General features: G+C 39.3%; 1 protein-coding gene across 1 annotated transcript; it reads left to right on the top strand.

Annotated features, from left to right (window-relative positions):
* The first annotated feature begins 13,075 nt into the window (after positions 1-13,075).
* On the top strand, positions 13,076-184,541 carry LOC126236746 (nucleolar pre-ribosomal-associated protein 1). The gene is made up of 20 exons (XM_049946281.1): positions 13,076-13,445; positions 33,944-34,124; positions 37,601-37,746; positions 65,135-65,335; positions 66,109-66,329; positions 68,965-69,120; positions 84,650-84,811; positions 91,885-92,169; positions 93,579-93,890; positions 97,169-97,499; positions 104,104-105,285; positions 112,555-112,887; positions 133,035-133,541; positions 133,622-133,749; positions 151,630-151,839; positions 153,156-153,382; positions 159,278-159,556; positions 162,822-162,960; positions 164,808-165,062; positions 182,588-184,541. The coding sequence occupies exons 1-20, from the start codon at positions 13,313-13,315 to the stop codon at positions 182,807-182,809; spliced, it is 5,610 nt and encodes a 1,869-aa protein (XP_049802238.1). The 5' UTR covers positions 13,076-13,312; the 3' UTR covers positions 182,810-184,541.
* Positions 184,542-211,058: the final 26,517 nt, after the last annotated feature.

The following is a 211,058-nucleotide window of genomic DNA, read 5'->3' as shown; positions in this document are numbered from 1 at the left end:
ATCTGTATTATGGTGACATGATAAATCCGCAGCGTAGTCAAGGTTACATATTAGAGCCGTACGTGATTGATTGAAACCAACTCATTACAAATTATTGGTCGAAAGGCAGAGTGATTTATAGCATAACACATATTACGCATTGCGGACAATGTGTCTAAATGTTTTTAACGCATTAACTGCTGCTTACTAATGTAGGCTAACTACCACTGAGACGTTTGCAGCACGAATTTGTCTTTGAACACATACCACCAGTAGCAAATGCGGAAAAACGAATCAAATATGGTAAAGGATGCGTAGTGGAACGCCCATTGCATTTTTCCAGTTTGTGTACGATATCTGTACGTAATATGCATCAAAACACGTCGGATGCTTGTTCATTTTCTAATATATGTTTTTTGGGGATGACCTAGTAGTTTTATTTTTTTTATTATGAGAAATGCGTTAAATGTGGGAAAGTGCATTTAAATATGCCACAAACAATAATAATAATAATAATAATAATAATAATAGCTTTATTCAACATCGAATGGTACACTGCACATGTACAAAGAAACAGTAATGATTAAAGTTATTTGTACAATACACAAGACACATTCTTCTGAATACGTCATTAATTTACAACAAAATTACAATAAGGTGTTTACTTATTTCTTTTCGCATAATTTCACAAAGCATTTGTTGTTCTTCATATAAGTATGGTACTCTTCTAATGTGTAGAAAGGGTGTTTTACTAAAAATTTCTTAAGCTGATGTTTCAGTTTAATTGTAGGAAGAGCCATGACTGCTCTAGGCAGTGCATTAGCTAATTTTATACCTGCATACTGAGGCCCCTTTTCGTAAAGTGCTGTTCTGTGGCTGCCAATGTAAAATCTTTCTTTATTTCTAGTATTGTACTGGTGGAAATCTGAATAAGTGTTTGGGTGCAGTCTTTTCACAAGCAATATGGCTTTTAGAATGTATGTGTTTATAACAGTTAACACCTCTGTTTTTGGAAACAAGTTGCGACAAGATTCCCTATATTTTGCTCCACAGATTATTCTCACACCCCTTTTTTGAAGAATGAGTAGCTTATCTAGATTAGCTTTGGTTGTTGCCCCCCAAATTTCAATACCATAGTTCAAGTGAGAGGAGAAAAGAGCATGGTATGCAGTCTTTAGGACTACGGTGTCTCTACAGAACTTGCTAATAGTACTGATTGCAAATATATTTTTTGACAGCTTAGTTGCTAGAGAGTCAATATGTGTGTCCCATTTCAGGTTGCTTTGGATTGTTATGCCAAGGAATTTTACACTAGACTCTTTCTTTACCAATTCGTTGCCCATGTATAATTTTATTTCATTATTCAAACTACTTTTGTTAAACTCCATCAAACATGTTTTACTGGTGCTTACATTTAAGTGGCTTTCATTAAAAACTGAACAATTTCTTGTGTCACATTATTACACTCGGCCTCTAGTTCATTACATGATTCCTTTTTACATACAATGGACGTGTCATCGGCATACAGAACAATTTTGGAATTTATAGTACAGTATTTAATATCATTTACATAGATCAAGAACAGAAGGGGGCCGAATACCGAGCCCTGGGGCACCCCATATTTTATGCAAGAGATCTCTGATTTGTAGACACCACTTTCCGTTTTAAGTAGAACAAACTGCTTTCTATTGCTCATATAACATTTTATTAGATCATAAGCAGCACCTCTAATGCCCATGTTCCATAGCTTGTCTAATAGGATGTCAACGTTCACACAATCAAAGGCTTTTTCCAGGTCTAGGTATACACCTGCCACATGTTCCTTGCTTTCGATACCCCGTAACACCTCTTCAATTAGTTGAGCAGCTGCAGTGCTAGTTGATTTACCTTTTACGAATCCATTTTGATTTTCGAACATCAGGTTGTGTTTGTTAAGAAATTTTATAATCCTCTTGTATATAACTTTCTCAACTATTTTGGAAAAGGCAGGAAGGATTGAGACTGGTCTGTAGTTTTCTATTTTGTTGTTGTCACCTTTCTTAAAAATGGGTGTTACCTGTGCTATTTTGAGTCTGTCCGGAAAGGTGCCTGATTCTATTATATTGTTGACTGCTGCAGACAGAGGTACAGATACATTTTGGCTACAGGCTTTTAAAACATTAGTATTTAGGCCATCATTCCCAGCTGAATTAGAGGGTTTTAGAGAGCTAATGATGCCCATTATTTCTGCACAGTTTGTGGGGGCTAGATATATACTATGGTCACATGTATTACCTTTAAAACTGTAGTGCATGTTTTTATGTTAGTCATTTATGGCTTCCCCTACGGAAGAAAAATATTCATTAAAAATATTTGCAATTTCCAGTTGGTCTTTTATGAGCATGCCATTGTGGTTAATAGTAAAGTCCATACAGGATTTGTCATTGCCAGTTCTAAAACTGTTTATGACTGCCCAGATGCCAGTAGTTATGTTGTGTGAGTTTTGAAGCTTATTTGCAACATAGTTGCTCCTGGTCTGTGTAAGTAAGTCCTTATAGTGTGCTTGATATATTTTGAAGGCTTCCTTTAGCTCAGGAATCTCTCTATTATTCAGCATTGCACTGTGGAGTAGTTTTAATTTTTCCCTCGCTTCAGTGACATTACTATTTACCCAAATATTTTTGTTTATATTTTTTGTTTGTTTCATTTTTGTGATTACAACTGGGCATGTGGTATCAAAGCAGTAATAGAAGTCAGCAGCAAAGCTATCATATGAAAAGCTATTATTTTCAAACCATTTTATTTGTGCTAGCATCCAGTTTAGTCTATTTATGTTGTCATTATACATTATTCTTTTAGTTACAAACTGTTGCTTTGTGGTGACAGTGGGGGCCTCATGGCGTTCCAATTTAAGCTGTACTGCATGGTGATCTGAGATGGCTAGTTTTAAAACTGATGCACTGTGGGATAGATGGGTCATGTTTGTTATTATGTTGTCAAGACATGTTTTACTATTGCCAATTTCTCTAGTGGGTTCCCGAATGAGTGGGGTCAGGTTAAATTCATCACACAGACGATGTAACTTTTTGGTGCTGACATCATTTGTTAATAAATCTATATTTATATCCCCTGTAACTATAATATTTACATGACCATTTGGCCCAGAAAATGTTGTGTCTATATATACAAGCAAGTCAGAAAGATTTACAAAAAAGATATCTGTATTTGCTGCAGGTGGCCTGTAAACACCGATAACTGTTATGTTATCTCTACCCCATTTCAGGTTTATTGCAGCAAATTCTGAGACTCCTTCCAAGCAGAAGGAACTCACATCAATAACATTAAAATTACTTTCATTTACAGTGAAAATTGCTACACCTCCCCCAGTCTTGTCTTTTCTACTGAAGGCTGTGCAGAATTTCATACACAGTGGTTGACTAATGCTAATCAGAGCTTCATTGTACCAATGTTCAGTTACAACTAATATATCGGGTTTGTCAATCCGTGAAATTACATCTAGATCATTATGCTTATTTCTAAGACTACCAAGATTCTGGTGTATGATTTTAAGGCTGAGTTTTACCTGCTGGACCTTAGAGGATAATTTTGGACTAGCAATGAGGCCAGCAGGCTTCACAAGTTTCCCTGGCTTACCAGCGGTGGCTGGTGTTGTGGCAGATTTTGTTGAGATGGGTTGTACCACCCCATGGCAATGGACTTCTTTTCATCACTTTGTGAACAATGTCGCCTCACTTCCTCAATAATTTTGCTACTAATGATCTTTTTGCCTCTTTTGTTCATGTGCAGACCATGAGATGTGTGCAGCTCCCTTTCTAGATAGGTGACATCTACTAGAGACACATTCTGAAATTTACTACATACATCTTTAATCCTGTCATTTGTTTTATGAACTTCCCGGTTCACAATAGACTGTTTCATAAGATCATACCTCTGTGGAATGTTGACAACAACTGTTTTAGTGTGATTTAACTTACCCAGTACCATTTTCATATGTCTAATTGCATCATTTGCTTGATTTCTTGCTACATCAAATGAACCTCCCATAATAACAAATATTAGGCAAAGACACACGTCTGTCTGTTACCACAACCTTTATTTCTCATTCGCTGTGTTCCACAACTGTCAACGAAATTATCGCTTTTCAACCTAATGTAGACCTCAGACTATGCTACAAATAAAGTTATTACTCCAGTCAAGGTTTCTAGGGAAAAGGGGGCGAAATCCAGTGTAGTGCTCTTGCCCAGATATGTGCTCTTGCCCTGTGTGCGTTACCGATATGCTTAAATTTTGATCGTTGTTTTTCTGTAAACAAACAGCTATATGCCAATCACATCTTCCTGTATGTAGTTTCTCAAAAATCCAGTTTATGTGATCTTAAAATAAAAAGAGCTCAATGAGGGAATATTAATAGATCGAAGCAATACTGACATCTCCAAATTGTAAGACTGCTATAGATGGAAGTCACTGATTGTCCGAGTGTGTCAGTGGGACAAAACATTTGAAGTAAATCACGAAGCTTTAGGTTAGTTCAACTATTACTTCTTAATGTAGTGGGCAGTCACAATTTTCTTCCGTATTTTTATGTATATACATACTACACAAGCAACCAAATGGTACCGTTCCACTCGCAAATAGAGAGAGGGAAGAAAGGCTGTCTATCATCCGAGCCCTGATTTCTCATGCCTTCTAAATTTTCTCAATAGTGTTATACAAAATAATACTCGCACATAGTTTGAAACTACTGGTAACCTATCTAGCATCCAGCCTCTGAGTTGCTTCAATGTGTTGCTTAAATCTGACCTGGATCTCAAACTTGGGAGCAGTACTCATGAATGTGTCACATAAGTGTTCGATACAGGTGGTCTAAGTGATCTTCCCCTCATTTCCAGTCACAAAACATATTCATCTTCCCAGAGGAAGGCAGTAATGACCCTGAAAGCTAGAAATGGTTTTTTTTATTCAAGTGCTGTTTCTCTCATACTTTGTACAAAGCATTTCAGAATTTTACAATGAGTATTGGCAGCCCTACATATAATGGTAACATTAAAACCCTGTTAATTTGAATCTTAGTGTTAACTATCATATGCATCCTTGAGTAAGAACATTATGTTTAATTATAATTATAGAAGGAGAGGCTAATAAAATAATTGTTTTTTACTTTGTATTTTATTAATATCTTAAGATTTTCAGTTTGCTGCCTGATGTCTTGCAGCAACCTCTTAAAGACTTTCAATCAGAATGTGAAATTCCATTTCCTTCCAGTATTTTGCAAGTTCATTTCACTGAACAGAGTAAAATTACCCCTATTATGGACAAGAAATACTATTAGGGAGTAAATATGTTGACATGTAAGTGAAAGACTGCGAAGGCCCTGAAGAGACTTCTGTAAGAAGCTGCACTATCGATTTTACACAATAATTTTACTCACATGGATCAAAAGTTCTGTTAACTTGCCATATCAGATTTTAATAACACTGCAAGCTTTTCATAACAGCCTCCATCACCATCACCAGTAATGGTACTGGTATGTAATGGTATGGTGTACTGTAGCAGCACATTAAAAGTGTTTCAATTGAATTGATTCTGCATTATCTCTCTTCCCCATGTCCTTGACATTAATGCTACCAAGTTATGTTCTTGTACGGTAATTAGTTTCCATGTTATTTTATTTATTTATCGTGTCAGAAGCAGACTAAAAAAAAATCAATATTAGATACATTACTACATACATTATGGTTTATAAATTAAACTAGTCAAGAATGAAATAAATGATTAGACACAGATTGTGTTGTCAAACATAAGGTAATTTTAATCTATACAGTGGATGCCCAAAAATTTGAAACGTCCAGTGCACTTTGTGTAGCGTTTACGAGGTCCTCCATGGTGCACACAGTTGGAGGTAATGTGCATTGTAGTAGATGTGTTGATGTCTGCACGGCAGCTCCGCAGTCACGCTGGAGAGAGTCCACCTGGAAGCCCCACCCCTCCAGATTACTCTTGGATCTTGTGACAGAAGAACGCAGGCGGTTGAGTGATTTCCAAGTGGACCATTTCTCTGTGTGGCCTGGGGGAACTACTTCTTGCCATCTCTTCTCCCGGTGCTGATGTGGAGTGTCAGCGAGTGGTTCTGTACTGTGAAGGAAGCTCTTTCTAGACACAAGTCTTTGCTGTGCCAGTTGGTGGCCATGTAGTGGGTGGGCTTCGGATGTTAATACCTTCTTCATTTCACTCCGTGCTGCTGTATCTCTTCGGATGTCCGGGGGGGGCTATGCCGGATAAGCAGTACAGTTTTTCCACAGGTCTGGCTCTTAGACAACCCGTAGTGATACGACATGTCTCATTCAGAGCAACATCAACTTTCTTTGTATGTGTAGATCTGCACCATACTGGGCAAGCGTACTCGGCTGCAGAGTAGCAGAGGGCTAATGCGGATGTGCGCACTGTGTCTGGCTGTGCTCCCTATGTTGTTCCAGTCAGCTTCCTAACCACATTGTTCCTGGCAGCCACTTTTTGCTTTGTTTTTAAGCAGTGTTCCTTATATGTAAGAGCATGGTCCAGAGTGACTCCGAGGTATTTTGGAGTCTTGAAGTGTTCTAAAGAGGTTCCTTCCCAATCTATCTGCAAGGTTCTACTAGCCTGTCTGTTTCGGAGGTGGAAAGCACAGGTCTGGGTCTTAGAAGGATTTGGTTTCAATTGATTGTCCCTGTAATAGGCAGTTAATTCTTTCAGAGCATCAGTTAGCTTCCGCTCCACCCTCTCAAAGCTGTGGTCTTGTGCTGTGATTGCTCGGTCATCTGCATATATGAAGCTTTGTGTTCCTTCTGGTAACGGCTGGTCATTAGTGTATATATTGAAGAGGGTGGGTGCCAGTACACTGCCCTGTGGCAACCCATTTTTCTGCTGCCTCCATCTGCTTCTTTGTCCTTGATATTCCACAAAATATCTTCGGTTCTGCAGAAGATTTCTAATTAGACAGGTTAGTTTATAGTCCTTGGTGAGGTTGTATAGCTTCAACAACAAGAGTCTGTGGTTGACAGTGTTGTAGGCGGCTGAAAGATCTATAAACACCGCTCCTGTTATCTGCCACCTTTGGAAGCCGTCCTCTATATGCTGTGTCAAATTCAACACCTGTGCTGTACAGCTCTTCCCTTGTCTGAATCCTGCCTGTTGAGGGATCAGTAATGGTTCTATCATATCTGTAATTGTTTGGAGGATCAACCTTTCCAATACCTTATACAGGTGGCATAGGAGGGAGATTGGCCTATAGCTTTGGGGTCATCCCGGTCTTTCCCTGGTTTATGTATAGCTATAATTTTTGCTTTCTGCCAAGATTTTGGTATCTTGCCGCTCTTGATACAATTATTCATTAGCTCGAGTAGCCAGCACTTTGCGCCTGGACCAAAGTTCTTGATCTGTTCACTTCTTATGTCATCTACCCCTGCTGCTTTTCCGACTTTGCACTTATTTAGAGCTGAGTCGAGCTCATTCAAACTGAATGGTCGAGACAGAGTGTTTCCCTCTTGTTCGGGCTCCCTTTCCAGGGTTCGTCTCCTGATTTTACTGGTATGATCAGGTTTACCATTTTTCAAAAGCTAGTATGCGTTCTGGTCTGCCTTCACATTTGTATGCGTATTGGGTTGGGAGGGATCATTGTTAAGGTGTCGTAACAATCTCCAGGCCTTTTGACTACTTCTACTCATCTCACATTCTGTCATCAGTTTAATCCACTGTTCTCTCTTCGCCTCAGAGATTGAGGAGGGAGTATTTTGCGCAGCCAGATAAGTCTCCTCGCTATAAGGGTTTTCTTCATATAGTCGATAGTATCCGTACAGCAGAGCAGCTGTTTCAGGTGTCACACCCTGCAGATACATTGTCCTACACCCTCTTGGAATTGATGCCCGGGAGCAATGTTTGACAGTTTGAACAAAGCTGTCATACTCTTCAGGAATAGGTCGCACAGACTTAATCTCCTTGTCCAGCATCTTAGCAAGTTTTTTCCAATCAGCTTTCTTGAAATTGTATCTCCGTTTGAAATTCACCTCCTGTGGCCTTATTGCTGGAAGAACTTGACACAGTAGTGACCTGTGTTGCGTCTTTGGTATGGGCGAGCACACTGATTTGGAGCAAAGCTGTGTGATGTCTTCACTCACAAAGAGGAGGTCAGGGTTAAATCCACGTTGCCACCTGCCACTGTTGAAGGAAGGGGGGTAGCTTGCTGTCATGTATAAGAGACAACTGGCAGGATTCAGCCCAGGAGAGGACTGCCTCCCCATCTTCAGAGTATCCCCACAAATGACTATGGCTGTTAAAGTCACCGATTACTACAGACGTCTTGCTGTTATGGAAGTTCCTGGGTGGTGTGAAGGAAAATGCAGCCGAAGGGGGCTTATACACAGAGGTAGCCACGCAGTTACTCAGCTCCACTGAAATGACTTCGATGTTATTTTCTACGGTGCAGTGAGCACTGATTATCTGAAGCCCTGGTCTTACAAATATAGCACTTCCATACTGAGAGTGCGGTGTTTCTGCAGCTAGTTTCATGCCCAGTATTTTTGGTCGTCTCTGTTGCTCATCTCTATGCATCTCTTGTATACACAGGACGTTGCATTTTTTGTCACGGCATAGGTTGGATAACAGATGTTCTTTGGCTGATGATATGCCTTCAATATTTATAAATATGATAGTTAAAGTTGGCTCTGATAAGGACTATTTATTTCCATGTTATAACATGTTAAATATAGAAAGTTTAACTGTAACCAAGCAGTAGTTTTCTTTGGTGACAATATCAGTTCCAGTGCACAACTGAATTTTAAAATCTGTCTTGTGGGGTGAAAATCCGTTACTGCTGCTATCTTGTGCTGACAATGAGATGACTTTCATAGAAATACTGAGTTATTTCATTTGTAATACAGTTTCATAGTTTTTGTAGTTGCTCACGATCTTTACACTTGCATGCAATGGGTGTAGCATCAGCATACAGAACTATCCTTGAATTTGAGGAGCAGTATTTTGTCATTTATACAAATCAACAAAAGAAAGTATCCCAGTACAAAGTCCTGGGTACCCTGTATTACCTATCAGTAATGTTAGATCTGTGTGTGCCACTCGCCATCCTTATGAGTGAAAACTGATTTGTGTTAGATAAGGTTTTATTAAACTGTGAACAATTATCAGCATAATTACCAGCCATTTTCCCTTAGTATTTACTATCTCTCTCTACAAGCAACCGATAGAGATTAGCTAAAACAAATCTGTAATTTCAGATGGAGGTCTGTCTATATCTAAAATTATGTTTCTTTTCCCATCTACAGCTTATCGCAGAAAGTTGAGTAACACCTTCAACACGTAGGAATTACATCTTTGACCACCAATTATTGCCACTTTTTGCAACATTACCATAAGGTTTGATATCCCTACTGAAAGACGAGCAGAAATTCTTTGTTAATGGGTGCATAATAAGATTCTTTTTTGGTATACCAATGCTCAGTAATAACTGAAACATCTGGTTTATTAAAACATGCTACTATGTCCAAATCATTGTGCTTATTTCCTAGGCTCATAAAGTTTTGGAGGATGATCTTGGTTTGCAGGTTGCATTGTATCCACATATTTATTTATTTATTTTTTGTAACCATAAATATCCCCATTAAGCAAATCAGATATGCTTGTCAAACTGGGAAGAGGAAACAAAAAGACCATACATGTACAAAATAATAATAAAAGGAAAGATTCCAAAAGAGTTCTGACAGCAAAATGTAAAACTTAATTGTTTTTGGATATATTACTTCTTATATCCTTCATTCAAAAACTTAAGAAGGCTGTTAGTTTAGTGTCTTCAAGGCATAATGCTGTTTCATTGAGCATCGCAACAATCAAGTCTGAGATAGTAGTGTACTATGATACTACCTATGAAGAAATTGATGCACTGGATGTGAAGTGCACAGTTTAGTCTACCCAGCAGAAGATGGCCCTGCACTGTTCTATACCATCATGAATATACCTATACATTAGCGATATATTCATCACTGACAGAAAATTGAATAATCACATTTTTGCTTCAAGTTTCTGAAATGGCAGTTGATGAGATCATATCTGAAGAGACAGCTATCAACCCACACTTTCAGCATGAGGTAGGACTAGCAATTACCAGAATTCTGAAATGTGGATCTTGTAAACCTAAGAGTTGCTCTAGGAAAAGAAGTAAGATGTGACACGTGTTCCAGATCAAAGATGAGAAAATAAAAGGTTGCTGTATTAGTTAGAGCACACAAATATGCAGTGAATAAGAAGTGTGAAATGACTGTGTTCGCCAGCCGCGGTGGCCGAGTGGTTCTAGACGCTACAGTCTGGAACCGCGCGACCACTACGGTCGCGGGTTCGAATCCTGCCTTGGGCATGGATGTGTGTGATGTCCTTAGCTTAGTTAGGTTTACGTAGTTCTAAGTTCTAGGGGACTGATGACCTCAGAAGTTAAATCCCATAGTGCTCAAAGCCATTTGAACCAACAATTTTTTGGCTGTGTTCAGAGCTATGTAGACTTGTTTAATTCCTGGTTTAAGTAATTCACATTATTTCATTGCTGTTTCCTGCTGTCATCCATTAATATCTCAATGTCAACAACTACTTTGTCACTTTAAAACCTTCAACATGTTCACTGTGGCTGACACAAAGGTCAATAAGAGCTACTAACACCATGCTTTTAAGTGTCATCCACAGTGAATGTGCAAAACAAGAACATTTTTGCAATTTAATTGAAAGTCCTAATTCAGCTTCCTTTTTCAGGCATGTTTATTTTTAAATATTAAAACTGATGAGAGTTTCATTACTAGACCACAAATTTTGAAATCTGGATGACATCATCCCAGCACGGTAACAAAATGTGCACCATACACAACAGGTTAAATGCAATCTCTCCTCTCCACAAATTTGCACCTCAGATGTGTTGTATGTCATATAATACTACAGTTAATTTTCCATATATCTGAGCAAAACCAGTTCTTGCGTGTCCAAGTTTATCTCATCTAGGCATTGCACCTTTCCCTTAACTTTAGTGTGCTTTACAATAAAATTTGTATGAAAAGTTATCTGTGTAAATTACCTATTCTACACCTACAGCTAATGCTTGTATAACCCAGTGTGCCATTCAGGTGGTTTACTTGTGTGTCAATATAATTGTCAGGTTTGGTATGAAAGGGTTTCTTCAAATATATTCCCACATAAATTTTTTAGTATCTATTCTCAGTTGCAAAATATATTACGCACTGTCAGTGCCATTTCAATGCAAAAATTTTAAATCACGCTGGGGAATATACCAATAAAACAGTTCCAGCACATCTCAGAAATTTGATTTTAGTTGATTCAACCAATTTGAATTACGGACCAAGTCTTGCACTACCCTGTTTTGTGTATTAACCCGTTGGCTGGCATGAATGTGCCGGTGGTCACAGCAGACTGCTCTGCTGGGGCCAGCAGTGATATGGTAACAACCAGGTATCAGCAATTTTACACTTTTATCTTACTGAGGAAAAATATTTACTTATATTTGATATTCTTTGCCATTTCCAGACTATTTTTGGGTGTGCAGTATTTTTATTTAAATGTCTTACAAAACCAAACGATTAAATGACTACAAAGTTATTCATGAATTCATTTTTAGATACATATTTAACTGTGTAAAGGATAATTCCTGAAAAAGTAAGTAGCATTCTAGCTGTTCTTTTAGCCACAACTGTACAGATGCATATACGTCACATTCAAAGTTCCTAAATGTCTGCTTAACACATTGACTACCATGCTGCTCACAGCAGAGCAGGACACTTAATGCTGTATGCCTAACCTGGTGGTGAAACATTCATTACTAGTCATGTCAGGGTCAAGAAATGCAGAAGATAATCTCTCAGGGAGTACTATAACCTAAAAACGTAAAATTATAACTAATAAGGTCATTTCCAATTAGGTCTACCAAGCAAATTATGCTTTCAGTCAGTGATTTCTTTTGCCATAAATGACTAGTGAACGCACATGCCAGAGGATGGTAAATATTCATACTTTGCCTCTGACAAGCAGCAAAGCCATTAGAAACAGCTATGCACATAGTCCCATTTATGTTGAAATTATCACCTGGGTATTTTAATTAAATTTGGTCTACTATAAGCAACATGATAAAGGAATCAAAAGAAACACACACACACTGAATTAATTTCTTTATTAACAATGCTCGGATTTCCACATCACCATAGAGGTACCAAGCTTGATGCGTTACTCTTTTTTTTACATGGCGAGTTTCCCCAGTAGGCCTATAAACCATGAAACAGACAAAAAGCTACTTCTCGCTGTCTTCTCTTCTTTGGATTTTCACTTCAGAAACTGAAACACCCATTACAAAAACAGATTACATCACTCACAAATCTGGATTCAGTCATTGCAATTCATACCTATTTTACTGTAAAAAAATACTGACTATGATGAATGATGTAATTTTGAACATTCAAAAGTTTTCAAATGTGCAGGTTACTGACGCTAGAATACAGTTACTACACACTTTTTGATCAGGAAAAAGTTACGATGATTGCAACTTAAATACCGAAGCCATTTGTTATGAGAATACGCCATTACCACAAATAATCCACATAGATGCATTGAAAGAAACTTTACTGGGTAACATAATGCATCAGAATACTATAGGCACAAAGAATGAAATTTCTGTAGATTTACCATACACTTTACTTTTCTTGAGCATTATAAGATTACTAACGGAAGTTACTTACCGTCCATTATCTGGAATATAAACTATCCTTTCTCCTCTGCAAACATCTGCTTTTGCAGCAAGTATTATCAATTTTTTTCCGTGATTGAAAAGCTTTAACGCACCCAAATCACAAAACCCGCCATTATACACACACACCCACAATGCATTAGCATGTCATGTTCAAAGAATATCCGCGTTTCGAAAACTACCAGCGATATTTGGCTAGCGTGAGAGACGACGTCATGTCATGATGTGACGTCATGATTCCTCGGGGCCCGCGAGACGCTTCTTGCACAGTGTCTTCTGCTAACACATAATCTTTGACTATGTAGCCACAAAGTAATGCACGTGTGTTTGTTTACATGTTTTGCATGCGGGAGTATATGAATTTTGTTGTGACTTTGACAGAAATCACAGAGCTACCTGAAGTTAGATGAAATATGACATTCCTCTGCAGGCTTCACCAGCTATCCTTTCCTAACATCTGGAAACAAGTGTTGCATGATGTGAGAAATGATTATATTTTGGGAGTAGTGTTACATTTATAAAGGAGGGAATCTTCAGATTGAAGTGTTACACACAGTTATGAGAAAAATGGCTCTGAAAGGACTTAAACGGCGTGCATCCATTGCCGAGAGTGTTCATCCAGAAAAGAAGAGTAAAGGATTTTCAGTTAACTCATTTCTAAATAGCTTGCAGCAGCCCGAATGCCTCACATGTGAGTTGGAGTTTCTGTGCATGCCAAACGTTTCTTCCTTCACGTGCTTTCATATCTTGTTGTTTGGTTCACATTCATCAAATACCGTGGACCATAATTGTACACTCTCGCCACGATGTAAATGAGACAGTTTTACAGAACACTTTATCCGTGAAAAATATAGTCTCTCTCTCTCTGGGATGTGTTACTTCACCACAACCAAGATTTCGTGGTGTGTGTTTGTGGGAAGGAGAGGGATCCAATACCACTCTTAAACCCTGCAGACGTGACAAAATACAGACTTATCACATTGTTACTGGATTATCTGAACCAGATTGTCTGGAGGCGTTGATACTGCTTTGCCAGCTCTCTGGCGAACTATCAACTGAATGTACCAATACCATATGTACTGATGATGTGGCATCATACATATATAAACAGAAGATAATGGAACACAGTGTTTTTTGGCATCTGTGTTACTTTTTGGAATATAGGTTGTGATGGCAAATTGATCTCATGTATCATAAGATGTATGTTAGAGGTCTATCTATTAACAGTACTGAAAAGTGCTCAGCAGTAAATTAGGACATACTATTTCTGCAATCTAATATATTCACTTGTATTGTAGAAACTCTACTCTATAAGCCATTATGTTCTCCAATCTCTTTATGTATGTGGGCTGTGCATTATAAAGAATGGCACCTTAATGGGTCACATGTTTTTGAGGATGAGTGGTTTTTGCTCCCTCTACATGGAGGGGCCCACAGTTGTGTTGTAACTTGGCAGTTGCAGTGAGCCCTTACACATCTGTGTCACATGATTAGAGTAGCCATTTTTTTAATGAAAAAATTTCTTTTAATCGACTAATGATTTCACTCCAAAAAACTGTTCCGTAAGCCATAAGGAACTAGAAGTAGTCAAAGTAAGTCATTCTATTACCTTCTGAGGAGCATACTTTTGAACTTTTGAAATGTTTCTCTGATCAGAACATGCCAAATTGAGTCTGTGGATAAGTTTTTTTTTTCATAGTCACTCCAGTTTAAATCTTGATGACCATACATTGCTAAAGTAGTGTAGGCCTACTCTTTTTGACTCATAATAAGTTTATAGGATGTATCAGTCTTAAATTCTCTTGAATGAAATGATACTTATTTTTGAAAATTGGAATAAACAATTCAGACAATGTAAGTTAAATGAAGAATACTGTGAAATGAAATAAACATGCAAGCATAGTGCAACTGAAAGTGAGGGACTGTAGACTAAAACAGTGGTAATGGAAATGTAGATTATGATGAACATTCTGTGGAAATACGGAAGCGTCCGATCCCGCCCGTCTGCTTTGACCCATGACGTCACAAATATGGCGGAAACAAAAACAAACACACACACACTTTCCACAAGAAGCCTAATGACTCTAACGGGACAACCGCGGGAAATGGGGTGTTTTGGGTGGGGGGCAAACTAAATATAAACAAATTTAGATGCCTTGCGTAGCTACAACGTGTAAGTGAAGACAGCCATGCATGAATACCCACCCACCTCCCCGGGGTCGTAACCCCTGCAACCCATAGAAGATAAAGATGCTTCAGTAGCTGATTAGTGTTTCTTGTCTTTAAAAAAAAAAAAAATATCTCACGAGATAGAACGAACAGATCAGAAAGATAAATATAATAAACTAAAACAGAAATTGGAGGAAACAGATAATTAAAATAAGTAATAAGTGTTTTTAAATTAAAAAAAAAAATCTCACGAGATAGAACGAACAGATCAGAAAAGTAAATAAAATAAGATAAAACAGAACTGGAGACAGCCACACTCAAACCAAACTCCGCGCCGTCATGACGTCACAGACGACAACACCCTTACGTCACGGGTCAAAGCCAACGCGTGGGATCGTACGCTTCTGTCGACCCCATTCTGTTGAAAGTTGCCAGTGTCAAGGAGACTAGTTGAAATAAAATTTTAGAGGAAATGAAGTTGATAAATAGTAGAAATAACTAGTGTAGAATTCTGAATAAGATCATCTCACTTGGGTCAATCCGCACCAAGTGGTCCAGCACTGGTTGCTTGACCATCTCAGAAAAATATTATATTTGATGGGTGAATTGCCCAATGTTTAGTAGTCACAAAAATATTTTTTAAAAACATTTATTGTTTATTATTTTGAAATGGCGGCCATATTTGTTCCAGGCCGCATGTGTTTTTTTGTATTTGCAAGCATCAACATTTTTTACAATTATTCAGTAGTGGATTGTCCTAAGCCTTTCAGATAAAATGCATTTACTTCCACACACTCTGGGTTACAAATTAACATCATTATCACTTAGCTGAATGTATTCTTTAATATATTTGTAATAGTTCAAAGTTATCAGCCACAAATTAAAAGAACTCAATTTTTGAACAGTAGTTTTGTGAATAAAGATCAATTTCTCAGCTTTAATATTTTTTTCTGCTATTGCACTGTATAGCATAGTTACTTTTTATAGAGTATTAACGGTGAGGCGGCTTACACTTAATAAATACACTATTTAATTTTTTTTAATTTTTCCATATTGTGGCCTGCAGTATCTTTGTTTGGGGACCAAATAAAAATCTGAACATTTCACGGTTAATAGACCTTTATGATATCAAACTACTGTATAAATTTCAACTGTGAGATTCAGTTGGAAGTTATGGAAAAAAAATTACAAACACAAGTCAAAAATATGTTGTTTAACACCTGTGATATCTGGTAGCCTAATCAAATAAAGTATACCAGTTACATAATGTATTACACCACATAACACTAGCTATTGATTATTTGTTGAAACAATGCTGTGGTAATTGTTTCACCGGGCTAACAATTGCATCTGCAAGCCTATGCAAGTCTGATTGTTGTCTTCCCCATTACACCAACAGTTGTCTACTCACACTTATTTAGCTAGAAGTTCTTGAAGTGTGCAGTTGAAAAACGGAGTCTTGGTGTTCTGTTGGTGTTATTATTAATTAAGCATCTCATAAAAGTGTGTATGGAGTGTATCCTAAAGAAATTACTTTAATCGAATATTACAGTGAAGAAGAAACTATATTGTTTTACTTATGAGTTGTCCTAGAGGTCAAATCAACATGCATGTATAATGAAATAAAATACTTAAAAAAAATTCATCACCTTTTTTGTCAGTCTTGCATGGACCCTTTTGAGAAACGTAAGAAACCTGTAACAAAAGGTCTGCGAGAAATAACATTTGATCATTATTCTAAAAATAAAAGCCCTTTTGACAGTCTCATACCAAGAAAATCATGTGTCCAACAGGTTATTCTAAAATATTTGTAATTCACAAGAGAAATGATAGCGAAACCTTAGATACAGAATTTTGTGACTTATCAGGGATCGACAGAAGCATCTGATCCCATGCGTCGGCTTTGACCCATGACGTAAGGGTGTTGTCGTGTGTGACATCATGACGGCGCGGAGTTTGGTTTGTGAGTGTGGCATGTATGTAGATGTCATTGTGTTGTGGTTTGTTGTGCTCTCTGGTGGTATGTTCAGGGTTTTCGTTTGTGTGGTGTAATGGGCGGAATTTGCTTTTGCTCATTATCCAGAATTGTTGGAGTGTCGGCTGTGTTTGTAGTGGAATTCATTTCAGTGAGTTAACGATTTTGTGTGAAGGTTAATTTAGTGTTGTTCCCTGTACATCGTGTGGTGATTTTATTAAAATTAATCGGTTGTTGTTTTTGTTCAGGAATGGATATGACGGATAAAATTAACAGTGCGCAGGTCAAGGGAAGTGTTTGATCCCAATGTGTGGCTGTGTATGTTGATATTGGTATCGGGAGATGTTTTTGAGCTGTATAGGCCAAGGGAATTGTTTGATCCTAATTTATGGGATCAGGAGCTGCTGTTGAGCTATATAGTTCAAGTGAAGTGTCCGATTCCAGATGATATTATGTTTAGTGGTATTTGGGGAGTTTTGTGATGTCGTTTTTTTTCGTCGTTTTGTGTGGTTTTGTATGGCGGTGGGTGTCTAAATTTGTTTATATTTAGTTTGCCCCCACCCAAAAACACCCCATTTCCCGCACATGTCCCGTTAGTGTAATTAGGGTTTTTGTGGAAAGTGTGTTTGCTTTTAGATGTATTTTCGTCCTCATAATGTGTATGTACTGACTTTATATGCGCCATATTGGAATCGTGGTTTATGGTCGTTTCCGCCATATTTGTGACGTCATGGGTCAAAGCAGACGGGCGGGATCGGACGCTTCCGTATTTCCCCTATCAGCAACCATTAAAAAAGTGGATAAAGCTTGTGAAACCGTGGGTTTATCGCCTCCTAGTAAAGTTAGAAAACTAAATCAAGATAAAATACCAAGTGCCTTGAATTCAAAAATTGAGAAAGTGGCAGCTACAGTCAAAAAGAATTTGGAAGTTTCATTTCAAAATACAATTTGTACTAAAACAGATGGAAGATCTAAAACTTCCCCAACTGAATATGATGATTTGATAGAAAAACTAAAAACTAAATGCAGTACTTCAAACAAAGAGGATGAAATTAAGATTATCAGTTTACTGCCGAATTCTTGGAATCGAGCAAAAGTTATTGATGAATTTAATGTGTCAGAACATCTTGTTAAGTTAACAAGGCAATTAATAAAATAACAGGGAATTTCATCAGCTTTACAAAAGAAAAGTGCATCCAATTTGGTAGATGAAAACACAATCAATAAAGTTATAAAGTATTATGACGATGACAATAACTGCCATTTGATGCCTGGCAAAAAAGACTGTGTTTCTGTGAAAGGAAATGATCTAAGATTCAAAGACAAAAAAGGTTAATATTGTGTAATTTAAATGAACTATTCACTGAATTTAAAAAAGAAAATCCTGACATTAAAATTGGAAAATCAAAGTTTTGCAATTTGAGACCAAGTTGGTGTATTGTTGCAGGGGCATCTGGCACCCATAATGTTTGTGTTTGTTTGTATCATCAGAATGTAAAGTTGATGATAGATGGGGCCAATCGTAGAGTTGACTATAAAGACCTTTTGGAAGTTGTGGTATGCAATATTGACAGTTACAATTGTATTATGAAGAAGGGAAAATGTGAAGATTTTCCAGGCAAACAAGCCTTACTTGACATGGTTGAAGAATCCGAAGAAGACGATTTGATGCCTGACAATATAAAATACAAACAATGGGTGACACAAGACAGAACTGAAATGGTGACAGTCATAAAATCACGAGAAGAGTTTTTTGACGTGTTGGTGGCTAACCTTGAAAATCTGAAAATGCATCATTTGATTGCAAAAGCTCAAAGTAAATTTTTGAAAGACAAAAAGCAAACCTTGGCAGCTCGTGAATGCTTAGTTCTTGCTGACTTTTTGAAAAATTATTCCTTTGTTTTTAGATATGAAGTAAGAGGGCACCACTGGGTAAATGAACAGGCCACAGTTCATCCATTTGTATTCTGTTATAAAGATGAAGATAAATTAATGAGCCACAGCTTTTGTATCATAAGTGACTACCTTGAACACAATACTACAGCAGTGCACATTTTTCAACTAAAATTAACAAACTACATTAAGCAGCACCACCCTTCCACAAAAAACTGATTTACTTTTCGGATGGGGCAGCAAGTCAATATTTAAAAAAAAAAAAAAGAAAAAAAAAAAAGAAAAAAAAACATCTCCTTTCATAAAGAAGATTTTGGGTTTGATGTAGAATGGCACTTTCTCGCTTCATGCCATGGGAAGAATGCTTGTGATGGTGTCGGGGGTACAACACAGCTAGCTGTCACAAAAGCAAGTCTGCAGCGAACCAATGACAGTCATGTCATAACACCTCAAGAAATGTTTGAATTCTGTAAAAAACATATCAAAGGACTTACCTATGTCTTTGTACAATGTGAGGAAATACAAGAAGTCTATGACAATGTCTTGAAGGAAAGTTACAGCACTTGTCAGAAGATTAAAGGTACTCGATCTTTTCATTGTATTGTACCCCATTCACACAACTTACTGAAGTGTAAGCCACATCAACTTTGCCTGGTTGTGAACTTCATCAATGTGGAAAACTTGTACAACTGGTTCTTCAAAATAAAGACATAGAGGCTTGTGTTTACAATGAACAGTGGTGGATTGGCCGAAGTTGATAATATTGACTGTCAAAGCCAAGATGTACATGTTGTATTTTTCACCCTCCATGACCAAGGACATCTTTTTTAAAAAATGAGAAGGATCAAGTTTGGATAAAAATGTACTAAGGAAGCTGTTTCCCATGGAATTTACAACTGTGACTGCACGAACTTATAATCTAACACCCAAACTGAGTGAACAAATTTCTCAAACGTTCAATGAGCGATGTACTAAAAGCAAACAACAAGAGAACAATATAATGTAATTAGTAGGCTTATTTTCAATAAAAAAGTAAGTAATCATAGATATGATTAAATTATATACTGTAACTGATATATTTTATTCCATAAGCCTAGATATCGCAGATGTTAAAAAACATATTTTTGTCTCGTGTTTGTAATTTTTTTTCCATAACTTCCAATTTAATTTCAAAGTTGAAATTTATACTGAAGTTTGATATCATAAAGGTCTATTAACTGTGAAATTTTCATGTTTTTGTTTGGTCCCCCAACAAAATGGAAAAATTAAAAAAATCCATAGTGTATTTTTTTAAGTGTAAGCTGCCCACCATTGATACTCTGTAAAAAGTAACTATACTATACAGTGTAATAGCAGAAAAAATACTAAAGCTGAGAAACTAATCTTTTTTTGGAAAACCACTGTTCAAAAATTGAGTTTTTTTTAATTTGTGGATGATAACTTTGAACTATTACAAATATATTAAAGAATACATTTAGCTAAGTGATAATGATGTTAATTTGTAGCCCAGAGTGTGTTGAACTAAATGCATTTTACCTGTAAGGCTTAGGACAATCCACTACTGAATAATTGTAAAAAATGTAGATGCTTGCAAGTACGAAAAAACGCATGCGGCCTGGAACAAACATAGCCGCTATTTCAAAATAATAAACAATAAATTTTTTAAAAAATATTTTTGTGACTACTAAACATTGGGGAATTCACCCAGCAAACATAAAATTTTTCTGAGGTGGTCAAGCAACCAATTATTTGTTTCTTGGACCACTTGGTATGGATTGACCCACATGCTCATGTAGCTGTGTGCATTAAATCTTCCACTTCTGTTCTGGGGAGATGTTCTGGCCCCACTTTGAATGTGCCCTATGAATTAATGAGTAAAGCCGGTGTGCTGGCTAGCATGGATGTGGTTTTTAGGTGGTTTCCTACATCATACTAGATGAATACCTGGTTGGTACCCCAATCCCGCTTCTGATACATGCTAAGCAGACATTTAGAAAACTTTGTCACATTTGCATATGGAATTTTATCTACACACACATAGGGATAAGAGTGCACTGATCCCACTATGAGAGGTGTAGTAACTGATGACCTAGATTTTTAGTCCCTGTAAACCCATAATCAGCAGCAGTGTAAAGCCTTCATCAAAACTTTTCGAATACATTTGTTAATATGTATCAGAAAGTAGAGCGAGAGAGTCATGAGAGACACTTGAGAAGAATAAAAATAAATACAGCAAAAGATTCTGATCTATTAGGCAACTTTGGATCATATTCCTGCATGAACTACTTTATTTTGCTTATGTAATTCCTAAATCATCAACACTATGGTAGGTTTTGTGGAACAGTGTTACTGATATTCTTCCTCACTATTGTGTGATCTTGGTTTATTCTCTATTTCTGATGCCATCATTCTTTGGTAAACCTCAAACTCTACTCTTCCTACCCTCCTTCAAGAACAAATTCTCCATGGAGAAATCACAACAGACATTTATGCTTTTGAAACACTGCAGCTCAAGTACACAAATAGGAAATTATGACAAACAGTGAGACTTTAGTTAAGATCTTTACATATTTCTTCAGAACTATAGAAAATGTCAAAAAAAGAGAAAAAAAGAAATCCCTGGTAGTATATTCTGAAAATGAAAACATTTCTGATGTTCTCTTCATTGCAGTAAATAAAGCTGTTTGACACATGCAGAAAGTTATAGTTGTAGCTGTAGAAAGAATAATAGACAATGACGCATCGCTTTCCATATGTACATACTGAAACTGAAATTCACACTTAGCACTTGGTAGACAGTTTATGGAACCACTTTCAGGCCATTTCTCTATTGTTCCGCTCTCAAATAATCCATGGGAGAAACAAACCCTTAAATCTTTCTGTGTGAGTTCCAGTTTCTCTTATTTTAATCTGATGATCATATTTCCTCTGTATATGGGAGTCAAAATATTTGTGGTAATACAAACTGAGCTGTCTTTCTTTGGACTTTACTGATTTCCTCTGTCAAACCTATCTGGTAAGGATGCTATTACCTGCAACATTATTACAGAAGAGGCTGAATAAGCATAATGTAGGCAGTCTCTTTAGTAGATACATTGCATCTACTAAGTGTTCTGCCCAATAAAACTGTCTTTAGTTTGTCTCCCCACAACATTTTACACATGATGGTTCCATTTTTAGTTGTTCATAATTGCAATCCCAAGGTATTTGGAACAATTGACAGTCTTTAAAGTTGTGCTGTGTACCATGTAACCAAAATTTAACCGATTCCTTTTAGTACTCATGTGGATGACTGCACACTTCTTATTGTAGAGTCAATTGCCAAGTTTGACACTATACAGATACCTTGTCTAAGTCATTTTGCAGCATATTTTGATTTTCTGGTGATTTTACTAGACAGAAAACGACAGCATCATCGGCAAACAATCTAAGAGGCTGCTCAGATTGTCCCTTGAATGATTTATATAGGTTAGGAACAGCAGAGAACCTACAACATTTCCTCAGGAAATGCCAGACATCACTTGCTTTGTACTTGATGACTTTCTGTTAGTTACCACAAATTATGACCTTTCTGACAGGAAATTATGAATCCAGTTGCACAACTGCCAACTAGCATGTATTTCGAAAACATCGATCATGTGAAACCCAACTCACACTTTTCTCACGACACATGGAAAGCTTTGGATCAGGGCAACCAAGGAGATAAGCAGTATTTCTTGATTTCCGAAAAGCATTTGACTCAGTACCGCACCTACACTTATTGTCAAAAGTACGATCGTATGGGGTATCAAGTGAAATTTGTGACTGGACTTTTTAGTAGCGAGGACACAGCATGTTATGGTGTGCACCAAGGAAGTGTGTTGGGACCCTTATTATTTGTTAGTTAGTTACATGTTCCATTGATCAATCTCACGGTAACCGTTATGATGTGGAACGTGTCAAGTGCGTAAGAAATGCACACTTGAATCAGTGTTTTAATGTTTTTAGCTTAATATTTTTATTGCCTACCCCATTCCCTTATTTATAAAACTATTATTGCTGTCTGTCAGACATTTTATTTCATCTGGTAATTTATCAAAAAGTTTTACAGCAGTGTATTTTACGCCTTTCTGTGCCAAAAGTATGTTAAGTAGAGGATAGTGTAAGTCTTTCTTTCTGTTCATGTTGTATATTAATGACCTTGCAGACAATATTAATAGCAAAATGATGCAGTTATCTATAATGAAGTACTATCTGAGAGAAGCTGCATACATATTCAGTCAGATCTTGATAAGATTTCATTGTGGTGCAGAGATTGGCAACTTGCTCTAAATGTTCAGAAATGTAAAATTGTGCACATCACAGAAGGAAAAAATCTAGTACCCCATGACTATAGTATCAGTGAGTCACTGTTGGAATAATCCAACTCATACAAATACCTATTAGGGATATGAAATGGAATGATTATGTAGGTTCAGTCATGGGTAAAGCAGGTGGTAGACTTCGGTTTACTGGGGAAGTGCAATCAGTCTACAAAAGAAATTGCTTACAAATCACTCATGTGACCCATCCTAGAATATTGCTCAAGTATGTGGGACCTGCATCAGACAGAACTAACAGGGGATACTGAACTTATACAGAGAAGGGCAGCAAAAATGGTTACTAGTTTGTTTAATCTGTGGGAGAGAGCCACAGAGATACTGAAGGAACTGAACTGGCAGCCTCATGAAGAAAGACATAAACTATTCTGAGAAAGTCTAATAACAAAGTTTCAAGAACCGGGTTTAAATGATTACTTTATGGATATACTACAAGCCTCTATGTATCACTCACATAGGGATATTGAGGATAAGATTAGAGTAATTACTGCATGCACAGAAGCATTCAAACATTCTTCCCGCACTCCATATGTGAATGGGACAGGAAGAAACCCTGATAACTGTTGCACTGGGACGTACACTCTGTCGTGCACCTCATGGTGATTTTCAGAGTATAGATTTAGAACTGTGACGTTACTCCATAGTAATGCAATTTGATAAGAAGCTGAAGTGAGGAATGGTGTCAAAAGCTTCATGGAAATTAAAAATATAGAATCAACTTGAGTGCCCCATCATTAACTTCGTGTGGATAAAGACCCTGACGTGTTTCACAAGAACGATATTTTTTGAATATATGTTAACTATATGTATAGATTGTTTTATATATGAGGTAATTCATAATGTTTAGACACAGTATATGTTTCAGAATCTGTGATTCAGTGGATTACTTCTGTTTCCTTTCTTGTTTATTGGGGTGCCCTGTGCAACTTTCCAGTCCTTACGTGTGGGTCTTTCACTCAGCTTTCCAGTTCCTTAACTTTGTTTAGAATTCAATTTTGACCCTACATTTGACACCATTTCAACAAATTCTTCATGACAATTTTTTGTGATATTAAAACAATGAGCCAAACCAAAACCATTTTGTGGACAACGCTGTAAGCAATTTATCCAGGCATATTAAATGGTGTGACACAACCTTGGTTTGGCAGTCTTTCTTTTCTATTTTCAAAATTCAACAGAAGCACTCATGCAGATATCAAAACAGTAATCACTTTTGAAACTTCACAATGTCTGTGTCAAGGCAGCCTGTGTTCTAACTCCCAGAACCTCAACATCTTTTTAACACTCTATCTTTATGCATGGATATCTGTACCCATATGGTGGACCCATAAAAATCTGTATCCATACCAGGTTCATTATACGCCAACAGTTGCTCCATTTTTGCAGCTGCCAGTTGTTCCATACTGAAAAGTCCCTGTTCTACAAGTATGGCTGCCTTGGGGCAACATCTGTCGAGGCTAGGAAGAGTGATAATTTTGTCACAGGCAGACAACAGCCTGCCCAGCTAGTACAGAAACAGATGTATACTACCTTTTCTTCCTTGTAAATGTCTGCTTGTGTCTGTGTATGTGCGGATAGATATGTGTGTGTGTGTGTGCGCGAGTGTATACCTGTCCTTTTTTCCCCCTAAGGTAAGTCTTTCCACTCCCGGGATTGGAATGACTCCTTACCCTCTTCCTTAAAACCCACATCCTTTCGTCTTTCCCTCTCCTTCCCTCTTTCCTGATGAAGCAACCGTTTGTTGCGAAAGCTTGAATTTCGTGTGTATGTTTGTGTTTGTTTGTGTGTCTATCGACCTGCCAGCACTTTCGTTCAGTAAGTCACATTATCTTTGTTTTTAGATATATTTTTATTTAGTTTCATGCAGTTTCATACATTTTTGCATGTTATTATGTATTTGTGCACATATTTACATATCTGTGCATGTTTTTGTGTATTTTTTAGGCATCTTTTCTCATATCCAGCTCCTCTAACAACCATTAACACCTATTTTGCCCATTTCCCTGTCATTCCTGTTTCTTTTACACCACTCCTGCCACAATGGACACCTGCTCCGTCCTTCTACACCAGTTCAGAAATGTATCCCTTTCCTTGACAAAAACCACTCCCACATCCTATTTCTTTAATGGTGCCTAAACCATGGAATTCTCTCAAACGGCCTAACCACACTGACCTTCACGTTTTCGAATTCCATCAGTCCCTGACCCTCACAAACACTGTACTGCAAAAACACATCCCCATGACACAAACATCTCAGAACCACGTCTGCCCCCTTTGTAAGATACTGCTACTGTGTAATCGCTGCTTCATACATCATATCTCTGGAATCAAATCCCTTGCTCTCCAGTACCTGGAGGACCATTCCAGACACCACCTCCATAAGTTATCCAACCTGCTGACCTCCTCCTGATGCCTTGGAGCACCACCATCCAAATCCTATCATACCTACAGCGTTCCTCCTCATCCACCCCTCATAGCACCTAAACCCTGCCTGACAGACCTTTCCAACTTGTCACATCCCCCTAAACTCCCTAACAATACTTCACCAAATACTGAGCCAAATCTTTCCCATAACACTGTCGTTAAGTGCTCCACCAAAACCCTCAGCACCACAGAAGTTTCTTAGCCCCACACATAAATTTAACAATGCTGGACTTGTCAAAGACCTACTCTCCTTCTCCCGATTCCTGTATTGGAAACACTTCTTTGCTGCCAGTCCCTCCAATCCAATCCAACCCAGCACAATTTCAACATTGAACTCTGCCTCTACCAGTTCATACCACCATCCAGCTGTGATCTCCCCCCTACCCACCCACCAAACCTTCCAGGAATTCATTACCTCCAACTTCACTTCACCACTGTTACCCAGTTACCTTCCTCAGAACACCAATCCTTCAGTAGGAGAAAAAAAAGCCATACACAACCTCAAAATAAATCCTGACCTAATCATCCTATGTGCAGACAAAGGTTCCACCTCTGTTGGTATGAATCACAGTGACTATGTGGCGGAAGGCCTTCGCGAATTATTTGACTCCTTCGCCTATAAACTCTGCCTGTGTGATCCCATCCCTGAAGTCCAACTCCCTGCTTAAGGCCTTAGTCTCTTCCCAGGACCTCTCCTCTGAATCCATTTCACTCCTCACCCATATGATACCCTGAACACTCACATACATGCTCCCCAAAATCCACAAACTCAAACCAAGTCAGGTGGCACAGTGGTTAGCACACTGGAATTTCATTCAGGAAGACAACAGTTCAAACCTTGTCCAGCCATCCTGATGTAGGTGATTTCCGTAAATCGCTTCAGGCATATGCTGGGATGGTTCCATTGAAAAGACACGGCCAACTTCCTTCCCCATCCTTCCCTGATCTGATGGGATCGATGACGTGCTGACCACAAATTCAACAATCATGGACGCCCCATTGTGACTGGTAATTGTGCCCCCACTGAAAGTAGTTCAGTCCTCTTTGACCAACACCACCAACCACCTGCCTGTAACCTAGCCTCCCATGTAAAAAATACCAACCACTTCCTTCACCAAATCTCAACCATCCCCACCTTGTTACCTCCTGGATACCAACTCATCACTGTTGACACCACCTACGTATACACCAACATCTTCAGGACCAAGATCTTGCCACTACTGAACACTACCTTTCCAGAGTCCTTCAGACTCCAGATTCACTACCTCATTCACTTTGATAACTTTATCCTAATCCACTACTATTTGTCCTTTGAAGGAAAGGTATGCAAACAAGTCTGCGGCTAGCCAAGGACACCCGCGTGGCACCCTCCTATGCCAATCTGTTTATGAGCCATCTAGAGATGACCATCCTTGCCACCCAAAACACCAAACTCCTAGCCTTGTTCAGGTTCACAGATGATACCTCCATAATCTGGACTCAGGGCTAAGACCATTATCTTCATTCCATCACAACCTCAACACATCCTCTTCCATCTGCTTCACCTGGTCCTCCTCAACCTTGCATGCCATCTTCCTGGACGTTGACCTCCTCCTCTCTGATGGCTCCATCTGCATCTCTGTCCACATTAAACCCACCAACCACCAACAGTACCTGCATTTCAACAGCCGTAATCCCTTTCACACCAAAAATTCCCTCCCATACAGTGTGGTCACCCGAGGATGGCGTATCTGCAGTCATAGGTATGCTGAGGGTCTCACCGAGGCCTTCATAGACAGGATTATCCACAGACCTTGTCTGCAAACAGATCTCCTGTACCATTTTCCCTCACACCTCCGAATCCTGTCACCCCCCCCCCCCCCCCCCCAAGAACCAACTACAAGGGAGTACCTCCTCTGTCACCCAGTACCACCCTGGATTGGAACAACTGAACCACATCCTTTGCCAGGGCTTTGATTACTTGTCATCATGCCCTGAAATGAGGGACATCCTATCCGAGAGCCTCGCAGCCCTCTTAAAGTGGTCTTCCATCACCTACCCAACGTCCACAGCATCCTACTCCATCCCTATGCATTCCCCATCCGAATACAAACCCCTTGCCACAAGGACGATATCCCTGTGGAAGATCCAGATGCAAGACCTGTCCAATCCACCCACCCAGCACCTGCCATTCCAGTCCTGTCACAGGTTGATCCTACCCCATCAGCTGCTGAGACACTTGCAAAAGCAACCATGTCCATGTCAGCTATGCTCTAATCATTGCACAGCATTTTAAGTTGGTATGTCTACCAACCAGCTGTCAACCATGATGAACGGTTCCTGCCAAAATGTGGCTAAGACAAAGTAGACCGCCCTGTGGTGCAACATGCACCTCAACATAACATGCTTGGTTTCAATGGCTGCTTCACTACCCAAGTCATCTGTATCCTCCCCTCCACCACCAGCATTTCTGAACTGCACAGATTGGAGTTATCCTTAAACACATTCTCCTTTTCCATAATTACTCTGTCCTCAACCTACAGTAACATATTTTACTGAAACGCTCCACCCAACAGTTTTGACCTCCTTTGTTCTATTGCCTCCTCCCCATTCTAGCCCCCTAACCTCTTTGTATGCCATCCATTACCAATACACTGACCCATCTTTCCCCACCCTTCTCTTTTTTTTGCTTTGTTTTGCTCCCCTCCCCTGTCCCACAATCTCTTGACGCCACACCTGTTGGCATTCTACTCCCTGCCCACTTTTCAGACAGCTCTCCTTGCTCCCTCCACCCATACACTTGTGTCCCTATCCATTCCCTGTTCCTCACAGATTGTTGTGCTTCCATCCTACTCGGTAGTTGCACTCTGGCCTGAGCTGCTGGAGTTGCTTGTGTGAATGGATGGTGCGTGTTTCTCTTTTTCTGATGAAGGTTGTGGCCAGAAGCTTATTTGTAAGTGTCTTCTAATTGTGCCTGTCTGTAACTTAATGTGTCGTCATTATGGAAAATAGCAATACGTCTTTTCCTACATTGTTGGTATTCCTTTCTGGAGATTCCATTGGACAAAAGGTTGTTTAACAGTATGGGGTTTTTGTCTTTTGTTAATGAAAGAGGCGCTGCATTGTTCCTGTCTGTTGCTTCCTAGCCCCATGTCGTAGCACAAATTAAGTTCGCTGTGGAACCCACATAATGGTGTAGCATGCAATTTAAATCATCATCAAGGATCAGGTGAAAAATTCGTAACCCGAGCCATGATTTAACAGAATTCTGATTACTGCCATTAGTGACCCTTATTCAATGAAGTAGGCGACTTGTAAAAGCTGTCACTCATATCCTATTTGGAGAATGAAATATGGAAATATGGTTGCCAAAACTGGACAAACAATACACAGTGAGATAGTTAAAGCTTGGTGAAGCACACTGTAGTGTCTACATGTAGCCTAAACCAGAATTACAGGAAGCCTACGAAATAAGCATCTCAAAAATTGAAAAAAAAAAAAATTCTTATCTACATGTTCAAATGTTTTGCTCTGATAGATAAGCAAAATAATCAAAATATCCACGGGTGTGCTGCCGGTCTATAGTGTCCAACGGGCACAATATTTCGGCGATCATACATGTTGCCATCATCAGGTGAACTGACGGACTGAGCTCCTGTGAACGTGCCGGCACGGAGATCCGTACGCTAAGGCTGCTCAGAGGGAACTGGGTTCGGTCGCGGCGGTGGCCGATTTAAATACCCTCCGCCCGCGGCGCGCTCCCTCCGCCGTCCGCGCCCCGCGCCACGGTCGCGTGGTGGAACAGATTGCGACGGCGTCTGAGATGACGTCGGTGTGATGGCTCTGTCCGCCGTGGTCGTCACAACTGTACGTTTGCTCGATTTACTCTTGATTAACCCAATCGCTGGTTCCCAAGCCTTGCTAAGATTATAGCCACAGTCACGGTTTATGTGTTCACGGCATCGATCCTCGACGGTACGCATCGTCTGACCAATATACAACTTGCCACATTGACACGGAATCTGGTACACACCGGCCTTCCTCAAACCGAGGTTATCTTTGGCGCTCCCCAACAGTGCACGAGTTTTATTTGGAGGACAAAACACAGTTCCGACCCGGTGTTTCTTCAGAATGCGGGCGATTTTCCCCGAGAGTGTGCCTGTGTATGGAATAAATGCAGTGCCTACCTCCTCCCTCGTGACTTCATCCATCTCAACAGGTTGTGCTGCAGTGGTTGGGCGGAGAGCACGTTGAATCTGCCACTCTGAGTACCCATTTTTTTCGAAATACAGTTCTCAGATGTTCCAATTCCTGGGGTAGACTCTCTGCGTCAGAGATAGTGCGCGCCCTATGTACTATGTACCAGAGTTTTAAGTACCCCATTCCTCTGTGAAGGGTGGTGGCAGCTGTCTGCGTGCAAATACAGATCAGTGTGCGTTGTCTTCCGATACACCCCATGACCTAGGGTACCGTCAGCCCTTCTCTTGACCAGGACGTCAAGGAAAGGTAATTTACCCTCCGTTTCAGTCTCCATAGTGAATTTGATGTTGGGGTGTATGGAGTTTAGATGTGTAAGGAAGTCAAGGAGTTTATCCATACCATGTGGCCAGATGACGAAAGTGTCGTCCACGTAACGGAAAAAGCAAGTAGGTTTCCATACGGGTGACGACAGGGCTTCCTCCTCGAAGTTCTCCATGTACAAATTCACTACCACCGGTGAGAGTGGGCTACCCATGGCGACTCCCTCCGTTTGTTCGTAGTATTCTCCGTTAAAAAGAAAATACGTGGAAGTCAAGACAATCCTAAAAAGTTCAGTGGTCTTCTCGTCAAACTTCTGACTAATCAATTCTAGTGACTCTCGCAGGGGTACCCTTGTAAACAAGGAAACGACGTCAAAACTCACCATGATATCTGACTCATCCAACCTGAAGCTATCAAGGCGTTTAACAAAATCCACGGAATTATGGATGTGATGAGGGCATTTACCCACATAAGGACTTAATATTGCCGTCAAGTATTTGGCCAACAAATATGTAGGTGCCCTGATGTTGCTGACAATGGGGCGTAATGGTACCCCCTCTTTGTGAACCTTCGGGAGTCCATATAGTCTAGGCGGTACCGGCCCTTGGGGTAACAATTTCTTAGCGTCACCCTCCGGTAAATCTGCGTCCTTGAGAAGCGCCCTCGTCTTGTTCTCCACCTTCTTTGTAGGGTCAACGCTGATCTTCCGGTAGGAATCGTCATTTAGCAGGCTCTGCATCTTATCAGTGTAGTCCTTATGGGAGACAACAACTGTAGCATTGCCTTTGTCAACCGGTAAGACAACAATTTCAGAGCGCTCCCTCAGATCACAAATGGCCGCCCTCTCTTTACTGCTGATATTTGACTTCATCGGCTTGGATTTCGTCAACGCACGACAAGTTTCACGACGTATTTCCTCGGCTGATTCTGGCGGAAGTCGAGCTGCAACCTGTTCAACAGCACTAACAATTTCTGCGACCGGAGTGAACTTGGGGGTGGGAGCGAAGTTGAGACCTTTCTGCAAAACCGAGACCGCATCATGACTCAACACCATGCCACTCAAATTGATGACAGTCTTGCACGGAACCTGCAGAGATGGTTTGTCAAGGAGACGTGAGAACTTAGCTGTTTGACGTCCCGTAGCCTTCTTATGGGCGGAATCAGCTGACACCCAGGTGACACCATCAATCCAATCCCAGGAACAAGAAGTGAACTTACTAGCCAGTTGCAAATGTAGTTTGAGTAATTCCTGTGAGATAAACTCAAGGCTCCGGCGGGCGAATTGCACTCTCTCACGTACCAATGCGAGGCTGGCTCGTTTCTTGATTCTCTTAGCTGCTGCGGAATCGATGTGATGCATAACCTTAGCAAAATTTGGAACAATATTCTCGGAACGACATCTCCTTAGAAAGGCAAGAGTACTTAGCAAACGACATCTACGGTGGCGCAACTTTTCAAATTTCTTCATGCTGCGATACATCTCCTCCCCGTAAAGGTGTATGATGTGATTCTTGAGTTTCTCCCGGCGTATTTGATAATCAAAATATCCACGGGTGTGCTGCCGGTCTGTAGTGTTCAACGGGCACAATATTTCGGCGATCATACATGTCGCCATCATCAGTTCACCTGATGATGGCGACATGTATGATCGCCGAAATATTGTGCCCGTTGGACACTATAGACCGGCAGCACACCCGTGGATATTTTGATTATCAAATACGCCGGGAGAAACTCAAGAATCACAAGCAAAATAATGTTTTACGATTTGACATTCAACGGCAGTGAAAATAATTTATTTGGAAATGTTGGAAGCCAACAAAATGCTGAAATGTTTCAGGATCTGGGGCTTTAAGAGTGCTAACATGAAGGATCATTGTAGCAGTATCATGCTCCAGAGTTTTGATCAATACCAAAACCTGGAATAATGTTAAACTGAATTTTCTGATAAATGTGTAAGGCAGTCATCAAGTGGGAGGAGGTTTGAATGTAGCAGTTCATTAGCTACATTTTTGTGACAGATGATGTGACATTGTCTCACCAAACCACTTATAGAGGACTAAAATTAGCATGAAATTTGAACCATGATGCAGTTTAGTATCTTTCCTCCTTGAAGAAGAAATGTGGAGTTGTGAGAGGTACTGGTATGCATATTGTTTTCTATTTTAAGTTATTCTGTCAGCAGTACTGGGAGTTGTGCCTCCCGTAGGTAAGTAGTGGGCCAGCAAATTTCAATATATGGTAAGCAAATGAAGTGAGTAAGTGTGGTCTTGAGTAAATACACCTGCATACACATCTACATCAACATCTACATAGGTACTCCACAAGTCATTGTATTTTGCACAGTGTAGGATACCCAAGTCATTTCTTTTCCTGTTCCACTCGCAAATAGATCAAGCGAAAAACAACTGCCTATATGCCTCTGTATGAGCCCCAATTTCTCGAATTTTACCTTCATGGTCGTTATGCATGATATATGTTGGTGGCAGTAGAATCTTTTGGCAGTCAGCTGCAAATTCTGGTTCTCTAAATTTTCTCAATAGTGTTTCTTGAAAGAAACATCACCTTCCCTCCAGGGATTTCCATTTGAGTTCCCAAAGCATCTTTGTAACACTTAGGTGTTGTTTGATAACAACAAATCTAGCAGCCTACCTCAGAATTGCTTTGATGTCTTCTTTCCGTCCGACCTCATACGGATCCCAAACACTTAAGCAGTACTCAAGAATATGTCCCACCAACGGTCTCCTTTACAGGTGAATCACTGTTTCCTAAAATTCTTCCAATGAACCGAAGTCGACAGTTCACCTTCCCTACCACAGTTCTCACATGCTTATTTCATTTCATATCACTTTGCAACTGTTACGCTCAGGTATGTAAATGACTGTGTCAAGCAGGACACTAATAATACTGTAACCGAACATTACAGGTTTGTTCTTCCTACTCATTTGCATTAACTTATATTTTTTGACATTTAGAGCTGCCATTCATCACACCAGCTAGAAATTTTGTGTAAATCATCTTGTATCTTCCTACAGTCACTCAGCTTCAACGCCTTACTGTGCCCATCCTGTCCGCCAGATCTTTATGTACATAGAAAATAATAGCAGTCCTGTCACACTTTCCTGGGGCACTCCTGGAGATACCGTTGTCTCTGTTGAACATTTCTCCATCGATGGCAACATACTGGGTTCTATTACTTAAGAAGTCTTCAAGCCACTCTCCTATCTGTGAACTTATTCCATATGCTCATACCTTCATTAACAGCCTGCAGTGGACCACCATGTCAAACACAGATTGCAGATGAAAGTGACTGGTATACTTTTCTTCAGGAAACACTTTGAATGAGTAGTAACAGATAGAGAAGTCATTCTCTAGAGAAAAAAACACAGCAAGTGCCCTTTAAAATAGATATTATCTGCCATTTGATAAAACTGATAGTGTCTATTCCCTGGAAAAGTGAAAAAGGTGCATGAAAAATCTTAGAGAGAACAAACAAGGTGTGTGGTGGTATATATCAAGAGAAACCTGAAGAATTATGCCCATGTGTCAAAATCTTAGGAACAGAAAAAGTAAAAAAAGCCTTAGGAATGTTCAGAATGTAACACAGTGATCCATAGAACATGTTACTAACTAACCAACCATTTGTTTCACAGCTCATCACAGAGAACTAGAGGGTGATTCTTAGTCCCATGAATATTCCTCTGTTGTTGCATATTAACCTTTAAGTCTTTCTTTCCTTTCATAATGCACTCCCCCATTTACTATTACCTCTACTGTATAATCTCACTCTTACTATCTTTTCTTCTTCTCCAGAATTACTTTGTACAGTTACCTGTTTAACATTGTGTTTTTTGTTTTGTAATTTCATTACAGCTTTGAAGTCATTTGTGAATTTGAGCAAATCCTTTGAAACTGTTGATGACGATGTTTTTAAGGAATACTTAGCAAGTGATGCAGGTCTTGAGGAGATTCTGAAGTGTGTGAATGTTAATGAGAAGAAGAACTTGGCCCTTGCAACAGCTGCTTTTTCTGCTGTTCGTGTCATATTAATGAGGTGAGACAGCAGTAGAAATCAAGCTGTTGTTATACTTTATGAATATAATAGAGGGAAACATTCCACGTGGGAAAAATATATCTAAAAACACAGATGATGTAACTTACCGAACGAAAGTGCTGGCAGGTCGATAGACACACAAACAAACACAAACATACACACGAAATTCAAGCTTTCGCAACAAACTGTTGCCTCATCAGGAAAGAGGGAAGGAGAGGGAAAGACGAAAGGATGTGGGTTTTAAGGGAGAGGGTAAGGAGTCATTCCAATCCCGGGAGCGGAAAGACTTACCTTAGGGGGAAAAAAGGACAGGTATACACTCGCACACACACACATATCCATCCGCACATACACAGACACAAGCAGACCAACTTGTCTTGTGTCTGTGTATGTGCGGATGGATATGTGTGTGTGTGCGAGTGTATACCTGTCCTTTTTTCCCCCTAAGGTAAGTCTTTCCGCTCCCGGGATTGGAATGACTCCTTACCCTCTCCCTTAAAACCCACATCCTTTCGTCTTTCCCTCTCCTTCCCTCTTTCCTGATGAGGCAACAGTTCGTTGCGAAAGCTTGAATTTTGTGTGTATGTTTGTGTTTGTTTGTGTGTCAATCGACCCGCCAGCACTTTCGTTCGGTAAGTCACATCATCTGTGTTTTTAGATATATGTTGTTATACTTTTATATACAAGCTGGAAAGCTGTGTTCTTCTTTTTTAAATAATGAAGTAATGTTATATGCATTATGATGACTTAATGTTCCAGTTTCTTTGAGCACTCAATGTGTGCAGTCATTGCAAAATTGTACCATTCACAAAAATACATTAGTCTTTTGCATTTATTAGTTTAATGTATAATCTATGTTGTTAGATATGATTATGAAGGTGTTCCTAGTAGATTGTTAAATCATGAACTGTCATTGTAACCAGTCAGCTAGTGCAAGCATATTTCCCTGACAAACTTTTGTATAAGGGGCAACCAATGAACACAAGGCAGATGAGAAAAAAAAGTGAATTGTTTATTATTTCAAAACTATTTCCCATAACTGTTAATGCATTGATACCACTGTGATACAAGACAGTCAATACATTTATGGATAAATGTTTGCAGTTGCCTACACAGAACCATGCCTCTACTCAAATTTGTCAATCTCTTCATTCAAAGCAAATTGATGACCACATATGTCTTTCTCCAGGACTCCAAAAATATGGAAATCGCATAATGAGAAATCTGGATTCTATGAAGGATGTGCTAGGGTTTCCCAGCGAAACTGTGCAGTGTGCTCAAAACAGTGTTGGCCGGCATGTTGCTAAGGTTGTTTAGAGTGCGCTACAGAAGTTTCACTGGGAAGCTCTTACAGTCCCATTCTATCCCAATGTGAGTTCCAAAGTTTTGTAGCCCAGTGGAAATACATTTGTAGCTGTGAATTTGCTGTGAATTAAGAAGTTGATGTCTGAGTAGTCATGGTTCCATAAGCAACTGCAAACATTTTTCCATGAAGGCATTGACCTGTCTCACAGTGGGATGAATGTATTAACAATTATGGCAATTACTTTTGAAATAATAGACAGATTACTTATTGTTTTTCATTATGGCAATTACTTTTGAAATAATAGACAGATTACTTATTGTTTTTCATGTGTCTCATTTTCATTCAACTGCCCATTATTATAATAACTGTCTTTAAAGATGATTACAAGCAAATAACATCTAGTTGGAGACCCACTTCACTCCTTCAAATCTTAAAGAAAATCAGAAAGTAGTATATATATGATCAAGATTCAGTTTTCTGAACAGAATGAGTTAATCACTTCCCAACTTGGCATTCTTGAAGAATTCTCTATTGTGTGTGACTGCACAAATTACATTCTGGTTGAGCTGTCAAAAACTATCCCATAGTATTGTTTTATATACTTGCTAAGGCATTTCATGAGATAGTGCATAAAATCATTTTTCAGGAAACTGAAATAGTACACTCCTGGAAATTGAAATAAGAACACCGTGAATTCATTGTCCCAGGAAGGGGAAACTTTATTGACACATTCCTGGGGTCAGATACATCACATGATCACACTGACAGAACCACAGGCACATAGACACAGGCAACAGAGCATGCACAATGTCGGCACTAGTACAGTGTATATCCACCTTTCGCAGCAATGCAGGCTGCTATTCTCCCATGGAGACGGTCGTAGAGATGCTGGATGTAGTCCTGTGGAACGGCTTGCCATGCCATTTCCACCTGGCGCCTCAGTTGGACCAGCGTTCGTGCTGGATGTGCAGACCGCGTGAGACGACGCTTCATCCAGTCCCAAACATGCTCAATGGGGGACAGATCCGGAGATCTTGCTGGCCAGGGTAGTTGACTTACACCTTCTAGAGCACGTTGGGTGGCACGGGATACATGCGGACGTGCATTGTCCTATTGGAACAGCAAGTTCCCTTGCCGGTCTAGGAATGGTAGAACGATGGGTTCGATGACGGTTTGGATGTACCGTGCACTATTCAGTGTCCCCTCGACAATCACCAGTGGTGTACGGCCAGTGTAGGAGATCGCTCCCCACACCATGATGCTGGGTGTTGGCCCTGTGTGCCTCGGTCGTATGCAGTCCTGATTGTGGCGCTCACCTGCACGGCGCCAAACACGCATATGACCATCATTGGCACCAAGGCAGAAGCGACTCTCATCGCTGAAGACGACACGTCTCCATTCGTCCCTCCATTCACGCCTGTCGCGACACCACTGGAGGCGGGCTGCACGATGTTGGGGTGTGAGCGGAAGACGGCCTAACGGTGTGCGGGACCATAGCCCAGCTTCATGGAGACGGTTGCGAATGGTCCTCGCCGATACCCCAGGAGCAACAGTGTCCCTAATTTGCTGGGAAGTGGCGGTGCGGTCCCCTACGGCACTGCGTAGGATCCTACGGTCTTGGCGTGCGTCGCTGCGGTCCGGTCCCAGGTCGACGGGCACGTGCACCTTCCGCCGACCACTGGCGACAACATCAATGTACTGTGGAGACCTCACGCCCCACGTGTTGAGCAATTCGGCGGTACGTCCACCCGGCCTCCCGCTTGCCCACTATACGCCCTCGCTCAAAGTCCGTCAACTGCACATACGGTTCACGTCCACGCTGTCGCGGCATGCTACCAGTGTTAAAGACTGCGATGGAGCTCCGTATGCCACGGCAAACTGGCTGACACTGACGGCGGCGGTGCACAAATGCTGCGCAACTAGCGCCATTCGACGGCCAACACCGCGGTTCCTGGTGTGTCCGCTGTGCCGTGCGTGTGATCATTGCTTGTACAGCCCTCTCGCAGTGTCCGGAGCAAGTATGGTGGGTCTGACACACCGGTGTCAATGTGTTCTTTTTTCCATTTCCAGGAGTGTATGTTGTTAATGGCATCAAAATCTTTTTTTAAACAAAGAAACTGTTAACTGTACTTTCATCCATTGTTTCTAATACTGTCTTTAATTTTCACAGGATTCTCTCTGATTTACCTCAGTTTTACATTAAGGCAGAAGTTGGATGTAGGTATCTATTGCGTGCATTCTTGCCCATAATCAACACAATGCTGTCATTGAACAGTAATGCTCATCAGAGAAAAATTGTTTTGAGGCTCTTGACAGGTAATACATTTCTCACAATAAAATTGGCAGTAATATGATTCCTGTAATAAAATAGGCACTGTCCTAACAATTGTGACTGAATTTTACATTTTTTGTAGAAAGTAGTAATGTAAGAAATTTAAATCAATGAGAGAGAATTTAGTGTAAAACAGATGTGAATTAAAGGACCACAGTGTAGGATACAAGCAGACATTGCTTACATGTTTTAAGGAACTATTCTGGAAGTACTACGCATATTTTTTTATAGTATTATAGGAGTGTGAACAACTGGGTTCCAAATATCTAGTGAGAGAGCAGCAGGCAGTTGACATGTTTTGTATTATTGTATTGAAGCAGTTGAGTCAAATCTCTACATGTATCTAACTACAGACTGCACAATGTATTCAGATGAGCAGGAGACATTATCCTACATGTTCACAAGATATTCACTACAACAGTAACAATAATTTTGTGGCAGATGATACACAGCCAAAATTACAATACAAAGAAATGAGAGACACACATAGCCTCCTGTTGTTGACTGTCTTTTGTCTTATTATGTGAATTGTTCAGTATCTTGACATCATATCCACATAAACTGTGATCAGAGTAACAAAGTAATTGACAATGATGCATAGTTGAGCATGGAAGGAACTGACATTGGAAATTCATTGATACCTTTGCCTGCAGTATGGCTATGGCAGCATGCAGACAGTATTCATTTTACAAAATGTTAATAAACTAGCCACTCTTCTACATACTTTTGCAGAGTACTACTGATTGTAATAGCTGCCACCTGAGCTTGCAGAGAAATATTAAAAGTGTGAAATGAAGAAAAGGCAGCAAGATGCACATTGTCTTATTGATCATTAATATGTTAACAGATCTGTAAATGAATAGTGCCAATCGCTTTGTTATTCATATCCAAGTATAGAACTCGGATTTGCCACAGCTCAGTCTATCAATGTTGTTTTACTTTAATTTTTAGTAGCACACAAAACAATTTTACACATGTAGAACACAGAAACACAAATCAATGACAACATTGATAATCCTGTTGGCAAAGAATACATAATCTAAAGGAGGCATAGATTCTCATCTACAATGTGCCCACTAGAATCAATGCCTGTAGAATCTTCATACAGCCAGTCAAAATTCTGTAGTCATTTGATGTCATATTCTTGATAGCAACTTCATCAACATACCAGCACTCTGCTTTACTTCAGCTGAGTCTATATCTTTCTTTAGTTAAATGATGTATTTTATCTTAAGTTTTTGGGTTGTCCATAGTAAGTCTTGTTTTGCATAAATCAATCATGCGTTTGTTATTGCAGAAAATCTGAAAGGAAACTGAGTGATTTCACTTTCTAACCTGTGCAATTTGCAGCATTGTCCCCAGAATTGATCGTAGCTCTTTGGTTCTGAGTCAAGTGGACTGAACCAGAGACTATGAAGATTCTGTGACAAGCTAGGCTATGGCTTCCTGAACTTGCACTATAGGGCTCAGAACTGTAGGGTCCCCCGCAATGGGGTAGGTGTGCACTACACACCAGAGACTGCTACTCAGGTAGCTGACTGTGTATGGGGTGCACATGAGGGTGTTTTAGATTAGGTAACTCTCCATTCAGTCCAGATAACAACAGATTTAGAAACCCAGAAGTATCCGTGTAAGATCAAAAGAAATGCGGTGCCCAGGTGAGAGTATTAAAATCCTACTGGTAAACTGCTGAAACATTCACAACAAAGTGTCAGAATTTCAAACACTCATGAAAAGCAGTGAAGTTCATGTAATACTAGGCAAAGCTGGTTGAAACCTGAAACTGGTAGCAGTGAGTTTTTTGGGAGAAATTTAAGTGTATATTGAAAGGAAAGGAAAATGGAAAATGGAGGTGGTGTATTTGTCGCAGTAGACAGGAAACTCAGATTCACTGAGATAGAAATTGAAGCTGCATGTGAGATTGTTTGGGCAAGACTCAGTATCAGGGGTGGCCATAAAATGATGATTGAATCCTTCTATTGCCCAACAGACTCATCTCCTGATGTAACCGAAAACCTCGGCCCACTTGTATGTAAGTGCGCCAGTCATATTGTAATCATTGGTGGAGACTTTAATCATCCAACAATTAATTGGAAAAATTACAGTTTTGTTAATGATGGGTGTGATAAGATATCCTGTGAAACATTACGAAATGCCTTCTCTGAAAATTACCTTGAACAGATAGTCAGGAACACCAGTCATGGTGGAAATGTATTGGAACTAATGGCAACAAATAGACCAGACCTCTTTGACAATGTCCACATTGAAACTGGTGTCAGTGACCATGATGTCGTTGTGGCAGCAATGATTACCAAAGTGCAAAGAACAGCTAAAACAAGCAGAAAGATATAAATGTTCAGTAAATTAGATTTAAAACATCAGTAGTGTTGTATCTCAATGAGGAACTTGAAACTTTCAGCAAAGGGCAGGATCACGTAGAGGAACTGTGGCTCAGGGTTAATAGAATAACTGACCCTGCACTGGATAGATATGCACCCTGTAGAACTTTTCATAATGGGAGGAAACCTCCACGGTGTACAGTCACTCTGAAGAAACTTCTAAAGAAACAGAGATTACTGCATAATAGGCATAAAACAAAGCATAGGTCTATAATAGAGAGGTGCTGAATGGAATGTGTTTAGCTGTCAAGAGGACAATGCATGAAGCCTTCAGTGACTATTGTAGCAGAATATTGTCAAGCGATCTTTCACAAAACCCAAAGAAATTCTTGTCATATATAAAGGCTGTTAGTGGCATCAATGTTAGTGTCATCAATGTTAGTGTCCAGTCCGTCGTTAACAATTCAGGAACTGAAATTGAAGATAGTAAAGCAAAAGCTGAAATGCTTAACTCCATTTTCAAATGTTCCTTTACAAAGGAAAACCCAGGAGAATTGCCCCGGTTTAATTCTCGTATCACTGAACGGATGAGCAAAATAAATTTTAGTGTCAGTGGTGTTGAGAAACAGCTGAAATCACTAAAACTGAACAAAGCTCCAGGCCCTGATAGGATCTCTGTCAGATTCATACTGGATTTGCGGCTGAGTTAGCCCCTCTTCCAACTATAATCTATCATTGATCCCTCAAACAAAAAATCATGCCCAGCTCTTTGAAAAGAGCACAGGTCACATCCCTCTACAAGAAGGGTATTAGAAGTGATCCAAAAAACTACTATCCAATATTCTTGACATAGATTTGTTGTAGAATCTTAGAACATACTCTGAGCTCAAACATAATGAGCTATCTCAAACAGAATGACTTCCTCAATGCCAACGAGTATGAATTCTGAAGACATTGATCATGTGAAACCCATCTTGTACTCTTCTCACACGACATTCTGAAAGCTTTGGTTCGAGGCAGTCAGGTAGATGCAGTATTTTTTATTTCTGAGAAGTATTTGTCTCAATACTACACCTGGGCTTATTGTCAAAAGTATGATCATATGGGGTTATCAAGTGAATTTTGTGACTGGATTGAGGACTTCTTGGTAGGGAGGATGCAGAATGTTATCTAGGATGGAGAGTCATCATCGGATACAGAAGTAATTTCGAATGTGCCCCAGGGAAATGTGCTGAGACCCTTCCTGTTCATGTTGTATATTAATGACCTTGCAGACAATATTACTAGTAAGCTGACTTTTTGCATATGATGCTGTTATCTATAATGAAGTACTACCTGAAAGAAGCAGCATAAATATTCAATCCGATCTTGATAAGATTTCAAAGTGGTACAGAGATTGGCAACTTGCTTTAAATGTTCAGAAATGTAAAATGGTGCTTTTTCACAAACCAAAAAAAAATCTAGTATCCTATGACTAAAATATCAGTGATTCACTGTTTGAATTGGTCAACTCATACAAATACCTGGGTGTAACACTTTGTAGAGATTTGAAATGGAGTGATCACATAGGATCAGTCGTAGGTAAAGCAGTTAGTAGATGTCAGTGTATTGGTAGAATACTGGGGAATTGCAATCAGTTTACAAAGGAGATTGCTTACAAGTCACTCGTGTGATCGGTTCTAGAATGTTGTTAATGTGTGTGAGACCTGTACAAAATAAGACTAAAAGGCAACATTGAATGTATACAGAGAATGGCAACTTGAATGGTCACTGGCTTGTTTGTCCCATAGGAGAGAGTCACAGAGATGCTAAAGAAGCAGAACTGATGGGATCTTGAAGACAGGCATAAACTATCCTGAGTAAGTCTGCTAACAAAGTTTCAAGAATAAGCTTTAAATGATGACTGTAGGAATGTACTACAACCCTCTATGTATCACTCACATAGGGATCGTGAGGACAAGATCAGTACACGTAAGCATGCACAGAGGCATTCAGACAATATTCTTCCTACACTCCATAAGTGAATACAATGGGAAGAAACCCTAATAACTGGTGCAATGGGACGTACCTTCTACCATTCATTTCACGGTGGTTCCAGAATATGGATGTAGATGCAGATGAAGATGTAGATTGTTGTCCAGTAATGTCAGTATTTGATTCCAGTCCTTCATGTTGTATTTTTCTAGGAATGTTTTACATAATGAGACTAATGCATCCACAATAGTCTCCTTTCGTGATCTCTTGTGATTCTGATGCCCAAGCAGTTTGACACTTCTCTTAGCTCTTTCAATTGAAATTGCTCTTTGGGTTTCTTTTTGAAAGTGTCCTTCTCTTGCAGGTTATTTAAAAAAATCAACTTGTCAGTATATAAATTGTAACAGTTAGTACATCATATCCTTTACTTCTCTTATAAAATCATGAATCTGCAACAGGCCTACATTGTCACAGGCCTACATCGTTTGACTTTGAAGTTTAAGAGTGCTTTATTTAGTTTGATATTACTGTTTCAACTACCTTGTTTTAACATACAGGCTGCCTTTTTAAAGCCTCTTGATACATTTGTCCTTAACAGTTTGAGTGACAAAATCAGTTTTTGGGATTTTAAAACAAGTCTGCTCTTTCAGATATCCTTGTAGGAATTCTGTAACATATCTAAGTTATCTGTTTTCGGATTGTATTTACTTGCTAGTCCAAACTAAAATGTTATTTCAAACTAACTTATTGAATTGTAGTAGATTGTGGGAGCATATGTTTCTTCACATTCTAAACTCAATTGTTGGGTCACTTACTTTAACTGCTAGATGTGCTGGGAACCTGGTAGTGTGCTGTTGAAGATCCTGTTCAGATTTGACACTGCACTTGATGTTTGTTAACTTTTTATCTCTGGGTAAAACAGCATTTACTCATGTCTGATTTTTCAGTACATGAGTGCAAATCTTTAATTGCCTGAAGCCATATGTGTGATTGTGCTTTACAAAGTTGCTTCTGTGATGACAGATCTGAAAACTGTGTCTATAGAGCAGGGTTTCCCAAATTGTATGTGGAACACTGGTGTTACACAGGAAGCAAAAAGTGCTGCATGAAAAACTATTAATAATATGGCATTTTCTCTGATATTTTAATGATACTAATTAAAAAAAAATGTTATGGTTTCTGTGGTATTAATTATAATTTAAAATTGGAGTAACCTCTGAATAAAACAAGTTTTCCTCATTTAAAACATACCTTCAAAATAAAAACAAGCTGTTCCATCGAAGTATCAGCACTCTCAAAGTGTCCTTTCAGAGGAAAAATTTGGGAATCCTCACTATAGAGTAATATGGCATCCAATCTTCCATTCTTGCTGATTTCAGAATTTTTTTATGGTCTTCTAAGAATTTGAGTTTGTATGAGGGAGCAGGAGTTCTATTTGCCTCAGGTGAAGTTGATTTTTCTGAACTGCTCTGCTCAGATAAAGTACCTTTTGTCACTTGTCTTATAAGTAACAGGTTCATTTCAAGTGTTTCTCAGTTATTTTGCTGAATTTCATATCTTTCTTAGCCTGTGAAAGAAATAAATAATTTGGGTAGTTTCTCAGACTTTTCAGGAACTGTTATTATATCATGACTCTTCTGAACTGTATATTCATTAAATATCAAATTTCCTCAGAGTGCTCAAAGCTCTTTTGTGAGTACGTGTTTAAGGAGCATGGTAACATGAGGCTTTGGGATATTCTTCCTCTCCTGTGCCACAATTTTACTCTGTGATTATATCTTTTCTAAGAGATTGTCTCTAGGACAAATTCCAAGCTGACAACCTAACTTGCTTTTGGACGTTGACTGTGGCTTTTCCCACTTCGCTACATTATTTTTTTGCCAGCTATTTTGTTTAACCTATGGTCAATCCCCACATCTAGATTTGACCTCCAACTTTCTTCTTCTTCTTCTCTCTCTTTCTTTTCTTTTTTTGCCAGTCCATGTGAAGGGTTGTCAGGTACCCATATGATGGTAGCCCCATTACTGCACACTGAGGGCACTATTTCCTCCAACATGCTGAAGAGCAGGTGCTTGTCCATTTAGGGAAACTGGCACTCTAGGAAATGACCACCGAATCATGTGACAATTGCTCTAGCTGAGAAGTGCCTGTGGAGAGAGCCCTCATTTGGAGTAAGAAGTATCATGGCAGATATCTGATACCGTGAAAAGATTTAAACTATCAGGTGGTAGCCACGAGGCTCCAGCAGTCTCTTCAGGCAGACCTGAGTTCTTCAGTGTGGGTTGGTATGACCCTAGGAATTTATCCTCCTTTGCCACACCATTGGAGGAAAGCAAACTTGAGCAGCTTTCAGAAACGTATTCCCCTCAATTCCTGATTTGCTTTAGGACACATGGAGGGTCCTTTCTCTCTACTAAGCTGATGTTCTCTTTTGAGAATACTGAATTTTTATTTGGGAAAAATCTCTTCCCTTGGTAAATTATTTAGTGCTTCCACCTTAATTAAAATGGGCATTACTCTCTTGTAAAAAAAAAAAAAAAGAAAAAAGAAAATTGAGGTGATGTACATGTTACCGTGACACACCATAACAGTCTGAATGTGCCCATTGACTATGTTTTCCCTTTATCCAGCACCAGACCAGGTTGGGACATTAACAGTACTTCTCCACTTTATTCTGTCTTTCCACCATTCTTCTTGTGTAACTGTTTTGTTCCAGTCCAGATTCCTTCTTCTTAAACTCATTTTGTTGAGTCAATCCACCTAACTTTAGGTCTCCCTTATGCCCTCAGACTTGGCCTCCATAATTTGTTTGGTATTCTTCCATCATCCATTCACTTTATGAATCCAAACCATTTTAACCTGTTCTTCTTAGTTCTCTCATTCAGCTTTTGTATTATTTCTTACTCTGTCTCTCCTCATTTTTCCTAACATACTTATTAGGAATTTCATTTTACTGGCTTGGATTCTGCTCTCCTCTCTTCTTGTCGTTGTCCAGGACTCTGATGCAAATGTCAGTATTAGTGTGAAGTACGTCTCGTACAGCGCTTCCTTATACTTAATTGACACCTCCCTTACACAGACAGTCCTCCCCGATAACTGGTCAGCACAGCGGTGTCTCATGCCAAGGGGCCCGGGTTCGATTCCCGGCTGGGTCGGAGCTTTTCTCCGCTCAGGGACTGGGTGTTTTATTGTCCTCATTATCGTTTGATCTTCACCAGTGGAAGGTAACGGGAAACCACCACTGGAATCACTTCCCTAGTCGCTCATGTGATGGATCTCTCTGACGAGGCTTCCCCCATGACAAGACCTGCCGTAAGGCAGAACATAAAGTTTTCCACAGACGAAGCCCCTCATGCACTAGTAAAATACATTGCTCTCTTCCCTTTTGATAATTTCTTCCTCCATTCTTGAATTTCCCCTTATCATACACTCTAGGTATTTAGTTTTCCACTCTTTCAGTATTCTGTCCTTTAACGTTAATTTGTCCCTTGCCTTTTCTGGTTACCACTGTAGTTTTGCTTTTCTCCACATTTCATTTGATTCTATATCTCTCGATATGTTTCTTTCTCTCTCTCTCTCTTTTTTTTTTTTTTTTTTTTTTAAGATATCTATTTGTTCTTGTACCTCCTTAATGTTGATTCCCCACAGCATAATATCATCAGGAAATAGCAATAACTTCATCTCTCTTCCTCCATGAGCTGCTTCTATCTATTTCACAATTTCATCCATCACTATGAAGTGTGACATGACATTTTTAGGATTGCTTACCCACTTGCTGGCTTCTGTGATGACGGAAGATGTTTATGATGTTTAGTAGAAAGTGTTGGGAGATGTTACAGTATGTGTAGATGGGAGAATGTCATGAACCCAACACTTTTACAAGGTGAGACGGCTAGTGAGCCACTCCATCTGCTGAGTGAACTAGCTTGTGTAGAGAAAACTTATTGTCTTGATTTTGTGCCTGCAACATCAGTTTAAAAAGATCTGTCAACTTGCTTTGTATTTTTTTTTTCTTTCGAATAACCCATTTGGAGGGTACGATGAATCAACTTTGGCTACTCTTCATTGTATTAGATTTCTTCAGTTTCCAAATTTCCTTCATCCTTTTAGAGTGTTGTTCCCTTTCTTCTTGAGTCCACTTTCATCTAGTTATTTTCTTTCTCTCCTGAAATTCTGCCTTTTGAACTGCCTTTCTGAAATGTGTTCTGCTTTCTATTGTGTCTATTGTAACTCCAGCATTTTCAATGTCCTTTTCAGTCTATATGAACCATGCTGGCTTGGATTTGTAGCTATTGAGTAATGTGAATATCCGCTTGGTTAGTCTGTTGTTATCCATTCTGAATATATGTCCAAAAACTGTAGTCTCCTCTTCCTCATTACATCAGTTAGTTTCTCCGTTTTCAGATATAGCTCTCTGTTTGGTCTTAACCTGTATTCAGCATTATCGTTTCTTTTAGCTCCCAGTATTTTCCTTAAAATTCTTCTTTCGACCTTCTCTAGTTTCTCAAGATCTCCATTTCTTGTTAGTTTAAGTGTTTCTGCCGCATAGAGAGCTTCAGGTCTGGCCACTGTTTGGTAGTGTCTTAATTTCGTGTTCCAGGACATGGATTTTTTATTATAAACGTTTTTGGTCATATGAAACACTCTTTCCATTTTGTACACTCTAGTTTCTATAGCTATCTTTTCTTTGGCATTGTATGTAATCCACTCTCCTAGGTATTTAAAGGAATCTGTTTTGTGTATTGTGTTGTTGTCAAATGCAATATTTTGAGGAGCATCACAGATGTTTGTCATAAACTTTGTTTTTTCATAGGATATTTGTAGTCCTACTTTGGCTGCTTGTTTTTGTAGTTCTCTTATTTTGTTCTTGGGCATTGTCTAGTGAATCTGTAATCAATGCCATGTCATCTGCGAAGGCTAAACAGTCGACAGTGATCTTGTTTGGATTTCTCCCTAGTTGAATCCCTTTAGTATTGATGGCCTTCCTCCATTCTCGAACTACCTTCTCCGAGACACAATTGAATAGCAGAGGTGACAGACCATCTCCCTGTCGAACACCTGACTTTATTTCAAACGATTTTGAGAGCTCTCCCCTAAATTTTACTTTCGATTTTGTATTTGTCAAAGTACCTTTAATTATTGCAGTTGTTTTAGCATCGAGTCCCAATTCTTTTAAGATATCAAGCAGTGTATTTCTGTCAATTGAATCATAGGCTTTTTTTAAATCCACAAAAGTAATTACATATTTTAAGTTCCTGATTTTCCTCATTTCTATTATGTTCTTTAAATTTAGTATTTGTTCTGCACATGACCTTCCCTTCCTAAATCCAGCCTGATACTCTCCTAGCTGTTTGTCAAGTATCTCTTCTGCTCTTTTTAAAAGCGCCTTAGACAAGATCTTATAGGTCACTGGTAAGAGGGAGATTTCCCTATAATTGCTAGGATCTGTTTTCTTCTCTTTTTTATTTAGTGGATGTATTAATGCAGATGTCCAGTCTGGTGGTAATCTGTGTGTTGTCCAGATTTCTTTTAGTATTTCTGATAGACACTGTATCATGTTGTCACTAGAGTACTTCCATAGTTCAGCAACTATATTATCCTCTCCAGGGGCTTTATTACTTTTAAGCTCTTTTATGATTTCTTTTTTTTTCTTCTGTGGTTGGCGGCTTGGAGTCTGGTGGTGTTGGGTTTACAATATTGAAATTAAATTTTTCTTTCGGTGGATAACAGTTATGTAGTTCTTCAAAATATTCAGCAAGTATTCTACAGTTCTCTATACTATTGTATGCAGTTTTCTGCGTTTTTGGGTCCGTGAAAAATAGACTAGGAGGAGAGTATTTCTTTAAGTTACTTTTGAAGGTTTTGTAAAAGTCCCTAGCATTGTTCTGTTTGAAGTTGGAGTCTATTGATGCTAGTTGGTCTTTTATGTATTGAACTTGGATCTTTTTAAGGCCTTTTGAAGCTTGCTTCCGGGCTTCTTTTAGGGAGTTCCTATTTTTATCATTTTTGTTGGCATTCCAAATGTTCCAAGCTCGTTGTCTTGTTAGGATTAGTTTGTCGCACTCATCATTCCACCAGGCATGTTTCCATTTTTTGGTAAGGAGAATGGTTTCTTCTGCTGTCTGTACTATATCTTTTTGAAGTTGTTCCCATGTTTTAGGTGTTTTCTTTTCCAAAAGTGTCCTGAAATTGTGTTCCTTGGTTAATTTCTGAGTGTCAAACTTTTTTAGGTTGATATTCGCTCTTTCTTTTATATATTGGTCTAATTTTGAATTTAACAACAGATAGATAGTGATCTGAATCTAAACTTGCACTCTTAGCAACTTTTACATTGTATATGAGATTGTTTTTGTAAGAGAAGGAGATTTAAAGTTTAATAATTTATGTCATACAAATAACTTGGAAGTCAAGTAACACTCTCTTTTAGCACCCATCCACACACAAACAGATAAAGTCCAGTGCAGACTGCTGCCTCACTGTTGGTGGAACTGACTAGCAGGGCCCCCACAGAAAACATCAAGAACGGTGACCGAGAGAAATTTACTAAATAATTGTATTAACATATAACATCAAAGGGTTGCAGGTTGTGCAAAGGAATCATAACAAATATACCACCAAAAAACCACCAACGTTGCATTTCAACCATTATAAATAATGATGGTGACACCACACTCTCATGCCTCACTCCTTTAACATTCCTGAATCAATTGCTTCTTCAGACTATTTCTGTGGACACTGCTGAAGCTTTTGTCATACATTGCTTGAAGGATTTCAATCATTTCTTTTCTAACTCCATTTCTTTTTAAGGTTTCCCATAACTTTCTCTGAGGACACTATAGTAAACCTTCAGTAAACAAGAAATATCACCACCAGATCTTTGACATACTCCCAATGTCTTTCCATCAACTATCTCATGCTAAAGATTGGGTCCACTGTTGATTTACCATGTCAAATGCCACACTGCTCCTCTTTCAACTGACCTTCCACTTTTTCCCTCAGTCTTGCTTCCTGTATCCTCTTCATCATTTTTGCTACTTTTGATACGAGTTGTATCCCTTCACAGTTTTCACATATTTTTCTGTCTGTTCTTGAACACTGGAATTATTATTCCCTTTCCCTATTCTTCAGGCACACATTTCTAAGTCCATATGCATCTTAGCAGTCTATATAACCATTGTAGCCCAGTAGGTGCAGACTTGTGAAGGCTACACGAACACTTGCATAATTGTGGGATCCATTTTGTATGTTATGTACATCGAGATGTATCAGACAACAAAGTTGAAACTGGCACATTCATCATTACATTTGAGAGGAATTCTCCAGAGGAGATGATAATCATGATTTACCACTGTGATGTGCAACAGGGTCATTTCCACATCAAAACATGCAATAATTCAAGGATTTGTAACCATCTATCTCAAATGTTCACAAAAATTCGCACATTTGCTTATACCTATAACAGGAACTTCTGCAAAATCTTTTTGGTCTCAGACTACAACTTTATTTTATATTGAATTTTAAATGTAGTGATATTCTGATAATTGAGCTCTGCAAGAATGTCAGTGCATAATGGTACTTATCTTCATAAATGCCCATAACTCAGGTGTTTATGAAGCTTATGTTTTGGAATTTTTTTCATAAGTTAAGCGAAGCACATACTTAACAGACATATAATTATTTAAGCAGTAAAATCATAAAGAAATTTTTTAAAGAATATTAATGTATGTCAATTTTTTATTTCAGAAAAATTGCAATGAAGTGAAAAAATGCTTATGTCACATTTCTCCAACCTGCTGGGAACCTGATTTTGGTCTCAAAAGAATCCACTAGATTGCAAGTTTTCTAATGAAATAAAAATTTGAATGGGTCTTCTGCTAATTGACACACAGTCTGAAATCAAAATACTTTTTACTGTTATGGAAAAGTCTCATTTTAAGAAGTTCATCCACTCAATGCCTCTGATGCAAGGGTATCAAATTAACATATTTAAGTATAACTCATTCTAGGCAGGCAAGTTAACTTTAAGTGTGAAAATTAACTTCCTTTCATTTGACTAATTCGAAAACAATGCAACAATTGCTGAAATTCTTAGTTGAGAATAACTGGAATGCAACAATTAGCCTATTTGGCCTCAGTTGCTCTTTGACTTTCTTTGAGACATTCCACTTGTATAAAGGATGTCTTAAGTGAATTAGTGCTCAGGCAATTGCAGTGGAAAATGTGGATTCATGCACTGTTGGAAAATTACTAAAAACACCATGTCATTCTACAACCCATACCTTAGTAAAAACTCTACAAAAAATAGAAGAGCTGACTGAAGACCAATGAGATTTGATATTGCTGCGATCCAATATAAGCTTTCCACGAGATCAAGAAAGTGCTACTATATGTGGGTGTCGCAGATACTATTACTTAAAATTTTTTGAAAGTCACCAAAGAACTTGTTGTGGTTCTTTCAAAAAACACAGACAAACAGTGAAAATAATCTTTAAGGTCAGTTTGCTTGTCATTGCCTAAAACATTAAGTGCTAAAAGAATCTGTGTAAAACCAGGCCAAAAACTGTGCACAACATTTTGTAAGATTAATGAACAGAAAACTGACATCAGTGATAGAAATGAAAGTGATGCAGATGCCCCTGAGGTGACATTTCATAAATCAATACTAAAAAGTCAAAGTATTGAGGATGCAAATAAAACTTTACATGATGTGGGGTGCTCTTCCTTAAAAATTCACTGTATTCCAATTCACAGCAAGGCTCCATGTGGCAAAAAAAAAAGGCTAGAAAAAGTGAAGCATGTTTTGGAAAGAAAAGTGTGTTAGGCGTTAGATTGCAGTATTGAAGATTATGACCATAGAGAAGAAAAATTTGACAGTGAATTTGGTAAGAAAGCCAAAGGTGTTGATGCCATGATATTGTTAATTAAAGAAAAAATGGCTAGTGTAAGAGTACCTGAAAAAATTCAAATTTTGACTATAGCTCCATCCTCTTGGTCAAAAGAAAACATAAAGTCAGAATTCAATGTTAATGAGTATGTGTGGTTTGATAAGCAAGGAAACCAAAAAGGGGGAAAGTTATTGCTGATGAAGTGGTAAACATTGCCACTGATTTCTACCAAATTGATGAATATACTCGAATGTTAGCCGGAGCAAAAGACAAAGTTAGCATTCAGAAGAATGTGTATATGCAAAAAAGACTCATCCTTCATAACTTAAGAGAACTATACTCTTGTTTTAAATGGGAGAATACAAACATTAACTTTGGTCTTTCTAAATTTTGTTCACTAAGATTGAAATGGTGTATTTTAGCTGGTGCTGCTGAGTGTCTCTCTCTCTCTCTCTCTCTCTCTCTCTCTCTCTCTCTGTGTGTGTGTGTGTGTGTGTGTGTGTGTGTGTGTGTGTGTGAGCGAGAGAGAGAGAGAGAGAGATCTACCAAAATGTAAAACTGCTTTTAGATACATAACACATTGAAGAAACATGAAAGAACTTATAACATTTCTTGTATATGACTGCATGCTTAATCACTGTGATAACTGTCCCAGTGATGACAAACTGTCACAATTATTAAGGCAGAAGTTAGCTTACAAAGATGCTGATGATGAAATTGAGTTCAGCCAATGGATAAACACAGGTCATCAGGCAGAATTGGTAAAGCAGTCTGCTGCTCTTAGTGAATACATCAGCTTGTTGGTAACAAAATTACAGGGACTTAAACAACACTCATTTATATATAAGTGTACTATCCATCCCGTGTGTGTTTATGAAGAAAGTAAATTGGTAATAGTGAGCCACTGCTTTATAAGTGATGATATGGAACATGATGTAGGATTTGTAAATGCTGTCCAGAAAGAAATGTTTAAATGGCTGGCAGAGCATTACCTGCAAGTGACGAAAGTGCATTATTTCACCGATGGATGTGCTACTCAGTATAAGAATAGAAAAAGCTTTAAAAATTTGAATGAGCATAAAAATGATTTTTCTATTGATGATGAGCATTTCGTTTTTGCTAATAGTCACAATAAATCTGTGTGTGATGGTTTGGCAGGAGGTATAAAATGTATATTGAGAAGAACTGGTCCTCAGCTAGTAGACGACGCACAAATAACAACTGCCTCTGGTGTTTACCATTTCTGCAAAGCTAATATTGACAAATGTTTTTTTTTTTTTTCACTTCTTAGAGAAATTTGCTGTAGATTTGCTATTCAAGAACATCAAGAAGAGATTTTCAACAACCCACACAATACCTGGTACCAGGAATTTTCACCATTACAAACCACTTCCTTGTGATTCTTTAGAGATTAGAAGAGTAACTTTAGGAAAGCCTTCCTTGATTTTTGCATTCAGTGAAAATGCCCCACAATGGACATGCTCTCGTCTTCAACAAAATTCTTTTGTAGCTGCTGTATATGGTGACAGGTGGTACTTTGCCTTCGTCAGAAATGTCTGTGACGAAAGAGGAGATGTTGAACTACTTTTTCTCTAACCACCTGGACCAGTAGAGTCATTCTTTTCTGAACATGTACATTTTAAATTAACGTTAGTGTGGCTAGAATAATTGTTGTTTAAAGATCCTAATTAGACACCCTAAATAAATCTAACCCGTGGAATGAAAATGTTTCCATTAAATATATAACTTTTGGCTCTGTAATTTCATCAGGCAGCCTTACAATAGGTTGTCAATTTACATAATCTGATTTGAATGATCTCAATGATGAGATGAGATTTTTTTAGTATCAGAGTTTTGATACAAACAAACCTTGTATCAGCTGTCAGAAAGTGTTTTACATATTATTTACATATTTAAAATTCATTGTTTGGACCACAATAGCTTAAGTTGATTTTCTGTGTTCCCTTAAGTCAAGAGTATTTATTAATTTTTTATTTTTTTTTTTTTTTTTGCAATAAAGATACACCCCTTCTGTGATATCTTGGGAAGTATGACTGATTTGTTGAAAATCAGATACTTTCTGTTATTATTAATTTTTGTCTGAAGTAATGCAATCCAAATGACGAACTTCAGTTGTGGCATTTATGTCTCTAAAAAATTTCCCTTTTTTCCCCCTTTTTTTACATTGACTATTGCCATGCAGAAAGTAACAAGTAGAAAAAGTTTCATGAAAATCTGAAGCAATGGGTGTCAGGTATAGATGATCTTACTTAGAATTATTATTTTTTTTCATCAGAACACAAAGTATTGTGATTTCAGATTTATTTCTGTGTCCATTCATAGAAAACACATTAATAATTTTATTTTATTACAATGTGTACCGTCTTGGGAATTATTTAAGACCAATTATAAGTTCGCACCAGATTGGAGGATTGTGATATAAGCATTTTTCAACATGTCTGTACTTTTTCCAGAAATTGGAAAGCGACAAATTTTTTTGTATTGTTCTTTGTAACTTTACTGCTTAAATATTTACATGTATGTTAAGTATGTGCTTCTCGTAACTTATGAAAAAAATTGCATATCAAAAGCTTCATAAACACCTGAGTTACGAGCATTCATGTAGGTAAGTGTCATTTTGCATTGACATTTTTGCGGAGCCTGGTTATCAGAATATCATTACATTTAAAATTTGATACAAAAAAAGTATTAGTCTGAGAGAAAAAAAGATTTTGCACAAGTTCTCATGTTATAAGTGTAAGCAAATGTGCAAAGTTTCAGGAAAATCTGAGATGATAGGTGACACGACTTCCATGATTTGACGTAGAATGATGCACACCGATGCCATGCTTTGAATGCCAACACTTTGGGCATATGGTTTGCCAATGTACATATGACCCGACCTGTGGAGTCTGTGGTTGACTGCTACGTAAGAACTCCCATGTTGCTACCAGCTGTCTGTGTTAATTGTGGAAATGACGACTTTCCAAATCCCTGAAATGTACTACCCTAATTAAAGAATGCATAATTCAGGAACCGCAAGTGTCCAATTATGTCTTGTTATTTGATGCTCACAAACAAATATGATTGTTCATGTACTGCCCAATGATATCTACTGTTGCTACTATTGTGGCCAGGGTATGCTATTTACTACTTCCACATAGACCTCTGGTAGCTGTGCATGTAAATTAGATCATGGGGGCAAGAGGCCTCCCCTCTCATGGTTCCTGAATTTTCATTTGCAGGAGCATTGACTCCCTGCACACAGCCAGAGAATCAGCATCTTCATCCAATGGCTACTGATGGCAGGGCATCCATTCAGGAATTCTCTACTTGGAATTCCACAGACAAGAACCAGATGCCAGCCAGTGCCTGAAAGAGTCACCAACTGTGTGCCCTTGGCCTGTCCACTCCCTTTTGTATCCTACACCTTGCAGCACAGATAAGCTCTCACATGATTCAGGACTGCTCCATGGGACATTTCAGTGCTGCCCATGGCACCTTTCTGGCTCCAGTCACGTGGCTTTGCTAGAATGGTCACTACATGACAATCTTCATCACATTGATCACATTCCAGTAATCCTGTCACTTCCTTGTTACTTCCCAACAGACCAGTTGCCAAGATGGTAGTTTTGAAGAGCCAACTGGCAATTGTGTGCTTCTGCTGTCATCTGCAACCCTTCTCAGTCAGATTGCATCAGTGGGTTTATGGGAGATGTTTCCAACACAATTGTCTGCACCGCTGGAATTGCTATTACCTTTTCTACTACAGGCCCCTCCACTGCCGATTGGTGCTGTGGTAGACCAACAACATTAAAACAGCAATTCATGATTCTTGGACGTTTCTTCACAAACCATGCTCATCACTTTTAAGCAGCTCTGTGCTAAGGCTCGGTAGCTAATTAAACACAAAAAGATTGAATCGTGAGAATGCTACATCTCCTTCTTGGGAACATTTGCCTCTTCATCCTGATTGTGGGAAATATTCTGTAGTCTTATGGGCCACCAAAGATCAACAGCTGTTCCAGATCTCATCCTCTGTGGTGATATTTGAACCGGTGTGTCTTTTTGAACACCTTGCGACCTACTTTGTAGTTATTTCAGCATCATTTACCTGCTATCTTTCAAAAGCATAAAAGACTTTTGGAACTCTACCTTGATAAAAAGCTAACATGACTGCCCCATAATCATCAGCTAAAGTTAGTTATTTAGTTAGATCCATGTTCCATAGACCATTTGAACAATTCTTTTATCAAAATGATGTGGAACAAGTCAGTTTACAGGATATGTACACATGTATATATATGATTGGTGTTAATATTAATGAATACATTATTTTTGTAGTCCTACACATAAAACTACCCTAATTTTTTTTCATTTACTGGCTACTAGTTACTCAAGACATTCATCAGTGAAATAGAAGAAGTAGTCAAGGAGAAATGATTTTAAATTAGATTTAAAACTTACTTCGTTACCTGTCACACTTTGTATGATATTGGGAAAATGATAAAAACTTTTTGTTGTTGCATATTGAACTCCTTTCTGAGTCACTGGCGGCTTTAACAAAAGGTACTAAATGCCATCTTTCCCTCTAGTGTTGTAGGTATGAACATCACTGTGCTTTTCAAACTGCAGTGAATATATGACTTCTGATGGCGCAGTTAAAATGCTGAATTCCTTGAAGAGGTATCAGCATGATACACTAGGGAGAATACTATACATTTTTCTTACTGCTCACTTTTGTACTATTAACACTTTTTTGTAAGTGATGAATTACCCCTGAAAATTTTTTTGTAAGACATTATTGAGTGGTAATAGCAAAATATGTCAGGACAGAAAATCTACTTACCAAGCAGCAGCAGAACACACACATATAAAAGAAGGTTGTAATTAGGCAAAGTTTTGGAGTCAGTGGCTCCTTTTTCAGGCAGAAGGGTTGAAGGGGAAGAAAGAGAGGTGAAGGAAAAGGACTGGAGAGCTCAAGGAAAAGGGGTAAATTTCAGGAAAGTCATCCAGAACTGCGGGTCAGGGAAGCCTCTCGGCGCATGATGAGAAGGAAATACTGATTGTTGGGGACTGCATTGGATGAGATTTGAAAATCTGAGAGCTTAAAGGTGGAAGACAGGGTAATGTGCAAGACAGAGATTACTGCTTAAACATCATGCACGAGTTAATAAGAGTGAAAAGCTAAGTGCAATTTACGTAATAGAGGTGGGAGTGCAGTGGTGAAAAATAGACGTGTAGGACAATGAAAGATGTAGAAAACTAAAACAGAATGAAGAAAAGAGTAGTTAATGTGAAGAAATGCTGAGATGGAAGAAATTAACATAAATTAAGGCCAGGGGGGTGGTGAGAACCAAGGACATATGATAGTGCTAGTTCCTACCTGTGGAGTTCTGAGAAACTGGTGTCTGGGGCAAAAATTTAGATGGCGCATGTGGTGAAACAAGCATCACAGTAATGATTGTCATGTTCTAGAGAATGCTCTGCAACAGGATATTGTGTATTGCCAGTATACAGCCTCTGCCTCTACCCCTTCATCGTAATTGATAATTTGGTTGTAGTCATGCAAAAGGCCGAACCGTGTTTACACAACAGCTGGTATATGATGTATCACTTCACAGGTGGCTCTCCCTTTGATAGAAAATGCTTTGCCAGTTACAGGGCTACTATAAGTGGTGGTAGGAGGGTGCATAGGGAGAGTCTTTCAGCATGGTTGGTCACAGGGTAGGAGCCATAGGGTAGGGAAATGGGTGCATAAGGAGCATAGGGTCTGACAGGAATATTGCAATGATTGGGAGGGTGACGAAACGCTATTCTAGATGTGGTGGGCAAAATTTAAGTCAGAATGGACCTCATTTGAGGGCATGATTTTAGGAAATCATATCCCTGTCAAAGTAGCAGATTAATACATTCCATACCAGCGTTATACCAAGTCACCAATGGTGTGCTCCGAAGTTATTTTTTGGAGGGTTCAGCAGTACCATGATTGAACATGATGGCCCAGGAAATCTGCTTTTGAACTGGGCTGGTGGGGTAATTATGTGCAGTGAAGGTTAGGTGAGAATTGTGGTGTATTGCTGTAAATAGTCTGCATCTGAACAAATACATTTGCCTCAAATGCCAAGATTGTACGGGAGGGAACATTTGGCATGGAGAGGATGGCAACTGTCAAAATGTAAGTACATTGTTTGTTGGTAGGTTTAATGTGGACAGAAGTTTGTAGCTGGACTTCAGTGAGGATGAGTTCAACATTAAGGAATGTGGCATGGGATTCGGAATAGGGCCATGTGAAAGTTCATCAGGAGAAGGTATGCAGAGATTCCATGAATTTAACGGGTCAGTCTCACCATGCCTCCACATGGTAAAGATATCATCAATGTATCTAAACCAAACCATGGGCTGAAGACATATGGGGTCCAGGAAAGCCCATGAAAAGGTTGACATAGGAAGGAGCCTCCTGGTTCCCATGGCTGTACCCCTGATCTGTTTGTAAGTTTGCCCCTCAAAGGTGAAGTAGGTTGTTGGTAAGCATAAAGTGGATTAAGGTGAGTAGGGAGGTTGTCATAGGTTCAGAATCAGGTGGGCGCTGACTGAGGAAATGTTCAGCAGCAGACCAACCGTGTATGTGGGGGATATTGGTATAGAGGGAGGTGGCATCAGTAGTGATAAGCAAAATGTATGGTGGGAGTGGGACTGGCACGGATTTCAGACGATCTAGGAAATGGTTGGTATCTTTGATATAGGAGGGGAGTCTTTGTACTATGGGTTACAGGTGCTGATCAACTAAGGCAGATATACATTTGGTGGGTGATTTGAAGCCAGCAACTAAAGGATGGCCAGGATGATTGGGTTTGTGGATCTTAAGAAGAAGGTAAAAGGTTGGGGTGCATGGGTTGGGTGGGTGAGAAGGTCTATGGACTGAGGTGTTAATCCTTATGAAGGGCCTGAGGAGGTTTTAAGGAGGGACTGCAGGTCAGTTTGTACCACAGGGATAGGACATTGATGGCAGACACTGAGAGCTTAAAGGTGGAAGACAGGGTAATGTGCAAGACAGAGATTACTGCTTAAACATCATGCACGAGTTAATAAGAGTGAAAAGCTAAGTGCATTTTACATAACGGAGGTGGGAGTCCGGTTGTGAAAAATAGATGTGTAGGACAATGAAAGCTGTAGAAAACTAAAACAGAGTGAAGAAAAGAGTAGTTACTGTGAAGAAATGCTGAGACGGAATGAATTAACATAAATTAAGGCCAGGGGGGTGGTGAGAACCTCGGACATATGGTAGTGCTAGACACATTCATAGGTGCTGTTGACCTGTAAAAAGTGTTCAACAATGTAAAATGGTGGAGGTGTTCAAAATTCTGAGGAAAACAGGTAAGCCATAGGGAAAGATGGATAATATACAATACATACAAGAACCAAGAGGGAACAATAAGAGTGGAAGACCAAGAATGAAGTTCTCGGATTAAAAAGGGTTTAAGACAGGGATGCAGTTTTGCACCCGTGCTGCTCAGTCGAAGAAGCAATGACTGAAATGAGAGGGAGGTTCAAGAGTGGGATTAAAATTCAAGGTGAAAGGATGTCAGTGGTAAGATTTGCCAACGACGTTAGTATCCTCAGTGGAAGTGAAGAAGAATTACAGGATGTCTTGAATGAAATGAACAGTCTAATGAGTGCAGAATATGGTTTGAAAGTAAATAGAAGAAAGACAAAAGCAATGAAGTACCAGAAATGGGAATACCGATAAACTTAACATCAGAATTGGTAATCAAAAAGTAGACGAAGTTCAGGAGATCTGCTACCCAGTCAGCAAAAATCCCATGATGGACAGAACAAGGAGGACATAAAAAGCATACTAGCATTGGCACAGAGGACATTCCTGGCCAAGACAAGTCTTCTTGTATCAGACATAGCCCTTAATTTGAGGAAGAAATTTCTGAGAATGTATATTTGGAGCGTAGCATTGTATGGTAGTGAAACATGGATGGTGGGAAAACCAGAACAGAAGAGAATCAAAGCATTTGAGATGGGGTGCTGCAGAAGAATATTGGAAATTAGGTGGACTGACAATATAAGAAATGAGAAGGTTCTCTGCAGAATCAGTGAGAAAAGGAACATATGGAGAACACCGACAAGAAGAACAGGATGACAGGACATTTGTTAAGAGAACAGGGAATAACTTCTATGTTACTAGAGGGAACTGTAGGTGGTAAAAACTGTATAGGAAGACAGAGATTGGAATACATCCAGCAAGTAATTGAGGACTTAGATTGCAAGTCTTATTAACAGATGAAAAGGTTAACACAGGAGATGAATTCATGGTGGGCTGCATGAAACTATTCAGAAGACTGATGACAAAAATAAAAGGTGTACCGGTTGTCTCAGAGAATATTTTTATGCCTCACCAGCATGGAACCTCACATGCTACTTGATAAATTTGCTGGATTTTTTGCATGACTGGTATGACATTCTCATACATAATCGAGGCATAACCTGATGATCACATTTGTATGGCCTCTTTTAATGTTAATCAGTTTTATGAAGAATACCTCTTCACAGTTATCCTTGCTTTTTGTAGCACATGAGGATGAGATTTCCATCCCAAAATCTGGGCTGCAAGTACGATTTTATCCAAATAAAGGATTTGTCAATTACAATTGGAGCAGATTTATATATAATGGAAAAAGTACATCTTGACATATGAGATGAAACTGCTGCTTCGTCCAACATCGGAACAGTTCCCTAATGATCACGCCAGTTGATGGAAATGGTGTGCATTAAGCCACAAAGTAAACTGCATGCCCTCAGAGATTTTATCCATGTTAGGTGAAGAATGTGGTCGCTAACAGAAGGGCAAATACCATTACAGTTGTGTATGTAGTATCACTAAATGAAGGGAACCAAAGTTTATTGCATTCTTTTAACTGATATCGTTTAATTGGTTTAGTTTGATATGGACCTACTGTAGCAAGAGCTTCTATAATTATTCAAGTAGTAATATATGAATGCTGTGAACATACATTGATTGCAAATAAAACTATGGAGCTATTGAGTCTATCTTAGTGTGTCAACATGTGAACGTTTAGCTTGTGGCAGGGAAAAGTACTTACACAAAATACATTAGGAGAAGAGAGATTTTTGGTTAAAAGTTCTCGATTAACTTTACACATGAGATTAGAAAACAAAGTCAAGCTTTGACATTTTAATTTATATAACAGTCATCTCACAGTCTTTTCTTCTAAATGTAGGTACTGATTCTTTTTTTAGATGTACAACATGAGACTATACCGAGCAGTAAAAGACCTTTGTCCAAGAATAGCAGATTGTGAGACTGGGTTTCTTAGGATGGCATACTTGAGAATGTCAAAATGTGTGTTAAAGATGGGATGCAACTTCACCTAATGACAAGCAAGCCAGACAGCAAAGACAATAATATGTTGCTTTCCTGGTGGAAATGTGACAGCATTACGTTCCAAACATTTGTAGGATGGCACGAAAGATTTTAGCCATTTCCTGATAATAATTTATTTTAAACAATGAATGAGAAGCTCACACAAAGTGTAAATGGTTTTGATAATGATACTATACATGTTAGTGACAAACAGTTCAGAGTAAATAGAGAGTGTCATGATAGATACAGGAATTAGTGATCCCAAGGTTGTTGTAGCGAGATTGAATACAGTAACATCTAAATCCACCAAAAGTAAACACACAATATATCTATTTAAAAAAGCAGATAAAAATGCAGTTGACATCCTCCTAAGGACACTCTCCATTCCCTCTGAACCAACTTAGTAGGCATTGACCAAATGTAACTTAAATTCAGTGAAATAGTTTTGCTGGCAATTGAGAGAGATGTAAACGCAAGAAAGATCAGGACACTATGCAATGTTACTTAAGGGATATCCTGTTGCTGAGTTGTGGCTGCTCCACCCAGCATCCCGTACGAGCAGACCCATTGCAGTATTACCTGATTTTGCTTGTACCATAGGTATTGGGCTATGCATGATGCTGTTTAAAGTGAATAGCTTGATAATCTTGTAGGGTCAAGCCACACTTCTGCTTTCACGCCCAGCAGATAACTCGCTGCATATAAAAACCTCTAGCTGTAGTCCTGCAGTCAGACACTAAGTGCATTGGCTAGAATTATGAATTAACAAAATAAACATAAATATTAAATAAAAGACAAATGAAGAGTTAATAAAAAAAGCGTTCCATTCTAATGTCAGTAATTGATGTAAGTGATACTGGGGAATTCTGTTGATTATTGTTTATTAAAGAAAATAAACTTCAGGTAAATAGAAAGCGTACCTGTGATAACCAGTTTTAACACAGACAGAAAGATATCCTTATAAAACACAGTAAAGTTGCGTTCAGAGTGTTAAGAAAATCCTAGCAGAATCCTCAATCAAAATAGTCATTCAAATCTTGCAAAAAACTAAGTGTATTTTGTGACAAGAATACACAAATTATCTGATAGCTTAAATAAGTCAAAGTATGACAGTTTACACAATAACACACAAGTGGTAATGAGTAGGAACTCATAATCTGTCTGCTCTCAAATCTGAAATGCAAGCGGAAAAGTTAAAGTTTTGCACTGGAGCATTTTCAGACCTTGCAAAAGAGTTCCTTCACAGCTAAAAGTATTGTAGTGGCCGTACACTGCCCAGAATCTGTCACCAACATGACTGAACAACACGCATTACCATAGGCAGGTCTTCCTCCTTCCAAAAATAACTTATAAGTGATGTGTATATGCAGACTGAAACAGCAAATGAAAATTTGTACCAAGCCCTTGAGTCAAACCTAGGTCTCCTGCTTAGCAGTCAGCACTGTGACTTGACGCAACTGCATGGATTACCCTAGCACGCCTTCCTCCTCAATCCAGATTCTCAATTACACCTCTGCCATGAGGTATTACCCCTAAACTTGAACGGCATTGCAGAGGATCTCAAACTACATGCCTGAAACCCAGGCATAGGTGCTTTAATCAAATGAAACCATATGGTTCCAGAGACCTTTTGAAGTCTCAAACATCTATGATCTATATAAGCGGACTGAAGTGACAAATGAAAATTTGTACCAAGGCTACGATTCGAACCCGGGTCTCCTGCTCACTAGGCAGTTCTGTTAACTGCTATGCCGTCCTGGCACAGCAGCTTTGTACAAGTGCACTGATTACCCTAGCATGCCTTCCTCCTTGTTCACACCTATGTCCAAACCTCTGGAAACACAATAGTTTCATTTAACATAAAAGTTTCCAGAATTGCTTCCTTGGGCATCCTATTCAGAATGTGTCTGTTTTCACATGATTCCAGCAGTCTTCCACCACTGTCTAACTTTTATTGGCAGAAGGGCATCTCCACCAAAAACACATCATTCTTATGTTGTACAGACATGATTTTGAGTCAACTTTACCACTACGTGCATCAAACTAGTACATTACAACAATATTTAATAAAGGAATATTATAAACATTCTATAACACTCAGACTTTTCACAATACGTATAAATAAAGGTTTGTTAAAAAAAGCTAGCATTCTTGTGGCAGTGCACTCATGTTGAAAGAAAACAAAATGTCGTTAAATATTGTTTAAACATTTATTTTATATCTCCTCAATAAAAGTGTCTTTTGGCACACTTTTCAATGGTGGTGTCAGCTAACATAAGCTGTTGACCACTTTTAAATTACAGTGGTTTTTTATATTAACTGCAGTCACATTGAAACAATGCTATTGCCAAAAATAACAATATATTACTGTGGACGATATGATATTCTGACAAACATTTCCATGATGAAAAACGTTTAAAAACATATTAAATTATGTGATTCTTCAATTTCTCCAGGCGTATTTTATGACGAAATAAATCTCGAGTGAACAGCCTGGTATGAGTGTGCATAGGAGTCATATTAAATTAATAAATAAAATTGATACATACATGTAGGTTTTAGGGACGATGTAGTGGTGCAATACATGAAATGTTTAAAATTTGTTAGGTCTAAGGTTCCTTGTAAAAATATTTCATTACTGTAAAAGATGAACTTCTGCAGTTTTTAAGTTATTGAAAATATTATTGCTTCATTGGAGGCACCTCATTTTTCTGAGATTGCAAATTACTCTAGAACTTTCCATATCTATTAAAACCTGTGGTAAAATTTGAATTTTTTTCTAAACATGAAATTTAAAATGTAACAGCTCATTCATTTCTTCATAAATTAAATAAATTCTAGAGTTTCATACACCTGTAAGTATGGTTTGTATGCTGTGTAAAATTCATCGAAGAATCTCTCTTACTTATGAAGAAAAGTGCAGCCAATAGTAAGTTTTAAAAAATGATGAAATTTCACATGTAAAAAAAATTTATTTTGGTATGTTTTTGGACTTTCACTGCTATGAGTGTAAATCCTGAATCTTTCCTGGTCATGCTGCAAAGTTTTATGAATTTATTTGTAAAAGTATAGACAGTGGAAAGTAATAAGTCCTATGGTGCCTCTCCTGCTCCCAGCCAGCCTCTTTGATGTCCTACCCCCTTTAACTCCTAAATATTGGATGTTTTCTTGGTGGTGTCCTCTGCCATTGCAGCTGAGTTGTGCTGAAAACTGATGCCAAGGCCTGAATTCATCATCCTGTATTGGTCCCCATTCTGAACATGGTGCATGTGCAGCCCATCACAGGTGTTGCCCCTAAGATTGAGCTTGTGGTGATGCCCCTAGTAGAACAACAGTGCTAACTATGTATAGTGTTCAGTGACTGTTCTCTAACACTTAGCCCAGCCTATTCTCAAACACTTGGGCTGGGTGCACCAAAAATTTTGTGTTTTAATAAGAAATGATACAGGATTCCATGTTATATTAACAGTAAAATCCTGTCTCTATTAATTGAATTGTCTACTACTCTAATTTGTAAACAATATACTACAAACTAGATTTTCTGGCAGCTATCAGGTTCTTGTTAAATATCTTATTGTATCCCTCATTTAAGCAGTATTTTGCTGCTGCCATTTTTGAGGCTGTTGTAAGCGATGTTCCACACAACTATCCTGAACTATGTGAATCGATTGGCCAATATAAGTTTTCTCTCAGTGACAAGTAAAATTTATGTGCTAGGCTTCTTAAGTCCCAAATCATCCTTCATAGAGGCAAGTAATGCCCTAATGTTGGCAGCTGGGCGAAACACATCCTTAATCTTAAATTTCATTAAAATTCTTTCATTCGTAATGGATATGCCCCCCCCCCCCCCCCCACCCCATGAGAAATAAAGGCCACAGATCTGAGCTCCTCTTCGTGCACTTCTGGGATGGTCCAGGCTCCATTGTCTGAGTAATCTGCTTCTCAAGTATACATTTTCCTTAAACACAGACACCAAGTGTGCAGGTTCCTGTGTTAGACTATCTGTGTCGGAAATAGCATATGGTTTACGTACCAGGATGCCACCATGTTGGTTCAGTGGATCACAATATTTGTATGCAGAAATCGATTGGTGTGTGTTGGTTTACAGTGAACTCTATGTCCCGTTGTACTTCCTTCGGGCCATCAACAAAAGTGTTGTCAGCATACCTCCAGAAACACATTGATGGCAAAACTGAATTCCTCACTGCCCTACCCTCGAAGTCCTCTATGCAAAATTGGCAACTGTGGGTGGTACAGGACTACCCATAACCACTCTGTCATTCTGTTCAAAAATATTGTCATTAATTGAAAAATACACGGATGTTAGTACATGGTGAAAAAAAGCTTCACCTTCTCCTCATTGAGTTTTTCACCAATCAATCCAAAGGGACCTGCGTAAATAGAGGTACCACATAAAAACTCACAAATAAATCCAAATGATTCTACCTCAGAGAATTCAGCTGTCAAACAAAATCCACCAAATTGGAAATATGATGTTCACACTTTTCAAATGTGCAAAGAATTGATGTTAAGCACATTGCCAGGTTGTAACTGTTTGCATCCAAATTATTAAAGTACACCATATGTATTTTGTAAGGATTGTTATGTTTAAATTTTATTGGTGCTTAAGGGAGAGGACACGTCACTATTTTGCTGTTCCCACCTCCCCCCTTTCCCCCTCCCCTTCCCCTTTTTTTGCTAGTGCCTCACTTTTGCTTTTTAGTTCGCTTAGAATTATTGAGTACTGATAAACATTTGAATGTATTGTTTGTTATTACAGCTGTTGTGACCGTTAGTTCTGAACTGGCACATGAGGTGGCAGTACAAATAACACTGAGCCCTCCTGTCTTGGAGCTTCTTGTAAAACATTCACAGGCATCAGAGGAGAAACACAACGTGCGAAGTTGCTTCATACATTATTTATTGTCATTCTTTGTGAGTGGATCGGATTTTACTATTCGCCTGCTTCTTGATAGAAAAGGTGAGCATAGGAAAATAAGAATTAGCTAATTTACTTGTGTGTGTGTTGGAGGGGGGGGGGGGGGGGGAAGCCATGTATGTGCTGCTCCTTGCAAGCACATATATATTATTTTGTTTTTTTGAATTGTATGAATGCATGGTGTCTGTTCTTTCAGACGTGTCCAAAAGAACATACTCCATACAGAATCTGCAGCTGTTATACATTATATGTAATTTCACATACATTGTTTTGTTTGATATGTCATATTTAATAACTTTCTTTTATAATATGGTTTCCTAATCATAAAGGTAAGTGTGTTGTCACCACCTTTTGAAACACATTTGTATGAGAATTATTTTGTTTAGAGAAAGGTGGAGAGCTCATTGTTAATCAATAATAAATTACAGTAGCACAGTATAAGACTAGGAGTATGGTATTTGCAAAAGAGATGATGGATTGTTTATTTACCACACACACAGATGTAGAAAGTTCATGATATCTGCAAAAGAAGAGTGTTAAAATAAGAATGCTTGTTATTTATACTAGTTCCAGACTCACCAATCACCTTTATCAAAATCCCCACACTAATTTCGGATCTTCTTGATTCTTGAGAAACTAAACAGAAAATCCTATGTGCTATTTATTTTTTTGTGTATTACATGCTGCATTTTTATTATTTTGGTTTCCACAATGTACCGGTATTATGTATATTTTTTGTGTAATGATTTTTCAGGAATATGAACTGTGATTTTTCTTCGTTAGTAGCATAATAAAATGTATCCTGTTTGTTGCAGGATATATAAACAGCATAATTCCTGGCCTTCTGTATGATAGTGCTGACTTGGTAGTTCTGGTATTAGCTACATTACGGTCTAAAGTGCTAGAAAACCCATCAGTCTCAAAGACCAATAAATTGCGAACATTTAGTGTTCCTATAATTCGGTCTCTTATAGGCTTGTATGAATGGAAAGGTCCTCAGAAATGGAAAGGAGATGCTGATAGTCTGATACAACAGGTATGCTGTGAGCTAGTCATAAATGTTCTATTCACACTATGAACCACTCTAATACTTATTTTATAATTCAATGAAACAGGTTGAGGTATTTTTGTTTAATCTGACAATCATTTTGTAAAAGAAAGAAGAGTGAATTTCTAACACAAGCAGTCAGTCGAAGTTTGCTGACATGCATTTTCCCTTGTAATTGAAATCATATTTATTAACTGTGTTATCCATTTAATCTGTATAGTACAAATAACTGGAAATTATGGTATTGAATGAATACCACAAAGCTTTAAGTATGACGCTCTCAGTCCTTTGTCATCACTCGAAAACTTCAAGTCTGTTAGTTCCTTGGAGACCTAAGGTGAGTCAGTTCTCAAGCTATCTGCTTGAAATAATTCTCATATAAGCCATTCATAAGAATTTGACATGAATCCCTGTCTTTGGTACCAGGTTTAACTACATAACTGTAGCATTGTTTAGCTGGCAAATTGATGGCTACCCCTCTTACAGTGGCATGTTCAGGATGGTTCAAATATTCTCAAAAGCTTTCTTGGAAGCACTGTGCCTCTACTATGACTTCTGAAACTTGGGGTATGGTCCCCTGAGGATGGATGCATATAGAATGTCAGTTAGTAAGCACCATGATTAGTTCAACTGTATTCCTTTCTACTCCATTTCTAACTAAGACTTTTGACTTTCATATCGAATTTAAAATTTCAAAGTTGTGATTCGGTTATCTTGTGAATCATGAACTTTAAACCAACTCACTACTTTCCATTGTTATTTGTCTACCATTATCACTTATCGTTTGACACCTCTCCCTACGAAGAGGAACTGAAATGTTCACATTTGACTTTCTGACTTTGTTTACTTGTTTTCTGAAAGTACTACATTTGTTAGTATTACTTTCTCTCCCCCCCCCCCCTCCCTCCTCTCTCTCTCTTCTGTCTGTGTTTGTGTGTATGGGGGGGGGGGGGGGGCACGCATGTGACCATGTGCAATCACTTAAACACTTGCATGGGGGTGCACTCTTTAATAGGTTACACTAATGCTTTGTATGCTGTTTACGTGCCAAGTGCATTATTGTTCCCCAGAATTCTCCATACAAATTCAAATCCTTCATTTGCCTTCCCTAACACAGTATTTTTCTCATCAAGCATTACACAATAATTATGCAGTGCGTCTACAGCAGTCAAAGGGTAAATCTATTTAATTTCATATGTGTAATCCTAAAATTTGTCTTTCCTGTGAGCTTGTGTTTCCTCATAAAAAAGTAACCAGTAACCTTAAAGATTATAAATAGTTAAAAATCATGATAAATTTAAACAATGGAAAATCCAGGTGGAATGATGATTGCTGCTCACCATAAGGAAGAGACGTTGAGTCGCAGACACACAGTAAAAAGACTGCCACATATGTTGAGCTTTTGGCCGAAAGGCCTTTTCCTGCAGTAGGCAACACATGCACATTCAGACAATCGCAACTTGTTGGCTAGAGACAGTGGTCGTGTTTGTGTGTGAATTGCACTTGTTTGAAAGTGCATAGTTATCTACTTCAGTAAAAGGCCTTTTGGCCAAAAGCTCAACATATATGACAGACTTTTTATTGTGTCTGTCTGCGACTCAACATTTCCTCTGTATGGCGTGTAGTAATCTTCCATTTTCATAGTAGTGTCATAAAATGATGATAAAATTTTTTAGATGGAAGACGTTGTACAAAAGGTATATGCTGAGGCAATCCATGAGCTACAATGATGTGGCCACTAATGGTTTCAACGATTTTGTGTCTGCAAAACAAAAATACTGCAATAACCACTGCCACCACCAAGCTCTTGTCATCTGCTAGCATATCCTTTTGTGCAACAGTCCAAGTCTGGCAAATTAGAAAGCCCTTTAGGGTATTTAGAGGGAAAGTCACTGCTGTTTTAGTTGCCCCCCCCCCCCCCCCACACACACACACAATTTACCGAAGGCAAATACAGAGCATAACGAGATATACATATTACCCAACATCCTTGATACAACTCGCAGAAATTGTGTTTTATAATGCAATATTATTAAAAGGATAGATTACTATTCACCATATAGCAGAGATGCTGAGTCGCAGATAGGCACAACAAAAAGACTGTCGAACAAGTAAGGTTTCGACCCAAAAGGCCTTCATCAGAATTAGATAAAACACATGTGCACTCGCGCGCGCACACACACACACTCGTGCACACACACACTCGCGCGCGCGCGCCCACACACACACACACACACACACACACACACACACACACACACACACACACACACACACAGGCCTACAGTCTCTCTGGCTGCCAAGGCCAGAGACTGTGAGCATGTCTGTGTGAGTTGTATTTGTGTGTGTGTGTGTGTGTGGTCTAATTCTGATGAAGGCCGTTTTGGCTGTAGGCTTACTTGTTTTACTGTTTTTTGTTGTGCCCATCTGCATTTCAGGATCTCCACTATATGGTGAGCCGTAATCTATCCATTTCATGATATTGCATTATTCCATCCTGGTTTTTCCATTGTTAGAAACTGTGGTATGTTTCATATACCATCCTTGTGAGTTTTTCTTAAATGCTAGTGAACGTTTTCCGTTTTTGTTGTTGTTTGTACAGTTTATCCTTTATGATTTACAGACAGACGAACAGGAAGGCAAATCTGTGGTGTGTGAATCAGTGCACGAGTTCCTGATTGTACTGTGCACTTCTCGAAAGCATGGAATTGCATTCATAGATAGAACCCTAGGTACATCCGGTAATAAACAAAATCCAGTGCTGTATGGTGTTCTACAGGTAGTGCATTTAATTTTTGTTCGTAAAGTATGTAATCTACTGTGATGTATTGTTGCTATTGAAAGACTGACTTTTAGTTTCAATATAGGTACAGAATAACCTTATTCTTTGTTTGTTTAGTTTATAAATTTGATTGTAGCTACAGTATTGTCATTTTATAACTTAAATTGTCTCCTAACATGACCAACCAAATGAAGCAGTGTTGTATTTAACAAATAAGATTCTTGTGTGGGTTGAGAAGGGTTCCAATTCCCCATCTGGTTACTTGGTATAGGTATTATACATGGCTTTCATTTTGATACATTTTGCATGTACTCCTTTTTTGATATGCCTAAATCACATAGCACTGCAATTTAAAGCTGATTGACTAGTAATATTAATAGTTAAAAGAGTGCACCATGGCGTGCGGAGTGGCCGCGCAGTTAGAGGCGCCATGTCACTGACTGCGCGGCCCCTCACTCTGGAGGTTCAAGTCCTCCCTCGGGCGTGGTTGTGTGTATTTTTTTTAGCATAGGTTAGTTTAAGTAGTGTGTAAATCTAGGGACTGATGACCTCTGCAGTTTGCCGGCCGGTGTGGCCGAGCGGTTCTAGGCGCTTCAGTCTGGAACCGAGCGACCGCTACGGTCGCAGGTTCGAATCCTGCCTCGGGCATGGATGTGTGTGATGTCCGTAGGTTAGTTAGGTTTAAGTAGTTCTAAGTCCTAGGGGACTGATGACCTCAGATGTTAAGTCCCATAGTGCTCAGAGCCATTTGAACCTCTGCAGTTTGGTCCCTTAAGAACTCACACACATTTGAACATTTGATTGCACCACATCTCTACACATGCAAAATATATCAACAGGCTATATGACCATAGATTGTTACTTGTGAAAGACATTGTAGGTGGTTTCATAACTACAGAGTACTTTTAACAAACTATCCAAGAGATATCAGTGCTGCATGTACAAAAGATGACTGGCCTGACTTGTATCGTTTTCATCATATCAGCATGAGATGAACCTCAATAGGTGCAATTTTATCTGTATGTAATTGCTAATCACTGAGTAATTTCTTTCTTACAGTCCAATGAAGGAATTAGTGTGACAGCATTAGATTTGCATATAACACACAGTGGTTGCTTGACAGATGTCGACATACAAATTAAGAGACCTGTTTCAAACATTATTTTTCTGGAAATTTGTGGCTTGATATTATCAACAGTTGGTTAATTGCGCCTATTATTTTATCAGATTGTCTTACTGGGCTTGGATGTAGCGACACCCTAAAAAGAAACCATATTGAATGAGTGCATTTGCCTAAAAGACCAGTCATATTTATATATTATGAAAAGGATAGTTGCTACTTACCATATTGTGGAGATGCTGAGTCTCAGATAGGAACAACAAAAGATTGTCAGAAAGTGAGCTTTGGCCAACAAGGCCTACGTTGGAGATAGACAACATACGCACACACACTAATGCAAATGCAACTCACACACACGATGACAGTCTCAGGCTGTTGAGGCCACACTGCAAGCAGCAGCACATGACGGGAAAAGCAAATGGATAGCAGAGATAACGAGGAGGCTGGGGTGGGGAGGGGGAGATACAGGCTGAGTATGGATGAGGAAAGGTAAAGTGCTGGTTCTGGGAGCATACAGGGACAAGGTGGAGAGAGCTAGGTGCAGTCAGGAGGTTAGACAGGGGGAGGGGGGGGGGGGGTTTGCAGGAAAGGAGAGAACTAAAGACTGAGGTTGCATTTGTGGAATGGAGGACTGTGTAGTGCTGCAATGGGAACAGGGCAGGCATTAGAAGGGTAGGGATAATAATTATCGTAGGTTGAGGCCAGAGGGGCTATGGGAACGCAGGATGTATTGCAGGGAGAGTTCCCACCTACGCAATTCAGAAAATCTGGTGTTGATGGGAAGGATCCAGATGGCACAGATGATGAAGCAGTCATTGTAATGAAGAACATCGTGTGGGAGGCCTGCTCAGCATTGGAATGGTCCTGCTGTTTTTTGACCATAGTTTGTAGGTGCTCGTTTTTGTGGACAAATGGCTTGTTGATTGTCACATCCACATAGAATACAGCTCAGTGGTTGCAGCTTAGCTTGTAGACCACATGATTGGTTTCACAGGTAGCCCTGCCTTTGATGGGATATGTGATGCTTGTGACTGGACTTGATTAGGTGGCAGTGGTGGTGGGTGGATGCATGAGACTATTACAGTGAGATGAATCCCCTGAGGCAAGGGGTTGGGAGCAGGAGTTGTGTAGGGATGGACAAGGATATTGTGCAGGTTCGTTGGGTGGTGGAATATTGCTGTAGGAGGGGTAGGAATGATAGTGAGTAGGACATTTTTCATTTTAGGGCTCCGGGGTAGGTAGTCGAAACCCTGGCAGAGAATGTGATTCAGTTGCTCCAGTCCTGGGTGGTACTATGTCTTGAGGAGAATGCTCCTCTGTGGATGGACAGTGGGACTTATGTAGGTGGTGGGTGACTGGAGGGATAAGATATAGGAGATCTGTTTGTGTACAATGTTGTGAGTGTAATTACATTGTGTGAAGGCCTCACTGAGACCCTTGGTATTTTTTGAGAGGGACTGCTCTTCACTACAGAGGCAATGGCCGCAGGTGGCTGGACCGATGACCTCAGCAGTTTTGTCCCATAAGATCTTACCAGTGCCGTGGGTGGCTAGGCTGTATAGAAGGGACTTGTATACAATGGGTGACAGCTGCTGAAGTGGACGTACTCCTGGTGGTTGGTAGGTTTGATATGGATGGAGGTACTGACGTAACCATCTTTGAGGTGGGGGTCAACATCAAGGAGGATTGCTTTTTGGGTTGAGTAAGGCCAGTTGAAGTAAATGGGGCAGAAGGTGTCCAGGTTCTAGAGAAATGTGGATAGGACACAGGCAGCCACCTGTGGCCGTCGCATCTGTAGTGATCAGTCCCTCTTGAAATGTACCAACAGTCTCAATGAAGTGTTCGCAGTCTGTAATTGCCCTCCCAACCTTATACAAAAACAAATCTTGTGTGCCTTGTATCTCCAGTCATCCACTACCTACCAAAGTCCCTCTGTCTGACCACAGAGGGAGCATTCCCCTTGTGACACAGTACTACCCAGGACTGGAGCAACTGAATCACATTCTTTGCAAAGGTTTCAACCACCTCTTGCTGTGCCCTGAAATTAGGTATATCCTACCCACTATCCTTCTCACCCACAGGCACTGTCTCCATGGGGCCTGAGGCGGCTCGAGCCTCTTCAAAAATTCATTTGGGGGTGGTGGAGCTTTATGCTCTCTAAAATTACAAAATTATGTTGGAATTTTTTATTTTTCATGTTTGACGATAGTTGCCTTTTAAATACATTAAGTAATGAGTTAAAACAAATAATTACTATGGTAGTAAGCAGGTTAACAGAAAACGAGTGGTGTGAATCATGATAGTGTTACGGTGCTGTGGGCAGACTTAGAATGTGTCCCGGTGCAGGAACCTTCGGGTAAAGTCTGGCACTGGCAGGCCAATGTTGCGGGCACGGCAACATCAAAAGGACTGGAGCAGAAGCACCTGGAACCCTCCACCTTGCGTCGCCTGACACTTCGAAACACTATGACGCCATGGCTATATAAAGCCCACCCTGCTGTCGCAGTCATTCATTGAGGATAGTTTCGTTCAGTGAATGCTGCAGACGTGTTTAGTGTTCCGACTTTAGTGTGTAGTGGTCTATTTTATAAGACTACATTTTATTCGTTTACATTAGTATATTGTGAATTAAGTTTTGCAATGGATAAATTTGTTACTGGCCGCTGTGGCCGAGCGGTTCTAGGCGCTTCAGTCCGGAATCGCGCTGCTGCTATGGTCGCAGGTTTGAATCCTGCCTCGGTCATGGATGTGTGTGATGTCCTTAGGTTATTTAGGTTTAAGTAGTTCTAAGACTAGGGGAATGATGACCTCAAATGTTAAGTCCCATAGTGCTTAGAGCCATTTGAACCATTTGATAAATTTGTTACTAAAAAGGCACGCTTGGAAGTTGATGATACTGTAAGCCAACCTCCAACAATTATTGTGTCATCAGTTACTTCATCATCATCAGGCGAGAACTGTTCACAGCCCAAACCTGGACAATATTTTCTTCAAAAAAAGATGATGCATTTACTTCTGTAGGGTTTTATAACTGGAAAAAGTCTTTGGAAAAATTCCGTCTTCATGAAAATACGTTTACGCACAAAGAAGGTGTTCTGAAACTAAATTCTATCACTAATTGAAGCGTGGCCTCCCAATTGAATGAACAGTTAGATAGTGATATGAAGAAAGGCCATTTAGCTCTTGAGAAAATTTTTACTGCTGTGCGATTTCTATGCCAACAAGCACTAGCAATTAGAGGGCACGAAGATGTAAACTCAATTTTTTTTCAATTTTTGGAACTCCAAAAGAATGACACTCCTGAGTTTAAAAATTGGTTAGAAGATTCAGAGTATAAGTGGATGTCCCACGACATTCAGAATGAGATCATTGAACCACTAGGAAAGTCTGTGTTGAGAAAGGTATTGGTTTCCATCATGAAGACTGAACATTTTTCTATTATGGTTGACGAAACAAGTGATTCTTCGATTCGCGAACAAGTGTCATTTTGTATTTGTACTGTTGATGATTCCTTAATCATAAACGAAGACTTTATTGAGACCCCCAACACTGAATCACAAACTCTGTTTAGTATTTTAAAAGACGTTTTTGCTCATCTTGATTTGTCAATGGATAACTTGAGAGGACAGTGCTATGATGGTGCCTCGAATAAGAGAGGTAAGTTCAAAGGACTATAAAAGTTAGTTTTTTTTTATGTACAACCAAAGGCACAATATGTGCACTGCACTGCTCACAGTTTAGACTTGCCACTTTTAGACAGTCTCCGCCATCTTACTTCTGTGAGGGATATTATGGCTTTACCCAAGGACTTAATAAACACCGTAAGGGAATCCAACAAAAGGATGGGACTTTTTTTAAGTGGTGCTGATCTGGAAAAGAAATATGAGGGCTTGATTTGTATATTGAATGGAAGGTGTGATAGTTTTGAACACTTTTGGGAATTTTAAAGGAAAACCTTCACAAGTTGATGATGCTTCGCTTCCTCGGAATCGAAGTATACCAAAGAAGTCTGAAAACAATGAAGCCAGCTCATCATTCACTTTCAAAACCCCAAAGGAATACTGCAAAGCTATTTACATTGAAGGTTGTGAAATGGTGCAGTCTTGCATTACTGAGTGGTTTGTTTCAACTGGACTCACACAGGTCATTGCAGCTGAACAAGAGTGCTTGTTTTTAGTAAACAGAGGTGAAACAAATTTGGAAAAATCAACTGAGTTCTTGTGAAAAGACCTAGACTTTGAGAGACTGCGCTTACACTTGAATATGTTAGCCGATATCACTAATAAAAGAAACTAGTCTTAAAAAAAACATGCGCGATGTAAGAAAGTACATTACACAAGAGCCTGCAGTTGGAGAAATGTTATGTGAAGTAGTGAAGTGCATTAAGCTTCTCCAAGTAGTTCCAATCATGGCAGCAACAGCAGAATGCTCATTTAGCACCCTTAGACGTCTGAAGTCATATCTCTGATCAATAATGGGACAGAAGCGATTGAACAACTCGTTTGTTCTTCATGCCCACTGAGATGTATTGGATGAATTGGATACCCGACCACTAAGCGACGACTTCATATTCAGTTATCCAGTCAGACAGTCGACATTTGCACCTTTCTAAAGACACTCTAGCCCTAATAATGGCATTTAGAGCAATGTTAAAAAACATTATAAAATAGAAAATTAAATACATACATAATGTTAAATTTTCAGTTTCGAAATATTAGTACTAGTTTAGTACTGTATTGGGCAACGGCCTTGCCGCAGTGGATACACGTGTTCCCGTGAGATCACCGAAGTTAAGCGCTGTCGGGCATGGTCAGCACTTGGATGGGTGACCATCCGGGAGCACTCAGCCTCGTGATGCCAATTGAGGAGCTACTCAACCGAATAGTAGTGGCTTTGGTCAAGAATACCATCTTACGACCGGGAGAGCAGTGTGCTGACCCCACGCCCCTCCTATCTGCATCCTCCACCGAGGATGACACGGCGGTCGGATGGTCCCGGTAGGCCACTTGTGGCCTGAAGACAGAGTGCTTGTTTTTAGTACTGTATTACTATATTACTATAGTACTATATTAGTTAATTTCAAATACTTAAATATTTTTAGGGTGTAAGACCCAATTAAAACCCGCTATTTACATGCTTTTTGACTGAAAATATTAGGCATACTGTACTAACTTTTTAACTGTATTAAAGCATTAACTTCGAGATACTGTTTTTATTTAATGAACCCTTAACCTTATTCAAAGTATCAGCACTTTGTATATATCAAAACATGTGGTGCATGTTAGAAATCTTCTCTGTGACAAATCTAAAGTGTTCAGTGAGAAAAAATTTATGTGTGCAATGATAAGAATGCAGTGGGAATGTATTCACATCTGTTGGACAAATGCAATGAAAACAAACACTGCATACCGACATTTCATGACAATTAATCTGTGAAAAAATGCACCACATGTTGTAATGAAAGAATGTAAAGCATCTGAAGATGAATCATAACAATCCGAAACCGGTAACAGTACCCTTTGAATAAAGGAACTGAAAATAAGTTTGTGGCTGGTTGCTGTCTCAACACCAACATTTGTCTTCAAATAACAGCCACAGTCTCCAATCACGTCATCATATGACAAAACTGCATTACTCAAAGTAAGCTTAAATTAGCTATTTCATTTATGAATCAAAGTGTGACAGCAATATTTTAAGTTTTATTCTTTTAATGATAGTTTAGAATTTATTTAAATGTAATTTCAGTCTCTTCAGAGCTATATATTCGCTGCTCTATAATATTCTATAAGCATGATTATTACTGTAAATTAAATTAGCTTTTTTACGAAAATACCGTGTGTGTGTATGTTTTTTCAAAGCCAAAAAATGTGTCAGGCTTGTTGAGTTTCCCGGAGTGTTGATTTATGGAGAGTCCAGTTTTTGGGGTTTTAATGTTGATCATATGACTCTAAAATGCTTAAAAGAACTTTAAAACTCATCTAAAATGTAGAAGATTACCCAGGGCAAGACCCCCAGTATGCCCCCCCCCCCTCCAATATTTTTTATAAGTGGTCGCCCCTGTTCTCACCTGTCCCACAGCAGTATTCCACCGCCCATTGAACCTACACAGTATCCTCTCCCATCCCTACGCAACTCCTGCTCCCAATCCCTTGCCTCATGGCTCATCTTCCTGTGATAGACTTAGATGTGAGACCTATCCCATACATCCTCCTGCCATCACCTACTCCAGTACAGTCACAAGCATCACCTATTCCATCAAAGGCAGGGCTACCTGTGAAACAAGTCATATGATCTACAAGCTAAGCTGCAACCACTGTGCTGGCCAAGAACAACGTGGACCACCTCATTGCTGCGCATGCCACCCAACATGAAGGTCTTCATTTCAGTGACTGCTTCATTGCCTGTTCCCTCTGGATCCTTCCCACCAACACCAGATTTTCTGAATTGTGCAGGTGGAAACTCTCCCTGCGGATATATCCTACATACCCATAACCCTCCTGGCCTCAACCTTCTTTAGTCATTGTCCCTACCCTTTTAACTCCTGCCCTGTTCCCATTCCAGCACTACACAGCCCTCTATTCCATCAACGCACTCACAGTCTTGTTACTTGTCTCCTTTTCTGCTAACACCCCTTCCCCCTTCCCCTGCCCACCATCTGACCTCCTGACTACACCTAGCAGTCCTACACTCTTTCCAACTCGTCCCTGTATGCTCCCACTAGCAGCACTTTACCACCCCCATTCCTACCCTGCTATCCTTGTCCCTCCCCACCCCAGCTTCCTCCTCACCCTCACCACCCTTTTGCTTCTCCCATCATGTGCTGCTGCTTGCAGTATGGCTTCAGCAGCCAAAGACTGCAGTCGTGTGTGTGTGTGTGTGTGTGTGTGTGTGTGTTTGTTGTTTATCTATGACGTAGGCTTTGTTGGGCAAAAGCTCATTTTCAGACAGTCTTTTTGTTGTGCCTATCTGAGACTCAGCATATCTGCTATATAGTGAGTTGCAGCTATCCTTTTTATAATATTGTTACATTTTGTCCTGGATTTTCCACTGTTGAATTGTGCTTCATGGTTTTTCTTCCATTCTGTAACCCAGTAATGTTATCCTTCATTACTATTTTGTAATGCATTACTATTCTGAGTATCCATTCTTCTTTCTCTTCTTTCTTGTGTTTCTCTTGTCGCCTCACAGGCTTATACTACACGCTCTATTTATGAGACACACTGTATGAACCATCTCGGCCACGCACAACAGAAGCTACAAGACCACGATGATTGTTGATGCAGCATCTTATGTCCCACATTACTCCTGCTGGTATCATTAATCCGATACCTTCAAATTGATTTCCCTTATCTACCTGTGCCACATGAACTTGTATCTCATCCTACCAACCCCTCCCCACCCCCACCCCCACTCCTTCTTTCTGTGCCAGTTAGCACATACTAACTTCACCTAATCAGGTCATACTTGCTGTCCCCCTTCTTCACACTTATCCATCCATAACCCTCATTCCACTCTTTTATTTAATTTTTCATTAATCTCATTGTGTCTTCATGCCAATTTCAGTTGGTGTTTGCCTTCACTATAGGCCTACTCCCTCATATTTCTGTTTGTTTCTCCCTACTTCATCCATTTCATCCTTTTTGTGATGTTTGCCACGTGTTTGGGTGTATTTCTGCGAATTTGATTTGGTTGTATTTCTATGTTATTGACATATTTTTATGCCTTTTTATCCTCCACTGTAGGTCCTCGCTCCTTCCATCTGCATCAATAAAGAAAAGTTTCCTTATCCCTAGCCAGAACCTAGTCCCACATACTGTTCCTGCATTGTTGCTTGGCTCATGAAATCCCCTCAAGTGGCCTTACCACCAAATTACCCATCTCCAGCTGCCACCCTTCCTTGCACAGTGATATCCATGTGTTCAGATTCTGTTAGTCCTTAACCCTCAACAACATAGTCCTGCAAAGCCATATCAGTCAGGCTCAAATCACCTTTCAGTATCTCCTCTCCATCCATAAAATTCTCCTGCTATGCAATACCAAATTCCTGGATCCCATATCACACACTGAAATCCTTGCCCTCCATGAACTAGAGCAACATGCACAACACCACCTCAAAAAACTCCTCAGCCTGTTCACTTCCTACTCCCATCTTGGACTACCACAATCCACCACCTCTGCAACAACCTCCAAACCTCCCCCACATCCCATCATGGCTTGCAAACCCTGCCTCACAGACCTTCTATATTTACTTCACCCTCAAAAACTCCCTCCCACCACCATAGAGAATCCAGAACCTAAACAGATCTGAAACACAGCCATGAACCTTTCCTCCAAAAGGCTTAGCCTTGCAGAAATATCAGCCTTTTCCAAAAACCTCATCTTTTGCACCACTCCCAAATTCAGTCATGCAGGACTTGTGAAAGACCTTCTCTCCTCCTGCCAGTCCTTAGAGTGGAAACACTTTTTTGCCACCAACCCTACCAATCAGACTTGGCCAAAGACCAATTTTGAACTCTGCCTGCCTCAGTTAACTCCTCCATCCAACCATGACCCATCCTCGCTGCCCTCAAATCACCCCTTGCTAACTTTCCAGAACTTCTTAACCTTGAACATTGCCTCGCCATCGTTCCCAAAATCCCTCAACATGCAAACTAACCTTACATCTGCAAAAAGAATTGCAATCCACTACCTAAAAACTGATCCTGACCGTATAATCATACCTACTGACAAAGGCCCCACTGCTACCATTTTGAACCGCAAGGATTACTGCCAGCTGTCAGATTCATCCACATATGAACCCTGACACAGTGACCCCATTCCAGACATCCAGCAGAATCCTCAGTCTCTTCTCAAATCCTTAGGCCCATCCCAGAACCTCTTCCCAGAGTCCATTTCTCTCCTCACCTGTACCATTCCCTGCACTCCTACCTTCTACATGCTTCTTGAAGCCCATAAAGCAAACCACCCAGGAAGCCCCATTGTGACCGGTGACTCTGCCCCAACTGAGAGAATCTCATCTCTCATAGACCAATACCTGCAGCCTATTACCTGCAATTTCCTTCCTAGTTGCCATGACCAACTATATCCTCACTTACAATTACTTCTCCTTCGAGGACATTACCTTCAAACAAATCCGGGGAATGGCTATGGACACTCACATGGCAACAACCTGTGCCAACTTGTTCATGGGCCATATAGAGGAATCCTACTTAAACATCCAGAATCCCAAACCCTTCACTTGGTTCATTATCTGCATTGAGGGTGAGGACAAGCTATCCACATTTCTCCAGAACCTCAACACCTTCTCCCCCATTCGCTTCACTTGGTCCTACTCAACCCAACAAGCTACCTTCCTCGATGTTGACCTCCACCTCAAAGGTGGCTATATCAGTACCTATCACCCATATCAAACCTACAAACCACAAGGAATTCCACACTTTGACAGCTGCCACCCATTCAATACCAATAAGTCCATTTCATACAGCCTAGTCACCCACGGCCATTGCATCTGTATTGATGAGCAGTTCCTTTCCAAAGATACCAAGGGTCTCACTGAGGGCTTCACAGCCCTTAATTATCCTCCCAACCTTGTACAAAAACAGATCTCCCATGCCGTATGTCTCCAGTCTCCCACCAACCCACCATCCGGCCAAAGTGGAGTATTTCCCTTGTGAGTCAGTAACACCCAGGACTGGAACTACTGAATCACATTCTCTGCCAGGGTTTCAACTACCTGTCGCCGTGCCTTGAAATGAGGAATGTCATGCCTACTATCCTTTCCACTCCTCCCACAGTGGTATTCCGTCACCCATCAAACCTACACAGTATCCTCGTCCACCCTACACAACTCTTGCTCCCAACCTCTTGCTGCATGACTCATATCCCTTTAATAGAACTACATCCTCCCACCACCAACTGCTCCAATCCAGTCATAAGCATCAACTATTCCATGAAAGGCAGGGCTACCTGCAAAATGAGTCATATGATATACAAGCTAAGCTGCATCCACTGTGCTGCGTTCTATGTGGGCACAGCAACCAATAAGCTGTCTTTCCACATGAATGGCCATCGACACTGTGGCCAAGAAACAGCTTGACCACCCCATTACTGGGCCCACTATCCAACATGACATTCTTCATTTCAATGACTGCTTCACAGCCTCTGCCATCTGGATCCTTCCCACTAACACCATATTTTCTTAATTGTGCAGATGGGAACTCTCCCTGCAATATATCCTATTTCCTGTAACCTCCTAGCCTCAACCTTCCTTAGTCATTGTCCCTACCCTTGTAGACCCTCCCCTGTTTCCATTCCAGCACCACACAGCCTTCTATTCCACCATCAAACCCACAGTCTTTTTACTTCCCTCTTTTTCTGCTAACCCTACCCTCCGTCCAACCTCTTGACTGCACCTAGCTGCCATAACTCTCTTCACCTCATTCCTGTATGCTCCCAGAAGCAGCACTTTACCATTCTCCACCCATACTCTGCTGTACCCGCCCCCCCCCCCCCTCCCCACGCCAGCCTCCTCCTTATCTCCGCTATCCACTTGCTTCTCCCATCATGTGTTGCTGCTTGCAGTGTGGCCTCAACAGCCTGAGACTGCCATCGTGTGTGTGAGTTGCATTTGCGTGAGTGTATGTGCATATGTTGTCTATCTCCATGTAGGCCTTGTTGGCCGAAAGCTCGCTTTCTGACAGTCTTTTTGTTGTGCCTATCTGCGACTAAGCATCTCTGCTATATGGTGAGTTGCAACTATCCTCTTCATAATATTGTTACATTTCATCCTGGATTTTCCATTGTTGAGTCATATTTTTACAGTGTATCTGTGTTTGCTACATGTCGTACAAATCTAATATTTTCTGACTTCATAGATCACCGAATTTTCTGGGTGTATGGTATGTAGATTAAAGGCAAAGTCTACAGGGAAATAGTAAACAAAAGGCACAAATTTTGTCCAACATTACAGCCAGAGGGAACCAGTTTTGTGGAAAGAACTGGAAAGTGTGTTAGTCATTGTTGGGATATTTCAAACATTAAATTAAGTTTGTAAATCATTCTTATTGTTTGCAATAAATAATTGTTTCAATAAATTACTCTCATGTTGCTGATCATTTTTATGTCAATTCTTTATGCATAACGTGCAAACCCTCTGATAATTGGTCATGTATAACCTATATGAACCGTAACTCAAAATTGTACTTACTTTGATCACCAAATATATGTTCCATTCCTCATGAAACCGTTTGTTTAAATTAACACTTCTTATCTTGACAGGAACTTGAAATGGAAAAAGCTGTAAATATGTGATGAATAAAATCTGAAAATTTCTTCATAGGAAGTTAAAGTAAATGACTTTTATGAGAGAAGAGCAATAATGATCAAGGATTATAATTAATAATGAAATAATACAATGAGTAAAAAGTATGAGTACACCCATAATGTTGATGGAAAAAACATATGTAGAACAATTACCAAACAATAAGGAAATAAAACATATAATGTGAGATTAATGGAATTCTAACAGTGGAAAATCCATGTTGGAATAATGGCAGTATTATGAAAAGGATATATTCCTACTTACCATATAGAACAGATGTTGAGTTGCAGACAGCACAACAAAAGAGTGCTATACATTTGAGCTTTTGGCCAACAGACCTTCTTCTAAAGTTGGAAACACATACAAATTTACACAAGCGCAATTCACTCATACTTGTTCACTGTCTCTGGCAGTATGGCCTCAGCAGCCATAATACAACAGTCATGTGTGTGCAAGTTGTGCTTGTGGGAATGTATGTGGGTTTTCTATTTTAGAATAAGGCCTTTTGGCCAAAAGCTCAAATGTATAGCAGTCTTTTTGTTGCACCTGTCTATAACTCAGTGTCTCCTCATTGGTGAGTAGCAATCTATCCTTTTCACAAGTTTAATTAAATCCAATAAGACAGTACCAGTCCTCATGCTTACATATGGGACTGTAAATTAAATCCTTACAAGGAACAAAGTAGTAGAAATGAGACTACATACAGTAATGAAAAACTGTATGAAGACAGACAACAGACAGGATTAAATGAAAAAATAAGAGAACTATAAACATAAAGCATTTGAAGTGGTATGAGCATACAGGGAAAAAATTAATAATGGACCATTACCCATAAAATCTGAAGAGTATAAATGTTAATGCAGAAGATAAGGGATATACCATGCACTAGATGTTTACTGTCACAAATTTTAGAGGTTAAAGTTGAAGATGAAGAAGAAAATAAAAAAAGAAGAACAAGAACAGGAAGAAGAAATTTTGTTTTACTGTGGTAATCGAAAATAGTGGGCAGAATATGACAGTTTTATGAGGACAGATCAAGAATGAGAAACAGACTTATAAAAATAGATATTGTTACTAAACTATTGAATTTATATTGTTCATCAGAATGTGTGTGCACCCCTACCCCCCTTCCCACACTCACACACACCCTCTGTACAATGGCAAGTTGTCTGTCTTCGTATCAAGTGTCACTTCATGTCATATTTGCACAAAAGTACTTCAGTAAACGTAAATATTTTTAAAAAATGAAAGGCATTTACTGCTATTCTAAAAGAAAGATATTCTTAGTAGTAGGCAGCCACATATACACTCCTGGAAATGGAAAAAAGAACACATTGACACCGGTGTGTCAGACCCACCATACTTGCTCCGGACACTGCGAGAGGGCTGTACAAGCAATGATCACACGCACGGCACAGCGGTCACACCAGGAACCGCGGTGTTGGCCGTCGAATGGCGCTAGCTGAGCAGCATTTGTGCACCGCCGCCGTCAGTGTCAGCCAGTTTGCCGTGGCATACGGAGCTCCATCGCAGTCTTTAACACTGGTAGCATGCCGCGACAGTGTGGACGTGAACCGTATGTGCAGTTGACGGACTTTGAGCGAGGGCGTATAGTGGGCATGCGGGAGGCCGGGTGGACGTACCGCCGAATTGCTCAACACGTGGGGCGTGAGGTCTCCACAGTACATCGATGTTGTCGCCAGTGGTCGGCGGAAGGTGCACGTGCCCGTCGACCTGGGACCGGACCGCAGCGACGCACGGATGCACGCCAAGACCGTAGGATCCTACGCAGTGCCGTAGGGGACCGCACCGCCACTTCCCAGCAAATTAGGGACACTGTTGCTCCTGGGGTATCGGCGAGGACCATTCGCAACCGTCTCCATGAAGCTGGGCTACGGTCCCGCACACCGTTAGGCCGTCTTCCGCTCACGCCCCAACATCGTGCAGCCCGCCTCCAGTGGTGTCGCGACAGGCGTGAATGGAGGGACGAATGGAGACGTGTCGTCTTCAGCGATGAGAGTCGCTTCTGCCTTGGTGCCAATGATGGTCGTATGCGTGTTTGGCGCCGTGCAGGTGAGCGCCACAATCAGGACTGCATACGACCGAGGCACACAGGGCCAACACCCGGCATCATGGTGTGGGGAGCGATCTCCTACACTGGCCGTACACCACTGGTGATCGTCGAGGGGACACGGAATAGTGCACGGTACATCCAAACCGTCATCAAACCCATCGTTCTACCATTCCTAGACCGGCAAGGGAACTTGCTGTTCCAACAGGACAATGCACGTCCGCATGTATCCCGTGCCACCCAACGTGCTCTAGAAGGTGTAAGTCAACTACCCTGGCCAGCAAGATCTCCGGATCTGTCCCCCATTGAGCATGTTTGGGACTGGATGAAGCGTCGTCTCACGCGGTCTGCACGTCCAGCACGAACGCTGGTCCAACTGAGGCGCCAGGTGGAAATGGCATGGCAAGCCGTTCCACAGGACTACATCCAGCATCTCTACGACCGTCTCCATGGGAGAATAGCAGCCTGCATTGCCGCGAAAGGTGGATATACACTGTACTAGTGCCGACATTGTGCATGCTCTGTTGCCTGTGTCTATGTGCCTGTGGTTCTGTCAGTGTGATCATGTGATGTATCTGACCCCAGGAATGTGTCAATAAAGTTTCCCCTTCCTGGGACAATGAATTCACGGTGTTCTTATTTCAATTTCCAGGAGTGTATGTTGTTGGAGTAACACTAGTAACTGTACAACATTCAAAACAGTGCACTGTGGGTTCTATTGTGCATCTCAGGTTTGCTGAACTGAGGGGCAACATTTCACTTCAAAGAGAAAGAGATCTCATAAAGAATAGAGCAAAAAAGATTCTTGGAATTTGAGATTGTTTCTGTTTCTGGAAGCACGAAACTGATCGTATGTGCCAGCGACATGTATGTCATTATTAAATAACTGCACTGTTTTACATTAGTTATAATCTTTCTTCTTGGTAGATTTTATTTAGAATTTGCTTAAATATAGTGAATTTATTATGAATGTGTAATTTGCTAATTTTCTCATTGTCTTCTCGTTTATTTACAGGGGTTGGATCAGCCTTGGGACAATGTTTTTACATCAGAGTTAGTTGTAAAAATATTACAATTGTGTCCAGATTTAGTCAAAAGTACACTGGCAAACACAGAATCGTTTCTTCCACCGAGGCCGTCAATAAAATGGGAGAAAACAGTTTCTTTTGTAGAAAAGGTATTTTGTGTGCAACTGAATGGAATAAGTACTCGTAGAAAATTTCTGCATATGTACTGTTCTCTCCTTTGTCCAATAGTTGATTTTGTTGTGACATTGTATTTATGGTCCACAGTCAATATTATTTCTATTTTGAAGTAATTGTGCAAATTTTTACAAATGTGCACTGGAGTAATTTGTGCTGTACCAACTACTCTTCATAACTGCATGAGTAGCACAGAAAAAAAGTCGAGAAATTATGAAATTATCATATGAATATATGTAATTCTTTACAAATGATAATGTCTATATAGTAATACGGGATGAGTCACCTAACGTTACCGCTGGATATATTTCGTAAACCACATCAAATACTGATGAACCGATTCCACAGACCGAACGTGAGGAGAGGGGCTAGTGTAATTGTTTAATACAAACCATACAAAAATGCACGGAAGTATGTTTTTTAATACAAACCTACGTTTTTTTAAATGGAACCACGTTAGTTTTGTTAGCACATCTGAACATATAAACAAATACGTAATCAGTGCCGTTTGTTGCATTGTAAAATGTTAATTACATCCGGCGATATTGTAACCTAAAGTTGGCGCTTGAAGCCTCCGACGTTCAGTTGCGTGTTGTAACAAACACGGGCCACGGTCGGCGAGCAGCATCTGCAGGGACATGTTTACGATGATGACCGTGTTTATGAGTGTGGCTGTAGTGCACTGTTGTGGTTTGGTCTAGCTGTCACAGTGTCCGCATGTAGTGCTTGCTGCTATTATTATTCTGCATTCGTCTCCGCACGCAGACCAACTGTAGTACACCTTGTTACCAGACGTCTGTGATAGTGTAGTGTTGTAGGAACTGTGACCATGGTGTATTCGAACTCTGAAAAGGCGGAGATGATACTCATCTATGGCGAGTGTCAATGAAATGCAGCTGAAGCCTGCAGGGTGTATGCAGAACGGTACCCGGACAGAGAGCATCCAACGTGCCACACATTGCAAAACATCTATCGCCAACTGTATGCAACAGGTATTGTCGTAGCATGCAAATGGGTCCGTAACAGGCCTGTCACAGGAGAAGCGGGTGCAGTTGGTGTGTTAGCTGCTGTTGCCATGAACCCACACATGAGTACACGGGACATTGCGAGAGCCGGTGGACTGAGTCAAAGTAGTGTCATGCACATACTGCATCATCACCGCTTTCACCTGTTTCATGTGTCGCTACATCAGCAATTACATGGTGATGACTTTAATCATTGAGTGCAATTCTGTCAATTGGCATTAACAGAAAATGCGTTGCAGTTCTACCTGTTTACCGATGAAGCGGGTTTCACAAACCACGGGGCAGTGAATCTACGGAACATGCATTACTGGTCCGTGGACAATCCTCACTGGCTCAGACAGGTAGAGCGACAGCGACCGTGGACTGTAAATGTATGGTGCGGAATCATTGGCGACCACCTCATTGGCCCTCACTTCATTGCAGGGGCCCAAACAGCTGCAACATACATCGCGTTTCTACAGAATGATCTGCCAACGTTGCTCGAAAATGTCCCACTGGAAACGCATCGACGTATGTGCTATCAGCATGATGGTGCACCTGCACATTCAGCAATTAACACTAGGCTGACCCTTGACAGGATGTTCGACGGGCGTTTCATAGGACGTGGAGGACGCATAAATTGGCCAGCCCGTTCTCCTGATCTTACACCTCTGGACTTCTTTCTGTGGGGTACGTTAAAGGAGAATGTGTGCCGTGATGTGCCTACAACCCCAGAGGATATGAAACAACGTATTGTGGCAGCCTGCGGCGACATTACACCAGATGTACTGTGGTGTGTATGACATTCATTACACCAGAGATTGCAATTGTGTGCAGCAAATGATGGCCATCACATTGAACATCTATTGGCCTGACATGTCGGGACACACACTATTCCACTCCGTAATTGAAAACGGAAACCACGTGTGTACACGTACCTCACCCCTCATGGTAATGTACATGTGCGTCAGTGAAAAAGACCAATAAAAAGGTGTTAGCATGTGGACGTAATGTGCTGTTCCAGTCTCTTCTGTACCTAAGATCCATCACCGTTCCCTTTTGATCCCTATGTAATTCGGTGCTCTCCCATACACACGATCGAACAGCGGAGGAGTGGTACTCAAGCGTCAACTTTAGGTTACAATATCTCCGGATGTAATTAACATTTTACAATGCAACAAACGGCACTGATTACGTATTTGTTTATATGTTCAGATGTGCTAACAAAACTAACGGGGTTACATTTAAAAAAACGTATGTTTGTGTTAAAAAACATACTTCCGTGCATTTTTTTATGGTTTGTATTTACCAATTACACTAGCCCCTCTCCTCACGTTCGGTCTGTGGAGCCGATTCATCAGTTTTTGATGTGGTTTACGAAATATATCCAGCGGTAAAGTTAGGTGACTCACCCTGTATATGACTAGACAATGAAGTTTCACAGACTTAATCTTAGTAAATTAAATCAGATCAGTATTGTTATTTTGAGTGCTACATCCTGTGCCAGTAGTTCCCTCACTGAGGGATTTACTGTCATTTGACACTATCTAAACCATTTATTTGGTTAGTTTTCATTGAATCCATCACCAAGTTTTGGATCCACAGTGAACAAGAGGTTTTCTTCTCATTCTTTCAGAACGTTGTCGTCTTTTGCTAAATTGATTGCTCTTGATAATCCTCATCATCTTAATAAGCCAGCTTTCTCCTCTTTGATCTCTGGCTGTTTAATGGCTTCAAAATAACCTCTGATTACATTAAACCAAGTTAAATAGCTGTCCCATTTTCCTTATAAAAAAGGCACCGTACTTACAAAATGGATGCCTCAGATGCGGTGACAAGAAGTCTCCACGCAGTAAGCCAAAGTTTTTGCCAAGGCCTTTATTGACAAAGAGAATCTTCCTCTGTGTGGTCCACAAACAAAATTTTCCGTGTCATATACTGCCATTCACCAGATAATTCCATGAACATGCCGTTCAGCACCCTCCTCATGACACAGTACTACCTCATACTTGTTTAGCACAACACATCTTCTCCACCATAACTTTATTTCATTGTATCTTTAAATGAGAAATGTGTTGCTTAAATTTACCTCAAATCCTTATGCTGAAAGCAGTATATAATTACACCATTTCTACCCCTTAACCCCGTGCATCCTGGGTTAGGGATGGGTCATCGAAAGATAGATATGGATATTTGATATAATTGAATACTGCCATAGTAAATATCAAGGCCATCAATTAATCAAATGAAAAATGTTGTGATATAGCAATGCCAAAAAATTAGTTTTAAAAGTCAGACTATACATTATTTTTATGTATGAATAGAGAAATTGGATAATAATAATAATAATAATACAGATTCTAAGTTTGGAGTACTGTCTTACAATATCTGCACTTCACACTTTTACTACACTATGCACTTATATGTAAAATACTTGTGTAAATCACTTTTTGAGAGGCATTTCTTCCCCCCACCCTTCTTTTGTACACAGTCCAATATCACTAATATAAACACACAACAGTCAACGAACAATGGAAATGGAAGAGGTTTCAAGAATTACATTTCAAACATTTTTCCAACCTTACATTGTATTTTTGAGTGAGATGAGGATATGAAAATGCACAATTGCCAACAGTCAAAATATCTCTAAAAAGCTAAAAGCAAAAAAACTGTAGTTACCTGTCTTGTGTTGTAAGTATTTCAATATTAAAAAGAAAGCAGAGATGAGTTTTCTCTATTATGAGTTGATAATGGTTATAATATTATCTGAGTATTGCCACAAAATATTAATGTTACTGATATATTAGCTGGACAAATATCACGTAACTGATTCCAATATATCAATATTTTGATATATTGCTGTCTGATATACCAACCCTGCCCTGAGTAATAACCCTGTGAACAATCGAAGTTTAACACCTATCCCACGTGTTCACCTACTAATTCCTACATCAGTCATGTTGCGGCCACATGATGTAGTTCATAAAGAGCGGAAGAACATGTGAGAGTAGCATTTCAACTGCAATCTCTGTGCAGCAGTATCTGTGGACATCACAACTAACCATTTGATCATGTGGATGAATATTTGCCCATATAACTATCAACAATAATGAAGTAAATCATTTAAATTACCCACCACAAACAACCATTTTATGACTTGCGTTATTTGGATTATCCCCCGCTCCCCATTTCCTCTCATTATCATCATCATTTAAGACTGATTATACCTTTCAGCGTTCAGTCTGGAGCATAGCCTCCTTATAAAATTCCTCCATGATCCCCTATTCAGTGCTAACATTGGTGCCTCTTCTGATGTTAAACCTATTACTTCAAAATCATTCTTAACCGAATCCAGGTACCTTCTCCTTGGTCTGCCCCGACTCCTCCTACCCTCTACTGCTGAACCCATGAGTCTCTCGGGCAACCTTGCTTCTCCCATGCGTGTAACATGACCCCACCATCTAAGCCTGTTCGCCCTGACTGCTACATCTATAGAGTTCATTCCCAGTTTTTCTTTGATTTCCTCATTGTGGATGCCCTCCTGCCATTGTTCCCATCTACTAGTACCTGCAATCATCCTAGCTACTTTCATATCTGTAACCTTAACCTTGTTGATAAGGTAACCTGAATCCACCCAGCTTTCGCTCACATACAACAAAGTTGGTCGAAAGATTGAACGGTGCACAGATAACTTAGTCTTGGTACTGACTTCCTTCTTGCAGAAGAGAGTAGATCGTAGCTGAGCGCTCACTGCATTACCTTTGCTACACCTCGCTTCCAGTTCTTTCACTATGTTGCCATCCTGTGAGAATATGCATCCTAAGTACTTGAAACCATCCACCTGTTCTAGCTTTGGTCCTCCTATTTGGCACTCAATCCGTTTATATCTCTTTCCCAGTGACATTACTTTCGTTTTGGAGATGCTAATCTTCATACCATAGTCCTTACATTTCTGATCTAGCTCTGAAATATTACTTTGCCAACTTTCAATCGAATCTGCCATCACAACTAAGTCATCCGTATATGCAAGACTGCTTATTTTGTGTCCACATATCTTAATCTCACCCAGCCAGTCTATTGTTTTCAACATATGATCCATAAATAATATGAACAACAGTGGAGACAGGTTGCAACCTTGTCTTACCCCTGAAACTACTCTGAACCAAGAACTCAATTTACCGTCAACTCTAACTGCTGCTTGACTATCCATGTAAAGACCTTTAATTGCTTGCAAAAGTTTGCCTCCTATTCCATAGTCTCGTAGAATAGCCAATAACTTCCTCCTAGGAACCCGGTCATATGCCTTTTCTAGATCTATAAAACATAGATACAATTCCCTGTTCCACTCATAACACTTCTCCATTATTTGCCGTAAGCTAAAGATCTGGTCCTGACAACCTCTAAGAGGCCTAAACCCACACTGATTTTCATCCAATTGGTCCTCAACTAATACTCGTACTTTCCTTTCAACAATACCTGAGAAGATTTTACCCACAACGCTGATTAAAGAGATACCTCTGTAGTTGTTACAATCTTTTCTGTTCCCATGTTTAAAGATTGGTGTGATTACTGCTTTTGTCCAGTCTGATGGAACCTGTCCCGACTCCCAGGCCATTTCAATTATCCTGTGTAGCCATTTAAGACCTGACATTCCACTGTATTTGATGAGTTCCGACTTAATTTCATCCACCCCAGCTGCTTTATTGCACTGCAATCTATTGACCATTTTCTCCACTTCCTCAAATGTGATCCTATTTCCATCATCATTCCTACCCCATTCTACCTCGAAATCTGAAACATTACTGATTGTATTTTCACCTACATTGAGCAACTCTTCAAAATATTCCCTCCATCTGCCCAAGGCATCCACAGGATTCACCAGCAGTTTTCCTGACCTGTCCAAAATACCTGTCATTTCCTTCTTACCTCCCTTTTGAAGACTGCTAATTACACTCCAGAATGGTTTTCCAGCAGCTTGACCCATAGTCTCCAACCTGTTTCCAAAGTCTTCTCAAGATTTCTTCTTGGATGCTGCAATTATCTGTTTGGCTTTGTTTGTTTCTTCAACATAACTTTCTCTGTCTACCTGAGTTCTAGTATGTAGCCATTTTTTATACGCCTTCTTTTTCCTTTTACAGGCTGCCTTGACTGTGTCATTCCACCAAGCTGTTTGCTTCATCCTACTTTTACACACTACTGTTCCAAGACATCTTTAGCCACTTCTAGTACTGTGTCCCTGTACCTTGTTCATCCCTTTTCCAATGACTGTAATTGACCTCATTCAACTAACTGGTACCTTTCTGAGATCGCTGTTATGTACTTGTGCCTGATTTCCTTATCCTGAAGTTTCTCCATTTCCACTGTTCAAGTAAAAAATATTCCTCAGTCCTTTCTGCTCTCAACTACCTCTTGTTGCTCACTGAAACAAGGAATTCACAACTAAAACTCCTACTGTTACTATCCTTGGCCCCCTAGCCCTAGCTGTGCTGCAGTTGCTATGAATTTGACAGCTACCCAGTCTCTACTCATATTAATTGTTTTTATTTCTCATCTTTTGCTGGCATCATTTTATTGAATTCCCTCTGATCCTTTCCTGCTGCCTCCTTCATGGAATTATGCCCAAGAAATGTATCCCAGCTTCCAGAAACTAGCAGATCTGACAACAATCTGTTTATCATCAAAAGGTAGGTGCAGCATAGACAAACAGTTGTGGTCTAAAATCTAGTCAGAATCATCATTCACAGAAGTAACATAAGAAGTAACCAATGTAAAAATCCTTGACTAGAGCATTGTACCTATTCAGTACAAAGCATATGCACAGTGAATAAAAGACTTTGTGTGTGTGTGTGTGCGTGTGTGTGTGTGTGTGTGTGTGTGTGCGCGCGCGCGCGCGCGCGCGCGCGCGCGCGCCTTTGTTTTTGTGACACTTTTGAGAGTTTACAGACAGCAAGGAAACACTTTTTTTAATTCATTATTTCTTAAAGTTTGTATCTCATACTTGTGCATTAAAAGAGTTTGAATCTGTTTTGTTTTATTTTAAATAGGTAGTAACATCTGTGGAGCCAGAGCATCTGAAATCATTTGCTGAATCTGCACACAAAAATGCACATGACAACCGACTGTTGAGTTTGGTGCTAACTCTTACAGTTCCTACTGTGCCACTGAGAGTTGTGGGTGAAGCTGGTGTCACTCATTCTCATTTGGCTGTCAGACATCGGACTGTATTACTGCTAGTGACCCTTCTTTTACGTCTGAGGTATTATCAGATGAAGTTACTGCATTGGGGAGTGAGTTTATCTGCAGATGCCGTGTCAGCCTACCTTATACAGGTACAGTTCTTACCTCTTACTGATAAATAACATATATCTAATTACATTAAGGCTAATATTTATTTTACTGAGTGAGGTGGCACAGTGGTTAGCACACTGGCCTTGTATTTGATAGGCTGACAGTTCAAACCCACATCCGGACCATCCAGATTTAAGCTGTCCGTGACTTCCCTAAATCGCTCCAGGAAAATACCGGGATGGTTCCTTTGAAAGGGCACTGCTGATTTCCTTTGCCATTCTTGACACAATCCATCATGTTCTCTGTCTCTAATGACCTCGATGTCAGTGGGATGTTAAACCCAATCTTCCTTCTTTCCTTCCTTTTTGCTATTATTTATTTTCAAAATGAGTTTCTCTTGACAATTTGATTCAAGTATATTTGTTTCCGTTTTCTTGTCACTTCTGCAGGTGAATGTTTTACTTATCGCCATTGCAGTATTGCTAATTATTTTATACTTCAATTTTGTCAACATAAATCTTTATTAAAAAATTCATTTTACTATAGCAGACAGTGGTAAAAGTGTTTGAAGTTGACAAGTGAATATTATACAATAGTTTTCTAAAGTTAGTAGACGTTTTACTCTCATTATGTTTATTCTTTAATCGGATTTTTGGCAGAAAGTAAAAGCCAGTTTCAGAAAGGTTATAATCTGTACAACTAAAAAACATATTTAAAAAGGAATTGCTTTGTTGCCTTAAAGCTTTGTATTGTGATGCAAGATGCCCAGGAACATAGTGCAGAAACTATGGTTCCCGAGGGAGGAGAGGGAGGGGTTGGGGAGGGGGGTGGGGCAGCTTACACCTACTAAAAATGGGATTCCAGAGTTGCAGGGTTTTCTCAGTACCATAGCAAATAATGAGCATCATAAAATGAATATGCATTCGTACTAGATTATACAGATTGTCACCAAATAATTATAGGAAAGGTGTGGGCCTAATAGTCTGTTACTCATCAGTGCCTACACTAATGGTTGATGGTGTGTAATATTAACTGATTCAGATCAGATGGATTCCTTCACAGAGAATAGTGAGTTCATAAAAAAAGCATTAACAATATAAAGGGTTAATAACATCTCACAAATTCCCAAGTAACTTAGTTAACGATATGTCTTATTCTGGATTAAATAGCTGACAGAATATGTTCTTGCGACGGGTCCAAATCATGAAGATAGTAAATCTGAGTGAGGCAAGTTGTTTAGGATTGCTGAAAGAATTGCTATTTTCTACTTTAACTGACTTAGTTGGCAGTACTAGAAATTTCAGATTGTGAGGATAAGAACTGTCCAGCCATTCTGTGTCTAATTTAAAATGGTTATTTTGATCCTTAATGAATATATGTTTCCTTCTAGTAAAATTCTTGAATTTGAGCAACAAAGAGAAATGAGTATGGGCTTCTCTTTTAATTTCAGCATCTTCCAGATGCACAATTAATTCATCAGACCTGGGGAAAACAGGATGATAGTCTTGTTGGACAAGATGATAGGAATGATGGGCTATCTTTACCAGACGCTGGTGACTATGAATGTGCTCTGCTCCAGCTGCTTCTGCTGTATCAGCAAATGTGTCCGCAGCTAATTGATATAGCTGTTATGTCACAGTGGATACGTTCATTATTGCCTAATCTGCTGGAATTAGAACCCAACAAGGATTTCCCACTTATGCTGGCAAGAGCTACATTTCTTTCACTGTCCACTGACAGCTCCATTCTAAAGCCTGATTCGGTGAGTTTTATTTGATGTTATCCACTCCTTTTTTGTTGATCAGTGGCTTAATTAAAGTGGAATTGGTAAGAATATGACAAATTGATGTTCAAAAGGTTTGCACTTGAAGACTTCTGAAATAGGTTTAGTTATTAACGCTGTACACCACTTTTTCTGCATCACTTTTTTCTGTTGCATTAGTTGCAATTCTTAATAAGTAACATACCAATTTAAAATTTAGGTATGTAAAAGCAAGACGATACACAGAATAAACAGAAGTTTTAAATTTCATTTATAGTTGATATCTTGTAATCATAAATGCAGTGTAGATACCAGTCAGAGTGTGTAAGGAAAGCACACTCCAGTGTAGGTAAGAGAAATGGATTTCTGGAAAATCTGTTATACAGATTGAAGAATATGTTGTGAAAATTGGCAATTTGTGCCAAACCAGGACTCAGGAACATATTTCATTCTTATTTCAAGCAGTTGTCTTCACCATTAGGCTATCTGATTGTGTCTCCACCCCTTGTCACTGATCTTTCAGTGCATTTAATTCATTATTGAATTAAATGCACTGAAAGATCAGTGATGAAGGGTGGAGGCATGAGTCATTATTGAAGTAAGCTCAGCAGTACGAGATCATTATTGGACTGTGTTGTCCAGTGCTGTATTCTGTATTAAGTATTTGTCGATATTGTGACAAAGTAGAGATTAGTGCATTACGAAACATAAATGCCATTAACATTAACTGCTGGATGAAGACCACCTCCAGAACTCTCCATGCATTACCGTCTTCTGCTATAGGCTTCCATGTTTTGGAATGCTGTCTTTCATTAGATCTTTGCTTAAATCTTTTCTTAACTTGGAATCCAGCAAAAAACTTTCTTGTTCCTTCTTACCATCCATTCACCTGTTCGCATGTCTTATCCACTGCCATGCCATCTTCGTTACAGTCATTATTTGGTCTATTCCACGAGATTTCTGGGTTGCAGCCAGTTGACGTTGACTTCTTGTCTCAACATTTTGGGTGCGAACCAGGCAGCTGCTAGAGTTTAAACTTACTATTGGAGAATGCTGAACCACATCACTAAGTTTATACCAAAAATTCCACACCAGTAGAAGCTATGGTAGTGTGGTGAGCAACCTTATTAATTGAAATGACAGCCTTAAATTGGACAAGGCATGGGCCCTGCCATTTCTTTAATTTCTTTACGAAGACAAAATTAAATGCATGGTTTCACATCTGGTGGCAATCTTGTGCATTTGACTATCATTTCTTAACTCTGCAGGCCTACAGTTTGATAGAGGACATGCATGCAATGACACTTACACACTTTTCCTACCACATGCTAGATACAGCACACCTTAAAACAGAGTGCTAAATTTAACAGAGGGTGGTCATGTGGTCAAGACCTATGGGCACATGCCATCACACCAAATTTCAATATAAACATAACACTTTGACTCAGGAATCTCCAGTCACAAATTTCTCCTGCCTGGTTGTCTACTGAAATGTCAAGATAAGAAGTCAATATCATTTGAGTGCAATCCTGAAATCTCGAGCAATACTATTACCCAACGAAAACTTCAAAAATCACTTAATTATGTCTTCCACTACAGTCTGTGATCTGTAAAGTATTGTTTGTTTTTCTATATCTCCTAGTAGTTCTCAGCATGCATCTTTCGATTGCTTGTGGAGAACCCACTACTTATTATTGACTTCCACCCTAAAAGTCCCCATCTCATTCCTAAAACTCAACACTGATGATACAGATCGAGTGTAAGACACATTGTAAGCTTAGTTCTGAAAACTAGTTTTTCTTTACCAGGCCATTCTCCTGGTTTTTATTTTTTATTATTTATTTATTTATATTTTGCTCCATCTAGTCATCTTTTACTGCTTTAAGTAGTAACACTGATCAAATGATTCTTTACATTAATTGTTCTTATTTTTAGTATTCTCACATTATTTTAGTTGAATCATAATTCATTCCTAGGTTACTTAAAACAGATCTGTGCAGGATCATAAGCAAGACAAGGGGGTATTCCTTTGAGAATTCCCATTTTAGAGATCTGAAAATCTCTTCTTGCATTGCTTGAAATAATTTTGTGATATGGAATCTTGAAGTGAAGTCTAATGTAAGCAATAAAAATCATTAATTAGTTATTTGCATGCTCCAGGGATCGTAATTGTGATGTCTCACTATGATGTGGAGCAAATTGGTTATTATTTGAGACACAGAACAATAAGGGCTTAAAAAATTGGTTTTTATTTGAGACACTGACACGATAAGTGCTTAAAGCATGTCGTTGTTGATTGTGAGATTGTAGCATTTATTCATGCTGCTAACGTCTGTTGACCTTATAGTGAGTTAAGTTTATCTATGTTGTTGGCCCACATTGTTATGTATGAACATTCACAAAAAGTTGTCTCACCGGTTTCTCTGATGTTCACGTAAACATGGACTCGACAAGAGTGACCTTTAGGTTATTTTTCACAGCACCTTATTTGAAATACAATTACTCACACACACCCCTATCTGTTTTATTTTATTATATAGTCAGAAATTATATTGTGGAGTAGAAGTAGTTGTCAATAAGACATGGTTGAAGTTTGTGTTATTAAGTAAATTCTAATGTCTGTCAGATTCTTCGCATAACTTGGTATGTGGTCAATGACTTTCATTTCTGAATACATCACTCCTTTTTGTGTCACATCCTGGCTGAGTGGTGGCTAGAATAACTCATTTCTCCTTCTGGTATTATATTTTTGAGTTTTATTGTTATTTTCAAATTGTGATTTATTGTTGACAATGAAATTCATAAAGGAGCAACTGTACTATTCGACTGTTGTCAGTAAAGAGCTGTGTACAAGAGGTTCTAGAGTGGATGCCTCATATTATCCTTATTACCAGCTTCTGTGTGGTGACCATTTTTTTCCTGAATGAAGAATTTCCTCAGTATATGATGCTGTCATACATCAGTAAATAAAAATAGGAAAAGTAAGTCACCTTTTTGACATTTTCAGCTCCAAAATCTAGTATTATCTGTAGTGCAAAAGCTGCAGAGCTTAGATGTTTAATAATAGCTCCAAGATGTGACTTCCAGTTAAGTTTTTATTAATGTAAACACCTGAAAATTTAAATTGTTATTTCATTTGTTGATTTTCACCCAAGTTTTTTTGCTAACAATGCGCACGTTTTGTCCACTACAGAATTATATATTTTGTGTTTTACCTACCAGTTCATTTGCAGGGGACCGGTTATTAAATTTCAAGAAAATTTAATTTATTTTTGCAGGAGATCTTCAGAAAAGTATCACTAGCTCTGTTCAGTTTAGTGGCCCAAGGCTCTAAGCCTGCTAGGCAAGCACTTTCTGCACTGTTTGAGGCATCAGGGCAACTAGAGGGTGCACAAAGAGAGTTGCCAGTTTGGCTACACAGCTACACTACAATGGTGCCTGATAGTCAGCAAGAAGTTGCTTCCTTCATTGTGAACACAATTCAGCATCTAGCACATGACTCTGCTAGTTATCTGAAAATTTTACAAAGTGCAGAAGAAGAAGCTTCTACTTTCCAGACAGATGCCTTGCATCATGTTCCTGCTAGTTCCTTGCAGGAGCTCTTGGATGGTTAGTAGTATTGAAAACTAGTATTATTATTGTTGAAACTCTGAACAAATGTCCTCTTGTGGTGTCACTAAAAATTCACAGTATTTTGACAGTGTACTTGCTCTTCATTTTCATATGGTGTTTGAAAATCTTGTGGAATTTCAGTGATGGTCCAATAAAGACCATGCAACATTTGCAGTATCGGTAAAGTCTCTGATTGCACTGCAATGTAGTTGTTAAACTAAATTATATTTTTTCAGTAACCAACCATGGTTTAGCTTGAGTTCTTGCATGAAAGTTCAGAATGTGCTAAGGCAGACATGCAGAATTTTTACTGGCAGCGAAATACTTTTATTTCCTAATCTGCTGACTGCATTTTTCCTAAATTGTCTAACTGAATCTCTTCTTCAGGATCAAGTTGTCTGTTACCTATTATTTTCCAGTTTGCTGTGTTTATTTCATATTACATTATCTTTGACTTTTTCCCTCTGCCCTGGGTTTTGGCTTTGCATTTCTTTTCCACTGTGCCCATTTTTTTCTTTTTTTCCTATTGGAGAAGGAAAATTCATATCTTATTTTGTGAGATTGATCATCTCATCAGGCCATTAAGACACTGGGTGACACACATTTAACAAAAACCATGTATCGACAAAAACATAACCATTACGAACTGCCATGTAAAGGACATTAACCTAAATCATTGGTATTTGAAGAAATACATTTCTACAATGACAACCTCACCTACATACATATCCATTCACTCTAAAGAAATGACATGGGGACAGAAGCATGTACAGGAGGTGGTTTTCGTATTTATTTACCTAATATCTTGGTACAAGTATTTGTAGTTGACATCAGTTTAATTGATTGCATGTCAGGCTTACCATATGTAAATTTTTTGTGCAGGTTACTGTGAAGAGTATGTATGAGTTGTGATGTTGTGCTGTGCTGTATTTGTGTCTTTGATCATGAAACAGAAAGAACAGAGTGAAACTTAGTGCAGGTCAGTCAATAAACGAAGCACTCACAAGCCCGAAATGTAAACTGTTGATTGAAAGAATGTGCACATATTCTGGTACAGCATCAAGACATTTTGGCATAGATAAGTAACTTCGTATAAGAGAATAGGAAACAATGTAGTTAAGTGATGGATCATAAATTAATGGTGTCCCTATGTAACAAGCCATGCAGTGGCTCCATCAAAGTTCATATGTGATGGGGCTGCTTTCACAGGCGACCCTGCCTTTAATAGAGGTGGTATATAATACTCATAAGACTGGAATAGGATACGTTGGCTTGATATGTGGCACAGGTATTGAAGTTATGTAATTTGCATAGTTTGGACTCGTGTAGTAAGTAGTTGCAAGCAGGAGTGCTGAAAGGATGGTGAATATATCATTGAATGGGCTTGAATGGGTATTTCTGGTACCTTTGGTAAATATAGTTTCTGAATGAAATTACTGTTAGCAGCACAGATGAGTGATTAAGGGGCACAGCCATCTATGACAGCGATGTCCAACCTGCAGGCTGCATGTGGCCCAAAGCTAGGATCAGTGTGCGGTCCAAGAAGTGAACATTTAGCACATGACAGGTATGAAAAAGAAAACAATGCCGGATCTTCTTCCAATGTGGCCTAGGTAAGTTAAAAGGTTAGGCACCCCAGATCTATAACATACAGGGTGTACGTAAAGTCCGGGAACCCCTTCAATTATTTATTGCACAAGAACTAAACATTGTACACATGTCATACATATTGCATTTTGAACAGAAACTTTGAAAGTTTTTTTTACAAACATTCAATATGCAAACCATGAGCGACCTGGCAGATGTCAATATGGTAATCGAATTCTTGCCATACCCGTCCCAGCATGGCATCGGTGATTGTGGCAGTTGCTTCCCTTATTCTCTTCCAGAGCTCTGCATACACCAGATCTTTAATGTGTCCCCACAGAAAAAAGTCACACGGAGTGAGATCTGGTGATCGGGGAGGCCATTTCATGAAACAGTTGTCCCCTTCTGTAGCACGGCCAATCCATCGATGCGGCAGCTCCGTGTTCAGGTACCCACAAACTTCACGATGAAAATGGGTTGGTGCCCCGTCCTGCTTAAAGATGAACAGAGTGTCCAATTGCATTTAAGGCATCAACAATGCCATCCCCATTCACATTTAGTTGTTGCAACTGTGAACAAAACTGAAAATGCTTGTCTTTATTGTCATCATTGAGCTTCTGCACTAGCTCCAATTTGAATGGTTTCATAGACAGCTTCTGTCACAGGACTTTCCACACTGTCATTGGAGCCGTTTTGAGTTCACGGGATGCATGAAACACCAATTTCTTTGGACTCCTTATGAATGTCTCTCATACGCACTCCACGTTCACTTCACTCACACTGGGATGTCCGTTTCTCTTTGCTGGGCACCAGCAACCCATTGTAATGAATTTGTTGTACCAATTGTAAATGGCCTTCCTTGTTGATGGCTTCTTACTGCACTTGGTTTTAAACATCCATTGAACAGCTGTAGCACACGTGTTTTTGTTGAACTCCAACACACAGAAAGCTTGCACTGCACCTGAACTCGCTATGTTTGCGACTAGAACTGACTGTCGGCAAATTACCAATCTATGCTGTGGCGGTATACATGAAAAAACTTTCAGGGTTTCTCTTCAAAATTACATATATATATCATATCTGTACAATGTTTGCTTCTTGTGCAATAAATAATTGAAAGTGTTCCCAGACTTTATTTACATCCTGTATTATCATTTCATTTTGTGATTAAAAAAATATTAAAGCTAGGGAACAATTTGAATTCATTTAGAAACTTCCTGTTCATCAGTCTGGACTTGCTCAACTTTTTTCCATGAGTGCTCATGACACAGACATATCACTTATGTGTAATATCAAATTTAAAAGCATCAAGGTTGTTATTTGTAAGAAATGATTTTACATTTGTTCATGGAAGCGTCTGGAAGAAATCATTTTACATTTTTCATGGAAGCATCTGGCAAAAGATCATAGTGTCCAGAGACCCAAGTAATTACTAGATTCACAGATTAAGTGAAAAAGTGAAATGTCTACTGATGGGCTGCTGTTAGATCCTTACATACTCTAGTTGCCAGCTATAATGTTACCAGCGGTCACAGTGTTGCCATATATGGGCATAAGTGTGGCCTCTGTGTTTGATGGATCTGTTTCGAAATGTCAACTGTTGCGTCCCACATGGCACTACACTTTTGTTTGTTGTCTTTATTAAGGGTGCTCTTCTGTCACAGTTGCTTTTAACAGAAAAACTATACATCGTGTGTGTGTGTGTGTGTGTGTGTGTGTGTGTGTGTGTGTGAGAACATGAGTGAGCGAGCACGTGCATGTGAATGTGAGCACGTGCGCTTGCATTCCAGTGTCTAGCTGAATGTTTATTAGAGTATCGTGCAAAAATTTAAAATAAAGTGGTCAGGAATCCTATGTCTCTCTCTCTTTCTCTCTGAGTATTGTGTAATAATTTCAGATATACAAGGAACTCATGCATTTGGACTAGGTGGGACCAGATGTAATCCAGATTGCCAAAAATCTGGAAATGTTCTACTAAATGCAAAAACTCTAATATGTGCTACAATATATTAATCTTTTGTTTTGGTGCTAATAAGAAACTTTTTTTTGCCTCTTTAATGCTATATTGTAGTCCACTCACATTTATTTACTAAAGTGGAGTGTAAGTTTCTTTTATTTCAAATTTGAGTGGTGTTTGAGAGCTTCACAATCGTTTAGATGTGTCACTAACATCAATTTGTCTGGAGTTGTATTTCTTCCACTGCTGTGTCATTTTTGTTGTCCAATTCACCATCGATATCATTCTCTGTAGTGTAACAAGCGGCCATACAGATTTTGAGATTGGTCATCACACTGTCATCACTGTCATTCTCCAACCAAGCACCTATGGCACTGTTGTCTACATCCTAACAACCAGGAATGTTTGATGACATTTCAAGGAATTCAGAAGTTTGACAACTAATCAAAAATTCAGTAATGGAACTGCAAACAGCAGGCCATATTGTTATCCGTGACTTCAGAATTGATAGCTCAGGAACTTGATCCTAAGAAGATGCAACCATAAAAATCACATCTTTGGTATTTACCAGTTTCAGTACTGGAATCAAACTTAACTTCTCCCTATTCTGCAGTTAGTTTACTCAGTATCTGTTAACTGTGTACACATTGTGCTCTCCAGTACACCTTAATCCATCAGTTGTAGAAGTGCCATTATGTTTGGAGGGAGCTGAAAGTGTGGGACCAGTGAAAAGAAAACAAAAAAATTAATCCAGTTAAACTGGGATTAAGGGGGGCTGAATCAACGTTAAACAATGTCTTATCTTTACTTACTAGATAAAATGTAATATCAAGTGCTGTACCTTCATCCTGTGTATATTTATTGCCAAAAGTGTAAAACTGCCTTCATCTTCTGTAAATTTCATTTATATTATTGCTCTACTGTGTTTCATTTCCTGTTTTGCCTCTCACACCTGATGAGATAATACCTATTTGAGAAAGTTGAGCTTTCTTGTCCGTCTCTGTTTGTGTTTGGCTGCTTGACTGTACTTGTTTGTATTCTGATAAATATACAATTATCACCTTTAGTTTGGTTAGTTTTCAGTGTCTGTCATTTAATAAATAATTTAAGAGTGAAGGAGACAAGCCACCAAATAGTGGAAGCATTGAGTGTCAGTGGGTACACAAAGAAAAAATGCAGACTTTCTAGCTTTCAGAAGAATCCTTTAATGAGTTAGAGTACACACACACACACACACACACACACACACAAAACCTGCGCAGCTACATTGCGCCACTTGAATACACCATGGCAGGACTGCAGTTTGCCGGTAGATCCGACACAGTCCCTCATCAAGACGACCTGCCGAACTGCAGTCGCGGCGTTGTGTGTTCAGCTAGCACAATGTAGTTGCATAGGTGTGTGTGTGTGTGTGTGTGTGTGTGTGTGTGTGTGTGTGTCCTCTAGCTCATTAAAGGATTGGTCTGAAAGTTAGCAAAGTTTCCAGTTTTTGTTTGCCTGTTAATGACCCAATGTTCTCTCTATTCACTGAGGCGTCTCCTTTACTCCTAAATTATTTACATTCTGCTAGAAGTTTCCTTACCGTGTTTATGCACTACTGTTTGTGAAAATTGTGATACCCAGAAAAATGGTCTGAATCACTCCAAAATTGAGGATGTATAGAACAGTGGAATCATATTAATTGACTAAGATTGCAGAGAAGGACCATACACCTAGGCCCAGTAATGCCCTCTTTTGGGAGACTCTCAGCCAGTGCAAAGCCACCAAACAAATTGCAAATGTAAAAGCAAGTGCTGATATGCCTTGTTGATTTTAAAGGATCCAATATCAGCATGAGTGAGTGAGTTTGAATGGGGAGAATGATTGGTCTACAGCAAATGGGTTTGTCATATTGTGACATTACGGCTTGTACAGGGCATGCTGCTATGATAGTGGTGTGTGTGTGTGTGTGTGTGTGTGTGTGTGTGTGTGTAAGACCCATTGGATGCAAGAGGTTTGTATACAGTGATGAGTGGGTACTGGACCACTCAATTGTATAACCACCATCTTGTTCCCATGGTCGTAACAGAAAGAACAACTCGGTCCGCAGTGTTGGGCTTGATCTTGGAGCATTGCACTTGTGCCGACATTGCGATGCCATATGTTGTGGGCTGGACTGGTGCCATACATTCCATTACGTTGGCTTCCATTGACCAGAAAGCAACATCACCTTAGACTGCAATGGGGATGTGTACCAGTGGCTTGCTGAATAGCAAAATATGGTGTTTTTTGGAAGACTCCCACTTTGACTTCGCCTACAGTGAATACCATGTATGTGTTAGAACCCACTGTGGTGAACACAATCTGGCATATTGCATTTTTGAGCGGTGTAGTGGATTAAAACCAAGTAAGGTGTTTTGGGGTGCTACTGGTTATAGTATGTGATCTTGCCTCTTATGTAACGATGTTACTTTGAGCAGCAGCAACTGCTGCATGAAGGAGGTTTTAGTGCTGGAGGCTCCTCCTCCAGGCAGCCCCACATGCTGTAATGTCTGGTCACCTGTGACAAGGAATGTGCAAGGCTTCTTTCTGTATATTCACCTGACATGTCGCCCATTGAACTTTTCTGGAATATGGTCAGTCGGCAGTTTCTTCAGTGTAGTCCTCCAGCAATCGCTCACCTGACATGTCGCCCATTGAACATTTCTGGCATATGGTCAGTCGGCAGTTTCTTCAGTGTAGTCCTCCAGCAATCGCTGTTGATGCTTTGTGGACACACCTACAAATTTTGTGGCAGTGTGTTCCCCAACAGCATATCTAGGTCATCGTTCCATGCTACAGTGTCTAGAGGCCCTGATTGCAACATATGGCAGCTTCAAACCATACTGAATTCTGAGAGTCAGAGTGTATATACAGGTTTGTAATTCAAACCATTGGTGTGTTGTCATATGCATAATCTGTGAAATAAATTTCACTGTAATCATATGTCTCCTTGGTGTTACAATTTTCACAGACATTAGTGTATAATGACTTCTTTTTTATGCAGCACTTATATATAGTTTTTTTTAATTGTTTCAGATCTAATGGAAGATCACCATACCACTACCTGCATGGCCAGAACAATGGAGAACCATGAATCTTCAAGTCTTCTGCTTGTAGCAGCATTGTTTACAGGAAAAGAAGACTCTGATGAAGATTGTGTAGGTGCTGTTCCATATTTCCTGTCACATGTTGTTGTGTGTCTATTTCACCAGCAGGCCTCTCCCTCATTGCTTTCTTCCTTGGTACATATGCCTCACTGCCGCTTGCCACCAGCAGTTGTGAGCTATATTGACAGTTGGTTCAAGTCACCAGCAGCCCACCCACTTGGAAAGCCTTTTCCACCTTCTTGTCCATTAAGAAAGCTCAGCAAAAAGCTACTGAAAACTGACACACACATTGATGAGAAGCCATTAGCTATTGTTAATTTCTTTGATTCCATGGAAGTAAATGATGATCCAGAACTGATAATGTCTTTATTTGATCAGACACTGTTTTATGCAAGTCGTCTTGCTATGCACAACGCACTTACACTTGTGGTATATGAAAAATGCAAGTACACTCTTCAGCATCTTATGGAGATAGCAAATAAACTAGAGCAACCAGAACAGTTAAGTGGCTTGTCATCCATAGATTGTGTTGTTTTTGAAACAGCCAGTGCAGCTCAAGAGTTTGTTGTTGAGAAGTGTCTGAAAGTAGCTTTGAGAAACAAGAATGTTGTTGAAATGTTTAATCCACTGTGCAATGACCAGCAGCAGTCTGATATGCTGATGACAGATTTAATATGTTTCTTAATGTCCTCTGCAAATTGTTTTGTGAGAAATAAATCTAATCTCTGCAACATTCTTGATCCACTAAAAATGAAATTTATGAGTGAGATAGTGAGGCAAACATCAAGCAAGAGAAAGCGATCCACAGAGTTTGCAAGAGATTTGTCAAACATACTAGTTTGTTTCACACTGGAACATCATGAAGTTGCTTCATTATTGGATGCAGTAGCTCTTTCACCACTCATTTGTCTCCCTCAGTGGCAGAAGTTATTGGAATACCTTCTTAAGAAAGCTGCCTATTTGAAATGTGGCCAGGTGGCAGGTTCGTCTATAGCGGCATTGGCTGAATTTTTAATGACTACATCTGATAAAGCAAATACTTTGGGAATTCAGGACAGCATCAGACTGCTTCTTTCAGAATGCCCTCATCTTATTGGATCCCTTCCACAGTGTACGTATGATCAGTTTTTAAGTTTTTGCTTCCATTTATGTTTATCGCTCGGAGACAAAGAGCACCTTTGTGTAGCATGTTTTGTGTTTTTTCATAGTAAATATGTTACTCATCAACTGCAGACATGTTAATTCATTTATGTTAGGTACTATGATACGAGTGCAATGTGTGTGAGATTAATTTATACGGAATTTTTTAAATTTTAAAATTATTTCATTTGTGTGACATGAAGATAGTAGCAGTATTTACATTAGTTTATTCCATTTCTTCTTTTTTCAGGCTCCTTTGTAACTTGATTGTGCACATTTACTTGTGATCTCTCTAGGAATCTATACCTAAGTTAAAAAGTTATATTATTCTTTTGTATTGTATTCTGATATTACTTCAGAGAAAACCAGTTTCATGGAAACTAGAACTCAGTAGCTTTAAAACTAATTCTTTTGTCTGTTTTAACAACATGAGAGAAAGTCTCCTGAATTATAGGAAAATAAAAGTCAACAACTAACTCAACATAAAAACATGCCATCACTGTTAGGAAAAATATATTTTCGGATCTCAAGCACAAGAGAAAATAGTGCAAGCACAATCCTCAGGGTGGTGCATAGCAAGAAAAACATAAACACAGTTCAGTGACGAAGTGAGTCACACGCAGAGCCAGAGCTGAATGAGAGTGAGCGATGATTAGTGCTCACCTACATAGGTGTATGTTGCAGGGGGTGCTGAATGTGCCTGCGCAGTAGTTTGCGTTACACTGTTGTTCAGCCGCCGTGTTGCCTCCTAGTAGCCTCCACCTCCTAGTGGCTGTCGACAGAGGTGTTGGCCAGTGTCCGATGCATAGATGGTAATCTGGTAATTACCATGCTTGCATAATTTGTTTGGATAGACTTCTTGAAAAGTTTGGAGGCCACTCAAATTCTTCAAGTACTTTCATCATGTAGTAACAGGTTCTGTCCAACATAGTGTGCAGAAATTTAAAAATTGCCACTGGTAAGGCATATTTGTGTGCTTACTGTTTTGTCTCTGTATGCTGGAGATGTCACCAGAGGCTATAAAAATTCAGATAGCAAGTTTCAAACTTAAATAAGCTCAGCAAGCTGAACTGCAGCGATCAGGTTTTGACATCATCAGATTGCTACCTAAGATTGTCAAGTTGCGCCGATATGCGTTACGGAGCTTACAGTGCTGTACAGTTCGGGTTGTTTGCTTTATTTAGCATTAAGACCCATGGTTTGTCTAAATTGTTTTTCTGCTTTTGATTTTCTATGGCCTCCGTACATCTTAGCATAGTAATTCTGGGATCTTGGTAAAACTGTAGTATCGAAGCACCAAATTCTGTAGTTCACTGGTCCAAGTACATTATCTACTGCTACATTTCCCAGAGACAATTGCTCCTGTGTTCCATAAGCCAGGTGTTCTTTTTGTAGTTTCTGTGCACAATTCAGAGTATGTGCAAGGGATTTTGTATACTTCTGCTTTGACAAAAGGTGGACATAGGTTCTTTCCATTGGCCAAACATTTGTGCGCCTTTTTTGTTGGTTTGAACGCTATTGATGCTGTCTCTTCACAGCATCTACTGATGCAATCTGTGACTGTTTATATGATTTAGGGGAAAACTTCCCCTTTAGTTGATTCTTTTTTACTAGATACTCCTGACCTTTTAAGAATGGTTGTTTCTTCTAAAAGTAGTTCTTAAATGTCCAAACTCTTTGTTCACATAATGTTTATTCACAGATTATTTTAGCACAGTGCACGGATATGTTGATCTCTCCTCTTTTCTGCTTGGGATGATAACTGGAATTTTTATGAAGGCATCTATCTATGTTAGTAGGCCATCTGTGGACTTTGTGCTCTAAAGTTCCATCAGGTTTTTTAATTATCTGTATGCAGTAACCATCAGGAAGATCGTGGGAGGCGCACATCGGCACGGCGCGTCACGGACGGTAGTTGCCGCAAGTAGAGTCCCGTCCACCAGAGGGCACGCCGGAAGCACTTGTTTCGTGGTTGCCATGAGCTCCGTCTGCTACTCAACCAAAACCCGCACTAAATCCTCCATGCCGTGGATAAGCTGCGAAACCGGAACAATGACGCAACACGCGAAAGAACGACCCTACTCGTCGCCAATTGTATAGTAACACGGTTCACGTTTTCCATCGCACTTCACTTAGCGTAGACCAGGAACTGTGTCCTAGGCCCCGTATGACGAGATGGCGGAGGATTGGGACGCATATGAACATCGCCTTCGGCAACATTTCCAGGCGTTTCATGTTGCTGATTCGGAGGTATGTCGTGCTCTTTTCTTGTCTTGGATATCTCCCTCGCTGTATCAAGTTTTGCGGCAGCTAGCGCCATTGCAGGAACCCTTGTCCGTGTCTTTTGACACATTGTGTTCATTGCTGTCTTCCTATTATCGCTGCCGCACGCATGTTGTGGCGGCTAGGGTCAAGTTCTATCAATGCAAGAAACAGCCCCATCAGTCTTACCGGGCGTGGGCCGCTACCCTGCACGGTCTTAGTCGCAAGTGTCGTTTTGTCACACAGCAGTTGCGAGAGTCGTATGCCCACATTATGGTGCGCGATGTCATTGTTCGTTCGGCCCCTGATAGGGAGGTCCGGCAATGGGCCCTGTAGTTAGAAGACCCTTCCCTTGAGGAAGTCCTGTCCATTGCTCAATCGTATGAAGTCTCTCACGCTGCAGGTCAACAGCTGAAAGCATGGTGCGACATCACGGCGTTCAGGGCGGCACGTCCACAGCGTCCGGGGTGGACGATGTGCGAGCGGTTCAATCCGGCCGTTACGGCCGCTCCCGCACGGCGTGTAAACAGAGTTCTGGCCGCCGGCCCCTGTTACCGTCCTGTGCGTTGTGCTGTATACATCATGATCGGTCAAAGTGCCCCCAGCATTGGGCCGTTTGTCGCAAATGTAATAAAAAAGGACACATTGCTAAAGTTTGCCGCTCAGCCTCAAAAGAATCGAAGGACGCAGGTACAGAGGACATGGACGTTGACATTCAGGAAGTTTCATCGGGCCAGGCTCCCGACGCATCAGCACACAAACTCTTTATCGAGGTGTCGGTTCGGTCGCGCCGACTACAACTGCAAGTAGATACGGGCGCGGCGTTTCTTTGTTGAATGCACAAACTTATTCCGACCTTGGGTCACCCCCATTGGCACCAGTTCACCAGCATCTACGCGGTTATGGTAAACAGTTCATTCCCCTACTGGGTCAATTCACTACCGATGTGACTTACAAATCAGTTACTCAGCCTATTACTTTTATTGTTGTCAGTGATGTGAGCTCCGCTAACCTTTTTGGCTTGGATGCCTTTCAAGCTTTCAGTTTTTCTATCGCTGACACCATACAGTTGGTCTCCGAAGACGTTCCCTATCAATCATTGGAATCTTTGATCACTGACTTTCCGGATATCTTTGAGGAGGGCCTGGGGTGTGTTTCAGACGTTGAAGCTCACTTAACGTTGAAGGTGTCGGTTCGCCCGCATTTTCTACACGCGAGGCAAATTCCCTTGGCTCTCCGTCCTCAGGTAAAAGAAGAGCTAGACCGGCTGACAGCCCTAGGGGTCGTTCTTCCCATTTCTTCTGGTGAGTGGGCTTCGCCCCTCGTTATTGTCAGGAAACCCTTGGGAAAATTACGTCTTTGTGGCGATTTCAAGGCCACCATTAATTCCCAATTGGTGGTGGACACCTATCCTTTGCCTCGTGCTGATGAATTGTTCTCCGCCGTGGCGGGAGGACAATATTTTTCAAAAATCGATCTTTCGGAGGCTTATCATCAGATGAGGACTCCAAACGGCTGGCGGTCGTGAACACCCCGTTTGGCCTTTACCAATACCAGCGGTTGGCCTTCGAAATATCCAGTGCCCCGGCGATATTCCAGCGTTATCTTGAGCACGTCACGTCGACAATCCCTCATTGTATTAATTACCTGGACGACGTAATTGTCACAGGCCGCAGCACGAAGAAACACTTGCACCATCTTCGCACCCTCTTTCTCAAATTCAGGTCAGTGGACTTGCGTTGCAACCCGCGCAAGTCAAACTTCTTCCAACCATCCATTGAGTATGTGGGCTACACCATCTCTCGGCACGGCGTCCAGTCACTAGGAAGTTTGGTCCAAGGTATCGACGACCTTCCTTGGCCCGCTTCGCTGAAGGACTTACAAGCTTTTTTAGGCAAGATTGCCTGTTACCACCGGTTCATTCCCAGGGCTTCCACCATAGCCCGCCCCTGTACTGCCTTCTGCGCAAAGGGTGTTCCTTTTGATTGGTCGCCTGCATGCGAGCGAGCGTTCACTTCTTTGAAGGGTCTCCTCACATCAGCGCCTTGTTTGGCTACTTTTCACCCCCATAAGTCGTTGGTCCTGGCTACAGATGCTTCGCAGTATGGGGTGGGGGCGGTCCTGGCCCATCGCAACGCGGATGGTTCCGAGAAACCACTGGCGTTTGCATCTAAAACTCTTAGTCCCACGCAGGCCCATTACTCCCAGGTGGAAAAAAGAGGCTTTGGCCATTGTCTACGCTGTTACCAAGTTTCACCCTTTCTTGTATGGCATGAAGTTTCAGTTAATCAATGACCATAAGCCGTTAATATCGTTATTTGGCCCCACCTCTCAGATTCCGGATAGGGCGGCCCACAGACTACAGTGCTGGGCCTTGTTCCTCTCTAAGTACCATTATGACATTCATTTTCGCCCTACCGGACAGCATGCCACATTTTCGCCCTACCGGACAGCATGCCAACGCCGACGCTCTTTCCCGTCTTCCGGTGGGCCCGGATCCTAAGTTCGATCGAGAGGAGATTATGTGTTTTCATTTGCATGTGGCGTCCCACCAAGCGGTTGATGGCTTCCCGATCACTAGTTCTAGAGTCGCCAGGGAAACGGCAGCTGACCCGGTTCTCCGGCAAGTTGTTCGCCTAATTCAGCAGGGGTGGTCATCCAGACCTCCAGGCCGGGCCTCGGACCCTCTTCGTAATTATTTTGTTCTACGAGACCACCTCTCGGTCTTGGAAGGAGTTCTCCTTCTGGCTACTGATGATACAGCTCCTCTCGTGGTTGTTCCTGCAAGTTTACGAAGGGAGGTCCTCACGTTATTACATGAGGGGCACTGGGGTGTTTCCCATACTAAAACCTTGGCTTGCAGACATGTGTACTGGCCCGGTATTGACAGAGAAATTGAGCACTTGGTGGCTACCTGTTCCCAGTGTGCGAGCCAACATGCATCTCCCAGGGCAGCGTTCTCTTCATGGCCACATCTTCACATCTATTTTGCGGGCCCGTTTCTCAATGGCTTATGGCTCATTGTCATTGAAGCTTATTCCCGATTCCCATATGTGGTTCGCTGCTCCTCAACCACTTCAGAAGTTGCAATCCAGGCACTAGCAAAAATCTTTTCTGTGGAAGGTCTGCCAGTCACCCTGGTCTCGGACAATGAACCTCAGTTTATTTCGCAGACCTTCCAGGATTTTTGTAGGCACTCCGGTATTCGGCACGTTTCCTCTCCCCCCTTTCATCCACAATCGAATGGGGAAGCTGAGCGCATGGTGTGCACATTTAAGACGCAGATGAAAAAATATGTGCACGTATTTCCTGCGGAGGGGGCATTGACATTTTTCCTGACGGCATACCGTACCACACCAATGGGAGAACGCAGCCCCGCAGAGCTCCTCCACGGGTGCCAACCTAGGACTCTGCTGCACCTCCTCCAGCCTAGTCCTCGCCAGTCTTTGCAAAATGGAGTACCTGGCTTTCCACTGGGTATGTCGGTCTGGGCACGTGGGTTTGGTCGCAATCCACGTTGGATACCGGCAGTGGTCCTGCGCCGAAATGTCCGCCAGCTCTATACCTTGCAGGCGGGGGACCAGGTGGTACATCGTCACCAAAATCAGCTACGTCCACGTTTGGGCACCCACCCTCCGACCTCTCGGGCATCGGCTTCCCCATTGCCGGCACCCGTGTTGGTTTCTCAGGGGACGTTACTGCCTCTCCCCGCTGACTCCGCCGCACTGCGATAGTTCTCAGCCTTTGCTGCCTCCAGTAGCTCCAGCACCGGCATTGCCATCGTTAGAGATGCCCCAGCGAGAGCCGGCCCCCCTCGCAGGCCCAGTTTCTCAGGAGGCTGGTTCACCTGTGGCCATCCCTTCCCATCGTCCCCGCCACTGAGTCTTGCCCCTCCCGAGGTGGACCAGGATCCGGAGTTCGACGGCTTGTCTCCCGTTCTGTCCCGGGTTCCAGTGGTGGGACGACGGGAGCCTCTTCGTGTGGGTCACTTCCAGCCGTATTCGAAGGTTCCGGCTCGAGGGTTGGCAGATCCCCTCGAGTCCAGCCTTCCAATGGACGTGGAGGTCATTGCTCCTGCCTGACGCTCCACCTTCTGATGCAGTGGATCACAGTGGCTTCACCCTCCCAAAGGAGGAGGAGTGCCATAGCCATCAGAAAGATCGCGGGAGGCGCACATCGGCACGGCGCGTCACGGACGGTAGTTGCCGCAAGTAGAGTCCCGTCCACCAGAGGGCACGCGAGAATTCAGAAACGACCTGTGCTGGTGGAACAACAACTCAGGCAGCATGGGCCGTGCCCAGTCAGTTCAGATCGGGCATGCCTAGGACACAGTTCCCGGTCTACGCTAAGTGAAGTGCGACAGAAAGTGTGAACCGTGTTACTACACTGTACAGCCAAAATAAAATTTTATCTTCAATAGTTGGAGCCTTGGCAAAAGACTTGAATCAGGTGCTCCAGTCAGAGATGATATTGGGTGCTCTTTTGGGGATGGAGAGTATTTTTTTGCAACTGGTTCTTGGAGTTGGTGGGAAGGTTAAGGGTGTGTTAACAAGGAACAGGCTTCAGATCCATCTTCAGCCTTTCTGATTCAGGTTTTACATGATCTTTTTTTAATCATTTCATGTAAATGGCTGGATAGATCCATCAACAAACTCACATTTTTCAATTTTTTTTCTATTGACATTGATAAGACGTGAAACTCTTAACCTTCTTTCTATGTTACTTTGGACTACATAAATTCCTGTTTAAATTACCATGTGTTAATAACAGAAAAAATTTTATCTGCATGAAGTTCACTGTAAAATGGTATGACTTTTTTTAGATCATTTCAATATAATTACCATACACTGTTTGGTGTTTGAAAGTAATAATATGTTAACACAAAAGATATTTTAGTTGTGCCCTTAAAAAAAACTCTTAAGTCATTTTTTTCCTGTTTACTGTTGATTGTTATTCGAAATTTATATTTCATTTACAGCATTCTTCAAATTCCTTTTGAAGCAACATTCAAAGGACTCTGCCACCATGCTCTCCGTTTTACTTCTCAGGCACAATCCAGATTTTCTGTCATCATTCAGAAGAACTGCATTGAAGAAGATGGACATTTTACAGCGTGCATCTCTTGTTTTCTCATTACTGACATGTTCCAGTCATGTCCAAAATGAAATGTCAAAAGATGATGAGTTTCTTAGAAAACTTTATGAGTTGCATGGTCCTGATATTCACAAAAGCATTAAGAAGCCAAGTAAAGCTAAGTCATGGATGCTTACTAATGTTCCAGGTGTAACATTAGTGTTGGATAAGTGTTTCGGTAAGATACTGTTTACAGTTATTTGTTTAATTTTTTGTGTAAAATGTTTCTTCTTTCTCCAAAGAGATGAAGATACATACATTACTGATTGTGTCCTGACAGAAAACTTCATTGCATACTTTTATAGTATGTATTCATTTTAATGTGTACTCATATACAACAATAAATTAAATGTGGTGAGATAGAAAAGGGACACATCAATTTGAGTAGAAAAGTTTGTGGTTTAGAACTGGAAAGGGAGGGAAGTAATGATGAGAGAGAAAGTATGTGGAATTTAAATGCAAACAAACAAGAATGAGATGAGTAAGAAGGAATTGACACTAACAAGGAGTTATCAAAAGAGAACTAAGGTTGATTGACAGTCAGGTTACAAGCTATAAATAGGCTTCAAAAGGAAAGAGAAATGTTAAAATAACTGTAAACAACAATTGGGAATAAAATTTTGAAGTGCATGAAGAAAAATTATTGCTTGTAGAGAACCGAACAAAGCTGTAAAGGAACATGTGCATTAACATGGTCCACAAAATACACATGCACAGTTCAGTAGTTATTATAACAGAAATATCTTCAGTTTCCAGTGGAGGTGTCTCATTTATGAACTTTATGGTCATGTTGTTTGTTTTTGTGGTCTTTAGTGTGAAGATTGGTTTGATGCAGCTCTCCACATTACTCTTATCCTGTGCAGGACTCTACATCTCCGAATAAGTACTGCAACTTACATCCTTCTGAATCTGCTTACTGTATTTCTCTCTTGGTCTCCTTCTATGATCTTTAAACCCCCCAAGACTCTCTGCCAATACTACATTGGTGATATGGTGATCCCTTGATGTCTCAGAATGTGTTCTGTCAACTGATCCTTCTTTTTAATCAAGTTGTGCCATAAATTTCTTGTCTCCACAATTCTTTTTAGTGCCTCCTCAATAGTTACACAATCTACTCTTCTAATCTTCAGCATTCTTCTGTAGCACCACATTTCAAAAACCCCTATTCTCTTCTTGTCTAAAATGTTTATCGTCCACATGTCACTTCCATGCATGGCTACACTCCGGACAAATACTTCAGAAATGCCTACCTAACACTCAAATCTATATTTGACGTTAACAAATCCCTCTTCTTCAGAAACACTTTTCTTGCCATAGCCATCTACATTTTGTATCCTCTCTACTTCAGTCATCATTATTTCTTTTGGCAGCACATATAACCAAATGGATGTTTTGCTTTTGTTGATGTCCATCTTATATCCTCCTTTCAAGATGCTGTCCATTCTATTCAACTGCTCTTCCAAGTCCTCTGCTGTCTCTGACAAATTACGTCAGAGGCATACTTCAAAGTTTTTATTCCTTCTCCCTGAACTTTACTCCAAATATTTCATCCGTTATAGGTTTCAGGAATTACTGCAACCAATTGCCATTTTTTTCTTCAATTTTTATTTATTCATGACCGGTTTCGAATCGCCTGGTGATTCATCATCGGATGATACAATTTAGTTTGGAGTATTGTGGGGGTCGTGCATCTGTGGCAAATACAGAGACGAAAAAGTGGAAAGAATATTATGATTGTAAGATTAATTTGATGATATTACTCTCTGTTTTCATTCTTGTGGCAAGCACTGCTCCAGAAAACATAATGTGTGCTTACCTGTATCGTTAAATATCAAGTGAAACAGGCACTTTTCCACCGATGGCGACTCCCCCACACTTTACAAAATATAAACAAACCAAAGAGTGTGGCTGTTGTATCCAAAGAGTTTTGTGGAGGCAGAGAATGTTCTTTGCTCATTTTTCATTTTGTGTGGCATTTGTAATAAAATATATATTTATTACATTACTTTCTTTATAAAAATTATTATTATGATTTTACATTGCAAAATTTCTTATGCTATTTACAAAATCTACAACAAAGTGTTTAGGACAATATTTCTGGTAGTGAAGTTATGTTTGGCATATTTCTCATTGCTCAATAAACTGGATAGTATACATATGGGGAGGGCAGGGTAGTGGGGAAAGGGGAGGGTAGGGAGGAATGGGAGGGGAGAAGGAAGAGAGAGAGAGAGGGAGGGAGGGAGGGAGGGGGTGGATGGATTGTGTGTGTGTGTGTGTGTGTGTGTGTGTAAAAAGAGGTAAAGAGGATGGTGTTTGTGAGCAAGGTGGGGAATGGGCATGGGAGTGAATGAGTACAGTATTTATTGGGTTTTCATATTTAAGGGCTCTTTAAAATTTTGGAAGAATGGGTTGTTTGCTAAATCAATTTGTTCATTTAAGATGGTGTGGGGTGTTTTATTATTATGTATGAAGATTACTAATTGTTCCAAGAGGTCCATTAATATTCCTTTGTCTACTGTGTGTAGAATGTGGAGGTTATTTAACTTTTTAAATGGAGTGCATCAGTGTTCTCTTTGTATCAGATTTCAAAATTTCTTCCTGCCTGTCGTATGTTAATAACAAAATCTATATTCAGAAAGACGGTTTAGCTGTCCTACTAGCTGACATCTATATTAATGATCTGGAAAACAAATTCTTTAAAGATAATCCAATGGAAAAACCAAAGTCATTTATTACAAATGCTATGTTGATGACACATTTACTATACAATGGAACAACAACTGTAATAGAAAACGTCAAAAACACTAAACTGCATAATATACATCCCAAAATACAGTTTACTGTTGAACACCAAACACAACAGGAAATTAATTTTCTTGGCTTAAACATAAGATGTCACAACACCAAATACAAATTGAAATTTACAGGAAACTCACCACAACAGATGTAATAAATATACATCATGCCACCCAAATCAGCATAAACTAGCATTTTTCAGACCAGCACTCAACCGTGTAAATAAAGTTCATGCTGAACCTGCTATAAAAAGCAAGAAGCTAAACATTTTAAAAACAATAGCCCACAATAATGCATATGACCCAACCACAGTTGACAAACTGGGTGCGAAAATGAAAATTAAGCATAAACCATAAACAAACCTTTCCTCAGCACCAAAAGAAACTAATAATGTCTGTATGCCTTTCCTTGGTAATGTATCATATCAACTTGCAAAACTATTTAAACCGCACAAAGTCAAAATTATTTTCCACACAAACAACAAAATACAAAACAAAATAATTCACAACATTAAAACAACCAGCCCACTATATTACAAATCAGGTATATACAAATTAACTTGTGACAGCTGTTCTTGCTACTACATAGGACAGACAGGAAGAAATTTTGAAATCCGATACAAAGAGCAAACTGATGCAGTCTGTGTAAAAAATTTAAAAAAGTTATATAAATCCACTTTTGCAGCCCATCTAGCCCAGAATAGTCATCACAGATATAAAAACCAACCTCCACATCCTACACACTGTAGACAAAAGAATATAAATGGACCTCTTGGAACAATTAGTATCTTCATACATAACAATAAAACACCCCACACCATCTTAAATGAACAAATTGATTTAGCAAACAACTCATTCTTCCAAAATTTTAAAGAGCCCTTAAATTTGAAAACCCAATAAATGCTGTACTCATTCACTCCCATACCCATTCCCCACCTTGCTCATACCACCACACCTAAACACCATCCTCTTTACCTCTTTTTACACACACACACACACACACACACACAATCCATCCCCCCCCCCCTGTCTCTCTCTCTCTCTCTCTCTCTCTCTCTCTCTCTCTCTCTCTCTCTTCCTCTTCCTTCCCCCCTCCCATCTCTCCCTACCCTCCCCCTTCCCCACTACCCTCCCCTCCCCATATGTATACTATCCAGTTTATTGAGCAATGAGAAACATGCCAAACATAACTCCACTACCAGAAATATTGTCCTAAACATTTTGTGTAGATTTTGTAAATAGCATAAGAAATTTTGCAATGTAAAATCATAATAATAATTTTTATAAAGAAAGTAATGTAATAAATATATATTTTATTACAAATGCCTCCACAAAACTCTTTGAATACAACAGCCACACTCTTTGGTTTGTTTATATTTTGTAAAGTGTGGGGGAGTCGCCATCAGTGGAAAACTGCCTGTTTCACTTGATATTTAATAATACTGGTAAGCACACATTATGTTTTCTGGAGCAGTGTCTGCCACAAGAATGAAAACAGTGAGTAATACCATCAAATTAATCTTACAGTCGTAATTTTCTTTCCACATACAGTGCTCTCTTTTCCATCTCTGTATTTGCCACAGATGCACGACCCCCACAATACTCCAAACTAAATTGTATCATCTGATGATGAACCGCCAGGCGATTTGAAACCGGTCATGAATAAATAAAAATTGAAGAAAAAACAGTGATTGGTTGCAGTAATTACTGAAACCTTTAACAAGACAATCGCAGAGTTCCAAATCCAGAATGGATAAAAGTTTTATTTCATCAGTTTCTTTTACTGCTTTCTTGGTGTATAGATTGAATGACATCAGGGTTAACTACAACTCTGTGTCACTCCCTTCCAACTGGTGCTTTCCTTTCATGCCCCTTGACTCTTATAACTGCCATCTGGTTTCTGTACAAGTTGTAAATAGCCTTTCGCTCCCTGTATTCTACCACTGCTACCTTCAGGATTTCAAAGAGAGTATTCCACTCAACGTTGTCGAGCTTTATATAAGTGTAAAAAGGCTACAAATGTAGAATTGTCTTTCGCCTATCTCGTAAGAGAAGTTGTAGATTCAGTAACACCTGAGAAGTTCCCACATTTCTCCAGAATCCAAACTGAACTTCACCAAGGTTGGCTTGTACCAGCTTTTCCATTCTTCTGTAAAGAATTCATGATAGTTTGGTGATATCCACATCTATCAGAACTTACTTTCTTTGGAATTGTCATTATTACATTCTTCTTGGCATTTGAGGGTATTTTGCCTGTCTCAAACACATTGCATCAAACCAGTCTCAGGACTGAAGACCACAACAACAACAGTCAAGTTAATCTTCCTTGTATAGACCCTCTATATACTCCTTCCACCTTTCAGCTTTCCCTTCTTTGCTTATTACTGGTTTTCCATCTGAGTTCCTGATGTTCATAAAGCTGTCTCTCTTTTTTCCTCTTTAATTTTCCTGTAGGTGATATCTATTATTTACATAGCGAAATGTGCTTCTAAATTCTTACATTTGTCCTCTAGCCATTTTTGCTTAGCCATTGTGCACTTCCTCTCATTTCATTTTTTAGATGTTTGTATTCCCTTGTGCCTGCATCATTTTCTGCAAGTTTATATTCTCTCTTTACATCAGTTAAATTCAGTATTTCTTGTAATATATAAGGATTTCCACCAGGCTTTGTCTTTTTACCTGTTTGATCCTCTGCTGCCTTACTATTTAATCTCTCAAAGCTACCCATTTATCTTCTGATGTATTCCTTTCCCCTATCATTGCCTAATGCTCCGTCTGAAAGAAATGGCCCATACACTCGATGTTGAGACATAGTACAGAAAGTGTTCAAGTTTGGGGAATCTCTTTGATATTGTACAGGTTCTTGAGGATGTTCTGACCCTTAGATATAAATATTGTGGGTATTTACCTTTCCACTTAGATGAAATGTTGCCTCATCACTGAACACCCCATGGCCAAGAGTCATCTTCCTGCTACAACATTTAACTTGCAAAGTTATAACATACCCCCCCCCCCCCCCCAATGCTTTTCCCTTCACACACATCTAGTTGTTTCGAACTGACTATACCATTGGCAGATGTTTTTGCCACATGAGAGACCACAATTAAATGAAACACACATTGAAATTACAGATTCACTCCTAGCAAACTTCTGATAACAAAATGCTTTATGTTCAGAAGTTGCCATTTCGTATATGTGGTGCTGCAAACGATAAAACAACAAAGCAGTACCTTCACATTTGCTTATCTAAAACTGTTGGAATTACTTTTCAATTGTGACCTTGAACCAACACTTTGCAGCTCTTACCGTTTATAATATTAAAATTTATAACTGGTACATTCTTTAATGGGTATCCTGTATTTCATCTCCTGAAGGAAGGTGGGCCAAAATTCCTGTCTTATAATTTCAAACAATGGAAAATCCAGGATGGAGTGTAACAATATTATGAAAAGTGTAGTTGTTACTCTCCATATAGGGGAGATGCTGAGTTGCAGATAAGCACAACAAAAAGACTGCCGCAAATAAGCTTTGGGCCAATAGGGCCTATGTCAAAAATAGACAACACGCGCGCGCGCACGCACACACACACACACACACACACACACACACACACACACACACAAAATTGTAGCCTCTGGCAGCTGTGTGGCTTCTGTAGTCGTGTGTATGTGAATTGCGTGCGTGCGTGTGTGCGTGCACGTGTGTGTGTGTGTGTGTGTGTGTGTGTGTGTGTGTGTGTGTGTGTGTGTGTCTATTTTTGACAAAGGCCTTGTTAGCTGAAAGCTTATTTTGTGGCAGTCTTTTTGTTGTGCCTATCTGCAACTCAGCATCTCCCCCATATGGTGAGTAGCAACTATCCTTTTCATAATACTGTTACACTCCATCCTGGATTTTCCATTGTCTGACTTCATGCAAGCTAATAAAAAGATTTATTGGTTTATCACTTTACAAATATACTGTCAGATAGATGGACTCATACTACACATTGCGCCACACTCTAGGATGTAATCTGTTTACAATTTCCATAGTTTCTGTTAAGAAATGGTTATTTTGCTGGTATTACAAATAGATTTGTGCTGGTATAAATATGATAATGTAAAGTAATCCTTACTAGGTGATACATCAACCTGAGAAATGAAAGAAGTAAACTCTATGTTTGGTGGTCCATAGGCACAGAAAAATGATTGAACATATAGCCAAGCTTACAGATGGTGTTGTCCCTGAGAGTTAACTTGTACAGAATACACTTGCACACCTATACAATTGAATGAGCTGCTTTGTCATTGCCAACTGCATTGTACTGGCACTGCAGCTTATATGGAAACTTCCGTATTAACCCTTCATTAAATTTCTTATTATCTTACTGATAACACTTCTTATTAGAACATAATCTGTTTTGTTTAGTTTGGTTAATCTATCAGTACATAATTGTTCTCATCAGTCATGCTCTTTCTCCCACAAGCATCCATTGTCGAACTACCGTACTTTAAAACAACCAGCACAAACAATAACTGCTATACCTACTTAGCAAGTATTATCCTCTTCTGATGATAAACTTCATATTGCCTTCTTTCTTTTGTCTTTTTACCCGCCAAATACCGGTTGTAAAGATTTTTTTCTACCACGAATATTCAAACCAGCTACCTCCAAATTGAGCACCTCCATGCAGGCATGCATCAGTGACCTCAGCTACATAAGGCAGTTAATAAAGCCCTAATTCATTTCCTCTATTTATACTCTCGTAGTAAGATTGCTTTTTAACTAAGTCTGTAATATTATATGATTTGTGAACACAGTTGTTTCTTCATTATTTAAGATATTTCATTATTCAGGAAACGTACTCAGAAAAATATATATATAATGTGACTTACCAAACGAAAGCGCTGGCACGTCGATAGACACACAAACAAACACAAACATACACACAAAATTCAAGCTTTCGCAACAAACTGTTGCCTCATCAGGAAAGAGGGAAGGAGAGGGAAAGACGAAAGGATGTGGGTTTTAAGGGAGAGGGTAAGGAGTCATTCCAATCCCGGGAGCGGAAAGACTTACCTTAGGGGGAAAAATGGACGGGTATACACTCGCGCACACACACACACATATCCATCCACACATATACAGACACAAGCAGACATATTTAAAGACAAAGAGTTTGGGCAGAGATGTCAGTCGAGGTGGAAGTGCAGAGGCAAAGATGTTGTTGAATGACAGGTGAGGTCATGAAATCCTCCCCACTCCATTCTCTTTCTGTTTTTACCAGTAGTCTCACTTTGTATTCACCTTCCCCTTTTTACCGTAATCTACTATACAATTTTATCCCGCCTATATATACTCAATAATACGTAACCCACTTCCAAACCATAACCAAAAAAATTTTATTTTCCGCTTTCAACACTACCGCTGCTATAAAATTCACCGTTTCTAGTTCAATAACAGCTGCTTTCACGTATAAAACAACCATTTCGGCTAGTTCTAATAACTTTCACTATATTTCCACTTCCGTTTTTCGCACATCACTGATCATTTTTAGCCGCTCCCCACAGGTTTTAACGTCATTATTTCTTCGTCAGACAATTTGTTAGCCCCATTTTCGTAATCTTTCACCACAACACCACTCCTTTTAATACATTTACACGTTTTTTCGAAATTTTCCCGAATTTCTCCATCCTTCAACGTGTTTTAGCGGCAACACAACCACCTAAGCTTTATGCACATCGCGGTCTACCAAACCAAGTTCACCACAGGATCAACTTAACCAACACTTTTTCGCCTTTTTCCATACCAGATCTCCAGTTGCGTTCTAGTTCACCTTCATCTCTCCCCATATATTTTTATCTTTCATTTTCATTTCAACCTCATGTTACACTTTCCACCTTCTAATACCATGTCACCCTCACAACACCCCCACAACGACCCCATTAAGTTTTATTTACATTCCCTCCGCAAACATGCCTTCACCCTAGCCAGATTACGCTCGCATATTTCATTTTCTCAGGCTTGTCTGACATTTGGCATAACCCCCAAAGGCCTCACACTTAAAGTTCCCATCTCTGGCTGCAACCCTTCTTTCCATCAGTCCCTATACCAGTTCCAAACTGAACAATCCATTGCCCTCACACACCTAATCCTTCACCTACACATCAACTCAGCCAATGAACACACCCGTCAACTCCTATCCTTAATAAAAGTCCTCAATCTTTCCTCTCCCACATCCACACCGGCTATTCAGAGCATCCTCCTACAGGCCAACCGCAAATTAGAACAGCATGCCACCCTTCACCTCAAAAAACTATCCAATCTCCTGGTTTCCCACCTCCGGAAAGGCAACTCACTCACCCTTCACAACCTTTCCAGCAAACCTCAACCTCCTCTCATTGCACACAAACCCAGTCTCTCCCATCTACTCAATCTCCCACTTCCAGCTCCACTCCCTCCAAAACCTCAAAATTCCAATCAAGACAATCTGGTACCACAACACCCTAATTCAGTAGTTAACCATTCCTCCAAACCTCTCTCCCAATCCGAAACCTCTGTCCTATCCAAAGGCCTCACCTTCAGCCCCACTCCCAGATTCAACCAAACAGCCCTGGTCAAAGATTTACTGTCCTACACTCGTACTCTCTGCTGGAAGTATCACTTTGCCACAAAGAAAAATGATCCTAATCCTACCCCTAATGATCCAACTCCCCAAGACACTATCCAAATTGAACCCTGCCTGGAACAGTTCCGTCCTCCATCACAGCGGGACCCACCTCCTCTTCCTCAAAATCACCCTCTCCAAACCTTCCAGGAATTTCTGACTTCCAGCCTTGCCTCTCAATCCCTCTTAAAAAACCTTAATCCTACTCCCAACATCACCACTGCTGAAGCCCAGGCTATCCGTGATCTGAAGGCTGACCGGTCCATCGTCATTCTTCCGGCGGACAAGGGTTCCACGACCGTGATACTTGATCATCGGGAGTATGTGGCTGAGGGACTGCGTCAGCTTTCAGACAACACCACATACAAAGTGATGTCCAGGCGGAGCTTCAAGGAATCCTCAGAACCTTAGGCCCCCTACAAAACCTTTCACCTGACTCCATCAACCTCCTGACCCCACCGACACCCCGCACCCCTACCTTCTACCTTCTTCCTAAAATTCACAAACCCAATCATCCCGGCCGCCCCATTGTAGCTGGTTACCAAGCCCCCACAGAACGTATCTCTGCCTACGTAGATCAACACCTTCAACCCATTACATGCAGTCTCCCATCCTTCATCAAAGACACCAACCACTTTCTCGAACGCCTGGAATCCTTACCCAATCCGTTACCGCCAGAAACCATCCTTGTAACCATTGATGCCACTTCCTTATACACAAATATCCTGCACGTCCATGGCCTCGCTGCGATGGAGCACTTCCTTTCACGCCGATCACCTGCCACCCTACCTAAAACCTCTTTCCTCATTACCTTAGCCGGCTTCATCCTGACCCACAACTTCTTCACTTTTGAAGACCAGACATACCAACAATTAAAGGGAACAGCCATGGGTACCAGGATGGCCCCTTCGTACGCCAACCTATTCATGGGTCGCTTAGAGGAAGCCTTCTTGGTTACCCAGGCCTGCCAACCCAAAGTTTGGTACAGATTTATTGATGACATCTTCATGATCTGGGCTCACAGTGAAGAAGAACTCCAGAATTTCCTCTCCAACCTCAACTCCTTTGGTTCCATCAGATTCACCTGGTCCTACTCCAAATCCCATGCCACTTTCCTTGATGTTGACCTCCACCTGTCCAATGGACAGCTTCACACGTCCGTCCACATCAAACCCACCAACAAGCAACAGTACCTCCATTATGACAGCTGCCACCCATTCCACATCAAACGGTCCCTTCCCTGCAGCCTAGGTCTTCGTGGCAAACGAATCTGCTCCAGTCCGGAATCCCTGAAGCATTACACCAACAACCTGACAACAGCTTTCGCATCCCGCAACTACCCTCCCGACCTGGTACAGAAGCAAATAACCAGAGCCACTTCCTCATCCTCTCAAACCCAGAACCTCCCACAGAAGAACCACAAAAGTGCCCCACTTGTGACAGTATACTTTCCGGGACTGGATCAGATTCTGAATGTGGCTCTCCAGCAGTGATACGACTTCCTCAAATCCTGCCCTGAAATGAGATCCATCCTTCATGAAATCCTCCCCACTCCACCAAGAGTGTCTTCCCGCCGTCCACCTAACCTTCGTAACCTCTTAGTTCATCCCTATGAAATCCCCAAACCACCTTCCCTACCCTCTGGCTCCTACCCTTGTAACCACCCCCGGTGTAAAACCTGTCCCTTGCACCCTCCCACCACCACTTACTCCAGTCCTGTAACCCGGAAGGTGTACACGATCAAAGGGAGAGCCACGTGTGAAAGCACCAGGCCTCAATCTCCGCTAATTTCAAGTTGCTGCCACTCATACCTCACCTGTCATTCAACATCTTTGCCTCTGCACTTCTGCCTCGACTGACATCTCTGCCCAAACTCTTTGTCTTTAAATATGTCTGCTTGTGTCTGTATATGTGTGGATGGATATGTGTGTGTGTGCAAATGTATACCTGTCCTTTTTTCCCCCTAAGGTAAGTCTTTCCGCTCCCGGGATTGGAATGACTCCTTATCCTCTCCCTTAAAACCCACATCCTTTCGTCTTTCCCTCTCCTTCCCTCTTTCCTGATGAGGCAACAGTTTGTTGCGAAAGCTTGAATTTTGTGTGTGTGTTTGTGTTTGTTTGTGTGTCTATCTACCTGCCAGCGCTTTCGTTCGGTAAGTCAGATCATCTTTGTTTTTATATATATATAACAAACAAGTGAATATATATGTAAGACCAGTCAGAGAAAGCAAAGTTACATCAGATACTCAACTTAGGTTCCTCATAAACACCATAACTGCTTTCAGTGTGGTGGCTTTAGGGGACATTGTTTTACCTTCAGCAATCTGGCACTGCTGAAGGTGACAATGCAATAGACTTTACCACATCTTACAGGTAATTTTCTTCTGTCTCGAAGACTCCTGATACAACTTTAAAACGTAACACCCATATGCATCTCCACATCTGTGAACCAATTTTCATATGGTCTTTTCTTTCTGTTCCTGTAGTTCTTAGATAAATTTATTATTTACTGTGCATCCTGTATGAACTATCCATCAGTGTCATCTGACAATAAAATAGTGTAAAAATAATGTAAACTTTGGTACATACGAGATATTGGAGTGTGATCTTAAAATTAGTCTCATCACCTTATTAATTACACATCTCAGTTTAAGAATGTGAAAAGGTTCACAGGCTTCCCTTCCAGTGAAATGCTTGCATGGTTGACATGCCTTGATTATTTAAAGGCAGTGCATTGAAAGGCATTAAATTCTGCAACTACAGGTTGTGGGGAAACAGACCCAATGCTTGATACAGGTTCACATTCAGTATTTTGAAATCCCAGGAGACAATGAGATGTACTTATAGGGTACAATTCTTTGTTATAGCTGAGACTCTAAATACCTTTAAAACCAGTCTGTACAAGTAATCAGCAGAGATTCAAGTCTATATGATACTCTTCTCTAGCTGTGGAGAAAGAGGAAATCAAGTGTTATTTTGCAGCTTGCCAGGAAAGTGGTGATACATAAGGTAGACCATGATTCTGCAAGGGATATTCTACGTGTTCTCACATGTTAAGATACGTGATCATTTATTATCAGTAGGAAGAAGAATTTGAGGGGGGAGGCTATGATCAGCAGAGCCAGTGGCCCAACCATGGTGTTGCTTCCCTCAAGGATAGATAAAGTCAAAGAAACTTTAACAAGGCTTAAAATAGGGCACTAATCGTTGATAGATGAATCATTTTTCCATCGAGAACACCACTAGTGTTCAGTATTCATCAGTTTTTACCTCTGCAGCCCAACATACACACACTGCACTGTTTTCCTTGACAATGGAATTTCAAATAGTTTGTCTTCCTCCGTTGGCTAAATGTGTCATAACAATATAGTCTTGAGTTTACAAATTAAAAAGAAAAACTCTACATACATGTGAATCACCTTCCACTTACATTAACAGTCACCTCAAAAGTGCTGTGTTTGTCTCAGATGTTTCACATTTTATACAATTTTATTGCCTCTGAAGTTAGCCAGTAGTATGCCTAAGCAATCCATCAAGCTGTCTATCAATCTCTAGCTGAAGAACAAACAGTAAAGAAGGGACTCCTTTTTTTGGGGGGGGGGGGGTTGTAGAATGTTACACTGGCTAAAATATCATACACTGTAAAGCCAAAGAAACTGGTACACCTGCCTAATAGCCACAACGATGTAGGAGATTTTATGTTTTATCAGATTCCTGATATTCACGGTACACTCGGTAAATGGTCATACGGGAAAATCCCCACTTCATTGCTACCTCAGAGATGCTGTGTCCCATCGCTCAAGCACCAACTATAACACCATGTTCAAACTCACTTAAATCATGATAACCTGCCATTGTAGCAGCAGTAACCGATCTAACAACTGCGCCAGACACTTGTTATCTTATATAGGTGTTGCCGACCGCAGTGCCATATTCTGCCTGTTTACTTATCTCAGTATTTGAATACGCATGCCTACACCAGTTTCCTTCATGCCTCAGTGGATGTGTGATCTAAAGATTCCATTCCTGTTCTCTCTTTAGGAAACTTTTCGTATTTTTGTGCCATTTTAACAATGAGAATTGTTACAATCAGGAATAACACAATAAATATATCACCGTTCTACAGTTTATTGACACAAAACGGATACAAAATAATTCTGTTACCAAGCACAAAGTTGTAGATGAACACTTTATGGAAATTATAAAAACTGATGATGGTTATACCATTGTCTGGGAAGTGCAAGTGAAATACAGAATTCCAGTGGAAATCACAACTCCATTGACATACTAAACCTCGTGAATGTTGAATTCCAAGTTTCAATATAGTATTTGGATTCTAAGTCCAGAGCACAGAGCAATCAATATCAAACAGCAGGTCCTCTGCAGCATAGCACTTCCTGGTTGTGGGGCAGAACATAGCACAATGAAACGTCAGTAGTGGTGTTAAATAAGGCTCCATAGTTAATGGAGCCAGTGGCTGGGTTCGCTGTATATTCTGGGTGGCCAGTTGCTGAGTGTTATGGGTGGCCAGTCGCTGTGGTTTGAAGCATGCATGTGCAAAGGTGGCCTGTGATGCTAGCAGTGGGCCGCGCACAGAGAAGTACTGCCAACAATGCGTCTCCGGGCCACACATAATAATATGGTGCTGCTCGTTGTGGAGATTTAATAGTGGCTGATACCACACCCCTTCCCCTAGTGTAAGCATCTGCTGCGAGTATACGCCACATCCAAAGGGTCCTCCTCTGAGTTGTCAGCATCGTTGGTGATTCAGTACACAGGAGCATATGTACAAAAACGCCCTGGCCAAGGGCGAAGGTTTTATGGTGTGGACCTCAGCAGTGGAGCAGGTGGAGCCGGAGCAGCCAAGGGCATGTCTCCATCTTCATCCAGAATTACTCGTGATTGGTGACCAGGAGACATCTCATAATCCAGGAAGGGCAGCCTGTGGGGCTGGGGTAAGCCGCTCTTGTTGTGGTTTGGTGTTGGTCAGCTGACTGTGGGCAAAAGGCATGTGTTTGCACTGGCTGGGTGGGTTGGGATAGGATGGGAACTAGAGGACTGGTAATGATGGTGTCAAGAGGGGAATGAAAAAAAAAAAATTGAAAAAAATGAAAAAAAAAAAAAAACAACTTGGGCAACTAGTCGGAGACAAAGTTGATTTGCATGTCGCAGAATCTCCCGGTCCGGAAGCTGCACCCTGAAGACCTTCCAGCTCCAGTGCTGAATGATTGTTCCCAGAATCCAGGTTGGTTATCAGCCAAATCCTTTTGCTCACACCAAGGTGCCAGGGTGAAACTTGGAAGCAGGCAGTGGTGGTGCTGGCTGTGGCGTCAGCATGAGTAGGCTGAAGAAGGTCTGGGGCTGCCGTCCATGTAGAAGTTCCACTGGACTTTTGTCTCCGATGGGTGTGGACCTGCAACTGCTAAAAAAAAAGTTAGTGAGGCATCGGTGGAGTGATTGTAGAGGTATTCTCCATCTGAATTTTGAAGGAGCGGTCCATCTTCCATTAGATTGTGGATTAAAGGGGCATTGGAATGTGGCAAATGCCATGCTGGGCACAGAAAGTATGAAACTCTTCACTACAGAATTGTGGACATTGTCAGTTATAAGCACTTCCATCAGTCCTTCAACTGCAAAAACTTTGATGGTATTGGTGGTTGATGTAGCACTGTATCGAACAGTGTACAGAAATCTGGAATAAGCATCAGCCACTATCAATAACATTGCTTTAAACACTAGTCCGGCTAAATCAATGTTTACCCTGTCCCAAGGGCAAGCACATGGTGGCCAAAAAGTAAATGAATGTTGTGGGGCTGCCTGCTGACTTTGGCATGAGGGACACATTTGGGTGAGTCATTCAATCTCCTGGTTCAAGCCTGGCCAGTACACGATCCTGTGAGTCAGGAGTTTAGTTCAGGATACCACCCCAGTGACCTTGGTGCAATAGTTGTAAGACGTGCTGACATAAAGAATAAGGAATGACCACTTGGGAGTGTCCCTCATTTGAAACGAGTAGAATTACTCTGTTGATCAACATGAACTTATGGTGGGCATTAAAGAACTGACAGAATGCCACAGAAGCCTTAGGAAGTTGTTGTTCGGGCCATCCGTGAAGTATGTGACTCCAGACCTGTTGGAGTACCTCATTGTTACTAGTTGCGTCTGTGACTGACAAGCTGGCTGTGGGAAAAGAATCTGTGGTGGCTTCTGCTTCTTCATTGATGTGAAAACACAGAATTCCCTCTTTGTTGAACCCTGGATCAGGTCCCCATGGAAGGGAGTTGGCATGTTCAGTCGTGTTGTGGATGTAAATGTCATACTGGTAGCACACCGAAAATAAAGCCCAACACTGAGGCAGTGAGCAGTCTGGTCTGGAATCTTTGCTGCTGGATTGAATAAGGAGATCAGCGGTTTGTGGTCTGTGATGAGGTGAAACTTTGTGCTAGAAACAAAAAGTGGAATTTCTTTAATGCAAAGATGATGGCCAGTGCTTCTTTTTCTATTTGGGGGGTACCTGCGTTGCATGTCGTCAATGTTTTCGATACATAGGCTACAGGGTGCTCAAAGCCATCTACCTCCCTTTGTGCTAGGACCGCTCCGACATCTGTATCAGATGCATCCTTTGCAGTAACTATCTGCTTTGTTGGACCAAAATGTGCGAGGCAAGGGGCCATCAATAACTGGGATTTTAACCTCTGGAAGGCACACTTGCAAGCTTGGTGTCCACTGGAAAGGCACACCTTTTTTGTATAACTGGGAAAAGGGGGCAGTTTCTGTTGCTGCCGTGGGTAAGAACTTTCGGTAATATGATATCTTCCCCAGAAGGGAACGAAGCTGCGTAAGTGTTGTTGGTCTGGAAAGTTTGAGTATGGCTTTGACATGTTTATTCAGTGGACAAGTGTGTGAGCTGGAAATGACGTGGCCAAGGTACTCAGTCTACTGCTGGAAAAAACAACATTGCTTTTTCTGCCTCCCTTAAGACAATGAATAAAGATTTCAAATTGTGAAGGTTTTCCTCCATGGTTCTCCCTGTTACAATGATTGCCTCTAAACATTAATGCACCCATCCACTTGGAGTACTGATTGTTCCAAAACTGTTGAAAAATGGTGGGGGTCCTTCCATTGTCAAACATTAAGCATTTCAAATGATGAAGCCCATGCAGCATGTGAAGTGTAAAACTGTTGAGATTCTGCATCAAGGTATGTATCTGTGAGGTCTATTGTATAGAAAAAGTTCCCAGCTTTTAATTTTGACAGTAATTCTTCTGGCGTAGGAATAGGACATGTCTCAGTCTCTAATTGGGCATTGACAGTTACTTTCTCCGATGGCTTTTCCACCTGACTAATGGAATAGCCCATTGACTGGAAGGAATAGGTTCTAGAACTCCAGTTGCAGTTAGACGATCCAATTCTTTGTTTACTTGGTCTCTGAGAGCTAACGAAATGGTGCGGGCTCAAAAGTACTGAGGCCGTTAATTATATTTCAGTACCAAGTGTGCCTCAAAATCGTTTGCAGTGTCGAGTACTGGGGTGAACAGGTCCTCAATCCTGGCAGAGTGTCTCTACGTCCGAGTACGGAACATCATCAGATATCAAGTTGGCAGAATTGTGTATTGAAAATCCAAATTTCTGAAAAGAGTCCAGTCCAAACAAGTTCTCAGTGGAATCACTGTTAATGACTTGGAAGGTAATGTGGTGAGAGACATTATGATATGTCGTTAGCAGTTCGACTTGACCACGTACTGGGATGATATGTTTATTGTATGCCATTAGGTGTCTCTTTGTTTCTTGAAAGGCAGGAGCTCCAAGTTTCAAGTAGATATTGTAATTCAGAATGTTTATGGCTGTGGCAGTGTCTGCTTGTAATTGAACTGGTTTCTTTACCATTTGCACTTCTACAAAAAGACTGTTGGAGGTCTCGTGATGGTCTATAGTGGCTACCAGATAAACATCCATCTGTCGGATGGGAAGTTGTCTTGCCTGACAGGACTTATGACATACAGAAGCTAAATGGCTTTTGAAAGAACAGTGTTGGCAATAGGCCCACCTGTCAGGACAGTCTTCACATCGATGTTTTTTAAAACAATCTGGACAAGACAGCAATCGTTTCGGTACCCAGGACCGGTTTGATCGGCTCGAGTGGGATAGAGGATGATGATGTTTAATATGCTGATGCTATGGCATCCCGCCTGTACGTTGCCATGTCCAAATCGCCACTAGTGTGGACATTGGCTGCTGGCGCAGATGTGTTTACATTAATGGCTGCTATGTTGATCCACGACTCTAGTTTCTTGCTTGTTGCTCAGATCACTTTGAAGCTTTGTGCTAAGTCCAAAACTGTGTCTAATGATGGGTCTTTAAGTTGAAGTGCCTCATGCTGGAAATATCTGTCAGGAGTACCCTGGATAATCATGTCCCTGATCATTTCTTCTGTGTAGGACTCCTTACTTTTAGGGGCAACAAAATGACACTTTTTGTCCTAAACGTTTTGCCATAAACCTTGCAACTCTGCAGCGTATTCCCTATGAATCTGGGTTGGCTGTTTCTTGCATTAGTAAAATGCTACCCTGAAGGAAATAACATGGGTATGCCATTGGTAATATTTAGTTAGCAACGAACGAATATTGAAAAGGTGAGCTCTGAAGGCTTAGATAAGGGGGCCAATTGGTACAGTAGCCAGTAAATCTCAGGTTTTGGTCAAGACAAAAACAAAGATTTGATGAGGCTGGCATCAGTTACTCTGAATGTGTGGAAATGCTCCAGTAATTTGTAGGCTTCCCAATCCTCTAAAGCCTCATCAAAGTAAGGAAAAGATGGCACTTGCTGAGTTGCTTGCGACTTGAGTAAGTCTTGAAGAAGTGTTTGGAGCATGTTCAACAGCAGTTTCTGGTTCTCATCCTGCTGATGAATAAATTGTGTGAGTAGAGCTTTCAAAGTAGATGGTTGTTGGCTTGTCGCCATTTTTATATAACCAGGAATAACACAATAAGTATATCACCGTTCTACAGTTTATTGACACAACACTGAAATGAAATAATTGTGTTACCAAGAACAAAGTTGCAGAGGAACACTTTATGGAAATTATATAAATTGATGATGGTTGTACCATTGTCTGGGAAGTGCAAGTGAAATGCAGAATTTCAGCAGAAATCACAAGTCTGTTGACATATTAAGCATAGTGAATGTTGATGTCCAAGTTCTAGTGTCACATTTGAATTCTAAGTCCAGAGTGGAGCCAGATCAACATTGAACAGCTGGTCCACCACAGTGTAGCTCTTCCTAGTTGTGGAGTGGAACAGCACAATGAGCACTCACTTGTAGACGTCAGTAGCGGCGTTAAATAAGGCTCCGTAGTTAATGGAGCTGGTTGCTGTATATTCTCAATGGCCAGTTGCTGAGTGTTATGGGTGGCCAATTGTCGTTGTTTGAAGCATGCACACGTGAAGGTGGCCTGCGATGCTAGCAGCAGGCCGTGCACAGAGAAGTATGCCGCTGTTCGGTGCAGAGATTTAGTAGTGCTGAATACCACAAGAATAATTCATTCTAGTGTTGAGGCATTGGGCAATAGGTAGGTACATATACAAGGTGTCGAAAGTTGTAGCTTAGCTTTTGGAAAAACCACTCTTCAGAGTAAACAAACTCTGGAGAATGTTATTGTCCAAAAGCTAAATTACATGCTCCATATCTTGTTTCTGTGCCTGTCTAGTAGTCCAACACCTCAGGTGTGAATAGTTATCTTCACTCATCTCAATTGTATGTGTGCCACCCAGGACTTTTCTGTCTCTTTCTCCTTCTTAGAATCCTTCTATCAATACCCTCCACTGTTCCTTTCTTCATTGTGTACCACCCAACATGTCTGTCCCATAACTTGCCCCCAAATCCAGCATGAACTTTCTTAACCTCCACCTGTTTCTTTCCTCCCTCTTCTCATTCCATACACTTTTCATTTTCCCATAATGTGTGCTACAGAAGATCGTTATTTCCTCCAGTCCAGAAGAGAACAATGGCTGTGCTTGTACAGGTTTGTTAGCTCTGTTGAAGAACTTTGTTCAAAATCAAACAATGGAAACTCCAGGTAGGAATATAAACAGCGTAGTGCTGCTTACCGTAAAGAAGACAAGACAACCTCCACCGCCGGCCGGAGTGGCCGAGCAGTTCTAGGCATTCCAGCCTGGTTAGTTAGGTTTAAGTAGTTCTAAGTTCTAGGGGACTGATGACCTCAGATGTTAAGTCCCATAGTGCTCAGAGCCATTTGAACCAACCTCCACCTGTTCCTTACCTCCCTCTTCCCATTCCATACACTTTTCATTTTCCCCCAGTCCAGAAGAGAACAATGGCTGTGCATGTGTAGGTTTGTTTGCTCTGTTGAAGAACTTTGTTCAAAACCAAACTATGGAAACTACGGGTAGGAATATAAACAGCATAGGAAAAGTGCTGCTTACCGTAAAGAAGACAAGACCTGTTGCAGTAAAAGACACTCACACGTAGCTTTCAGCAACAGCTTTCATTGGCAAAACACACACACACACACACACACACACACACACACACACACACACACACACACCTCAAGCACACATGATCACCGACTCCAGCATCTCGGACTGCCTGAGATACTGGATTTGGCAGTCCTGTGTGTGAGACGTGTGCTTGCTTTGTGTGTGTGTGTGTGTGTGTGTGTGTGTGTGTGTGTGTGTGCTACTGATGAAGGCTGTGGCTGAAAGCTATATGTGAGTGTCTTTTAATTGTGACTGTCTGCAACTTGATGTGTCTTTTTTATGGTTTGATTCATAACCATTTGTATTGTAGTGCATAAATATGTGATTTTAAAACTGGCATGGTTCAAACTTAGCCAAAATGTTAGTTTTATGTTTTCTCTGTTTTTCAGATCATGAAACGCATTCAAAAATCCTGCCAGCAATATCAGAAAACATAACCCAAATGACAGTTGTTGACCAATTTTATTTAAACCTTATAAAAGCTGTATTTTTTAGTGCCTGGAAAAATGAAAATAAGAATACGGAACACATACTGTCATTTGTGAAGATGCTTCTACCATTAATTGTGAGAGTTTTGGAAGAAGGCACAACATCTGCTGCAGATCTGGTCATACTACCAGAATTGATAAATAATTGTACTGACAAATTGAACTCTTTAACTGAGTTGAAAGTTTTGAAAGGGACACAATTGTGGTTCAACTTTTGTCGAGTTTGTTTGAAATTTGGGCTAAAAAATGAAAATGAATATCATTCAGTGCTACTTCCACTTCTCACCAGGTTCATCAGTGGCGTCTATGAAGAAAACAGCAATTCTGCTGAGGCAGTTACATTATTCCAAATGACTGTATCTCATTCAAGATTTCTCAGTGTTGTCCTTGGCAAAACTCAGGCAAAGGGTAAGGGCTTAGCTATCTCTAAACAACTTTTATTTTCAGCAGTTTTTCTTCTGGAATAACTTTGATTACATATTTATTAGGTAACCTTGTGAGACTGCTTTTGATGCTAGCAACAAGAGCACCATCTGTCATGCTTCCAGAACATGTACCTGTCCTTTTGGGAGCATATGGTGCAACGTTATCTAGCACAGACCAGTTGATTTTGCAGGTAATATGGAATATTCCAAACCTCAAAGTTCCTTGCATTCATATTTTGTTCTGCTCAAGATATTTATGTCTGAAGAAAATTTGTATGTGTATCAAATGAATACGCAGCCAAGAAAACTAAACTGTTGACCAGAATTAGGGGCCAATACTTAACATCAGGAGGCAAAATGTACAGTACTCCCAGCAGGCAAATACAAACAAATATAAAGGTAAAAGGAACAAATTGCTTAGCTTTTGGAAATAATAATTCCTTCATCAGGAAGAAGAAAGAAGTATGTTAGGTAAGGTAAAACAGGAAGGACATGTGACTGCCAGCCGGTGTGGTTAAGCGGTTCTAGGTGCATCAGTCTGGAACAGCGCGACCGCTATGGTCGCAGGTTCGAATCTTGCTTAGGGCATCGATGTGTGTGATGTCGTTAGGTTTACGGTAAGTAGTTCTAAGTTCTAGGGGACTGATAACCTCAGATGTTAAGTCCCATAATGCTCAGAGCCAGTTTGACATGTGACTCAGACCGAAGGATGGGAGGGACCCACCTGTGATGAGGACATGGATAGACAGGGAGTGTGAACACTTTTTCACAATACAGGTGGGTCTGAGGAGAATATGTCCTTGACTTGAAGGAAAATTCAATCTCACCTCCGTAAGAAAGAAACTATTAGTTCTGAAAACTAAGTAATGTTTTCCTTTTACTTTTGGATGTGTCTTATTGCTGAAAATACGTTGTTGTGTTGTGGTCTTCAGTCCTAACACTGGTTTGATGCAGCTCTCCATGCTACCCTATCCTGTGCAAGTTTCTTCATCTCCCAGTACCTACTGCAACCTACATCCTTCTGAATCTGCTTAGTGTATTCATCTCTTGGTCTCCCTCTACGATTTTTACCCTCCAATGCTAAATTTGTGATCCCTCGATGCCTCAGAACATGTCCTACCAACCGGTCCCGTCTTCTCGTCAAGTTGTGCCACAGACTCCTCTTCTCCCCAATTCTATTCAGTACCTCCTCATTAGTTATGTGATCTACCCATCTAATCTTCAGCATTCTTCTGTAGCACCAAATTTCGAAAGCTTCTGTTCTCTTCCTGTCCAAACTATTTATTGTCCATGTTTCACTTCCGTACGTGGCTACGCTCCACACAAATACTTTCAGAAACGACTTCCTGACACTTAAATCTATACTCGATGTTAACAAATTTCTCTTCTTCAGAAACACTTTCCTTGCCATTGCCAGTCTACATTTCATATCTTCTCTACTTCGACCGTCATCAGTTACTTTGCTCCCCAAATAGCAAAACTCCTTTACTACTTTAAGTGTCTCATTTCCAAATCTAATTCCCTCAGCATTACCCGACTTAATTCGACTACATTCCATTATCCTCGTTTTGCTTTTGTTGATGTTCATCTTATATCCTCCTTTCAAGATACTGTCCATTCCGTTCAACTGCTCTCCCAAGTCCTTTGCTGTCTCTGACAGAATTACAATGTCATCGGCGAACCTCAAAGTTTTTATTTCTTCTCCATGGATTTTAATACCTACTCCGAATTTTTCTTTTGTTTCCTTTATTGCTTGCTCAATATACAGATTGAATAACGTCGGAGATAGGCTACAACCCTGTCTCACTCCCTTCCCAACCACTGCTCCCCTTTCATGCCCCTCAACTCTTATAACTGCCATCTGGTTTCTGCACAGATTGTAAATAGCCTTTCGCTCCCTGTATTTTACCCCTGCCACTTTTAGAATTTGAAAGAGAGTATTCCAGTCAACATTGTCAAAAGCTTTCTCTAAGTCTACAAATGCTAGAAATGTAGGTTTGCCTTTCCTTAATCTTTCTTCTAAGATAAGTCGTAAGGTCAGTATTGCCCCACGTGTTCCAATATTTCTACGGAATCCAAACTGATCTTCCCTGATGTCGGCTTCTACCAGTTTTTCCATTCTTCTGTAAAGAATTTGTGTTAGGATTTTGCAGCTGTGATTTATTAAACTGATAGTTCGGTAATTTTCACATCTGTCAACACCTGCTTTCTTTGGGATTGGAACTATTATATTCTTCTTGAAGTCTGAGGGTACTTCGCCTGTCTCATACATTGTGCTCACCAGATGGTAGAGTTTTGTCAGGACTGGCTCTCCCAAGGAATGTTGTCTACTCCCGGGGCCTTGTTTCGACTCAGGTCTTTCAGTGCTCTGTCAAACTCTTCACGCAATATCGTATCTCCCATTTCATCTTCAACTACATCCTCTTCCATTTCCATAATACTGTCCTCAAGTACATCGCCCTTGTATAAACCCTCTATATACTCCTTCCACCTTTCTGCCTTCCCTTCTTTGCTTAGAACTGGGTTGCCATCTGAGCTCTTGATATTCATACAAGTGATTCTCTTTTCTCCAGAGGTCTCTTTAATTTTCCTGTAGGCAGTATCTATCTTACCCCTAGTGATATAAGCCTCCACATTCCTACATTTGTCCTCTAGCCATCCCTGCTTAGCCATTTTGCACTTCCTGTCGATCTCATTTTTGAGACGTTTGTATTCCTTTTTGCCTGCTTCATTTACTGCATTTTTATATTTTCTCCTTTCATCAATTAAATTCAATATTTCTTCTGTTACCCAAGGATTTCTACTAGCCCTCATCTTTTTACCTACTTGATCGTCTGCTGCCTTCACTACTTCATCCCTCGGAGCTACCCATTCTTCTTCTACTGTACGTCTTTCCCCCACTGCTCTCAATTGTTCCCTTATGCTCTCCCTGAAACTCTCTACAACCTCTGGTTCTTTCAGTTTATCCAGGTCCCAACTCCTTAAATTCCCACCTTTTTGCAGTTTCTTCAGTTTCAATCTGCAGTTCATAACCAATAGATTGTGGTCAGAGTCCACATCTGCCCCTGGAAATGTCGTACAATTTAAATCCTGGTTCCTAAATCTCTGTCTTACCATTATATAATCTATCTGATACCTTTTAGTATCTCCGGGATTCTTCCATGTGTACAACCTTCCTTTATGATTCTTGAACCAAGTGTTAGCTATGATTAAGTTATGCTTTGTGCAAAATTCTACCAGGCGGCTTCCTCTTTCATTCCTTAGCCCCAATCCATATTCACCTACTATGTTTCCTTCTCTCCCTTTTCCTACTGACGAATTCCAGTCACCTATGACTATTAAATTTTCACCTGCCTTCACTATCTGAATAATTTCTTTTATCTCATCATACATATCATCAATTTCTTCATCATCTGCAGAGCTAGTTGGCATACAAACTTGTACTACTGTAGTAGGCGTGGGCTTCATGTCTATCTTGGCCACAATAATGCGTTCACTATGCTGTTTGTAGTAGCTTACCCGCACGCCTATTTTTTTATTCATTATTAAACCTACTCCTGTATTACCTCTTATTTGATTTTGTAATTATAACCCTGTATTCACCTGACCGAAAGTCTTGTTCCTCCTGCCACCGAACTTCACTAATTCCCACTATATCTAATTTTAACCTATCCATTTCCCTTTTTAAATTTTCTAACCTACCTTCTCGATTAAGGGATCTGACATTCCACGCTCCGATCCATAGAACGCCAGTTTTCTTTCTCCTGATAACAACGTCCTCTTGAGTAGTCCCTGTCCAGAGATCCGAATGGGGGATTATTTTACCTCCGAAATATGTTACCCAAGAGGACGCCATCATCATTTAACCATACAGTAATGCTGCATGCCCTCCGGAAAAATTACGGCCGTAGTTTCCCCTTGCTTTCAGCCGTTCGCAGTACCAGCACAGCAAGGCCGTTTTGGTTAGTGTTACAAGGCCAGATCAGTCAGTCATCCAGACTGTTGCCCCTGCAACTACTGAAAAGGCTGCTGCCCATCTTCAGGAACCACACGTTTGTCTGGCCTCTCAACAGATACCCCTCTGTTGTGGTTGCACCTACGGTACCATCTGTATCACTGAGGCACGCAAGCCTCCCCACCAATGGCAAGGTCCATGGTTCATGGGGGTGGGGGAATACATACATATAACTAAATCCTGCAATAACATGCTGTAATCAGACATATACTCAAAAATAACCATAAATTGAACAGAAAAATTAGAGGACCTTAAGCCTGCTTTCTGTTAGTACAAAGCACCGCCAGTAGAAAGGTGCCAAGTGACACGTTGTGGTTCTCATACGATTCTACAAACCTTTAGAGTCCATTGTCAGACTTTCCTTTTTCCCTTAACACTTTAGGGTCTCTCTTCCTTTCAGCAACATAGAACATAAATTTAAAGAAATTATTGAGGAAAAAGAGAAGCAAGGTCTTTTCCTTTTTTGTCACAATGTCTGTGGCTTTCAAAACATCTAAAATAGTTCCTTTGACAGGAGAAGGAGAAAAGGCAAGTGGAAGGAAAAAAAATGTTCATATGTTAAATGGGAAAAAAAAAGCCACTCAGAATACCAAATGTACAAGTTGGAGGAAAACAATATTTTCTGTTCAGTTTTTACCGTATCACTTGTCCATGGACATTTGGTATTCTTGCCAGCTGTATTCTTCCTGTTATATTCATAATTTTGTACTCACTATCTATTTGCACATCCACAACCATTGCTTTTTCTAGCCTGTCATTCACTGATCACAAGACCCATCACACTGCTCTGCCTGGTGCCTTCTTTTTTCTCCAGTATGAAAAATGTTGTCCATAATGGGCTGAACAATTTAAATGTTTATTATTCATTGACCAATTTCAAATTTTTTTTGTTATTATGAAGCAAACTGTGAACTTAGCAAAACACAGATAGAATAAAATGTGTAACATGTATAAAAATATCAAACTGCTCTATATCGAGATAACTTGAGACAAAGCATAGTACTTACAGTCCTATAAACTCTGTCTAATGTGGTATTGTAGAGTTGTTGACTGTATTGCTAGATATCACCGTCTTTCTTGCATGATATTGTTGACGTTGACATTGTAATTCTGTCAGAGGCAGCAAAGGACTTGGAAGAGCAGTTGAACGGAATGGACAGTGTCTTGAAAGGAGGATATAAGATGAACATCAACAAAAGCAAAACGAGGATAATGGAATGTAGTCGAATTAAGTCAGGCGATGCTGAGGGAATTAGATTAGGAAGTGAGGCACTTAAAGTAGTCAAGGAGTACTGCTATTTGGGGAGCGAAATAACTGATGATGGTCAAAGGAGAGAGGATATAAAATGTAGACTGGCAATGGTAAGAGCGTTTACGAAGAAGAGAAGTTTGTTAAAATCGAGTATAGATTTAAGTGTCAGGAAGTAATTTCTGAAAGTATTTGTATGGAGTGTAGCCATGTATGGAAATGAAACTAGGATGATAAATAGTTTGAAACAAGGATGATAAATAGTTTGCACTAGAAGAGAATATAAGCTTTCGAAATGTGGCGCTACAGAAGAATGCTGAAGATTAGATGGGTAGATCACATAACTAATGAGGAGGTATTGAATAGAATCGTGGAGAAGAGGAGTTTGTGGCACAACTTGACTAGAAGAAGGGATCGGTTGGTACGACATGTTATGTGGCATCAAAGGATCATCAATTTAGTATTGGAGGGCAGCGTGGAGGGTAAAGATCGTAGAGGGAGACCAAGAGATGAATACACTAAGCAGATTCAGAAGGGTGTAAGTTGGAGTAGGTACTGGTAGATGAAGAAACTTGCACAGGATAAAGTAGCATGGAGAGCTGCATCCAAACCATGACTGAAAACCATAACAACAACATCGTTGACATGACTTGTCGCCTTCATCAACTGCTACCTGAGACTGACTGTCAGATGGGGTGTGACCATAATTAATATCCTCAGCCTTACGGCTCCATCCACAGTCAGCTCCTGGAGGCACTGCCCTCAAGTGTCCGAGCTGCTCAATGCTCTGTGCACTGTCATTCCTGTTGCCTTCCCACTCCGTCTGTTGTCCATTCCTGCTGTCTTCCCACTCCATCTGAGATTCACAGCCACAGACAGCACCTTCTAATGAACGTTCAACTGATACTCCTTCTGCGCTTCTCTCCTTGCTACCTTCCCACTCTGTCTGTAATCTGCTCCTGAAAGCACTGCCAATGAGTGTCTGTGCTATCAAACACTCCATCTGATGTCCATTCCAACTACCTTCCCACTCCGACTCTTGCGTAGCATTGATGTTTTTGTGATCTGATGTCAACATTTATTGTAGTGTCATTGGCATTGAGAAATAGCCAAAATTGCTAACATTAAACTGTTCTCCATGGCCTGATAAAATCCCTGTCAGATACTACAAACAATTTGCACCTGAGTTAATTCACATTTTAACCACTTTGTACCATAGATCATGTGAACAAAAGATCTTCCCAGTGAAGGAAGCACAGGTCACACTCATGTACAAGGAAACTTCTGTCCAGTCTCATTGATAACCATTTGTTGTAAAATCTTAGAAGATATTTTGTGTTCAAACGCAGTGAAGTATCTCAAACAGAATGGTTCTGAAAACATCAATCATTTGAAATACAGCTTGGTAAAACCCAACTCCCAATTTTCTCAGATGACATTAAGAGGTCCAGCGGGAGAAAATTATATGTCTTCTTGTCCCGTAGAACACTTTTCCACTTTATTCCTTTAAATGTAGACATATTGATGTTACTCAAGCTTACTGCAACGAGTAACCGAGGACTTTCATCCAACTGGTTTATTGTCATATTGTGAATACGTAGACCTTTCCAGCTTACAGTATTTCATATGACTGACTTTCTCTTCTATCAAAAATCCATTCTTTTTTTCTTGTATGACATTCTTAACATTTCTCCAAGGAAGGCCTCTGCTTGAAGCATTTATGGGACAATGTACTGCACTGCACCTGTGCTGACATCACAGCATCTATCAATGTGTCCGCTACACTGCACAAAGTCCAACGAATACCTCAAACAGAAATTATGAAACACAAGCAGAAATTTAATCTCCTACATGTTATGGAATAAGTAACTAATACCAGAATGAAAACTGTATTTTATTGTTACTCATATTACATCAGACTTAAATTATTAATATTTACTCATTCATATTTAGTGTTACATCAGACTTAAATTATTAATATTTACTCATTCATATTTAGTGTTGCCCCCCATGAACCATGGACCTTGCCGTTGGTGGGGAGGCTTGCGTGCCTCAGCGATACAGATGGCCGTACCGTAGGTGCAACCACAACGGAGGGGTATCTAGTGAGAGGCCAGACAAACATGTGGTTCCTGAAGAGGGGCAGCAGCCTTTTCAGTAGTTGCAGGGGCAACAGTCTGGATGATGGACTGATCTGGCCTTGTAACATTAACCAAAACGGCCTTGCTGTGCTGGTACTGCGAACGGCTGAAAGCAAGGGGAAACTACAGCCGTAATTTTTCCCGAGGAAATGCAGCTTTACTGTATGATTAAATGATGAATGCGTCCTCTTGGGTAAAATATTCCGGAGGTAAAATAGTCCCCCATTCGGATCTCCGAGTGGGGACTACTGAAGAGGACGTCGTTATCAGGAGAAAGAAAACTGGCGTTCTACGGATCGGAGCATGGAATGTCAGATCCCTTAATCGGGCAGATAGCTTAGAAAATTTAAAAAGGGAAATGGATAGGTTAAAGTTAGATATAGTGGGAATTAGTGAAGTTCGGTGGCAGGAGGAACAAGACTTTTGGTCAGGTGAATACAGGGTTATAAATACAAAATCAAATAGGGGTAATGCAGGAGTAGGTTTAATAATGAATAAAAAAATAGGAGTGCAGGTTAGCTACTACAAACAGCATAGTGAACGCATTATTGTGGCCAAGATAGACACAAAGCCCATGCCTACTACAGTAGAACAAGTTTATATGCCAACTAGCTCTGCAGATGATGAAGAAATAGATGAAATGTATGACGAGATAAAAGAAATTATTCAGGTAGTGAAGGGAGACGAAAATTTAATAGTCATGAATGACTGGAATTCGTCAGTAGGAAAAGGGAGAGAAGGAAACATAGTAGGAGAATATGGATTGGGGGGAAGAAATGAAAGAGGAAGCCGCCTTGTAGAATTTTGCACAGAGCATGACTTAATCATAGCTAACACTTGGTTCAAGAATCATAAAAGAAGGTTGTATACCTGGAAGAATCCTGGAGATACCAAAAGGTATCAGATAGATTATATAATGGTAAGACAGAGATTTAGGAACCGGGTTTTAAATTGTAAGACATTTCCAGGGGCAGATGTGGATTCTGACCACAATCTATTGGTTATGAATTGCAGATTGAAACTGAAGAAACTGCAAAAAGGTGGGAATTTAAGGAGTTGGGACCTGGATAAACTGAAAGAACCAGAGGTTGTAGAGAGTTTCAGGGAGAGCATAAGGGAACAATACAGTAGAAGAAGAATGGGTAGCTCTGAGGGATGAAGTAGTGAAGGCAGCAGACGATCAAGTAGGTAAAAAGACGAGGGCTAATAGAAATCCTTGGGTAACAGAAGAAATATTGAATTTAATTGATGAAAGGAGAAAATATAAAAATGCAGTAAATGAAACAGGCAGAAAGGAATACAAACGTTTCAAAAATGAGATCGACAGAAAGTGCAAAATGGCTAAGCAGGGATGGCTAGAGGACAAATGTAAGGATGTAGAGACTTGCCTCACTAGGGGTAAGATAGATACTGCCTACAGGAAAATTAAAGAGACCTCTGGAGAAAAGAGAATCACTTGTATGAATATCAAGAGCTGAGATGGAAACCCAGTTCTAACCAAAGAATGGAAAGCAGAAAGATGGAAGGAGTATATAGAGGGTCTATACAAGAGCGATGTACTTGAGGACAATATTATAAAAATGGAAGAGAATGCAGTTGAAGATGAAATGGGAGATACGATATTGCGTGAAGAGTTTGACAGAGCACTGAAAGACCTGAGTCGAAACAAGGCCCCGGGAGTAGACAACATTCCTTGGGAGAGCCAGTCCTGACAAAACTCTACCATCTGGTGAGCACAATGTATGAGACAGGCGAAGTACCCTCAGACTTCAAGAAGAATATAATAATTCCAATCCCAAAGAAATCAGGTGTTGACAGATGTGAAAATTACCGAACTATCAGTTTAATAAGTCACAGCTGCAAAATACTAACGCGAATTCTTTACAGACGAATGGAAAAACTGGTAGAAGCCGACATCGGGAAAGATCAGTTTAGATGCCGTAGAAATTTAGGAACACGCGAGGCAATACTGACCCTACGACTTGCCTTATAAGATTGGTTAAGTAAAAACTAACCTACGTTTATAGCATTTGTAGACTTAGAGAAATCTTTTGACAATGTTGACTGGAGTACTCTCTTTCAAATTCTGAAGGTGGTAGGGGTAAAATACAGGGAGCGAAAGGCTATTTACAATTTGTACAGAAACCAGATGGCAGTTATAAGAGTCGAGGGACATGAAAGGGAAGCAGTGGTTGGGAAAGGAGTGAGACGGGGTTGTAGCCTCTCCCCGATGTTATTCAATCTGTATATTGAGCAAGCAGTAAAGGAAGCAAAAGAAAAATTCAGAGTAAGTATTAAAATTCATGGAGAAGAAGTAAAAACTTTGAGGTTCGCCGATGACATTGTAATTCTGTCAGAGACAGCAAAGGACTTGGAAGACCAGTTGAACGGAATGGACAGTGTCTTGAGAGGAGGATATAAGATGAACATCAACAAAAGCAAAACGAGGATAATGGAATGTAGTCAAATTAAATCGGGTGATGCGGGGGGAATTAGATTAGGAAATGAGACACTTAAAGTAGTAAAGGTGTTTTGCTATTTAGGGAGTAAAATAACTGATGATGGTTGAAGTAGAGAGGATATAAAATGTAGACTGGCAATGGCAAGGAAATCGTTTCTGAAGAAGAGAAATTTGTTAACGTCGAGTATAGACTTAAGTGTCAGGAAGTCGTTTCTGAAAGTATTTGTATGGAGTGTAGCCATGTATGGAAGTGAAACATGGATGATAACTAGTTTGGACAAGAGGAGAATAGAAGCTTTCGAAATGTGGTGCTACAGAAGAACGCTGAAGATTAGATGGGTAGATCACATAACTAATGAGGAGGTGTTGAATAGGATTGGGGAGAAGAGAAGTTTGTGGCACAACTTGACTAGAAGAAGGGATAGGTTGGTAGGACATGTTTTGAGGCATCAAGGGATCACAAATGTAGCATTGGAGGGCAGCGTGGAGGGTAAAAATCGTAAAGGGAGACCAAGAGATGAATACACTAAGCAGATTCAGAAGGATGTAGGTTGCAGTAGGTACTGGGAGATGAAGAAGCTTGCACAGGATAGAGTAGCATGGAGAGCTGCATCAAACCAGTCTCAGGACTGAAGACCACAACAACAACAACATTTAGTGTTGAGAGTACAGAAATGTTAAATCAAAGAATACATTCATGGGAAATATCTTAAAGTAAAACCCTCACAGATGCTACCCCCTACAATTGAGCAAATGTAATACTATTGACTAATTAACTACATACAAAGAAATAGAGAAACTTTAATATATACAGGGCGTCTCTCCTTGGAGTCATCAGGTGCATTTTCTTGGGTGTTTCTGGCAGATATATGCAATTTAATTTTTGCAACGTGTATATAAACTCAACCCAAACAAATAGTGCTCATCATGTATATCATGTGATGTCCAGTGTCAACAGAAAGCATCAGTTTGTTTCCCATTACATACAAAATTATTTTTAAATCTGAATTTTATATGGCCATTCGATAGAGTGGACCCAGATTAGTCTAATGTAATACTGTATTCATTTTATCGATGTGATTAAACAGGAACAATAAAACAAAAAGAATAGCGAATATTTCAGTACTGGGATGACTGCCCTGTGTAGTGGTTAATAAAAAAAGAAAAAGAGAAAAAGGGAAGATAAGAAAAGAAAAGGTTGAAAATGGTGGGAATAAATGGTGAATAAAAAGGGGTTTTAAAATCATAAATGATTGTGAAAAAGGGAAAGAATGAAAAGCAAATCGGACTTCGTGTTACAGAAAAGCTATCGGACTTCGTTATTCGGAAAAGCTATTGTTGGGGTGGTCCTTGTGGCGGTTTTGAGCAAAAAAAAAAAACAATTTCCACTACAAAAATTATTGAAAAAGAACAGAGAATAACAAAATGTAACTGACAGGGGGAAATGGCGTAGCTTAGAGTTCATTCTTTACGAGGTTAACATGTCTTCTTTTGTGCGGCGTCCAGGTCTTCAAAAATCTCCTTCAATTCTGCGTGAAAAGTCTGCTCCGAAATCTTGTAATCGTCCAGGAGTCACTAATTTATACCAATTAAAATCATCTTGAATCTGTATGCAATTTAACATACTTTGCTACTTCCATCCTCCGAATTTCTTAACAACTTCCACAATATGTCTACACATTAAAATCTGATCAAGACTAGCTATTAAGTTTTTTACGTCAGCATCAGATCACATCTGCAATAAGCTTCCGCTCTCGAGGGACAATAAAGAAACGGATAGAAAAAGAAAAAAGAGTTACAATTTTAGTATTTTCTCTGCCGTCGAGCGCTCATACTGCTGCGACGGCACAATTCATTTCTGAGGGAACGACTGCAGTGCGGCGAAATTCAAAGTCCCGCTACACCTGGCCTGCACAGATTGTTACAAGCCAAGCATGCAGCACTACTGATTTGATGCAGTATTGCTGTTCATTCTTCAAGTTTTACTGTCCCTGTGAATGCACTTCAATAAAATGAATATCACCTAATTTGGAACTGCTCGTTCCGGTGGGCACATTTATTTCTGTTTTAAAAATAATTTTGTTTGTAACGGGAGACAAACCATCATTTTCTGTTGACTGTGGGTATTATGTGAAAGATGGGATGAGCACTATTTGTTTGGGCCGACTCTAGCTACACAATGCCAAAACAAAATTGCAAATATCTGTGGAAACACCAGAGAAAATGCACCTGACAGCTCTCTTAGGAGAGAGATCCTGTATGCGTATATATGATAGTGGAAAAATCCATTGTTGTCCAGGTGTTTGTTTATAGGTGTGCATCCCACGCCCGTACCAGGCAGTGTCTGGCCTTGTATTTAATGTTTATGATGTCATGTCTCCTGAACTACATGTTGTACAATGATATAATTCTGTAGAGGCGTGTGTGGATATTGTCTGCAAAATGTTTTGTAAATAGGGTTAGTAGGAACAAAGTCATAAATTTAAACATCATGCACCATGCAGCAGCTTTTCATGTTTCTCACTGTTTATGATGTCACATCTCCTGAACACGTTTTGTACATTGATATCGTGTTGTAGGTATATTTCAGCAGCATATGTCTATACTGCCTGCAAAATTTATTTTCAATAGACCTAGTAGCAAAGATGTAATTAATTTCTAGGTCATGCATGATGCAGCAGTTTTACACACATCTTACTTTTTATGATGTCGTATCTCCTGAACTACTCTGAGGTAACAAAAGTCATGGGCTACCTCCTAATATCGTGTTGAACCTCCTTCTGCTCAGTGTAGTGAAACAAATAGACGTGGCATACACTCAACAAGTTGTTGGAAGACTCCTGCAGAAAAATTGAGCCATGTTGCTACTGAAGCTGTCCATAATTGCAAAAGGTTGCCGGTGCATGATTTTGTGCACAAAATGGCTTCTTGGTTATGTCCTCTAGACATTCAATGGGATTCATGTTGGGCGATTTTTCTGGAATGTTCGTCAAACCAGTCTTGAACAGTTATGGCCTGGTGACGTGGTGCATTGCTGTTTGGAAAGATATGATGTTCATGAATGAGTGCAAATGGGTTCCAAGTACCCAATCATGTCCATTTCCAGTCAATAATCTATTCAGTTGGATCAGAGGACCCAGTCCATTCCTTGTAAACGTAACCCACATTGTTAGGGAGCCACCATGAGCTTGTACAGTGCATTGTTGTTAATTTGGCATTGTGGAGTCTGCACCACACTCAAATCGTACCATCAACTCTTACCAACTGAAATTGGGACTTATCTGATTAGGCCACAGTTTTCCTGTCAACCGATATGGTCATGAGCCCATGTTGTGTCATTAGGAAAGGTTCTCATGTCAGTCATCTGCTGCCATAGCCCATTAACGTCATTTTCACTGCATTGTCCTAATGGATATGTCCATCTTACATCTCATGTTGATTTCACCACTTTCACACAGTGTTGCTTGTCTGTAAGCACCGACAACTCTCTGCAAACGCCATTGCTCTCGGTTGTTAAGTGAAGGATGTTAGCCAATGTGATGCCTGCAGAAATAATAAATTGTAACGCCATGCCTCATTCGGTGATTTTACCGCATGAACAGTGGAAAAGAAGTAAGTTATACTCATTTTTTCTTTATTTCTGAAGGTCAACTGTCAGCAAGAAAAAATTTCGTGAAGGTTTGAAGTAATATGTAAAGTTTGTTGCAAGTCACTAAATGCTCTCATTCTCAAGTACGGGACTAGTAAAGTCTGGGAATTCATGCGTCACTTCTGTTTCACACACACGCAAGGGGTGTTCAATAAATAATGCAACTCATCTTTTCTGAAAGTAGGTCAGGACTCCCAACACACCACATTATTCCCCACCTTTTTGCTACAAAATCCTATTTTTCAACATAATCATCTTTCACCACCTTATTGAAAGGGGCTGTATGCCTGCATGGTACCACTCTACTGGTCAACGTCACATCCAGCGTCTTGCTGCATCAATAGCTTCCCCATCATCTATGTACTGCTTCCTGCAGAGTGCATCCTTTTCTGGCCAAATAGATGAAAGCCATAAGATGTGAGATCCAGGCTGTAGGGTGGATGAGGAAGAACAGTCCAGTGAAATTTTGGGAGCTCCTCTTGGTTGCACAGACTTTTGTGAAGTCTTGCATTGTCATGGAGAAGGAGAAATTTGTTTGTTTTGTGGCAATGAACATGGTTATTCGGTTTCCTGACTCTAACACAATACACTTCAGAGTTGACTGTTGTACCAGAAGGGAGGACATAAAACAGAATAACCCCTTCGGAGCCTCAGAAGACTGTCGTCGTGACATTACTGGCTGAGGGTGCGACTTTGAACTTTGTCTTCAGAGGAGTGTTGGTGTGGCACCACTCCATGGATTGCTGTTTTGTTTCTGGTTCGTGGTGGTAAACACATGTTTCATTATTTGTGACAACATTGTTACAAAATTGTTACAATCAGCCTCTTAATCTGCAAGTGTTTCCACATGAATACTCCATCATTTCTGTTTATGTCATCTGTTAGGCGGTGAGGAACCTAACGGGCACACATCTTTAAGTACCCCAACTAGTGGACGAATGTGTCAGTCAACCAACAAAGACTCCCAGTTGTGCAGTGAGGTGTTTGAGTGTGATCTATCAATCACCTTGAATGAGAATATCCACGCATTCCGACATTGCAGCAGTCACAGTTTTGTGCAGGCAGTCAGCACTCAGGAGATTGGGTAGATTAGTGCAACCTTGTTGCAATGATGACAGACATCTTGCCCAATGACTCACTTTTGTTCACAGCCAGCTCTCTGTAGACATTCTGCATGTGATCTGGCTTTCCACCAAAGGAAACTCAATAATGTGCTCTACTTGGAATACACCACCATTACAGATGCCATTTTGAAGGCTACGTATATTGCCTCCACCTATCGGAACTTGATGAAACTATAGGGGCTGAAGCAGGAGTATTCCACGATGTGACACAACAACTTCTGCATTTTGCAACCATAGTTGACCAAGAAAAAAAAGTGTTTCTTTTCTTATTGAACACCTCTTGTACGTACATACATCCATTTTTGTAATATATGGATACCACATAGCCAGAAAGGGTTCAATAAAGAATTTTGTTAATGGAATCAGTCTCGTTAATGTAATTTTTATAGACAGAAATTGTCTTTTGTAATGCACTACACATGTATGTATTCATTAATTCGGTTTCATCATTAAATTTTACAGAATACTTTTTGTTCTCCCTTGAAGTAATTGTCTTATCCATGTCATTAGTTGAATAACATATTGTGTAGAGTCACCTGGAACATGGGCATCTGAACTACACAGGTGGGAATGTCTAGTATTACCTTCACTCTAGTAATCCCCTTTGCCTAAACCTCTGTTAACCTATTCCCAATGCCTCTCTTTACCTTTCCCCTTCTCTCCTCTGTCCACATGGCTCTTTACCCACCCAGATCAAGTGCTGCTTTTTCCCACCACTCTTCCTCATCCTTTCCCATATCTCTCTCTCTCTCTCTCTCTCTCTCTCTCTCTCTCTCTCTTCCTTTCTTTCACTCTTTCCCCCTCTCCCCTCCCTTCCATCCAACTCCTTCCCCTTTTCCACACCTCTCCCTTATTCTTCCTCATCCCTGTCTTCCTCTTCTTCTCCACCTTCCCCATTTTCCCCATTTGCCTTCCTCCACTCTCCCTCCCTCCCCCCCCCCCCCCCTCTCTCTCTCTCATATGCTATTGCCTTTGAACTCCTTTCGTCTTGTTGTGCAGTCACTGAGTCATCTGGTCATCTGTCAAATGACTAGCCTTGCTCTCTTCCACTACACCCTCCTTACCTTGTACATCCTTTCTAACTTCTCCTCACCTCCATCAGCCCAGGTAGCTGCTTTCAATAATCAATAATCCATCTTCCCACTGCTGTGGGAGTGCTGATTTGTGTGTCTGTGTGGTTGTGTGTCTGTTTGTGTATGGTATTACTAGAAAAGAGCAAGAGCTCTAAAGCTAGTGTGAATACTGTTTTCATCTGTGTGCTTCAGTGCTCCACACATCAAGTCTGCTACAGCTGAGTTGTTGCCATTCACCTATTTTGCGTAAAAGTACATTTTGATTTAACCAATTGATGTGTGGATCTCTGTATCTTCAGAATTTGCCAGAAAACTGAATAGATATAGTTGAAGCATATTTTCTGATTTGAGTCAGGGTGTTACTCAACAGCTATGTTTCATTTACTTGTAAGTTTCTGATCTGGACCATACCACTCCCTGATAGAGCTCTGAAATTTGACTTCAGTTTCTTTGCTTTCAACATATACATTTCCCTTTCCTCCTCTATAAATGTGCATAGCTTGAAGGGATTATAGTTTATTCATCACTTATTCTACAATCCCTCGCTTGGGCATTTATGGTATTTACATAACAGAAAACTCTCTCTTACTCATCTTCATAATCTTTGGATTGTTGTGTTTTACCCATCCTTATCAACATTTATGTATATGTTTGTCAGATAGAATTTTGTCTCATTCTCAAGTCTGACTCCAAAATAAATGTCTCGTACGATAAAAGACTGCATGCTGAAGAAATCTTTTGGGACAGCTTGAAACTTTTGGATCAACATTTGAACACATTTAATTTTCCTGTCTGATGTCAGCTGTAGAAGAATAGAACTATAATTTTTGTCTCTGTATGTTTTCTACATGTGTTCCTTTGTTTATGCTCTGTCTTCTGATTATTAATATTCCAATCAGGATCTGTGTAGTTATTATCCTAATTATGTTCATGTTCTTTAGTGTTGTAATTTGGTGAAGCAATAAGTGTGGAAATAGGAACACTTCTTGTTCAGTAATTAAATAAATTGGTTAACTTATTGGTCTTCCAGTAAACATGTTGTCAGTTATTATTTTGTCATGTCATCTTCTAAAAGTTATTACTTTTCACCACTCCTAGTTTATGCTTTGCAACTTGTTGTCATTTTGTGTGTTAGGTGTATGGGGTGATTATACATAGTCCAGTCACATTAGTGTGGTGACCTGTCAAAAGCTTGAATAACCACCGGTTGCAGCAAGGACCTGAAGAAAGAGTGCCAAGGAGGTTCTGGAAGGTACCAATAGGGATGTAAAGCCGTGCCGACTCTAGTGCCATGGCAGCTGTGCTAGGTTTCATAGTTGAGGACCCATGGCGCAAAAAGCTCGATCAAGGTGGTTCCATTGATTCTCCATTGGGTTTTAATTGGGGGGGGGGGGGGGGGGTTGGTGGCCAGGGGAGTATGTTAAACTCATCATCATGCCAAAGAAGAACAAATTAAATATAATGTGGACATGGTCCCCAAGGATAGGTGCATATTTGTGTTGATCAATTGTGTCTTCCACAATGATGAGATCACCCAGGAAATGCCATTAAAACATTCCCCAGATTATAACCGTCCTTCCTCTGGGCTGTACTCTTCTGACAATTGTTACAGGGTGTTTGCCATCTGTCTGTTGGAGCATAAAACATGATTCACCTGAAAAGGCAACCTGCCGCCTCAACGTTGACATCCAGTTGCAGTAGTGGTGTGCAAATTCCAGCCTTCATTGCCAATGGACAGCAATCAGCATGGGTGCTCAGACTAGGCACCTACTGCAGATGCCCATATGCAGCAATGTTCACTGAGCGGTTGTTGGGGAGACACTGTTGGTAGTATCTAGGTTCCTCTGGGTGGATGTTCAGTTGCTCAACAATTGTACATCTATTTGCCCATACACATCTCTGCAGTTCATCGGTGACCTTTGGTGCACCACAGTTACCTCAGCATCAGTTTTGCATTGCACCATTTTGCCAAATACAGCATACTTCAAACATGGCAGCAAGTGAACAATTTACAAAGCTAGCTGTTTCAGAAATGTTTCCACCCTTGGCCCGAAAGCCAATGATCATACACCTTTGGACTTCAGATAAATCTCTCTGTTTTTGTGTAATGACAATGACTGCACTGTTTTCCACATCCCTTGACTTACTTTATATATCTTCCACTACTTGTGCTGCCATCTTCCATCTGTGTGTGGTTATTGCATGCTGACGTCGAACACAGGCAGTTGTCACATTAATGTGACTGGACCATGTACATTTTGCTGTATGTATAGCTGGTTTGTGGTGGTAATTTTCCTCAAGCCCATATTATGTATCAAAGTGAATATGTACTGTTGTTATATTCTGTGTGTTCATTCAGTTGTTACAGAAGTATGAATCGTCAGGTGTGACACTTGAGAGATGCCAGCCATATTTATGGGGTGAGGCAGCAGTGAATCATTATAGTGTGAGAGGCCAAGGTAGCTCATCTCTTTGGCAGCAGCCCCATGCCAATCAAGTGCTAGATATGTTGGATTCTGCTGTTCTACAGACAACAGTTTCAAGATTTCCCTGTGAGAGAGATGTACAGGTAAGATTAATACTAACAGGTGCATTTGTTCATGAAGTTAATGGTTCCTTTTTTTTTTATTTTTTAAAATTTTTTGTAGCATTGTGGCTCAAGCCATAGGAATTTAATATTAAAGATGAAATGTTTATAGTGACAGTGAACTGGAATAATTTTCAATTAAGTGTAACTTTGAGACTTTGAACCTTTGCTTTCAGTTGTTAATAATTAAACTTTAGGAATGTGCACACTGTTTGTGTAAGAATATATTATTTTTATGTTCGTTTCAGTGGTGTGGTATTTAACTTTATTTCATTGCACATTTTTGATTGCATCTTTTGTCTACAGCCTTACTCACCCATCGAATGATGATGTACAGTGTTAATACACTTGACTCATTCAGAAAGAGCAAATTTAAATCTCTGTCTAACAATTCAGGTTTAGGTTATATGTCATTTTCCATTATTACTTACATGTAATGTCAGTATGTGTCCCTAGACAAATGTAGCTAATTCCCTGTCCAATTGAAGCACTTGCTCCACCTCTAATAACCTCATTGTTGCCATGTGATTCCTGTTGCTGAAGTACTCTAAGAAGTGTAACTGGTCAGATACACTTGTATGGTTACGATATTAACTGTACTGGGGGGGGGGGGGGGGGGGGGACAATACACAAGTAAGTACCAAGCTATGCACTTAAAGGTTCACATCTTATAATCAGTTGGTTCAGCCCTTTTTCTGTCTTTTAATGTGGCTTTAATCTCTAGTACCGCAGTTCTTACTGTGTTGACAAAGCAGCTTGAACTGTGGTTTTGATTCCCAAATAATCTGAGAACCCATCTGAAACTGGCTGAAGGAGCTAATTCACCAATCTGTGGAAGGGAAAAAGTCTCTAACAGAAACAGTGCCCAATAAAGCAGTGGATGTTCAACCTGTATTTTAGCTTGATGACCATATTTTTATGAGCTATTTGCTCATGTGGGCAACATCATACCTTGTTTTCCCAGAGTTTTGCTTTTTTCCATGTACAGAAATATTGTATGTGTATTGGATTTATCAGTAACATCAAATGAGAAGGAACAGCTGTGCCAGTAGGAGGTAGCTATTGAATTATATTCTGGCACATAGTGATTGAGAGAACACATTTGTAAAGAATCAACAGTTGGAAGGAATTTGAGAAATTATTCAGATTTTTGTAATATATGTTCCTGTCAGTCAGTCAACTTTTGAAAGATGAATCACTCAACCTTTTTATTACTTCCTTGTGCCCTATCATTTTTGCTATTATTTATATATTCTTTAAATTTAATACTATAAAAGATCAATATGTTTGCTTGTCAGGTTTTAAATAATATGCATCATGACGACTCAAGTATTTATGATCCTGCATTTATCTTGCCTCTGTTGAGTAAGTTGCTGGCTCCAGAATCACCAGTAAGACCACAAAAGGTCATTCACAGTGATGCACTGGCATTAGTTCTTGCTGCTCTTGGGAGCGAATGTAACACAACTAGATCAGCAGCTTGGCATGTAATTGGACAACTCTACACACATCTTGAAGCTACCAAGTAAGTTTTAAGAAATATCGAATTTCTCTGTTACTGTCTTTATATAAATGAAACTCATTTTTCACTGTAATATTATTATTGTATGCTGAATCTTGGGGAATGTATTACAATGCCAAACTGAAAGTTGTGTTGATTAAACAGTCAGTCATATTGCACTGTATTAAAAGCAGTAAGCACTTGGTTCTTATAAAGACTATAAATCGGAAAGTTAGCATAAAGTTGATTTTCATTTTTTACCAATTTTGCAAAAGAAACATAGTATTGTGAAAGTACTATACACTGTTGATGAGAGAGACTGCTTCACAACATTGTAAAGGTGAAACACCCTTCATTTTCATCCCAAATGCTACAAATATTTATTGCACAAATTAATTTTTGGGTTTAAGGACTCAAACTCCTGTAATCCATACAATTATTATTTTATCATCTGTTGTTGTTATTGTGGTCTTCAGTCCTGAGACTGGTTTGATGCAGCTCTCCATGCTACTCTATCCTCTGCAAGCTTCTTCATCTCCCAGTACCTACTGCAACCTACATCCTTCTGAATCTGCTTGGTGTATTCAGCTCTTGGTCTCCCCCTACGATTTTTACCCTCCACGCTGCCCTCCAATACTAAATTGGTGATCCCTTGATGCCTCAGAACATGTCCTACCAACCGATCCCTTCTTCTGGTCAAGTTGTGCCACAAACTTCTCTTCTCCCCAATCCTATTCAATACTTCCTCATTAGTTATGTGATCTACCCATCTGATCTTCAGCATTCTTTTGTAGCACCACATTTCGAAAACTTCTATTCTCTTCTTGTCCAAACTATTTATCGTCCACGTTTCACTTCCATACATGGCTAAACTCCATACAAATACTTTCAGAAACGACTTCCTGACACTTAAATCTATACTTGATGTTAACAAATTTCTCTTCTTCAGAAACGCTTTCCTTGCCATTGCCAGTCTACATTTTATATCCTCTCTACTTCGACCATCATCAGTTATTTTACTCCCTAAATAGCAAAACGCCTTTACTACTTTAAGTGTCTCATTTCCTAATCTAATACCCTCAACATCACCCGACTTAATTCGACTACATTCCATTATCCTCGTTTTGTTTTTGTTGATGTTCATCTTATATCCTCCCTTCAAGACACCATCCATTCCGTTCAACTGCTCTTCCAAGTCCTTTGCTGTCTCTGACAGAATTACAATGTCATCGGCGAACCTCAATGTTTTTATTTCTTCTCCATGGATTTTAATACCTACTCCGAATTTTTCTTTTGTTTCCTTTACTGCTTGCTCAATATACAGATTGAATAACACCGGGGAGAGGCTACAACCCTGTCTCACTCCCTTCCCAACCACTGCTTCCCTTTCATGTCCCTCGACTCTTATAACTGCCATCTGGTTTCTGTACAAATTGTAAATAGCCTTTCGCTCCCTGTATTTTACCCCTGCCACCTTTAGAATTTGAAAGAGAGTATTCCAGTCAACATTGTCAAAAGCTTTCTCTAAGTCTACAAATGCTAGAAACGTAGGTTTGCCTTTCCTTAATCTTTCTTCTAAGATAAGTCGTAAGGTCAGTATTGCCTCACGTGTCCCAGTATTTCTACGGAATCCAAACTGATCTTCCCCGAGGTCGGCTTCTACTAGTTTTTCCATTCGTCTGTAAAGAATTCGTGTTAGTATTTTGCAGCTGTGGCTTATTAAACTGATTGTTCGGTAATTTTCACATCTGTCTACACCTGTTTCATCTAAGATGCAAATATTTGCACAAGTCATGTGACAGATAAAATCAGATCTCAACCACATTCATATTCAGGTTAAATCCTTCAACTTCACCCAGTAACTGACTTGACCACATTGCCTATTTGAACAAAATGCACCCACTTTCCTGTAAGTGCTTGAACAGGAAGACATCAGTTGGCACGTGGTTGAGTGTGTGAAGGTAGTATCTGCAAACGTCATTGATTACTGTGACATACAGTTGTGGTGGTACTTGTCATTAATTTCAGCCCCAGTCACAGTAACAGTTGTATTAAAGTAAGTAACTGTATCATAAGAAGAGCAGAACCATTTATTAATAAAATGATTTCAACATCAGATTGAGCTATGTGTTTTGATGGGGTGAATAACTGTTGATGAAAAATCATGGCTAGCCATCTGCCACACCACAGTTAGTTTGCGCTTGTGGAGCATTATTTATCATCATTTACTACATCTTTTCTTATGACCAGTGTACTCTTTCTTTACTGACTTTGCTAAATGATTGGGTGTCTAAATAAGATGGCATTGACATTTCATCGACTGTATTAATCTTCAGTAACAGTCAAATATGTCGTATCAAACAGCACTTGTTAATTTCTATAAAACCAACCTACACACCACATAAGCAATTGTTGTTAGTCTACTATCACTGTAATTATATATTTAGCCTGTCCATACACATTATTCAGTTCTGATCGTGATACAACACAGTTAAATTCTGTAATCTTTCCCATGCACGTATATTTGTCGTGACAGCCAACACTCAGCCCATCCTATAGCAACCAGTTGTATTACCTATTATCAGCTGTAGGATTCAACAACAGTGCCAGTTATTCTAAAATGCTTCAGTTGAATAAAAAAAATACTGAATACAACCTCAGGGTGCTTAAATTTCGTAATGCACCTTTTTTTTTAATTTATGTAAAAAATCTAAAATAAAAGTAAGACTTCTTTATGTGGGATATTTCTGCCACATGTATTGTGTTACTTCTCATTTTATGTGACCATGTACTTGCAAACAGATATCATAATATATATTTTTAGTTATATAGCCATGGATAAGCATAATCTCACATATCTGCAGGTTCTTGTCAGGAATATTTATTATTACCATCTTGAAAGTTTTGCACGTTTAACAAATATGTAAGATAACACCCTTAGAATGTTGTTTATTTTTTGTTGCTATATTGCCAGTCAGTGATATAACTTATCTTTGTGCCTGAGAGATTAGTTGACTTCAGAAATTTGTTTCATCAATATTTTGTAGTCTGTGGCATATTCAGGATTGTTATATCACTTCTCTTTTCTTTTTCCGTAATGTTTATCATATTTGAAACTTTGTCAGGAATTTCAGTTGCAGATATTTACATAATTTTGCAGTGTTAGCTCCAGTACATTATCTTGTTTTCACGTATTTTGTAACTGTGTAAAAATATTACGCCTTCTTTTTCGTGTTTTGTATGTTTCACTTAGTTGACAAAGATAACCGTGTGATAAAAATTCTGACACATTACACATCCCTAAAATGTGAAAGAACATATCAAAAGAGCCAGCTAACTTCTCTACCATGTGCCCTCATTTACAACAACTCATGTCATCAAAAACTAACATATAGAAGAAACAAAAATTTTCTGTATCTTTACATACTTCCCTCCAGATGGATTAATGTCTACACACAAATTGCAGACACTGTCAGAAATTAATATTATAGTTTACTCTCAAGGAAATATTTAAAATGGCTGATGAAAATAATGCAAAGAAAAATGTGGCATAAAAGAAAGAAGCATAGTTCCTTACACAATAACAGAAAAAAACATTGTATAACTATTTAAGTTGTTTACTTACCTGTTAGTGTGAAATAATAAAGCAACATGTACAACAAACATATTAAGAGAATATCTTACTTTTGCAATTGCTTGTGTATGATTAGTGGAAAAAAGTAACATGTGAACACATTACTTAAAGAAAAAAAGAGCGACAGACAAAGTGGACAGTTATACAAAACAATGAAAGAATTAGTTTTACATGCACAAAAAAATCATCAATTTTTGATGTTTCACACACAAGTGTTTTCTAGTGAAGTTTTGTGCAGTGACAAAAACTTGATTAATGTCTACACATAAATTGCAAACACTGTCAGAAATTAATATTATAATTTACTCTCAAATGGCATCTCATCCAATTCTGAAAATTACATCTGTGTGTATCCCAAATATGGAATTGCATTACTGCTGGATTCATTCATGTCTTTCATTGGTAGTTACTTTTGAAGAGGATGGCAAAATTATTTTTAAAAAAGTAAGAAAAACGTCTGACAATGTGTATAGTTCACTAAATCTATTAAAATAAAAGAAGAAAGAAATAAAACGTTACTGTATTCACTGTGTTACTCCTTGCATGCACTATTTCATCACTTCACCAAATACATAAATCAGTGCTAGACTGTAGAGTTTGTAAGCTGAATGAAGCATGCATTGCTCCATTGGTGTCACAGTCTGTATAATAGTATTTTGATAATGTTGGGTGTGTCAGGCTGACAATGTCTGTAATGCAGAGAGGAACTGTTTTAATGTTTCAGATGACTTTATAATACTTCCTGGAAAATCATCATTAATTAATAAATTAGCATTAGTAGCTCTCTTGCTAAATACACTATATTCTTTTAAAATGGGAAAATATGTTTTGTTATTGTTATTGTACATCTTCTCAAAAGAAGTTCATTGGTGAGAGTTTTCATGTGAAAATTGTGACACTGAGTCCTTCTTTGAACAGAAACTGTTTTTAACTCTCTCTGCAATTCTGCAGGTTTTTGGTGTAGTGTTGCTTTTATTAGCCACTTGTTTCTTCTGTAAACTCTTATCACCAGTTTTGTAAAGGCCTTGTTGCTACTGCTGTGGAGGCCAAGTTTCCACTGTTGTTAGGGTAGCAAGTTCGTGAAATGGCTTCTGGTGCAGTACACTGCTAGGGCAATTTCTCCCTGCCACTATTACACATCTGTGCCCGGGGTCAGGCAACAGGATAGGAGAACGAAGGTTCTAAAACACTCCAACAAATTAGGTAACAGTGTCACACAAATGCATTAAAAAGGCTTATTATGTTTGTGATTAGTTGAATGATTAAGTCTGCAATGCTGCATGTAATATAACACAAAAAAGGGCCCTCAATGGCTTAGTGCAAATAGTCATAGGTAAATTTCACAGTACATAGCAAATGCAATTTACAACTGTCCGTTCACTTCTAAGAGTTCACTAAATGACATTCCGTGTCTAAGTCAGCCCTGGACAATGATATATAACCAAGTAGGTGAGACCTGCTCTCCTACCTTCAGAGTAGGCTTCTGTCCGCTGTCTCCAGTCATTGGTGAATTGTACTTGGCTGCAATTGGCTGCGGCAAAGTCGATATCTTCGTCTTCAGTGCCGCCTGTGTCACTGGTGGAAGTCGCGCAAGTGGCAAGTATCTATGTCACAAGCACAGCTTTCTTCGTTGCGCCTGTGGTGCTTGTGCCCTGGCTGTATCTTGTTCAGACGACGCAGCAGTTTCATTCAACAATTTTTATGATTATTTCTTTACATTTTTTTTATGGAGGGGTCATGATCATAATTAATAGTCTATGATACTATGTCTCTTCTGTGAAAATGAGGCACAAGTTTAAAGCCAATCAAAGGAAGGTACTTATTTTAATGTAGAAATAAGGTCATAAATTAAAATGCTGGATGGAAAAGACAGTTCCTTTACATGCATTTTCTGTTTATCAGATAAGTGAACTTAAGCAAATTAATAACAGGGTTTTGTGCTAGGAACTGTTCGATCATCGCCAACTCACTAGAGAAAATGGGCTGCAACATGTGAAGATAAAGCACACACGGTTTTCAATACACAATTCCTGCAGAGCCAGCTGAAGGACATTGACCTGCTAGCATCCACAAGAAAAAAAACATAAAAATAAAAATCAATAATATGCTTTGTGTTTCGTGCCTCCTGTAGTTACGATGCTGCTTGAAAAAGCTGTTATTTTTTGTCTCCTTCTTGCATAAGAGTGTCACAATACATCAAACTCTTCAAAAATGTTCATGTCGCATAGGAGTAACTCTGCAGTATTATTTGCATCATATAATTAAATATAGTCTATTTTTTCCAGCTTTGGTAAGGAACGCCACCTATGGCTACATCTGCTGGATGTCATTCGCTGTGGTGCTGCGGATATCATGAAATATGGCAAGAACGACACTGAATTTGTCACTCCAAAACTTTCATGCATAGTGTCAACATTCCTCGCCAGGGCTTCACTATTAATTTCTCAACCACTTCATCCTTTGTATCAGCCTTTGCATAATTTCATTCTTGCCAAACCTTCGTTGTACCTGTTGAGTATCCCTGAATTCCTTCCACTTTTTCATAGTTCTGATCTTCAGCACAGGTAAGAATATTAATCTTGTTGACAGCACTATTATATTGTATTTGAAACAGAGCAGATGTGTGGAATTCAGTGATATAATTTCAACTGTTGTTAAGAAAACATTTAATTCAATAGTTGTTTGTTATAGGTTTCTATGTAGTATGCATAGTATCCTATTTATTACAGGTCACAAATACTGCATACCAAGTAGACATTACATGCAATACTGTTTGCCTTCTGTGCAGGTTATTTTATAGTTACAAATTAAAACACTGGCCACTCTTCTACGGCAACATATTGTTAAATAAATGCTATACAACAAGGTAAACTACATAACTCATTATCACTGCATAGCTAATCACAAATTGACTTTCATTCCCTTTTTTTGTCAGGTGTTTGTCTTATGTAATAAATCATACATCCTCCAATAAATGTATTTAGCAAACAATGGATTAAAAACAGAAGATAGTAAACACAATAACTGCACACACCCAGAATGGGAATAAAAGCCTTCACAAACAAGTTTTGTAACATTGAGGTCCTGAAATGGAACAAGATTCAGATAGAAAACATACAAACATAGTCATTGAAAACTTAACACACAAATGTTTCAATCCAGTTTCCAAGTATGTTTCAGTATTTTTCTACTTTTTTTCATCTACAATTTTTATTCCTGAAGCTTGAAGGACTGTGATATTACATAACAGAGCCAGTTTCTTTCGTTGCCATAGTCAATGTACTCTACAGTGTGAATTATTTTCTATTGGAACATCTCCCTTTGAACCATTCTCATATGGACAAGAGGCATTACATTTCAGCTGCAAATGTGGACTTCAATCTCTTGCATTAATAAGGCGGTCATTATGAAAATTCTTGGTGCATCTGTAATTCTTCTCTTGTCAGTCATTGCGGGTTGTGCTGCTGGTTGCTAGGACTGTTTGATGTTTCTGAGAGTGGTCAGTTTTATTTAACCATTTGTTTTTATTACAGAATTTCTTTCTTCATAAGCCAAAAATCTCTGAAGTCTCTTATTTTTACTACCTTCTTAATTTTTCTGCCGTATCAACCTCCTTTATCTTTTCTGTGGTTTTATTGTTTCTTTCAAAGCATCTGTCAATTTTGTTTTATATACCATGTTCATGTGTGTTCCACTTCCATTCTGTAGTTTTGTGTATACATATTTAATCTCTCTTTACAAATTGCAGATTCATCCCCCCCCCCCACATGATACTACATGGTAAAAAATCAAACAATGGAAAATCCAGGATGGAATGTAACAGTGTTATGAAAAGGAAAGTTGATACTCACCATTAGTGGAGACTCTGGATCGCCCATTAATGTCTTCGTCAACAACACACACACACACACACACACACACACACACACACACACACACACACACACGACTGCAGTCTCAGGCATCTGAAACAACACTGATTGAGTGTGGTTTCAGGTACCTGAGGCTGTGTGTGTGTGTGTGTGTCTACGTCTACGTCTGTTGTTCACGAAGGTTGGTGTGCCTATCTGCGACTCATCATCTCTACTAATGGTGAAAAGTGACTTTCCTTTTCATAATATTGGAACTACATGGTAGTTGTAATTAAAGTGCAGCTACTCGTGGAGGCACAGGGTAGGCTTTAATTATTGTATGTCAGTGAAACTTGGTAGATATGCTAATATGATAATGCAGAACCTGGAAACAAATTAGTTCCAGTTTTGTACATCAAGTGCAAATCTGCCACTGTACACTGTATGACGGTATCCATACAGTCATTTGACAAGCCATAACATTAGTGTACAGTGTGGCTATGTTTTATGTGAATAGCAGCAATTACAGAGCTGCATTGAGAGTGTGTCACTGACTGATAGGGCTGACGAGAGGCCCAATGTCATTAAGTGGCGTAAAGATGAGAACGAAATTTGAAAACGCAGGTGAGCTCAGTATGGCACACAGAAGAGGAACATGTCGTATCCAAGTGGAAGTTATTGACGAGGTTACTGCTGCTCTAACTGACCATGCAGCATATGCCCAGGTAGTGATAGTGCTCATGCAGTGTCACGAGAATTGTCCATTCCGTTGGCAACAGTATGGAAAGTTTTGCAGTCTATTTCACACTGGTACCCGTACAAGATCCAGATGGTGCAGAAACTTAAACTTCATGATCTGCAGCAATGTTCTGAATTTTCTCTTAGGTTTCTGGCACGCACTGAAGCTGATGACTTGTGGCTGGGCAATATTCTGTGGAGGACAAAGCACATTTTACACTACAGGGTGCAATGAATACACAGAAATGCCGAAATTGGGACACTGTTGAACCACCTGTTGTGTCTGAAGAGCCACTGCACTTGCCATTTGTGACTGTGTAGTATGGATTCACAAACACCATTACTCTCGGCCCATTTTTCTTTGAAGAGAATGTACCTAGATGGCCTGCCATGTGTACCATGGTGTCTGCACATTATCGAGACCTCCCTGTACAACATTTGATTCCTGCTTTGGAAGAGCACCACTGTATGGAAACCACCGTTTTCATGCTAGATGAGACAACACCTCGTGTTGCAGTGTACAGTGCCAGAATGTGTTAGCAGGAACACTGGAACTGCTGCGAGCAATTGTTGATCACGTTTCTTTACATATGCAACATCTCGTCATTGTCTTTGGTGCTCATATGTATAAGCAGTGGTTAATAATAAAATCAACATTATGTCTTTCTCACTTGTTTGACCTTTTCTGGCCACATACCATGCCTAATCTGTTACCTATGGAAAAATTTCTGTATGTTCTTCTTACATTCACAGAGCCAGATTTGCACATGGTGATAAAAATTTGAACTTTTTTTTTCTTTTTCAATGTAAATTGGTTGCATATTAAAGCTTTAGCATATCTACCAAGGTTTGCTGCAATATGGTAATTACAGCCTGCACTGGGCATCTGTGTCTAGCTGCACTTTAATTATAACGAATCAGTACTACAGCATGACTGTGTTCGTTTGAGATTTGTCATTTTTTCGTGATGCCTGGGGCTTTTACTCTTGTTAGTTAGCTTCATATGAACCATTGTTACTACTGTGATTTGGATGTTGCACAGTTATATTCATCTGAGAGTGAAAATTAGAGTATATTAGTTACATTCATAGACTGATGGTAAAATGTGATCTTTCTTGATGTTTTCACTAGAATTTCCAAATTATATAATTCAGGTAACATCAATATCAAATTTATTTTGGTGTTCAACATTTTTGTATTTATTAAATGTATTTGAACTGTCTGTTTCTTTCATACACAGTATTCATCGACAGTGGATTTTGGAAGTTATAAGAGATGGTTTAAAAAGTCCTCAAGACATTGAATTGTGCTTCAAATGTGTATTGTTCAAGTTACTTCTGGACTATTATTTTTCAATTTTGGCTGACACTGAAACTAAGGTAATGTGACACAAAGAAGAAAACTAAAAATGAAAGCCACCAGCCTGTATAAAACAGATTTATAATATTTGTGGTCAGTAGACAGATTTAAACTAAGTTAGCCATTTCATCTAACCAGATATCAGATTTACTTTGACAAATACTTCGTTTTGATGCATGTTTCAGTTCCAACTAAAATTAGGCTTGTTTACAATGTTAGTTCCTCTCAAAGCAATTCCCCTCCTTCACGCTTTAAACTATTTTGCCTCTTTGATCCATCAATGTTGACTTTGAGATCTGCCTAAGTATTTTTATATTTGCTTTTATTTTTTGTTTTGTTTTTGATTTACAAGGGGAGGCCACGACGTTTGGAACGCGGATTTACTGCAAACTTTGTACACTCGTAGTACTCCTTGAGGACAACAAAATGTGTAAGCAGTAGCGCGTACTTCTCAAGCATTATTGAGAAAATCGCAAGATAATTTTGGTCGTCAAATATATACCTGTGCATGGCCATTTTTACCATGAAGCGCCGGCAGCCGACTGATTACAGTTCAAGCCCCATAATCACTGGGTCACTGGATTGAGTCCCGCTCATCAGTTTATTTGTTTATTTTTTTTCATTAATTATTTATTTTTTTATTTTTTATTTCTAACACAGTCATTTTCTTTACTATTTATATTACAACTGATGTAATGGGAAAAATACGTGCAATCGGATGAACTTTTATTAAATTTACAATGTTATTTGGCAGTCTACAAATTTTTTATTATCACAAATAATGTAATATTCATAACTACCGACTAGTAAACGACCAAACGCGTGAATGCATTCGTTCTCCTATTTCACCCTTACTTCCTAAGAGTTCCAAATACTGGAATAATATTCATTGCACAGCTCTGCACTACTCAAGAGGACATGGAAATTTATATTTGCCATGAAATCATCTCTGCAGTCAAAAGTTTGTGAGGCGGTTCCAATATGTTTTTATTTTTGTAATCAGCCAGTACTGTAGGATTATCAGATGACCATTCGTGTTCTTGGTCATATAATCCACCATAATATCTTCCAAACTTTGTGTGAAATGAGAAAATCATATCAGGCAACAGAAGTGTATTCCTTTTTAAATTGTTGTTAATTTTTAAATAAAGCCATTCTGTGATGTAGTTAAACATTATGTAATAGTTATTGATTCATGACATGACGTGATACAGTATGGTAGTACATGGTGATATGTGTCTTGTACTTACCGAAGGAAGAGTATGGATGTGGATCACAATAGAGGAGGAAAAAGAATGAAATACAGATAATGAAAGGGAAGGGGGAAGCACAGAAGCAATGCAGAAAAGGAAGAGTAACAGACTGGCAAAAATGTAAATTTGGGAGCTTTTTAGACCATCTGTAATAACATTTTTTCCATGTCCATTTCCTCTTTATTTGCCTGTTTCCTGTGTTTTGAGTCCTTTTTCCTCATTTCCCCAACCTCCACCTCTCACATCCCCCCCCCCCCTCCCCCCAAGTAGTGCTATTTTTTCCTTCTTCCATTTATATTCCTTCTTTCACCAAATATCACCACTTTCAGTTATGAATAATATCAGCTAAAAGATGACCAAGAGATGCTTATGTGCTTATGTATTGGTACTATCAATTTTGAAATTTAATTGCCATATCTGGAAGTTGAGCCATATTCTGTGCAGTTGTAAATGATGTATTTGTCCATCTTAACTCTTCCATAAGGTGGGAAAAGAAATCCTCTCCAATGTTATTTTTACAATCAAGAGCCATTGTAACATTCCTCTATGATGACAAAATTTTAATTTTATGTATGTATTTATGCTTATCACATATTGATGATTTTGATTCACAGGTGTTGATTGTCTCAGTGTTGGAATCTGCACTGAAAGTGCCAGGTGCAGCCAAGCTTCTTACAAACAGCTACAGTGTAATTGTGTGGTTGATGGCTGCAGTGGATCGTTTGACCAGTAGTGAAACAGGCCTTGCCAGAGCATTGCTTGGTGCCATTGCAGCACTACCAGTTACATTACCATCACTACCAGCTCTTTTGATAAATTTCTTAACCCATTTACCCGCAACCGTATTGGACTTATGTAAATATTTGGAGGTTTGTTTCCAGTGTTCAACAAAATTTTGAAATATAGCAGCAGTATTTTTAGACTATTTTTAACTTTAAGGCATATTGTATAACTATAATAATATGGGGATCACTGTTGAATGTTTCTCATTGTCTTTATATTTTTAATTAGCTTCACAAAAGCTGGAGTATAGATAAACATCCGTACCATGGTCATTATTCACAGTTGAATCGTAAACACTGCATGTTCTTAACTTACATCAGCACTTATCACACATTCCAATTATCATCATGGTCATGAGAACATTAATAATAATAATAATAATAACAATAACAATAATCCAATGTTTTTACTGTATTAGTTGACCTTGGATTCTCTTTATTGACTTGTGTTGTTACCTGGGGTTAGTTCACATGATCCTACAAGTAGTTTCCCTAACTTTTACAGTAGTTGAATTGTTTCCTAATTTCCTGTATAGTTCTTGATCAACATCAGAAATCAGCATTGTTTAATGCTGCTGCTGAGAAAAATTAAGGACCTTCAAAAATGGTGAACAAATGCACCAGTGAGCTATAAAAGAGAATTTAGATGTACTGCTTCACAGAGAATAGATGGTTTTTCTTTCATAAATTCATTACTCATCGAGATTTTTCAATGAAATATTGTGAGCTTATTGCTTTGTGCATGAAGAATTATGGGAGCATAACATTTTCTGAAAGTGGGCGCCTTTTGCACTCTGATAACAAAGTCTATGTTTTGAAGCTGTTTACGTTGTCCACATTAGCATTTCCATTGTTACTTGCTAACTGTTTAGCTGTTTTTTGCTTCCTATGCATATGTTCTGTGCAATTTGTTTGTTCTTTGTCTCCCTCTCAGATATCACTTTCAAAAATAGTGAAATGTCATAAAATGAAACACAAAGTTTGTAACATTATAGACATGTTTTGAATTCCTCTTTTTGTACTGCTTACCTGCTGATGATTATTTGGTGTTGTAAACAGTTGTTAAATAATTGTGCATAACACTGACAAGTTTATTTTTCATTCTCTTCACATTTATTGATACTACACATGTCGCGATGAGTCACAGTGACCAGCTTTTAGGTAGTAACTTTGACAGTCGTAATAACACAGGCCAGCAGTTCACACAGTGTATGAGTGATCCAAGAAAATTTACAAGTGGCAACACACATAATTAACATAGTAACTCAGTTCCTTGAATGCTAAATAATGACTGAATAGTACTGATCTGGAACTGGTGTAGAAATTTACATATTGGCTACTGGATGCAGATTGACTAAGACATAGTAACTACACACTTTAACTACCCAACCATGAGTGCCTAGAAACTTAGTTACTGTACTGATTAAATGTTTACCACTGATTTACTGTGACCTGCTGCATGATGCGTATTTAAAGACCCACATAGTACAGGAATTACAAAATGGTAAAATCTGCAGTAATTTCATCTTCAGTAACAGTGTAAAAGCTAGGAAAGATGTATAATGCATATACAAATTAGACTGTGAAGTAATTTGATTTAACTGTAATTTATGTAGTTAAAAATGGTAGAAATGATAGGTACTATTTTATGAAAGGGAAGTTTTAATATGCACTGGAGTTTCTGAAGTATGCAGATTTACTAATTTGAACAGTTTGTTAATTAATATGTTATTTTACTTAAAGTATATATTTTTGGAAACAGGAAAATTGGGGCTACAAAACTGTACGACCGGAATTATGAAAGGTTTACAGTTTAAGATTCAAATTTTGTGGAGTATCATAATTTTGAAGAGGAATAATTTTGTATATACACAGTTTTTGAAAAACATATGATGTCTGTTGGAAAGAGGTAACTGTGGGTTTCAATCAATGTTTGTCAATCCTAAAACAAATACTTATTAGAGGTGTGGCGTTTTGAAAAGCACATGATTTTAGTGATCAGAAATTTAGAATATTTCATCAAAGAAAATATTTTCCCAAAAACTAATTATACTGTTATCATCGTGGTATAAAAACTAAACATTGAGTAATGTTTACCAAAATACAGCAGAGATAAAAATATAAAATTTCATGTATTCGTAATGTCGATGGTAGGCAGTGAATTTCTTGTAACTCCATTTTGTTAAATTTTACAGGAGAAGTAAAAACCATTTCTTAAAAATAGAAAGTGATACATATAAAGGAGCTATTATGTAACTATTTAGTAGAAGCCTAGCTATTGACAGATTAAAGAAATCCATGCACTTTCAAAACTCTCTTTGATAATGTGGTTACTGCTCACTGGAATTACAAAGTTTCACAGCCAAGTGGAGTTACAAGGTTTTCATTTCCTACCATTGATATAGGCATTACTTGCAGAACAGAAAATAAAACATTATTCAATGAGTGAAATTATAGCAACGGATACAATTCCACCTTGCTATGTTTGAAGTGCTCAGAGTTACTATGAAATGACTTGGACATCACTTAGACGCAAATCTCTCACACATACAGGTGTTGGCTGATTTGTATACGAATATGTCCATATGCACAGCTGTTGTGTTAAATTTATTGAAGAAAGCTGAATCAGTTATTTATAAGAAACTCCCTTCTTCCATAAATACTCAGCTTTTCATATACTACTTTGTGATTTTCAGTGCATGAAGTCTGAAGATTAATGCATCCTTAAGTTGAAATTTTGCCTATTCCAGAGTTTGTTTATACTGTTAATGATTTCTGTCAAAACTCCAAAAAAACTGAAGTATCTTTTACTTGCTAACGTTCCTGTAATTTATAACTTACGAAAACATGACACTTCCCTGTTTAGCAGCACAATTAAAAATCTGTGATTCAGTGGAAGCTGTAGCATCCGTTACATGGCATACACCAGTAACTGATCCTCCATTTCCTATACTGCTATATCTGACTGGGAATGTCGTTTACAGATCCCAGATATATAGCAAGAGTTGCATGCCACAATAAACACATTTCATTTTTTCATACAATGAACATAATTTTATTAAAATCTGAGGATAACATGTTCATAAGTTTTAAAATTATTTCAGAAATTTTAGACTCATTTTCCCATTATCATTCAATGTATTGAACCTATAAGATTTTGATGTGGTATCTGGAATTCCTTCCATATTGTATTCTTGATGTTTTCACAATTCCCTCCAAATTGATTTAAAAGCTCCATATTGAACAATCAGTGCCAATAACTCACTAAATATGATATCTGTTGTGTCAGCCACCTTCAACACATATACCACTCTTGATACCACACATACAAGATAATTCACCTAAGCTGTTAACATCAAATACTTCCAATACAGTTCAAGATATCTCAGTTCTGTTTTCACCCAGATTAATTGTAAGAAAATCCCCACTATATGACGTATAGCCTCAAACCATAGCAATATTGTTAGTTGCAGTATTGTTGTCAAGTTGTTTTTGCTTCGCCAAAGAGAAACTGTGATAAATTTATCATAATAGCAATTTCCTGCAGCTGCTGCACAAATATTTTTTTATAAATAATTTGAACACTTGGGTTTGTGAGTGGAATTGTAATAATTTCTGCTGCTTGTTTCATCAGCTGGGTGATGACAAACTCAGTGGCATTTTGCTTTCCCTGAAAAGTAATTTTGAAGAAATTACAATATTTTGAACTTAGGATATCTGTCTTTGAATATCAAATTGATTGCTGTTATATGAAGATCATGATATCAGAAAGGAGCTGTTAAATTCAGCTGATGGATTTCTCCAAGCTGATGCAGCTAAGTGAGTCTAATTGCAGATTCAAAGTAATGGAGAAAATTTTCATTGAAAACTGGTAATAGTACTTTTCGGCTGCAAGAAGTTAGACCAACACCAACTGGAAAGCAATACATGTAGTGTGATTCACCAGGCAACTATGATAATAGTTCTGCTTCCTCCTCCTCCTCCTCCTCCTGCTCCTCCTCCTCCTCTTTCTTCTTCTTCTTCTTTCAAAAAATAAGGATGAATCTTACAAAGTGAATGGATACATAAAACAGAAAATTGAGATATAAAGATTCTTCTTCTTCTTCTTCTTCTTCTTCTTCTTCTTCCGTCATGCGTTAGGCTTTCCCTCAGCCTGTTGCAGCTACACCTGGTCCTTTCATCGTTTTGCAGGTCTTCCAGTGCAACTTTTACCTTGTGGAGTATATCGCCAAAAATGTAGTGGTAATCTTGGTTTGTCCATTCATGGCAGACTGGATATCCATTTTTGTCGGTATTCGTCAACCTTATTGTTTATATAGAAAATATTTAATGCTTACCTGATATCTGTATTTCTTTTGTAGTCTAGCTTGGTATATCCTGCTATGTACCTGAGGAATTTCATTTCATTGGCTTATAATCTTATTTTATCTTTCTTTTTCATTACCCAAGATTAACTTCCATATAGTAATGTTGGCACTGTCATATCTTTATAAAATTTTAGATACATTTCTGTTCTTACTTTACGTTGGAGGGCTCTTCTAATAGTGCCATTTAAGTAGTTAAATTTCTCAATTTTGTCTCTTTGATCTAGGTCTCCCCTGTATGACAGCGTGGTTCCTAGCAATTTGAATCTATCTACTTGCTCTATGATCTTGTTGTCTATAATTGTTTTTGTTCTTACTGGATTTTTTCCACAGAAAGCCATGGCTTTTGTTTTTTGTGTTGATACTGACATATTATATATCTGGCATGTTTGGTATAGTTCGTAGGCAGCTCTCTGTAGTCCACCTTCATTATTCACAATAACACTATGTCATCCGTGAATAATAAATTCATAATGTAACCTTTTTGGTTGAAGTTTTATGTATAGTTCTTCAGTTTCATTCTCCTTTGCCGTATAATGTCATCAACGTATATATTAAAAATCAATGGAGAGAGGCTGCAACCTTGTTGAACGCCTAAATTAATAACCTTTGTTGTTTCTTCATTATCCTAAATTATTTGGATTCTTGTATTACCATAGATCTTTTGAATTACCTGTACAGTGCGTATTGGTATACCTCTTCTCATTAAAACTTCCCACAGTAGCTGTCTATTTACTTTATCAAAAGCCTTTACATAATAGGCAAAAGGATGTGTGTTTCTTTATTGAATTCCTTATGTTCTTCTGTAATTTGTTGTAGCATAAATATGTTGTCTGTACAGCTTCTCCCCTTTCTGAATCCATTTTATTTTTCTGACAGCAGGCACTCCATTATGAGTTTTAGTCTTTCAGTTATTATTCTAGCATAGATCTTATACGCTGTATTTAATAAAGATTCTTAAATAATAATTTCACACAAACAAACAAATTATCAGTAATTTAACATCGAGATATGTACCTTCAGTGCAAAATTGTATCAGTGACAACAACAAGAAGGAAATCATGAAAATTAGTGATCAGAACTGCTTACATAATCAATTGTTCAATGTGCCCACTAACTACTGCGATATTCATTTGCAACCAAAGAGATCTGGACATGCTGAAGAGATCATTCATTGTCACTGGATACACTGCAAAAGTGTATTATTTTAAAATGTCTCGAGTCATTTTAACTTATGCATTAAATTCATTTTTGAGCATATGACGAAGAAGAAAAGGTCACTGGCATTGAATCAGGCGAATATGTAGACCTCCTGATCTAGTGACCAGGAAAGGGCTTGGTGTTTGTTTTATAAATGGAGGCTGCAATTAGTATATATATAAGCCATCACATAATGAAGTATACATAAGTGCAACAAAGAACATTTTTCTGACAATGGAGAGAGCAACTAAGGAGAAAAAGCATTTCATATTATATGAAACCAGGAAATACACTACACCCAAAGTTATCGATAATGTTTATGAGCAGTTGTTACGAATTGTTACTGCAATAGCTTCATATAAAATGTGATATAATAATGTAAACTGTAGCATACCAAAGAACATACTATCCTCCAACCGTAGAATGAAATAAAGAAAAAGATGCATGGCCTACTCAGTTGCACAGAGAATTAATTAGTATACATTTACTCTCCTCAGTATACGATATCAGTGGCACAATTCCATCCAATTCTTCTCCACCATCACTGGACTTGGTGCCAAAACTGTTGGTGTCATCAACCAATTCATTTATATTAAAATGGCACTAGTAAGGCAGTAGCTTAATTATCATATGACCCTGTTTCCTTGTAATTTCATCTACAACATATGTAGGTATCACAGAGTTATTTTGTTTTTCAGGTAAATGTAACAGCAGTTTTGTCATTCTCATGTTTGCAGCAATTGCTCTTGCCTGCAACCACTGCACCATTGCACCATAGTTTCTTTGTGGTCACTAGTTGTTGGAGTTTTGCCTGATATCATAGAATTGTAGGGTGCATTATCCATTACAAATACTGTCGAATGACTAAATTGGAGTAACAAGTTTTTAAACCACTCCATAGACTGCGGGTAGTCTATATCCTTATGGTAATCACAGGTTTTTCCCAATCAAAAACCTAAAAGTTCTTCACATACAGATCCATTTGAAGAACCTGCTAGGCCACAATCAATTGGGATCCTTTTTCCATTGGTTGATGACTGCTGGTATTTGGAGTGTCTTCTGTCCAGCATTTATCAACTGCTTCTCCAGCATTGACTTTACCTAACCATATAACTGAATGTGTACCCTTTCCTGCAATTTTGTGTCAGAAAATACTGTGAGCCACAACTATAAGCTTTTTTGAACAACAGGTTTCATCCATATAACTTTTTAAAGTGAAAGCCCTTACTTATTAACAACATTTTAAGTGACATTTTCCCCTCTGAGAAAAGTTAACATTTGTTAAAGAAATTAGCAAATTCATTATTGAGTGGTATCCATAATTGTGCCATCGAACTGCATCAGTTTGAAACAAATGAAGATCTGTAACTGGACAAGGCTGCTTTCCTTTTTTTCCCAGTAGTACTTAAAAATACACTGTTTTTTTTTCCCCCATGGAGATGTGTTCCACATGGTTTACTACAATATCTTACAAGGTTTGAAGTAGCACCCTTTTCCTTATAACAGTTCTTTGGTTTAGTCATAGTATTTTCGAACTGTATCAGCAGGAATCAACGCATGCCCACAAACAGAAATAAATTCTTTTTCTTGCTTGTAAAACTCTCACATTGTTTGTAGTAATTCAAATGTCTGAATATTTAATGACACTCCACAACACAACGGATTATCGCTTGGTGAATGACGTCATATTGGTGACATTCTTCAATAAATGGAAACTAGTTGAAGCAGTAACACAACAGAACTATATAGAAGCAGTTGGTCGCACACTAACACACAATGCTTACACAGCAGCTGGCGACATAGTAGTGTCGATGTCAGAATTGGCTTTTGTTGCTGTAGTTGGTTCAGAAAGTGAAGCACCTATTATTCCTCATTTCTTTGTCAGTTGTACTACCAACTTTAAGGTTGCTTGTGAAGTGACCTCGCAGTGATATGTTTCAGTGGCAAGGGTATAGGACCAATTACATATCTTCAACAATCCCACTCTGCTGTCTCTTGTGGTCAACCTGGCTCTTTCAATGTGTATTGTCAGCTGCCCATTATTGCATATTTCCTCTGTTAACATATTTAGATTTTAATTGTTGTTTCATTCATAAGGAAGTTCCTTAAAGAAAGGCATGCTGCAGTAGAACCATGTGACATCTTCTGTGATCCCACTGCTTAGTGTGGTGTATAAATGACTCAGAATATGGATGGAATTTGATTGATTGAAAAATGTGAATAACACTAAACTAACTTATTCCACAGGCACTTACAGCTTGTACGGAGCTACTATGTGGATTTTAAACAAAAGGTCCTTTCACTGTAGGCTCCTCGCATTGCAGGCTTGGTCCCTTACTCTCTATGTGACATTGCTGTGCCCTTTCAACAACAGTTTTTCACACATTTGCAAAACTGTCGTGATTGTTGGACACAGTTTGTCAGTACATCTTTGTGCATACAGTCACCTGCTTTCATTGTGCTCTGTCTGCATTGTCCATCAAGATGATGTCATGTGACGAGGGTCTCCTGTTGGGTAGACCGCTCGCGTGGTGCAAGTCTTTCGATTTGACACCACTTTGGTGACTTGCGCATCAATGGGGATGAAATGATGATGATTAGGACAACACAACACCCAGTCCCTGAGCGGAGAAAATCTCCGACCCAGCCGGGAATCGAACCCGGACCCTTAGGATTGACAGTCTGTCGTGCTGACCACTCAGCTACCGTGGGCAGACTCTCCATCAAGAAATACCGTATCTCTCTTATCGTGGTTGTAAAAGACATTTCCCACCCCTAACAACCTCGCAACAGATAAAACACAAAACTCTCTTTGCCTTGTATACCACTGTCCCTGCAGTTAAATCTCATTTTTCCTGAAATACAAGGCTCTCTTCACCTTTTATATCAGTGTCCCTGCAGTTAAACGTCCTTTTTCCTCCTCTTTTGATGCATTGTATTCCCTTATTTGGATACGAAACCACAAACTCCTGCATACAACAGCCGTCAGTTAGTTGTTAATGTTATAACTGGTGTAATCTATTTATTTATTTGTCCAAGAATCATTTTAGTACATTATTTGTACATGCGATATAGGACAGTGGTAAACCTTGTTAATTTACAATGCAGTAGTCATTTTGATTACATTGTTGACATAATCAAAATGCATAATAATGTAGGTTGGTGTACTACATTGCTTCTACATGTGATAACAGCGGTTATTAAGAGAGATGACATGATAAGCACAATGTAAACTATATTATGAATTGACAATTAGTAAAATTTGGTGAATGAGGTTTACTTATTACGATGTTCCATAAATTCAGACAATGAAAAGTAGCAGTTATCAAGCAAGAACTGTTCTAACTTTATTTTAAATGCATTTAATGTTGATATGCATTTTAGTTAAGAAGGCAAATGGTTATATAACATAGCTCCAGTATGATACACTCATCTTGTACATAAGTTCGTATTTACTGTGTTCATGTGTAGGTTCATCTTCTGCCTAGTTTCATATGTGTGTATTTCATAGTTGTGTTTGAAGATATTTTCCTTTTTTAAGATGCTTCCTTTTGTGAAAATTAGAATTTCGTTGAACTGCTTACTGGATTTCAGTGAGTGAATGAAACACAGTTGAATCCATCCCTTCCAAATCTAAGGTGCTAACAGCAGGAATTGCACAGTTTCATTTCAGAAAAATTAAATTAATATTCATATCTATCTAATATTACTGTTTCAAGAGACTATGCATAATAGTTGCAGTCCACCTGTTTGTTAGCTTCACATAGTATGTTCCAGATATGACACAGTGACTGTTTTGTTTTTGAAACGTTTGAGGACTAGTTTGATGCAGTTTTCCATGCTCGTCTATCCTGTGCACGCCTCTTCACCTCTGAATAATTACTGCAGTGTTTGTGCACTTGAACCTGCTTACTGTATTAATATTTTGTCTCCCTTTACAAAACTCTTGCTCCGTTAAAGATAATATTCTTAGAGTTCCCGGTGTGGTTGGTTTCCTCTGTAAATGTGGTAGCATTTACATAGGTCAAACCATTCACACTGTCACTGAGCTTTGTGCAGAGCATTCATGACATATCAGAGAAAGGGAACTTGAGAAGTTGGCTGTGGCTAGATATTGTGTAGAAAAGGGGCATAAAATATTTTTGGAAAAATGAGAGTATTGGTTCAAACACCATCATATTGGGATTCTGTTATCAAGGAAGTTATCAAAATTAGGATAAACAGCAACAATTTTAACGTAGGCCAGGGTACCCACTTAGTAGGGCATGGAGAGGGGCTTCAGCCATTGAGCAAAAGCAAAGATATAGGCTTGACGCATGTAGGGACATGGTTAGCAGTAGCTTCAAACATGTCGCTGGCCGTTCACACCGTGTGACATCACTTGGTCCCATGGTGGACAGAGCCACATGGAGCTGCCCACATTGCCTTCTGTGCATATGCCACTCCAGCCCTCTCTGGAAGGTTTCAGACATCGCCGTTATATCTACATAAGCAGAACACCATGCCAGCGCCAGCCCTCATTGATTTCAACTCATTATGTCGTTGGTGAAGATAGATCTCAAAAGTTCAAGTGTTTTATTTGAAATGGTGCGGCTTGAAAATCGAGAAAATTTTATTGACGTGGAATAGTTTTTCATGGCTGAATCTTCTGATGATCTCCATAATTCTGAGTGATAGTGTGTTAGTTAGTTAGTGATATGTTCCATTGATCAATTTCACACTAACTGTTATGATGTGGAACGTTTCAAGTGAAAAAAAATCACATATGAATAAAGGTTTTTTGAACTTAAAATTTTTATTGCCTACCACATTCCCTTAAATGGCACAAAATGAATATCTTATACCTGTAGATTTATTTATTCCTGTTCAAGAATTCATGTATGGTATAGAAGGACTTGTCAAGGAGATATGATTTCAGTTTATTTTTGAAACTATTACTGCCGTCTATCAGACATTTTATTTAGTCTTGTAATTTATCGAAAAGTTTTACAGTAGCATATTTTACTCCTTTCTGTGCTAAAGATAGGTTAAGTAGAGGATAGCGTAAGTCTTTCTTTCTTCTGGTATTACAATCATAAATGTCACTTTTTTTTAAACTGGTCTATGTTGTTGAGAACAAATTTCATTACAGAGTAAATGTGCTGTGGGGCTGTTGTAAGAATTCCTAACCTTTTAAACAGATGCTTACAAAATGTGCGACTATGAGCTCCACACATTATTCTAACCACTTTCTTTTGAGCAATGAATACTTTTTGCGTAAGTATTGAGTTACCCCAAAATATTATTCTGTATGACATCAGAGAATGAAGGTACGCAAAGTTTGTTAGCTATTTCTATATCCTCAAAATTGGCAGTTATTCTAATTGCAAAAATTGCTGAACCCAATCACTTTAGGGGAACCAAAATATAAATTTTCTGATCAAGATTCTCATCTATATGAACACCCAAAAACTTAGTGTGCTCTACCCTGGTTACTAACCTCTGTTGATGTGTTATAATCATTGAAGGAAATGTGTTCCTTGCAGCAGAAAATTGGCTGTACTGTGTTTTTCAAAGTTCAGAGGTAGGCTATTCACAGAAAATCGATTAATAATTTTTCCAAAGACATTATTTGTATCATATCTATTGGAGTTTCTTTCACTGGATTAATAATGATGCTAGTATCATCAACAAACAGCATCAGTTTAGCTTCTTGTTTCATATGAGAAGGGAGGTCATTCATATATAACAAGAACAGAAGGAAACCCGTGATCGAACCCTGTGGAACACCTAATGTAACTTCACTCCAGTTAGATGAAGTGGCAAACTTCCTTAAATCACTTAAACCATGTAAAGAAACATCTTGCTTCCTGTTCTGTGGATATGATGTAAACCACTCATCTGCTGTTCCATTTAAACCATAGAATTGTAATTTTCTGTAACATAATGTCATGGCTCACACAGTTAAATGCTTTGCATAAGTCACAGAAAATTCCTATTGGTGACATTTTACTATTTAAAGACTCTGTTATGTGGGCAGTGAAATTGTATATCTCAGTGGAACAGGATTTTTGAAATCCGATCTGTGATTTACTAAGTAAATCATTACTGTTGAAGATAGCTCTTGAGTACATTACTTTCTTGATGATTTTTGAAAATGCTGTAAGCAAGGATTCTGGCCAGTAATTATTGACATCTGTGGTGTCCCCTTTTTTGTAGAGAGGCTTGACAATGGCATATTTTAACCTGTCTGGGCAAATACCTTGAGTTAGTGATACATTCTACTCATCATCATCATCATCATCATTTAAGACTGATTATGCCTTTCAGTGTTCAGTCTGGAGCATAGCCCCCCTTATACAGTTCCTCCATGATCCCCTATTCAGTGCTAACATTGGTGCCTCTTCTAATGTTAAACCTATTACTTCAAAATCATTCTTAACTGAATCCAGGTACCTTCTCCTCGGTCTGCCCCGACTCCTCCTACCCTCTACTGCTGAATCCATGAGTCTCTTGGGTAACCTTGCTTCTCCCATGCGCGTAACATGACCCCACCATCTAAGCCTGTTCGCCCTGACTGCTACATCTATAGAGTTAATTCCCAGTTTTTCTTTGATTTCCTCATTGTGGACACCCTCCTGCCATTGTTCCCATCTACTAGTACCTGCAATCATCCTAGCTATTTTCATATCCGTAACCTCAACCTTGTTGATAATGTAACCTGAATCCACCCAGCTTTCGCTCCCATACAACAAAGTTGGTCGAAAGATTGAACGGTGCACAGATAACTTAGTCTTGGTACTGACTTCCTTCTTGCAGAAGAGAGTAGATCGTAGCTGAGCACTCACTGCATTAGCTTTGCTACACCTCGCTTCCAGTTCTTTCACTATGTTGCCATCCTGTGAGAATATGCATCCTAAGTACTTGAAACCGTCCACCTGTTCTAACTTTGTTCCTCCTATTTGGCACTCAGTCCGTTTATATTTCTTTCCCACTGACATTACTTTCGTTTTGGAGATGCTAATCTTCATACCATAGTCCTTACATTTCTGATCTGGCTCTGAAATATTACTTTGCAAACTTTCAATCGAATCTGCCATCACAACTAAGTCATCCGCATATACGAGACTGCTTATTTTGTGTTCACATATCTTAATCTCACCCAGCCAGTCTATTGTTTTCAACATATGATCCATAAATAATATGAACAACAGTGGAGACAGGTTGCAGCCTTGTCTTACCCCTGAAACTACTCTGAACCATGAACTCAATTTACCGTCAACTCTAACTGTTGCCTGACTATCCATGTAAAGACCTTTAATTGCTTGCAAAAGTTTGCCTCCTATTCCATAATCTTGTAGAACAGACAATAACTTCCTCGTAGGAACCCGGTCATATGCCTTTTCTAGATCTATAAAGCATAGATACGATTCCCTGTTCCACTCATAACACTTTTCCATTATTTGCCGTAAGCTAAAGATCTGGTCCTGACAACCTCTAAGAGGCCTAAACCCACACTGATTTTCATCCAATTGGTCCTCAACTAATACTCGTACTTTCCTTTCAACAATACCTGAGAAGATTTTACCCACAACGCTGATTAAAGAGATACCTCTGTAGTTGTTACAATCTTTTCTGTTTCCATGTTTAAAGATTGGTGTGATTATTGCTTTCGTCCAGTCTGATGGAACCTGTCCCGACTCCCAGGCCATTTCAATTATCCTGTGTAGCCATTTAAGACCTGACATTCCACTGTATTTGATGAGTTCTGACTTAATTTCATCCACCCCAGCTGCTTTATTGCACTGCAATCTATTGACCATTTTTTCCACTTCCTCAAATGTGATCCTATTTCCATCCTCATTCCTATCCCATTCTACCTCGAAATCTGAAACATTACTGATCGCATTTTCACCTACATTGAGCAACTCTTCAAAATATTCCCTCCATCTGCCCAAGGCATCCACAGGATTCACCAGCAGTTTTCCTGACCTGTCCAAGATACTTGTCATTTCCTTCTTACCTCCCTTTCGAAGATTGCTAATTACACTCCAGAATGGTTTTCCAGCAGCTTGACCCATAGTCTCCAACCTGTTTCCAAAGTCTTCCCACGATTTCTTCTTGGATGCTGCAATTATCTTTTTGGCTTTGTTTCTTTCTTCAACATAACTTTCTCTGTCTACCTGGGTTCTGGTATGTAGCCATTTTTGATACGCCTTCTTTTTCCTTTTACAGGCTGCCTTGACTGTGTCATTCCACCAAGCTGTTTGCTTCATCCTACTTTTACACACTACTGTTCCAAGACATTCTTTAGCCACTTCTAGTACTGTGTCCCTGTACCTTGTCCATTCCTTTTCCAATGACTGTAATTGACTACATTCAACTAACTGGTACCTTTCTGATATCGCTGTTATGTACTTGTGCCTGATTTCCTTATCCTGAAGTTTCTCCACTCTTATCCTCCTACATATGGACCTGACCTCCTGCACGTTCGGCCTCACAATCCCAATTTCACTGCAGATTAACTAATGATCAGTGTCATCAAAGAATCCCTTGAATACACGTGTGTCCCTCACAGCCTTCCTGAATTCCTGATCAGTTATTATATAGTCAATGACAGATCTGGTTCCCCTGCCTTCCCAAGTATACCGGTGAATGTTCTTATGTTTAAAAAAGGAGTTTGTGATTACTAAGCCCATACTGGCACAGAAATCCAAGAGTTGTTTCCCGTTCCTGTTGGCCTCCATATCCTCTCCAAATTTACCCATAACCTTTTCATACCCTTCTGTTCGATTTCCAATCCTGGCGTTAAAATCACCCATGAGCAGAACACTGTCCTTGTCCTTTACTCTAACAACTACATCACTGAGTGCCTCATAAAAACTATCCATCTTATGTTGATCTGTCCCTTCACAATGCAAATATACTGACACAATCCTAATTTTCTTGCTAGACACTGTCAAATCTATCCACATCAGTCGTTCGTTTACATACCTTATTGCAACTACGCTGGGTTCCATTTCTTTCCTGATGTAAAGCCCTACACCCCATTGTACTATTCCTGCTTTGACTCCTGACAGGTAGACCTTGTATTCTCCCACTTCCTCTTCTTTCTCACCCCTTACCCGAATGTCACTAACAGCTAAAACGTCCAGCCCCATCTTACTTGCAGCCTCTGCCAGCTCTACCTTCTTCCCAGAGTAGCCCCCATTGATATTAATAGCTCCCCATCTCATTACCACTTGTTTGCCAAGTCGTATCTTAGGAGTCCCTGGTTAGTCAGTTAGAGGTGGGACTCCGTCACCTCCAAAGGTCCGAGACATTTTGCTCTGGTTGTTGCCAGCATCATATTTAAAGTACCAGGGAAGCAGGTTGCTAGCCTTACTTGCCACATTCTACTGTGAATGAAAATTTCTAGTTCTTCATAAAGATTGAGTTTGTGGCCTCTGTTTATTTTCTGACGTGTTACTAGATTGTCCTTTATGTTATCAAAGGAAAATCCTGTGTCCTGAATGTGTGTAGCTATGGCACATTTATTGGGTGTGTTGTATTTGAATGCATTAATGTGTACTTTGAATCTAGTTCAGAAGCTTTGTCCAGTCTGACCTACATATAGTACGAGGCATTGAATGCATTTTATCTTGTATACACAGGAGTTGGAGAATTTATCTTTACTGATTTTTGAATTGTATAGCAGTCTATTACCAGATTTATTGTTGGTTGAGAAAACAACTCTACATTATATGATGTCAATACATTAGCAATTTTTTGTGAAACAGTACCAAAGTAGGTAAGACACACTGTCCTGTTATCTGTCTGCTTTTGTTCTTATTTATGTTTCCATCTATTTCTTTCTTAACTTCCTATGAGTGTAGATTGAAAACCATTTGCAGCTGCTATCCGTCTTATCACCTCAGTTTCATTTTGGAGCATTTCTTTGCTTAATGGCATTTTGTGTGCTCTGTGCAACATGGGTCAATAAGTTGCTAGTTTGTTTTTGTGTGTGTGTGTGTGTGTGTGTGTGTGTGTGTGTGCAGGTGGCATGAAGAAGCATGGATATTTACATTTGTAGTTGTGGATTTTCTGTAAATACTAAGCATGTGTTCACTGTTTTTTCTTGTGATGGTGAGATCCTACAAGCTTATTGAGTTCCGATTTTCATATTCACACGTGAACTGAATGTTCTTGTGTGTGCTGTTGAATCCTTGAATTACGGCCTCAACACTTGTTTGTTTTCCCTCTCTCTTATTAGTAATATTTCATCCGCATATCTTTTGTAAAAGTTAATGTCTTGTATACATGGGCTCTTGCTATTGAATAATTTTTGCTCAGAGTGGTTAATGAATATGTTAACTATGATCCCCACTATCACCATTTAAAATTTATAATCATATTATGCTAATAAGTGGCTGTTATACATTTCTGTAGCAAAATGAAACCACAACAAACAACTGTCAGCATCCAACTAGCAAAAATGTAACATATTATCATTGTTCCATCTGAAGATGAGAGTGTAAACTATTGAAACACATCGTAGTATGAAATAAAAAAAGTGACTTACACAGACAATTGTTTTATTTGTACTTTTATTTTCATATAAATATTCGCAGTTCCATATAAAAGTGCAACATGGATGACATAAGATTACACTTCAGAGAACTACATAACTATGATCCACCAAAAAAAGAATTTAATTTTGATAACATGATCGAAATACAACCAGACTTGAAGCCACCAACAATAGAGGAAATCAGAGAAATCATGAAACAACTTAAAAATAACAAAAACTAAGGAAAAGTCAACCACTCACCTACAGTCAGTTGGGGCAACTTCTTACCAGTCAGGGTATCTTTGTACCACTTACTACTTTTGTTTCAAATGGCTGCTGCTCCACGTACTTGCATTATTATGGAATAAAAGTAACAGTTTTATTACCATTGTGGTGTCCAATTAATATTTCAGTTGTCTTTGCACCATATGACAAGCTGTCGGGATTGTGAATAGCCTTTAATTGCATTATTCTTTCAAGTATTCTGCAGTGCTCAGTGCTATTATATGCACTCTTCTTTGGTTTTGGATCTATAAATTGTAAACTTTGTATTAGCCAGTTGACTTTAGTAGATTTTTGAATGTTGTAATCTGATCTTTTTGAGACCTTTTGAAGTAAGTGTCCTGGCTTATATAAAATTTTCACTGTTATCATTTTTATTTGTGTTCCAGATATTCCAAGCTCATCATCTCCTTATAATTAACTCATCCTTATTGTCATTCCATAATTTCATTTTTTTAAGGAGGAATAGTTTCTGCTGCAGTCTGAATAATAATGTCAATAATTTCTTCTTGTAGTAAACATTTACGTGTTGTTTTAACCAAAAGCATTTTGAAATAATTTTGTCTAGGCAACTTGTGTGTATGAAGTATTTTGGGTTCGTGTTGTGCTTTTGCTTTATTGAATCTAACAATAGATAGTGATCTGAACCCAAACCAACATTCTTAGCTACTTTTACATTGAGTACTTCCATTGCAGATTGTCCACTTATAGCAACATGATCAAGTTGTTTCTCTCCACATATTGGATTTGGTGATACCCATGTGATTTGTTTTCTAGGATTTTTTGAATAATGTAGATTTTAGTGCTACATTATGCTGTCTGCACAGATGTACACATCTTTCTCCATTTGCATGGGTTGTTTTATGTGCAAGGAATTTTCTTACTAAGGGTCTGTGATGATGATCTTTGCCAATTTGTGCTTTACAGCCTCCAAGTGGCATTACCGTGGTTTTCAATAGAATATGATCTAGGTTGACACATTTGGTCAACAAATTTCTGCTTGCTCCTTCTCTTTTTTTTTCCCATTTTTTTGTTGCGTATGTACTAAAAATATTGTAAACTTTATTTGAAGATCTAAATGTTAGTGTGGAGAGACTCATTAATTCATTTAAATTCTGTTATTGAGTTTGGTATGTTTTGTTTGCAATTAAACCTGTTCCAAGTTGACGTACATTCTTCATAACTCTTTAGTACATGTAATTGAAATCTAACATATATATGTATTTTCTTGTTTGAAGGTACTGATGTCCATCAAGGTGAATCTCCTGGACAGAAAGCACCTTAATACCTTGCTGAATAAAGCAGAAGAAATCCTCAACAATGTGGATGACTGCAAAATGCTGTTGAAGTATGATGGGAAATTTTATATTCAAGAAGACATCAAAGATATACAACATGAAGAAGAAAGGACAAAACTGTTGCTTAAAAACATAATTCTCACATGGTGCTGTGATAAATAACTAAATTACATATCTTAGACTAGTATCCCACTATTTTAATGGTTCACGTAACTACAACTATAGCTTTTTTTTCTCTTTCATATCAATCATAGACAATGAAAACCCCATAACTCCATTTTCTTAAAATTTTACAGGAGAAGGAAAAACAGTTTCTTAAAAAATAAAATATAGTGATACAGATAAAGTGGCTACTTGTGTAACTATATTTTAGAACTGTAGCTATTGACAGATTATAGAAATCGGTGTACTTTCAAAGCTCTCATTGATAATGGAAATACTGGTTATCGAAATTAAGAGATTTTCACAGACAAATGGAGTTACGAGTTTTCATTGCCTACCATCAATATATAACACAGTTGAAAATGATTTTTTGTGGTTTAATAGTGTTGTATATCCCTCGGTGATACCACCATATTTGTTAAGAAGAAGAAAAAGCTGTCAACCACATGAATGATAATGTAAATATGGAACAAAGCTTGTAAAATATTGTATTATATTCATAAACAAGTATATGAAACAGTTATTTAATCATGTGACATTATTTGTTGAGTATCCAGATGTAAATATTCCACGAATCTAAGCAAAATAGCTATTGGCACAAATATGTGCTGCTTCAAATAAGTATGAAAACCAGTTATAACCAAATACAACCAGACAAAAAGAAGTCATACATACATAGAGAGAAATATTTGATCATGCGCTTTCAGAATGTATGTGCTTGTGTGGTAATCATCCTGAATACAAGCAGTGTCAATAGACTACCCACAGCATTACATTTAATGAATAATTGTTCCCCTCTTCAATCATGGAGACCCCTGTAAACAAGAAACATCATCATTATAATGACTTCACTAGGCTACATTTCATTATAACAAAGAAAGCAGAGCTATGTGAACACTGAACTCACATACTGAGTACTTTGTAAAATGTTTGCTTCTTCCTTTGACTAAAGATTAACCTTGCCTATTGTTCCATTTGGTATATATCTTTATGTGTACTTAATGCCATTTCACCATAGTTTTTTTTTTATTTGGTAGTAGTATTTTGTTATACCACCCAGAATATATAGATTTTTTTTCAAAATGAGATGTTTTAAGGTTCTAGGTTTGTTTTAAGGTTTGAAAGTACAAAACAAGCTTAGGTAAATTGTTTAAAATTTTAATATATCGAACTGTAGAATTATAATGATCACAAGTGGTCAACAGTAACATGTGATTTGTGAAGTGTACTTTAGAACTGACACAGCCAATCACATAACCAGGAAAACAAAGCTTTAGATTATAAAGTATGAAAGTCGTTTATTCCAACATGCTCTTCCTTAGGGTGTGTACATATTGTCATCTTCATTCCATGAATATTTCTTTGTTTGTAATAACTTTGGTGCTACATATCCCTCTGGCAGAGAGGTATGTAACTGTACATCTTCATAGTCGACAAATGATAGTAGCAGTAGTGAAACCATACAATAGTTTAGAGTTGAAAATAAAATGCTGGTGGAGGTTTACAGTATCTGTTTTGCATGTGACACATGGACAGTTGGACACTGCACGTCTACAGGGTTTGACAGTGATTGTACCATGACTATGAGTTGCAATGCCTGTATGTAATTTGTATCTTCCCTGTTTCGGCACCCCGTATTGGAGCAGCATGGTGCACAACTGAGTAAAAGCACATGTAATAACAATATAGCTTGACATTGTGCAAAATAAAAGAAATCAATTGAAATATCAAAGTCATCTGTTTCATGTCAGAATGTTATGTTTCCTGTATTGTACAGTACTGAACTGGAAGAAGTGATTGTGCATTGAGAGAGAGTAAACAAGGTCGGTCAAAGAAGAAATGCTTTGTATTCCTTTAGCAAAAATTAATATTTGTTAAAATACTTGGATTCGAGCATAAGCAAGAGTGCATCAGTGACAAAGTCCATCGTGTTTCTATCCACATGGTCTGAAGAGAATTTTGATTTCAATTGCAGATGTTCAGAGCTACCAAAGGTAATAAGCTCAAATCTTAATACTTATAACATTTGAATTTGAAGGGAAACATGGAAGCGAGGGCTGAATGGGCCAGGAAACGGGGAGAGCACAAAATGTTTTGCTTGTAAAATGTAATAAATACAATGTAACTGAAATCATGTTAGGTATCACTGATAGGTGGACTCTACATAATTATAATGGGTTACAGGTTTTGTATCCTCAGCTGAGGACCTCCTATGCTATTTGTCAAAATTATGTAGACATTGGGTTTGTGAAGTACAGAAATATGTGAATACCAAATTATTAACTTTTACCACTGTATTTCCATGCACACTACGCCGACCTGACATAACTGTGTCTGACATCCCAACACCAAATAATACTGACTTAATAGGATTCCAATGTGAGCTAAAAAAGAGATACATTCCAAATTGAAACCAAATGAGTTGATGAGTTGAAAAAGCTCTGCTCTGTACAGGCGACCAGTGATGCAATGGCTTGGCAATTGTGTTGTTTTGCTTGCAGCAGTAAAGATTGATGATTCTGTCGTTTCACTCCCTTATTAGCTTGTGAGCTAATTCCTTTATGTGTTTGTTGTTGATTTCAGAATTCAGTTGGGCAAAGTTCAAGAGCGAATGTATCCGTCTTCCATTTACAATTTCTTAGACTTAGGCCAGTTGACATGCATTTTTACATTGTAAGCACAGACAGATGTCTCAGTTACAATGCTTGCTGCTTACATAGTGACTAACCATCATAATGATTTTTCCGTGGATTCACTTGGTGCTTCCATTTCGTTCACATTGTCCTGATGTAGTTCTTAGCTGCACTATTTTCAGTAACTTGCAAGTCTACTTAAACACTTCACTCATGAAATTCATTTCTTGGTCAATGATTATGCTTAATCATTATCCAAACTTCGGAACCCACTCCTTAACAAAAACTTTAGCCACTGTCTCAGCACTTTGATCAGGTATTGGTATCATGAGAAGATATCTGGAGGAATTATATAATGTGGTCAATATGTATTTATTCCCATTGTTAGTCATAGTTAAAGGTCTAACAACAGCAATTCCTACATTTTGAATGGTTTAATGTTTTTTTGTCAGTTCTTCTAATGGTGCCTTAGTTTTTTCCAAATTATTCCATCTATTACAGGAATCACATTGTGAAAGAAACTCAGAAAGTCAGCTTTATGACGTGGCCACCAAAATGTCTAAGCTATTTCAATGTCCATTGCTCTTTCACTGCAGTGTCCTTATAATGAAGAATCATGCTGCTCTGTCATGATTTGCTTTCTTATGCTTTCCGGAGTTACTTGACGGTTTCCTTTACTATTGATTTTGTACAGATATCCATCTTCTTCAATAAAACACTGATCATTTTTCCATATTTTGCAGCGTGGATCTTCCTCTTCCTCTTGAGCTGCTTTTAACTTTTCCTCGTTACTTATTGTAAAACGAATACAAACTGTTCAGCTCATCGTGTCAGTATGCACACGTAATTAACCAGGTCAGTGAATAACTTTTAAACTTGAACTCACTCAGTTTCAGAGCCACCTTGTTAATCTGGGACTTTGGTCCTTTTAGGTCAGTAAACATTTAAGTACAGCATGGTCAGTAATCAAGTTAAATTCTCATCCTGTCAGAAAACATCCGTTATGTGTTATGCAAAAACCAAAACACAAAGCTCCTTTTCTGTTGTAGTATAATTACATTCTGCTTTGCTTAATTTTTGGGGGGGCAAATGGTATTGGGTGTTCATGGCTTCAGTTTCTTGATACAAAATAGCACCAACAGTAAAATTCAAAGCATATGTCAAAAGAATGAAGGGCCTGCTGAAATCTGGATAAGCTAACACTGGAGCTGTGGTTAGGGCAGTTTTAAATTCCTCCATTCATTTGCATTCTGTCGACCAATTAAATGTGGTTCCTTTTCTCAATAGCGTCATCATTGGACATGCTATATTTGCATAATTGGCTATTAAATTTCTATAGAAATTTGCTAATCCCAAGAATGATTGTAGTTCCTTTAAATTCTGCGGTTCAGGGAAGCTCTTGACAGCTTCGGTTAATTTTGGGTCAGAATGGATGCCTTTGCTCCTTATAACATGTCTAGCATTCACTTGACTTTGTGTAAAATGACATTTATCTATTGATTAGCACTTCTTATATGCTCAAAAACTGCTTGAAGTCATTCGGTATGTTGCTTCTTGTTTTCGTCAACATTATTACGTTGTCAAGATATACGCAAAGATAACCAAAAAATTTCATCTGCACAAGAAACCCAGAGTTTATACCATGTTTAATAATGAGTAAATGTCTAATGTGGTTACTGCATTCATGGTATTCATTAATGATGCTGAGTGATTGGTACTGCTTTTCCAGTATGCATACTATGCTGAACCAAATGAGTGACATGTAAATTTGAATGTTCTCAGAAAACAACCACGCATTCCAACAAAATGCCACTAAAATCTTCTGCTCTCAACTGTCAAATGTTCTATCTTCTGCCAAATCTTGTTCTTCAGTTCATTATTAGCTTTGACTCTTTGTTGCAATTTTTCATTACGCTACAAGACCGTCTTCGTGACTGCAACATTTGATACCTCATTTTGAATGTGTGTGACAACTTTTACATATAATAAAAACTCCAGCAACCTTTGTTCCTCGTGGCAATACAATGTCTTCATTGAAAATGTTCATTATTGTTACTGGGACACCTACACTTCTGGCAACATGACAGTGCATCTTGTCCAATAACACACATTTACCTGACCATTCACTCCGTAACATATCTCCTTTGCATTGATGTACCTTGACTTTGAGGTTGATTGTTTTTCCTGCTCCATGGGGATTCTGAAGTTGGTCAATTTGCACATTGACTTAGTGGGTTTGAACTGGTGCATCAGCTGGGTTGACCAATCTCACAATGTCAGTGTTGCTGCTCCTTTGAATACAATCTGGAGAATGATTTCCTATGTTGTCGTTACTAGGCCTAGTCTGATCTTTTTATATGCAACAAACATCGCTGCCCCGTTAGTGGACAAGAAATCAAATCCAAGTACACCATCATAGCGGGTTTCATTGTTTGAAGTCCGCCTCCATAGTGCAGCGGTAGTGTTACTGCCAACCACACAAGGGGGCCCGGGTTTGATTCCTGGCAGGGGACTGGGTGTTGGGTGTCCATCATCATCATTGACACACAAGTTGCCAAAGCGGCATCAACTAAAAAGGCTTGTAATATGGCGGACGAACCCCGAGAGGAGATATCCCGGCCAATAAATGCCATACGATCATTTCATTTCATTGTTTGAAACTTCTTGCATCCTCGCTGTGTATTTTTCTTGTCTTAAACATAATTCTACATCAACCCCTCCATGCTTACCAAACCTCTTGCCGTTTAATCTGTGCACGTATAATTGTATATTTTCTCAATGTCACACCATGTTAGTGAGATCCGTGCTCCTGTTGCAATACGTAGCTCGATTTGTCATCCGTGATATACAGCATGCACACAAAAATTGTTTTCGATCTCATTTATGGTGGATCTAACAGGATGCAGCATGCGACAGATGTTGCGGTGGCACGTACATCCCTGCATTCAGTTAATGATCTGGCAGGTTGTTGCTCACACTACCTTTTCTTTTATTGTGGCAAGCCCTTGATACATGTCACTGTACCCCACAGTTGCAACAAATTCGTTTGTCCTTACAGTCTTTTCGCTGGTGACCAGGCTTCTTACATCTGTTACATTCTTCTACATTTGTATTGAACATACAGCACTCTTCTTTCCACACATCATTTGGCCATCTGAATGCTTTCACAAAGCCAACAGCTGCGTCTACTGCTTCCTGAAAGGTCTTACTTCATGCCAATCTAATTGCTTTGCTTACTTCTCTCCGTGCAATCCATGGATGAATGTGTCCAAAGCTCTCAGATCAGGTTCAAACAGCTGAATGCAATTCTCATCCTTTTCTTCTATCAACTCATATGTTTTAGTGTCAATTTTTGAAATTCTGTTGGCAAATTGCTCAATACATTTATCTTGTTGCATTGTCAGACTATGAACTTCAGACTATGAACTTGCTCTCTGTAGAATCTGGTAGCATTCTTGCATTTGAATCTTTGAACAACTGTAAGTTTGAACTCATTGGACACTTCTGCTTACACAAATGGGCTCTGTGCTAATGAAATCCTGTGCAGCTCCCTGAATTCTTATTTATTAACTGCTAACCTATCTGAATTAGCCCACAAACCCACCAAGGCAGCTCCTTCAAGTTTCCGAAAGAATACTTTTATGCCTTCCTCGGGTTTTCTGCTAAATACTGGTACTGATGTCAATAATGAGAAATTCTTACTGGGCCAGCCCTGCATGAGCTATCGCTCGCTGTCACGTGGAAGGCTGCATTAAATTCTGTCTGTTTTTAACCACTGTATCTTATTTCACAAAATGCTTATAACAGTTTGGAGATTGGCCATGTTACTCAGCATAATCTATGCCAATGAAATAACTCAAATACAGGAAAACGTTTTATACATCCATCACTGCTTTTTGTATTTAAGTCAAATTTGAGCAGACAACCTGAATTCCAGCATTTAATGTCCCCGTATTGTCAGCTGATGTCCATGCTGCTGTTGCTGCTGCTTTGGAGAAATGACTGGAACTCTGAATTCTCGGAAGTTCACACATACTGCATCCTGCCCTTTGTATTTGTCAGGATTATGCATGCACTGGGTCAGTGAGGTACAGAAATATGTGAACACTGATTTATTAACCTTCATCAATTTATTTCCATAAGAAAAGTTATAATAATACACTCACAAAGCATTGACCTGTCATAACTGTGTCTAACATCCTAGCACAAATAAACACAGATATGTCAAAACTCCAGTGTGAGCCAAAAAAAAAGTCATGTATTCTGCATCGAAGTCCTGCAAGTTGAAAGAAGCTCTGCTCCATGTAGGTGGCCATTGACGGAACTGGTACTGCATGTGTAGACGTGCTCTGCGAGAGGTGTATACTGGCACCACAGTTTGTCAGCATTCCAAGATAGCACCAGCTCGCACTCATTTACTCACGAGATGGCTGCATCCAAACCATCTTTACATTATCTTTAGGAAATGGTACCCTTTACCATGGTACTTACACAAGAAGACAATATAAATAAGTTTAATCTTATGTACAAAATCTTGTACTGATATATCCAGATGTCATATACATTTCAAAGATATGTCAACAGAATCTAAAGATTTGTAGCTATTATTACTTATTACAAAGGAAAGAATTTCTTTCATTTCCGTAGATGTGTTGCAGTAAGAACTGGGGTTTTATAACCACACATTGCATTATCTGCAATCACATTCAAGTATAGTATTCCAGTGTATGATGAACAAATTCTCTTTGTTATGTTAAAAAGAAAAAAAAATTACACACACACACACACATCAGGGATGCAGCATCTTCCTTTCTCCAGTTCAATTTGATCATAATCACATCATGTATGACTGAGGCATAGGACACTCCAGCTTTGTGCAGGAATGGGTTTTTCACATGCTAATGTTTCGAGGGTGTACCACGAGTACATTGCTGCTGGATGTGCATCATCACCAGAGTCAACAGTTGTGTGCAGGGATCACTTTTGTCTATCCTGGACTGTAACAGCAGGCAAACATCCCACAGTGTAGAAAATAAATTGCCATTTCAGTGCTGAAGAACAACCACCAGTTAACAGTCCTACCACCTAGGACCTGTGCCTCTGTATGGCAATAAAGAAGCCATCACCCCCCAAAATCATAGGTGTCCACTGGGGGAAGTGCTCACTCCTTCCTGGAATTTGGTGTACAGGCTTTTAATTAATTGCTTAATTCATATGCATTTCTATATATGATTTTCTGCTATTCTGCTAAACCACAGAAATAACACTGCTTGGTTTACAGTGGCGATTTTGGTGATGTCCTACCATGATGGCAGATCTGTACCCTTACATGACATTGCTGAAGTAGTCATTGTTCTGTGATGTAGAATGTTTCTAGTGTACAGCCACAGTTTGCTGATGAAGTACATTAATGAAGAAGTGGTATTATCACTTTAGAATTTACCCATTCATCATGAGATGGCTTGCATGCTTTTATAAAAACACATGCTATGTTGATTTACAGCTAAGTTACCTTAATATAAACAAAAATTCACAGTTTCGAAGGCGTAACAATTCTAAAATGAGAACTGGGCTTCTCAGTGAAATAAGCCAAAATTAAATTGTGACTGGTTGCTGCTGTACACTATAAAAATTCTGTATAATATGATATTTTCTGCACCAGAAGACAGGAGAAAGGGACTGGAATATGGAATTTGAAGGTTGAAAAGATGTCCTCTTAAGAAGTTGGCATATCTGTGGGTTTAACGCAGTATAACATACAGTCACAGAATTACACTCTGCACTTCAGTACTCACAAATTAACATGTCAGACTGGGGAGATGAGACTCAGCTTGGTTCTATCCTTTACCTATATCCATCTAGTTGAATGGGGGGGGAGGGGGGGTTGCACTGTACACAAGCAAACTAAACAGTGGAATTTTGAAAACACATTTGCCCAGCTTTAATTATGCCATTCAACATTTAAAAAAATAGAAGACATGAAAATACTACGAGCTATCCATTAATTAATATGATGAAATTTGAATCTTTATAAGCCGAGTCTCACAAAGGGCATTCAAGCTGAATAACCAAATTGTAAAGTTTGCTCCCTCCCACCCATTAGCAGGGTACTATTAATGGCATTTTTTTCCCACATCTAACAGAATTATCTCATTCATTCTGTCATTATTTCAGTTTCAGATTTTTAATTTTCAGTCTGGGTCTAACATCACTAGTATAATATGAATTAAAATATTTCCTGTCTACATTTTGCAGCTTTCTCTGTAACTCATCCAATGTGCTGGATTTATACATTGAGGATATAATTTCAGATTATCACCTCAAAAGAAATGGCCTCCACAGTGCTATTAATAATACAAAAAAGTACTTTGCATATACTAAAGAAATATTTTTACTGACATGTCTTCGGACTCACCAAATCAGTTTTCAAAAATTGCAAGCTTAGAGTCTTGCCCTGTCTTGGACAAATTCCTGTGGGTGGCGATGGCACAAAGATACCTCTGCTCGCTGCATGTCTCGGTACACAGAGCATGGGCACAGGAACATGGCCACTGAACTTTTGAGGAATGGAACCTGGCCTAAAGAGGTGCAATACATGTTGGTGTACATCAATGGCAGGGTAAGAGTGCATTGAAAACAACATAAGGTAACGTTTCCCCCTTGGCAGCAGGACACTGTTAAAGACAAGTGGCAGGCCTATTTTCATATGAGGGTTCTTTAACTGTATGAAGTATGACTCCTGATACATGTGTCTTTGTCTCCCACAGACATATGACACGAAAATTGTCTATCATATGAACGTGTGTTTTCCCCTGCAGTACCCAGCAAGTGATGTAGAAAGGCAATGCACAACCCCATTGTTATTAAATTGTGTGGGAATAGTTTCAGCATCACTCTGTGGACATAGGGGTGTTTGGATGGCCACCCAGATCCCCTGACCTCAGATGCATTGAGCCCCTGGGATACCATCAGGTGAGATTTATGAGGTGCATTCAAGTTCTAAGGCCTCCGATTTTTTTTCTAATTAACTACTCACCCGAAATCGATGAAACTGGCGTTACTTCTCAACCTAATCGCCCTGCAGACGTACACATTTTTCACAACGCTGACGCCATGATTCCATGGCAGCGGCGAAGGCTTCTTTAGGAGTCTGTTTTGACCACTGGAAAATCGCTGAGGCAATAGCAGCATGGCTGGTGAATGTGCGGCCACGGAGAGTGTCTTTCATTGTTGGAAAAAGCCAAAAGTCACTAGGAGCCAGGTCAGATGAGTAGGGAGCATGAGGAATCACTTTAAAGTTGTTATCATGAGGAAACTGTTGCGTAACGTTAGCTCGATGTGCAGGTGCGTTGTCTTGGTGAAACAGCACACGCGCAGCCCTTCCCGGACGTTTTTGTTGCAGTGCAGGAACGAATTTGTTCTTCAAAACATTTTCGTAGGATGCACCTGTTACCGTAGTGCCCTTTGGAACGCAATGGGTAAGGATTACACCCTCGCTGTCCCAGAACATGGTCACCATCATTTTTTCAGCACTGGCAGTTACCCGAAATTTTTTTGGTGGCGGTGAATCTTTGTGCTTCCATTGAGCTGACTGGCGCTTTGTTTCTGGATTGAAAAATGGCATCCACGTCTCATCCATTGTCACAACCGACGAAAAGAAAGTCCCATTCGTGCTGTCATTGCGCGTGAACATTGCTTGGCAGCATGCCACACGGGCAGCCATGTGGTCGTCCGTCAGCATTCGTGACACCCACCTGGATGACACTTTTCGCATTTTCAGGTTGTCATGCAGTATTGTGTGCACAGAACCCACAGAAATGCCAACTCTGGAGGCGATCTGTTCAACAATCATTCGGCGATCCCTCAAAAGAAATTCTCTCCACTTTCTCGATCATGTCGTCAGACCGGCTTGTGTGAGCCCGAGGTTGTTTCGACACATCCATAACTCCATTACCACATGTCTCCTTCAACTGTCGATGAATTTCAATTGGTTTCACACCCGCAAATTCAGAAAACGAATGATTGCACGCTGTTCAAGTAAGGAAAACGTCGCCATTTTAAGTATTTAAAACAGTTCTCATTCTCGCCGCTGGCGGTAAAATTCCATCTGCTGTACGGTGCTGCCATCTCTGGGACGTATTGACAATGAACGCGGCCTCATTTTAAAACAATGCGCATGTTTCTATCTCTTTCCAGTCCGGAGAAAAAAAATCGGAGACCTTAGAACTTGAATGCACCTCGTATATGTGTGGCACGCAGCTCCACCCATTTTCAGTGTGTTGTGATTGAGTTATTACTGAGCAGAATGACTCCACAATGATCTGAGTGTCTTCTGGAGTCTGTGTCATGAAATATTACCAGGATGAAAGAAAAATTACGTTCTAATTCAGTGGCTCATTAGAATAAATAATGAAAGAAGAGATGCTGCTGTGGAAGACATGTATGTTGCCTTATTATATTAGTAAAGATCCCTTTCAGTGTACCTCTGCAAACTGAAATAATCCCATAATAGAAAAAAAAGTTTACTTAGTTTATTAGCTTACATCACAATTAGAAATCAGATAGTGCTTAGCCCATACCACAATGATGGTATACATTGAAATGGACAATGGTACACCTTGACCAAACTGATACTCCAGTATTTTCATGCCTATGGGATATGCTGATTAAAATTTCATTCTTATGAGAGCTTATTTTGAGTACTGATAAAAATATTTCCTTCATATGAAGAGTGGTGTGGATACATAATGGCTGTTGAATGTGTGTACTGTTACTGGAAGTTTTCAGGTGGAGATCACAACACATGGACTCACAACAATGCTCAGAGCAACTGTGCAAGCAACTTATCACCATCTTTTGGACATTGAGAAATGCTAAATCTTTGGCCTGAGAGAGATGAGAGTGTTGTACTGACTTGCACAGACTGTTGGCTGTATAGCAGAATGAGTGGTGACTTGCTGGGTGTACAGTCCTTCCAGAAGAACTACACCACAAGATCATAGGATTGTTAGACTGGCAGAACATATTACTAGAAGCTGGACTGAGATTGCGAGTTGCCATTGTAGTATACATACTTTTTTACTTACTTCAGTCGCTCTAAAAGATTTATACTACAAATGGCTTTATTAACACACAATATGTATGTGACTAGTTTAAAAAATTTAGTTTTAAATGTCACACTATGTTTATATTCACTGCTTTTATTATCAAGTCAAATAATCATTTTACACTGTAACATGGTTTAATGTGCAGTGCAGTTACATCTCATGAGATTTCTCAAAGCATATTAGTTTGTCCATTCACTACACATTCTAACACAAAAATCTGCAAGACATTAGCAGAATTATACATCATCATTCTCCTATTAATCTCCATTGCATGATGACTCTTGTATCTCACTTCTGTTTGTGGTGGTAAGATCAACACCAATGTGGCTGTGGATGACCTCTTGAAAGATCACATGAAGCAGTGATTCTTGGGCCCCAGTTCTTGGAATCACGTTTCAGAGAGCTTTTGGATATGAAAACAGCACTGATTCATAAATTTTTGGAAGGAGGAGTATGAGTGCCAGTATATGACAAGAATCGTAAACTTTATAGCCACATCCATAACCAGGGTATCAAAGGCATATTTCAGCAGGATAATTCAAGACCACACACTTCAGTCTGCACCATTAGTGCCTTGAATGATGTACAGATCCTTGACTGGTCTGCCCTGTCCCTTGATTTGTGACCCATACAGCATGTCTGGGATGGAATGGGAAGACACACATTTCAATGCCAGCCTTCCACCAGCAATCTTCGTGAAGAGACTGTCAGTTTCAATGCGATAATGAGTACATTTGTGCCCAGAGGGTCTTGCCTCATACTGTTGGTAATGATCGTTTGATCTGAATCAAATGAAAGCTTAATCATTTAATAGCCAATATGCAGTTAACATATCCACGATGTTTGATAAATATTGGACTGTTGCTTCATGGTGTAGTTACCATGAATAGGCCTATCCTTTTCATGTAGCACCTCAGGCATGTTCTGCCGATAGGCACTTTGAAAGCACCATTTTACATACCATTGTATTGCAAAAATTCATTGCAAGCTTGCTTAATTGTTCTGTTAGAACAATTGTACAGTTATTGTATATTTACAGGACTCTTAATCATTTCTGAACATTGCAAAGTTAAGACAGGATGATATTGTGTATCATTCATTTTGTGTACGATTGTAGTTGGTAGTACAAAAACTAGAAGTGCGCTGTAGGATGGAGCAGTATGCATCATCACAGTAGCAATAATCTGTGTGACTGCCACTATGTGTTGTACAAATCTGCCTTAGAAAAGCTGATGATATACTATCACCTCTCAAATGTATCGTTCCAAGTGCAGAATGTGAACGTTAGTTTCTTGACTGCAAATGTATCAGTTTTTGTTAATTCACATAGACACTAAAAGTTTGTGTTTCATTAACCTTGGCATTCAATATTTGGCCATCTACCAATGGGAGGGACCTTTTTATTGTGATCTGAAACTTGTAATTTGATGACTGAGTCCCTTTGTTCGTAACAGTATTATCATGTTGCTTTGATGATATGGCTGACAAGCATCTGAAACTACATCCAGGTCCCTGCATGACTGCTTCAGTTCCAGAATGGTTCATGCAGATGGAAGCTTCATACTCTTGACAAATTAGCAAAAAGGTGTTCATGTAAAGCAGTTAGAAGAAATCGTGGGCAGATTCCGTAAAGAAAAATTTCTAGCACAAAATAAAATTTACAAGACCTGAAGGGGCCGTTAATAACCATAAAAATGAACTTATTGCTCTGGAAGACACGCTTGGAAAAACTGTTTCCAAAGCTGGTTTACAAGAATTTGACAAGACCTGAAGGGGCTGTTAACAACCATGAAAATGAACTTATTGCATTGGAAGAAATGCTTGGAGAAACTGTTTCCAAATCTGGTTTACAAGCATCGAAAAATATGCATAAAAGGCCCTTTGCTAGAAAAAAATGAGGTAGAAGATTTTATTTTTTGATCTTGTATATATAGTTGGGAGTATACTGAATCCAAATTTTCGAACTCCAAATCCCTTGGGACAACTTTTTGTGGGAAAAAAAAAAAAAAGATTTTGGCACTTTTTTTCAGGTTTTCACCTATTACTCTGAAACTATGCATCCTACTGAAAATGTTTTTTTGTAAGTCAAAATGAACTCTTAGATGAATAGGAAAAAAGTGCTTTGTCACATGCAATGGTTTCTGCAACAAGGCCATGTCATTTCTATCTTCACTATTGATTGGGCTGACTACATTAATCTACAAACGATTTGGATCAAGACTTATTGTCGATGCTCTTAGTCCAATTGGATTCGCAGCTCGATATATGGAAGCTTCCCTATTCAAGACATAACATAACCAGTGAGGGATAAATTTAGCTCATTTCCAATGATGTCGATTTTGACACCTGCATGACTGATGAATATTTTCCTTTCCATGGGAAGAATCATGGCAGTCTCTCCCTGCACAGCTGTGGAGTCTAACAAGGACATTGATTGGGAAAGAAGACATTCCACTTCTGAATTTTTGTCTACTCAAGTGATGCTTCGCAAAGGGGAATGTAGTCTGAAAGATGTCGGTCATTTAAAGACACCAGGTTCTTCATCAGATACCATTTCCAATGAAGATACAAATTCTGCAGTCGAACAGGAGAAGTTTCTCGCAAATAAGAACAACAAGAAGCACTTGGTTTTTATGCTCATGAGGAAATTTGAGGATGGAAGTATTCAAGTGGTACAGGCAGAATAAGATGCTGATTCATTAATTGTTGAAACAGCCATTTCCCAAGTTGCTGAGTCTGGTAGTGTGGCAGTCATAAGCAAGGACATGCTTGTTCTCCTAATGGGTCAAGGAAACAACAGCCTGTACTTTCATAAACCGGGAATAGGGAAATCAGCAGGATTGTGGTACTCCAGTAATTCTTTCGATTTTGATCCTGTATTTTCCCATTTCAGCCATGCCTTCACAGGCTGTGATACCACATCCCCATTTATGACCAAGGGAAAGGGAAATTACTAAACCCATGGAGCAACGGTCACACCTCAGAGTGAAACCTGCTGAATTCGTTAAACCCTCAATCCCTCAAGACTTAATAGCACAGGCAGGAGAACAGCTGATGTTAACACTGTAAGGGAATTCCAACTGCGCAACTTTGGACGAGCTCAGGTACAAGCTTTTTTGTAAAGTCTGCCCCAAGAAAATCTTTCAAAGATGGCATTCATTGTGATCCTCCCATCAAGTGCTATCTTGGCTGGGGAAGAAAACTGATCCATGCCAATGGGGCTGGAAGAAAAACTTATCAGGCTTGTTTCCTGTGACAATGACAAAAGATGCAGCACCACCCATGCCACTGGAGATGGTTTCCCGTGCATGCTAAACAGGACACACAGCAGTATGTGGATATCGCAAATCTTGAGTGAACTGCTCCTCGACGCGCCAACACTGTTGCCGCTTATCTTGCAATAACGCTCCAGAAATTTGGCTCCACAAGGATGAGAAAGACATAGAAGGTACGTTCCAGGATGAGGAAGTTGTTGAAAGTGTCCTATATCCCCTGAAGAGCGGATGCTGAACCGGAACTTGCTGCAGTCTCCCAAATAACCTCGATGGAATTGAAAATTGATAAAATGTTAATCTCTGATATTTAAATTATTTTTCTTATGTTGTCATGCCCTTTTATTTGTCCATGTGTACAAATTTTATATTACTCATACATAAATACATATTGGCCATAACTTTGTACTTGGTTTTCATTTATAGCAACCCACTCTTACCAATTAAGGCATGGGTAAAATCGTATAAAATACGTGAATGAAGAAAATTAAAAATATATACACAGAGGACACATATGTGCTCATTCATTCCCAAGTAATTAACAGCTTTGTCAAAAGTATTGTTTGCATAACTATATTTGTTAATTTCGTGATTTAAACAAATAATTCAGCTTAACCCCTGTAGTAGGAGAAACTGTTAAAAAGAACCAATTTTTCGATGTATTCAGTTAATTATGTGAGTTAAGTTTCAATTTTAATTTCTGTAAATTTAACTTCAAACAATGTATAGTTTCAGTACCGATTATTGTGATGATATATAAGGGCCTGATTTTTGGTGACAAGACAGTCAGTCCACTGCTGAGTTTCAGATGAGTAACCTGCGCTGTTAGAACAACAACAATGCTTCAAATTAATTGTGGAACGAGTTTTAAACAATTTGTCTGTGTGTAAAAACAGTGACAGTGTCTGCTCCATACGTACCTGATTATTACCTGATTATTCTTCAAGAACTGTGAACTTTTTGGTTATGTTTTACTACTCGTAGATGTTCAACAAGAAACTATTGTAGCAGTATGTGGAGTTTCACCTGCAAACTATTAGTGAGGCCTATCGCAAGTTAAACAATAGTGCACTGGCCATATAACTAACTGTGTATTACTGCGGAGGGGGGGGGGGGGGGGGTTGTGAACAGTGAAATTAAGTCAGTGTCGAAATCCACAAACCCCATTTTTCAGCCAGTGTAGCAATGCAGTACGTCGACACTGAGGACAACAAACAAATAATTGAAAGTAGATGGAACAACCACAACTGGAAATTTCATTTCATTGAATAACTTTGACTTAAAAGAAAACAGAAGAAAAAGGAATTACTTTGACTTTCAACTGTATGAAAACTTTTAATAGTGCCTAAACTGAAAAACTATATGCTTTTATGACCCGAAATTTCATGGTCTACAACTTCCATAACTTGACCTTTTTTATTTGGAGTAGTCATTTTTGATTTACAGGCATTGGAGCCGACTTTTTAGCCAAGTTGGTAAAAATGAATGAACTTCGAAAACTGATAATGGCGAAATGACTGCACCAATTTTGACATTTAGATTGGTCATTTGACAAAAAATTTAATGCTCTTTCATTTTGATAACAACAACATTTTCAGTAGGGTGCATAGTTTCTGAGTAATAGGCAAAAACCTGAAAAAAGTGCCAAAATTTCTTTGTTTTTTGGTCACAAAAGGTTGTCCCAAGGGTTTTGGAGGTTGAAAACTTGGAATCAACATACTGTCAACCGGATACACAAGATAAAAAAAATAAAATCTTTTACCTTGTATTTTGCAAGTAAGAATTACCCTGTTATTGGGGTATGTGTAAGAAAATACAGGGATCAATTATTTTATATTATTTACTAGTTTAATGTGCCAAAAATTTTGTAATGGCCTTTGCAGCACCACATTTGAAATAACTACTGCTGTTTCTCTTTACTGTTCATTTCATTTCTATATATTACTGTATATTGGATTGATACTCGCAGGATTTTCTGTTATGTTTTGATACCAATGGAGCACATTCTTTGTCTGCAGGGATCAACTACATAGATCTAATTTGTAACATGATCCTGTGTAATCAAGTTTTACAGATATCTGTATCACTCTGCTGAGTAATCAAGTTTTCAAAACAAGGGACCTGATTTGCATCTCTGTCTTCTCCAAGTTAGATGTTAAAAATGTTGCAAGTCCCCTTTCTGTTGTGCCTTTCTATTGTACCTGTTCTAGTTTTCTTTATCCTTTGTCCATATTTCATGCTAAGCATGCTGGCCCTCTGTTAACAACTTTGTTTTCCACTCTTTTTGTTACATTTTAACATTTGTTGCTGTGCCCCGTATCCATTCGGCCTTCTTGCAAAATTTTCTTTCAATTTTCCAAGTTTAATAACCATGGTGATAAATTGCAACACTCCAGTGCACCTATTTTAATACATATTTGTCATTCTTGATTTTTTACTATTATTATTTCCACTTGATTGTACAAATTACTGTTATGCTGATTTGTCTTTTTCTTACTTCAAGCCAGAATAACTTCTCTAGTATCTTTACCTTTACTGAAATGAAACAGATCTACAGTACTCTTCATCCGTTCTTTATAATCTCCTGTAGGTACATTATGCTATTCAGTGCCTATGTGATGATAATGATTTTCCACAAATCTGATGACAAGTCTTCTATTTCATAAGTTTCTTCTCTGTAGATTCACATAGAACTAATTTCGACAGCCTTAGGTACTTCAAGTCATATAGTTTTACTATAGAACTTAAAACGTTATGGTATTAAAGCCACTCCTTGCTTGGGTGGACTTCTACCACAACAACAGAAAACTGCACTAATAAATCTTACCACAGGCATAAAATTAAATTCTGAGTGAGCAAAACATTAAATATGGTGTCCTGCAAGGTTGAAACTAGGTAAAGTTGCACTATGATAAGATGTTAGACTGGCATTCAGGAGAATGGCTGTACAAACTCTCATCCAGTCACGTAGATCTACATTTTGCATAGAATCCATAAATTTCTTAAGGGGAGCCGTAGGTGGTCAAATCCAAAAAATTATGATTTTATTTTTTTTTGCTACCGAAATTTAATTGGAACATTCCTCTTTAATGTAAACTTTGAATTATTGTTCTACTCGCCCTAGAAGTGGAGTTATTACCATTTTCCCCCAAGCCTGTAGAGGAAATGGGCGGCCACTGAATGCATCGAACACCCTCCGTGACTTTCTGGTGAACTGCTTGGGATTTTCTCGGCCTGTTAAACATACAGCGCCTTATGTTACGCATACAGCGAGTGTGCAAGGGTTGGCTACATTGTTTTCTGTGACAAATGAAGCGCTAAGAGCGTATGGGTGAACGGCTTCGAAGGCTCAAACAAACTTTGGGTTCAAGTAAGCTCAGTGATGGAAAGACATTAGGAGGGAGAGGCAGGCTTACTGATGAGGTGATTGAACGTCTACAGAGATACTATGGGTATGCTATAAGGCAAAATACTAGTAATGTTAGTGACATGCAAAAAGCAGTGTGGGCATTGTTCCTTCATACTGCCTCTTCCAATGAATACCCTCAACACAGCCTGTGCCCAAAAGATTCCTGGTGCAAATACAATGCAAAAAAGAACTATGATCACAAACATGGTTTGCCAGCAGCTGTGATAAATGCAATAAAACCAATTTTTCATGACTTAGCACAGCCAGAATTGTTACACAAATGTCTACACGGAAAGATGCAGAATCCTAATGAGAGCGTAAACAATTTGATTTGGAAGGGTGTTTGTAAGCATCAAAACTCTGCACTTTGGCATTTATGATGCAATAGCAACCTACAACCAAGCGAACAGTGTGAAGTATGAAGTTCTGAAGGCATTAGGATTTACAGCTGGGGTGAACACTGTACAAGCACTAAGAAATATTAACAGAGTAAGGATAAGAGGAGCAGAAAGAAAAGAAAGGCATATGAAGTATGATGGAACAACAGGCCAGAAAACAAGACAGAAGAGGAAGCTTTTGGAGGATGAAGAAGAAGACCCTGATAATCCATCCTATAGTGCAGGAATGTATTGAGAAACTTTGATAGCCATTTCCTGTAAATTAGAATTTTTCGAATATAAGGAACATTTTCTCAAAATCCACTCAAGCTAGAGAGATGAAATTTTTATACAGCACTCCTAGTGGTCAAACTTACATTGTAACACAGCCATTTGGCAATATGTTCAGTATTTTCATTTCAGTTTAATTATAAAGCAATTATTTGTAAAAAAATTTGGGTCATTAACAAAAAAAATAATTAGAAGGAACTAGAAAAGATACTCCAAAATCCCTCTGTCATAACTGCAATACTAAACCACTCTATATGTAAAAAAATTCAAATTTTTCTATTTGGTAGTTTATTCATAAATGTTCCTCAAACTTAGTCATTTTAACATGGGCAGCATAGGCACCTCCGGCTCCCCTTAAGGCATATACTGAGTTAGTAACTTTGAAAAGGACATACCCAAGTTCCTTCCTACTTGTGCCTGAAGACTGACTTGATGTAGCTCTCCACAATAGTCTATCTTGTGCAAGTCTCTTCATTTATATAGTTACTGCAAACTACATACATTTAAACCTGTTTACAGTACTTGTCCCTTTGACTGTCATTACAATTTTTACCCCTTACACACCCCTCCATCACCAAACTGGTAGTTCTTTGATGCATCAGGATATTTCTACTTTCCCCAGTTTGACGCAGTCCATCTTCTTTAGTTATATGACCTAACCTTGTAGTCTTCATAATTCTGCTGGAGCTCCACATTTCAAAAGCTTCTGTTCTCTTCTTTCTTGTATTGTCTATCATCCACATTTCACTTTCATATAATGCAACACTCCAAATAAATAGCCACTTAAGTTTATATGTAATGTTAACAAATTTCTCTTTTTCAGAAATTCTTTACTTGCTGTTGCCAGTCGGCTTTTAATTTCCTCTCTCCTCTGGGACCCATCAGTTATTTTGCTGCCAGAATAGCAGAACCTGCCCATTACTTTTTGTCTCTCATGTCCTAAGCAATTTCCATTTGCATTGCATGGGTTAATCTGATTAGATTCCATTACTTTCAGGGCCAATCTGAGAACACTTTTCCAAAGAAGTGCACCCTACCTCTTCCATCAGGCTTTACTTAGCTTTCACTTTTTTTTTTCCAATCAGTCTTCTGCCTCGTTTGATGTGTCCCATCATGAATTCCTCTCTTGTAGCAATCTCTTCACCTCAGGGTAGCATTTGCAAGAAATATTCTTAATTATTTGTTGGATATATTCCAATCTTTGTCTTTCACTACAATTCTTCCTCCTTTCAGTTACCTCTATTACTATGGAAATTATTCCCCTAAATCCTATCACATGTGTTACCGTCCTGTCCTCTTCTAATCAGTGTTTTTCATACATTCATTTCGTCGGCGAATCTGTGAAGAACTGCCTCATTGCATGTTACAAGTCCACATAATTTTGAACATCCTTCAATAGCACCACATAAGTGCCTTTCTACACCTTTGCTAATCTGCTTTTTATATGCTCATGGTTTTGTCCGTCATGAAGTCATTATTTTGCTACCGACAGCAGTATTCCTTCACTTCTTGGCTACCAATCTTAATTTTAAATTTATTGCTAATCTCGTATCTCCTGCCCCTCATTTCCTAAACTCTCATTTCTTTTTGGTTTCCTCTCAATCCATGGTGTGTGCTCATAAACTGTTAATTTATTATAACAGCCATGCAGTCAGTGGCACCTACAGGTTTTCAAGTTGGTAGGACTGAAATATTTTCATCATATGTGTAATTTAGAATTTTAAGAACTTTTCATCTGCTCATTATTTTCTCTTACTGGTTTCTACCGTGTACTTTTAGAACATGTTAGTGTTATCAGTACAAACCAAGGTAACAGTATAGTTGTAGTTAAACCTTCTTCTACATCCCAGATTTTATGTTTTCCCACCATTTATATTATTTTCTGTTGGTCCTGTTGTAAGCACTATTCCCTCAATTAATTGTTTTCATGCCGTTAAAAGTTTCGTATAAATAACATTTTGTGCTTTTGAACAACTACCACATAGTTTCAACATAGATTTTTAAACAGGTTTATGTGGAACTATATCATGCTAAAATATGTGTGGCATTTTTAGGGCACTTTCAAAGTTCCACAATGTCTTGTTACTAGACTGTTTTCTAAACTGCAATAAATAAAAAAGCATTTGAACCTGTTTTCCCTCATAAAAGTACTTCATTTAAGACATAAAACAACACATTAGAAACAACTGATTTCAACGTAGCACTACTTGTTTGTACTAATTTCACAAGATTCTCATTGACAAATTGTCCCAGACTCTTGGTTCTGTATATCATGACATTAACAAAATTATTCAACTTATCTTTTTAAAGACCCTAATTTTACTGAAATTGTTAGTCAGTGGATGGAAGAAAGGGTCAGTGATACAGACGAAGAACTAGATGAAAAAGATAACAATTTTATAATAGCCAGTGATTACAGTTCTGCAGGAAAACAAGAGCAGCATTCAAAAGAACAACTTCAGGACTATTATCATGTGGATGTTTCTGTTTCTCTAATAAAATACTTAAAGGTTAGTTAAAATTAAATGTCTTTTTACTCGTGCTAAAGAAAAATGTAGCTGTGCAACAGTGAGCACACTGGTTATAATAGTTCCAGTGACGACAATTTCATACGTTTACCTATGAGTACTGAACAGTGGCCAGCACAGCCCAGATGAAAACCCCTTCAGTAAATGAAAATAAATATGACACAATATGCTACTTTAAATTAGTGGCATACAGCACATAAACATTACTTGAATTCTGAAGGAGTAAGCTTTTGTCGAGTATATTTTATTGTGCAGCTGTTTTGTTACACCAATATATGGGGTTCGTGATGATGTATATGAAATAGAGAATTGGGAAAGAAAGGGAAGGGATGGATGGGAATTTGCACTTCCAGCTGCATGCGGTATTGTGTTAATGCAATTGTGAAAGTTAAAAATTTGTGCCACACCAGGACTAGAATCCGGATTTACCGCTACTCATGAGAAGTCTTCTTAACTGCTTCAACCATCCAGTCTTGATCCCTGAACGACTCAAATTTCCAACTTATCACATACTGAAATGAAAATGAACTCACCTAGTGATGTGAGAAATGGGTGGGTAACTTTTTCATACATAGTAAGGCAACTCTCACCACAGATATCATTCTTAGGGGGACTAGTACACTTATAGTTGTTTTGTCACTATCAGCAGCTTTATTATTACCTATTAGTAATGCCTAGAGTTTGCTGACGTAATCTTTCCTTTCCTTATGAGCTACAATGCTGTTCAAGAAGGTAATTGTACGTGATGAAAATAAATTGGTGATTCATATGTCTATTGTCATTGCTGCATCACTTATTTTTAACTTTTGTCGTGTCATAGATTGATACCACCCCCATCAGCATCCCACAGTTGGCAGTGGAAAAGCATGTTTCCGACAGGCGCCAATAGCAATCGCGAGGACCCAGCAGATCCCGTGATACACACTCGCTGAGCCATGCCTTCAGCGGCTCCAACTACGAGCGCTCTCTGCCGCTGCAATGTAGAATGCTTGGCAGCAGCTACCCGGCCCAGTCTCAGTTGCAGTCTTTGAAAGTCTTCAGTCTTAATCAGCCTTCAACAGTTCTTTCATGTGTTAGTAGCAGGAACCTCACGTGCATGAAGCTCCTTAGTTAGCTTCTTGAAAAAGCTGGACTTTATTGCTGTTAGTTCCTTTGTAAAGTTGCTTGGAGAAACTATTTGTCACAGTAGATGAGAAACATAAGTCCAGAGATATAGAAATAGAAGTTGCATGTGGCACTGTCTGGGCAATACTTGGTATCAGGGTTGGGCACAAAATGTTAATTGGATCCTTCTATTGCCCACCAAACTCATTTCCTAATGTAATTGAATACTTTAGAGAAAAACTCAGATCACTTGTACGTAAATTCCCCAATCATACTGTAATCATCTATGAAGACTTTAATGATCTATCAATAAATTAGGAAAATTACAGACTTGTTATTGCGGGCATGATCAGACATCCTGACGACATTAATAAATGCCTTCTCTGAAGGCAATCTAGAACAGATATTTCAGAACCTCACTCATGCTGGAAGTATATTGGATCTAATGGCAACAACTAGACCAGATCTCTTTGGCAATGTCTACATTGAAACTGGTATCAGTGACCAAGATGTACCAAAGTCAAATGACAAGTAAAACAAGCAGGACAATATACACATTCAGTAAACTAGATAAAAAAACAGTAGTGCCACATCTCAATGATGAACTTGAAACTTTTAGCAGAGGGTTGGAGTGTGCAGAGGAACTATGGCTCAAGTTTAAAAGAATAGTTGGCCATGCATTGGACAGATATGTACCCAGAAGAATAGTTCATAATTGTAAGGACCCTCCATGGTATACAGTCATTGAAGAGAAATTTTTAAGGAAACTGACACTACTGCATAATAAGTGTAAAACAAAGCACAAGGCTGAATGAAACATGTTTGGTTGTTAAGAGAGCAATACATGAAGCTTCAATGACTACTGTGAAAGTATTAGTGTTTTCAATGTTGTTATATGTATATATATTATTAAAATTTGGAAGTTGTCTCTCATAGGTCATCATAGATTTGTTCTTTGGTTTTCAGTTTTTTGCTATAGCTGTCTGTGACATGTAGTGTCTCTTAGTTATACACTGGTGGTATCGTTGTACTTTTGTGGTTTTTTGAATAAATGTGTGGCGATTATTAACAAGTGAAAAGTGTGGTTTATCTGCGAATGACTTTCTTTGGATCAGTCCAATGTTGGTTTTCTCCCATGTTGTAACACTGAGGTTTTCTGCTGTATTGTGTGCAGTAATTCAGTGTTTAATAAATGTATTTCTATTGTAACATTTGTTATTACTGACATACATTACCTTAACTGCACCAATAACCACAGTGGTGATCCTGGCAACTGTTAGTAATGTTAAAAAAAACTAAGTGTTTATCACCTTTGTTTCATGTGCTTCAGTTTACATCGGTAGACATATATGCTATATTATTTGAACACACATTATTACCCCACCTTTATTCACTGAATTCCTAGCTTTGTTGTACTTATATAGTTGCATCATCTCAATCCTTTCCTTCAAATGATATTCAGTAAAACTCTATATATGGGCATTGCTTTTCACTAATGTGCTATGTAAACAATGATCATATAATCTATAGGAGAAACAATGAATATCATGATCATGATGCAAGAAGTAAACATGATCTTCAAAAATCTCAGCATGGTACAGAAAGAAGTATATTATTCGAGCGTAAAAGTATACAATAAACTTCCAGTTCGTGTTAAATTAGTCATTGAGGATAAGACTAAATTCAGAAAACAGTTAAAACTATATCATTTGAATAGTTTTTTGTATTCTTTACAGGGATTTTTTTGACAATGTGTAATAATTAGAGAATTTTAAGTATTCATATAACAATTGACTGTGTCAGTGGGTGTATCTATTTACATATGACTTAGATTGTAAGTCCCATGACCATGTCCATATGATTATTATTGCAATAACTGACATTTTAAGAATAATAATATTAATAATAATAATAATAGTTTATTCAACATTGAATGATTAACTGCATATGTACGAGGGCTATCCACAAAGTACATTATGTTTTGGAATTAAAAATAAATAAAGTGTGGAAAATTTTTTATTATGTACAGATGAAAGCCACACTTAAATACTATTTTTCTACATAGATGCCATTTAAATTAAGGCACTTATCATAGCGATGGACGAACTTGGGAATTCCTTCGTCGTAAAATTCGGCCGCCTGCGCCTTCAAACACGTGGCTACTTCTTGAAGCTGTGCGTCGTCATCAAAACGCTGCATAGCCAACCACTTCTTCATTGCTGGGAATAAGTAGAAGTCGCTCGGTGCCAGGTCGGGATGGTATGGCGGGTGAGGAAACAACTCCCACTTAAAAGATTCGAGAACTTCACGAGTGGCATTTGCCGTGTGGGCCCGGGCGTTGTCATGAATCAGCAAGATCTTTGAGCCCAACTTTCCCCTGCGCTTGTTTTGTATTGCTCTTCTGAGGTTGTGCAGAGTTTGGCAATACCTTTGAGAGTTTATTGTAGTGCTTCGTTCCAGGAAATCCACAAAAATCACATATTTTCTGTCCCAAAAGATAGTCGCCATCACCTTCCTTGCCGACATTGTCTGCATGCATTTCTTGGGTTTTGGGGGGGAAATTGTGTGCCCCCACTGCATTGACAGCAATTTTGTCTCACAGTTCACATGCTTAACCCATGTTTCGTCACCAGTAACGATGCGATCGAGTAATGAGTCGCCATCTTTCTCGTAAGCGTCCAAAAACGTTAACGCTGCAGCCATTCGCTGATTTTTGTGAATCTCTGTCAAGATTTTTGGTATCCATCTTGCACAAAACTTGTGGTAACCAAGCTTTTCGGTAATGATTTCGTGCAACAAACTTCGTGAAATTTGTGGAAAACTCACAGAGAGTTCCGTTATTGTGAAATTACGGTTTTCACGGACCGCGGCATCGACTTTTTCGACAAGTCACTATGCTGGGTCTTCCACTTCGCTCTTCGTCGTGAATGTTAGTTCGGCCATTTTTAAATTTTATGACCCATTGAAGCATTCCACCTTAAGTGATTATGTTGTCCCCATACACTTTACAATGCTGCCGATAGATTTCTATCGGTGTGCAGTTTTTTGCAGTCAGAAACCTTATTACAGCACGCACTTCACACTTCGCGGCATTTTCAATTAACGCTGACATTTCAAACTGTCACAGTAACTCAACAGAGTAGGGCACCAACCTCTCACTAGAACGGCAGGATGCCGACTGAGCGGCGGAATGCCATGACACCAAGATGGCCGCGCTAGCCCCGCCCCTAACGGACACAACCGAAAACGTAATGTACTTTCTGGATAGCCCTCGTATAAAAACAGGTTACAATTCATGATACATAGCACAATAATACATTCTTCTGAATACATAATTGATTAAGAAAATGATTAAATGACAGATATGTTTAAGCGAGCTGTGATGGCATAATTATGTGTTACCTTACATGATCGGAATGAATAATATATACCTACCGGTCACCATCCTCATCCCCCCCCCCTCCCCGTCCCACCTCTGGGAACTCCTCTCACCGACACAAGCACACTTTTGATATAAATTTGATTAACAAATTAATTAAATCGATCAATTAATTAACCCCTCACCCTTTATGAAACACACCAGCCCTCCGCCTCCCCTCCCCCATCTGGAAATTGGCGGCTAATCGATTGCAGTGTATGCAATATTTTTTAAAAAACATATACTCTGTGTGGAATATTGTTTGTTTAAGCAATTTAGAGATACAAGGCGGTGTGTGGAATATAGTTTATTTATTTAAAGAATTAGGTGGGAAATCGATTGCAATATATGGAATATTGTTTAAACAATTTAGGGATTCAAGGCAGCATTTGGAATATAGTGTATTTATTTAAAGAAATTGAAGGAAATCGATTGCAGTGTGTGGAATATTGTTTCAAAAAATTTAGACAATTTGCTGAATAATGTTCATTTCATCATTTTATGTGATATAAGACGGTGTATGGAAAATAATTTAATCATTTATTTAAAGAATGTGGCGGGAAATTGATTGCAGTCTATGAAATATAGTTTAAATGATACGATGTGCAGAGTATAGTTTATTTAAACAGTTTATGGGATACAAGGTGGTTTATGGAATATTTAAACAATCGTGGTGCTTATTCATGCTGACCGTGTAAGGCAACGCTTAATTACACCATCACAGATCGGTTAAACATATCTGAAAAACTTTATCAAGTCTCGCTGCCCACACAGGCTGCCCGGATTCAGGGATCCCCAGACGCACTTTGAAGCACCAGCGGGCTCGCCGCACCACTGTCAGCTGCCGGTTGCCATCTCAAGTGGTCAAGCCCTGTTTATGCCTGCGTGCACCAACCAGTCGGATACCAGCACACACAAGAGGTACCTTCCTTCCAAAGCAAACACCTGACTGGGAATCAATCCTTAAAAAAAAAGATCACCGCATGCAAGGAAAGAGAGAGAGACGGAGGGCTGTAGTTTGCTTCACATATGACATAGTAGCTAGCATGGGATATTTCATTCTGCCATGGACTCTAAACTGCCCCAGCCTTCCTGGAGCACTTTCTTGTGGCACACTTCGCGAACTGCTTCAAGTGTTATTAAATCAGGTGTGGAATATCATACCTTGAAGATGTCACAAATGTTGCTTCAGAAGATGTGCCACAGGAAATATTAATTACATCGTTAACACAGGCTTTTAAACAATTTGCTTCAGCAGTTTAAAAATACCCGAAATAAATAAAGATTGACACTGCATAGTAGTTTGCATGCATAAACAATTGTGTTATTTTTTGACAAGGAATTTCATTAAATAATCCAAACCTATCTTTATTTGACGTCACACATGGAGGTGGTGTTATTTGAAATGATAGTTGCAATTTCAAATTTCGATGTATATTTATACCATCAAGGTTACGGAATTTTCGACCACTACAGGTCTGCTAAGTGTATTTTCTTTTTTAAAGTGTTATAGAATTCCTAAATTGGTCTCTACGCTAAACCATGACGAAAAAGGAGGGAGGAAAGGGTCTACCACATGATGGGATAGTAAAAACAACAACAACAAATACCTCTGCAAGACAGAGTCCACTGTGATGTATTGAGAAGCACTAAACACGACTCACTTAAACCACGATCCTGTCTGTAACAATAGCTAGATGTCGGTTAATGACTGAAAGACTGGCGCATCCCACGCGCTCATGTCCCGAGGTCCAGATGCAGTACGCCAATCCTCTCAATTGCCACCGGCGCCAATGCTCAGAGGTCAATGAAAAAGACCAAGACCGCCGTGGCAGCAACTGCAGTGCTTGACGTGCGTGTATACCAGAATGTGTAGCACACCCCATCATGGAGAGCATCCGGGGATGATTGGAATGGTAGGCATTCTGATGTTATTATGTCCAGGGCAAACACCAGTTATTTTGAATCTTCTCTCACGCAACATACATGTCCGTTTCTGAGGCCACTCGCCCAGCACACTGGTTACTCCGCTACCGCAGGCAAGATCAAACAGGTCGGGGCATTCTTTGTATCTAACCGCACCTCACAGGCTGAGCTAATCTGTTACTGC

The sequence above is a fragment of the Schistocerca nitens genome, chromosome 2 (assembly GCF_023898315.1).
Source record: "Schistocerca nitens isolate TAMUIC-IGC-003100 chromosome 2, iqSchNite1.1, whole genome shotgun sequence".
In the NCBI taxonomy this organism is placed as follows: Eukaryota; Metazoa; Arthropoda; class Insecta; order Orthoptera; family Acrididae; genus Schistocerca; species Schistocerca nitens.
Note: the sequence above shows the minus strand (reverse complement) of the source record. Positions and strands in the feature narration are given on the sequence as shown.

What these genes read in the sequence shown, in the direction of transcription:
- LOC126236746 (XM_049946281.1), top strand. Translation starts at nt 13,313, where the DNA reads ATGAGAAAAATGGCTCTGAAAGGACTTAAACGGCGTGCATCCATTGCC. An exon ending in GCAGCCCGAATGCCTCACAT is followed by an intron (nt 13,446 to 33,943) that starts GTGAGTTGGAGT and finishes ATTTCATTACAG; the next exon opens with CTTTGAAGTCATTTGTGAAT. An exon ending in ACACATCTTGAAGCTACCAA is followed by an intron (nt 153,383 to 159,277) that starts GTAAGTTTTAAG and finishes TATTTTTTCCAG; the next exon opens with CTTTGGTAAGGAACGCCACC.